The sequence below is a fragment of the Trachypithecus francoisi genome, unplaced genomic scaffold, assembly GCF_009764315.1.
Source record: "Trachypithecus francoisi isolate TF-2019V2 unplaced genomic scaffold, Tfra_2.0 Lachesis_group12, whole genome shotgun sequence".
Classification (NCBI taxonomy): Eukaryota; Metazoa; Chordata; class Mammalia; order Primates; family Cercopithecidae; genus Trachypithecus; species Trachypithecus francoisi.
In genome coordinates, this window is record NW_022681457.1 from 71,167,866 (window position 1) to 71,415,051 (window position 247,186).

At 45.3% G+C, this 247,186-nt stretch overlaps 3 protein-coding genes and 2 pseudogenes across 7 annotated transcripts; 2 read left to right on the forward strand and 3 right to left on the reverse strand.

Annotated features, from left to right (window-relative positions):
- Positions 1–10,299: 10,299 nt before the first annotated feature.
- Positions 10,300–64,731, forward strand: SLC1A7 (solute carrier family 1 member 7). The gene is given in 12 exon segments (XM_033226330.1): positions 10,300–10,449; positions 18,210–18,289; positions 37,605–37,820; positions 46,537–46,579; positions 48,736–48,958; positions 58,346–58,445; positions 59,117–59,350; positions 61,110–61,304; positions 61,980–62,056; positions 62,059–62,113; positions 62,919–63,021; positions 63,689–64,731. Coding segments are annotated over 12 exon segments (1,680 nt in total). The 5' UTR covers positions 10,300–10,314; the 3' UTR covers positions 63,908–64,731.
- A 1,716-nt stretch (positions 64,732–66,447) lies between these two features.
- PODN (podocan) lies at positions 66,448–90,279 on the reverse strand. Of its 2 annotated transcripts, none has more exons than XM_033226331.1 (11): positions 90,228–90,279; positions 81,694–82,059; positions 80,247–80,340; positions 77,230–77,294; positions 75,928–76,037; positions 74,551–74,707; positions 74,218–74,333; positions 73,001–73,658; positions 71,102–71,250; positions 69,791–70,001; positions 66,448–67,441 (listed from the first exon to the last, which is right to left on the reverse strand). In XM_033226331.1, the coding sequence occupies exons 2-10, from the start codon at positions 82,003–82,005 to the stop codon at positions 69,818–69,820; spliced, it is 1,845 nt and encodes a 614-aa protein (XP_033082222.1). In that variant the 5' UTR covers positions 82,006–82,059; positions 90,228–90,279; the 3' UTR covers positions 66,448–67,441; positions 69,791–69,817. The 2 variants fall into 2 exon arrangements, with proteins under 2 accessions (XP_033082222.1, XP_033082223.1); XM_033226332.1 differs by lacking the exon at positions 90,228–90,279 and adding an exon at positions 89,670–89,917.
- On the forward strand, positions 77,541–78,793 carry LOC117091334 (annotated as a pseudogene).
- Positions 90,280–100,462: 10,183 nt separating the features above from the next.
- Positions 100,463–226,424, reverse strand: SCP2 (sterol carrier protein 2). 3 transcript variants are annotated; one of them, XM_033226333.1, is made up of 16 exons: positions 226,186–226,424; positions 205,337–205,394; positions 197,997–198,068; positions 194,895–195,026; positions 191,083–191,147; positions 183,763–183,889; positions 173,918–173,981; positions 171,971–172,057; positions 170,413–170,563; positions 168,202–168,349; positions 160,490–160,597; positions 136,251–136,404; positions 123,111–123,213; positions 113,269–113,398; positions 104,116–104,195; positions 100,463–101,477 (listed from the first exon to the last, which is right to left on the reverse strand). In XM_033226333.1, the coding sequence occupies exons 1-16, from the start codon at positions 226,252–226,254 to the stop codon at positions 101,382–101,384; spliced, it is 1,644 nt and encodes a 547-aa protein (XP_033082224.1). In that variant the 5' UTR covers positions 226,255–226,424; the 3' UTR covers positions 100,463–101,381. The 3 variants fall into 3 exon arrangements, with proteins under 3 accessions (XP_033082224.1, XP_033082226.1, XP_033082225.1); XM_033226335.1 differs by lacking the exon at positions 113,269–113,398; XM_033226334.1 differs by lacking the exon at positions 205,337–205,394 and having other exon boundaries at positions 226,186–226,371.
- Positions 153,866–157,880, reverse strand: LOC117092576 (annotated as a pseudogene). The gene has a single exon (XR_004440851.1). The product of XR_004440851.1 is annotated as a tubulin beta chain-like (transcript).
- Positions 226,425–247,186: the final 20,762 nt, after the last annotated feature.

The window sequence follows — 247,186 nt, forward strand, 5'->3', positions numbered from 1 at the left end:
CATCCCCCCAGGGATGGCTACTGTATTAGCCGTTCTCTCATTGCTCTGAAGAAATACCTGAGACTGGGTAATTTACAAGGAAAAGAGGTTGAATTGGCTCACAGTTCTGCAGGCTGTACAGGAAGCATGGCAGCATCTGTTTCTGGGGAGGCCTCAGGATCCACCCACCTCAGCCTCCCAAAGTGCTGAGATTGCCGGGCCCATTTTTTAGTTTGTATTAGAGATGGCCTCTCTAAAATATCTTAGTTGTAATTTTTTTCCCACATGTAGACCCTCCTAATCCATGCTCATCTTTTTTTCTTTCTAAAATTGTTAGTGACGGCAAATCTGTACAGGTGTGCAGCAACCTCAATTCTTGCATCCTCAGAAGAAAGAATTTGGCCAAGGGGCATAAGGCAGAGGGAGAGACTGAGGCAAGTTTTCGAGTAGGAGTGAACGTTTATTAAAAAGCTTTAGGGCAGGAATGAAAGGAAGTAAAGTACACTCGGGAAAGAGCCACCTGGGCAACTTGAGAGATCAAGTGTGCCATTTCACCTTTGACTTGGGATTGTACATTTTGGCATGCCTCTGGGGTCTTGCGTCCCTTCTCCCCTGAGTCTTCCCTTGGGCTGTCCCAAGGGAAGAAAAGAATTGAATCCTGGGACTAGAATATTTAGGGAAGAGGACAACATTGAGGGGGGAAAGAGGAAAAACAAGATTTGTTAGTTTTCCACTGTTTCTTAGTATGCCCAATTGATGAAATAAAATTTTCGTTGTCTTACATAAAGCTTTGATGATTAACTAGAGGAATGCAGATATTGTAAAACTTTTTGTCAATTTTAAAAGTGCAATATAAAGCAACCACGTTTAAATAAAAATAATGATAATAATATTAAGAAGAAATCATGGCCAAGTTGTGTTTATTTCTGTTATACAAGATTGTTACAATGTTTTACAGTTATTTAGTATAATTCACCACATTAATAAATTAAAAGAGAAAAATAATTTGTCAAAAATTTAACATCTGGCAGGGCACAGTAGCTCATGCCTATAATCCCAGAACGTTGGGAGTCTAAGGTGGGTAGATCACTTGAGGCCAGGAGTGTGAAAGCAGCCTGGGCAACATAGTGAAACTCGTCTCTACAAAAATTAGCCAGGCGTTGTGGCGCATGCCTGTAGTTCCAGCTACTTGGGAGGATGAGGTGGGAGGATAGTTGAGCCCAGGAGTGGGAGATTGCAGTGAGCTATGATCATGCCATTGTACTCCAGCCTGGGTGACAGAACGAGACCCTGTCTTAAAAAATAAAAATAAATAAAATAAAATTCAACATCAAAAAACCAAAAAGCAAAACCCCTTTTTAACAAAGTATGAATAAAAGAGAACATTCTTATTCTGATAAAGGGCATGGGCAAAAACCCCTATAGCAATGACAATACTAATGGTAAAATGTTGAAAGCATTCCTCTTAAGATCAAGACCAAGACCTGAGTGCCTCACATCATGATTTTTATTCAGTTTTGTACTAGAGGACTCAGCCAGGGCTGTAACGTGAACAACAACAAGCAAGCAAGCAAGCAATAAATAAAAAACAAATAAAATATATACATATATATTTATATATTTTATTTATTTTTATATATGTATAATATACATATATAAAATATGGTGTAAGGATTGAAATGGAAGAAGTAAAGCTATTATTGTTTGCTGATGATATGCTTATTTACATAGAAAACCCCAAAGATTAAGAGAATATAGTCAGTCAACAGAATACAAAATTAAGGTGCAGGCAAGGCGCGGTTGCTCACACCTGTAATCCCAGCACTCTGGGAGGCCAATGTGGGCGGATCACGAGGTCAGGAGTTCAAGACCAGCCTGGCCAATATGGTGAAACCCCATCTCTACTAATAGTACAAAAATTAGCAGGGCATGTTGGTGCATGCCTGTAGTCCCAGTTACTCGGGAGACTGAGGCAGAAGAATCGCTTGAACCCAGGAGGCGGAGTTTGCACCGAGCCGAGGTCAAGCCACTGCACTCCAGCCTGGGTAATAGAGCAAGACTCTGTCTCAAAAAAAAAAAAAAGAAAAGAAAAGAAAAAAATCAAGGTGCAATAATCAATTTTATGTGTATACACTAGCAAAAAACAGAAAATGCAATAAACCGGAACACTATTTATAGTAGCATAAAAAATAAGATATATGAGAATAGATCTTTTAAAAGATATTCAACACTTTCATGGAGCAAAATAAAACTATAGAAACAAGATCTAAATAAATTGAAAGATATGTTCACAAATTGGAAGAGTCAATATCATAAAGATGTTGATTCTCTCAAATTGATTATAGTCTGGGGTCGGGGCCAAGGGAAGCACATGGCCCCCGCCAGAGTGAAATTGCCCTGACCTAACCCCCTCCCAAGAGTCTGTATGCTGTCAGGAGGAAGGGGCAAAGCCAGCCTTACTCACCCTAACAGGAGTCAGACCCTGACCTTGACCTCTGGACTCCAGAGCTAATGGCTAAAGATTCTCAGGACTGTTGCCAAATTGTCTTCCTCAAGTACCACATTCACCATCAATCAATCAATGCATTAACAAGCCCTAGACTTAAGGAGTAAAGATGAGATTTAATTACAGTTCAGTGACAGCTGGCTTTTCTTTTTAGAGATGGGGTCTTGACCATGTACTTTTTTGGCCTTGCAGCCTCATTGTAGCTTCATGAAGGAAGGAGTCTTTGAGTTGAGAAAACTGAAGCTCTGAGAGGTTGACTTCCCAAGAGCTTTGGTGGCTGTGAGAGCCCAAACAAGAAAGAAGCAGTGGGCTGAGAAGCAGTGAGAAATCACCTGCACCACAGTCTGTTCTGTGCGCTCTATGGGTGAGGCCCCAGGTGCCTGCTGCCATAAAGGGGCGAGACAGACATCAGAGAAGACAAGCACCAAGGAACCTTGAGCCGCTGACCCTAAGTTCTAGAGCAACCTCACTGGAGATAAGATGTTAGGCATTTTACACAAGAAAGAACAGAAAACCAAGGTTTTACTAAGCAAGCCATGCCAAGAGCTGAGTGCCTGGGGCAATGTACTAGATATTTTGCTGTGTCTGCCCTGTGTATCCACTTTTCTAATTGCTACTACAGACAGCTACAGAGTTACCATAGAAGCAGCAACTGTAAATAATGTGACCCTGCCCCCTGCTCCTACTGCTGCAGGTGATTGGTCTAAACTGGGCCAATCAGAACCTTCCCTGAGAACTGTGGCACTGGAGTGAAACAGAGCTGCTGGTGGCCATGCTTCCTCCCTGTGGACCACAGCAGTAGTGGAGATGGGTTCATTAGAGAAAGAATAATGTAACACAAATATCATCACCAAATGTAGGCTCTATAAAAGCAGGGATTGTTGTCTATTTCTGTTTATTACAGTATTCCAAGTGTCTAGAATATGCCTGGATATAGTAATAATAATAGTAACATAGATAGATGATAGATAGATAGATAGATAGATAGATGATGGATAGATAGATAGTGCCTACTACGATCAGACAACTGTCCCAAGCTTCATACATGTAATTCATTTGCTCCTTATAATAACCCTATAAGGTAGAATATTATTATCCCCACACTCCATTTGAGAAAACTAAACCTGGGACACAGAGTAACTTGCCTACAGTTCCAAAAGGAGTAGGTGAAAGACCTAAGAGTCAAATCAAGTCATTTGGTTCCTGAGTTTGTGCTCTGAATCAATTCCTTATGCCACCTCTCAATATATATGTGTTGAATGAAGAATGAATGGACAAATCAGATATGCAGAAAGGAGAGCTGGTGCAAGAGATAATTCCATTAACAATCAAGTACCTTGTTCAGAGGGTCTTTGCAGCTCAGTTCTGCTCTTGTCCTTGGGCTCTGTGAAACTCATGCTCACCTGGTCTTATAAATTGGACGGGTTTCATGGTTCTATGCTCAGAAGGGCCCCTGTGTTTGGTTTAATGCTCTGTTGTTACCATCACTAAATTCTTAATAATTTTATCTTTGAACTTGTGTCTTATAAACAAAGTATGATGGGACAATGGAGCATGCACACAAACAGAGAAAACACGTCCAATACACATGCTGCCACTGGTCCTTGCCACTCCATCCTCATACAGCATGTGTGATGCCCCATGAGCACAGAATTCCAGTAAACTGGCAACACAGGGGAGTTCAGCAAGACTCAAATAGGTGTCAGGTAAGCGTGTTCTGTCTACAACTAAGTAAGCAGAGGCACTAACACTCATGAGAAGCCTCACTTTCTTCAAACCAGAACTTGTTTCGAACACAGGAAGAACAAAAAATTGCATTCTAAAAATGCAAACGACCAAGGAATCTTATGATATCCTTTCTTACTAGTGTAACTCACCTGCATTAGCCAACTACTTAAACACTGAAAATGATAACATCGACAGCAAGGGAATGAGAGGACCACCAGAGTTCCTTTTCTTTTCCATTCTTCCTTACTCATCAGTGAGTCAAAGGTAGAGAGGACGGACGGAATGGATATGCATTGAGAAGTGAAATAAAAACAGTTGGATTAGTTTTGTGCAGCATTTCCACCATCTGGTAAAAATGAAACACATATGCATGTATGAGCTGCAAAATACAAACTGTATAACTTTGGTGACTCTGCATGTGAGTTAAATGCTCTTATATTTGCATTTAAAACTGGCATTGCACAGTGAATGTAAAAATCAGGGGCTGGACATGGTGGCTCACGCTTGTAATCACAGCACTTTGGGAGGCCGAGGTGGGCGGATAACTTGAAGTCAGGAGTTCGAGACCAGCCTGACCAACATGGCAAAACTCCATCTCTACTAAAAATACAAAAATTAGCCGGGCGTGGTGGTGTGCACCTGTAATTCCAGCTACTTAGGAGTCTGAGGCAGGAGATTCTCTTTAACCTGGGAGACGGAGGTTGCAGTGAGCTGAGATCACGCCACTGCACTCCAGCCTGGGTGACAGAGTAAGGCTCCATCTCAAAAAAAAAAAAAAGATGAATGGTAAAGTTAATGCTAGTAATTTAAAATTGTTATTTTTATTTACTTAAGAATGACAAAATCACAAATAAAAAGCATCATGATAAGTTGAGAGAGAAAAATTGTGGAGGAAACAAAGCTATGTATTTTAGTACTTTTGATGCACTTTTTTCCTGCTTTTTGAAAGAAGATTCCCCACGTGCTCATTCTGCAGTGGGCCCCACAAATTATATAGTCAGTCCTGCTTATAAATTCCCTTTTTACCAAAGCCAGCTTGATTTAGTTTCCTAGTATTTATTAACAAAAGTCCTAACTACTTTGGAAACCTAATCTGAACTGGCTGGAGGGTTTAACTTTATACTTTGTCCTAACTTTTATATGCAAATGAGAGGAAGTATGATGCAATGTAAAGGGCACGGGCTTTTACAGGCACAGAAAAGAGGCTCCAAGAGGTTCACTAACTTGGGCAAAGTCGCATAGCTTCCAAGCAAAAGGGCTGAGCTTTGCATTTGGTTCGGGGTGACTGTAGAGAGTTCAGTAGAACTTTCTGTGATCATGGAAATGTTCTGTAACTATGCTGTCCATCATGGCCGCTACTGGCCACATACGACTATTGAGCCCTTGAAATGTGGTTAGTGCAACTGAGGGACTGAATTCTAAACTATCTAAATATTTTTTTGAGACAGGATCTCACACTGTTGCCCAGACTAGAGTGCAGTTCCATCATAGCTCACTGCAACTTCAAATTCCCAGGCTTCAAATGATCCTTCCACTTCAGCCTCTGAAGCACCTGAGACCACAGGCACACACCACCATGCCCAGTGAATTTGTAAAATTCTTTGTATAGGCAGAGTCTCTCCATGTTGCCCAGGCTGGTCTCAAACTCCTGGGCTCAAGCCATCCTCCCACCTCAGCCTCCCAAAGTGCTGGGATTACAGGCATGAACCTCTGGGCCTGGTCCTATTTAATTTTGATTAATTTCAATTTAAGTAGTGTAACTGATGCTATGTAATTGTACTGCACAGACTTAGAGTGCCCAGGCTTGACTGACCCAGTGAATGTGGAGGGCTCCCTGGCTCCCTCTGGTCAGGGCCCTTCTAGGTGAAGGTGTCAGGGTACCCAGCCAGAGCCTGGTACACAGTTAGTGCTCAACACAGAGCGGCTGAGGGGCTTATGGGCACCCAGGCCTCCTTTCCATTAAGTGACAGATCTAAACGGGGGGATGGAAGGGAAGAAGGAAGGTGTGTGTGTGAGCTGCCATCACAGAATCACTTTCCCCCATCCTCTGAGGCAAATGTGGGAAAGGACTAGCCCTCAGCGAGGTCAGGGCAGCCCCTTGGTGACTAAAGCTCGCAGGAATCCACACCCAGTTGGATTTGTTGCCCAGAGAAAACCTTCCCAGAAGGGCCCAGCTTCCAGCGAGCTGGGAAGACGTGTCAGGGAGATTAAGGCGCCTCTGGTATGTCTCTGGAAAGCAGCCAACATACCCCGAGCTGTCATCATGACAGACCCAGATGGGAGCTCACCCGGCCAGACCTAAATCATTCTGATACATGGTGGAAGGTGTGAGGCCCCAGCCCCGATGGCCACTGCAGCCTGCCGATGCACTGCTAGCCCTGGGAGGTCTTACTGTCACACCTCCGACCTAAATCAGGCTGTCCTCTCCCCTCTCCCTTGACCAGCAAGAACCCCCTTCCCTGGCTTATTGAGGCCTCTGACTAAACCACATCTCGTCTCCTCTGGGAAGCCTTCCTATCCCCGCATTCCCAGGCTGAGTTGGCCCCGCCTGTAGCCCTGGCGAATCATTAATCATTAATCATTAGCAAATAAGTCAACCCCTGCTGCTCTCCCCACAGCATAACCCGAGCGGAGGGCCCCATGAAGGACAGCTCAACTGCACGCCACTTCCACAGGGTGAGGCAGCTGCACCTGTGACGTGGCGCTCATTTTTGCCACCACAATGTCTCTTCTCTGCCATAGCATCTCAGTCTGTGCAGCTCAAGCTTCCCCAGAGGCATCTCTCAGGCCACCTACTGCCCATTAGACAACTCCTTGCTCCTCAGGCTATCCCTAGCACCCCCCTGCCCCTGCCAATATACCCTCCAACTTTGAGGATTCTCCATCGAGGTGTTTTCAAATGACATGGTAACAAACAGAGATTTGATTTTATTTTCATAGATTCTTATTTCCTTGTCAGAGCCACTTAAAAGGGAGCTAGGAGAATCCTCAGCTGGCGACTGTGCACGGCCTGAGTTAGAGTGAGAAAAAGAGAGGGTATTATATCTAGGGTAATCAGAGAAGGCTTCGAAGAAGAGGGGGATTTAACCTGTGACTTTAGTGACAAGCAAGGACATTCTAGGCCGAGGAAATAGTACGGGCAAAGGTGCGGAAGCCTGAGACAGGATGCAGCATTCCAGGACCCTGCAGTGGTTTGGTGTCACAGGAGCTGGAGGGGTGACGGAAGGAGTAGGAGGTAATGCTGAAGGGGTGAGGAAAAGGGTGAAAGTGCCTTGCAGGGGAGCATAGACTCAGTGCTGGAGGCTGGGGTTTCCCAGGCTTGTCCTCCAAACACCAGGCCCAGGGAGTTCTCTGCTCCAAAGGAGGGGTGGGATTCTCTGTTCTCCATGTGGAGACTTCCTCTGACATGGCTGCTGCTGCAAATGCTTTCACAGTAACTACCCGGGGCTATCTGCAAGGCACTGGGCCATGCTGTAACCATGGTGCATGCAGCACATCACGACCCTATAATCTAGGTACTATTGCATTATCCCCATTTTACGGGGAAGTTAAGAAATGTTCCCAAGGTCACACAGCTAGTTGATGGTAGAGCTGAGGTTTTAACTCTAGCAATCTGGCTTTGAGCTGTCTCAGAGGAAATAACCTGCTTAACTTTTTGTTTCATCCAGCATTTCCCAAACTTCCTTTTTATGTAATTATGAAAAAATTGTTTTGCACATCTAGTGACATTGTAAAAGGCAGTTGATTCTTTGTCAATGGTAAGCTATTATAGGGTTCTGACCCAGGAGACTTGATTTGATTTGCAAATATTCTTAGTAAACTCATTATCAGTCACTTACATTTTAGTGTGAATTAGTCCTTTCTTGGGGTCTCTCCACTTTCTTATAAGCTCCCTGAGGGCAGGGCAGGTACTGTTTGATTCACTGCTGTGTTCCTAGTACCCAGGAGGTGTGGCACTAAATGGTGCTATAAGAACATTTGCGAGAATGAGTTGGAATTCTCCTGTTGAAGACCGTAGGAACAGTGGAAAGAAAGGTTGTAGTCTGGTAGGCAGGTAGTGGTAGTGTCAGCATGTGGGAGAGAGGAGTCAGTGGTGGCTGTGGGAGATGTCCTGGGAATTGGAGTCATGGAGCTGGAGTAGAAAGCAAGACTCACCTATATCATGGCACAGGTAAAGGCCAGGTCTGGGCTGGGTGTGGTGGCTCATGCCTGCAGTCCCAACACTTTAGGAGGCCAGGATGGGAGGATTCTTTGAGCCCAGGAGTTGAGAAAAACACAAATCCAAATGTTTGTTTTCTCTTCTAGGAAGTAACTAACCACCTGATTATTTGGAAAATGAGGCATTTGTTGGAGCTGAAGGTGTAGCAAGAAACTTTTGGTTTTAAGAGTCAAAGTCAGAGAAAAAAAACCTCTCAGACTTGTATTCATCCCCACCCCCCATCCCCAAGCTACTGCAAAGAGCAGGGGCTTTGGAAGACTGGTTTGTTGAAATGAAGTTCCTTAGATGAATGTACCTGGGCCCATTTCTCTCATTCTGAAAAAGACGAGACTGAGATTCAGAGACGGCAAGGTCACAGAGCTGATTAATTTGGAATCAGAATCTTCCCAGTTGGGAGCTCCGTCCACGGCTTCAGAGCCTGTGCCCCAGTCCCCTCTCACCACCTCTTCCCCACGCCCTGCCTTGGCCCTGTCCTCTTTATCCTCTGCCCCTGTCTCCTATGTCAGGAGTAGGAAGCCCCTGTGCGCACCCCACCCTTTACCTCCCACCCTCACTGCAGACTGCACTTCCCTCTCCCTGCTGCCTGCCGCCTGACTGCCCCTAATGAGATTGCAGATCTCTGGTGAAATAGACGAGGGTTAATTCCCCCTGGCTTTACAGGACAAGGCAGGCCAGGCCACAAGAAATAGCAAAAAGACACCCTTTCTCCAAAGCACTAAGTGTGATAATGACCCTAAGAGTCTGTTCCCCTGTTCAGCACGCCAGGGTTCACACTGCACTTCCAAATACCCTCTGGGTGGAATCTTGTACCAGCTCTAACAAAGTAGATGCTGTTATCATCTCTATTTTACAGATGGAGAAACTGAGGCACAGTGAGATGAAATGCTTGTCTGAGGTCACACAGCCAGTAAGTGGCAGAGCTGGGACCTGAATGTAAGTCTCTTGGGCTCTGTCATCTTTAAAAAATAATAGGTCCAGAGAGCCTGCAGGGTGCCCAGCACCAGGCTTGAAACAGCCCTGAAGCATCTATGTCCTGTTTCCCGGTGAGTGGCACAGCCCACCTTTGAACTCAGGTCCCCTGGACTTGAATCTACATTCCCCGCAATAGTGCCAAGCACCCTTGAACCTATCTGCCTGTTCATGTGGTGGAAACAGACTGGCCTAGCCCCGACTTCTGACCTCTGTGACCATGGCCAAGGGACTGGCTCCTGGGGTCTTAGCCTCCCTTTCTGAAAAATGAAGGTGGGAACCCCGGGGTCTTTGGGACAATTCCCTGTGATTAGCATAGGTAAGGCAGCCAGCACAGGCCTGGCCCACAGCACATGCACTCACTCACCTCAGTTTCTTTATCTGTAAAATGGTGATATTGATAGTACTTATTTCTTGGGATTGGTGTTAGGATTCAATATGCCGGTACATGTAACATTCTTCTAGAATGGCACCTGGGGCACAGCAAATGCTTAATTAATGTTGAGGATAACTGATGTCTTACTGTCTTGTTTTCGATTCTTTCTGGAAGGAAGTGGGGTGAAGATCAAACCAAGCAAGCGCATGTTCCTCTTGTTCCTCCCAGTACCTGGTCCACTCAACTGTTTAAAAGGAATGCTTGGCTTTGAGGGCTGAACTCCCAGACCACGTGGTCTGCTCTAATTTCCCAGGCCCTAATCTGCTCCCAGCTTCTAATGATGCAGCTGGTAATAGGATTGTGGCTTCCCTCTAGGGCGGCCACACAGGCCTGGCCGTGGGGCTGGCGACTGGTGTTAAGCAACTCTGACCACCTGCCTACTGAGGGGCTAGAGCCCTCAGCCCAGACCCTGTGCCCCCGACCGGCCTCTTGTGCATGGAATGGTGCTGTGCCCCTTGCCAGCAGGCCAGGCTTGCCATGGTGCTGCATGCCATCTTGGCGCGGGGGAGGGACGTGTGCAGGCGGAATGGACTACTCATCCTGTCTGTGCTGTCTGTCATTGTGGGCTGCCTCCTCGGCTTCTTCCTGAGGACCCGGCACCTCTCACCACAGGTCAGCCACCCGGAGCATCTCGGGGTCCCCGTCCAGGAGGGGTGTGTGGGCCTGAGGGATCTGGGGTCACAGTCTCGTGTCACAGCTCCCTGGTGCCATGACAGTGTGTGAGTCCCTCTGCCCCTCTGGGTCCCGGTTTTCTCATCTGTAACATGGGTGTGATAAACACTTTGCAGGACTAGAGGGAGGAACCAGTCACGTGCCTGGGGAGTGATTGCAAACCTAGCACCACCAGGTGAGATGAGGCAAGGGTGCCTCATGACGACAAACACAGGGCCAAGAGTTGTGGCGGGGAAAGAGGGGGGTCATGTGTGAGTTCAAACAGGCACCAGAGAACACCACCTAAAGGCTGCTCAAATGACAAGAGATCCAGGAAAGGCGCTCTAGGCAGAGGTGACAGCAGGTGCCAGGTGTAGGGGCCGGACACAGAGGTCAGCTGGCCCATAGGTCCCATTGCCATGTGTGGGCTTGCAACAACCATGAGATGCTTTTGGGCAGAAGAGCGACAGGCCAGTTGGAGCTTGGGAGACCCCTCAGGTGCTGAGTGGAGAGGGGATGGTATCGAGGCAGGCAGGGGGCTGAGTAAGGGGCAGCTTGAGGGAGACCTGGTAGTGCAGATAAAAGGGACAGACGTGAGACCTGTTTTCAAAAGGAGAAGCTTCAGGATGTGGGGGCTGATTGGATGTAGGCTGGGGGACAGGAAGGGGAGCCAGGCCCCGGGTTTCCAGCCTGTGTAACTGCCATGGGGAAGCTGCCTTGCCTGGGAAAGAGCCCCTTTCCCTGTCAGCCCCAATCTCTTACAGAAGAGGGAGCGACATTCCCATGGTGTTAAAGAAAAAATCCTTCTGCCACTTGTGAAACTGGTAAGGAAGGCTGTATGCAGGACTACTGTGGTGGGGGTAGGTGTCAAGACCTCCTGGGGAGAGAGATGGGACCCAACCACAAAGATAACAAAGCCGGCTGCAGATTTACAGCCAGTGAGCAGAGGGAGGGGGTCGGGGACAGCAAATGGCTGCAGGAGACATCAGGGTAGGGGGATTCTTGCTGAAGGCAGGCCAGGGCGACCAGACATTGATCTGGGATGGGGAATCTGATCCAGTATCGGGGTGCTGAAGGGTGAAGGATCCTCACTAAACTGACTCGGCAGGACTTTTGCTACAGCTGGACTATGCAGGCCAAAGACAAGGCCCAAGGACAAAGCCCAGTGGAAAAGAGGGTTCAGAGGAGACTATCTAAAGTGTGGTCAAGGAGAGAGTCTTTGTCAATGGGCTCCTGGAAGAGTCCCTATTCCCAGAAAGTCCTCTTCCCTGCTCACTAAGGTCTACTGCTATCTCTACAACGGGCTCAGGCGTTAGACTTTGTCTTCCATTGAAAGGAAAACACCCACTCCTGGAGAACTGAGCCACGACAATGGTGACCCTGTTAAGCCTCGAGCAGTTATTTAGGAAGAGGTGTGGACTCTGGAGGCAGAGAAACCCTGAACTTTGACTCTGCTAGCAAATGGCTGGGCAGTATCCTCTCTCCTCCCTGGGCCTCAGTTTCCTTATCTGTAAAATGGGATATGGGGCAGTATATGTCTACTGGAATTGTTATGAGGAATAAACCAAGGATTCATTAGTGCCCAGCATACAGTAGGTGCTTACTACATGTTACTTCCCCCTCTCTCCCTTATCTACCTGTTAAAGTCCTGTCTACATCAGGAACCATCTCATCTCCCATAGCTGATGAAAAGTAACTGTAACCCCACTGCTGGCCATCTGGCTTCAGAGCTGGCTATGTGGGTGTCTCTTTCTCCCACCAAGCTGCACACTGCTGAACAACATATGGGTTTGTTTGGTTTTTTTAACCAAAACCTGAGCCTAGCCCTGTGTCAGGCACCGAGAGAACGCTCAACTATTTGCTGCATTAAACTGGCAATGGAACAAAAAATCTGCAATCTGTTCTCTTTAATTTTCCTCAGCAACAAAAATATATCTCCTGCAGGAAGATTATTTTGTGAAAACAAATTGGAATGCCTATTATTAAAAGCCAAACTCATCTGGGGCCTCCTTTGCCAAAGCTGCCTTTCCCATCTGTTTGGAAATGCAAATGTATTCCGGTCTGGATTAACCTGCCAGATAAATTGAAGGAAGGATGTAGAGGCTTAGAACAATTATTTGGCAGGAACTGGCTTTCTCAGCATCTTACTTTGAAATCTGGGATTTCTCTGTTTGATCTCTTTGCCTGTGACTCAGAAACTAAACCCTTCTTGTTTTGTAAGCTTATGCAACAGGCAAAAATCATAAATAATTTGGAAAATGGTAGAATGTTCTATTTGTGAAAAGAATTTACAAAATCACAGGATTTTGTCTTGGGATATGAGTATCTCATTTAAAAATACTGAGCATTTTGAGACCTCAGTTAAACCATGGTGCATTACAGTTGTATTCATTTTTTTCCCTCCTTCCTAGAATTCCACTAACATTTTAGTAATGGGATTTTTAAAAGATAAAACCACCAAGAATAAAGAGAATATAAAAGGAGACAGTTGAGAAGAGAAATTGAGAGGCTACAACAAATTAGACAATATGGAGGTGGATGGAGCTTATGACCTTGTTCACAGAAAGCTGGCATCTTAGTCAGTCTGTGGAAGTCGATACCAAGTCAGTTTGCCTTGTAGACTCCAGAACATAAAAGAGCAAGATGCTGCACTAGGCAGGGTGAGGCTGGGGTTGAAAGCCCAGGCATGATTTGGAATTTTGTAACCAGAGCAGTTAGACCCCTAGGGACCTTCCAGTTCAGTTGGGGGACTCATCCACCCATCTCCACCCCCCTGCCTGCCCCAAAGAACCAGAGAAGCTGGACTTGGGGGTACTGGGCCACCCCTGTGTGTGTTGGGGAGACAGCCATGCTGAGGCACCTACTTCAAACTAATTAGCAGACATTTTCATCTGAGTGGGGTCCCCAGCACAGTTTCAGATTGCTGTCAGCTGAGCTTAGGCACCACGTCATTCCTCAGGCAAAGGCAGGAAGAGACTTCTCTCACTGAAGCCTCAGAGAAAAGATCTCTAAATTCTGCTATAAAGGAGACTCCTCTACCATCCCACACAGCCTCAGTGAAAAAGCCTGATCAGTGCCTGTCGCCCTGCCCTGAGGACCGTCAGTTGACAAGCCCCACCCATACACGCAGAAGTTTAGCGCTTCAAACTTACATATGAGCTGAAAGCCACGCCACCAGCAACGTGAGGAGACTGCTAACGTGAAACAGAGTAAACGAAGAGAAAAGGGGTCTCTAGTGAGAGAAACAAAGAGAAAAGGGGGTCTCTAATGAAGCAGAGACAAGGCGGGGAGGAGAAGGAAGCTTTGTAAATCTCCTCTTAAGCTTTCCAGAGTGAAGATACAGTTACCGTTTAACAGAGGGGATGCAAAAAGAAGGAACAATCAGAAGACAAAAAAGAATCTGGGGAAATTAAAAATAGAAGAACTAAGATAAAAATGTGAGTAGCTGCCCAACCTATAGAAAGGATAAATACTCAAAGTGTTGGAGACCCTGAATACCCTGATTTGAACATTACACAGTGTATGTAACAATATACCAACGGTACCCCATAAATATGTACAAATATTATATATTAATAGAAAAACTTTGGCTAGACCTGGTGGCTCACACCTGTAATCCTAACACTTTGGGAGGCCAAGGCGGGTGGATTGCCTGAGCCCAGGAGTTCAAGACCAGCCTGGGAAACATGGCGTGAGACCCCATCTCCAAAAAAAAAACCATTAATGTCAATAACTAGGATAAAGTTGTAGAAATCTCCCAGAAACTAGAACAAAAAGAAATGAAAATAGAAAAGAAAACATAAGAAAATTAGAATGTTCAATGTCCAGCTACCTAATGACACTTTTAGAAAGAGAGCTAAGAGAAGAAAAATAGAGGAGAAACAGTTTGCAGAGAATCTAAGCAGTTTCTCAGATGTGAAAGGTAAGCATAGCACTGTCAATTTTGTTTAAAAAAGAAAGAAAACCCCATACTATGGCCCATCACCATGAAATTACCAAAAAGTGGAGATAAACAGATGATCTTTGGATGGTTCTGGTGGAATAAAACCAACATCATTTAAGGAACAGGAAATCTTCCAGTTTGAACACCTTAAGCAAACTGGAAGCTAGAAAACAAAGGAGAAACATCTTCCAAACCTGAGGGGAAATTATTTCCAATGAAGTATCTCACATATGCTATTATCAGAGGTAAAGGTAGAATAAAGGCATTTTTACTCATGTAAGGACTCAGAAAAGTTTATCTCCCATCCACTATTACTCAGAAAGCTACCAAAGGAGATGTTTCAGCAAAACAAGGAAGTAAACCAAGAAGATAAGGGATCCCAGAAACAGGGGGCCCTCTAAAGGATAAGTCCCAGAATGACACTCAAGAAGGGAACCATGACAAGCACTGGGCCTAGAGAGCAGTCAGTCCAAACTGGAGCAGGAAGGTGGAGAGCTCACGGACCAAGGTCCCAGGCAGGATAAAAGAGAACCAATGTGCTTGAGAGAGCAGAAAATACTATCATTAGGTAGTTTAGTAGACATGTTAAAATGTTTGGAAGAAATTAGTGGGTGATTCCCAGAAAGCAAGACAAATAAAAATCAGTCAATTAACTTTAGGCTACAAGCAAGGAGGCATGGTTGTAGTACATTACTTGGCTCAACGGTAAACACTGTTTGATGATCAAAACATTGTAAATCTTGACTATTGATTTACCTAAAAATTGATATAAATATAATGGTGAAATAGGTGGAGAGAAAGGGAGTAAGAACTAAGTTTTCATCAATCATGGCAGGGAAGTTGATAGATGTCAAAATGATGAATCAAGAAATAGCATTATGACCATATTATCTAGAAATACTGATACTATGGGAAACAGCTAGAAGAATTGAGCATGTTCACTACTGGTAAGTTGTGAGATAGGGATAGAGAGAGATGAGGAAAGAGCTGCCTTTTTATCAGTAGAGCACTGTTTTATTTATTTATTTATTTATTTTTATTTTTATTTTTTTTAAGATAGAGTCTCCCTCTGTCATCCAGGCTGGAGTGCAGTGGCCCAATCTCAGCTCACTGCAACCCCTGCCTCCCGGGTTCAAGCGAATCTTGTGCCTCAGCCTCCTGAGTAGCTGGGACTACAGACACACACCACCATGCCCAGCTAATTTTTGTATTTTTAGTAGAGACGGGGTTTTGCCATGTTGGCTGGGCTGGTCTCAAACTCTTAACCTCAAGTAATCCACCTACCTTGGCCTCTCAAAGTGCTGGGATTACAGGCATGAGCCACCAAGCCTGACTATTAGAGCACTTTTAATGTAAAGAATACATGTGGGTGCCAGGTGCAGTGGTTCATGCCTATAATCCCAGCACTTTGGGAGGCTGAGCTGGGAGGACTGCTTGAGTCCAGGAGTTTGAGACCAGTCTCGGCAACATAGTGAGACCCTGTCTCTACAAGGAATACAAAAATTAGCTGGGCTTGGTGGCACACATCTGTGGTCTCAGCTGTGTGAAGATTGCTTGAGCCCAGGAGGTGGAGGTTGCAGTGAGGCAAGATCGCACCACTGCACTCCTGCCTGGGTGACAGAACGAGGCCCTGTGTCAAAAAATAAAAGAAAAAAATATATATATATGTGGACTAAAGTTAATTAAAAATATATCGTTGGCAGAGTGCATGGCTCACACCTGTAATCCCAGAACTTTGGGAGGCTGAGGAGGGTGGATCACAAGGTCAGGAGATTGAGACCATCCTGGTCAACATGGTGAAACCCCGTCTCTACTAAAAAAGATACAAAAAATTAGCCGGGCATGGTGGCACGTGTAGTCCCAGCTACTTGGGAGGCTGAGGCCGGGGAATTGCTTGAACCCGGGAGGCAGAGGTTGCAGTGAGCCAAGATGGCACCACTGCACTGCACTCCAGCCTGGCAACAGAGCAAGACTCTGTCTAAAAAAAAAAAGAAAATTATATATATATAGAGAGAGAGAGAGAGAGAGTCATGATGGGCATATTTCTTTAAAAAGCAGATTTTCTGGTGCATTGGAAATGGTAGCAGTACAGGAATAGGAGGCCTGATTCCTGGTCCTGTGCTGCAGTTAACATTGGGTGGGCCCGTCACCTCCCTTTTGCGGTTCAGCTTCCTCATCTATCACATGAGTGGGCTGGGCTAGAAGATCTCAAGAGTCCCCTCACAGCACCAACATTCGATGATTTGGAGGTTTTTAAAGCATCAGATCATTAACCAAGTATGTTTGGCTTTGGTTAAAAAAAAAAAAAAAGTTGCAAGTACAACAATTTAACTTGGATGATGTTTGAAAGTCCATTTGCCTGCCTCACCCACAACCTCACCCTCTGAAGAAAGTGGCCCCACGCCAGAGTTGCCAGAGTAGCAAAACTGAATTAAGTTAAAAAAATTTTAAAAACAGCACACCCAGATAAACTGGAGTTTCAGATAAACAGCACTTTTTTTTTTTTTTTTAGTATAAGAATGAATTACACGTTGTTATCTGAAAGTCAGATTTAACTGGGCTTAGCAGCCCTTCTGCTTCAGGTGTCAGGTCCTGGTCACGTGACTGTTACTTGGGAGACAGCTTATTGGGCAAGGAATTGGCTCCTTAGTCAAAGATCCGTGGATGGGCTGGAGCCAGCGGCCTAGGAAGGAGTCAGGCCTAAGAACTCTGCTAAAGGGGGCTGTTTCTACTGCATGGTGTCACACCCATTCAATCTGATCCTCTCTCTCAGCGTTTTCGGGGAGAAGCGCTAGAGAATGGACCCAAAAGAGATGGAGAAACTGACTTGCAAGAAGGCCATGGTCTGCTTAGGAGTGGGTCTCCTCACCAGCTGGGCTGGGGATTTCTCGGGGCAGGAACCCTGCCTAGTTCATGTTGAGGTGCCCACCATGATGCCTGGCGTGATGCGCGTTGAATGAACGCGTGAGCAGTACTCGGCTCTCTCCTCTCGTCACTTGCCATCTGCTACATGAGAGAGATTTTATTCCATGGCTAGGCAGATGCGTGGTACAGATGGGAGGAGAGCTGTTATTTACAGGATTACCGAACATTTACTGTCATCCAGGCGCTGTGCTAAGTGCTTGCGTGCATTCTCCGGTTTAAGCCCCCCAATGACCCAGTGAGGCAGAGTAGTCCCCCCTTATCCGCTATTTCACTTTCTATGATTTCAGTTACCATTGGTCTGAAAATGGGTGAGAACAGTACTGTAAGCGATTTTAAGAGAGACCACATTCACATAACTTTTATTACAGTATCTTCTAATCACTCCATTTGATTATTAGTTACTGTTAATCTCTTACTGTGTCTAATTTATGAATTACATTTTATCATAGGTATGTACATATAGGCAAAAAACAACATCCATAGGTTTAGTCTCTGTGGTTTCAGGCATCCACTGGCGGTCTCGGAACATGTCCCCTGAGAATAAGCAGGGACTACTGTAGTTATTACCCTCATGTTATAGACGAGAAAAACGCAAAAACTCAGAGTGGTCACAGAAGATGCTTAAGGCCACACAGCTTGTGGTGGATTGGTGGTGGTGGTGGGGGGGGGGGGGATGTTTACCAGGATTGGAACCCAGTTCTGTGGCTCCAAAGCCATTTCTTTCTCCATGGACTCCACTGCCATGTGCTAGACAGGGGAGTCAGATGGGATAGTGCTTCAAAGATTGTGAAGAATGGAACCACTGTGCAGTCTACATCTCTTGCTATAACCCCAGTTCTTACTGTGTTTTCAGGAAATTAGTTACTTCCAGTTCCCTGGAGAGCTCCTGATGAGGATGCTGAAGATGATGATCCTGCCACTGGTGGTCTCCAGGTGAGAGTGGAGTTTCGGCCAGGCGGTCTGGAACCAGGAGGGGAGAGGATGGCTTCTGTTGCTGCCCTGCTCCTGCTGTGGGTGGCTGGACAGCAACCACAGGCCGTGGGAGGAGTGTGACTTCAGGGCCTTTATGAACAGTGCTGTGGGCTGCTGGCTTCTGAGTCATTTAGTGGCCCCAATTGTTGGTTCCGTCCAGTAGAATTTTTAGTGGGCAGAACAGGTGATTTGGAGTCAAAGGACATGACCTGACTCCAGGATAACTCAAGGCCAGGGAATTGAGGGATGACTTCCCAGAGGAGGGGCTGTTCATGGTGACGCAGCAAGGCCTAGAGAAAAGAGAACTAACTCTGATGATATTCCAGTGATAATATCCTGGCTCGGCTGTGTAACTTTGGACACATTATCTCACCTCTCTACGCCTCAGTTTCCTCATCTGTAAAATGGGAATAACAACACCTACTTTGAAGGGTTTTCATGAAGACTAAGTGCTTGTGTATGCTGAGCACTCAGGAGGTTGGGACTTGGGACAAGAGAGGGACGGTGGGAGATGAATTTGGAGGGTGAGCTCTTGCCCAGTCATGAAAGACGTTGAACACCAGGCTGAAGAATTCAGACCTCACCCAGTAGGGTGCGGGCCACAGAAATCATGGGAGATCACTTGGTCCCTTTCACTGATGTGCTAGGGTGACCTTGAGCAACCCTATCCCTGTCTAGGCCTTGAGTTTTCCAGATGTATAATGAGTGGCTGCTCCAGGTGGTGTCTAAGAACCTTCTGCTCTGAGGCCATGAGAAATCTTCATCTTCCAAGACTCTTCTGCAGAGAGGAAAGAGGATGAGCCTCTGCATGGGCTCTGCCTCCTGGCCTCCCTGCTGCTGAGCAGTGAGCCAGCTCCTCGGCCCTCTCCGCTTTGTGAAGTGGAGATAATCCCCAGGCCAAGGGCGCTTTATATTTTCTGCACAGAGGCCTTTGCAAGCAGCATTTAAATCTCTCAGGACTCAGCCTTCAAGGCTCTGCTGAAATGCTACCTCCCTCAGGAAGCCTTCCCTTACTCCTCAACTCACTCTAGTGACTGTCTCCTCTTACTACATCTTTGGAGTCATTCACTGAGCCAGTGAATCTGTCAGGGTCAGCAGTCCTCTATGTTGCTGAATCTGTACGACACGTCCAGTTCTTCCACATGGCCTCTCCATAGCCATGGGTGCAGCTGATTACTCTTGCCCTCATGAAATGCCCTTCCCTGTGGACTCACACTCTCCTAACTTTTTGCCTGCTTTCTATCCATCCATCCTGGTCTCTCTCCTTCTACTCAACCTCCAAATATTCAGTTTATCCAGCCTTTTCTCATCTAATTTCATAGCTTTAATGTACCACCTACAAGCCCAATGCCCCCAGATGGAGATCTTCCCAGACCTCTCCTCTGAGCTCCACATGTCATTAGCTAACTGCCTATTTGACATCTCCACTTGGATGTTTCACAAACATTTCAAGTTTTGTTTTGTTTGAGACAGGATCTTGCTCTGTTGCCCAGGCTAGAGTGCAGTGGCACAATCTCAGCTTACTGCAGCCTCGGCTTCCTGGGTTCAAGTGATCCTCCCACCTCAGCCCCCAAGTAACTGAGACCACAGGCGTGCACCACCACACCTGGTGATTTTTTTGTATTTTTTGTAGAGGCTGGGTCTCACCATGTTGCCCAGGCTAGTCTCAAACTCCTGAGCTCCAGCAATCCACCTGCCTCAGCCTCCCAAAGTGCTGGGATTACAGGCATGAGCCACCGTGCCCAGCCACACTTCAAGTTTGATGTCACCAACTTGAAGTTTTACCCAGCAAACTGCCTTCTTTTCCTGTTTTCTTCTTGTCCACAAATGGCAGCTCCATCACCCAGGTCTTCCATCAGGCCTGTCGTTGGCTGTCCCCTTTCTCTCAACCCCACAGCCCCATCTGCAGCTCCTGCAGATTCTGCCTACTCGGTCGAAGAACGGAGCTTCCTCCCCACCCTACAGGCCCAGGCACTCTCTTCTCACATCCGGACTCTACCGCCACCTCACTGGTCTCCTCGCCTCACTTCTTGTTCCCTCCCGTCCATTCCACCCAGTGGCTAGAAGGATCTCGAGAAAAGTAGATTGGGCCCTGCCCCTCATTTAACTTCAACGGCTTCCATGACATGTAGACTCAATCTGCAGACCATTAACCTGGTCTAGGAGGCCCTGCATGATCTGCCCTGCCCGCCCACCTCATCCCATGTCACACACTCCAGTCCCCACCAGCCTCGAGTTCCCTAAGCAGACCAAGCCCTTACCACCTCAGGGCCTCCACACATGCTGCTCCTTCCTCTGGAACACGCTTCCCCAACATCTTACACCTCTTCTTCCTCCTCTTTTTTCCCATCTCAACTTGCACATCTTCTTAGGAAGGCCCTCCCCACTGACCCCTTCACGCCACCCTGGCTCTCCCTCACTGTACCCCGTTCCCGTATCATATATTGTCATTCTACATGCATTCACTTGTTGATTAGTTTCTTTCTTTATCTCCCATTGGGCTGTCAGCTTTGCAAAGTTAACGAGGCTACTCTGCCTAGATTCAACTCTGTGTTGTCAGCACCTAGCCAAGTGCCAGGCACATAGTAGGTGCTTATTAATACTGGTCAAGTGAATTAATTAATGGATCCAGCAATCATGCATTGTGCTTTCTGGACACTTGGCCCTGTGCTGGGTGCTGCAGACATAGAGATGATGGAGAGATTGTCTCTGTCTCTGGAGAGACTATCTCGTGGTGTTCACAGACTGCTGGGAAGACTGACAGGAACATAGACAATCACTGAACAGCTAAGTAAGTGCACTGGTAGAGGAAGCTGGGACCCTTGGCAGCAGCTCTGTCTGCCCTTTCCTGCTGACTGTCCTAACTGCCTGGGCATTGCCCCTCTCTCAGAACAGAGGCACCTTAGAGGCCGTTGTGTGGACCCTGGAATCACACAGCCTGGCCTTGCTATGTATTACCTGTGTGGCCTTGGACAAGTCACTCAAAACAAAACACAAAAATCCTGTTCAGAAGTCAGAGGCCTGGGTCCTCAACCTGCCTCCTCCACAAGCGATCATGCGATCTGAGGTGAGGCCCCAACCCTGGGCTTCTTTACCCAGCAACAAAGGCCCGTCCAGCTCTCCACTTTCTGGCTCTCAAATGCCTGGTCTCCCTCCACCAGACTCAGTGTTCTCTTGGCTGGAAATGCATGTGGTATTAAGTTGAGAAAAGCCAGGATGTGTTCATACATTTCATTTCTTTGTTATAGAGTTTGGACTGGTGCAGAGCAACCATGTCGCTGAGAAATGGAACTGCTTTCACATTTTCCTACGAAGGGAGAATTAAACCTTCGTGCGGGAAATATGACACATTTCTGAGCCCTAAAACCCCTCGTTCCTGAACTCTCCCTCCTTTGGTCTCAAAATGGCCTATTATCCATGCTGGCCAGGAGTCCATCCACACTGTCCCCTGAGCTCTTGCTCTTGGCCAGCCCAGGGCTGGGTGTCCCTATGCTTGAGGAACAGCCACTCTGGTGTGAGGTTGTTACTCAGGGCAGAGCAAAATCACCAGAGCTGCTTTGAAAAATTTAGATGTCAGGCCTGACCCTGAGCTGACTGAACCAGAACCCCAAAGTGTCCAAGCAGAGGTTTGCTTTCAGAGCTCCAAACGTGTTCTGAGGATTTGAAGCCTCCTGATTGTCCTGGGGTCAGACCTTCTGGCTCCACATCTTCGGAGCCCAGTAGGAGGCTGTGGTACTCCCATCCCCAGGGGCTCCAAGCTGTGACCCAGGAAGGCAAGGTTTTCTGCAGTGTGACCTGGCTACAGGGCAGTGGCGGGAGGGCAGGGGTTACATTTGGGCTCACCAGCTTCCAGTTCTAACCACCTGCAGGTCTGGGCCTCCAAGCCTGGCTCCCATGACATCTGTTCCCACCTTCTCTCCAGGACAAACAGCCACCCTTTCCCCACACCAAGTCCTGGAACGAGGCTGGTCACCCATTAGTCCTGCAGCATGCCACAGGGGTCTGTCTCCACACTCCTGTTCCTGCCCAGCCCCTGCCATGCACACCCTCTTTTAATTTAAAGTCTCACTCTGTATTCAAGGCCTGTCTCAAGGTTCTGTGTGGGAAATCCTTCCACCTCCCCGTTGGTTGGTAAAATGGATGATGACCTGTCTCCAGTGCTGACACTGTGTGTGACCTGCATGAGCTGAGTGTCGTTAGCTCAGTGACCTCGCGGTTGCAGCTGGCATGCCACACAATGGGGGACAGGCATCTTTTAGTCCACTAGTGACGTCTATGCGAGCAAACAAACTAGCATCCCTATGTGGAAGAGCCACTCATCTCACTGAACAAGAAGTGCCCCTGTTGAGGGGTCAGGCCGGCGGGGCGTGGCCCCCTCTGTGGGCAGGGTCGTGTGCATCTTTGTTTTTGTCTGAGATCCCAGGAGGGGATCAGGTCATTGACCCCCTGTCTTTCACACTGACCTCTGCCAGGTACTCAGTGTGACAGATTCGTTCAGAGGCTGGAGAGCTAAACGACAAGCAAAGAGTGGTGGTGAGGTGTAAAGAAGTGCGGGTGACTGCAAGGGTGGACGTGAGGGCTGAAAGGCCCCTGGACTGCCATGGAGGGGTCACAGACACACCTTGCTCTGGAGAAGGGAGGCCCAGTGGGAGGGCAATGGGGCCAGGAGGGTTGGAGCCAAGTTCAGTCACTCTTCCCATAATCTGGCATCTTCCAGCTGTGGGCTCCTTTTTTCTAGAATTTCTCCGGCCCAGCCCCTGGGCCAAGTCCCTCCTCAGACAGGTGTGCTTCAGTCCAGCTGAGTGCAGCCCACGCTTGACCAGTGGTGGCTTCCTCTGTCACAATGTGGCAGGGGAGCAGGCAGCATGGGCGAGGGTGGCTGAAATCTGCAAAGGCTACAGGGCAGGAACAGGGCTTTGGAGTCACTCTCTATACGTGCAAACGTAAACAAGCCTTTTAGCATCTGAGCCTCAGTGTCCTTGCCTATAAAGTGGGAAGAATACCTCCCTCACAGGGTTATTATGAAAAGTAAATAAGAGAATGTACATGAAGACCCAGCATGGCTCCTGGTACATTATGGATGTCCCATGTTTTTCTTTCTTCTTTTTCCTTTTCTTTTTCTTTTTCTTTTTCTTTTTTTTTTTTTTTTTTGAGACAGTCTTACTCTGTTGCCTAGGCTGGAGTGCAGTGGCGTGATCTCAGCTCACTGCCGTCTCCGCCTCCCAGGTTCAAGCAATTCTCCTGCCTCAGCCGCCCAAGTAGCTGGGATTACAGGCGCGCACCACCACGACTGGCAAATTTTTCATTTCTTAGTAGAGACGGGGTTTCACCATGTTGGCCAGGCTGGTCTCACACTCCTGACCTCAGGTGATCTACCCACCTCGGCCTCCCAAAGTGCTAGGATTACATGCGTGAGCCACCATGCCTGGCAGATGTCTCATGTTTTTCTAATTTATTAAAGCATCACCAGGCTCCTCAGATGTGTCATGAATGCTCCCCCAGCCCGTGGCCACCTCTGTCCCTGCTCTCAGCCGGAAGCCCCTTGGATGGCCTCTTCCATCTTCATGGTTCTAATTAGCAGCTGCAGCTCACCTGTCCCCTGTCCTGGAAAGCCACCCTTGACTGAGGCACACCTGGGTGCTCCCTCAACACCAGTACAGACCGTGCAGCAGGCCCTGCTTCACCGGAGTCGTGCACACCTGCACATCCACAGGGCCTCCATGGGGGCACTGGCCAGGTCCGGCGCCTCTCCATGATGCACTCACCTGGCGCCCAGAGCCATTTCTTGTGCCATGGCAGTCAAAGCCTCCTTATCTGTCATGAATTCCTATTCTTTTTCTTTTTCTTTTTTTTTTTAATTGAGACAGGGTCTCGCTCTGTCCTCAGGCTGGAGTGCAGTGGCATGACCACGGCTCACTGTAACTTTGAACTCCTGGCCTCAATCGATCCTCCCGACTTAGCCTCCCAAGGAGCTAGGACTACAGGCACACGCCACCATGCCCAGCTAATTTTTTTAAATTTTGGGTAGAGAGGGGGATCTCACTATGTTGCCAAGGCTGGTCTCGAATTCCGGGGCTCGAGGAATCCTCCTGCCTTGGCCTTTCAAAATGCTGGGATTACAGGCGTGAGCCACCGCACCTGGCCCAGTTCCTATTCTTACTGCCTCTTGCTTTTCTCCGCCCTTCACTCCTACAACCAAGCAGCCTTCATCAGCTTCCCATTCACACGAGCATTCCTTGCTCCAAGTAGTACCTTCAGCTGTCTCCTGGTCCTCTGTGTACTGTGTATTCGTTACCATTGCTGTGTAACAAATTATCACAAACTTAGTGACATAAACATACTTCATGGTTGCCTCAGTCCCTAGGTCAGCAGTCTGGGCGGGCTTGGCTGAGTCCTTAACTCAGAGTCTCAGGCTGCAATCGAGGTGTCCTCTGGCTCCGCTCTCATCCGAAGGCCCAACCAGGGAGAATCTGCCTCCATGCTCCCTCAGGTATGGACAGAAGTGGTTCCCCGTGGCTGCTGCCTGAGGGCCCAGCATTGACAGCTGTGCTGTGGAGCCACTCAGGTCCTAGAGGCTGCCTGCAGCTCCCCGCCCCAGCCGTCTCCACAGGCGGCTCACAGCGTAGCACTATAGGTCATCGAGGCCAGCGGGAAGCCCTGTCCTCGCCACTCTTCTGAGTCAAAGTCTTCTACCACATAACTACAGGGACACATCCCACCACCTTGCCATGTTCTCACAGAAGTCACAGGCACTGCCACACTGGGGGAGGAGGAGACGCCAGGGCTCGGGTCGTCAGGGTCGCCTGAGTGCGTGTCCACCTCCTTCTCTCTCCCGGAATCTTCCTACTCTCTTCCTCTGTCCCCAGAGCAGCCGGATGTCTTTCAGAAGTCACTTCTGCTCACCTCTCTCCCCGGAGCCGGCTTGGGTTGGGTGGAGCCTCTGCTCAGCTTCTGTCCAAGTAGCTCATCAAGAAATTTCTGAACAAGGACTGCTCCCTTACTGTAAAAGTAATTCTGAACAATATAACTCTCTCCCTTTCATCTGATTTCTCATTGCCCCGTACAGGGCCTGCTACTGCCGGTGCCTGATCAATACATTTTCAATGAATAAGAAGCAGCGGAGGGCAGCGGCAGCAGAGTTCAGGGAAAGCCTCACCACCAGCATTTGAATGGGCCCTGGAAGACAGTTAGGAGCTGACCTTTAAAGATGTTTTCATGTTTTAAAAAATTAGATAAAGCCCTGGCAACATAGTGAGACAGACCCCATCTCTACAAAAAAAAAAAAAAAAACTTTAAATATTAGCCAGGCATGATGGTGGGCACCTGCCTGTAGTCCTGTCTACTTGGGAGGCTGAGGTGGGAGGATTGTTTGAGTCCAGAAGGTTGAGGCTGCAGTGAGCCATGTTAATGCCATTGTACTCCAGCCTGGGCAACAAAGCAAGACCTTGTCTCATAAAAAAAAAAAAAATTAGATAAACAAATTACAAACATTTTGGATAACAGAGAAGAAATCATCCTCTCCATATTGCTAATTCTGCCACTGTGATTTCTTCTCCATAAAGTTTGTTCTTATTCTTTCTGGTGAATTCACCAGATGCCGGGTGAGGTCCTTGGCTGATGGGATCAGAAGCCCAACTGTCTGAGCCTCAGAGCTGGTTGGGTCTGTCCCCCGATGCTATAAGGGGCAATCAAATATGACAAATACTGATTTATTCATTCCCAGAGATCAAGACACTTGCCAGCGAGGACAGTCATATGCAGGGTCTGGCTAGAGGCTCTCTATGGGCTCACCGTGCAGGGAACCCACTGGTTAAATCTGCTTGCTGGTGGGTCCATTTAATTATTTAATTGTATAACCCAGTGTAACTCCAGGTTTGCCATTTTCAGTTTATTTCAGCCCTCCCCACCACCCCCGCCTTATAGTGGAGTTCCATCATGTGTGCATTTAACTTAAATGAATTCAATTACATGTGCTCTGAAAAAGGGAGAAAATCATTTAAATGAGACAAGAGACTCCTCCTTCCAAGGGCTCTGCCCCAGGTGAGGGCCTCGAGAGAGGAGGGCCTGAATTGCTTCCACTGGCCTCAGTGCCCAAGAACCTGCCAAACAGTGAGCACCTCCCTGAAGCCAGGGAGTTTCTAGGGCCTGCAGAGGGGCAGTGTTTTACATCAGGCCTCTAAGTGTATGCTGACGGTCTCATCTGGTGTTTGCTTAAAGAAACAGCAACCCACTTCAAGGCTGGAAGGAAAACTGTCTTGAATGAACTTACACAAAACCATACCTCCTGGACTCCATGGGCAACTTAAGAGATTTTCAAGGGCAAAATTAATCATACTTGGTTTTTGCTTTATTGAAACTGAATACACTGAATATGGTCCTACTCCCCTGTACAAGCAGGAAGCCCAGTGTCTCCCTCTGGAGGCCTCCACTCCATGGCCACAGTCAGCTTATTTCATTCAGTGGAAGCTTCTGGTGTAAACAGAGCTGGAACATGGGGTCCTGCCACCAGCTCTGCTGCTCTGGTTCCCTCCACGTGGTGGCCCTGTGGAACGCAGGTCCTGCGTGGCCTGGTGGATGTCTGCACACTGCCCCTTGCATGTGCACAACGCTGCTCAGGCTACAGATGCCTCCAGACCCCTAGGTCACCCCAAGTCACCCCAAAGTGCCCGATAATTGTTCCTAAAGCAGCCTGAGTCATGTCCTGAGATCAGCTTCCTGGGAGTTGAGCCCCAATTCCCTTTTCACTGCTACTGGGTTCATTTTGGGGGCCTTGAGTGCCAGGCCATCTCGGCTGGGGGACTCTAGCGAACCCTGGTGCTAACTTCAAATCACAGGGAACTGGGGCTCAGGTCTTAGTCTTTTTCCTCTCCGAAGGCCCTGATCCCCTGGTGCAAATGGGCACAGTTTTCCATAACTGCAGATGTCAAGTTCTCAAGGAGGGGGTTTCCATCAAACCACAACAGCACCTCCCTTGCCTGGACAGTGCTGCCTTCTCATCCGACATTGGCTGCTCAAAAGATTCTTTGCAAAATAAAATTGCCTGCAGGGGAACTTGCTCTGTCCACCCATGAACAGAGAAGCCTTGGACAAAAATTAGAAAATTCTGCCTCACATGACATTAGTATAGGAACGAATCGTCTAGACAGGACCTGCAATGGGCCCCCGCCATGGGTTTGCCCTCCTCAGCTCTCTGCCATGTGCGGCCACAGTTCACTAACATCGTGCCAATTACATCTTCATTTAGAAAAGTCAAGCCTTTAGGGCCTGGGAGCCTTACTTTCCCATTCTCCCCCCAGCAGGCCACTTGTCACTACCCCAATCCTTTTTGCTTTCAACTTACAGTGTAACCCACAAAGTATCTTCCACAAAAATAAATCTGTAGCCTGCTTGCTTTGGTTTTCCCCCAACATGATGCCATAAGAATTTCCACACTGCACCTTCATCTTGGTGATCCTGTTTCACTCTCCCACTCGGGAGGCACAAAGTTTGCAAAGCCCTTTTCTTGTCACAAGACACTTGGGAGGCCGCTAGACTCTTGGGGGAGCTGCTCTGCCCCAGAACTGTGGGTTCATCTTGAGTTCACCCTCTTAGACTCAGCCATAAAATAGGCACAGTGCCGTCTGCTAATTTACAAAGCAGGTCCCGGCAGGTGCTACATGTGTGTGTTTGCGTGCGTGTGTGTTTGTGTGTGTGTGTGTGTGTGTGTGTGTGGCCCTTTATGGCCCCATTCCACTGAGGCTAGAGTTTGCACCTAACCTTGGGAAGTCAACTCAGCCTTGTTTTCACACATCCTCAGACAAGCTTGACACAAGGAATTAGGGGTAGGTCAGACCAGCATCTGGATCCAGCTAGAGCCTCCAATTCTCTGCTTGCTTTTTGCCAAACCCTTCTCTCCCCTCATTCTTCAGTTTCTTAAACCAGGCGTCGTTCCGGGGAAACTGAATCCATGTGTTTGTGATTCACTAGGGCTGCGCATGGTGGAGTGTCCTGTGAGCTCCACATCACAGCAAAGACAGCCAAGTGTAGGTGTGGGTTGTCTGTGAAGCTGTGTTGTGTGTGTGTGTGTGTGTGTGTTGTATTGTGTGTGTATTGTTTTCCTTCCTATTTCTTGTAAGGACTTTAAGCTGATTTTTCTTAGAATCAGGAAATCATGTTTGGCCAAAGAAACTCAACACTCCCTTCTCCCCTTCCTGAGGAACTCTAGTTTGGCAGAAAATTCCCCAACACCCACATTCTAACTTATTGGAAATGGGCCTGGGCCAAGCAGCCGTCAAAGTCTGATTTGGGAGCCAGTGTGCAGGGGGCTGCCCGGACTCCCCAGGACAGGCCGTGAGCGGGAGGAGGCAGAGGAGTGGGTGGCCAGAGGGCCAAACCGGCACAGCCCGCGCTTCAGACGCTGCCCCCCAAGTCACGGGGCAGCCACAGTTCGGCAAGCTCCACGGAACCTTCTGGTGTGAGCCCTGGGACCTGCCTTTGGCCCTCCTGCCCAGTCAGATGATTTGCCTTACTCATCAAGAGGGGAAACGTGGCCCGCTGTGGGCTGCGGGTGGGGTCAGACCTCCAGCCTGGTGACTCCGAAAAACTCCCAGGCTTTATCCTGCACCACAGACTTCCATGCTCTCACTCCCTTCCAGTTAGAGAATTCCTGCTTGGCCTTCAAGGCTCCGTCCAGCTATGCCCTCCTCTGGGAGGCCCAGCCCGATGCCCGGGGGACTGGCCCTGCTCTGGCCACTCAGTCACAGCCACCCCCACCCCCAGGTTGCTGTTGCAGCTCTGCTGCAGGTCTCCCCACCTGCTGGCCAGAGCGCCATGAAGAACACAGACCCACCTCATTCACTTCTGAGCCCCACAGCACCCAGAGCAAATGTTCAACACCGGGCAGGGTGGGCACATATCTCAGAACCTGGGGAGGTGGGCAAGGTTTTGTTGTGCTGCCGCCCTTCTCTGTGGGGAACCACTGTGCTGGAGAGAGGCCCACAGGATGGTCCCGCCTGAGCCCTGTGCAGGGCAGACTCCAGGGACCCTGCTGGTGCAGGGAGGGGAGGTAGGAGACCTGAATTCCCCTGACTCCTGACGGTCTTTGCCCCATGGGCAAGGAAGGAGTGAGAGGTTCAGCTCACGTGGAGTTGGAAACTGGACCTGGCCCTGATTACCTTAGGGAATGCAGCCTTCTTGGTGGGGAATGGTTGAGAATGGCTGGAAGTCTGACGGTGAGCTCTGAGGGCTACAGCTGTGGCTCCTCCAGCTTTTGCTTTTGATCCAGTTCAAGTTTGTCATTTGCACAGGTCCCAGTGGAGTGCCCTCTTGGCACCCAGGCCTGGGAAGGAGGGACCTTCAGAGGACAGCAGGGCATGCCGGGGTAGCAGCACCCACTGCCCACACTCTGAGCCTCGCCCTCACTCCCACCTTCCCTCCATGGATTTCAAGGTGGAGGCAAAGAGGTTTGGTCCATGTGGCTCCAGAGGGCTGGCTGGGCCCAATGTGGCCCAATGCTCTTCCTTGGAGGCAGATTTCATTGTGACACCAGGAAGGACTTCCTAATAAGCATCACCAGCTCATAGTGGAGGGGCTGACTCAGAAGGTAGTGAGTTCTCTGTCCTCTGAGATATGCAAGCAGAGGTGGTGGAGGAATTTCTGCCCTTGGGAGGGGGTGCTGAGACCAGATGGCCCAGACTTTAGCTAAGTGGGAGTCTGGGCACGCTGCCTCAGACCTCAGGAGGAGTCGGCTTGAGCGTGGGGCTTTGGCAGAGCCGTCTGGGAAGCATGACTTGGAGCTGGCGCTAATGGGCATGGTACTGGCTGTCAGCTGCTAGGCCTGCCTTCTTCTCAGGGGAAAGGAAGAGTAAGCCATGATGCTCAGGTAGACTGAAGGGACCCCTCTTGCCCACAAACCCCCAAAGCCTCCTTCCTGCGGCCTGTCTGGTGGACTTCCTGCAGCTGCATCCCAGGGCCAGCTGGGGAGAGCCTGTGCGGCTGGGTCAGCCGAGGCCAGAGCCCAAGGACTTGGCTGCAGGGCTTGGGGCTCCTCACTGTCCCTCAGGTCTTCCCAGTGCCAGGAGGTTGTGACTGGATGCTGTCATGCTAGCAGAGTAGGGCTTGAACCCACTTACTGTGTGACTTTAGCAAGTTGCTTGCACACCTCCAGTGACTGGGAGGTCACCACTTTTCAAGGTAGTTCCTGCCAGAGCAGGACAGCTCTGCCAGAAAGTTATTCCTGGTGCTGAGCTGACAGCCCTAGGGCTTTTCCCATCGTTCATAGCATTCCCAGGTCTGCTGTGCTCTGGACCACATAGCACCTGCCCTCCAGCCCCCCATCTGCTCCCCACAACCAGGCACGTGCCTCTGTCACCTGCTACCTACCCCAGCTGCCCTTTACAGGACACACACACACCCCACCCTGTCTCTTTCCCAGTGAGTCAAGGCAGGTCTGCAGCAGCCTCCACCAGCCCCCGGGCTTCTGAAGCCACAGGCGGGGGCCCGCCAGCCCTTTGGCAGCCCTGCGTCCCAGGTGACTCACTAGCTGGCAGCAAACAAAACCCAAAGTCCCCTCCCCACGTGTGCAGCCACGGCTCAGCCTCCCCCTCCCACCCCGGTGTTTGTGCACTCCAAGCTGTGGAAGCCAAGTGTGGCCCAACACATGTCTGTGTTCAGGCTCATTGTGGCAGAATTGGCCCATGGTCCCAGCCTGCTGGGGTCTGCTTGGATTCCCAGCTCCCTCATCCAACACATTAGCTGTTCCTCCCAGCTTCCTGTCCTCTACAAATCTGCTCCACATGCTGTCGGGGGCCTTGGCCAAGCCATTGATTAAAATGACCAGAAAGGAGAGGGCCGAAAGCAGAGTCCTGAGGCCCACCTCTAGACACCCATTTCTACTGCCCAGGACAGTCATTTGGCTCCTTGTCCCTTCACCAAGCTCCCATCTCTTCCCAGATTTCTGGTGCTAACTGTCTCGATGTCACACAGACACACAACGCCATGGGCATTCCCCTAAGCCCATCAGGGGGACCAAGGCTGGTACTGGTGATCTGTTCTCAGGAAACCTTCAATGGCTGCTCAGTCACCAGGGCACACAAGCCGTCCTTTTCAAGTCTGATCTAGAATGTCACCCTAGTTTAGCATCACACACATCAGCAACCCTGCACTCAGGCCTGTGCCAGACCTTGGGTTCTGAGAACCTAGAGCCAAACTAGACTTAGCCTTGCCTTGGAGGAGTTCCAGTCTGCTGGGGCAGGTGGTCACAGACGACAGAGGAAATTCTAACAATTGAAATGCAGTGCATACTTATCACATGCCAGGCGCCACTCCAAACCAAGATTCGACCTCACAGCAAACCAGCATCATCCCCATTCATCCTCAGTGGAAACAGAGGCACACCAAGGCTCAGTCACATGCCCAGGGTCTCCCAGCGAGTGAGGGATGCTTACTCACGAGAGCTTCCTTGTCTTGCCTAGGGGCTCAGGGAGGCCTTCAGAGGGCGGTGGTGCCTAAGTGGAGACTTCAGAGCTGAGCTGCGTCTAGAGGACAGGAAAGGAGAAGCAGGTGGGGACTGGGCTCCCGGCACTCCCTGCCAGCCCGTCCTGTGCCAGGCACTGGGTCAGGCCCTGGGGATTCGGGTTGAGCCCACTGGCAGGGTGGTCCATAACAAACTGGGAAGCACAGGTTGCCCTGGGGAAGTGGGTGAGATGACTGCAGTCAGGGAAGGCTTCCCAGAGGCAGTGATGTCTAAGCTGACCCAGGGTTGGGGACATTGGGCTGGGGTCGGGGAAGGGATGGTGGATGGAGAGTTCCAGGCAGGAGGAAAATCCGGTGCAAAGGTACTTCCAGGAGCAGAGTGGACGAGGAGGAGAATGGCCCAGCCACACTGGACCCAGGGCAGGGAAGGAGCTGGGATGGTTGCGGAGGGCAATGGGGAGTCACTGGAGGACTTAAAACTGGGGGAGGGGCACCCGGCAGCCGGGCAGCCTGCAGGCTCTCTTGGCTCTCTCTGCAGGGAGGTGCGACTTCAACTTCCACTTCGTGGAGCGTGGTTTCTAATCCCTCACCTTTGTAACCAGCTCTTGGCAAATGGCAGAGCTGCTCAGCACCTCCCAGTGTGAGATGGGGTCAGGAGTCCCACCTGGGGGTTGGTGCGAGAACCAGGGGAGGATCAGTCAGCGGCCTTTTTCTCCCTCCATGGGGAGCCTGGCAGCCACCGCCTCCCTTCCCCCACCCCTGCAAGGGGAACAATTACCAGAATTGAGACTGGCTGGGCCTCCCCACTGCCTCTGCCGGTTAATGTCTCTAATCACCACAATCTCTTGATCCACAATCCCTGGGCTCTGAGTGGTGGCCAGATGGTTTAGGAGGGAGTTCCAGGCCTCCAGACACCCAGAGGCTCTTCCCTGGGGCCCTCAAACACCTCAGGTGCTCCCAGGAGCACCCAGCCAAGCCTGGAGTGGGAGAGAGGTGGTTGCCTATTCTCCCCTCACCATAAATCACAGAGCCACAAGGAATGTTTGAAGTCATCCTCACGGAACCTCCCACTCTATCTGGAAGCCTCCATCCAGTATCTCAACAGGTGGCCATCAAGGATCCACTTAGGTGCCTCCAACAACGGGAAACTCCCCACCACAAATCTGAGGCTCATTACCACAGGCAGGCTGTGAACTCTGAGATTGAACTACAAAGGCTTTACATGGGCTGGATCACATTAAAATCATAGTTGGCTGGGCTGGGTGGCTCACACCTGTAATCCCAGCACTTTGGGAGGTCAAGACAGGAAGATCATTTGGGCTCAGGAGTTCAAGACCAGATTGGGCATCATCAAGAGACACCATCTCTACTAAAAATTTTAAAAAATTAGCCAGGCATGGTGTTGAGTGCCTGTAGTCCCAGTTACTTGGGAGGCTGAGGTGGAAGAATCATTTGAGCCTAGGAGGTCAAGGCTGCAGTGAGCCGTGATCGTGCCACTGAGCCCTAGCCTGGGCAACAGAGTGAAACCCTGTCTCAAAGAATTAATAACAAATAAAATCATAGCCCAAAACAGATATTTTCCCCCACCACCAGAGTTAAACCAGGTCTGTACCACAGAGAGGCACTGTGGGAGGGGGAACCCCACAAGGTTCTGAATCAGAAATCCCTGTTCCAATCTTGACGCTACGGTTCACCAACTGGGGGGCCTCGCCACTTGCCTCCACCTCCCTGTGCTCCATTTTCCGCGTCTGTAACTCAGAACTATTGTATTGGGCTGTCCAATACAACAGCCATGAGTCAGAGGAGGCTACTGAGACCCAAAATGCAGGCAGTGCAACTGAGGAACTGAACTTTTAATTTTATTTAATTAATTTAAGTTAAAATTTAAAACCTGAAGCAGTATAATTTTTTTTTTTTTAAACGGAGTTTCATTCTTGTTGCTCAGGCTGGAGTGCAACAGCATGGCCTCGGCTCACTGCAACCTCTGCCTCGTGGGTTCAAGCTATTCTCCTGCCTCAGCCTCCTGAGTAGCTAGGATTACAGGCATGCGCCACCACACCCAGCTAATTTTGTATTTTTAGTAGAGATGGGATTTCACCATGTGGGTCAGGCTGGTCTTGAACTCCTGACCTCAGGTGATCCACCCGCCTCAGCCTCCCAAAGTGTTGGGATTATAGGTGTGAGCCACCGCTCCTGGCCTAAACATTTTTATATTGATGACACATTGAAATGATAATATTTGGGATACACTGGGTTAAATAATGTATTAAACTTAATTTCACCAAAAAACTAATTTCACCTGTTTCTTTTCACTTTTTAATGTCACTACTAGAAAATTCTAAATTACAAATGTGGCTCGCAGTGGAACTCCACAGCGCCTCACTCAGAAGGTTGTTTAAGGATCCAGTGAGCTGGGTGTTCAGGTGTCTGGGGAACAGTAAAGTCCCAGAGAGATGATGGCTTCTGAGGCTGCTGGGTCCTCCAGGAGGTGTCCTCTCCATCACACAAGAAGACGGGCTCAATCTAGAAAGAACAGAGAATGTGAAGGACTATTCAAAACAAAACAAAAATTATTTATAACACCCAAAGATAACGGTTACATTTCCTATAGAGTTTGCTTGTTTCCGTGCCCGTCCGTGCGACCTGGTCTCCCACCACCACTGGGCACCAGCTGCAAGTTCTCAGAAAAGTCACCTTTAACAGCTTGGCCCTGAAGCCTGGGACCTTGAGGAGCCTCAGCAGGGAGGAACTCCTCAAAAAGCCAAAGGGCAGGGCCTTACACCTCCTTTCTGTGCCTGTGAGGGCTGTGGAAGCCACGCCCTCTGCATGCCCAGCCCCCATTCTTCTTGGCCTCTGCCCTCACCTGCCATGGCCCCGGCACTCTGGGGGAGGCTGACCTATGCTGCCAGTTGTCACCAGCAGTTTCCACGGCTGTTCACCTCTCCCTTCCGCCATATGTGGGGAAGGAGGGAGGCTCCAGCACAGAACGACTGGGTCCCAGGATTCTCTCCATTTCATCCATGGGTGCTCTCCTGTCCAGAGCCAATGGGGGCCCCAGGGTGCGGTCAGGGGTCCCTCTCGCTCTGTCTAGAACCTATACTCCCTCCCACATCTCATTCTGTCCCTGAGTTGGCGCCACCCCTGTGTTAGGCCTCTTCTTCCCCGGAGGGGCCTTCTGAGGGGCCTTTATCCTTTTCTGAAATCCAGTCCTCACCTGCACCCCACTCCACGCAATCCCTCAGACATGTCTATGTGCCTAGACCGCAAATCCAGAGGGGGTCCTCCGTCCCAGGAGGTTCCAGGGCTCACTGCAGAGATGCAAACGATCTGGTAACTTGCTTTTCCACTTAGCGTTGATTTAGGAACATCCTTCCAGGGACATGATCACTCCTGATGGTTGCTATGCCATCCCTTTCTACCTAATCTGCATTGGTGAGTTCTTAGGTGGAGTTTTTGATCTTACAAATACTACTTCAGTGACCCTCCCAGTACACCATGTTTACATTGATCTTCTCAAATCTAAGGAATTGTTAGTTCTCCGTTCTAGACATTCAGCAAATTCTGCCGCCTGAGTTGTGCTGAATGCCACAAGGCCACCCTATTCCTGAGCTCAGCCTATCTTCTCTATCCCTTCTATCACCAATCTGTCACCAACCCTCAGATATTACCTGAGCTCAGACCACAGCGAACAGCACGGTGTCTCACACTTTCCAGCCTCCCTTCTGCCTTCTGCTGTCTCACTGTTGGGCATGTCTGCCCCATCTCCAAATCCTCTCCCATTTCCAAGAGCCAGCTCAAATGCCACCTCCTCCAGGGAGCCCTTCTTGACTTCCCTAGCTTGAAGTGATTCCCCCTTCTCTGAATAAAGCCAGCATTTCCTTGTCCCCCCTTCCCTTGTGGTTCTGATGCTCCCACACAGTCCAGGGGCCATTTGAGTGCACTTGTGGCCCAGTGTCGTTTCCATCTCCCTCCCCATTCCCTGGCAGACTAGGAGCTCCTTGAGGTCAGGGACAGGTTCTGATTTCTTCGTGTGGGCACAGGGCATGGTACAGAGTGGGCATGTGAGAAAGGTTTGAACACATATGAATGAAGGAGGACAGGCCTGGGTCTGGCCCTGAGTTCTGGCCCAGCCGGGCACTGCTGTCCTGTATGACCTCAGGCAGGGCCTGCTCTGGGGGACATGGCTTCCCTGTGGCCTGAGACAGCTGGACCCCACTGTGGGGGTTCCGTCATGGTGGGAGGACTGTTTGGCCCTGGGGTTGATGCACCGACCCTGCCTGGGATAATCTCTCTTGGATAATGATTGCAGGGCAGCCCCCCATTTCCTCTGGCTGCACAATCCCATTATGAGCCCTTCAGGATTTATGTCTAAGACCCACCCTAAGCCCATCACTAACATATGGCATCCTGGCAGATGAGGATAAGCAGAGATTGTAAACACTCATTCATTCATTCATTCATTCACTCCTTCACTCAGCATGTCTGCTACCAAACTGCAGACCCAGCATTCAATCAGAACCTGGCCCAACCCTGGAGGTGCTTCCGGTACACAGTTCACAGTTCAGTGGGGTGGGGGCAGGGACAGTGGGAGGCACAGGGACTGTGGAACCAGAGAAGGAGGCTTCACTCAGCTTGGTGCTCAGAGAAGGCTTCCTGGAGGAGGGGACGCTCAAACTCTGTCTTACCAGAAGAGTAAGCCATTGTGCCAGCGAGCAGGCAGGGCAGGGCCCTCACAGGCAGTGGCTCCCGTTGTGGGAGGGGGCCGGTGTTCACGCTCAGCCTGGGGCTGGATGCTGCTGCACCGAATCTAATGATAAGAGGAGCGTGGCTGGGGATTATCTGCTCTTGTTTACATGATTAAAACCAGACAAATACTTCTTTATCTGAAAGAATGAAAGGGCTTTGGGGAAAAATCCTTTTGGCAACAAAGCAAAGCACAAGCATTTCCTTAATTAATCTCTCACTTCCCCCATGCCTCTCACCATCCCACACCCCCACAACAGCTGCAAGAAGAGTCACTCTGGGGCTCCAGGGCTCCAGGACTTTGGGGCTGACCTGCACTGGTAGGCAGAGACCCAGGCCAGGGTGGATGGGGGTGGAGAGGAGCCAAGAGGAGAGAGACCCACAGCCCTCTCAACACAGCCACCTATGACAGGGAACCTGGGCCCAGGCACAAACCCAAGATGGCCTCATTTTACAGATGGAGATCCTAAGGCCCAAAGATGGAGGAGTGACTTGCTTGCTGAGGCCACACAGCCAGTTGGCAGAGCTGGGACTAGGACCAGGGTCACTAGTCCCCAGCTCAGCGCTCTCACTCACTCCCTCATTAGCTGGTCCAGGAGCCTGCAGGAACTGCCTGCAGTGCCGTCCTCTCGGGACCCACAGGGAAGTCAGACCCGTCCCTCCTTTCACAGACAGACAGGCAGGGTCCTGATGGAGCAACCAGGGGCTGTGGGAGTCCTGGAATGGGCTCCTCACTTTGGGGGAGAGGCAGGTAGACCTCAGAGGTAGCCCGAGCTTGATCCTGCCTGGTGGGCAGGCGTTAGGAGAGTGAAGGAAGCTTCTAAGAAGACACCAAGCATGGAAAACGGCAGGTGCAGCGGTCTCAAGGCGCGGGGCCTGCACCCCAGGGCGTGGGGCAGAGGGCAGAGGGCAGAGCAGAAAGAGAGGCTGGAAGGAGCACAGGACTGGATTGTTGGAGGAACGCGGTTCCCTGGAGCACTGTGAGGCAGCTGGGCATGGCCAGGTGGGGCCGAGTGAGCACTGAGTGCCTGGCCAGGCCCTGGCGTCCCCACCACAGCCCCTGACCCCCTCGCCCTCCCAGCTTGATGTCCGGACTTGCCTCCCTGGATGCCAAGACCTCCAGCCGCCTGGGCGTCCTTACCGTGGCGTACTACCTGTGGACCACCTTCATGGCTGTCATCGTGGGCATCTTCATGGTCTCCATCATCCACCCAGGCGGCGCGGCCCAGAAGGAGACCACGGAGCAGAGTGGGAAGCCCATCATGAGCTCAGCTGATGCCCTGCTGGACCTCATCCGGTAACCATTGCCACCCACACCCCGCTCGGGAACGCCAGGCCCAAGCCTGCCCTGCCAGGGCCCCCAGAGGCCAGAACGGGGTATAGAGATGGGGGTGATCACGGAGGCCATGATCACCCTTGGGGGTTGAGCTCTGGGCTGCCCGCCGAGATCATGCTGCATCATCTGCCCCACCAGGCTGGAAGCACCTTGCAGGCAGGACGGGGTCTGCCCCTCTCTGCCTGTGGCTGGGCGCAGAGCAGGCGTCTGTGAACGTTTGCTGATGCCCAGCCTGTAGGATGGGAGGCTGGCAGTTGTTGGTCCCTCCCTTTCTTTATTGGTCCTCTTTTCACAGATGAGGAAATGGGGCTCAAAAAGGTGCCATGACTTTTCCAGAGTCACCGGTAGGTAGGTAGTGGAGACAGGATTCAACCTAGGCCTGTCTGACTCCAAGGAAGGTGCCATTTGCCCTGCAGTGCCACCCCCTAGCCACGGCAGTACAGCTGACCTTGCTTCTCAGACCTAGGCTCCCTCTCCAGGGAAGCACTGCAGACCCAGTGGCACAGCCACCTTCCACTCCCTCTCCCTGGGTCCCCTGCAGGCCACCCCTGCTCCTCTCCTTCATGCATTCGCTCCCTCACCAGTGGAGCTCTGTGCCTGGCCCTGGACCAGGGGACTCAGAGCCAGCCCTTGCCCTGCAGGAGTGGTCAGACCCTGGAGCAGACAGGGACAACGTGGGGGCCTGGGGCTGCAATGGGGAAGCTGGGGCTGCCGCTGAGAGCAGGAAGCCACTGCCCTTCTAAGGGAGGGGAAGATGGGGAGGGAGGGGAAGATGGGGAGGCAGGGAGGGCAGGCCTGGGGGCGACAGCTGTGCAAAGGTCCTGAGCTGCAGGGAACCGTGTGGGGGAGAAGGCATCGCACAATCAGTGTGACAGAGCAGAAGGGGTGAGAGGCAGGCAGAAACTCCTGCGGGAGAATCCAGGTGGGGCGGACCTCAAAGGGCACCGTGAACCAGGCCAAAAGTTAAGTTTTATCCTAAAGGCCACAGGAAATGGGTTTTACACAAAGGAGCGGCATGATCCAATTCAGAAGTTTCACTCTGGCCAGGGGTCAGAGTGGCGGGAGAGGTTGGAGGGGAAGGCAGAGCCAGGGACAGGGCCAAGTGGTGGCCCTGGGGATGGAAAAAGAGGCAGATGGCAGGGCTGCTCAGGAGGGACCCTCAGCAGGAGGTGGGTGAGACGGAGGTGAGGTCTGCTGATCACCCAGCACGAAGGTTTCTGGCCCATGCATCCAGGTGATTGGTGGTGTGGTTACCAAGCGATGGATGGTCTGGAGCAGGAGCAGGCATCCCGGGGTAGGTGTCCACTGATGGTTGGCCAGTGGTTGTAACTCTCATGGGGGAGTCTAAGCTGGAGACAGAGGTTTGGAAATCACCAGGGAGAGGTGTTAGGTGCAACCCTAGTGGCAGAGGGGCTCTTGCAGGACAGGTGGTGAGAGAGCAGGGACTGGGATGGAGCCTGGGAAGCCCCACCCAGGAACGGTCCGCTGGGCTCCACAGGCTACCCCAGTAAACGCGCTCAGGGAACACCTTCCAGGACTTCTCACTTTCCGATCAGTTTCAGATCTAAGAAGTCTAGGCCTAACATTAAAACCCCAAACTCATGCAGTTTAACACCGTCCTAGTCTTTTGGATCTGACTCAGACTGGGAAAGCTGCAGTGGGAAGAGGGTCATGGTGAGTTTGTTGCTCTGCCTGCTCCCTGGTGAGAGGTGAGGGAGTTGGCCAGGAAGGGTTGCCCAGACTGGGAGTGGGGTGAGCTGGAGCCTGTGCTCCCTGGTCATGTCTCTCCAAGAGTACTTCTGTGGGTTCTCTGGAGCCTCTTCTCTCTCTCGCATCTCTCACCTGCTGTCCCCTGGACTCAGGCAGTCTATTCCATCTGGCTACTTACAATGTCCTCCCTAGATGGGGCTCTGGTTGACTCCTCTACTGGGGTCACCTCACCCCTCTGGGTGACCCTGTTGGGTCATATCTGGCCCATGGGAAGCATACATATCCCTATTGGAAGTGCTGGCCTTTCCCAGGGCCTTTGGACATGAGTCAGGCACCAGCCACTACATTCCTCAAATCCTAAGAGACTCAAGCCAAGGTCTCTGAAGTTCTCTTGGCTGAAGGTTGTGGAGAAGCATTCCTTTCCTCCCCCATGGGGATAGATGCCCATACACAGGCTCCTACCCGCTCTCTAAAGAAACTCTCATTCCCTGTATCAGCTAGTTACTGCTGCATAACAAACCAACCCAACATGTATCAGCTTAAAATGACAGCCACAAGTCTACAGGTCAGCTGGAAAGTTCTGCTGATTTGGACTGAGCTCACTCACATGTCTGCAGGCAGCTGGTGGCTCAACTGGGGAACAGTTGGTCTAGGGGAGTCTTGGCTGAGATGATTCAGCTGCACTCTTTGTGGTCTTTGTACTCCAGCGGGCCAGGCTAGATTTATTTCATGGTGGTCACAGGATTCCAGGAGAGAGCTAGCCCAGGCATTTTTTTTTAATAACAAAGGTGGAGGAGCAAGAGAGGAAATCAAAACATGCAAATGTTTCTCAATCCTCTGCTTTCAGCAAGTCCACTAATACCCTCTTGGCCAAAGCAAGTCATGTGGCCAAGTCCAGACTCAAGGTGGGAAGGGACCACAATGTTATAAGGGAAATGGAGTCTACAAACCAAGGCCATCGACGCAATCAGTCTACCACTGCCTTCATTACTCCAGGAAAATCTTCAGCTTCTCTTTTACCCTTTAGAGTGTGTGATGAACTAAGGATCATGAAATGCTTGCCATGCTGTTCCTATCGCATGGCTGTCACCTATAGAATCTGGAGCCAGAAAGAGATCCAGGCAGGGTCTGTTCTGTGAGTGCTTACTTGGCCAGCGAGACTTCATCCAATACCAGCGCTTTGAACACCTTCTGGACTCCGGCACTTCCGAATTCAGTCTCCAGCCGGGAAACCTCTCACCTGAGTTCCAGATTCTCACATAAAGTGTCTAGAGGCATCTCAAAATGAACAGGCCCAAGCTCAACTCTTGATTTTTCCATAAATCTGTCCTTTTCTCACCCTGCCTGTCTGGTCTGACATCTCTCATTCTCTCATACCCTGCAGCCAGTTCTTCAGCAAATTTCACCTTGAAAATGAAATCCCAAGCCATGGCCATTCCACCTTCCCTGCCACTGCCGCCATTGCCGCCCCCTCCAGTGTCCGGCCTGGCCTCCGCTTCCTCTCTGCTTCCTGTGGTCTGTTCTCAGCACTGCAGCTAGAGGCATCCTTTTCAAAACCTGCTCTCAACCCAGCACATGGCAACAAAATCGTAGCCTGCACTGCGGCTTACAGGCACTTGCTGACACACGTCAGCCTCTGACCTCTGCCCTGACTCTCCCCTTCCCTGCCCTGGCTCCAGCCCCTCCCGCCTCGCTGTCCTTCCCATCTGGGTGCCATTGCCGCCTCTCTGGATGGCCCTCCCTGCAGAAAGCATGCAGCTCCTTCCCTCACCCCATTTACATCTCTCCTGGGTGTTGCCTCTCCTGGGGCCTCCGAGGCTCTGTCTCTCTGTTGTCTTCTCTTGCGTCACTTTTCCTCATAGCCTTTCTTAGTACCCAACATGATCACATCGATGTGTTTCTTTTCTTCCCGCCTCCGCTGGAATGTAATATGCCCTGTGAAGCCTGGCTCTTTAACCTCTGTTCCCGCTGTATCGTGGAGTCGAGAACAGCACCTGGCACCGAGTGGGTGCACAGAGTTTGCTGAATGCACATATGGGTTTCAGGTCATCAGTGGCATTGGGGTCTGACCCCCAGGAGGAGCTGGAATGGTCCAGGGAGAACGTGCCCAGCAAGCAGGTGCAGAGGCCTAGGACAGGCCTTGGCTTACGGCCGCACTGTGGGCTTTGCACAGCAAACAGAGCAGGGGCAAGCAGAGAGACAGGAGGAGAACTGGGAGAGTGGATATCCTGGAAACCGAGGAAAGAGGAACTTCAAGAAACCTCGTTTCTAAGATCTGTTATTTCTAGGATGTGGTGATTCATGGTTTCTTGGATCTTAATGATTCAGAACGGCTTCTCCACGTGGTGGAAGGAGGTGTCGGTGCTGCCTGCCTCACCACTGCCTGCCTCTGCTCAGGGGCTCCGGGGCTCCGGATCAAACACACGTGCCACAGTCAAATGTTCCAGAGTGTTTCCTGCTCTTGGGTTGCTTTTCACATGGTGAAAATGGATCCTGCTGCTTAGAACAGAAAATTGATCCTGCTGCTTAGAACCGCACCCCCTACCCCCCAGCCCTACCCCACCCACTTTCAACCCTGAGGCAAGTTGTTCTGCAAAGCTGGGTGTTGGGCCTCGCTCTCACAGTTTCTTGGTCAGAGAGCGGGGCTGCAGGGAGAGAACACAGGTGTCCTGGGACAGGAAACCAGAACCTAGGAGACCTGTGGCCTCATCTCCACTCTGACAAGAATAAGTCACTGTGTGGCCCTGGGCAGGCCAGTTCCCTGCTCCAGGCCTCAGTTTCCCCAGTGATTTTCAAGATCCCATCTAGCTCTGTGGTTCTGAAACACAAAGGCCAGTGAGGAGGCTGCAGGGCGTGAACCGAAGCTTCTGGAGGTGGGTTCTGGGAGATGAGGTTGGGAGGGCTGGGCAGAGTCCAACCTTGAAGACAGGAAGCCCAGGTTGAGGGGCTGGCTGTTAGGCTTTCAGAATGGGAAGCTGGTGGGTTTGGGAAGGATGGATTAGAGCAGGGTGGAGTGGACAGAAGGTGAGCAGAGGCGTGGATGGGGTGCCCTGGGAGGGGCACAGTCACTTCCGTTCCATTCAGCCCCCCTGTATTTAGCTGCTGCTCTGGGTGAAGACATTGTGCTGGGAGCTGGGAAGCAAGCACAAGTGCCCCTCACACCCCCACCCCAGGGCTGCCCACCATCTCAGGACAGATGGACCAGTGGGTGCACTGACGGCCACTCCTGATGCTTTGAGAGGCTGTGAAGGAGATGGGGACACTGGCAGTGAGGGACCAGGGGCCTCCTGACCCTTGCCCGGGCCCAGAGCAGGTGTCTACCAGGCACTGAAGACTGAACAGAAACACAGATGACCAGGCAGAGAACTGAGAACCAGGGCAAGTGGGACAAATGAAAAGTGGGAGCCCACTGCATGGGGACATAAGGCACACCTCAGGGGCAAAGATCTGCATCTATGTCTCAAAGATGATTCCAGAGGAACACAATGGGCCATGTCCCTGGATGACCCGCCAAGACAGGCATTCATTTTCCAGGGCTCCAGCGGGGACTCCAGAACGCTGGCGCCTGCTCCCAGTGCAGCGTGCAAAACAGAAACCCAAGCAGAGCACTAATCACGGCTGGCCCCTTCTCTTTTTTTTTTTTTTTCCAATCTTATTAAAACACCACGGAGATTAAGTAATGACTGGGCTCTATTTATAGCTTCCAACTACCCTCTCAGGGATTGGAAGAAGCTTCCAGGAGCTGTGCTTGGGAAGGACCATTCCCACCTTTAGGACTTGGTTTGGGGACATGTTATTAGGGGTGGGTTTGGAAGCATCTCGGTGAGAATTTGCAAGTAGCAAGTGAAGAGGGGAGCTGAGAGATGCACACTGGCTCTGCCTGGAAAATGTGCAGGGAGGCACAGGGCAGAGTGTGTGGGTATTTGATAGGCATGGCTATTAATGTCCCCAGGCACGTTCTGTGTTTTATGTAGCTGCCACCAGGAGCACAGACCTCATGGGACAAGCAGAAAAGTCTTCCCGTGAAGGCTCAAAGCCAGAAAAAATGTATATTTCCCCATTTAATAATCAAAGGTCTAATTCTTGATTAAAATCTGCAGGATAAATTCATTGGTTGTTAGTATGAGAACACACGAGTCAGGACTTGCTTTTGGCTGCCAGATCAGCAGAGGCTTAAGTAAGGTAAAAGCTTGCATTTGTTCCTGAACAGCAGTCCAGAAATGGGAGGTGGGCAGCTGGCAGTCGCCAGGGTCCCGTGCCCCGCCCACCCGTGTGCTGTGCCATGCTTAGCACCTGGCTTTCATCTGAGTCTCATGGTCCACGAAGGTTGCTCAAGCTTTAGCTGTTATCTCCATGTTCAAGGCATAAAAGAAGAAAGTTGGAGGAATGGATCAAAGGATCCTGGCTGAATGGGCACCTCCTTAAGAGTTTTCCAGGAATCACCACCCAACAACTTTCACTCACTTCTTGATGGCCACCCTATTAGCAAGAGAATCAGGGTTTGATGGCAGTCCCATTTGGTCCCCACGACATAACAGGACTTCTATTAAGGAAGGATGGGAGAAGGGAGACTGCGTAGGCAACTAGCTAACCCTGCCAGGGCCCACATTTAAAATGATTGTAACTGTAAAGGAAGTTGTAAATAAATGTCTATACAGGTGCAAGTTCCATTTGGCTTCTTATGACCTTCCAAATGTTCTCCATGTGCGTGTGAGCTGAGTCTGGAAAGATGGGAAGAGAGGAACTGAGGACAAGAGTGAGTAGGAGGCAACCCAGGTGGAGGCAGTGTGGGTGTGGGGCCGCAGGCTGGAGGAAGAGCAGGCACGCAACGGAAACCTCTTAGCAGATGCTAACCTCGGAGGTGGCATTTCTCACAGGACACACTCCTAGAAGGGGACTGTGAAGACAAAGATATAAATGCTTTTAGAGAAAGGCTGCTGCCGGGACCATGTGAGGGTGCCCATCTCACCAAACCTCCCACACTGTGCATTGTCGTTTTAAAAATACTTTGTCAGTTTGACAGGTGGAAATATCTTGAATTTGTTGATGAAACTAAACATTTTAAAAAGCATTTTTGGCCGTTGACTTTCCTTCTTTTGTAACACGAATTGCCTGGTCGTATCTTTCCATCATTTTCCTGTCGGGTTTTTGTGGTCTATTGGTTTACGCAGCAAATATTTACCGAGTGCTTGGTATGTGCTGGGAACTCTTCCCAGGGCTGGAGACACAGCAGTGAACAAACACAGAGTTTCCACCCTCCAGGGAGCTGATATTCTGATGAGAGGAGCTAGTGAAGGTAGAAACCAGGCCAAGATTTGTAAAAGCTCTTAGTAGATTTAAGATGGAAGTGCTTGGTCACACAGTCTGTCCAGTTCGTCACTCACTTTGTGGTTTCAGCTGTATGCAATATGTCTTAGAGAGCTTCTCAAGCATTCAGCTTTCCATTTTAGCCTAGTTTTAGGTTTACAGAAAAGTTGTAGACAGTACAGAGAGATCCCACACACCCTTCACCTGGCCTCCCCTGATGTTAGCGGCTTACATAACGAGGGTATGTTTGTCAAAACTAAGAAATTAAATTGGTACAACATTATTAACTAAGTTACGGAGCTCGTTTGGATTTCATCAGTTTTTCCACGAATGTCCTTTTTCTCTGTTGCAGGATCCAATCCAGGATGCTATGTTGCGCTTCGGGATTTCTTTATTTTCATGTAGTAAAATCTATTGATTTATTGCTCATTTTGTTCTTAGAGAGTCATTTCCTATACTGAGACCTGATAAGATCTCAACCCGTATTTCTTCTAGCTTTTTATGGTTTCTTTTTCTTTCTTTCTTTTTTTTTTTTTTTTGACAGAGTCTCACTCTGTCCCCAGGCTGGAATGCAGTGGCGTAAGCTCAGCTCCCTACGACCTCCACCTCCCGGGTTCAAGCAATTCTCCTGCCTCAGCCTCTTGAGTAGCTGAGACTACAGCAAGCACCATGACACTCAGCTAATTATTGTATTTTTTAGTAGAGATGGGGTTTCGCCATATTGGCCAGGCTGGTCTCAAACTCCTGACCTCAGGTGATTTGCCTGCCTTGGCCTCCCAAAGTGCTGGGATTACAGGCGTGAACCACCGTGCCCGGCTGGTTTCATTTTTCAAAGAATTCTTTATTTCTTTAAACCATTTGGAATTCATTTTGGTGTAAGGATCTGACATCTATTTTTCCAAACAGTGGGTCAGCTGCACAGTATCCTATAAAGAATCCTTCATTTCCTCACTGATTTGTGAAACAACTTTTATCAAGTACAAAACACTTAGAAGTGCTAGGTTCTGTTTCTGGGCTACAGCTTCCATTACACGGACTATTCCATTGACTGCTGTGTCAGTATCACAGTTTTGACAGTTATATCTTTACAGTTTTTTATCTGGTGGGAAAGACTCCTCCACCTTTAGTTTTATAACAAAATATGTTACTAAGAATAATGAGCCCACCTATGTGAGAGGTCCCGTGTTGGACCCTACAGATAGGACGTGAACAACCAAGTCCCACCTGCAAGGCGGCCACTGTGTGGGGGAGGCAGACAGGTGAGCCAGCGACCGCACGGTGGTGTGGCGGAGTGGCAGTGACCCACACACAGAAGGACCACAGGGTCTTGTGGGGCAGTCAGGGAGGGCTGGACAGAGGAAGAGGTGCTTGATCTGTGGTAGATTTGAGGAGTTCACCAGACAGAGAGGCAGGCAGGGTATTCAGGCAGAGGGAACAGTGTAGACAAATGCCTGGCTCTGGAAAGTATGTGGTACAGTCTGGGGGCGGCAGGTGCTGGTGGTGTGGCGTGTCCATGATGTAGGGGGTGAGACCTAAGAGGAGGCTGGCCTGAGGAAGGCCCGACCACCAAGGGAGATGTTCAGATGACCCCAAGGACACGACCCCCAGGGCCCTCCTGTCCTGGGCTCTGGAATTTTTCAATTGCTGATTCTCTTCCCAGGAACATGTTCCCAGCCAACCTAGTAGAAGCCACATTCAAACAGGTGAGTGAGTCCATGGGCGGTGGATGGGAGGGAAGGGGCAGCCGGCAGGAGGGCAGGCAGCAGGGCTAGTGGCATGGCTGGGATGTGACAGGTGTGCCGGTCAGTCACGCTGTCTCCTGGAGGTGGGATGCTAGAGGGGAGGGCACGTTGGGGATCCTTAGCGCCCCCCATGGCCACATCCCTGTCCTGGGTTCCAGTTTTCATGATGAAAAAGTGTGGGGGTGGAGAGAAGCCTTCACTGAGTGCCTGCTCTGCTTACACGTACACCCTCTCGCCCATCCTCACAGTAACTCGGCACTAGCCCCACTTCCTGATGAGGAAACTGAGGCTCCGAGGATTTCAATGATTTGCCCAAGGTTATACCACTAGTAAATAACAAAGCCAGTAGGTAAACCCAGGCCTATCTTCTTAGCCTGTCTTCTCTTTCTTTTGAAAGTAATCATTTCCCCCCAACAAGAATAATAATGATGTTCACTGTAGAAAATTAGGAAAATACTAAACAATACAAAGTAGAAAACAAAAATCATCTGTAGTTCTAGTACATAGTCCCTGGTAGCAGACGGTATATTTCTAGTCTTTTTCCTCTATATATTTTAAAATAATATTATAATCATAGTGCATATACAGTTTTCATCTTGCTTTTTTTCACTTCCATTATATCATGAGCATTTTGCCCAGATATGAAATATTTCTTAAAAGTATAATGTTTCCTGGTACTATAATGGCCTGTGATAAGGCTAGGCTGCCATTTATTTCCCATTCCCCCTTTCAGTGTTCCCTTAGGTTGTTTTCAAAGTTTTTCCTTTGTTGAAATTGTGGTGAATGTCCTTGTGCATCAGTCTTTGCCTGCCCTTTGAATAATTTCCAATTCTGTTTCCCTTTCTAAACTGTCAGCTGTTGGTTGACTTAATCCAGAGTTTCCTGAACCCCTTTCCTGGGCTGGGCCCTACGTTGAGCCTGGGGACACAAGGAAGTGGCTGAGGGGTAGAGAGGAGGCTTCTGAATAGGGAGCTGTGAAAGCTTCGGCAAGTCGCTGTGTCTCTCCTGACATGTATGAAATAAGCCAGATTGTGAAGGGGACCGAATCCTAGGCTAGGGAGTTTCTACTGTGATTGGGAATCATTGAGGGTATGAGAGATAAAGAGAAACAATGTTGCTCTACTTTGTAACTATCTGGAATGCCCTTTTTCTTTTGGCAAACTCCTACCCATCCTTCAGGACTCAGGTCAAATGTCCCCTTCTTCGTGAAGCTGTCTATCTCTTTCAGCCAATTAGTCACTCTCTCCCCAAGGCAGAAATCATGCCAGGTTCATTGTGTATCTCCAGCAACCAGCACAGAGTGTTCAACAGGATGATGATGATGATGATGATGATGATAATGGTAGCAGTAATGCTTCCATGGGGCTTAACATGAGCCAGGAACTGTTGTAAGCCCTTTATATACATTGTCTCATTTCATTTCACACGGTAGATGCTATCACGATGCTATTTTACAGAGGAGGAAAAGAAAGCAGAGACTTCAGGTCTCATGTGTTTCCTGGGTGGTTGGTCTTATCGATGCAGTGATGTTTGAGGAGAGAGGAAGCTCCCTTGTTGGGCTCCCAGTACCTGAGGGATGAGGGGGTGAGACCCATGAATGCTCTGGGGGCAGAGAGGGAAAGGTACGTGGCTCAGGAGGGTCATTTTCTCATGCATGGGCTTCATCTCATCAACAAGGCTTGGGGCAGGCTATGCTTCTTCAAAGAGAAGGTCCAAGTTTCCACCTGGTGGGCGGCAGGGCCAGTGGGCCACCAGGTGGATGGATACTGGATGATTGGGAGGGGACAGATGGGCGGATGAAGGTTACCTGGGTGGATAAGGGGCTGGGTGGGCAGTTAAGAAGGACTCAGATGGGGTGATGAGGTGTAGAAGGAAGAAGAGGAATGAAGGCAGGAGGCAGCGTGGCTGGGTGGTGTGGTGGTAGAGGAAGGAGTTGCAGCTCTCTTTGGATAAAATATCAATAGCAATCCCTGCTCTGCCTGCCTCACAGGGTTACTGTCAATCAAGTAGCATAGGAATGGATACAAATGTGCCTTCAAGATGCTATTATTCTTGTCGTTAATATTACTAACAACCCTTGGCCCTGACTTCTCTCTGGGTGCGGTGTCACCCACCAGTACCGCACCAAGACCACCCCAGTTGTCAAGTCCCCCAAGGTGGCACCAGAGGAGGCCCCTCCTCGGCGGATCCTCATCTACGGGGTCCAGGAGGAGAATGGCTCTCGTGTGCAGAACTTCGCCCTGGACCTGACCCCACCGCCCGAGGTCATTTACAAGTCGGAGCCGGGCACCAGCGATGGCATGAACGTGCTGGGCATCGTCTTCTTCTCCGCCACCATGGGTACGTGCTGCCCACCTGCCCAGTGGTGCCATGGAGCCGGGCCCCCAGTCCCTCCTAGCAGCCTGCTCCTCCACCTCTTACTGAGGTCTGGGGAGAATGCTAGAGAGGTTTACTGTGAAAAACTGGAAATACTGATCAGCCCAGTTTATTTAAATCCCGCACCTCCCCACCCCACCCCAGAGACTTCTCCCTGGCACCTCCCGCTCAGGCCTGTCTGGGCCATTTCTTAGGCCCACAGCTGGCATCCCTGCCATACCCTTCCCTTTGCTGCCCTCCTCTGGGATGCCAAGTCCCTCGCCTATGCAAGCAACTTGGAGGCCCACACCTTGGTTTTTTAATTTTGTGTTATTTTTCTTAAAGAGGGGTCCCAAATTATACAAGCTTCAGACCCCACAAAGCCTGTGGAGATGTCCTGCCTGCCATCCCCGACTCCTCCACTGGGTTTTCTTGTCAAGGAAAAGACCTTACCGTCCTCGTTCGTGCAAAAACTCTGGGAGTGACTTTCTACCTCATCCTACGCCTTGGCCCCCACTTTTGCATCCTGTCGGGTCTGCCCCCAAGGTCCCCTCCAAGCCACATGTTTCCCTCCTCTCGGCATCACTGCCTGGGTCAAGGCCGTGTGGTCTCTTGCCTGGTTCCAGTGAAAGCTGCCTAGAAAGCTTCCAAGGCTGTCCCTGCTGGTGTCTCCTACTCAGGAGGTCACAAGTCTGATCGTGCTCTGCCCATTGCCCCTGGAAAGGGACTGAACCCCTAGTGCCAGCTGAAGAGCCCTGTGAGACTGGCCCGTGTTCTCTCAGCACAGCCCCGCTACTCACGGCCACTGCCTCCCTCAGCCCGACTGCTTTTGCCACTCCCCCTCCACGTTTGTCATCTTCAGGGTGCTCCCCACAAGTGCCATGCCCTCAGGAGGGTCCTCCCCAGACTAGGCAGAGTGCCCCAGGCTACACTGCCTGGTTATTCCGTGAGCACTAGACTAGATTGCGAGGATATCATTGCTCGCTGTCTGCACAGCCACTACCAGCCCCACGCAGGCAGATGGGCTTGTCTCCATCCACCCCAGAGCCCACTGCTGCCATGGCCAGAGCAGGCACTCAGCAGACCTGGTGGGGAGATGGGTGGGTGGCTGGGTGACAATGGGTAATGGAGTTCTTCTCATCTGGGCCAAAATGCCAGGCGTGAAGAGGGGCCAGGGCCTCAGTGAGCCAAGTGTGTGAAAAGACAATGTCTGAAAGTGCCTTTCAGCACATCTGACAAGCAATCCCCAAACGCAGCCTTTCTCAGGGCCGGGAGCACAAGAAAAGGGCATCTACTGGCAGAGCAAAAGAACTGGAGACCCTTGGACTTAACTCACTGAGTGTTCACTGTGCATGTGTAACTGTCCGTGCATCCATGAACATTTGTGTGAGTGTACCAAGGTGGGGCGTATGAGGGTACCAAGGCGGGGTGTGTGAGTGTACCAAGACAGAGTGTGAGTGTACCAAGGCGGGACGTGTGAGTGTACCAAGACAAAGAGTGTGAGTGTACTGTGGCGGGCGTGTGAGTGTACCCAGGCGGGGTATGTATGTGTTCCGAGGTGGTGTGTGTGAGTGTACCAAGGTCAGGTGTGTGAGCATGCCGAGGAAGTGTGTGTGAGTGTAGCAAGGCAGGTTGTGTGAGTGTACTGAGGTGGGTTGTGTGAGTATACTGAGGCAGTGTGTGTGAGTGTACAAGGCGGTGTGTGGGTGTGTGTGGATGTGTGAGTGTTCTGAGGTGGGGTGGAGTGTTCTGAGGTGGGGTGCTGAGGTGGTGTATGTGAGTGTACCAAGGTGGGGGTGTGTGAGTGTACCGAGGCAGGATGTGTGTGTATCAAGGCAGTGTGAATGTACCGAGACAAGGTGTGTGAGTGTACTCAGATGGGGTGTGTGAGTGTACTGAGATGGTGTGAGTATAACGAGGTGGTGAGGTGTGTGAATGTACAGAGGCGTGGTTTCTGAGTGTACTGAGTTGGGGTGTGTGAGTATACCAAGGTGGTGCGAGTGTACCAAGGTGGTGTGTGTGAGTGTACTGAGGCAGGATATGTGAGTGTACTGAGGTAAGGTAAGTGTACTGAGGCAGTGTGTGTGTGTACTGAGACAGGGTGTGTGCCAAGGTGAGGTGTGTGAGTGTAACAAGGAGGGGTGTGAGCGTACCGAGGTGGTGTGTGTGAATGTACCAAGGCGGTTGAGTGTACCGAGGCAATGTGTGTGAGTGTATCGAGGTGGTCTTAGTGTACCAAGGCAAGGTGTATGAGTGTACCAAGGTGGTGTGAGTGTACTGAGGCAGTGTGAGTATACAGAGGCAATGGGTATGAGTGTACTGAGGTAGTATGTGTCAGTGTACCAAGGCAAAGTGAGGGTATAATGGCGGGGTGTGTGAGTGTATCAAGGCGAGGTGTATGAGTATACCAAGGTGGTGTGAGTGAGTGTACCAAGGTAGTTGAGTATACTGAGGCGAGGTGTGTGAGTGCATCGAGGGAGGGGTGAGTGTACCGAGGCAGGGTGCGTGAGTGTACTGAGGCAGTTTGTGTGAGTGTACCAAGGCAGGGTGTGTGTTTCGAGGCAGTGTGAGTGTAATGAGAGGTGGTATGTGAGTGCATCGAGGTTGGGTGAGTGTACCGAGGCAGAGTGTGTGAGTGTACCAAGGCAGTGTGAATGTAATGAGGCAGAGTGAGTGTATCAAGGTGGTGTAGGTGTACCAAGGCAGTGTATGTGAGTGTAATGAGGTGGAGTGTGTAAGTGTACCAAGGCGGTGTGAGTGTACCAAGGCGGGGTGTGTGAGTGTACTGAGGCAGGGTGTGTGAGTGTACCGAGGCAGGTTGTGTGACTGTACCGAAGAAAGTTGAGTGAGTGTACCAAGGCAATGTGAGTGTACCAAGGCAGTATGTGTGAGTGTACCAAGGCCAGTTATGTGAGTGTACTGAGGCGGTATGAGTGTACCAAAGCAGAGTGAGTGTACCGAGGTGGTGTGTGTGAGTATACTGAGGCGGTATGTGTGAGTGTACCAAGGCAGTGTGTATGTGTGTACCAAGGTGGGGTGTGTGAGTGTACTGAGGTGGGCCATGTGAGTGTACCGAGGCAGGGTGTCTGAGTGTTCTGAGGCAGTTTGAGTGCAGCAAAGGGTGATGTGTGAGTGCACCAAGGCGGGATGAGTGTACTGAGGTGGGATGTGTGAGTGTACTGAGGTGGTGTAAGTGTAACGAGGTGGAGTGTGTGAGTGTACCAAGGCAGTGTGACCGTATGAGTGTACCAAGGCAGGGTGTGTGAGTGTAATGAGGCAGAGTGTGTAAGTATGCCAAGGCAGTGTGAGGGTACCGAGGCAAGGTGTGTGAGTGTAATGAGGCAGTGTGTGAGTGTACCAAGGCAGTGTGAGTGTACCGAGGCAGGGTGTGTGAGTGTACCAAGGCAGGGTGTGTGAATGTAGCAAGACAGGTTTTGTAAGAGTACAAGCGGGGTGTGTGTGTACCGAGACGGGGTGTGTGAGCCTACTGAGGCAGTGTGCGTGTACTGAGGCGGGATGAGTATACTGAGTCAGGGCATGTGAGTGTACTGAGGTGGGGTGTGTGTGTGTATTGAGGCAGTGCATGTGAGTGTACAGAGGCGGGGTGTGTGAGTGTACTGAGATGTGGTGTGTGAGTGTACTGAGGCATGGTGAGTGTACCGAGGCAAAGTGAGTGTACCAAGGCAGGGTGTGTGAGTGTACTAAAGCAAAATGTGTGAGTGTACCAAGCCTGGGTGTATGACTGTACCAAGGCAGAGTGTGTGAGTGTATTGAAGCGGGTTGTGGGAGTGTACCAAGGCAGGGTGTGTGAGTGTACCAAATTGGGCTGTGTGAGTAATGAGGCAGTGTGTGTGAGTATACACAGGAGGTATGAGTGTATGGACGAAGTGAGTGTACAACAGAAGAGGTGTGAGTATACCAAGATGAGGTGTGTGAGTGTAGTGAGATGGGGAGTGTGAGTGTACCGAGACAGGGTGAATGTACCAAGGCGGTGTGAGTGTACTGAGGCAGTGTGAGTGTACCAAGGCGGTGTGTGTGTATGTACCAAGGTGTGTGTGCGTGAACCGAGACAGGTTGTGTGAGTGTACCAAGGAAAGTTGTGTGAGTGTACTGAGGCAATGTGAGTGTAACGAAGTGGGGCGTATGTGTATCGAGGTGGGGTGAGCGTACTGAGGCAGTGTGTGTGTACCAAGGTGGTGTGAGTGTAACGAGGTGGAGTGTGTGAGTGTACCAAAGCAGTGTGAGTGTACAGAGGCAGGGTGGGTGCATGTACCAAGGCAGGCAGTGTGAGTGTACCGAGGTAGGTTTTGTGAGTGTACCAAAGTGGAATGTGTGAGTGTACCAAGGCAGGGTGTTTGAGTGTACTGAGGCGGTGTGAGTGTAACGAGGCACTATGAGTGTACTGAGGTGTGGTGTGTGAATGTACCAAGGTGGGGTGAGCGTACCAAGGCGGGATGTGTGAGTGTACCAAGACAGGGTGTGTGAGTTTACTGAGGCATGCTGTGTGAGTGTACCAAGGTGGAGTGAGCGTACCGAGGTGGGCTGTGTGAGTGTACAAAGGCAGATCATGTGAGTGTACCGAGGCGGTGTGTGTGAGCGTACCGAGGCAGGGTGTGTGAGAGTACTGAGGAAAGTTGTATGAGTGTACTGAGGCAATGTGAGTGTAATGAAGCAGGGTGTGTGAGTGTATTGAGGTGGGATGAGTGTACTGAGGTGGCATGTGTGAGTGTCCTGAGGTGGTGTGAGTGTAATGAGGTGGAGTGTGTGAGTGTACCAAAGTGATGTGAGTGTACAGAGGAGGGGTGGGTGAGTGTACCAAGGCGAGCAGTGTGAGTGTACCCAGGTGGGTTTTGTGAGTGTACCAAGTGGAATGTGTGAGTGTACTGAGGCACCCAGGGTGTTTGAGTGTATTGAGGCAGTATGAGTGTACCAAGGCAGTGTGAGTGTACTGAGATGTGGCATGTGAATGTACCAAGGTGAGGTGAGTATACCAAGGTGGGATGTGTGAGTGTACCGAGATGGGGTGTGTGAGTGTACTGAGGTGGGGTGAGTGTACCGAGGTGGGGTGTGTGTGTGTGTACAAAGGCAGGGCATGTGAGTGTACCGAGGTGGTGTGTGTGTGTACCGAGGCGAGTTTGTGAGTGTACCAAGGCAGTGTGTGTGAGTGTACCTAGGCGGGATGTGTGAGTGTACCAAGGTGGTGTGAGTGTACTGAGACGGGTGTGTGAGTGTACCGAGACGGGGTGTGTGAGTGTACCGAGACAGGATGTGTGAGTTTACCAAGGCATGCTGTGTGAGTGTACTGAGGTGGGGTGAGTGTACCGAGGTGGGATGTGTGTGTGTGTACAAAAGCAGGGCGTGTGAGTATACTGAGGTGATGTGTGTGAGTGTACTGAGGCGAGTGTGTGAGTGTACCAAGGTGGTATGTGTGAGTGTACCTAGGCGGGATATGTGAGTGTACCAAGGTGGCGTGAGTGTACTGAGATGGGGTGTGTGAGTGTACCGAGACAGTGTGAGTGTACCGAGTCAGTGTGTGTGAGTGTACAGAGGTATGGTTTGTGAGTGTCCTGAAGCAGGGTGTGTGAGTATATTGAGGCAAGGCATGTGAAAGTACCAATGTGGGGTGTGTGAGTACTGAGGAGGGTTGTGTGAGTGTACCGAGTCAGGTTGTGCGAGTGTACCAAGGCAGTGTGCATGTACTGAGGCAAGGTGTGTGAGTGTACCACGGTGGGGTGAGTGTACCAAAGCAGGGGTGTGTGAGTGTACCCAGGCAATGTGAGTGTACCAAAGCAAGGCAGGTTGTGTGAGTGTACCAAGGCAGTGTGAGTGTTCCAAGGTGGTGTGTGTGAGTGTACCTATGCAGAGTGTGTGAGTGTACCTAGGCGGGGTGTGTGATTGCACCATGGTGTTGTGTGTGAGTGTACTGAGGTGGGGTGTGTGAGTGTAATGAGGTGGGGTGTGTGGGTGTAACAAGGTGGGGTGTGAGAGCGTATTGAGGCAGCTGAGTGTACTGAGGAGAGTTGTGTGAGTGTACCAAGGCAAGTTGTGTGAATGTACTGAGGTGGGAGGTGTGAGTGTACTGAGGTGGTTTGTGTGAGTGTACCGAGGCAGTGTGAGTGTTCCGAGGCAGTGTGACTGTACCGAGGCAGGGGTGATTGTATTGAGGTGGGGTGTGTGAGTGTACCGAGGTGGGTTGTGTGGGTGTACCAAGGTGGTGTGAGTGTAACAAGGCAGTCTGTGTGAGTGCATCACAGAGAAGTGAGTGTACTGAGGCGAGGTGTGTGTCTTGAGGAGGCAGTGTGAGTGTAACAAGGCAGAGTGTGTGAGTGTACCAAGGCAGTGTAAGTGTACCAAGGCGGGGTGTGTGGGTGTACCAAGGAAAGGGTATGTGTGTACCAAGGCGGGGTGTGTGAGTGAACCAAGGCGATGTGTGTGAGTATGCCGAGGCAGTTGAGTGTACTGAGGAGAGTTATGTGAGTGTACCAAGGCAACTTGTGTGAGTGTATCGAGGTGGAGTGTGTGAGTGTACCAAGGCAGGGTGTGCAATTGTAATGAAGCAAGGTGTGTGAGTATACCGAGGCTGTGTGTGTGAGTGTACTGAGGTGGGGTGTGTGAGTGTACCAAGGCAAGGTACGTGAGTGTACCTAAGCGGGATGTGTGAGTGTAGCAAGGTGGTGTGAGTGTACCAAGACAGGGTATGTGAGTGTACTGAGACGGGATGAGTGTACTGAGACAGTGTGAGTGTACTGAGTCAGTGTGTGTGAGTGTATGGATGCGTGGTTTGTGAGTGTACCGAGGCAGGGTGTGTGAGTGTATTGAGGCTAGGTGTGTGAAAGTAGACGTGGAGCATGTGGGTATACCAAGGCGGTGTGTGTGAGTGTACCAAGGCAGGGTGAACGTACCGAGGTGGGGTGTGTGAGTGTAACAAGGTGGGGGTGTGTGAGTGTACCGAGGCAGTGTGAGTGTACCGAGGTGGTTGAGTGTACTGAGGTGAGTTGTGTGAGTGTACCGAGGCGATGTGTGTGGATGTACTGAGGCAGTGTGAGTGTACCAAGGCAGTTTGTGTGAGTGTACTAAGGCGGGTTATGTGAGTGTACCGAAGCAGGTTGTGTGAGTGTACTAAGGCGGTGTGAGTGTACTGAGGCAGTGTGAGTGTACCGAGTCAGGGTGAATGTACCGAGGTGGGGTGTGTGAGTGTAACGAGGTGGGGTGTGTGAGTGTACCGAGGCTGTTGAGTGTACCGAGGCAAGTTGTGTGTGTGTACCAAGGCGGGGTGTGTGAGTGTATTGAGCCAGGGTGTGTGAGTGTACCGAGGCAGGTTGTGTGAGTGTACCGAGGCAGGTTGTGTGTAACGAGGCGGGGTGTCTTGAGTGTATTGAGGCAGGGTGAGTGTACTGAGACAGGGTGAGTGTACCGAGGTGGGTTGTGTGAGTGCACCGAGGTAGTGTGAGTGTAACGAGTGTACCAAGGTGGTGTGAGTGTACCAAGGCAGTGTGTGGCTTTGTGTGTGCTCATGCCTTTGTGTGTCCACATCTGCCAGTGCCTGTGTCTGTGTGCACGTGTGTCTCTGTGTCCCCGCATCAGCGTGTGCCTGGCCTGTCTGTGCCTGTGTCTGTGCGCGTGCACCTGCATCCCTGTGTTCCCCCATCAGCGTGCGCCTGGCTTATGTGTGCCTGTGTCTATGTGCACCTGTGTTTGTGTGTGCTCATGCCTGCATGTGCCCACATCTGCCTGTGCTCACGTCTGTGTGCAGCTGCATCCCTGCGTCCCCGCATCAGCATGTGCCTGGTCTTTCTGTGCCTGTGTCTGTGTGCACCTGCTTCTGTGTGTGCCTGTGCCTGTGCCTGTCAATGCCCACATGTGCCGGTGCCTGTGCCTGTTGGCACAGATACCAGTGTCTGCCCACGTGTATGAGTGAGCACACTTGTACAGCGGCTCCGAGCAGGGCTTTCTTTGGTTCCCACAACCCAGCCTCCTTTCCCCACCCTATCCCTGGGATATGGCTGGTGCTAAGGTCCCGCTGGCCCTGCCGTCAGGGAGCCGCCTCACCACATCAGGGTTCCATGCACACTGGCTCCCAGCAGCCAGTCCTTGGATGCCCCTGGGAAAATCCAAATCAGCCTGAGGAGGGGCAGGAAGCCGGTGCGTGGTGGTGGTGGAGCCTGGGGAGGGTGGAGCCGGCAGGGGAATCTGGCTCCACATCAGCCAGGTGGCAGGAAGACAGGTGGACAGGGGTAGGCCCAGGGTCACCTCCAACTCCAGCCTCTCCTACCCACCCTGGCAGGGCCCCCACCTCACCCCATTACCACAGGGTAGCTGCTCCAAGGACTGTGTGGCTCAGGCTTCTCAGGACAGGGAAAGAGCCCTTCTCTGGTGTCCCACAGTCCATGGTTTGAATCCCACCCTGCCTCCCTGGCTGAGCCCCAGCACCATGACAGTGGGCCTCAGAGGGCAGCTGCAGAGGGTGCCCTGCTCCCCTCGTCGGTCTCACCAGGAGCCAGGGCAGCCACTCAGTCCGTGTTTCAGGACTGGCCTGATGGAGCTCACCCCACGGAGCTGTTCCCACACCACCCTTTCCTGGTGTATGCGAGCTGGGGAGGAAGGCCTGGAATGCTGGGGGAGGTACCAGGAGCATCAGGGAGGGCTTTTAGTCCTCACTCACCATTGATCACTGTGCATCTAACATGCTCCAGCTAAGGAGATGCAGTTCTTGCTCTCGCTGAGCTAACCTCGCAGAGGAGACGGGGAAAAACCCAGACAGTTATGTTGTAATAGGCCCTAAGAGGTGAGATACTGAAGAATAAGTGGGCGTTTGCAAAGGGGAGTGGGGATGGCTTCCAAGCTGTTTGGAGAGCGGGCAGCCAGTGCCTGGGGCATTGTAAACAGCCTGTGCAAAGGCCCTGAGGCAGTGAAGAGCTGGACTCCCTCCTTCCAGAAACTTAAAGAAGGCCAGTGGTGCCAGGGCACAGTGAGATGGGCAGGAGAAGGAGGGAGGGGCAGGCAGGGCCCACTCGAGTAGGGCTGAGGCATCAAGCTGGGTGAGGCAGTGGGGAGCTTGTCATGGCCTAAGTGCACAGCAAAGCCGGGGTGCGCTTGGCAGGGAGCATTTTTATCTTGAGGAGATGACATTGGCTGCTTCGTGGAGGAAGGTGAGAGAGGAGGAAGACGTGAGAGCACTGTGGGGTCGATGGTGGAGTGGAGGAGGAGAGAGGGAGAGAAGGAGAGAGGGGGAGTGTTGGAGCATCAAGGCTGCTGGGAAGCCAGCCATGCTGAGACCCATGTGGGCCTGTGGGTCTGTCCCTGCTTTACCACAGTGTGCCTGCACCCCCGCATGGGGCATCCGTGACATGCTCTTGTGTCTGTGACCCGCAGGCATCATGCTGGGCCGCATGGGTGACAGCGGGGCCCCCCTGGTCAGCTTCTGCCAGTGCCTCAATGAGTCGGTCATGAAGATTGTGGCAGTGGCTGTGTGGTAAGCCTCCTCATTTACCCACCTCACCCCAGCCAACCCTGGGTGGATGGAGGGAAGACATGACCCCACCCTCTTCTCCCCTAAAGTGAGCAGAAAGCTGCGCCCAGGCTCAGCCCTGGGCCAGGGCCTCCAGAGCTACATGTGTTTCCATGGGTCCCCCAGCCCCAGCCAGGCCTGGCTCCAGCCCTGGGCCCCCTGCCCCTTCCAGCCTGGTCTAAGAGCTCAGCCCGGCTCTGCTGCTCTCCTGGGCTCAGTTTCTCCATCACGTGGAGACTTATCAGCTCAGCTTCTGCAGAAAGGAAAGCTGGTGGTGAGAACCAGCTGCTATTCCTTGGTCCAGAGTTCAGAGTTCAGGAGCTCAGTGGGGAACACAGAGGTAGGCCTGCCCGGGCGCACTGTGTAGGCTCTGGTGTTGTTGGGCCTAAAATGGGGGCCTCCTGAAGGCAGGGCAGGGGAAGGAGTGGCAGAGGTTGTCCGGGGCTGGGGCGGTGGAGGTAACGGTATGAAGGACGCCATATGCTGAGCCTGGACCGGGCACCTTGGTACAGTCTCGCTCTGTCCTCGCAGGAGCCCAAGGAGGCTCAGGGAGAAGGCCGCACAGCGATGTAGGGCTGGGGCTGAGGTGTGCCTGCCTGCCTGGTTCCTGAGCCTGGCTGCCCCGCCGTCCCCAGGTATTTCCCCTTCGGCATTGTGTTCCTCATCGCCGGCAAGATCCTGGAGATGGATGACCCCAGGGCCGTCGGCAAGAAGCTGGGCTTCTACTCGGTCACCGTTGTGTGCGGGCTGGTGCTCCACGGGCTCTTCATCCTGCCCCTGCTCTACTTCTTCATCACCAAGAAGAACCCCATCGTCTTCATCCGCGGCATCCTGCAGGCCCTGCTCATCGCGCTGGCCACCTCCTCCAGGTAGCCCCGGGGACGCACAGGACGATGGGGAGCTGGGAGGGGCTGAGTCCTCTCCGTCTGGCCAGTCATCATGTGTTCATAGCCACAGAACCACCAAAGCACCAGTGTGGCCCACCTCACAAACACGGGGATGGCTGGGGCTAGGGTAACAAGACCGATGGGGCGGGGGCGGGGGGAACACTTTCGGCCTCTCTCGAGGCCTCCCGGTCCCCGATGGCCCCAGTCCTCAAGCTCACTGAGTCCCTGTGGGGGCAGCTCCCGCGCCAGGGCAGACACACAATGCAGTGGATTCTGTGGGAAATCACATCAGCAATGCTGCCTTTTGCCCCACAGGGCGCTTCTCCTGCAGTTGGGCCCTGCGTTGCTCTAGGAGCTGGGCCTGTCCACTGCTGCTGGGATGTCCTGGCTGGGTGCCCTGTCACAACCTTGGCAATGTTGCTAGACCTCAGGGACTTGATTTGAGCCATGGCTCTGTCATACACTTGCTGTGCCTGGGCATTGCTTTCCTCATGCACAAACTGGGGGAGATGCCAGCTTCCAGCTCACGGGTTTGCTGTGGAGGTTGAGCTCCTCCTTGCCAGGCTGGGCCAGGTGAGCCAGCACTTGGCCTCAAGGATCCCAAACCACAGCCCAATGCAGAGACCTCGGGAATTTAGAGTTGTGCAAACCACGTCGTTGGTAGAGGGGTCAGGAAGGAAGTGGTCCCTCATGGAGCATTTAGTGCTGTGAAGGCAGGGTGGCTCTCCCCATGGCAAGTGTCTGAGCTCCACATTAAGGGAGTCACAGGAACTTAACCCACCTCTTTCTGGCACTGAAGTCCTCACTCTTCCCTCCAGCCCTCACTTGGGCCTCAGCTTCTCCATCTGTAAAATGCCCTGCAGGCCTCTGTACGCGGCAGTCATATGACACCCACCCTTGGCAGCAGACTCACCTCCTGCAGGACTCAGGAGGAGCAGATTCCAGTGAAGAAAAGCCCAGGAGCCATTGCCAGGAACACCTTCCTGAGGATAGGGGTCAGGGGGCAGGACAAAGCCGCAAACATGCCAGTTCCCATGCCAGGGGCCAAGCCTGCCAGAGCCAGCAGCCCCCGGCCATCTCCTGCCAGCACGAACCGCAGCCTCAAGCCCAACAGGTCTGGAGCTCCTGAGAGGCTCTGAGTAGAACTGGCCTTCCAGGCAGAGGCCCAGGAGAGAGGAAGCCTCGGGGGCCACACCGGCCTGTGTTTTAGTCCCAGCACTGCCACTAGGAACTCTCATGACACACATAGTAACAATAATAGCCATGGTCACCATCGACTGAGCGGGTTCAACGGGCCAGGTGCTGTCCAAGCCTGTAGTCGTTTAATCCTCCTAGTAGCTCTGTGACCCCGGTCTTTTTGGGACAAAGATGCTAAGGCACAGGGTTCAGGAACTTGCCAGGGCCACTTGACAGGAGGCTGGAATCTAAGCCCAGGCAGCCTGGCCCAGGGCCCTGCTGCTCAGACTTCCATATCCCTCGGCACAGCAGTGTGACACGAGTCAGCCCCGCCCTCTGGGCGTCCGCTTCCTCATCTGTAAAATGCACCCAAACACCTCCCTCATAGGAAGAACCAAGTGAGAGCACTGCAGTGCCAGCGGTCCTTCCCTCCTGCTGGAGCAGTGTTGCAGGAGCACAAACACTCCTGGCGGGGTGGCTGCCTGGGGTGGGGTGAGCTTCCCAACGGAGGCCCTGGCCATCCTGGAAGAGGGTGCTGGGCAGACACCGGCCCCTCTAACCGTAGCTCAGCCACACTGCCCATCACCTTCAAGTGCCTGCTGGAGAACAACCACATTGACCGGCGCATCGCGCGCTTCGTGCTGCCCGTGGGTGCCACCATCAACATGGACGGCACTGCGCTCTATGAAGCCGTGGCTGCCATCTTCATCGCCCAGGTCAACAACTACGAGCTGGACTTTGGCCAGATCATCACCATCAGGTGCACCCTGACACTGCACCTGTGTGGATGGGGCGGGGGCTGGAGGCCTTGAGGATTCCCAGGCTCCGAGGCCTGAGGGGTCTCTGAGATGAGCAAACCTGGGCTTGGGGCACGGCAGGCAGAGGCCAGGGCTGGGAGCTCCGAGCCTGGAGGACAGGCTGGGAGGGAGGGCATTGCTGGTGGGCACAGGGCAAGCAGAGGCCAGGGAAGGATTCAGGACCTCGGAGAGGAAGCCGGTGCTGCAGGAGCCGAGGAAGGGGTGCTGGGGTGGGGCTGAGGCTGACGGAGCCCTCACAGGCTAGCCAAGCACACAGGTCTGACCCTGGAGGCCAGGCCCCAGAGGGAGGCAGGCAGAGCCACGTGGTGGTCAATCAGAGTCCCTGGGCAGCTCCATAGCAATATAGCTTCCTGGAACCCACAGAGACACAGCTCCAGACACAGGTGTTTGCACATCCCCCAGGGGTTCTCCTGAGGCTAGGAATGGGGGTCCATGGGGCTGCAGGACTGTGAGGAGGGACTTGTCCCTGAGAGCTTCCTGGTGTGGCATTCCTACCCACCCCCCACCCCAAATGACTGTCCCAGAGGCCCTGACACTCCACCTCTTCCTTGGAGCCAGACCCTGACAATGCACCCCGCCCCTCCTGCTGCTCCTCTTCCCCTTCCCACCCCCTGCAGTATCACAGCCACTGCAGCCAGCATTGGGGCAGCCGGCATCCCCCAGGCCGGCCTCGTCACCATGGTCATCGTGCTCACCTCGTGGGACTGCCCACCGATGACATCACCCTCATCATTGCCGTTGACTGGGCTCTGTGAGTGGACTTTATCTCCAGCTCTAGCGCTTTGGGAGAGGCTGACTTCAGGGTCAGCAGGGATCAGGGTGAGGGGCTGAGTATCTTCCCCAGGGTAGAAGGCTGGGGACTGCCCTGCCTGGCACCATGGGAGTGTGCGACTCATCAGCACAGGCCTGGCTGCATAGTTTGCGGAGTCCAGTGTTCAAAAATGAAAATGTGGAACCCAGTTCAAAAACTGTAAAGGCCAGGTATGATGACTCATGCCTATATGTCCCAGCACTTTTAGAGGCCAAGGCAGGAGGATTCCTTGAGCCCAGGAATTCAAGACCAGCCTGGGCAACATAGCAAGATCCCCATCTCTACTAAAAATTAGAAAAAAAAAATTATCTGGGAGTGGTGACATGTGTCTGTAATCCCAGCTACTTGGGTGGCTGAGGCAAAAGAATTGCCTGAACCCGGGAGATGGAGGTTTCAGTGAGCCAAGATGGCGCCACTGCACTCCGGCCTGAGTGACAGAGTAAGACTCTGTCTCAAAAAACAAACAGCAAAAAAACCTATAAAGAATGTCAGGAGAGAAACAGCAGAGGATTAAACCAAGCCTGACACTTCTAAGCATGGGGACCTGTCGAACCCACAGCCACAAGAAACTGCTTCAATGATGCCAAAGGGTGGGCTTGGGAGGAGCCAGGAAGCCATCTGGCTGCAGGCTTTGCATGACAGCTGATCACCGGCTGTGCTGTGCTGTGCTGTGGTGGGTTGAGCACTGCCCTCTTCCAGCTCCCCTTCAAGTGCCCACCACTCATCCCCCACCTTGGCTCACCAGGGACCGTTTCCGCACCATGATTAACGTGCTGGGTGATGCGCTGGCAGCGGGGATCATGGCCCACATATGTCGGAAGGATTTTGCTCGGGACACGGGCACTGAGGTGAGCGCAGTGAGGTCCAGAGGCCGCCAGGAGGGTGGAGCCAGGCGGGGTGGGCAGGGCACTAGATCTTCCACCAACCAGCTGGGCAGCCTCCAGCCAATCCCTCCCTTCATGCCTCTGGGCCTCGGTCTCCTCATCTGTTACAGGGTGACTAATTCCTCTAACATCTATTTATCGAGCACCCGCTGTGGCTGGCGCTGATACAGACACAGGAGGAACAGTGGAACAAAATATGATAAAATTCCCCACCCTCATGGAACTTACACTCTAGTGTAGGGATGGTCTGTCCCGTTTAGCCACGATGTGAGCCTTTGTAGGTTTGTGCAGGCTGTGTGGGCTTCAGGCTCCTTCTACAGGCAAATGGAGAAGGCTGTCCCCACATCATGGGGAAGAAGCTGAGGTCAGGCAGGGGAGCCACTGATTCCCCAGCTGGACCCTGTGGATTAAGTCCCCTCCTCTACTAAGGCAGCTCTAGTGGGAGGCAGGACAGCTGGGGAACAGGAGCCCAGGGAGGCTGTGACCTGCCAAGGTCACACAGCATGCCTGTAGGAAAATCCATCTTGTGGTTCCTAGCCCTGAGCTCATTCTGCCCCACTGGCCCTCAGTCCTCCCTAGTGTCTAACCTTGTTCCCTCCTGCTGCTACCAAGGCCTGTTTCCCTTCACCAGAAACTGCTGCCCTGTGAGACCAAGCCAGTGAGCCTCCAGGAGATTGTGGCAGCCCAGCAGAATGGCTGTGTGAAGAGTGTGGCCGAGGCCTCCGAGCTCACCCTGGGCCCCACCTGCCCCCACCACGTCCCCGTTCAAGTGGAGCAGCACGAGGAGCCGCCCGCTGTGAGTCTGGACCACTGCACCATCCAGATCAGTGAGCTGGAGACCAATGTCTGAGCCTGTGGAGCTGCAGGGGCAGGCGAGGCCTCCAGGGGCAGGGTCCTGAGGCAGGAACTCAACTCTCCAACCCTCCTGAGCAGCCGGCAGGGGCCAGGACCACACATTCTTCTCACCCTTGAGAGGCTGGAATTTACCCCGCTTGACAGAAAATGGATCTCAGAGAAGGGAAAGGCCGCACTGGGGAGCCCCAACCAGGGAGTGATGGGCCCGGCATTGCCCGAGGCCCCGCTGTGACAGTTTCCCCGGTGTGAGCCCGGTGAGGGCAGCTGGCAGGGGTTATCTGGCCCCACTTTCTGGATGACAGAGCTGAGGCCCTGAGAGCTGAAAACACTTGTCCAAGGTCTCACGTTAAGGTCAAGACACTAACTCAAATCTTTCAAGCCCCGCCTCTCCTCTTGGAGGACAGGGCAGCCTGTAGCTGTGTCCAGACCCAGGCCCCACCCCGTAACAGGTGGCCTCAGCCACATAGCTCTCCCCAAGGGGAGCAGCCCAGGGCCGAGCCCCACTGCCTTCCCCAGGCCACAGTGCGTCCAGTCTCCTGTCCCTCCACGTGTCTCTTGCAAAGCTCCTTGGATGTGGAGATAGATGTCTTTACTAGAGTTGAAAGGCCCCTGTGACACATCCAGGTCAGCCTCCCACGGGATAGGTAGGCAAACCAGGACTCCGGGAGGGAGGCGCAGCCAGGATGCTCTGGTGGACCTGCCGATGGAGCCTTGCTGTCAGAGCTCCCCAAAGGCCTGTGCATCCAAGTGGAGTCAGGTTTTCTATTCCTTTCTGTGTTTGCAAATTCAGTGTCGACTAAATAAAGTTATTTTGTTTTTTACTTATTGTGGGCTTCAACACCTTATGCTAGCCAGCGAATATGATATTAGCTACTGGGCTAATTAATACAGGCAGCCAGAGTGCAGACGGGCCTGTCTGGGCAGCCAGGATATGGACAGGCCTATGCAGGTGGCCAGAATCTAACAGGCTTGTCCATGTAACTGGAGTATAGACAGGTCTGTCCAGGCTGCCAGTGTGTGGACAGGCCTGCCAGTGTATGGGCAGCCAGAGTGCAGAGGAGTCTGTCCTGGTGGCTGCAGTAAGGACAGTCCTGTCTGAGCTGTCACATGCAGAAGACAGAGTACAAGCTAGCCTACCCAGGAGCCTATCTCAATAACCACAGGGCAGCTGGGCGTTGTCCAGTGTGGACAGACCTCTCTGCTGTGGTCTAGGCTCTGCTCTGCAGGCAGGGCCTTGAGATTGGTCCCCAAAGAAGAAACACATTTCCTTCCCAGTCTGGCTCCTTGTGGTGAATGCTTTGCTTTAGAGAGGGGCGTGCCCAGGGACATTTCCAGATGGTCTCCCTCATTCTCCCACCCCAGGCTGCCTCCAGAAGGCCTGCAGGGCACTCAGAAGGGCCCTGGCCACACAGCCTGTTCCAGATACGCCTTGGGGAGAAGATACAGCTCCCGGGTCTGGAGAGGCTTGCACCATGATGCCCATGAAGACACTGAGGCCCAGGGAGGGGACAGGCCTCCTCCAGTTCACCAGCGTCAGGAGGGCACCTGCTCCCAGCGCCCCACTCCTGAACGCCTTCCGCCCTCCTCCCAGAGGCGGAGTCTGAGGAGTCTGGGAAGAGCATGACCCCAGGACACCTCCTCCCACTGCAGGGCTGGGGGCTGTAGGCCTCCATGAGAGCATCCTTCCTTCGCTGAGGCCTCCTCACCTGGGAGAGGTCAGATGTCATCCAATGAGTCATTCCACCTTCATGCGGACAGGCTTACCAGCCCCTTCTCAGCGTCACATCTCTGAGACCCCTTGAGCAATCGAGTCTGTCCCAGCACAAGGCAGGAGTCTGCTCTTTAGTGGACTTGATAGGCGCATCCTCACACTCCTCCAGCAGCAGGGAGGTCACCACTTCCCGGGCATCTCAATCCACCGTGGGGCAGCTCTGCCCATCAGAGGCTCTTCTTAGCTCAGAGCTGGGTACCACCTCCCAGTGGCTTCCTCTCCCACTCCCAGCTCTGCCCCCCACTGGGGTGGGGAGCACACTGGGTACATCTGTTAGCTCTTTCCTGGTAAGGTCTGCAGAGACCTGGGCCCCCACGTCAGCTCTGCTCAAGCTCCCAGGCCTGCCTCCAGTCCCCTGCTCTCCTCTAAGGGACAGAACCCACTGGTAACGCCCCCTCAGTGAAGATGACCCGTGACCCTCCAGGTGAGCCCTTAACAGGCCCAAAGCCCAGGAGGTCCTTTGCTTGGGTGCTCCACCTCTGGGAATGCACAGTGAGCTCCCTTGCCGTGTGTGCTGGTTCAGGCCTCACCTACTATTCCCAAGTGGGCCATCTGCACACACCTCCAGGCCCCCTCACCAGGGGCTACGCCCTCTTCTTCCGGGATGCCTGCCTGTGCAGCTACTCTGCGGGCCCCGAGAACTGAACTTTCCACTGATGCCTGCTGGTCTGGCTGGGGCGCTGAGGGGCTTGTACCCTGCCCCCTCCACCCAGCACCAGCCCAGCACCTGGCAGGAAGCACGCACAGACATAGCCACAGGCTGTAGGGATAGGGATAATGCTTTTATATTAGTTTTTCTATAACAAGAAAAATCAGCTTCGAGATTTTTATCATTTTTTTCCTTAGAAAAGAATAAAAAATAAAGGCACCCGGAACTTCCCCCACGGGCCTGAAGAATAAAGGTGTCTCCTAGGTGCAGCTGGGCCCTTCCTCCCTGGCTCAGCCCAGCCCCATCGCCTCTGCTTCACTCCTGCTCCAAGGCCCCAGTAGCACCCAAGGGGCTCTCCCGTCCTGCCTCCACTGGGCTTACCTATTGGAAAAGTGCCTGTGCCCTGCCAGGGCGTGGCAGGGAAGGACTCTTAGCAGAGTGACTGCCCAGCTCCTGGAGGAGCAGGATGGGCCAGGCCAGACCAGCAGTCCTGAAAGCTCCTGTCCCCAAAGGGTAGGAAAGGAATAAAAGCCAGCTTTTGTGAGTTCCAGAGGGTGGCAGGCACCTGGCCACAGAGCATGGAGATACCCTTGTGTCTTCTCCAGGGAACGGATGGACAGATGGACAGGGCAGACGGCGAGCTGCTGTGGCTGATTCTGGCTGGGGCAAGAGCTGTCTGTGGCATAGGCTTTGGAGGGCTGTTTGCATACGACTTGTGCATGTGTGTGTGCGCGGTGTGTACACACATACACATGTCAGCAGGGGGAGGGAGTGGGTGCCTGTGTGTGCTAGGGTAGGGGCAGACCCTTCCCTGCATGATTCAGAGGGTGTGGCAGTGGTAGTGGGTATGTGGCAGAGACTGTGGTGGTTTGGAGGGCAGTGTGTAACGGGCTGTGTGTGGCTGAGCTGGGTGTGTGCGGGTGTGACGTGTGTGCACGTGTCTGGTCGTGGGACATGCTGCGGGAAGGGGTGGGGATATGAGACTGTGTCAGCCTGTGTCATGTGGGATGCCCCGTGTGTCCAGCTGGGTGTGTCTGTGTGAGCACGGCCGAGTGGGGGGCTCAGCACACAGGCGTGTGCTGCAGAAAGGAGTCCGGCGGTTCATCGTCCTGCAGAACAAGAAAGAGAGTCAGGGGCTAGCTCAGAGGAAACCCACCACCCCAAGCAGCCTGAGGGGGGCCTGCTGTGTGAGCCCAGCTGGAGGAGCTTTGGACAGGCCAGGCTACTGTGAGGAGGGAGGGAGCGTTGGCCCTGGGAGCCCAAAACCAGTGGGGTGCTCATGCCAGAAGGCCCTTGGGTCCCACCAGCCACTCCCCGGGGCCTCTCCCAGAGCCCCACTCAACTGACCTGAGATGGGGCAGATTCTCACCCACCCCAGGACTCCACAGCCCCTCTCATGAGGTCTGTGGTGTCCTCACTGAATGGCCCGTCATCTTGTCGCCAACCCCAACTCTGTGTGAGGACAATGCCTCAGAGAACGGCTCCACCTTCATACTCCCAGGCTCTGGGAGCTGAAGAAGGTGACCCCCAAGCTCAGCCTCTTGCCAGCCCCTCCACACATGTGGATACCCACCCCTGTGTACACTCTTCTCTCGCCATCAACTTGCGCCCCTCTCCCAGCTCCCTCTGTCACCCACCCAAGGGGCCCTCAACAGCCCCCTCTGGTTCCTCTTTGCCCCAGGCCCTACTTCAGTCAACACTCAACAGTGGCCCAGCAGCCCCTCCCACAGCTACGCCCTGGCCCTGTGACCCTCAGCCTGGCTCACTCGTCACCAGCTCTCCTCTGTCCTCAGACCACACCATCGTTCCTGGCTCCTCTCCAACATCCTTCTCTGAGTCCCTGCCCACCAGCCCTCCTGTCTGCACCTCCTTCCTTACCCAGCCTGATCCTGGTACCCACGCCTGCAGCCAGCCTCCAGCCAACACACTCCCTTGTTCCTTGCCCTCCTGTCCTGAACTCTTGGCTGAAAACCCAGCTGTGGGTGGATCCACCTGTCCGTCTTCTCCATACCTGTGGTCTGCGGAGCACCTCCCTGCTGCACAGAGAAAACGGAAGACTGGAGGCACCTGGCTGACATGGCTTCACATCCGGCCACCAAGCTACCAACCTGCCTGTGACAGCAGCACCCTGCCCTCTGTCCCTCCTGCTAAAGCCTGCAACTTCTACCATTCCCACAGGGGCCCTCACAGTCAGCTCTTTCCTACATCGGTAACTCCCCCTCCAGGCCAGCCTCTTCCCACCAGCACCCAAGCCGGCCCCCTCCGTTAAGAGGATGCATGTGGAAGATGCATGTGTGTGTTGGGGCATCTTCCCAGAGCCCCTCACACAGGCCTTCCCTCGAGAGGCCTTTGCTTCCTGTGAGGCTCAGAAAATGAGCGCTTCCTGAACCTCACACCCCATTCCCGCCTCTGCCCTCTCTCATCTCTCACAGCCAAACTTCTCAAAAGGCTTGTCTGCAGTGCCTGGACCCACTTCCTTTCCAGCCACTCTCCTCACCCCAGCTTCCCCTGTGGCTACAAAGTCACAGACAACCTCCAGGTGGACAACTCCAGTGGGCACTCCACAGTGCTCAGCTCCCTCAGTGCTCAGCTCCCTCAACCCCTCAGCAGCACTGACACAGCCAAGTCCCCCACTTCTAGACAGGCCTGTGCATGCACGCATCATGTGTACATGTGGGCATGCAGGTGTGTACGTAAGGGCCTGTGTGTGTGGGTACGCGTGGGTGTTTTGTGTGCATGTACTCACATGGATGTACACATGTGTGTGCAAGTATGTACATAGTCTAGGCCTGCAAGTATACCATGGAGTACAAGCATGCATGTGTGTCTGTGTGCATGAGTGTGGTGTGTGTATTCTGCCTGTGCATGGTTTGTGGATGTGTGTACATGTTGAGACGTGTGTGCACATGAATGTATGTGTGTTGGTGCATCTGTGTGCATTTGTGTGCATGTGCATATGTGCACTGTTTTACATACATGTGCAAATGCTCTCTGGCCATGGCAGTCTGGGGTTTTCCTACCTCTTTTCCTAACTGCTCTGTCTCAGTCTCCTCTCCCACGTTGCCTGACCCCCTCACTCACTCTCTCATGGCAAGCTTCCCCAAGCTTCCCCAGCTCCCTGCAGCTTCAGTGATTGTTTCAAGGCTGACAATGCCTGGAGCCCTCTCTCCTGACCAGACCTCACTCCTGAGCCCAGACCCACATGTTCAGTGCCCCCTGGGCACTCCTGTGACAGCACCCACACCCTGGGTGAGAATCTTCTGGAAGGTGTGGGCCTCCCATAGGCTTCAACCTTTCACTCAGGGCTGGTACATCCCAAGTGCTCTTATAAATGTGCTAAATGGGCAGATGAAGCAGAGGCCGGAGGGTGAAGAATGGACGGAAAGACTCTATATCGGGATCAGGAAGGGGAAAGAGCAGTGAGCAGAAGTGTGTGCTGCCCCACACAGGCCACATACCTAGGTCACATCTGGGTCACCTTGTCACTATCTTGTTTCCTCTTCCTCTTCCTCCTCCTCCTCTTCCTCCTCCTCCTTTTCCTTCCCCAAGCGGCCACGGTCCTTGGAAACGTCACCAAACTCAAAGTTGCCTTCAATGTCCAAGACCTGCAGGTGCTTCAGCCTCCGGAAGGCGCTGTCCACCACAGAGCCCACAGCTAGCTTGTTAAACCTGTGCAAGCATCAAGGCGGAGCCAGTGCCAGGAGCCCAACCCCCAAGGAACCCTCCCTTCCCACAAGTGGCCTCTCCAGAAGGTAACAGGGGAGGGAACGGCCCTCCTGGAAAGTGGTGCAGCAGGCTGGAAAGGCCAGGGGCTGAGAGCGCGGTGCATGATGGAAGGTACAGGCTGGTCTGCGCAGCCGAAGCTTGTGGTGGGACTGGCACTGGGCCAGTCTGCAAAGTGAGGGGTCTCTCTCTGCGCACACTCTCACTGTTATTTTGGAAGCCACATCTTTGGGAGCTGTCTCTATGCCGTCCCTGGCATTAACCCCAAGGCCTGAGGCTCCTGGGCTGCGGTAGCCAGGGGTCACCTGATATGGAGTGGCACACAGGCAAGGCCAGTGCTGAGCCGGGCCAGGGCCACACTCAGGGGTGGGAAGGTGGAGGCTGTGGCTCTGATCTCAGGCCCCTCACTCTCTGTGCTTCAGCTCCCCTGTAGATGCCTGAGGCACACATCAAGCCATCCTGATGTCATCAAGCCCTGGGCCTTCTGGGCAACTGAGCTCCTGGGAGCATACGCTGCTCTTCCCTGCCCTGGCTCCTTCTCTCTGATTTGGGGGCAGGGATTACGGGAAGTGCTGGGAAGAACCATCCTGGCTCTGCTGCATGGAAGCCCCTCATATCCTCAGGGAGCTGCATCCCCTGAATCATTCCAAATCTCCATCTCTTAGCCCCAGAACCCAGGGAGGACCTGAACATCTATCCCTGAGTGTGAGGCCCGGGCCTAGCCTGGAGGGCTGCAGACACAGCAGTCACCTGCGCTCTCAGGGCCTCAGCTCTCTCAGCTGCAAACCAGGAAGATGCTGTCCGGCATCCTTTCTGCCACAGTGACATTCACAACACCCGTGAACACTGGTTTCTAACGTTTCCAAAGTCCTTTGACAATCCTAGGAACCACATCAGACCTGGCCAGACTGTCCCCACCCTTGAGAGCTGAGCCGTGGTTACACAGTCAGCAGTGGAGCCAAGCTGTTCCCACGTGCATCAGCTGTCCCGTTGGAGCTAGGGCAGGCCCCACAGGGGTGTGTACAGGGCCTCGAGTGGCCTCCTACCTGAGAAAGATCCCCTTGAGGTTGGGTGTGGAGTCAAAGGCATTGGCGGGCACCGCACTAATCTTGTTGTTCTGCAGGTACAGGTACTCAAGTGACTCGGGGAGCCCCTCGGGGATCTCTGTGAGCTGATTCCCGGCGATGTCCAGCAGCTGCAGGGGCGACCAAGGGAGTCAGGGACTCCCACCTGTGCAAAGCACTTAACAGCTTACAAAACTCCCACCAAGCCCCCAGCCTATCTAAATCTAACAACAACCCTGTGTGGAGGAGGGAGTGTCTATAACTATCCCCACTTACCAGATTGGGAAATAGAGGCTCAGAGAGGTTCAGTGATCTTTCCAAGATCACATAACCTGTAAAAGGCTGTAGCCGGGTGTGCCTGACTGCAAACCGGTATTCTAATTGATGAATGTCCTACCCAGCTTCTTGTGCCTTCCCACATAAACTCACAGACAAGATGTTTGGGTGTCACAGTCCTACCTCCTGACACACTTGTCATTCCCATTAGACTTTGTCATTCCCAAAGATCTCAAGTGGGCAGAGCCCAGGGATCCTCCAGACTCTGAATCTCACCCCACTGGCCCTGGATGGGGGCCGCGGCAGGTGCTCGGGTGGGACTGCCCATTTATGGACCTCAGGGGCCACATGTACAGAGGCCAGGAGCAAGGGTGTAAGACCCACAGCGACCCCAGCACAACAGCCAGGCCCAGGCCATTCTCCAATCATCACGTTCCTGGCATCCAGGGGAGGACAGTCAGGGAAGTGGGTTCCCACAGGGAGCCGCTGAAGCCACTGGGCGGCCCCTAACCTGGAAGCACCCCACCTTCCCACCAGGTTCTCTGATGAGGAGTTTCCTTTTTTTTTTTTTTTTTTTTAATTTGAGACAGGGTCTCGTTCTGTGGTCCGGGATTGAGTGCAGTAGCACCATCACAGCTCTCTGTGGTCCAGGATCGAGTGCAGTAGCGTGATCACAGCTCACTGCCAGCTCCATTTTCCCTGGGCTCAAGTGATCCTCCCACCTCAGCCTCCCAGGGTAATGGAATACAGGTGCATGCCACTGCACCGGGCTAATTATTTTTTAAATTTATTTTTTTGTGGAGACGAAGTCTCACTATGTTGCCCGGGCAAGCCTCGAACTCCTGGGCTCAAGTGATCCTCCTGCCTCAGCCTCTCTAACTGCTGAGATTCAGGCATGAGCCAGCGTACAGAGTGGATTTCTCTTTCACCCATACTGGTTGAGTTGGGGGTTTTGTTACCAAAGTGAACTATGTGCCCAGGCATCCCTGCCTAATTCTGACCATGTGGTCACAGCAGCCACATTGACTGGCCAGCCCCAGAAAGCATGAGTAGATCCCCACCTCCAGCCCTCTGCAGACTGGTGAGGTGGGCCCACAGCTCAAGCTGGCCCCTCTACTTTCCATCCCAAAGCCAGACTTCTCCACACACCTACTCCTGTGCCTGCAAAGGGGTGAGCTTGACTCTCCCATATATACCACTGAAACTGGCCCCTGCTCCCCCTGAGCCTGGGGCCCCTACCTGCAGCCATGACCTTCCTTGCCTCCGCAGCCCTTCTCAAACCTGTATCTCCAGGTGGTGAGCTCACCTTGGCCATACCAGCTGTACTCTGCCCCTCACTCTTGTACCTGCAGGTGGGCTGGGCTCACCCTAGCACGCCAGCCACACCCTCTGCCTGACCCACCTCCTGCCTCCCCTAAGACCTAGCTTCGCCCTAGCCAGCATACCCAGCAGATACCTGAAGGTGAATGAGCTCAGTCTGGCCATACCAGAGGAACCTCCCTTACCACCCAGCCCTTCCCCTCACCCTTCAGACAGGTGGGCTCTGGGCAGCCATGCCAGTACCCCCCTCCATGGACATGGCCCAGCCTCCTCCCTTCGGCTTACCTGCAGATGGGCAAGGTCCACCCAGGCACGTGGGCCCAGGGCCCGACTGCGCAGTCGGTTGCTGGTGAGGTACAGCTCACGCAGCTGGGCCATGCCCGCCAGTGCCCCTCGTGCCAGGGCAGCCAGCTCATTGCGCTTGACCTTCAGCACATGGACATTTCGAGGCAGCCCAGGTGGCAGCGTGTGCAGCCGGTTGCCCGACAGGTCCAGCGAGCGCAGCAGGCGCAGCTTGCGGAACGCGTCGCGGTGCACCTGCGGGCTGGTGATGCGGTTGTAGCTAAGGTTGAGCTCCTCCAGGAAGTACGTGGTAGCAAAGTCTTCGCGGCCGATGCCTGTGATCTGGTTGTGCAGGATCATGAGGGTGCGCACGCGGCGAGGCAGGCCACTGGGCACGCGCTCCAGCGCATTGTTGTACAGGTGCACCGTGTGCAGCCGCTTGAGGCCCTGGAAGGCCCGCGGGTGGATGCCCTGCGCCTGCAGCTGGTTGCTGTGCAGCAGCAGGTACTCCAGGCTGCGAATGGGGGTCAGCACGTCCGCGTCCACGCTCCGGATTGCGTTCTTCTCCAAGTGCAGCAGCACCAGGCTGCGCGGCAGCCCAGCTGGGACCCGAGACAGGTTGTTGCTGGACAGATCCAAGTACTCCAGGCTGGAGAGCTTCCTGGGGCAGGGAGGGAATTAAGACGGTTGGCAGGAGCCCACATTGTGCTCGTTTCCACCACGATTCCCAAGAGAAGTGGCTGGGGAATTGCCACTAGCTCCTCCCAGCTCTGCCGCTCACTGACTGTGGGCCCTCAGTTCTCACTCCTTGGGTTTACTCAATGATATTCTGGTGTAGGAAGGATCCAGCATTTTCTGACATACAGGAGCTTACTTGAAGACCACTGTTTAACCTTTTGATAGCCTTTTATGGCTACCTTGATCCCTTATAAAAATGAAAATGTATTTGCCTTCAACAAGAATGCTTAAGTCTATATTTCGTACCAAGAAGCCAGCCTCTGCCAATGCTTCTTTATCTCACTGGAATCTTGGAAGGCCTTACTTCGACATAGTTCTTGTTCCCAGGGACAGAAATGTCAACAGAAGCATAAGGCTTAAAGTTCCTTCTCCAGGGAAGGTGGACAGGGGACATGTGTGAGGGGCTGGGCTGGGTGGTTGGCCCTGAAGGAGCTTCTCGGGCCCCGTGGTCACGCCAAGAACCTGGCGAGACAAGGACTCACCAGAAGGTCTCATTGTCCAGACCCTCGTCAGTCAGGTAGTTGTTCTGCAGGTACAGCTCGCGCAGGCTGCTCAGCTCGCTGAAGGCCCCTGGGGGAATCTTCTCCAGCTTGTTGTTCTGGGGGATGAAGGGAAGGGAGGAGAATGTGAGGGAGGACTGAGGGCAAGCTCAGGGCCTCGGGATGAGGTGTGGAGAGGAGTCTGGGAAGCCACCAGGAAGGGACCCATGTGGGCACCTGTGCCCATGTGGGCCTAAGCTCTTCCCCCGCAGGCCCCTGCCCCAGTGCCCTAGCCGTGGGGTCTGCTGTGCCCCTCCTTACCCCTCCCCTGCCCACCTTAAGGTGCAGCTTGTACAGGGCAGGCGGCAGGTGCTTGGGCACGTGGCGCAGGAAGTTGCTGGACAGGATGAGGACCTCGACGTTGCTGGAGCCATTGAACATGTTGTCCGGCAGCCCGGCGTCCGCCAGCTTGTTGTTGTGCAGGTACACAGACCTGCGGGTCGAGGCACAGGTCCTCACCCACCTGGGCTCCCCGGGCCCTGCGCCAGCTCACCTGGTGAGCCTCCAAACCCTTGCCCAGGCTGCTCTCCTTCCATCCAAACTCAAGGGTAGAGAGTTAGAAGGACCTCAGATGTTGCCTACACAGCTGACGGAACCAAGGACCAGAAGGGGGCCGTGCCCCACCACAGGTGGTCCCATAAGCTAGTGGGAGAAATAGGATTTCCTGACCCCTGGCAGAGGCTCCCCACACCTTTCAAGGTCTCAGTCGACCCCTGACCCTTTCAGCCCTGGAGTCCTTGTCTGACTTGCGGCCCATTCATCCCTGCCTGCCAACCCCACGCAGCCTGGTTCTGAGTTCCTAGGACTTCCTAAACACAGGGCCTATCTCTGCCTGCCTCTTTGGCCCTAGTGCCAGCACAGGGTCTGTCTCAGAGGAGGTGACCCTCATCCATTCAGCAAATATATAGTGAATATATTATGTAATATAATATATTAAATATAGATATATACATATACATATATGAGGTATATAAATAAATATATATACGAGATGCCAGAGCTGCTCTAGACTGAGGGCATAACAGTGGACACAACCAATGAGACAGACCCTGCCTTTGTGGAGCCAACATACTACTAGAAGGAGGGAAGACAAGGAACAAGGGTCATCTGTGACAGACACAGCTCAGTTTTGCTGTGTGGCCTCTCTTGCACCTCCATGTGTGGGATGGGGCCATGCACAGTGGCCCTGGGGTCCTTAGCCAGATGGAGAGTCAGTGAGACGGCAGACGCAGGGACAGAAGGGCACTGGGGTTGTCCAGCCCCCAAACTGTCCTGGGGGCGGCTCCCTAGCAGCCCCCCACCCCGCCCGCACCACCCTGCTCTCTCGCACACCTATGCCGCTGGGCGGTCGCTCCTCCCAGTGCAGCTCAGCGAAGGGCAGTTCTGCCTGTTGAAAGATGCTCCCCTCCCCCCAGGGCTGGGAAAGTGGGGACATCCTTACTGGTTCCCCACAATTCCTGTAGACCACACTCTCTGTCCTCGCCTCCTGGCCCAAGTTGTCCTCCTCTGTTAGGGCCCCTGAGTGTCCCTTCATCACAGCCCTGAGCACAGGGCCGCCTTCCAGGCCTGTCTCTGCCTCACACAGGATGGCAGCCTCCACCTCAGCCCCTCCCCTTGCCCCAGCCCAAGCCCAGACCACCCCCGACCTCTGACCTCAAGTTTGGCTTCTGGCCAAAGGTGAGCCCATAGATCTTGGTGAGATAGTTGGCAGCAAAGTCCACACTGATCAGGGCGTTTGGCAGGAAGCGGGGTGCCAAGGTCAGCTGGGAAGGGAAGAGTTGGGGCCAAAAGAGCAATGGAGGAGCAGAGGCCAGCTGTGGGTCCCGCTGCCTGCTGACCACCGGGGCCCCTTCACTGCGTCTCCCTGCAACCAGGCCATCTTTCTCAAATTGAAACCTGTCCCACCCCCCTGCAGAAACAAAATCCAAACCTCTCTGGATCTCCTCAGCACTCAGCTTGGCATTCAAAGCCCTCAGGACTTGGCCCCTGCCCTGCCCGTCCTCCTGGGTTCATCCCGAGTGGATAAGGGGTAGAGGTGGGTGTGACTTTTATACCTGATCTTAGCCAAAAGGCCGAGAAGCGATGGGTGTGACTTTAAGGTTGCTCTGGGCTGCTCCAAGAATGGGGAGCAAGTGAAGAGGCAAGCGTCCAGGTGAGGGATGGGGGCCAGTGCGGTAAGAGCTGAGGACCTCAATGGGACTAGACATGGTCAGGAAGCTCAGGGCCCAGAGGCACCATTTGTGGCTTGGACCAGTGAGGTCGTAGGTGGCTGGAGTTGCCCCTTACAGAGCTGGGAAGACAGAGGAGGACTGGGTCTGGGGACTACGGGCAGGAAGCTGTAGCTTCCTTCCACTGGATGTCTAGGGGAAATGGCAAGGAGGCAGGCAGATCTCTGAGTCTCAAGTCCGAGGAGTAGAAAGGGTTGGAGACAGCCACTGGACATGGCCATGATGCAGATGGGAGACAGAGTCTGGGAGGGCACAGGTAACCTCCAGAGAGTGGAGAGAGAGGAGGGGCTGGGACAGAGCTCTGGAGCATACCAAATATTTTGAACATGAATACCTTTCTGCCTTCACTCATGACGTTCCTTGTACTGCAGTGCCCCCCTACCCTGGGGCCCCTGCCTAGAATCCTATTACCCTCCATGCCCCTGCTCAAATGCCATCTCCTCCAGGAAGCCCTCCAGGTATGACTTCCCCAGTGGGGACAAGCTCTTCCCCCTCTACACTCCTGTGGGCCTTGGCTTCTGTCTTCATGACCTGACACACTCTGATGCCCTGAGTGATAGGCATGGGGTCAGGGTCTTCCCCACCCCTGACCTGGGGCCATGTCTGAGCAGTAACAGGGACCCAGCAGCCAGTCCAGAAAGGCCCTGGTGAAAGTTCATGGAACTCAGGGAAGACAGTGCCTGGAGGACAGGGCAGCATACCCCCCACCCTGCCTTGAGCCCCTCACCTTGTTATTGGCCAAGTACAGGTAATTGAGGTTGGTCAGATGCTCAAACGCCTTCTCTGGGAGCCCTTCAAAGGACAGGCATCGGTCAGAGCCCTGGATGAAGGAGACGCTACAGGGAAGCATAGCGAGCACCCACCCTCCCCCGCCAGCCGCCTGCCAGGACTGGGGAGGCAGAGGCAGCTCAGATCCCCTCCCAAGCAGTTGGCAGGGCCCGCCCAGCCCTGTTCTTTCTCCTTGCTCACAGGAGCCCAGGCTCAGAGGAGCAGGCAGTTACTATCTACTGAGGGACTGACTCCTCGCTCTGAGTGGGGATGACCCCTGAGAGGTCAGGCCAGCGGCAGAGCACCCAGCCTGACCCTTTTCTGCCAGGAAGAAGTGCTCCCCTCTGGGAGAGCCCCAGAAGGTCAGAGCCCCGTTCATAGGCAGGTGGGCTGGGCTGGGAATGGCTCCACGCAGGGTGGGGCTGCGGCTCTGGGCCTCCTCACCACCTGGCTCACCCCAGCTCCATCTGGCAGATGAGTCAGGACTCGGCTGCTGCCGGGAGCCCTGCCAGGCTGGCCTCTGACCCTCGTTTCCCGGCTCCAAGACCCCCAGATGCTGGACCTCACCCACATATCTAACAAGAGGGAACAGTTATATAAACTGGCATGTCTCTCCACGGAACACCCTGCTGCCGCTGTGTAAGAGGATGGTCAATGAGAGGCTTTAGCAACCCGAGAGAGGCGGCCGAGCTGAACGGCTAAGAGAAACAGAGCAGGCTGTGATATCATAGCATGTGTTCAGCCACGAGTTTAAAACACAAAGGAAAAAAGACCACTGGACTGTGGTGATGGCTGCCCCACTAACTACAACTCAGCCAATGGTACCTTTGAATTGGGTAAATCGTATGGTATGTAAATGATACTTCAAGAAAGCTGCCTTTTAAAAAATGGAAACAAATACACCAAAATGTCAATAGTAGTTAATTCCAAGTGGCAAAATTAGGAGAAATTTTCTCTTTCTATTTTGTTTTACAAAGTTTCTATCCCAATCAGATGTTATTTTCATGATCAGGAAAAACAAAATCTTTTTAAAATGTGAGGACTCTACAACTCTTGGGTTCTAAAGGCCCTCGGAACCGAAGAACCTGCGACAAGGTTCTGGAAGCTCAGCTTCTCCGAAGCGTCTCTCCTGTGCATCCCCCAGGTCTTAGAAACACCCGCCTGGGGCGCACAGGAGGGATCAGAAGCTGGTTGGCGTGTAAGAGGTTTTCTCACTCTAGGGAGATTCTTCAAGCAATCACTATATCAACAGACACAGAGGTTTCCCAGTTTTCACATAATGAAGATCAGGGATCCAAACTTCTTCAGAAAGCTAAAGAGGCACCATGTGTCCCATTGGAATGGCAGACTTTGCAGCCATTGTTGCATAGGGATTACACAAATTGAAGAGCAGGAGAAATATGAAAATGTCCCTTCATCTGATCCACATGCATGTGGCAGCCCAAGGCTTTGTTGTAGGAGCCATGACTGTTGGTATGGGCTAGTCCATGTATCAGGAATTCTGGGCAAATCCTAAGCCTTAGAAGGAGAGAGCCTCTCTTGGTCTTGTTGGAGGAGCTTGCTTTAGTTAGACAGCTTTTTTCTTTTTTGAGATGGAGCCTCACTCTTATTGCCCAGACTGGAGTGCAACAGCAAGCTCTCATCACTGCACCCTCCACCTCCGGGGTTCAAACGATTCTCCTGCCTCAGCCTCCTGAGTAGCTCGGAGGCTGCTGAGTAAGCGCCCGTCAGCACACCAGGATAATTTTTTGTATTTTTAATAGAAACGGAGTTTCACCATGTTGGCCAGGCTGGTCTCGAACTCCTGACCTCAGGTGATCCACCTGCCTTGGCCTCCCAAAGTGTTGGGATTATAGGCATGAGCCACCACACCTGGCCTAGTTAGACATCTTTCTCACGTCACCTGAATGCACTTGATGATGTCCACCTTCTTAAACTGTTCAGATGAAATTAGTTGTAAAGAAGACAGGGACGTCTAGGGGAAATGTCAAGGAGGTAGGCAGACCTTTGAGTCTCAAGTGCAAGGAATAGAAAGGGTTGGAGACACAAGGATCGGAGGGCACCGGGGTTGTCCAGGCCAACCCTGACGTATTCCCAGTTTGCTGCAGAATCTCATGTTTTGGATGTTATATAAGGGTCGTATTTTCCCCAGTTAATTTATCTTTTTTCTATCTGTCTTGTGGACTGGCTGGCTCTTTTAGAACTCTGTCCAAAAGTGCATGGAATATAACTTGTAAAGTCTCCCACAACTGATATTACCTATGTGTGTGTTTAAACCAAATTTAGAAAGCTTGCGATAGAATTGCACAATAATAATATTTATTAAAGAATCACAATTGTAAACATGAAAATAACTTATGGATTCTAGTTTAGTTCTTTTGTAATTGCAGAATTATATTTTTGCTGCTGTTGTATTAGAATCATTTTGAAATGTCATCTTGAAACAGAATCATGTATTTTAACTCATGCAAAGGTAAGTGAACACTTTAAAAATGTGTGTGTTGCTTATTTTCTCCTTAAGAATTATAAACATTTAACTAAACAAATGACCTGTAATGGAATTGATGAATGACTTATGAGCATGCTGGTTTGGCCAGACAGTATACACAAACTTTCATGTGCTACAGAATGTTATTACACTTGTGAAATTCTCTTGTCTAACCTGAATTTACATTCCATGGTGATAACATGGTATATGTATTGTTATTAAAGTAAGTGACTATGTCAAAAAAAAAAAAAAAGAAGAAGAAGAAGAAGAGAAATACCCGTGTAGTATTCAGGCAAGAAAAGGGAGCCCCTTGCCCATGTGGAGCTGGTTCTCATGCAGCCCCACTGCTAGCCCGGCCCGGGCCTGCTCTCTTCCATCCACACCCCAAGATCCACAGGGCCAAGCTCTCCCCCTGGGCACCCAGCCTTGTTCAGGCCCCCAAGGCCCCACTCGGTGTCCCTGACCCTGGGCTCTGGGTGGCCCCTCACCTCGGGAAGTCAGGCGGTTGTTTTGCAGGTTCAGCGTCTCCAACCGGTGCAGACGGGAGAGCTCCTCAGGGTAAATCTTTTCCAGCTGGTTGTTCTAGGGGGTAGGGGGTTGCGAGGAGGCAGCATCAGCTTAGTGGGATGTGCCCTGGACTCCATTCGCTACCCGTAGCTCCAGTCCTAGAATCCAGTCCACCTGCTGGGTGCCTCCCTTGGAATTCTCCCCCATGGCAGCAGACCCCCAGTGCCAGCTCTGGGCCAGGTCTGGATATGGGCTCTGGGGCACAGCAGTGACCACAACAGCTGTGTGGGTTCGGCCTTCAGGGAGCCCACACGTGGACATCTATGGGCAGTTCAAACTCGACATGCTATCTCCTCCAGACCTGCTCCTGGAGCCTTCCCACCTCGTGACAGGCAGCCACAGCTGCTCCCCAAGCCAGAAATCACTTTTCCTTCCCCTCCTTGGCCCTGCAGTCCCCTTTTCCCTTGGAACACATGGAAAGCTGGGGCAGGTACCACCTCCTCCAGAAGCCTTCCTGGATTGGGTTGGGGCTGGATTAGGAGGCTGCTCTGGGCCCCACACACAGTCCTTCCATCTCCATCTGGTGCCTCTACCTGTTTAAGTCTCTGCCTCGCCCACTGACTGTAAGCACCCAAAGGGTAGGGAACACTGAGCCCTGCCTCCATGCCCAGCCCCCACACACGACCACAGGCCCAATGCAGGCGCCTGAGAGAGCTGGTGTGTGGATGAAAGAAAGTGACAGTAAGAGCTGTGCTCAGCATGGCCCTTTTTCTCAGTGGCTGCCCTGGCCTTGGGCTACCACGGCCGCCAGCTCAGACCCACCAGTGTGGATGACGGAAGGCAAGTCACTCTCCCACACTGGGCCTGATCGCCTCTGGGAATGCGTGCCACAGCCCCTCCATCTCCCAAGGGCTGCTGGGCCACACAAGGCAAGGATGGGTGCGCCTGCACTCCAGGGTGCTCCCGGTCTGGACACTGTGTCCCACCTCTCAAGGTTCCAAATTCTAGCCTGCCCCTTGGCTGGAGACAGCACTCCATCCTCCCAGGCCCCTCAGTATTCTGTCAGGTCTACTTTGCTCTGGTTTTCCTGGCCCTGTAATGGTGGCTGTGCATTCAAAGGGTCAGCTGCTAGGCAGGTCTGTGTCCATTTTCAGACAGAGCCTGGCTCAACTTACTGGGCCCAGCCAGGACGCTAAGTGAGCAAAGGGGGTTTTATTGTACTAACACAGTGCTCCATGACTGGGACATCAGGAGGGGTGTCACCTGGTGCAGCCAGGGCCCCAGGAATCTGACCCTGTAGTTGGGAGTGGAGAGCGGCACATATTGGAGGTTCTGGGTGAACAGGTTGCTGGGAATGTCGGGGTTCTGGGATGGGAGCCAAGGGTGTGCGGGCAGCCCCCGTGACCACGGGTGCAACGCCGACCTCACCTGCAGAGACAGGTGGTTGGTGTGTTCAGGCAGGTCCCCTGGGAACTCACGCAGGTCGATGCCGCCACAGTCCACGACGCCCTCCTGGGAACAGGCACAGTCTCGGGGACAGCTGATCGCTGCTGGGCCAGGCCCGGGCTCCTCAGGGCTCAGGACCAGCACAGGCTCCTCCTCCGCAAATTCGTTCTCTTCAGGGCTCAGGCTGTGGCCGCCGCTTCGACCAAATCCTGGGGCTCTCATGGCAAGCACAGGTCCCAGGTGCAGCTGTGGCGGCAGCAGCAGCAGGAGCAGCAGCACCCGGCTCTGGGCCATGGTGCCTGCAGGGGGTGCCGAGTCAGATGCACCTGGGCGCAGGGCTGACGGAACCTGTGAGATACAGTGGACACAATTGGGGCCCTCGAAAGTCATGACAGGGCCCTCCCGAGCACAAAGCAGGGCCCACTCTGGACCGTCCTCAGAGCCCAGCCGATGACTGACTGCCACTCTCCGTACCTGCCCAACCCCCACCAGGCTGCCCTCCAGAGGCGGGGGACGAGGTAAAGCCCTGTCCTCTGGCAGGTCTGCAAAACCTTCTGCAGCCTTCATTCAGCAGGCTTGACCCTAAGGAGTCTGTACCCCTATTTCCTAGAAGGGGAAGCTGAGACACCAGCTGGACTGTGCTGAGCCCTTGCTATCCTGGCACTGGTGGTGTGGGAAGACCCCGTGCCTCCTCCAGCAGCCACAGGCCATGGTGAGCCAGCGCCGGCAAGGTGCATCCCAGCTCTCCAGCTTGCCATTCTCAGGTCTTCCTGACTTGGTCCTGACTCTCTTCCAACTGTCCCCTCAACTGCCCCCAGTTCTACAGGACTATTGGATAGCTCCTCCCTCCAGGCCTTTGCACATGCTCTTCCTTCTGCCTAGAGTACCCCTTCCTCTCTCTTGTGCAATCAGCATTTTCTTTTCTAGGAACCAACTTCAGTGCTATGGGACATGGGAAAAGGGGGAGCAGCAGGACGCTGCGATGCCCTGGGGCTCCCCGTGACTGCGTTCACCCAGAGCTTAGCATTAGTTGGGTTGGGTTTTGAATAGCAAAGGTGTCTTCTTCCCACAGAGAGCTGTGAGCAGCTCTCTGTGTCTGGGCATAGGTCAAGCCCAGTGCCCGGCACAGAGAAAACATCTGTGACTACAACTGCTGCTGCCCTCATGGCCTCCCAAGTCCCATTCCTGATGGGTATCCCCTCAGCTGCCCTCACCAGGGCTTGATGTACTCAGTGACCACTGCCTGCCAGAGACCACTCCCAGGCATGGCCCCCGGGTCCAGCAAGGACGGGGTACAGGGGATGATCTCAAGCCCACAGAGGAAGATGCTAGAAGATGCCATTGTCCCAGCAGTCCCATGGCGTACGCTTGGCTCTTGGTGGGTTCCTGGGTTCTCTTTACAGGGACTCAGACATCTCTGGGCTGTGATAAGACATGCTAGTAGCTCAGGTTCACTGACTCTCAGGTCCCACAAATCCCAGTTTGAGTCCCACCTCTGACTTGCTGAGCCTCAGTTTCCTTGTCTGTACAATGCATATAATACATCTAAACACACAGCTTCTGTGGAGTAAGATAAGACGCAAAGCACCTGGCTTTTAGGTGACGAGGTGATAAGGTGATGCTATTAGGTGATGAGGAGCTGCTGTCACCACTGCAGCAATCATGCACAGGAACATGCGGCACTAAATGAGCAGCAGGGACAGCGGCAAGGACCTGCTGGGGACGCCTCCAGCACGGGGGACATTCACTCCTGAGCTGAGTGGCCACAAGTCCTGGCTCAGGCTGAGCCTCTCTCCCCACCACCAGATCAGAAACCATGACCATAAAGCAGCTAGAAGGGTCTGGCAAGACCCTGGGCCTAAGAGGGTTTTGTAAACAGGGAGCTTGACAATGATGTTAATGTCTGGAGCTAGCGGCCACAGCTGCAACCTTGGCTCTGGCCTCAGCTCTGGCTCTTATGTGACTATAATCGTCTAAACCTCAGCTTTCTCCCCCATCCTTGGGTATGATAACAGCACTGTCCTTGTGGGAAGACTGGGAGGGGTCAGTGAAATGCATGTACTGCACACAGTAAGTGCTCAATAAACGTTAGCTTTTCCTGCCACTCACTAATTGTCTGTTCCATGGGCATGGTCTGCACCCCTGCCATACCACTGCTCACTCCAGAATCCTCTGCTCCTGCTCCTTTTCCTTCCCTTGTCTAGATCTTGTAGATCTTGCTGGGTTTTTTTTTTTTTTAAGACAAGACCTCACTCTGTCACCTAGGCTGGAGTGCAGTGGTGCAATCATAGCTCACTGTAACCTTGAGCTCCTGGGCTGAAATGATCCTCCAGCCTCAGCCTCTCAAGCAACTGGGACTACAGGGGTATACCACCATGCCAGCCAAATTTTTTAATTTTATGTAAAGATGGGGTCTCTCTATGTTGCCCAGGTGGTCTCAAACTCATGACCTCAAGTGATCCTCCCAAAATGCTGAGATGACAGGCATGAGTCACTTGGCCTGGCCCTTCGTTTGTGCTTTCTGACCCAATCTCAGGCCCACCTCCTCCCAGAAGATGTTGCAGACATTGTAGTGGCCTCTGAGTTCCTGCTGCCCTGTGGTGGCCATGGGATTTCAGATACCACTTTGCCTCACTTGGTGGCTCAGCCAGTTATCTGAAGTAAGGGCCCATTTGTGCCTGGGCCTGTACTGGGCACTGGGACACAGGTGAGGTGGAAAAGATCCTTGTCCTCCATCTGGAGGGGGCAGCAGACCCTGGTCCCAACAACCCCTCCCCACCCAGACTGGGGGTGGGCGGAGCAGCGTAAAAGGGGTCCCAAGGAGTAGGAGGTCCTAGAGGAGACAGGAGGGGTGGCAGCCAGACTTGCTTGACCCTACAGATCCACATGGTTTATGGAGACTCAGGTCTCAGCCACTGGCCCAGCAGAGAACCAGGGAGCCCGGCACACCTGCAGCTTCCAGGCTCCAGGGATCAGTCGGTAGCAGCGAGTAGCACCCACAGCAGCCCAGCCCTACGCTGGCTCCACCACACCCCTGCTGCCCCTGCCCCCTGACCCAACACCGGTCTACAGACCATCATTCCCACAGCACATTATAAACTCCACAGCCAGCTCAACAGCCGGAAGCCCCTTGCCCATCTGACCCCACTGCAGTCTGGTGTTCTGAGAGTGGGAGTGTGGGCACAGGCCCAGGCCCCAAATTCAATCAGGGCAGAAGGCCAAGGAGAAGAATCCAGGGGAAGGAACTCTGGTCTCACATATCCTGTGCACACACCAGGCAGGCTGTTCTGCCTCCTCGCCTTCTGTTTGGTGTCTGTAAAAATCTGTAAACTGTATCCATAAAAATATTGAATTTATATTAACATTGTGCACCATACTGAAAATGCTATCATCACCACTTTACAACTCAGGGAGCTGAGGCCCAGTGGGGTCAGCCAGTGAACAGCTGTTAAGTGGCAAAGCTGAGCTCCCAGCCCACATCACATCAACAATGCTATGCTGCTCTCCCCTAGGCCAAGCACGACGGGGAGCAGGGGACCCAGACAGAGGACTCAGTGTGGCTTCTGCCCTCCAGAGACCCACAGCTGCACCGGCCACTCCATTAGCCACGGGCCACACGTGGCTACTGGGTACTTGAAATGTGGCTGGTCCACATAGAGATGCAAGTATAAAATGTAGTGTCCATGGATTTCAAAGACATAGTACAAAAAATAATGTAGGATGCCTCATTAATATTAATATTAATGACATCAAATCCCATTTATTGTTATATTGATTACATGATAATATTTTGAACAGGTGAAATGAATGTTACCAGTTTCATTTTACTTTTTAAAATGTGGCTTCTGGCTAGACAAGGTGGATCATGCCTGTAATCTCAGCACTTTGGGAGGCTGAGACAGGTAGATCACTTGAGCCCAGGAGTTTGAGACCAGCCTGGGCAAGACGGTGAAACCTCATCTCTCCAAAAAATTAGCCAGGTGAGGTGGCATGCACCTGTAGTCTCAGCTACTCAGGAGGCTGAGGCGGGAAGATCACCTGAGCCCAGGAGGTTGAGGCTGCAGTGAGCCGTGATCACACCCCTGCACCCTAGCCTGGGTAACAGAGTGAGGCCCTGTCTCAAAAAAGAAAAAAAAAATGGCCCCTCTAGAAAATGTTGCATTGCATATGTGACTTGCATTTGTGGCTTACATTATATTTCTATTGGACAGTGCTGGTCTGCAGCTTTATGCATAAGCTGAGTATTATAATCCCATTCTAAGGGATGACTACCAGGCAAAAGGGAAAGGGTCATACAAGCAAGGGGGTCGGTGTGTGCGAAGGCCCAGAAGCAAGACAGTTCACACTCACGAGCCTGCTCTCTCATTTAATTCTCACAAGTAGCTCCCAACTCCGTTTCTTAGACTAGTGAACAAAGGCTCGGAGCAGTAAAGTGACTCATCCAGGCTTACACAGCAGTCAGAATTGGAACCCATGCCCTTCTATCTCTAAAGCTCTCCACATGAGAAACACTCACTGCTGGCTGAGCTGCCCCTCTGTCCAGGGGTCTGAGTTCTTCCTCACCAGGTGGACTTGAAACTCCTGGAGACCAGGGAGCTCCCCTGCTCTTCCCCACACACCTCCCACACGGCTGGGTACCCACAAGGGGCTTTAGGGGGCTTATCTTGCTCCATTCTTAGAAGAGCAAGGCTGAGTACAGTGGCTCATGCCTGTAATCCCAGCACTTTGGGAGGCCGAGGCAGGAGGCCAGAAGTTCAAGAACAGCCTGGGCAACATAGTGAGACCCCATTTCTAAAAATAAAAAATTAGCCAGGTGCCGGATGTGATGGCACATGCCTATAATTTCAGCTACTTGGGAGGCTGAGGTAGGAGGATCACTTGAGTCCAGGAGCCCAAGGCTGCATTAGCTGTGATTGTGCTACTGCAGTCCAGCCTGGGTAACAGAGTGAGACTCTGTCTCAAAAACAAAAAACAAAAACAAAAACCACAAGTAGGAAAATTTAGATGCAGATGGGTCAGTGGTATGGCCAAGGTCACACAGCTAGTAGGGCTGGACCTGCCCAGGACCTCACAGCCCTGAGAGTGGCTGGCCAGGCTGGAGGGACCACACTCCATGCCCTGTCTGTCCTTCCTACCTCTCCCTCCATTCCTGCAGTCCAGCACCTCTCTGCCAGGGTCAGGCCCCCTTAGCCCTCACCCACCCCAATTGCACAGCCTCACGTCCACCCTGTGTCATGCTCCTGCCCTTCAGTGGTCCTTATTTTCCAACGATAAGGTGTGTGGGGAAGAGCAGGGGAGCTCCCTGGTCTCCAGGAGTTTCAAGTCCACCTGGTGAGGAAGAACTCAGACCCCTGGACAGAGGGGCAGCTCAGCCAGCAGTGAGTGTTTCTCATGTGGAGAGCTTTAGAGATAGAAGGGCATGGGTTCCAATTCTGACTGCTGTGTAAGCCTGGGTGAGTCACTTTACTGCTCCGAGCCTCTGTTCACTAGTCTAAGAAACGGAGTTGGGAGCTACTTGTGAGAATTAAATGAGATAGCAGGCTCAGCCTGTCACCGCTGGCACCAAGTAGGTGTGACATAGCAGGGGTTACTATTACTGAGAAAGTAAGCGGGACCCACCGTCTCCTCCAACCCCCACCAGGGAACCAAACCTCAAGGCCCAACGTGTGAGGTTAAGGTAGGACTAGAAGAAGGAAGGGAGAGGGAGACCCAAATCAAGAGGCGGATCCTCAGCCCCCAGCACTACCTTCCTTCTACACCCAAATTCACTACAAATCCACTGACCACCTGCTCTGTGCTGGGCCCCAAACAGCTGCATCTTACTGACTCTAATAGAAATCCTGGGACTACATGTTTGTCTTCCCATTCTGCAGATTTGGAGCTCAAGCAAAAAGGGCTGGCATTGTTGCCCATCCCTAGAAAGCTCCTACTCAAATGCCCCTGCTCAGGGAAGCCTCTCCTGCCCCCTTGGCTGGGTTAGGGTGTTTCTGGGTGCTTCCACAGCAACCTTGGCCAGCTTTATCCTTCAAGTCTCAGCTGGGCCTCCCCTGTCTCCCCAAGCCTGGAGTGGATGCTGGGGAAATGTTTGCTGAATGAATGACTTTGTGAAAGGCAGAGTTGGAAAAGATCTTAAGATCTGCAATATGATCTGCTCTGACTCCCCCAGTTTGCAAATTAGTGTGTTAAAGCCAAGGCCAAGAGTCAAATGTGGGTCTTCTGACTCCTGCCCAGAGGCTTGAGTTGGTCTTGAAGACTGAGCAGGAGTTCTCCAAGTGGACAAAGTGGGAGAAACAGCCCTCCAGGCAGAGGCAGGGTGTGATCAAAAGGCAGGGGTGGGGCTAGAGGAGAGGGATGTGTGTTTAAGGAAGGGTCAACAAGGTGGGAGGCCTAGGTGGCCAAGGGCCTCCACCACCATGCTAGTGTTGGTGACAGGGACTCATTAAGGGTTCCAAGCAGGACACGATCAGCACTTTCATGTATGACTACACCAAGCCTAAAAGTGCCACCATTAGTAATCCCTTACCCTAGACTCAGGCAGAAGGGATAAAGTGTGTGCCCACAGATGACATGAAACACAGTCGTGTGACTCTGACACTTCTTAACTTGCACTTGAGGCTAGAGTAGATTGGGTCCTGGGCCCTAAGAGTGGACATGAGGGAGCAGAACCCCCAGACCAGTCCCCACGGGTCTTTCCCAGGGCAGTCCCCAGGCTCTTCTGAGTGACCTACCTCGGAATGCTGTGCACCTGCAGGCCAGCCAGCCTCCTTGCTCACCATGAGCCCTCCTGCCTCACCGCTGCCTTCCCACTGTGGAAGGTTTCTATACAAAGGAGGGATAGGGGACGGGACCACCCAGGGGCTCTCCCGGTTCACACCAGTGGCGCCTCTTGGAGTGGAGGAGACCACAGCTTCCCCTTCCCTGGCCAGCCGGTAATCGAAAGGGCAGACAGGTCAGTAATTCACTCCAAGCGCTGGGGGCGCATCCTCTGCGCCTCCCAGACCAGGTCAGTCAGTGCCGCGCGCACTCGGGCCAGGGTGCTCGCCTCTTGCTGCCGCGCCTGCTCCTCTCCAGAAGGCTGCGGCGCCCTCTCCTAACCCCAGCCCCCGAGGCTGCCAGGAGCCTCGCCGTCCCGCCACCACCTCCTCTTCCACCTGACGGCACGTCAGGTATTCCAACGCCACGATCTCATCCCCCGCCCCAGGCCGGGCTGTGGCTCGGGGACCTGGAACCTGAGGCTTCCGCTGCATTAGCAGAAAGGCGCGGACCTCGCTCCTAGCACTTCGCGGACCCCCACCCCCTCCTCCGTCCAGTTGTACCGGCTGGGAAGCAGCCGAGTAGACAGACAGACAGACGGACTCCAGGCCGCCAGTGGTTGGCACCAAGCTGGGGCGGCACAGTGGCCGGGGAAGCCGAGCCCCAGAGGGGACCCACCCGGCGGCCGACGCGCCCTGGAGCCAGATCTTTGCCCCTCTCCGGGCCTCAGTTTCTCTATCTATAAAGAGGTGGAGGTTGGACTCGCTAGGGGGCCTGATGAGTCAACGTGGAAAGACGCGGGCTACTCCGGGCCCAGGCTCTCCTGACAGGGGTCCCCGCCCCTACACAGTTCCACCTGCCCCCCACATTCCCTGTCGCCCGCCGGAGTCCTCCCACTCCAGCCCCCGCCCCCATCCGCCCTCAGATTCTTTCCAGATGTGCGCAGCGGGAGGGGCCTGGGGACGGGGACCTGCCTCTGCTCAGAGAGAAGGCCCCTGCCTGGGTCCTGACTGCGCAGGGGTCGCACTCCAGAGGAGGAGATCTCCGGCCGTGCCCTCCGTGCAGGGTCCTACAGAGCGGGTGAGATGCGGCGGCTCCGCCCCAGGCAGCTGCTGGAGCCATCCGGAGAGGCGAGGAAGTCTGAGTGCGCTGCCCGGGCTCAGCCCCCGGCCCCCCGGCCCACCCTGGCCGCCAGAGCCCTGTACCTGCTGCGCCCCAGCGCCGAGCCGCGCCCAGCCGGCCGAACGCGCTCCCCCAGTCTCAGCTGCGCTACGCGGGCTCGGGCTCCTTCCATTCAAGTCAAGCAGGGCGCTCCGCGACGCAAGTTTTGTTGTGGGTTTTCTCCTCCCCGCCTCTCTCCCGCCCCCCTCCCCCACTCCCCACCCCCCGCGAGCATCTGCTGGACGCCGGCCTCCTTCGGACACAGGCGTAGGGTCCCCCCAGGCGCGGGCAGGAGAAGGCCTGCCCCCTACCCGCGCGGGACTTGGCCTAGCCCCACTTTCCGGGGAGGCAGAGCAGTCTCACCGACCCCTCTTAGCCCCGGCCGCCGCACCACGCCCCCCGAACCCCCACCCTGGAGACCGGGAAGGCGGGCTGTCTAGTCCACGACTCTTCCTAGTTCCCAGCCTTCCGCACTGGAACTGGACCCCCTTTAGGCCCCGACACCTGAAAGGAGGGCTGGGAAGAGGGGTCCTTCGAGCCAGTGCCTCTGAGCTGTATCTGCCTCATTACAGAGGATGTTGCAACGCTCCAGGCACGAGTACCTTTCCGTTCACTCTCCCACCCTGGGGTCCTGGGCCGTGGCTAATGGGGCCGTCAGCCAAGACCCTGCTGGGCCTCTTCCCGGAAAAGTTCTCCACGCTCCACCCCACCCTCCACTCCCATCCCTGTTGGCTCTGGGCCCACAGCCTGGTGAGCCTTGAAGAATGGTAAATTGGGCCGGAGTCGGGGGCATGCAGATCCCAGTCACAGAGAAATAGGGCGGGTGAACAGTGAGACCTCACGCCACCATATTGCTCCCAGGAGCTGCAAATGTTTCCAAGTAAAGGAGCATTAACTACTACCAGCTGAAGCAACACTGTTTGGCGCCAGGGGCTTCGGCGGTGGAACAGGCAATGGGGCTGGGCTTAGGTGGTACTTGGCACCTCCACTGTGTAGCAAGCCTCTTCCCCTTACCTGCTCTGGCCTGTGTGCAGGGCACCCACACCTGCCTCACCTGGCTGCCCTCCCACTGGAGAGGAAGAAGGATACATAAGTCACACATGGGACCTCTTGCTCAACCTTACCCTGAATGAATGAATGAATGGCCCCTGTAAAGCAGCTCCAGACCTTTCACTGGCTGGCGCCCCCATGGCAGCCTCTGCTTATACCACATGCACGATGCCCTGCTTATACCATACGCATGATGCTGTGCTTATGCCACATGCATGATGCTCTGCTTCACAACTTTGCAAAGGAAGAACTGCTGCTGCTCCACTTTATAGAAAAGAGATGGCCTCAGAAAGGATACTTGACTGAGTAAAATGCCCATTCACTGGCAGAGCTGGGGTTTTGAACCCAGGTTTACCCTTCTCCACAGCCCAAATTCTTCCTATGATGGAAACAGGCAGGTAACTTGAGCAGGCAAATGTAGCCTAGATTTGAACCCAGGACTGTCTGTTTCCATTACACCAATAACTCAAGCACTTAGCAAGAATGGGGAGGGAAAATATTTTGCCTTCTTTGGCCTCAAATTCCAGTCCTTTCAGAGCTGAAACTTACAAGAGTTGGTATGATTCACAGAATTGGACCTGGACCAACACAGAGATACATCTCGTGTCTTCTCCTGAACATTGAGCCTAGATTCAAGTAGAGCTAAAAGGACAGGATTCTACTAGCTTGAATACTTATGAACTAAAAATTTTTTAGGACAATAAGAGCCAGCACATATTGGGTGCCCAATAAGTGATAGGCAGCATCCTAAATCCTTAAAATATTTTAATCATCCTAACCCTGTGAGGAAGATATTCTCTATACCTTTAACTGCTAAGGCCAGGGTGTTTCAGGGGCCAGCTACACGGCACATCACACATCCAGTCCCCACCACCTCCCAGAGAAATAGGCTCTTCTGTGGAATGCTGAGCCAATGCCCATGTGTGCTTTGTGGTTGGCTGCTACTATAGACACAAGCTGCAGGAGGAATCATTTTGAGTGCCTCTGGTGGAAAAATGGAGGCAATCTTGGTGCTCTAGAAGCAAATCCTCTTTCAGAAGGATTTTAAAGGTAGAGTTTGAAATTGAGGTTCCCTGAATCTACTTGTGCTGCTTCAGTTCCTTCATGCTGCCCCTCAATTTCAGCTCCTGTTTGATATTACTGAAGTACACAGTGTCAAGTACAAGCTTTAAGCTTGGAGCTGGGTTCAAATCCTAGCTAGGTTCAAATGAATATAAAAATAGTGCCTACACCTCACAGTATGTCTAAATTGGAAAATGCAAGCATAGAACTTTACATAGTACCTGGCACATGGTAAGTGCTCGGTAAATGGTAGCTATTACTGCAAAACTATCACCCAGACCTGACCAAATAGCCAGGGAACATTATAAAAATACAAATGGCAAGTGGCAAGAATTAAACAGTAACCTCTGCACTGCCCAGGACAAGTGTCTTCTAAATCAAAACAGTGAGAAACAAGAACACTCCAAAGAGGAGGGAGGAAAGACATACATAGATACGGTAGAGAGAGCTAGGAGTAAAGAACGTTCTAGAAGACTCTCAGTGGGGTTTGATGATGGGAAACAGGAGACGAGGAACAATGAGCTCTTGTTATGCCTCATCATCAGAGAAGAAAATAATTCCTCCTACTTTGAGCTGAGGGCTGAAGACCTTATTAAGCAGTAGAGTCCCAAATAGCTATGGCAGCAGCTTGATTTTCTGGACATTTAAGGAATCCAATTACATGGTGGTGTTTGGGGTATATGAATTCCATCTGAAGGACCTTGATGAAAGGCAAGACTCATCAGGGAACAAGAAGAAAATAATGAAAAAAACTTCAGTCCAAGTCAAGTACACAAGGAGTCTCCTGGGCTCCTATAACATCTCATACAGACTCTCTATTATTGGAACTTTCTTGCTGTTTTTCCTCTTTCTCCCACTGGATTGTGAGTCCTCCGGGGCAAGAATCTCATGTTCTGTAAGCTCTCCTCTCTCACCATAAAATACCACTGTGATAGGCAGAATACCTCCCTACCCCGCCCCAAATATATCCACACCTTAATCCCTAAAACCTTTGAATATGTTACATGATGAAAGGGACTTTGCAGATGTAACTAACGTTATGGACTTCAAAATAGGGAGTTTATTCTGGATTATCCTGATGGGCCTAATCACACGAGCCCTAAAAAACAGAGAACTTTCTCTAGCTGGAGAGAGAGGAGATGAAGCAGAAGAGGTCAGAGATATTTGAAACATGAAAAGGACTTGACTAGCTTTAAAGATGAAGGGGGTCATAAGCTAGGGAATAAGGTAGCCTCTAGAAGGTGAAACACCCATAGGCTGCCAGGAAGCGCACAGAGACTTCAGTCCTGTAGCAGCATGAAACTGAACTCTGCCAGCATCGGAATGAACACGGGAGCAGAGCCATCTTCTAACCTGGAGCCTCCAGATAGGAGCCCAGGGCAGCAACACCTTGACTTCAGCCTTGTGAGACCCAGAGCAAAGAAACCAGTCAAACCCAACCAGACTTCTAGGCTACAGAACTGTGAGATAATAAATTTGTGATCACTACTTTGTGATCATTTGTTTCAGCAACAATAGAAAATAAAACAAACATGAATAACTAAAACTGGTACACACTTTCCCACACACTGTTTCACTTGATCTTCACGGCAAGCATGATGGTATTACTGCCCCCTTATTTTGGAAAAGGGATGCTCAGGGAGGATATGCAACTTGCTCAGGTGACCCAGCTAATGAGTGCTTGGGTCAGAATTCAAACTCAGTCTTCAGGTTCCAACTCCAGTGAGAGTTGTCTCCCACACTGTAGCCAGCCAACTAGCTATTACCTTAAGCTAAATAAAAGTGGATGAAAAAAAGACAAAAAACAAACTCAGACTGCTTTCGTACTACAAAAACTTGAAGCTTTTGAATTCTCATTTCTTTTGAAGACTGTTTCTTCCAAAGGTATGTCATGTTTCTTCCAAAGGAAGTTATGAACCAGTCAGGGTATAAACAAGTAAGCAAAAAGATCTCAAGTCTTCTCTCTAGCATATAGAAGAAAAAAAGATTTTGATCAACTGCAAAAGGAGAAATCCTCAAGAGCAGCTGTCAATGAAATACCACTTTCTCCTGTTCAGATGATCTTTCAGCCACTATTAAGGTACATCTCCCACAAGGAAATGCCCCATTTTGCCATCTGGGTCTAGGAACATCTCTGTGGTTGGAGCTTCTGGTCCACTCGTGACCGATTTTTATTGTCTGGAAATTCAATGGTATTCAGTCTGAAATTTATCTTTCTATATTTCTTCCCCTTACTTCTAATAACTAAGCAAAATAATTCTTCTCCCTCTTTGGTCTTTCCATCTCTTGAATATTCGTGAACTGATATCACACCCTGCATCTGGGTATCATTTTGCCAAGCTTAAGGCTTCTTTCAGCCTGCATAGTCAGTTGTTCCTATACTGTGTCTTCATGTCTAATTATTTTCTATTTCTGTTCTAATAAAGTGTCTAATCTTGAACGGAGTGCTCTGTACACAACAGAAGGTGCCATATTCTAAAAGGTGAATCACACAACAACTTCCAGAGAGAGAAAAAACATCACTGGTAGTTGGTTAGACAACTACCTGAAATTTAAATAAAGAGCAGACTACAATCAATTTCCCCCAATTCTACATAAAAGTTTATGGCCATAAATTCAGAAACAAAAAGGTCAAGCACTTACTACATGCTGCTGGAAACAGTACTGTGAATATTTACAAAATATTTAAATGAGCACGAATAGAATAGATAGATCAAACGCACATGACTTTTTGCAATAAATTTTGGTTACATTTTAAAAAAATTATCTCCCCTAGAAGTCTGGCTAAAATTCCATACCAAATTAAACTTCTAGCCAGATGGAATCAGACTCCACATTTCTTAAGGGCCAGAAATCTGGTCCAATATTCTTTGTTCTTACCAAGAACTAAAGAGCTGTTTGTTTGCAGCAGTCTCCAGATAGATATGAGACTGTTCCAGAAGATTTTGTAACTCTCTATTGAGAAAAACTCTAAAATTTGGCCAGACTTGGCTGTGGTTCCTAATAGCTCGTAAATATTTCAGGCCCCTCATTAGCTGTTTAGTACCATACCCAACATTCCTAATTCATATCAGTGTGGTCTCTAAACAAGCTTACTCCCACAGGGTAATTTGCCCAGAGGTACAATCTGGCTGATTACCACTTTTTTTCCTGGTCAATAACATCAGTGACTTCTTTCTGTTCACAAAGTAATCATGGCATGGGCAGCTAGAATTTAATCTTTGGCTAAAATGCAAACCTTCCCAAAGTCAAACTAAATAATTCTATATCCATTCACTTAAGTATAGAGACCATTAAATTTTAATGTTTCTTGAGGAAAATATAAGGATGTAAACAGTTAATAAAAGCAAATTGTCCTCATTCTGAAGCCAGCTGATTATGTGAACTCAAAAAATTATCGCTGGCCGGGCATGGTGGCTCACGCCTGTAATCCCAGCACTTTGGGGAGGCAGAAGGCGGGAAGATCACAAGATCAGGAGATCGAGACCACCCTGGCCAACATGGTGAAACCCCATCTCTACTAAAGAAATACAAAGAATTAGCTGAGTGTGGTGGTGCATGCCTGTAGTCCCAGCTACTTGGGAGGCTGAGGCAGGGGAATTGCTTGAACCAGGGAGGTGGAGGTTGCAGTGAGCAGTGATCACGCCATTGCACTCCAGCCTGGTGACAGAGCGAGACTCCGTCTCAAAAAAAAAAAAGATTATCACAAAATGTTCCAATGAATAAATTTCATGTTAAAAAAATTCCTTAAATAACATTTTGCAGCATCTACTCAGAACCTACTATGTGCTTGACATATTACAGCTACAATTGCTCATCTTCCTAACAACCAGGAAGGCAGATGTTATGAGTCCCTTTTCACAGAGGAAGAAACAGTCTCAGAGTCTTTCCTTATTATTAGCTCAAGGTGGTCCCAAAGTTCTGTAAGTGCCACAGGTAGAAGCAAAACCCACATCTGATGGGCCCCAAAGTTTTCTCATTATACCAGGCTGTTCTAAATGTACTATTTTCTTTCTTTTCTTTTTTTTTTTTTTTTTTTGAGACAGAGTCTCACTTTGTCACCCAAGTTGGAGTGCAGCGGCACAATCTTGGCTCACTGCAACCTCCACCTTCCGGGAACAAGCGATTCTCCTGCCTCAGCCTCCCGAGTAGCTGGGACTACAGGGACGCACCACCATACCTAGTGAATGCTTTGTATTTTTAGTAGAGACGGGGTTTCATAATGTTAGCCTGGATGGTCTCGATGTCCTGACCTCGTGATCTACCTGCCTCGGCCTCCCAGAGTGCTGGGATTACAGGCGTGAGCCACTGAGCCTGGCCAAATGTACCATTTTCTGAGACTGCTAAAGTTTCAGAAGATAAAGCTGTTAACTGTAGGATTTAATTTCATATTTTTTCCTAAGATGACATATAGGGGGAAAACAGAGGGAACTTATATTTATATGTGATTGAACCTTTCACAAAGTATTTTATAATTTTAAAATAACATTAATGATCATTGCCTAACCCTTATTTGTCCAAGAAACAGTTACTGATTCTACTCTGGTGGACACTGCATTAATACTAGAGACACAGAGATGAGTAACAGAGTTACTACATTCAAGATGTATACAGTCTAATGAGAGTGACTGTAAAAAAAAAAAAGAAAAAAGAAAAAAAATCCAACAGTGTCCCTCCTTTGCAGAGGAAGAAACGAAAACTAAATGCTGGTGAGGCTTAAATGCCTTACCCTAACTTAGCTTCCAGGAGGCAGAGACAGGACTCTTTGACCTGAAATTCCTCAGTGACTCCTTTGTCATACCCCCACCTCTACACGGACTTGACATGTTAGTAAAGCTTTCCATTATTTTTCCTTTACACATCCAACAAAAATTGTAGAAATCTGAGAGTGTGAATTCATCTGAAAAAGTACAGCAACAAGACTAACAATTTTAATGCAGAAAGAACCCACCAGGCAACTTTTTATTTATTTATTTATTTAAGACAGGGTCTCACTCTGTTGCCCAGGCTGGAGTGCAGTGGCAGCGATCTCCCAGCTCAAGAGATTCTCATGCCTCAGCCTCCCAAGTAGCTAGGATTACAGGTGTGTGCCACCACACCCGGCTAATTTTTAAATTTTTAATTAAGACGGGGTTTCACCATGTTGGCTAGGCTAGTCTTGAATTCCTGTCCTCATATGATCCACCCACCTCGGGCTCCCAAAGTGCTGGGATTACAGGTGTGAGACACAGCACCCAGCTGCCACTTAGTTTTTAAAAACATAGTAAGACATTAATAAACAGATTTTTCTTACTACTTCCAATTGTTTCAGTCTGAAATTGAAAGATTGTTATGGGAAGCCGCAAATATTTTCAAAGAAAAATTAGGAAAAGTTAGGCTAAGGGAAAAATGTTTAATGTTCTCTTTCATCATCAGGGCTACAAAAAGTCTTTGTAATGGAGAATGCAATTCTGTGACTAGGCTCTCATCCTCAGAAATGCTCCCTCTGTGAATATAAAATTGTTATTCATCTATCTCCTTCATTCATTTAACAACAGTCAGCCAAGACTATGCTGGAGATCTCAAAATGGATGCATGAGAGGCAGTCCTTTCCTTTAAGAACCTCTCTACTGGCTGGGAGACAGAAACAAATGACCAGGAAGGAATGATGCTCTACAGGGTAACAAACGGGGACAGCTTCCTGAAAGCGAAGGTACCTAAGTTAAGTCTTGAAGGATGAAGAGGATTTGCCAAGTGAACTGTGTGGTGGGGGGGAAGAGTGGGGAGGGACACAATGGTGAGGGTGGGTGCAGAGAACAGTGTATGCAAGATGACCCAGCTTAGACCTGAGTTAGCTAATGTGCTTGCTCTATATTTGTCACTTGGAAACTGAGCATATCACTACCAAATGGAACTCTTCTGTTCCTATTTTTCGTAGAACTTTATGAAACCAATTCCAATATAGTTTTATCCCTACTGCTCTACTGGTTTTTTTGTTTTGAAACTGATTTTGCAGTGGTCACCAGTGACTTTTGTGTTGCCAAATTTAACCAAGTAGACACTTTTCAGAGATCATCCTACGTGACCTCTCTATTGAGGTCAAGTGACATAGTTGACCATTCCCATTTTGGCCATACTCTCTTTTTGGAGTTCTCCCTCTACCTCTCTGGCCCCTTGTCCTCCTCTACTAGACCTCAAAAAGCTGAAGTTCTCAAGGATTACCCCAACCTTCCTTTTCCCCAACCCAGGTAATATCCATTCCTGTAGCTTTAAATTCAACCCATATAGTCATGACTTCCAAGTGTGTATCTCCAAGCTGACCTCACCTCTAAGCTCGTCAAATCCAACTGTCTCCTCAATATCTCTATTTGCAAATCTCCCAGGCATTTCCAAGTTAAAATTTCAAAAGCAGAGCTTATTTCAACTACTCCCCCTGAAACTTGCTTGTCTCACTGCCAGTCCAGTCACAATCCACCATTCGGCTGGCCCGTCACTAGAAGTCATTCTTGTCACCGCCCCCCTCCCCTGGCCCCCGACATTCAGTTACCAAGTTCTGTCAGCTCTACCTCTGCCTGTTTTCCCACATCTATCTCTACTGCTGACACCCTAGTCCAGGACGCCATCTTCTTGTACCCCAACATCCATTCTCCAGCCCTCTGCCACCAGTACATTCTCCATACACCAGCTACAGTGTTAAATTATTTCATTCCCGTTTGCAGTCCTTCTGGTGGTCATCAGTTCTCTTCACCAATATTCCAACTCTACTTTCTCCTTCTGGTACATGTTAAGTTTCTGAAGTTAGGTGGGGCATGTGACTTTCTTTGGTCAAGGAGATGGGAGCAAAAGTGGTATGTATCACTTCAGGCAGAAGCTTTAAGAGCCAACATGCACTTCACCTTTTTCTCTTCATCTGCCATGATGGTCATGATATTCCAGGTAGTGGCTACTCCATTAGTCTGCGTTCCAGACCTAGGATATGATGGCAAGATGAATATGTAGCCTAAGAAATAAACACCTGTAAAGCTGTATTGTCAACAGCTCCTGACTTCACTAAGAATGAAATACAAAAAAAAGCCTTACCATAATGAACAAATCCCAATGAAACTAGCTTCTGTGTATCTATCTGATCTGATCTCGGGCCTGTCCTTCCTGCTCACTATTCCACTCACACTGGTCCCCTCGCAGTTTTTGGAACAAGTCAAGCCTGTTTCTACCCTTTCATGCAATGTTCTTTGCATGGTTTGCTCCTTCTTAACCTTCAGATCTCAGCTTAAAAATTACTTCCTCGACGACCTCTCTTTTAACTACTTTATCAAGGTCCCTCACTATGACTGCTTATCACGGCACCCTAGCCATTTCCTGCTGGGCACTTCATAGTCAGTAATAATTGTCTCTTTGACTGACTGTCTCCCCCGTTAGAATGTAAGCACCTTGAGAAAAAGAGCTGACTAGTATCTCCGGTGAGATTATACCTTCTATATAGCACTCTGTATATGGTAGGCACTCAATAAATACCCTTTAAATGAACAAACGAAAGACTCTAGAAGTGGGACATAACACTACAAACATCGTTATCACATATCCCAGGAATCACATATCCCAGGAATCACATACCCCAGGAATCACATATCCCAGGAGTCACATATCCCAGGAGCAAGTGGCGCTGCTAATGGTGAGAAGAGCAAGGGAACTCACATGTACTGAATGACTACCCTCAACTAGCAACTGCTGTAGGTACTTTACGTGTTATCTCTCTAGCGTCTCATAATCCTAGGAGGCCAATATTAGTATCTCCACTTTATCAATCAGGCAACTGAGACTTGATCTCTTCAAGCAGCACAACTAGTAACGGCAGTTTTAACTCAAATTAAAACTTAATCTCCTTCCTCCAAACCGTAATACCAGAAGGGGAAAAAAATCAAACTATTTTATCACTAAGTACTTTTCTATCATGCACACAAATTACATCCTATATGAACATATTCCTACCCTGAGAACCAGTTTTTGTTTTTCCTTTTTGTTTCTGAGGTTTATCCTAAAGCCTATTTCAGGTATCTCTTGTTATGTGGGACAAGTGAGGACAGAATGAAGCAGCGAATCCAAACTACAGAGAAATCAGACATTTTGTTGAAACTCTTTTCTTGAAGTCTTTTTCTTCTCAGAGTAAGAAACTACTATGATTAGGAAGTAGGTCTGTGTTCTGAATTCATTTTATGGAACTTGGGATCAACTTCTATTGGCTTAACGTAACCTCTTGCCCTACCACCAAATGCTGTTCTGCTGGTCACAGAAGATGCAAAGCTAAATGGTCTTAGGAGACCTGATCCATAGTCCTGACTATATTAGCAAGGGCTCCAATCACCTAAACAAATGAAACCAGCTGTTTTCTACCTCTGCCCACCTTTGGGTGAAGTAATGACAACAACAGCAAGGTGGGGCCTGGATAATTCCCAAACCATTCTACTGGGCTCTGAGGAAACTCACAGGATTCGGAGCAGAAGGTACCTTTGGATCATCTACTTAAATCTCCTAACAGTTTAGCAAACAGGTCCAGGCAGGCAGTTATTTGCCTAAGAGAAGCAAGTCTCTTAGCTCCTAGTCAAGTGCTCTATTATACCACACTGCCTCCCCAGTCAAAAACTAGTGATTATGTCCAGATAACATTCAGTTTATAAATCCCCCAATGTTTCTCTTTATTCTGCATTATCTAGAGAACCCTGAGCAAGAAGAACACACACAATATAAATAAGAGAGGCCAGAAAAAGCTATTTTAATTTTCTATTAAACATTCTTCTCAAAGCATTATTTTATCCCATATCAGTGAATTGTAAGAAATAACATTAGTATTAGAAAAACTAGGAAAAAAGATAAATGCAGATAATTAAACTTACATGAAAAAGGAAAACGGTAACAAAGGACCGAGAACTTTATATATTTGAAGTGAGATTATAATTTGAAAACTGTGCATCTCAAAGCAAACTTTATTGTTCAATTATTCTTAATGATAGTGTTTTATGACTAATACATTGATCTTTCAAGAAGGAAACCCATTTTTAAAATATTGTTATTTTAAAAACAAGCCTGTGTGCAAGCTCTGATCATATTTCTTTTATTTTGATTTGGGAAGAAAATACTGTTTCTGATAGCATGAAATGCAAAATTTTTAGATTTTTTTCTTAATCTCACTAATTTCAAGAACTATTGAGAAATTGATTAAGGACATTAAGTGCACAACACTGATTACTGGCCAGCTGTTGGCATTGTGTTTCTTACTTAGTTCTCCCAAGGAAAACTCTTAAATTGAATCTTCAGCAGAATAATCCTTAAATATACTTTGTAAGCAAAACAAAAGCTTTTTTGTTTACATAGTTCTTTGGATTTTACTGTTCCTAATTTTATTCTGAAACTCAATTTTACCCCAGACCATAATTACCATATTAACTTTGTAATGCACAGTTGTATGCAATTCCGCAAAGCAGTACTATACCATCAGGCTCTAGTCACCCAGAGCATAGGAAAAACAGGATTGGCCACACCCATTTAAAAACAAATCTATCCCACACTATTTGCCAATGTGTAGTTTCAGTCTAAATTCTGACAATGAAATGTATGGATATATATCTATATATCTCATCTTGATTTTCAAAGTAGCCAAAGGGAGTTCTTTAGAGCTTAGCGTTGCCTGGCTGAAGCTGAAGATTTTGTAACTTCATAGCCAGACCCATGTTGCCAGTGATTTTCAATTTCCCTTGAAAGAAGGCCTGTAAAGAAGAAAGAAAATTCATTACTCGGTGTTTTTAAGATTGCTGATGTTTCTACACTATCTAGCCCTGAGATCATTTATTTATCCAGGTCACATGACTTTCTCTAAAATATGAAACTTGGCTTTCTACAATAGATTTGGAACCAGATTCTTCAAAAGAATTTGAAAAGGCCACACTTTTCGCAGAGCAGCAGAAAGGAGCAGCCTCCCCAAATTTCTCATAGAAATTGAGCCTGTTTTTACCTGTCCTCCTCAAAGTGGGTTACTAGACTGATTCTGTTTTAAAACATTCCATGTAGGTGGGAAATATGAACTGAAATTTTTAGCAGGCTGCTGAGAGAAAAAGCATACACAAAAAACACAGAAACTCTTGGGGTTCAATCCAACGTGCATGTGGATGAAATGCCACCAATGATAAAGGACTTATCCCTACAGAGACACAGAGCCTGCTGAGAATGGGGTGCTTGTGTTACTCTTTGGCTCAATAAGAAGACTCAAACCAATCTAAAGGGCAGAGCCACAATTTGTTCCATTTAACAACTGCCTGGGATTAGATCACATGATGTTTGCTAAATTTACCATGTAACAAAATCCCAGGAAAACTTAAGAGAAATAGCAAAATTGGGAACATAGCATAATTTCCCTGCCATGATCTCAGTATTTTAACTGAATGTTTAAAATAAGGAAGGGCTAGATTTTTAAAAAAGTTTCTGGTAGTCCTAGGTTTTTAACAGTACATTAAGAAGCTAGGAGCTCTTCTACATCATCCATGCAAATGTAAGGAGCTCTGTTTTTTCTGTACCTCCTGGTAGGGGTGACTAATTCCTTTTCTTCCCCCTCTTCCGTCTGGACAAACTAAATATGGCACAAAGCCTTCTGTCTGACGGCTTAAAGGTCAGGTGTCTCAGAACACAATATATTGAACAAACATCATTAAAAAATACGGACCAGTAGTACAGGAGAAACTCACCACCTTTCCCCTTTTTAAGTTAACAAAGAAAATCACTTTTTATTTACTAACAATGGAGAAAACATGAATCTTCACCCTTTAGAGAGTCCATACATAAAGATGATTTCTGTCTGGCCCCTAGGTGTTCTTCATGTATGCTTGCTGCTGTAGTCAAACACTGAAATTAGAATTTCCACTGCATTTAACGATTTCCAGTCAAATCCTCTGGAAATCCTCTGAGCATAAGGGAAGTCCATTAGCACATTAATAGAAAGGTCTGCTACTTTTATCTTTAATTCCTTTGGGTGTTAACAGGTGCTGAAGGAAAATAAGCTGACACCTTGCTCCCAAAATGGGCAGTACAAAGATAAATTGAGAGAATGAAGGCAGCTGATGTGTGAAGTCTGAACAGCCTGCCAGAGCTGTGCATGGCATGTGCAGTGGGTGGGAAGCAGGATGACAGCCAGCTCGTATACTGGTGGCCTCTGTTCTGTCCAGATTTCTGGAGCGAGCTCAGTGGAAATGTCAGTGCCAATGGTATGTATTCAGCGGAAACATCACAGATACCAATCTCACTTGTCATGGCATCAACTAAAACGTGCTTGGTTACTTAGAAAAAGCATTTTAAAAAAGCAAGTGGGAGTGAGATTCAGTTGTTTTATCCAATCTTGCAAACTACCAGAGAACCACAGGAATAAGACCTAAAACAAACCAGACTGAGACAACAAAAAAAATTAAGTTACATTGGAAAGAAACATCTTAGATTCTTTTTTAATGGAAAGCTCAGTATATCAAGTTGACAGAAAGCTCACTATATCAAGTCCATTCAGCACTGCAGCTGAAGAACCTAAGAGGACCCTTGACAGTCTGGGGACTAGGAAAATCTATACAAGGCATAAACACGTTCTAGACAAATGCAATTTAGTCCAACAGGTGTTTACAGAATACCTAAAAATGTCAGAGACTATGCTAAATTCTGGAAACATAAAGACAAATAAGATGTGCTTTGACGCTTTGAGACACTCACAGTCTAACAGGGAAGAGAGAGAGGCATATTATGACTAACATAACACAGCAGGCACTAAGCTGGCAGTCCAGTAAGTGGCTCAGGAGAGGGACTGGTTACAGCTCCGCAGCAACTTGGAAAGAGGTCCTTGGAGATAACATCTGAGCTAACTTTGAAAGACAAGTCATTTGTCAGGTAAGGACAGGTCAGGCAAAAAGAAGAACACGGGCAAATAAATGGAATGTAAAAGGTCATGCCTTTGTTCATGCCACCGCTCCCTCCTGCTGGAACACTCCTACTTTCCACCTGGGCACTAAACTTAAGAGCTGCTTCCTCTGTGGGGCTCTCCCTGATGGCCCAGAGAGATATGGATGCTCCTGCCTTCATCCTCCCCTGACCACAAGTCAGGTGTAGCACCTTGGATCTCTGGCTGAACTGACTCTTTTCCAGATCTGTGGATGCCCTGAGCATGGCAACTATTTCTTATTCTTCTGGGCACTTTCAGCACACAAGACAGTGTCTGGCACATAGCTTGCTCCACAGACATCTGTCACTTGTTTGGGGAATGCTGCAGAATTTTGTGAGTCTGACCACTTTGCACCTTAGAGTCTGAGTCAGGAGATGGAGTAGAAAGGGCTGAAAACCTACCTACTAGCAGGATATAAGCTCCATCATACTTACCGACTGAGGATTCATTTTACCAGTCATTAAAGCCAGGAAGTCTGAGTCAGCCATTGTGATTGTGCAGTCAGCCTTCTTATCTAAAACAGATACACAGGAGAAGGAAGGAGAAAAGGAGGTGTTCAGTTTCACATATACACTTTTGTCAAGAGCCACTGACTGCAACAGAATTACAACCAGCACTGAGGCAGTGTGGGGAAATGGGCACTCACATATACTTCTATGGCAGGCTGGTAAAATGTGACACAAACCACAAGCAATCCTGATATTTAACAAGATGGAATTGATTAAATAAATTATGGTATATTCAAATAGTCAAGTATGATATAAACCACAATAAGAAATGACATGGATCTGGATTTACTGACATAAAAAAATGTTCATGTTACATTATTCGTGATATTATTATATATGCCAGTTACAAAATAAACTGTATGATGCCATTTTGGCTTAAAAACAAAATTCAACTATATAAATATAGAAAAACAACTGTAAACTTAAGACACCAATATATTACTAACAGTAACTGTGACAGACTCTAAGGTGGCCCTCCTGGTGTACATCCCCTTCCTTCCAGTGTGAGCAGAACCTGTGACTTGCTTCTAGCTAACAGAATATGGCAAAGATAATGAGATGTCACTCTTGTGATTTTGTTACATTAAATGATTCCACCTTGCTAGCAGATTCATTCTTGCTCTCCTGCTGGCTCTGAATGACTTCACTGCTATGTTATGGACTTCCTATGGAGAGGGCCATGTGACAGGGAACTGGCCATTAGGAGCTGAGGACCAGCTCTGGCCGATAGCCAGTAAAAGAGGAAAGCTATCTTTCCCAAGGCCACAGGGAAATGAATTCTGCCAGCAACCTGAATGAACTTGGACATGGATCCTTCCCCAGTGAAGCCTCCAGATGAGAGCCCAGCCTTGGCCAACACCTTGACTGTAGCCTTGTGTGACTCTATGCAGAGGACCCAGCTAAGCTGTCCTCAGCCTACTTATCCATGGAAACTGTGGGCTAATAAATGTGTGCATTGTTTTAAGCTACTAAGTTTGTGGCAATCTGTTATACCATAATAGAAAATGAATACGGTTATCTAGATCGAGGGTTAACAAACTTTCTGTAATGGATCAGACACTAAATATTTTAGGCTTTGCAGGTCAGTAGGTCTCTATCACAACTACTCAATTCTGCCCTTTAGTGCAAAAGCAGCCATAGATAATATATAAACAAATGTTGGCTAAAATAAAATGATTTTAAACAGGTGGCAGTCAGAGGGAGGAGAAGATACTTGCAACTCATGTATCTCTGACAAAGAACTTGTATCCAGACTATATGAAGAACTCCTGTCGAAGGTACAGTGGATTATGGAAAAAAAAAAAGAACTCCTACTCTCCTACTGCTCAACTAGAAAAGGTTAGACGATCCAAAATAAAAATGGGCAAATGACACATATAGGCATTATATAAAAGATCTCCAAATGGCCAAGAAACACATGAAACAGTGCTTCACTTCCTTAACCATCAGAAAATTCACATTAAAATCACGATGAGTGCCACATACCTACTAGAACAAATGGCTGAAATTAAAAAAAAAAAAAAAAAAGGCAATACCTAGCATTAGTGAGGATGTGAAAGAAATGAAAGGTCAACATAGTATCAGGAAGACTGTAAAATGATACAGCCACTTTCAGAAAACAGTCTGGAAGTTTCACATAAAGCTAAACATACACATACTACATGAACTAGCAATCCTATTCCTAGGTATTCACCAAAGAAAAATGAAAACTTATGTCCACACAAAAATCTGCATGCTTATAGTGGCTTTATTCATAACTGCCAAAAGCTGGAAAAAACCCAAATGTGCATCAACTGGTGAACGGGTAACCATTCAGCAGCAAAAAAGAACAAAACACTTGATGATCCATGCAACAACATGAATAAATTTCAGTGAAAGAAGGAGGCTCAAAAAGCCACATACTGTATGATTTCATGGGTATGACTTCCTAGGGAAAGCAAAACTACAGGGAGACAAATCAAACTAGTGGCTGAAAGGGCCTGAGGGGGCTGACTATCGAGGGACATGAGGACACTTTCGGGGGTAATGGAAACAGTCTCTCTATATCTTGATTTCTGGTGATAGTTACACAACTGTATGCATTTGTCTAAATTCACAGAATTATACATCTGAAAAGGGTTGATTTTATTGTGTATTGTTAATTGTACATCAATTAGCCTGATTAAAAAAAAACTTGGCAAGTACCAAGTACCGTCAAAAATGCAGAGAACTAAAACTCTCATATAATGTGGAAGGAAATGTAAAATAGTACATCCACACAAAAAACCTGTTTGCCTCTACTGTACTTTATCACCTAGCCCTGGGTACATGTCCAGTGGAAATAAGTACAATGGAAATGTCCACTAGAAGACATCTATAAGAATATTCATAACAACATTATTCATCAGGCTCCCAAACTGAAACAATGTAAAGATACATCAAATGCACCTGGAATGAATTCTGGGGTATTTGCATAGTAACCACAAACTACTGCCACATGCAACCATATGAATGAATCTTACGCTGTTGAATAAAAAAAGCCAGACCTAAAAAAGAGTAAATGTTATTGGTCTATAAATAAAATCAAGCTATGGTGATAGGATTCGAAATAATGGTTCCTTTTGGGAGTGAATAGTGACAGCAGGCAGGCAGGAGGGAGGTTTCTGGAGTGCTGGCAACATTCTGTGTCTTAATCTTGGAGGTGTATTCATTTGTCAACATTCATCATGTGGTACACTCTGGAATTATGCCCTTTACTACAGGCTAGACTTCAATAAAAATTTTACAAAACACAAAACAAAAAAACAGATGGTGGGCTAGATTTAGTCTGCAGGGCATAATTTGCCAACTCCTAACCTGGACAGTGGAATTTTGGCAGGGTAGTTCTTCATTTTATTTGTCTATCTTTTCTATTTTTTTTACATCAAGTGTATGCAATTTTAATAATACAAAGCTTTTAAAATATTAATTTTATTATCAAAGTAAAATAGTGGAAAAAAGACTGGACAACAAAGACTAATACTTCATTGCTAAATCAGCCATGTCTACCTTGTCCAAATGAGAGGTTTCAAGTGCAAAAGGAAAAATTCACCAAGAAATCAATATTTTCAGCAGTCAACATTTTAGGCAATCAATTAATATAACAACAGGATTCTAACAGTTGGCTCCTCCTCTCATTAAGAATTAGCTCAAATTAAACCTGGCCTCTCCCTGAAATGAAGTCACATTTTATTCACAGGGCACTGATCTGAAACTATTCTACTTATATGTGTATGTGTTTCTGTCTGTATTTGTCCGATAGAATGAAAACTTTAAGGGGCAGAGCCCTTGTCAGTGTTGATCACTGCTATATCCACAGGCCCTTGAAGAGTACTTGACACACAGGAAATCAATAAACATTTGTTGAATAAATTAATAGGTTATGTGAATTTCAAAAGATGATCAAATTATGGCATAATAGCTAATCAGATAATCTGTACCTTAATAAAAGAGATGGAATAGAAGCCGGGCACAGTGGCTCACACCTGTAATCCCAGCATTTTGGGAGGCTGAGGTGGGCAGATCACCTGAGGTCAGGAGTTCAAGACTAGCCTGGCCAACATGGTGAAACTCTACCTCTACTAAAAATACAAAAATTAGCGGAGCATGGTGGCGGGTGCCTGTAATCCCAGCTACTCGGGAGGCTGAGGCAGGAGAATCTCTTGAACCCAGGAGCGGAGGTTGCAGTGAGCTGAGATCGCACCATTGCACTCCAACCTGGGTAACAAGAGTGAGACTCCATCTCAAAAAAAAAAAAAAAAAGAAATGGAATAAACTGTTAAACCATAGTATGCCTCTATTATTAAATAACCGAAATAAGATAGAAAAAAAGTTTTTATTATATGTCTTAGAACTCAGGGATTGCCCCTAAAAAGACTGAGATTCAATGGTTATCCTAACTTAGCTGCTAACAAAATGTTCTCTTAATACTGGAAAAAAGGTCTAAATCCTTTAAAAATAAACAAATTTACAGCCTAGAAAATCCAGTTCTCTTGCAGATATATAACATCAAAGAGCACGAGGTAAAAAACAAACTGAGATCGTTGGACCTGGTCCTAACAGTCCAAGAAAGGACTCTTGGTCATTGAAAGGGGGCTTCAGGAAGTAAAATCTACTACTGCTACTGCTGTAATATCAGCATTTATTGAGCTCTCACTATGCTGAACACTTCAACATACCTGGTCTCATCTGATCTTTATAACAATCCTATAAGGGTCAGAGGGACCAAATAACTTGCCCAAGACCACATAGCTAGTAAGTAGCTGAGCTTCATCTGAATGCAGATTCCTGTTGCCAAAGCTCATACTCCCAATTCCTATGCTCTATTGCTTCCTTTTGTTGTAGGAAGTATGTAAACATTCAACAGCTCAGTTTGAACTGTGCCTTCACCGATTCATCAGCATTTGATGAATCCCAGATGGTTTCCAAGTTCTCAAAGTCCTTTTGAGGGCCTTAGACAAACCTATGCGTCTAAGCAAAATTAACGTTTAACATATGGTCTGGGGAGGAAACAATGATTTACTGAGCACTTACTAGGTGCTCTATCTTCCTGATCTCATTTAATCCCCACAACAGTTCTACGGATAGAAATTATTCTCATCATATTCTAGATAAGACCACTAGACTCAGGGAAGGTATATGCCCTTTAAGTGACAGAGCCTAGATCTGAACCCAGGTTTGGGTGTTTCTAAAAGGCTATGCTCATTCTAGTGTACCTTGGGGTTAGGAGACCCTGAAGCTTTCTGTATCATGCTGCCCATAAAGGGAGAAAGTTGAGAACTCAAGGTGCTGAAGGGGCAGAATAAAGGAATGAAGGAATAATATCTTATGTTAGATTAATCAAAGTTGGCTTCCTGGATATATGCTATATGAGTCGTTTCAAAGGAGATGAGGCAAAGGCAGAACTCGTGGAGAAGATACTAAAAGGTACCCAGGCAGCAAAAACAGATGATGGAAAATGCACAAAATCTAAAAATCCATAATATATTCATCTCAATAATCATTACCAAGCTCTTACAAAATATATTTAAGTAAATCTTACTTTGTTAACAATACACAAACCCCCTAACATTATGTACATGCCAAATGAACTAGCAATTCTCCTTAAGATGCCGGTTCAAACTAGGACAGGTTATTAATGCTTTAATGTAGCTAATCTCTAACAAATAGCCATTTGTTGGTTGATGTAAAAGGAGCTGGCAATTTCCAGTGATGGCTTTTCTTGGTAAGTCTATATTTCAACACCACCCTTGGCTGCCAACAAGTGTCAGTTTCAGCAGAAATTATCCTGCCCCAGGGTAAGATCCCTTGGGGTCTGGGGTACAGCACCTAATGTGGGAAGAACACGGCAAGAACCTATCTGGAGGGAACACAGCTTTTCCAAATCATTCAACAGCTTTCCATCAGCATATGATCTTTGATGACAAACGAACCCTATCAATCAACATCAACAAAATAGGAGGAAAAGGAGAAATTTTTTTAAAACAACCTTAAAACCAGTATGGGCGTATCTAAATACAAAAGTAACCATTAACCTTCAGTCATTAAAAAAAAAAAAAGATGATTAATATAATTCCTGAAGTTCTTTCTATTTCTAAAAGCTGGAATCCAGATAAAGCCTTTAGTTTTTCTTTGTACACCACCTTAGAGTGGCGGCTCATAGAACGCAAAGTTATGATCATTTTTTGGCCCATTCATTTTGGAAGGAAAAAAAGGGACTCTATATAATTCAGGAACCATCCACAACAAAGTCATGCTGCCCACACTAGACAGATGCCCTAACTATTGCTCAAGTTTTCTTTCTTCATCTCTCATCAATCCCTTATTCAACAGCGCACATTAACAGTACTCTTCACTTTTTCTCCACACTCCAAGCTCTACACTCTATTCCAGGAGCTTGCTGACCTCCTCTCCTCTCAAAATGCCCCTGAATATTTACCTGCCCCTTCAGAGAAAGAAGTTTCCATCCATCCCTTCTTACTAGAGGTAACCTTGCTTCCACCTGTGCTCCTATGTCGTCCTTTCCAAAAGGACCTCCCTCAAAAATGTGTCAGTAATGAAATTTCACCATCTTTGACAGACATGCTTCTTCCATACAATTCCCAGGTCCCATTACCTTCACCTCTAGTATCTCTGGCATCTACTCTCACAACACTCACTTTTCCCACTGCCTACACAAAGGCCGGCCATCCTCTCCGCTGACTTAGACAGTGGCAACATCTATCCTCCTGATGGCTCTCTCTGCTTCTGATCTCACCCCTTTCAATTCATCAGGTCTAATGTACCAGTTTCATCCTCTAAAACACAGCTTTGACTTCACTTTTCTATTTAGGAAGCTCTAATGCATATTAAAAAGCTTTGGTATACTGGTTATATACCAAATGACTTTCAAAGTTCCTATCGTGGCATTTTTTTTTTTTCTTCTCAAGACAGAGTCTTGCTCTGTTGCCCAGGCTGGAGTGCAATGGTGCCATCTCGGCTCACTGCAACTTCTGCCTCCTGGGTTCAAGCAATTCTCCTGCCTCAGTCTCCCAAGTAGCTGGGATTACTGGCATGCATCACCACGCCCAGCTAATTTTTTGTATTTTTAGTACAGATGGGGTTTCACCATGTTGGCCAGGCTGGTCTCGAACTCCTGACCTTGTGATCCGCCTGCCTCGGCCTCCCAAAGTGCTGGGATTACAGGTGTGAGCCACCGTGCCCAGCCCCTATCAGGGCATTTTAAGCCTCCAAAAAGCTGGTCCCATTCCATACAGCTACCACTTACTTAATGCTTACTCAGAACCATTCATTCATTCTGTTGTCCATTTTTAAATTATTCATTTTTGAAGGCCTACCATGTGTCAGGTACATTCTAAGCACTGGGAATGCAGCAGTATACCTCAGACAAAAAGCTCTGTCTTCAAGGAACTTACAATTCAAGTGAGAGAGATGGACATAAAAAAAGTAAGTAAAATATTACATGGTATATCAGATAGTAATAAGTGCTATGGAGAAAAATAGCCGGGCGCGGTGGCTCAAGCCTGTAATCCCAGCACTTTGGGAGGCTGAGGCGGGCGGATCACGAGGTCAGAAGATCGAGACCATCCTGGCTAACACGGTGAAACCCCGTCTCTACTAAAAAAAATACAAAAAACTAGCCGGGCGAGGTGGCGGGCGCCTGTAGTCCCAGCTACTGGGGAGGCTGAGGCAGGAGAATGGCGTCAACCCGGGAGGCGGAGCTTGCAGTGAGCTGAGTTCTGGCCACTGCACTCCAGCCTGGGCGGCAGAGCAAGACTCCGTCTCAAAAAAAAAAAAAAAAAAAAAAGAGAAAAATAAGGCAGAAAAGGGCAATAGGGAATGGTAATGGGGGTGATATATATATATATATATTATTATTATTATTATTATAGCTGTAGTCTCGCTCTGTCGCCCAGGCTGGAGTGCAGTGGCATGATCTTGGCTCCCAGGTTCACACCATTCTCCTGCCTCAGCCTCCTGAGTAGCTGGAACTACAGGTGCTCGCCACTACACCCAGCTAATTTTTTTGTATTTTTAGTAGAGATGTGGTTTCACCATGGAGGTAAGATTTTAAAAAGGGTGGTTAGGGAGGGGCTCACTGAGAAGGTGAAATTTGAGCAAAGATCCAAAGGAAAGGAGGGAATAGGCCACAAGGATACCTGGGAGAAGGTAATTCCGGACAGGGAACAGAGAGTAGAAAAGCCCCCAACCAAGAGAATCCCACATTCATGCAACAGCAAAAAAGTCAGTGTTACTGGAGCCAAGTGAGCAAGGACATACAGAGTAAGACAGTGAAAACTGGGGCCAGATCATATAGTACAATTTTAAGAACTTTGCTTTTACCTGCAGTGAGACAAAGCTATTGGATGCTTTTGAGCAGAGGAAGGTAACAATTCGGCAAGTTTTTAAATGATCACTCTGGCAGGTGTGCAGAGTAGTGGGCAAGAATAGAAGTGGGGAGACCAGATAAAACAATGATGCTGGCTTAGACCAGGGTAGTGGTGGCTGCAGAGGAGGACAAGATGTGCTGATGGGTTAAACTGCAGAGTGTAAGAGAAAAAAAGTGGCCAGAGATAACTTCAAGGTTTTTAGACCAAGGAACCAGTAGGACACAGGAGCAATTTACCAAGAATGGGATAACAGCAAGAGGAGTACACACTTACAGGGAAGAAGAAGAAAGACCAGGAGTTCAGTTTAACATGTTAGCTTTGCGATACCTATTAGGTGTCCAAGTAAACTTGCCAGTTAAGCAGCTGGATATACACCTTGTAGTTCAGTGGCTGGGTCCACGCTAAGACAGTCATTAGTGTAGAAACTATTTCAAAGCATGGGACTAGATAAGATCCCCAAGGAATTAAGGCAAACAGAACTGAGCCTTGGAACACTCCAATGCTTAGAAATTTGAAGACAAAAAGAAACCATCAAGAGAGGCCAAGGAGGAACAGCCAGTAGATAAGGAAAACGTGTAAGTGTAATATCATGAGGGCTGGGAATTAACCACTGAATTTAGCAATGTGGTAGTCACTGGTGACCTTGACAGGAACAGTCTGGGGATAGTGATGAGGACAAAACCTGACTAGAGTGGGTTCAAGAAAGATTTGGATGAGAATAACTGGCGATAGTGACTATAGACAGGTCTTCCAAGGCCACTAGCCATGCATTGGACCATGTGCTTTACAGGTTAATTAAGACAGAATCCTCTTAATCTTCATACCAATCTTATGAAAAGGGGCCATTTATTAAGCCCATTTACAGAAGAGAAAACTGAGTCTCAGAAAAGTTAAATAACTTGTTCAAGGTCAGAATATGTGAATGGCATGGACGGGACTCCAACCCAAGTTTGCCTAATTCCAAAGCCTAAGATTGGCAACTCTGTGATGGAGCCTGCAAATCCTTGGGAGGAGGTGGCTTTGACCTGTTCCTGTTCCCTGGAATTCACTGGTTCTTTAATATTAAAAGCCAATCCTTTAGGGGAACAGCAGGGCAGACCCCCATTTTCCCAGCTGACAGCCTTTGTAAACTTGTCAGTGCTCCTAGAAATGAAGTCATTCCCAAACTAACCTGAGTTAGGAAGCACTGATCCTTTGCCATTCTTCACATCCACCACCCAGGTGGCCTCTTTACCCCCAGGGCCATCTTTCACCTTGAAGGCAAAAATACCACCGATTTTCTTCACAAACTGTTCCCCTTCCTGGAAAGAAAAATAACACTGGGGTTATATTAAGTCCATTTATCTGGCTTTCTCCTCAAGCAAATTCATGTTTAAATAGATACATGATATGAGTATCTGGGCCAGGGAGCAGTCCCCAAGGTCCTTTATGATCTTTTACCCAGAAAAGTCTGAAAGGCAAGTAGGCAACAACTCCTATATCTGCCAAGTCTTTTATTAAAAATAAATGTGGAATATATGTAAGGCTAGCTGTAAAACCAGCCATGGTGATCACTCCTGTAATCCCAGCACTTTGGGAGGCAGAGGTGGGGGGATCACTTGAGCCCAAGAATTGAAGGCCAGCCTGCGCAGCATAGTGAGATCTGGTCTCCACTAAAAATAAAAAAATTAACTAGGCATGGTGGTGCATGCCTGTGGTCCCACCTACTCAGGAGGCTGAAATGGGAGTATCACTTGAGCCCAGGAGTTCAAGGTTATGGTGAGCTATGATCATGTCAGTGCACTCCAGCCTGGGCAACAAAGCAAAACCTTATCTCAAAAAAAACCAAAAAGGCCTTTTAGATACAACTGGTGGAAGGGAAGAAGGGATAGGGCAGCATTCTCTGCCAAAATAGCCCTCATATGTTTCAATAATTTGGGAAAGATTCACTCTGGCATTTCTAAATGTAAGGATCCCCACCTTCCCTTCTCTCTGTGTGTGTGTGTGTGTGTATACACATACATATAAATGACATACATATAAGCATATAAATGGTATATATATAAACACATATAAATTATATATATATATTGGGTTTTTTTTCTCTTTTTTTTGAGACAAGTTCTCACTCTGTCACCCAGGCTGGAGGGCAGTGGCACAACCAGGGCTCACTGCAGGGTAAATCTCCAGTGCTTAGGCAATCCTTATACTTCAGCCTCCCCCAAGTAGTTGGGACTACAAGCATGGGCCACCACAACTGGTTAACTGAATGTATGTGTGTGTGTGTTTATGTGTGTGTGTGTGTGTGTGTTTATGTGTGTGTGTGTGTGTGTGTGTGGAGACAGGATCTGGATCTGTGTGTGTATGTATGTGTATGTGTATAGAGACAGAATCTATACACATACTGTGCTGCCCAGGCTGGTCTCAAACTCCTGGGCTCAAACAATCCTCCTGCCTCAGCCTCTCAAAGTGCTGGGATAAAGGGGTTAGCTACCACAGCTAGCCTTACATATATTTTTGGTTCCTCGCAATCAGGACTTAAAGACAAGTGGTTCTGAAATCAAGGCCTTTTTTGTTCTTGTTGTTCAACTCATTTTCTCTATCAGTATAAAGAATTATATGAGTAATATACCATCCACCACTTGCTTTTGGATATTGGGGAAAGAAGCTGCCTAAATACAGAAAAAAACCCTCAGACCTATATCTCTGCAAGGGAGTTTCCCTTCTCCCTCACTTCCTCTTTTTTTTCCCTTCATTCCCAGTCTTTCCTTCCTGAAGCATTTATTGAGCCAAATATTGTTACAGGCACCAAGTATATAGAAATAGGAGTCAGAAAAGTAAGTAATAACAATACGCTATAACCACTACGACAATACACCGGGATCAAGGGAGACACAGGGGACTGCAGGAGCACAGAGGAGCAGCTAAGCCAGCTGGCAGGTGAATAATGAAAGGATGACAACAATCTCACATACCTTGTTTTAAAAAAACAAGAGCAACATAATCATTTTATTGAAAAAAAATTTTTAGAGAAGGAACATTTATTTCACTGCAGAAAAATTAGAAAATATCAACAAACAAGAAGAAAACACAAATCATTTGTAATTTATTATTATTATTATTTTTTAGATAGAGTCTTGCTCTGTCGCCCAGGCTGGAGTGCAGTAGCACGATCTTGCCTCACTGCAACCTCTGCCTCCTGGGTTCGAGCGATTCTCTTGCCTCAGCCTCTCGTGTGGCTGGGACTACAGCACACGCCACCATGCCCAGCTAATTTCTCGTATTTTTAGTAGAGACAGGGTTTCACTACGTTGGCCAGATGGTCTTGAACTCCTGACCTCAAGTGATCCACCTGCCTCAGCCTCCCAAAGTGCTAAGATTACAGGCGTGAGCTACTGCACCCGGCCAAAATCATTCATAATTTTATCACTCAAAGAAAATCATTTTTGGTACATATATATGCAGAGAAAAAAAATGGGTTTTGTACCAAAAACAAGAAAATCTTTCTGTAAACAGAATAAGTAGATTACAAAATATGATCTCATTTAAGATATATATCTTTTAAATGGAATCTGTTTATATTAAACAGAAAAGATTATATATATATGTATCTTACATGGGATCTGTCTAATTATATCAAACAGAAAAGATTATATATATATGTATCTCAAATGGGATCTGTTTAATTATATTAAACAGAAAAAGTGGATTACAAAACAATATGATCCCACTTAAGATATATATAAGATTTATATATATGTGCTATATATATTATATACATATATATTCAGGAAGGTCTAATAACTTGGCTAGGTTTGTATAAGTACAAGGAAGAGCAAGAATTCAAATCTATTTTGATACCTAGATTTGCTGTTCTTAATTAGCAAGTTTAATTCTAGGCATTTACCCTTAAATAAATGAGGCTCTGTAAAAATATTTAGATATAAGAATGTTATTCACAGCATTGTGGTAAGAGCCAGAAGTTAGCACGAGCCTGAATAACAATTAACAGGGCACTGACTAAATAAAATATAGTATATATATATATTATAAATAAAGCTTTTATATATATATCTTAAATAGGATCATATTGTTTTATAATCTACTTTTTTGTTTAATATAATTATCCTAATTACTGTGTCACTAATATTCTATATAATTTTAAATGGTCACATATAGTCTTTAATTGTAAAAGTATACCATATTTTATTTAACCAATACCCTGTTGATTGTTATCAACAAGTTAGCCAAGTTATTAAACCTTTCTGAATCTCAGTTTGCTTTTTTTTTGAGATGGAATCTCACTGTGTTGCCCAGGCTGGAGTGCAGTGGTGTGATCTTGGCTCACTGCAAACTCCGCCTCCTGGGTTCATGCCATTCTCCTGCCTCAGCCTCCCAAGTAGCTGGGACTACAGGCGCCTGCCACCATGCCTGGCTAATTTTTTGTATTTTTGTATGAATCTCAGTTTTCTTATCTGTTAAATAGAATAAAACAGTAACTACCCTTACAGACCTGTATGAGAATTATGTAAATACCCACAACACACAGCATATTCAATGAATGTTAGCATTTTGTTGATGATGTTTTATTATATGATCTAGCTGCTATTTCTGTGCTAATATTATAGCTTTATAATACACTTTACTCTTTGACACAGCAAATCTCAATTATAATTCCTCTCTTCCAAATATTCTTGGTTATTTTGGATTTTTTTTGGACACATTTTCCTTTATATGTACTTTACAATCACTTAGTTCTTCTCACAAAATGTTGTTGGAGTTGGATGGGGTTACATAAAATATACAGCTCTGTTTAGGGGAGAGGTAATATCTTTACAATATTAAGTTTTCCCATCCATGAATATAGTAAACCTTCACCTTTTCTTTAATGTCCTTTGGGAAAATGTTATCTTTTTCTTCCCCAACATAGACTTCTGTACATTTCTTGGTAAGTTTATTCTTAGGTATTTTATATTGTTTTTGTTAATAACACATCTTTGCACTACATTTTATGGTTATTGCAAATATATAGAAAATATACTAATCTTTTAATATTTATTTTGGAACTGGCTACCTGTTGAATTCTCTTTAATTTCTAATAGCTTTTATTTCCTATCTTCTTTATTTCGGCCTTATATATCTGCAATAATTCACACACAAAATTCTTCCTTTTGGTATCATAATATTAATTTTTTTTTTTTTTTGAGACAGAGTCTCACTCTGTCGCCCAGGCTGGAGTGCAGTGGCACGATCTTGGCTCACTGCAAGCTCCACCTCCTGGGTTCACACCATTCTCCTGCCTCAGCCTCCCAAGTAGCTGGGACTACAGGCACACGCCGCCACATTCGGCTAATTTTTTGTATTTTTATAGAGACGGGGTTTCACCGTGTCAGCTTTATCTTGTGATCTGCCCGTCTCGGCCTCCCAAAGTGCTGGGATTACAGGCTTGAGCCACCGCGCCCGGCCGGCAGGTTTCAATTTCTCCACATCCTCACAAACAATTGTTATTGGCTTTTTTATTTTAGTCATCCTACTGGGTATGTCAACCTTTTTTTTTTTTTTTTTTTTTTGAGATGGAGTTTTGCTCAGGTTGGAGTGCTGTGGTGCAATCTCGGCTCACTGCAACGTCTGCCTCCTGGGTTCAAGCAATTCTCCTTCCTCAATAGGAGCTACTCCTCCTACTGTGTGTGGCTGCGTGTGGTAGCGTGTGTCTGTAATCCCAGCTACCCCTCCCAAGTAGCTGGGATTACAGGCACATGCTACCACACGCAGCTAATTTTTTTGTATTTTTGGTAGAGATGGGGTTTCATCATGTTGGCCAGGCTGGTCTTGAACTCCTGGCCTCAAGTGATCCACCCGCCTCAGCCTCCTAAAGTGCTGGGAATACAGGCATGAGCCACTGTGCCCTGTATGTCAACCTTTTTCTTATATACAGGTAGATCCCCTGAAAGCCACCTGGAATCTTGGACATGGGTCTTAGGACAAAACACTTGTTTTGCCCTAAAATATTTAATAGTCAGGGACTACTTATCTCAATAGTCATGGAGGCATCTCTTACATGTGATTATCCTGAAATTAACTACCAGTATTTTCTAGTTAAACCAAGAAACGAAAATGACTGTCAGGTTTTTCTTTTAAGTGAAAAAGAAATTCTCTTATGTTGGCTTCCCTTAAAAGAGCTCACTTAAATTATTTTAAGTTAACTGTAGAAAAAACTACTAACTAACAACAATACTAATTATTTTGAGGGGCCTTCAAGTTTTTAATACTTTTGTATATATAATTTCTTTAATCTTCACAAAACCATACAAATAGTTGGGCAGACATTAATATTAGCTCATTAAGCAGAAAAAGCAATTGAGGCTCATAAAGATTAAGAATGCTTCTCCTCTATACTGCTGCCAAGTAGTCCATCTAACACTAACATATCCATCTGGCACTCTCAGGCTTAAACTTCCTGGTGACTCCTCACAGTCAACAGGATGAAGTCTGTCTTTACATATTATCCTAGAGTCTTCATGATCTGAAGGATATTTGTCTGAACTCCAGCCACTTTCTCTTCCTCTTCATCTTTGAATTCCATGAACATGTTGAATTCCATGAACTTATGTGCCATGTGTTGTATGCCTCCATGCCCCTACTCCTACCCCATCCCAGGACACTCACTTCTTCCTAGCCTCCACTCCCACCCCTGACCTCCTCATTCAAGTCTCAGCTCACATGCTAACTCTTTTGGGAAGGAATCTCTATCTCCACCAGATACTTCGATGGCCCTCTGCACATAAACCCATGTTACATTTTTCTGGAAATATTTTTCCATGTCTCTCGTCCCACTAAACTCTGTGTTCCCTGAGAGGCAGGGACATATGGCTAGTGGGTAGTACAACCAGAACTCAATCCCAGGTTGCTTTAATCCCAAATTCAATGCTACTTCCATTTGACCATACCACACTGAAACAGTAGGTCACATCAATATTTCTAAACTTTAGCCGATGACAGCAGTATCTGCCACCATAAAATGAAGAAAGTTCAAAGTCTTCACATTCCTTAAAATCTTTTCTCTCTCAAGGTTCTGTGGAAATAATCTATGAGAGGGGGTTAATAACATGAGTATGCTAGGCCACCTGAGAGGAAGGCTTCCTCTAGGGCCAGAGGCCCATGAATGACTATTTCCAGGTGCATCCATGCCATCTGCTTGCACAGTGCCTCAGGAATACAGCTATGTGCAGACACCAACAAGTGACAGCAGGAAAACACCAGCAAACATTTAGAAATTCTACCTGCATACTTGAAGAGAAATTCCTATAACCTTACTACTTACCCTCCCACCTCCTTAAAATAGAGAATAATTTGCACTTGCTGTTACTTTTCAGAAACAACTGATCCTCTTATAAAATCACATCCCTTGGACAATAAAACATTTTCAATTGAAGTAGGGGAGTGAGAGGGTAAGGAAACTGATGAGGAGAGAGAGTTAAAAGGGAAAATAAAATACAGTTGTGAAACTGAAGATCATTAGTACTAAGAAAGTTCTGAGTGCCTCCTTGCTTGAAGAAAAGTACTTTTTTCTGAGTAGGCAAAAGGTTAAGGAGCAGGTCCTGTCACAGACTTAATAGGGACAAAAAAATTAAGACAAAATTCAAAGAAGGGCAATGGAGAATTGCTAACAAAGACAGAAGTGGAAATAAAATCTTTGGCCAGGCTGCCTTTGCCTTTGCTAATGCAGAAAATGCATGAATTGACAAAAGATTCCAAGACTTTTACTTTCTAGTGCTGCAAACACTTAGGAAACTGACAATCGTGGGAAGGAGAAAGAAACAAGGGAACAAGGTTGGTAGGGAGGTTATAGAGAAAAGAATAAAAATGGAGCAAGAGGCATACATTTGCAAGGCTAAAAGAATACTGTAAAATAAAAACCACTCTACTTTGTTAATACAATGAAGTATTCAATGATTGATATACTGCCATACCTCACACTTCATAGTAGATAATCTCTACATTAATTTATTTGATTTTTTTTTTAGATGGAATAGGGTTGAAATAAATGAAGCAACTTGTCAGACACAACCATCCTACGTGTTCCTCTGCAGGAATATATTGGCAGCATTTTAAAAAACCAAAACTTTTAAGCTGAGACTTTATAGAGTGCAACTTCATTTTATAGGAACACTTATAATGAAAGAAGTTCAAGAAACAATGAGATATTTTTTCCTACTAGGTTGGCAAAGACTTTTTATTTTTATTTTATTTTATTTTACTTTTTTTGAGGTGGAGTCTCGCTGTGTCACCCAGGCTGGAGTGCAGTGGCATGACCTCGGCTCACTGCAACCCCTGCCTTCTGCGTTCAAGCTATCCTCCTGCCTCAGCCCCCCCAGTAGCTGGGACTACAGGTGTGCGCCATCATGCCTGGCTAATTTTTGTGTTTTTAGTGGAGACGGGGTTTTGCTATGTTGGCCAGGTTGGTCCTGGTATCAGGTGATCTACCCACCTCAGCCTCCCACAATGCTGGGATTACAGGGGTGAGTCACTGTGCCCGGCCCAAAGATTTTTTAAAAACCAGTCAACACAGTATCAGAGGTGTGAAGTAAAAATAGTTACTCTCCAACATAGCAAGACCCCATCTTTACAAAAATAAAAATAAATAAATTTTTTAAAATGAAAAAATAGTCACTCTCATGAATTGGTAATGTTTGTAAATTAGTACCCTCTTTCTGGTACAGTTTGGCAATATGTATCAACATACAAAACGCACATAGCCAACCACCCAACAATTTTCCTCCTTTATTTATATTAAATTGATCATAGCTTAAATACTTAAATGTGAGTGCAAAAGGAAATTTATTACAGCATGGTTTTACTTGAAAATGTTAAATACAACCTGATATTCATCACAGGAAGCTATTTAAATTATGACAAATACATATGAATACATACTATGTATTAAAAATGAGGGTAAATGGCCAGGCACGGTGGCTCATGCCTATAATCCCAGCACTTTGGGAGGCCAAAGCAGGCAGATCACGAGGTCAGGAGATAGAGACCTCCTGGCTAACATGGTGAAACCCTGTCTCAATAAAAATAAAAAATTAGCTGGGTGTGGTGGCACTGTAATCCCAGCTACTCAGGAGGCTGAGGCACGAGAATCACTCGAACCAGGGAGGTGGTGGTTGCAGTGAGCCAAGATCATGCCACTGAGCTCCAGCCTGGGTGACAGAGCGAGACTTTGTTTCAAAAAAAAAAAAAAAAGAGGGTAAAGATTTAGATTATGGCCATGGAACATACTGTCCAAAGAAAAACATAGGTTATAAAACAGGTAGCCCCATGTGGATGCATCCCAAGATGGTTGCAGGACAGGTCTGCAGCTTCTAGGCCAACGACTGGCCCTGTTCTCCCTCAGGATGGTTGTAGATTATAATGAAAGTCCTGGGAATGCTGGGTTCTTTCACAACACATCAATTACATCACCTGTATTCCCATCCACAGTGCAATCATCTCAGATATTAAGTAGTCCTTTGGCCTACAATAAGGGTTATGAGATAAGCACAATGTTTGCCTTTCATACCATGGCTCTAATGTGGTGAAATACAGTTTAAACATTCATTTATTCCAGCCCACTTTGATCACCTTAATAGATGTGTAATTTGCATTGTGATTATGGCTGTAACCATGCCTTGTATGGTCTGAGATCTAAAATCAATAATGAAATACATCCAAGCAGAGGCTCATGACTGTAATCCCAACACTTTGGGAGACCAAGGTGAAAGGATCACTTGAGCCCAGGGGCTCAAGGCTGCAGTGAGCCGTGATCATGCCACTGCACTCCCATTCTGGGAGACAAAGTGAGACTCTATCTCCCAAAAAAAAAAGAAAGAGATCCCAAGATTCCTCTAAGTTTAAAACAATGAAATAAATATCAATTTTGTCTGGAGAGTTATTTTTAGATTGCCTTAGTATGACTATTACCTATCAAGAACTAATTATTGTACATAAAAAATAGATCAGCATATATAGTATAATAAAAAACAACAGGTGTGGTGGGCGTGGTGGCTCACCCCTGTAATCCCAGCACTTTGGGAGGCCAAGGCGGGTGGATCTCTTGAGGTCAGGAGTTCAAGACCAGCCTGGTCTACATGGTGAAACCCTGTCTTTACTAAAAATACAAAAATTAGACTGGTGTGGTGGTAGGCACCTGTAATCCCACCTACTCAGGAGGCAGAGGCATGAGAATCGCATGAACCCGGGAGGTGAAGGTTGCAGTGAGCCAAGATGGTACCACTGCACTCTACCCTTGGCGACAGAGCAAGACCCTGTATCAAAACAAAACAAAACAACAAAACAACAGGTATTATATGACCCTAGCTTAAAACTATAAGTTAATATACACAGAGAGAGATGTTTGAAAGAATGTTAACCACTGTTAACATTTCAGTAAACTCTGAGTGGTAGAATTTGGGGAGATTTTAAACTTTTGTTTAAAAGGTTAAAACAAAAGTATAGTATAAAATTTATATTATTCATAAACATACATTTCTGTATAGTATAAATTTTTTAAACTAGCATTTTTAAAACAAAAAAATTTTTAACTAAGAAATCAAAACACAATTTCTTTTTATAAAGAATTTTGATCTATGTACAAAAAAGGCTCATTTTAAATATTATTCTTTGGAATGATTTTAAGTAAGACCTTTTTAATTCAAAGGAAATTGTACCAAAATAAACTAGAATCCCTTTACATTTGAACTTTGCCCATAACTGAATAACCCTCTGACAAAGAGGACCTAGAAAAGAGCGACAATTTTACCAGTATTTATCATAGTTTTTTAAGCTCAAATCTGGAGATTTATACATTTCTGAAATGCATTTCTTTTAGAATTACAAGGAAGCCTTAATAGACACTCAGAAATCTAACTATACTCAATAGTTGAAAACATGATATAAATTATCAATTGTACCACCTCGAGGAAACACCTGAAACCTGTGTCTGCTTCTTCTAGCCTCCAAGTCCTTCCTGGCAATATTTTACATAAATCTTACCTCTTCAAGTTTCTTCTCAATCTCCTTAAAGACAAGATTTGCCTTAAATCCATCACTTGCAGAGCTGGTTGGAGCCGCTTCAATTTGATGAGTTCTAAATGAACTGGGGGAAAGAAACCGTTTCAATTCATGGAGTCACATAGGTATTAGGTTTTTCAACATTTATAAGATAGTAATTTTCAAAATTTTCAAAAACCGTAAGAACAGAGATGTTGCAAATCTTATCCAAAGGAAATCTTTAGTAAGCATATAAAATAATTAAGCTTGGCCAGGCGAGATGGCTTATGCTTGTAGTCCCTGCACTTTGGGAGGCCGAGGCAAGCGGATCACCTGAAATCAGGGGTTCAAGACCAGCCTGACCACCATGGAGAAACCCCGTCTCTACTAAAAACACAAAAATTAGCTGGGCATGCTGGCACATGCCTGTAATCCCAACTACTCAGGAGGCTGAGGTAGGAGAATCGCTTGAACCTAGGATGTGGAGGTTGCAGTGAACCGAGATCGCGCCATTGCACTCCATGCTGGGCAACAAGAGTGAAACTCCGTCACAAACAAATGCTCTTCTTCCCATTTTTTCAACACATAATCAGCTCATTAGGAGCTAGAATTTTTTCTTGAAAATACAGTAAACCAAAGACGCTACCTTCATGAATCTTACATGCTAGTGGAGGAGACAATTTAGAAACAAAAAAATAAATAACATCACCCCTGTAATCCCAGCACTTTGGGAGGCCAAGGTGGGTGGATCACTTGAGGTCAGGAGTTTGAGACCAGCCTGGGCAACAGGGCAAAACCTCAACTCTACAAAAAATACAAAAATTAGCATGGTATGGTGGTGCCTGCCTGTAGTTCAGCTACTCAGGAGGCTGAGGTGGAAGGATCGCTTGAGCCTGGGTGATGGAACCAGACCATTTCTACATAAATAAATAAGTTATTTATTAACTCTATTATGGTGGCATGTGTCTGTAGTCCCAGCTACTCAGGAGGCTAAAGCGGAAGGATCACCTGACCCTGGGAGATAGAGGCTGCAGTGAGCTATGATCGTACCGCTGCACCCCAGTCTGGGTGAGAGAGTTAGACCCTGTCAAAAAAAAAAAAAAAAAAGTGCTCCTTTCTCTTTCTCTTTTCCTTCTATCATTTCATACTTTTTTTTTTCTCTGTCTCTCTCTCACAGGGACTCTGTCACCCAGGCTGGAGTGCAGTGGTCCAATCATAGCTTACTGTAACCTCAAACTCCTGGGCTCAGGCAATCTTGCCTCAGCCTCCCGAGTAAGCTGGGACTATAGGCGCATGCCACCATGCCCAGCTAATTTTTAAAATTTTTTGTACAGACAGGGGCATTGTTATGTTGCCCAGGCTGGTCTCAAACTCCAGGGCTCAATCAATCCTCCCACATAGGCCTCCCAAAGTGCTGAGATTACAGATGTAAGCCACCGTGCCTGGCCTCATTTCATAAATATTTAATGACTTCTTGCTACATGCCAAGCAAGACATTTCAAAACACTGGGGATATGACAGTGAACAGATAAGACCCAGTCTCTGCACTCACTGAGTTTATATTCTTCCAGTGGAGGAAAAAAAGAAGTGAACACAAAATAACTGCAAACTGTATCAAGTATTATGAAACGGAGGAGTAGGGTGACCACAGTTTACTATACATTTATATTTCTAAACAGCAAAAAAGAGAATAATTCAAATGTTTCTAAAATAAAGAAAAGACAAATATTTAAGATGATGGATATCCCAAGTATACTGATTTGATCTTCACAAATTACATAAATGTATTAAATTATTACTTGTACCCTGAGACTATGTACATCAGTTATGCATCAATAAAAAATAATTTTAAATTAAAAAAAAAAGGAACCTACTTTAGGAAGGACAGTCAAGGCATGACCTCTAAGACCTTATTAAAGGAAGAAAAGGAGCTAGCCATTCAAAGAGGAAACTGCAAAGATCCTGAGGGAGACAGGAGTATGTTAAAAGAAAGTCAAGTAAGACCAGAGTCTCTACAATACAGTAGGTGTGGGGAGAGTGACATAAAATGAAATTGGAGAACAAGGCAGGCCAAATGATGATGCAGGCAGGCCAAAGTAGGGAATTTGGAAATCCACAGAAATGGTAACAGGGAAGTGAAATTGTTTCATTTGTGATTATTCTTACAACAGTGTGCTGAATGAATGAGGATGGAGAGGAGCAAGAGGAGTGGGCACTAGTTAGGAGGCTGTTGGAATAATCCAGATAGGAGGTGATGGTGGCCTGGACTACAGAGGCAGTCTGCCAGTAGATAGAGAGTGGGGATAGATTCAAAATAGAAATAGAATCCACAAGCTTTGCTGTGGGGGTGAGGGAGATATAAAGAGGAAAGGGCAAGGATTACCCAGGCATTTGGCCTGAATAACTTGGTGACGGAAATGCCATTACTAGGACAAGGGGGAATGTAGTGGGAATAGAGGGGATCCAAGTTCTGTTTAAGGCACAGTAAGTATAATATCTTATAAAACAAGAAAGCCATTGGATATGAGAGTCTGGAGCTCAGTGGAGAGGGCCAGCTAGAGATAAAATGGAGTAATCATCAGCATAGTGAAAGCATTTAAATCCCTGGGCAGGGACTGTAAGAGAATTATAGAGAAACAAGAGAGCCCTGGACAATGCCCTTTAGACCTCCATTACTCAGAAGCCAGGGACAGAAGGGAAAGAGCAGCCAGTGATGCGAGAGGAAAACCAGAAGAGCATGGTGTCACAGGAGCCGGGAGCAAGATTTCAGGAAGGAGGGGCAAACTGTCAAATGCTGCCCGAAGGTCAAGTACCCACTAGATGTGGCACATCGAGAGTACAGATGACCTTGACAAAAGCAGTCTTCAGTGGGTGGAAGTCAGATTATATAGTGAATTGAAGAGTGAACAGAAGAGGGAAATAGACACAGCGTGGCTCTTTTGAGACATTAGCTTTAGTGGAACAGTAAAATGAGGTGGTCTCTGGAGAGGAATGTGGTGGTATCAAGAGTTGTGGGTTTTTTTGTTTTTGTTTTTGAATTTTTTTTGGCGGGGAAGGATAAAGATGAAATCTTTATTTTGACTAATCTCTTAAAGAAATGTAGCATTTCTGGGCAGGCGTGGTAGCTCACGCCTGTAATTCCAGCACTTTGGGAGGCCAAGGTAGGTGGATCCCCTGAGGTCAAGAGCTCGAGATCAGCCTGGCCAACATATTGAAACCCTATCTCTATTAAAAATACAAAAATTAGCCGGACATTGTGGTATGCGCCTGTAATCCCAGCTACTCAGGAGTCTGAGGCTTAAGAATTCGCTTGAACCCAGGAGACAACTGCACTCCAGCCTGGGCAACAGAGCAAGACTCTGTCTCAAAAAAAAAAAAAAAGAAAGAAAGAAATGTAGCATTTCCTCCTGGATGTGGGCATATGAGAGTCCTGTAACTTTTAAAACATATTTTATTTTCCAATTTTTTATTGTGTTAAAATACACATAAAATTTACCATACTAACCATATTTAAGTGTTCAGTTTAGTAGTATTAAAAACAGTCATAATGTTGTGCAATGATCACCACCTTTCATCTCCATAACTCTTTTCATCTTGCAAAACTGAAACTCTACCCATTAAAGAGTAACTCCCCACTTTCCCCTGCTTCCAACCCCTGGCAACCACCGTTCTACTTTCTGTCTCTATAATTTTGACTACTCTAGCTACCTCTAGGTACTATGATTCTAAGTGGAATAATATAGTATTTGTCTTTTTGTGACTGACATATCACTTGGCATAATGTTCTCAAGGATCATCCATCCTGTAGCACGTCAGGATTTTTAGAAAGGCTGGGTTTCATTTAAGATGAACAAATCAGAACAGGTATGCCTGATGATGGTGAGGAACCTGGAGAAAGGAGATGGAAGGACAGAAATCTTGTAGCCTGTGACAGGACGAGGGGACTCAAGTGAAGAAAGAGGATCATATGGGTGTAATTCTAGTGTAGTGGGTCTGTAGGTCTTCGATGGAAGTTGAGGCAGTTTGGGTTTAATGGCTTCTATTTCTCAACAAAGCATAAGGCAAAGTAATCAGCAGAGAGTGCAGGTGAAAGGGAGGGTGTGGAGAGTCTAAACTGAAAAGACAGCCTACTAGAGGAATCATAATATATGAACAAGGAATGGAACCTTAGCTCCAGCAAGCAGACTCTGTGCAGTCCTCAGAGCACAGAATGCCACCTCACACCTCTATGCCTTTGCCACTGCTGCACCCTGGGTCCAGAATACCTCCACCTTAACAAACTCCATTTCTCCCTTCGAGACCCAGCCCTTTCAGGAAACTCCTATTCTGTGAAACCCTACTAAATGTCAACGGCTTAAGAGCAGGTACCATACTTTTTCTTAAAAAAAAAAAAAAAAATCTCTGTATTGCCAGTTCCCAGCAAATCATAGGCATTAGTGAATAGTAACTGAATGGAACTGAAGTTACACTGAATTCTCCCTTGCCTAACTCCTAATTCCTTCCTGTTCCATTCAGAGCAGAATTATCTATGGTACACTATTTTGTCTTGGTCAAAAGTCTGAATATGTAACCTAAAATCAGGTAGCCACAACTAGTTCTCCACAAGCCAATTTCATTTCACTGGTCCAATTTTTCAGTTACTTTTAATCATCATTGTGCCCTTTTCCCAACTTGCCACGTCGTGCATGTTCCCAAAGGTCACAGATGTCTCTTTTATCTTGCTTGTTTTGAAAAGTTCATGAAGTTAGTGATTAACCAGCTTTTCATCCAGATTAAGATAAAAGTTAATATGTCAAGTTTTATCAATATTTTCTGAAAACACCTCATTCCTTAAAATTTATATATGTGCCCTGCTCTAAGAAAACTGAATGTATCAAATTAAACTCAGAGAGTACTCACATTCACAAAAGGATGTTCCTCATGATTTCTTTACATAAAAAGTTCTTTTATCAGAAACTAAATTCCAATTGGTTTTATTTTTTTAATTTGGTTTATATACGTTTCCTGGAATAAATCTAGTATATAAACATTGAAAGGAAACCTGAAGATAAAAACCAGCAAATATCCTACTCAGTATATGAATTCCTTCCATGATTCTTTAAAATTTTCATTCTAAGGCCTAAAACAGGATCTGCAACAACAATGTCAAAGACTAAGAGCAGAGTAGCCAGGAAAACAGAAGCACTGCACTCAGCTAGAACCTTGATTCCTACCACTCAAGGCTCTCTCTCCTTAGTTATGTTATTTTAACTCTGATCATCAATCTCATCTATAAACAGGAATACCTAATGTGTGGGACTTTTATGAGGATTAAAGAAAGAAGTATATGTGAAACACCTAGTGTGGTCCTGGCACACACCAGGCCCTGAAAAAGTGATTGTGAAAGAACTCTTACAACTCAGTAATTAAAATACAAAGACTCCAATTTTCAAATGCCAAAGGATCTGAACAGGCTTTTCTCCAAAGAGATATGCAGATAGCCAATAAACATGAAAAGATACTGATCATCAATAGCCATCAGGGAAATGCAAAGCACAATGAAATACCACCTCACAACCACTAGGATGGCTAAAACTAAAAAGATAACAAGACGTAATGATAGAATGTGGAGAAATTGGAACCTTCAGCCATATAAAGGAATCAAGTACTGATATATGCCACAACATGGACAAATCTTGACAACATTATGCTAAATGAAAGAAGCTAGTCACCAAAGGCCATACAATGTCCATAACAGGCAAATCCATAGAGACAGAAAGTAGGTTAGTGTTTGTCAGAGACTGCAAGAAGGAATTACTAATGGGTACACACTTTCTCTTGAGGTGATGAAAACATTCTAAGATTAATTGCAGTAATGACTGCACAACTTTGTGATAGGCTAAAAACCACTAAACATACACTTAAAATATGTGAATTGTGGGCATGTGAATTAGGTCTTAATAAAGTTATTTGAAATAATTTTTTTCAAATGGTTGATGAGGCTGGGCATGGTGGCTTATGCCTGTAACCCCAGCACTTTGGAAGTCCAAGGCAGGTGGATCACATCAGGCCAGGAGTTCAAGACTAGCCTGGAAAAAATGGCAAAACACCATCTCTACTAAAAATACAAAAATTAGCTGGGCCTGGTGGCCTACAACTGTAGTCCCAGCTACTCGGGAGGCTGAGACACAAGAATCGCTTGAAACCAGGAGGCAGAGGTTGTGGTGAGATGAAATCACACCACTGCACTACAGCCTGGGTGACAAGGCAAGACTCTGTCTCAAAAAAAAAAGGAAGAAAAGAAAGAAAAAGAAAAGAAAAAAAGGCCAAGGTCGGTGGCTCATGCCTGTAATCCCAGCACTTTGGGAGGTCGAAGTGGGAGGATCACTTGAGGTCAGGAGTTCAAGACCAGCCTGGCCAACATGGGAAACCCCATCTCTACTAAAATATAAAAATTAGCCAGCTAGGCCTAGTGGTGCGTGCCTGTAGTCCCAGCTACTCAGGAGGCTGAGGCAGGAGAATTGCTTGAACCCAGGAGGCAAAGGCTGCAGTGAGCCAAGATTGCACCACTGCACTCTAGCCTGGGGGACAGAGCAAGACTCCATCTCAAAAAAAAACAAATGGTTGACGGCCAGGCATGGTGGCTCATGCCTGTTATCTCAGCACTTTGGGAGGCCAAGCCAGGTGGATCACTTGAGCCCAAGAGTTCAAGACCAACCTGAGCAACATGGCGAAACCCTACTTCTACAAAAAAAATACCAAAATTAGCTGGGCATGACAGTGTGTGCCTGTGGTCCCAACTACTCAGGAGGCTGAGGTGGGAAGATTATCTGAGCCTGGGGAGGTCAAGCCTGCAGTGACCCATGATAACACCACTGCAATCCAGCCTGGATGACAGAGTCAGACTCTATCTTAAAAAAAACAGTGGTTGCTGTTATTCTTAGTGTTTGGGAAGATTATAAAGTCCTGCATTGTAATCAAACCTTCATCCCTAATACTAAAATTTAACCAGTAATCAGTTTGTTCTGATTGGAGGTGGTTGTACAGTACACATAAGTTTCAGGGACTATCAGGTTCATTTGTAATCAGCTACTCCCCATGACCTCAGAGCAGGCACATGGTTCCATCACACATAGAAATACAGCCCACAGAGTTGAGAGCTGGAAGACAAACAAAGAAACCTCATAGAGGTATGGTGGGAGATATGATAAGATCCTCTTTGGCCAAGCTGTGGGCTTCAATGAGTTGGATATGTTCCCCATTCTGTACTAAAAATTTAACTTCATTTTTTCCTAAACCCCTAGGTAATATTTGTAATTAATAAATAAAACCATTTTCAGGCTGGGCGCAGTGGCTCACACCTGTAACCCCAGCACTATGGGAGGCCAAGGTGGGCAGATTGCTTGACTCCAGGAATTTGAGACCAACCTGGGCAACACAGTGAAACCCTGTCTCTGTAAAATTAAATTAAATTAAACTAAGATAGAACCATTTTTGACCTTTAACCAGTGACACGACTAGAGAAATAGGAAAGAAGAAAGGAAAGTGCATTGGGAAATAAAAAACCAACAGTTTATTGAGCAACTACAACGTGTGGCAGATATTTTTAATTTGATATTTTCTGATCCCTAAAGTACGTATTTTCAGTATTTTCTAAATAAGGAAAAGGCTAAATTAATATGCTCAAAGCCAGTAGTGTGATCAAAAAGTTGATAAGGTGCTCTTCCCACTGATCAAAACTGTCTCTGATGGTATGGCGCAGTGGCTCACATCTGTAATCCCAGCACTTTGGGAGGCCGAGGCAGGTGGATCACTTGAGTTCAGGAGTTTGAGACCAGCCTGGACAACATGGCAAAACTCCGTCTCTACTAAAAATACAAAAGTTAGCCAGGCAGGGTGGCACGCACCTGTAATCCCAGCTACTCAGGAGGCTGAGGCACAAGAATCGCATGAACCCAGGAGGCGGAGGTTGCAGTGAGCCGAGACTGTGCCACTGCACTCCAGCCTGCATGACAGAGGGAGACTCCATCTCAAAAAAATAAAAATAAAAAATCTGTCTCTGGTAACTCTAGTCTATAAAATTTAAAAAGTTGTCACATACAAGTGACATTTAACTAGTTTTATAAATTCCTCATTCTAACTGCTAACAAATTGGTGGCTACATGAGTATGGAAACAGATATACATCACATTAAGATTATTGTGTGCATTCCTTAAATATCTATTTTAAAACAAAACTAAAGTAATGCTTGTGTGTGCTACTGTGCTTGCTGAAAAGGCCTAGAAGTAATAAAAACAAGCACACAGCTAACAGCCATTTGTGGTATCCATATACCATTCTCTACTAAAAGGAACCAGGACTCAGAAAAATGACTGATCCTAGGGCTGAGGTGTGGAAAGCACAGGATGAGCCTGGAATCTCTTCTTGTGCCAGAAAGTAAGGAACTACTAAAAGGAATCATAGGGAAAAACAAATCAACTTGATCAGGTTCCCACTGGCCAAATCAGGGGCATTTTGAAAATTAAAATAATTGATACCACTTTACTATAACCCAGTGAATACAACAAGAATTCATGAGTTTGTATGTATGTATATATAAATAAATGAATAAATTTTGAAATGGAAGACAAGGGAAAGTTCTTCCTTACAGAATAATGCCAGTTAAAAAGTAAAGAAAAAATGGTATCATCTCAAAGCATCTTGCTACAAATTCTTATTAACTACAAAGAAAAGAACAGCAACTTTTAAGAGGAAAACATGGTAGATGCCACATTAAGTGAATAAAGCTAACAACACCAATATGGGTTAAACAACCTCATGCACCTCCAGATATGATGCACCTAGAAGGACACAACATCACTTCATGCTGCAAAAAATGTATAATTTGAATCTAATTTGGGGAAACATTAGGCAACTGCAAATTGAGAAACATTCTACTATTAAAGAATATACTTGTACTCTTCAAAAAAATCATGGTCAAGAAATACAAAGAAAGTCTGAGGGATCATTTCACATTAAAGGAAACTAAAGAGACATGACAGCTAAATGCATTTTTACAGATTTCTCCTGACAGGGAGAAAAAATAAAGCTTAGAGTATATTTTATAAATATATTATTGGGACAGTTATTGAACTGTGACTGCGTGTTATTTAAATGAGCTCACAGTATTGTATCCATGTTTTGCTTTTTTTTTTTTTTTTGAAACAGAGTCTTGCTCTGTCACCCAGGCTGGAGTACAGTGACGTGATCTCAGCTCACTGCAACCTCTGCCTCCCAGGCTCAAACGATTCTCGTGCCACAGCCTCCTGAGTAGCTGGGACTACAGGCGTGTGCCACCATGCCTGGCTAATTTTTGTATTTTTAGTAGAGGGAGGTTTCACCATGTTGTCCAGGCTGGTCTCAAACTACTGACCATAAGCCATCCACTTGCCTCAGCCTCCCAAAGTGCTGGGATTACAGGCATGAAATACTACGCCCAATCCCTGTTAAGTTTCTTGAGTTTAATAACTACTGTGGTTAAGGAAAAGAATGTCATTGTTTCTACAATTACACACTGAAATATTTATGGATAAAGAAGCATAACAACTCCACCTTTCTCTCAGATAGTTAAGAAAAAAATGTATATAGATATAAGTATACGTAGAGGAAAAATGATAAAGCAAATGGGCAAAATGTCAACAATTCGTAAACCTAAGTAGAAGGTATAAGGGAGTTCCTTGTATTATTCTTAGAATTTTTTCCTGTTTGTTTGTAACTACCTAACAGGTTCTAATTGAAAAAGAAATTCAGGCCAGGCGCAATAGTCCACGCCTGTAATCTCAGCACTTTGGGAGGTGGAGGCAGGTGGATTACCTGAGGTCAGGAGTTTGAGACCAGCCTGGCCAACATGATGAAACCCTGTCTCTACTAAAAATACAAAAATAAGCCAGGTATGGTGGTGAGCACCTGTGATCCCAGCTACTTGGGAGGCTAAGGCAGGAGAATCACTTGAACCTGGGAGGCAGAGGTTGTAGTGAGCTGAGATCGTACTACTGCACTATGGCCTGGGTGACAAGAGCCAAACTTTGTCTCAAAAAAAAAAAAAAGAAAAGAAAAAAGAAATTCAGAATATGAACAAGTTAATCACCTGCAGTGCTACCACTCCGACAATTTTTCTCTATCCATTTTTCTGTATTGCTGCTTCTTGTCCTTATTTATGGGCATGCATACAGTTGTAATTATTATATAGAAACAATTTTTACTTCTAATTTAACTTCTTATATCACTTAGGATCTTCAAATAGTACACCCTGGGTTAAACTTTCAAGCTAACTTAGTTTTCCATTAAAAAGAAAATGGGAATAATCCAAATATGCCCCAACCAAGGAATGGGTACACAACTAACACTTCCATACTACGAAATACTACTGAGCAATAAAAGGGGACAAATTACTGACACACACAATAACGCGGATGAATTTTAAAATGTGTAACACTAAGTGAAAGAAGCCAGACTCAAAGGCTTTTTGATTCCATTCACATGACATTCTGCAAAAAAGACTACTACAGGGGTGGAAAACAGATCAGTGGTTGCCAGAAGCTAGAAGAGAAGGGGAAGGGTTGACTACACAGGTGCACAAGGAACTTTTTTGGGCAATAAAACTATTTTATATTTTGATTATGGTGGTAGTAATATACTATGTTTATCAAAACTTGTGGAAATATAATACAAAGAATGAATTTTACTGTATGTAAATTATACCTTAATTTTTAAAGAAGAAATACAAAACAAAGTTGGGCTTTAAAAAGGGGTTTTATTTAACAGAGCATAGAATACAAACCTATTCTCAGTCTGTAGCAGAAAAGCTCCTCTCTTACATAAAATGAATAGGTTGTTATAATACAAAGTTGATATTCATGTTCAAAACTGGTCTAAATTAAAGTTTAATTGTGAATCAAATGTAGTTGCTCACAGATCTTAAATATGACCTCTCCTCTTCATTGTTCACAGCCTGTGTTGCAACACTAAACATTTCTCCTCCACACTCCTACAACAGCTTCCTAAGCATTCCTGGCCTCTGGTCTCTCCACCATCCAACTCAAAGTAATGCCAGACTGATCTACCTAATGTATAATATAGTCACATGATTTTTTGCAAAAGAGTATCTTTCCATATTCTATAGGATAAATTCCAAACTCCTGAACATTGCATCTGAATCATTTCAAAACCATAATCCCACTTTGTCCCTCTACCCAGGCACACACAAAATAATCTACTCTGTACCCACACAGCACAACCCCTTGTCAAATCTCCTTGTATTTTCAAATTTCTGTACCTATGTACAGACTTGGAATGCCCTTCTCCTGTACTTCTGCTGGGCAATCCTAGTCATCTCAGCTCAAATTTACTTTCTTCATAATAATTTCTTCCTCTGAGCTTCTACAGCATTTTGAAAAAGAGTATGTTGACTCTGTCTCAAAAAAAAAAAAACTCATAAAAACTTAAGATTCAGTATCTTTTATTCTAATTCAATAAACATATGAGAGATTCTAGGAACAAGAGATGTAAGTCACAGTCTTAGGCCTCAAGGATTTCATATAATAAAGCGAATTAAAAACTGTATACAGGCCGGGCGCGGTGGCTCAAGCCTGTAATCCCAGCACTTTGGGAGGCCGAGACGGGCAGATCACGAGGTCAGGAGATCGAGACCATCCTGGCTAACACGGTGAAACCCCGTCTCTACTAAAAAATACAAAAAACTAGCCGGGCGAGATGGCGGGCGCCTGTAGCCCCAGCTACTTGGGAGGCTGAGGCAGGAGAATGGTGTGAACCCGGGAGGCGGAGCTTGCAGTGAGCTGAGATCCGGCCACTGCACTCCAGCCCAGGAGACAGAGCGAGACTCCGTCTCAAAAAAAAAAAAAAAACTGGATACAGTGCAACTAAACCAACTAGATAGTACCCAAAAACGTACAAAGTGCTGTGGATATTCAAAGAGAGATGGTATTTGAGACGGGCTTTAAATTGTAAGTTTTACAACAGAAATTATATTCTGGGCAGAGAAAGGGGAGAGGACAAGAGAAGAGATCCAAGAGCTTACAGAAGAATATAATAGACTCAATAAAAGAAGTGTGTCTCCATGTATACATATGTAACAAACCTGCACATTGTGCACATGTACCCTACAACTTAGAGTATAATTAAAAAAAAAAAAAGAAGTGTGTCTCATATCCTTTGTTGGAGAAACAAAAAAGTGTGAATAAATGATTAAATAATTACCAAGAATTTCAAAAAAGGGAGCCAATTAATGTCAAAAGCCACAGCAGGGTTAAAGAGAGTAAATAGGGAAAATAAAGACAAGGTTATTCAATTTCATTTAGATCCTGGTGGCCTTACCTGACACTGACCTCAATGGTGAGGTAAAAAATTAGACTGTGAGGTATTCCGGCTTGAAAAAATAAAGGTGGCTCAACATAAAAGGGTCATCATGAACAACAACAATTAAGGCAAGGAGAAAAAAGAGATCTAAGGGAAGACCTGAACATGTATGCTGACAGAGGGAAAGGAGTCAATGGAAAGATAACCAAGTTACAGAAAGTGACTGGAAACAAAAGCACGGAACAAGGAAAGCCTAGCCTTTGACATGAGGGGTGCTTTTTTCCTCTGGGGAGGAGTACTTCTCTGAGAGATGAGCAAGGGAGTTGAGGGATCCTGAGTGGGATGGGAAAGAAAGTGCCTGCAAATTGAGGAGCATGGGCAGTTGAAGGAGACGAAGAAAGTCAGCAAGAGACAAAAAGAATGCTAGCAGCAACGAGGGCTTATTAGCTGGACTCGGAAATACAAATTTGCAAAGATCCAATCAGCACATTTAGTGACTCCCTAAACCACCTCAGAAGCCTGGAAGGCCATGAGGAGACCTGCCTAAATAACTCAGGTTGGTAGGGCCGAGATCCATACCCAGCCAGCTTAGGCTGGTTCAGTACTCTCGTCCTTTTTCAACAGAATTCTCCTAAAGTTTGTTAAATTTAAAACCTGATGGCCACTTTTAAAGCCATGTTCTTAAAACAATGTAATGAGATACTTTTCCTTAAATACTAAGACAATAAAATAAGAAATTTTTACATGTAAAACATCATCAACTGTGAAAAGTCAGAAGGACTGACACACACAACTCAGAATGTCACTCACCTGGTGGCTTCCGGAAAACCCATCTTGTAGAGTGTTACAACCACAGCTCCTCCAAGGCCTAAATTATGCTGCAGAGCCACCTTTGCACCAGGAACTTGCCTCTTTCCGGCTTCCCCTCTCAGCTGCCAGCAGAGTTCTGCACACTGAGCAAGACCTAACAAATCGAACACAGAGCACCAGTCTGTTGGATTAGAAAGCTGCTTCCACCAGCTTTCTCAAGCCAGAAAAAGGATGTTTGTGACTTTAAATTAAAGCATTTGATTAAGCCGAGACAACTTTTGTGTAAATAGTAACTTCTCTTAAAACACTGAAGGGTTTTGCAGCTAGTTATTTTCTCTCTAAATTTCTTTCCTGCACTCTTTCAACTTACTCAACCTGTCGTTTTCTGGCATGTTGAAAGAGAAAACACTGCATCTACAATTCTCTAGTATAGGGAAAATGGCATAAAAATAATTTAATTTTACCATTTTTAATGTATTAAAAGAAAATAAACAAGGATTTGGAAGTTCACATTCCCTAAAAAGTTTGGCTGGTATGGGAAATTTTTCCTATTATTTTCCTCCAAGTAGTTCCCAACAAGCCTGGCGCGGTGGCTCAAGCCTGTAATCCCAGCACTTTGGGAGGCCGAGACGGTGGATCACGAAGTCAGGAGATCGAGACCATCCTGGCTAACACAGGGAAACCCCGTCTCTACTAAAAAAATACAAAAAAAAAAAAAAATGAGTTGTTTTCCAGACCTATTCACACCTACTCACAAGAAAAGTTGCAGATTCACAAGGATAACATTCTGTCCCCTGAATAATAAAATCAAAGATGTTTAGAGCTGAAAGGAATTTACTGATGTAAACACTGAGAAACACAAAGGTGAATGGTTACAAAGCAGGCTAATTCCAGAGGTGAGGTTAGAACCCATGATTATAGATGTACATTTGTTTGCCTTTCTATAGGATCAGCTATTAAAGGAGAGCTGGTTAAGAATGTTCTATCAGGGCCAGGCATGGTGGCTCACGCCTGTAATCCCAGCACTTTGAGAGACTGAGGCAGGCGGATCACGAGGTCAGGAGATCGAGACCATCCTGGCTAACACTGTGAAACCCTGTCTCTACTAAAAATAAAAAATAAAAAATTAGCCGGGCCTGGTGGCTAATTCCAGCTACATAGGAGGCTGAGGCAGGAGAATGGCATGAACCCAGGAGGCGGAATTTGCAGTGAGCCAAGATCGGACCACTGCACTCCAGCCTGGGCCACAGAGCAAGACTCTGTCTCAAAAAAAAAAAAAAAAGTATGTTCTATCAGGATAGACTGGTCTGCAGGTCTACTAGTTACAGTGCCTATTCTTCCATGCACATCCCCAGCCACAACTTCCAATTCCTGAGTACCTGTGACAATTTCCTGTATAAACCCCAACTTCCCCAAGAAATTTAACTGCTGCTTTTCATTTCTAAGCAGTGTCTATATATTTATAGACCATGTATCTTAAACACTATTTAAAATAGGTAGCTCCCAGTGTGGACAACATAGCAAGACCTCATCTCCACTAAAAATAAATTTATTTTATTTTATTTTATTTTTTTGAGATGGAGTCTTGCTCTGTCACCCAGGCTGGAGTGCAGCGGCACAATCTCAGCTCACTGCAACCTCCACCTCCCAGGTTCCAGTGATTCTCTTGCCTCAGCCTCCCAAGTAGCTGGGACTCCAGGGACACACCACCACTCCCGGCTAATTTTTTTTTAATTTTTCAGTAGAGATGGGGTTTCACCATATTGGCCAGGCTGGTCTTGAACTCCTGACCTTGTGATCTGCCCACCTCGGCCTCCCAAAGTGCTGGGATTACAGGTGGAAGCCACCGCACCCAGCCTAAAAATAAAAATTTTTTATATCAGCCAGGCATGGGGACACGTATCTGTAGCCCTAGCTACTCAAGAGGCTGAGGAAGGAGGATGGCCTGAGCCCAGGAAGTCAAGGCTGCAGTGAGCTATAAACAAGCCACTGCACTCCAGCAAGGCAAGATTATAGGGCAAGACCCTGTCTCAAAAAGAAAAAAAAAAAAAAAAAGGTAGCTCCACACCTGGTAATAGCTTTTTGAATTGTGAACATTTTAGAAATTAATGAGGAAGGCCAAACTGAAATGACTCTATTATACCCAAACTTGGGGGCAATCAGTTTTATTGGAAATCTGCCTTTATGAAAAGCCTAAATGAATATGTAAGACAAAAAATATTCAAACTGGTCTTAGATACACTGCTAGTTGTCTTCACAAAAGAATAGATGCAATTTACAACTATTTGAGAAAATATGCAAACTCGCCATTGATAAAAATCAAACATACCATTTTACGCCAATCAAATTGGTAAGAATATTTAAAAATGGGAATAATCAATGCAGGGGAAACTATGGCAAGATAGTCACCTCCATGCAGAACTGGTCAAAGTTTAAACCAGGACAACCTTTTTGGAAAGCAACGTACAAAGTTATGAAGAGTCTTTAAAATGCCTTCAAAACCATTCCATGGAAATAATCAAATGTTGGGAAAATTTTACACACAAAGCTATCTGTTCATCAGATTGTTACAACAGTGAAAATCTAGATAATCTAGAAGTGAAATAACCGGGGAATGGTTAGGTAGAGAGGGGCAAAGGGAGCAAGTTCTCCTTGGCCCTCTGAAGGTTTCCTGAAAAATCAACTTGTAAAAGTCAGATTAATTAGAGAAAGGGTATACAAATTTATTTACTGTGTATACATAGGAGAATTCAGAATAAAGACCCAAAGATACAGGGGAAATTGTCTATTTTATGCTTAAGTTCAACAAAGTATGGAACAGCCGTATAGAAATATGATTGGACAAAAAGTGTATGATCTAATGCTAATAGACTGAGCGGGGAAACCCAGCCAGGCCTGTCCATCTAGATTCTTCTTGGCCTGTCTGAGCATGCATTCCTTACTTCTGAGTGTGGGGCAGGTCCCTTTCTGGAATGAGGGTCTTATGACCTATAGTCAAACAAGATAGGTCAGATAATTTCTTTATGGCCAATTTTTACACAGAAAGGTGAAGGGAAGTTATAGTAGTATTCTAGGTTTTATGACTGGCTTTGAGGAAAAGGGGTTATGGCTTTCAAGATCTACCTTGAGGAAGAGGGATTCTCCCCACCACGGCTGGTCTTGGTGGGGAGAATGGGACTGAGAGACAGAAGACCAGGAGAAGGCCAGAGAAAAAATTTTGCTTCTGAGGCTTTTATTCTAGTGTATTGTTTTCTAAGCCCTAACAGTGATGTAAATTATAAGCTAGATGTAAAGAGAAAAAGCAAGCTGTTTTTCCTCTCAGCATACTCACAGCACACTTCTGTAACCAGATGTCGGGAAGGTGAGGGGTTCCCCCAAATACCAAATCGATTCTTTTACAGACACCAATGAGGTATTCTGTAATTCATTTCAATTCTAACACTATTTAGCTGGAGATAGTGTCAGATCCCATGGGTTGAGGGCTGAGTCCCACCAGGCTGTTCATAATTCAGATGCCAAATGCAAGTCCAGGCCACCTGTACTTCCAACCAACTGGTTACAAACCATCATCTTGCTGCAAACCTTTCCTAACAAGATAATGGTCAACCTTTTTACATGAAAGTAACTGACCTAGGACTCAGTTACATAGATAAGAGTATACAATCTGGTTGCTTCTAAAAATAAACCATTCGAACATGTATGAAGCACTCTACCAAATGTTAAAGATAACAGAGGATTCACAGTGTAATGTAAATATAAAGCGCTAACAAAGATAAGGACACTAAGTGCTATGAATAGCCACAGAATGGAAAAGCTATAGGGGATAACATTATGAGTTATTATCTGAGGTCTTTTCTTCCTTCTCCTTGAACCTATAAACTTTCCTATACTATCAAGACAGCCAAGTACAATAAAGTCATAATTCGGCTTTAGTTTCAAATTAGACATCTAAATGCTTTAACAAAAACAACATTAAAAAGCATGGTTTTCTACTATCAGAGCCTGAATTTTTGAGGAAGAAAAGGCTTGTTGAGTTTCAAAGAGCAAAAAGCTTTCATAGATGCAGCATAGACTGAAGAATGTATATTTATAATAGAGCAGTTTTTCTCTCCAAAAGATATAAAATTTGTCGCATGCGTCTGTGTGAAGAGACCACCCAACAGGCTTTGCGTGAGTAACAAGGCTGTTTATCTCACCTGGGTGCAAGCGGGCTGAGTCCGAAAAAGGTGTCAGCAAAGGGTGGTGGGAATATCGTTAGTTCTTACAGGTTTGGGATAGGTGGTGGAATTTTTTGCAGGCAGGGGGTGGATCTCACAAAGTTCTCAAGGGCAGGGAGAATATTACAAACTACTTTTATTATTATTATTATACTTTAAGTTCTAGGGCACATGTAAGGGCGGGGAGAATATTACAAAGTACTTATTATTATTATACTTTAAGTTCTAGGGCACATGTGCACAATGTGTAGCTTCGTTACATATGCATACATGTGCCATGCTGGTGTGCTGCACCCATTAACTCATCATTTACATTAGGTATATCTCCTAATGCTATGCCTCCCCCCTACCCCCAACCCATGACAGGCCCCGGTGTGTGATGTTCCACACCCTGTGTCCAAATGCTCTCATTGTTCAATTCCCACTTATGAGTGAGAATATGCGGTGTTTGGTTTTCTGTCCTTGCAATAGTTTGCTCAGAATGATGGTTTCCAGCTTCATCCATGTCCCTACAGAGGACATGAACTCATCCTTTTTTATGGCTGCATAGTATTCCACAGTGTATATGTGCCACATTTTCTTAATCCAGTCTATCATTGATGGACATTTGGGTTGGTTCCAAGTCTTTGCTATTGTGAATAGTGCCGCAATAAACATACATGTGCATGTGTCTTTATAACAGCATGATTTATACTACCTTAGGTATATACTCAGTAATGGGATGGCTGGGTCAATGTTATTTCTAGTTCTAGATCCTTGAGGAATCGCCATGCTGTCTTCCACAATGGTTGAACTAGTTTACAGTCCCACCAACAGTGTAAAAGTGTTCCTATTTCTCCACATCCTCCACATCCAGCACCTGTTGTTCCCTGACTTTTTAATGATCACCATTCTAACTGGTGTGAGATGGTATCTCATTGTGGTTTTGATTTGCATTTCTCTGATGGCCAGTGATGATGAGCATTTTTTCATGTGTCTGTTGGCTGCATAAATGTCTTCTTTTGAGAAGTGTCTGTTCACATCCTTTGACCACTTTTTGATGGGGTTGATTTTTTTCTGTAAATTTGTTTAAGTTCTTTGTAGATATTAGCCGTTTCTCAGATGGGTAGATTGTAAAAATTTTCTCCCATTCTGTAGATTACCTGTTCACTCCGATGGTAGTTTCTTTTGCTGTGCAGAAGCTCTTTAGTTTAATTAGATTCCATTTGTCAATTTTGGCTTTTGTTGCCATTGCTTTTGGTGTCTTAGTCATGAAGTCCTTGCCCATTCCTATGGCCTGAATGGTATTGCCTAGGCTTTCTTCTAGAGTTTTTATGATTTTAGGTCATACATTTAAGTCTTTAACCCATCTTGAATTAATTTTTGTATAAGGTGTAAGGAAGGGATCCAGTTTCAGCTTTCTACATATGGCTAGCCAGTTTTCCCAGCACCATTTACTAAATAGGGAATCTTTACCCATTTCTTGTTTTTGTCGGGTTTGTCAAAGATCAGATGGTTGTAGATGTGTGATATTAATTCTGAGGGCTCTGTTCTGTTCCATTGGTCTCTATCTCTGTTTTGGTACCAGTACCATGCTGTTTTGGTTACTGTAGCCTTGTAGTATAGTTTGAAGTCAGGTAGCACGATGCCTTCAGTTTTGTTCTTTTGGCTTAGGATTGTCTTGGAAATATAGGCTCTTTTTTGATTCCATATGATAGCTTGATGGGGATGGCATTGAATCTATAAATTACCGTGGGCAGTATGGCCATTTTCATGATATTGATTCTTCCTATCCATGAATATGGAATGTTCTTCCATTTGTTTGTGTCCTTTTATTTCATTGGGCAGTGGTTTGTAGTTCTCCTTGAAGAGGTCCTTCACATCCCTTGTAAGTTGGATTCCTAGGTATTTTATTCTCTTTGAAGCAATTGTGAATGGGAGTTCACTCATGGTTTGGCTGTCTGTTATTGGTGTATAGGACTGCTTGTGATTTTTGCACATTGATTTTGTACACTGAGACTTTGCTGAAGTTGCTTATCAGCTTGAGGAGATTTTGGGCTGAGACAATAGGGTTTTCTAAATATACAATCATGTCATCTGCAAACAGGGACAATTTGACTTCCTCTTTTCCTAATTGAATACCCTTTCTTTCTTCCTCCTGCCTGATCTCCCTGGCCAGAACTTCCAACACTATGCTGAATAGGAGTGATGACAGAGGGCATTCCTGTCTTGTGCCAGTTTTCAAAGGGAATGCTTCCAGTTTTTGCCCATTCAGTATGATATTAGCTGTGGGTCTGTCATAAATAGCTCTTATTATTTTGAGATATGTCCCATCAATACCTAGTTATTGAGAGTTTTTAGCATGAAAGGTTGTTGAATTTTGTCAAAGGCCTTTTCTGCATCTATTGACATAATCATGTGGCTTTTGTCTTTGGTTCTGTTTATATGATGGATTACATTTATTGATTTGTGTATATTGAAACAGCCCTGCATCCCAGGAATGAAGGCAACTTGATCGTGGTGGATAAGCTTTTTGATGTGCTGCTGCTGGATTCAATTTGCCAGTATTTTACTGAGGATTTTTACATTGATGTTCATCAGGGATATTGGTCTAAAATTCTCCTTTTTTGCTGTGTCTCTGCCAGGCTTTGGTATCAGGATGATGCTGGCCTCATAAAATGAGTTAGGAAGGATACCCTCTTTTTCTATTGATTGGAATAGTTTCAGAAGGAATGGTACCAGCTCCTCTTCGTACCTCTGGTAGAATTCAGCTGTGAATCCATCTGGTCCTGGACATTTTTGGTTGGTAGGCTATTAATTATTGCTTCAGAGTCTGTTATTGGTCTATTCAGGGATTCAACTTCTTCCTGGTTTAGTCTTGGGAGGGTGTATGTATCCAGGAATTTATCCATTTCTTCTAGATTTTCTAGTTTATTTATGTAGAGGTGTTTATAGTATTCTCTGATGGTAGTTTGTATTTCTGTGGGATTGGTAGTGATATCCCTCCCCTTTATCATTTTTTATTGCGTCTATTTGATTCTTCTCTCTTTTCTTCTTTATTAATCTTGCTAGCAGTCTATCAATTTTGTTGATCTCTTCAAAAAAATAGCTCCTGGATTCACTGATTTTTTGAAGGGTTTTTTGTGTCTCTATTTCCTTCAGTTCTGCTCTGATCTTGGTTATTTCTTGCCTTCTGCTAGCTTTTGAATGTGTTTGCTCTTGCTTCTCTAGTTCTTTTAATTATGATGTTAGGGTGTCAATTTTAGATCTTTCCTACTTTCTCTTGTGGACATTTAGTGCTATAAATTTCCCTCTACACACTGCTTTAAGTGTGTCCCAGGGATTCTGGTAGGTTGTGTCTTTGTTCTCATTGGTTTCAAAGAACATCTTTATTTCTGTCTTCATTTTGTCATGTACCCAGTAGTCATTCAGGAGCAGGTTGTTCAGTTTCCAAGTAGTTGAGTGGTTTTGAGTGAGTTTCTTAATCCTGAATTCTAGTTTGATTGCACTGTGGTCTGACAGACAGTTTGTTATAATTTCTGTTCTTTTACATTTGCTAAGGAGTGCTTTACTTCCAACTATGTGGTCAATTTTGGAATAAGTGTGATGTGGTGCTGAGAAGAATGTATATTCTGTTGATTTGGGGTGGAGACTTCTGTAGATGTCTATTAGGTCTGCTTGGTGCAGAGCTGAGTTCAAGTCCTGGATATCCTTATTAACTTTCTGTCTCATTGATCTAATGTTGACAGTGGGGTGTTAAAGTCTCCCATTATTATTGTGTGGGAGTCTACATCTCTTTGTAAGTCTCTAAGGACTTGCTTTATGAATCTGGGTGCTTCTGTATTGGGTGCATATATATTTAGGATAGTTAGCTCTTCTTGTTGAATTGATCCCTTTACCATTATGTAATGGCTTTCTTAATTGTCTCTTTTGATCTTTGTTGGTTTAAAGTCTGTTTTATCAGAGACTAGGATTGCAACCCCTGCTTTTTTTTTTTGTTTTCCATTTGCTTGGTAGATCTTCCTCCATCCCTTGATTTTGAGCCTATGTGTGTCTCTGCACGTGACATGGGTCTCCTGAATACAGCACACTGATGGGTCTTGACTCTATCCAATTTGCTGGTCTGTGTCTTTTAATTGGAATATTTAGCCCATTTACATTTACGGTTAATATTGTTATGTGTGAATTTGATCCTGTCATTATGATGTTAGCTGGTTATTTTGCTCGTTAGTTGATGTAGTTTCTTCCTAACATTGATGGTCTTTACAATTTGGCATGTTTCTACAGTGGCTGGTACCGATTTTTCCTTTCCATGTTTAGTGCTTCCTTCAGGAGCTCTTGTAAGGCAGGCCCGGTGGTGACAAAATCTCTCAGCATTTGCTTGTCTGTAAAGGATTTTATTTCTCCTTCACTTATGAAGCTTAATTTGGCTGGATACGAAATTCTGGGTTGAAAATTCTTTTCTTTAAGAACGTTGAATATTGGCCCCCACTCTTTTCTGGCTTGGAGAGTTTCTGCCAAGAGATCTGCTGTTAGTCTGATGGGCTTCCCTTTGTGGGTAACACGACCTTTCTCTCTGGCTGCCCTTAATATTTTTTCCTTCATTTCAAATTTGGTGAATCTAACAATGATGTGTCTTGGAGTTGCTCTTCTTGAGGAGTATCTTTGTGGAGTTCTCTGTATTTCCTGAATTTGAATGTTGGCCTGCCTTGCAAGGTTGGGGAAGTTCTCCTGGATAATATCCTGAAGAGTGTTTTCCAACTTGGTTCCATTCTCCCGTCACTTTCAGGTACACTAATCAGACGTAGATTTAGTCGTTTCACATAGTCCATATTTCTTGGAGGCTTTGTTTGTTTGTTTTTACTCTTTTTTCTCTAAACTTCACTTCACTTCTCGCTTCATTTCATTCATTTGATCTTCAATCACTGATATCCTTTCTTCCACTTGATTGAACTGGTTACTGAAGCTTGAGTAAGCATCACATAGTTCTCGTGCCATGGTTTTCAGCTCCATCAGGTCATTTAAGGTCTTCTCTATGCTGTTTATTCTAGTTAGCCATTCATCTAATCTTTTTTCAAGGTATTTAGCTTCTTTGCAATGGGTTCGAACATCCTCCTTTAGCTTGGAGAAGTTTGTTATTACCAATTGTCTGAAGCCTTCTTCTCTTAACTCGTCAAAGTCATTCTCCATCCAGCTTTGTTCCGTTGCTGGCGAGGAGCTGCATTCCTTTGGAGGGAAGAGGCACTCTGATTTTTAGAATTTTCAGCTTTTCTGCTCTGGTTTCTCCCCATCTTTGTGGTTTTATCTACCTTTGGTCTTTGATGATGGTGACACACAGATGGGGTTTTGGTGTGGATGTCCTTTCTGTTTGTTAATTTTCCTTCTAACAGTCAGGACCCTCAGCTGCAGGTCTGTTGGAGTTTGCTGGAGGTCCACTCCAGACCCTGTTTGCCTGGGTATTGCCAGCAGAGGCTGCAGAACAGCAAATATTGCAGAACGGTAAATGTTGCTGCCCGATCCTTCCCCTGGAAGCTTCATCTCAGAAGGGTACCCTGCTGTATGAGGTGTTGGTCGGCCCCTGCTGGGAGGTGTCTCCCAGTTAGTCTACTCAGGGGTCAGGGACCCACTTGAAGAGGCAGCCTGTTCATTCTCAGATCTCAAAATCTATGCTGGGAGAACCACTACTCTCTTCAAAGCTGTCAGACAGGGACGTTTAAGTCTGCAGAAATTTCTGCTGCCTTTTTTTCAGCTATGCCCTGCCCCCAGAGGTGGAGTCTACAGAGGTAGGCAGGCCTTGCTGAGCTGTGGTGGGCTCCACCGAGTTCGAGCTTCCTGGCCGCTTTATTTACCTACTCAAGCCTCAGCAATGGCAGACGCCCCTTCCCCAGCCTCACTGCCACCTTGCAATTCAATCTCAGACTGCTGCGCTAGCAGTGAATGAGGCTCTGTGGGCATGGGACCCTCCAAGCCAGGTGCGGGATATAATCTCCTGGTGTGCCATTTGCTAAGACTGTTGGAAAAGCACAGTATTAGGGTGGGAGTGTCCCGATTTTCCAGGTGCCATCTGTCACAGCTTCCCTTGGCTAGGAAAGGGAATTCCCCGACCCCTTGTGCTTCCTGGGTGAGGCAATACCCCGTCCTGCTTCGGCTCACACTACATGGACTGCACCCACAGTCTGACAAGCCCCAGTGAGACGAACCTGGTACCTCAGTTGGAAATGCAGAAATCACCCGTCTTCTGCGTCACTCACACTGGGAACTATAGACTGGAGCTGTTCCTATTCGGCCATCTTGGAACCTTTAAGGGCAGGGAGGGTATATTGTACAAAGTACATTCACAAGGGCAGGGGAATATCACAAAGTACATTATCACAAGGGCAGGGAGGATGTATTGTCACAAAGTCAATTGATCAGTTAGAGTGGGGCAGGAACAGATCACAATGGTGGCATGTCATCAGTTAAGGCAGGAACTGGCTATTTTCACTTCTGTGTATCTTCAGTTGCTTCAGGCCATCTGGATGTATACGTGTAAGTCACAGGGGATATGATGGCTTAGCTTGGGCTTAGAGGCCTGACAAAATTATCTATCACATGTAAAATATATTTCAAAAACAAAAGTAAAATACAGTAGTGCCCTCACATCCATGGTTTCACTTTCCACAGTTTCAGTTACTCTCAGTCAATTACAGTCTAAAAATACTGAGCAGAAAATGCCAGAAATAAACAATTCATAAGTTCTAAGTTGTATGCTGTTCTGAGTAGCATGATAAAATCTCACGCCATTCAGCCCCATCCCACCTGGGATGTGAATCATCCTTTTGCCCAGCATATCCAAGTGGTATATCCTACCCACCCATTAGTCAGTTAGTAACTATCTCTGTTATTAGAATGACTGTGATGGGTACTGCAGTGCTCATGTTCAAGTCATCCTTAGTTTACTTAATGATGGCCCCAAAGCGCAAGAGGAGTGAAGTGGCAATTCAGATGTGCATACAAGTGCTTCCTTTAAGTGAAAAGGTGGAAGTTCCCAACTTTAAGGGTAAAAAATGGTATGCTGAGGTTGCTAAGATCTATGGTAAGAACGAATCTTCTATCCGCAAAATTGTGAAGAAAGAAAAAGGGGCTGGGTATGGTGACTCATGCCTGTAATCCCAGCTTTTTGGGAGGCCAAGGAGAGAGGACTGCTTGAGCACAGGAGTTTGAGACCAGCCTGGGAAGCATAGGGAGACCCCACATCTACAAAAGAAAAATAAAATAAAATTAGCTGGGTGTGATGGTGTGCACCTGTGGTCCCAGCTACTTGGGAGACTGAGGTGGGAGGATCATTTGAGCCCAGGAAGTAGAGACTTCAGTGAGCCATGTTTGCACCATGTCTGCACTGCACTTCAGCCTGGGCAACAGAGCAAGACTCTATCTCAAAAAAAGAAAAAGAAGGCATGATGGTTCATGCCTGTAATCCCAGCACTTTGGAAGACCGACATGGGTGGATCGCTTTAGCCTAGGAGTTCGAGACCAGCCTTGGCAACATGGCGAAACCCTGTCTCTACCAATAATATAAAAAATTAGCCACGTATGAAGGTGCGTGCCTGTAGTCCAAACTACTTGGAAGACTGAGATAGGAGAATCATCTGAGCCCAAGAAATCGAGGCTACAGTGAGCCGTGATCATGCCACTCCACTCCAGCCAGAGCAACAGAGCAAAACCTTGGTTTCAAAAATAAAAAAAAGAAAAGAAATAGAAATAGAAATTCAGGGCTTTCTCCTAGTTATCTCTAGCTAGCAATAGGTATCTAGGGTAGACACCATCTCCTGGGCTATTTGTCCTGGCACAAATAGAGTTTAATGATAAAATTTACCTCTCCTCACATTGCAGTGGTAAAAATGCAAAACTCTGGGCAATGGAAATAAGGATGGGTGTCCTGGAGGATATGATGAAAGGTAAAACAGAAACTTTGGTGAAAAGCTAATTAGCCCTTACTGCCTTGCTGGCTTTTTAAGAGTTTATATTGGATTTAGGTCTTACCAGTCATCATCCTAGGATTTATTTTGGCAACCTCTTATAGAGTAGGAGAGCTAAGCCATGGTTTGATTTGAAAATGCTAGGTCCCTTGGCTAAAATTCCACTTATTCTCATATCATTTTCACCCAAATTCTTAAGACCTAAGAAGTTTATAATGCCTGTAAAAGTACTGAAACATGTAAACAAAAATCACAGGATAGAATAATAATATACGTGTCTTTAAAAACATCAAGAACTACGTGAATGCAGAAAAAGAAATAATTACTTCCCACAGGAGATCAGAGCATCTTATAATAGAATTGAAAAAGATCTATGAATTCATCAAATCTAAGGCCCAACAGACGGGCAAAATTCTCCTTACAACATTCCTATCAAGTTGTTACATGTATTTTTTGTGCACAGCCTCTGTGACAGGTAAATGCATGCTCTCAGGAGGAAACCTATTCCATTTTTGAGAAGCCATGTTAGAAAGTTCTGTCTTGTATCCAGCCAAAATCTACCTTCCAATGAATTCTTCCTAATGATCCTAATTCTTCTCACATTAAACAAATGTATTCCCTTTGCTCCATGCCACGTTCTAGATGTTAAAGGAGCAATAACATATTCAACTATCCCTTTAAATATGCAATGTATTGTGCACTGTTCAAGGTAGAGAGACAAATGAAATATGAATCCTGACTTCACAGGCTCTTAAATAGGGAAGATTTTTTAAAGCTTATAAATAATTATAATATATACTATGAGCATAAATGTCAAAAGAAAAGTCCTGAGAGAGTATGGGAGTTTAGAAAAGGGAAAGATTAATTCAATCTATGGAAACAATCAGTGAAACAGGAAGAGCTTCATAAGGTGGATAACATTTGAGAGAGCACTTGAAGATGGGCGTTTCCACCGAGGAAAGGACACGGAAGCACAGTACAATGGTTAAGACCCCGGATGCTAGGAATACATAGTCTGTTTGAATCTTAGCTTTGCCACTCTCTAGCCTGATGACTTCATGCAAATTATTTAAACTCTCCATGCCTCTATTTTCTTCTTTTGTAAAAGAGAAAAATCGATATGAAAATTGAATGCACTTGTACATGAAGTGTACTTAGAACAGTGTATTATTATTGAGAAAATAACAAAGGTAGAGTTTGTATAGGCAAAAAGGAATTAAACCTGCTTGGTAAAAGCAAACAGTTTGGTTTAAACACCCTTCCTCTTTCTGCATCTCCTTCCCCAAAACTCAAGTAGATAGAAATGCTGGCAAAACACCTGGCATGTGATGGGATTTAGCAAATCTTCCTGACCCTGCCATCCTCCCTTCCCTTTTTCTCCTCTTCATACTTCTGCTTTGTGCTTCTCCTATAGCACATTCTGCTTTGTATTATAATTACTTATTTAAATATATAAGTATTTGTATTCTTGTATTATCTGCCTCTTATACACTTCCTGAGGCTAGTAGTTACCTTGTATATCCTAACCCTAGCCCTCAAATCTGGCTATGAATGAGAAGCTCTGGGGGAACTTTGAAAAAATATAAATTTTTTAGGACCAACCCAGACCAAAGAGAATTTCTAAGGGTAGGACAGGAACATATATATATAATATTTTTTTTTTTTTTGGAGACAAAGTCTGGCTCTACCACATAGGCTGGAGTGCAGTGGCATGATCTCAGCTCACTGCAACCTCTGCCTACTGGGCTCAAGCTATCCTCCCACCCAAGTAGCTGGGACTACAGGTATGCGCCATCACGCCTGGCTAATTTTTGCATTTTTTGTAGAGACAGGGTTTCACCATCTTGCCCATGTTGGTCTCGAACTCCTCAGCTCAAGTGATCTGCCCGCCTCAGCCTCCCAAAATGCTGGGATTACAGGCATGAGCCACCACACTCAGACAGGAATATATATTTTTAAAAGCTTCATGAAGCTCCAAATCGGTCTATGAGTAGACCTCATATCTGACAATCAGTGACCTACAGTACCTAATGACGAGGTGGGTACACAGTAAGTCACTACTGAACTGATGTTGACTGAATAACAGAAGATCAGGACCTAACACTAGGTTGAAGCCTACTGGAAAGGCACAGAGGCCTTTCTTAAAGGCTTAAAAGGCCAGGTTGAACTATGACAAAAGGCCAAACTAAAAAAAACCCACTTCTAGCTTCAAAGCAATCAATAATCCTTTGTCAGGAGCTTTATGTCAAAGGCACTTTCATGTCCTTTCAGTAGATTGCAGATATTAACATGGGTATTTTAAAAAGTAGAGATAGCTAAGAATAAACTAAAGCCAAATTTGACTTGTTCTTTTTTTTTTTTCCTGTAGAAACCAGGGTCTCACTTTGTTGCCCAGGCCGGTCTCGAACTCTTGGCTTCAAGTCATCCTCCTGCCTTGGCCTCCCAAAGTGCTGGGATTATGGGCATGAGCCACCATATCCAACCTTTATTCATTTAAAACAAGTGATCAGGCCAGGTGTGACAGCTCACACCTGTAATCCCAGCACTTTGGAAGTCACCTGAGGTCAGTAGTTCGAGGCTAGCCTGGCCAACATGGTGAAACCCCATCTCTACTAAAAATACAAAAATTAGCCGGGCATGGTGACGGGTCCCTGTAATCCCAGCTACTCTGGAGGCTAAGGCAGAAGGATCACTTGAACCTGGGAGGCAGAGGTTGCAGTGAGCTGAGATCACACCACTGTACTCCAGCCTAGGCAACAGAGTAAAACTCCATCTCAAAAAAAAAAAGAAAAAACAAACAAAAAAAAAACACAAGTGTTCAGTAAGTGTTGGACAGTATATGTAAAAGCACTTTGAAAACTGGAATAAAATATGACATTATTACCTGAACACTAATGTGTTTTTTGTAATATGACCACTGCAAAGTAATCAAAAAAAAGCTCAGGTTTAATGTAATTTTCCTGATTGGAAATCTAAAAGGAATTAATGTTTTTAAACTGACAATGAACAAAAGAATACTCAATTCAAATGCTGAAAACTACAATTTTCTTCTATTATGGATAGTGTTATAGCAGCTAGAAACTTTCATCCAGATCTAAATAAAATCAGAAACCAGTATCATGAAGCTTTAATTTTAAAGCTAATTCCCCAATATTGAGTTCCCAACCAAAGCAGCACTGTCTTACAATTAAATTAATACCATTTACAGAAGAGAATCTTACACCCTCATCAAGAGTCTCAACATACTTTGGAACTTAACTTGACCATTTTCTGAATCTCTTAGAATCCTATTGCAGTTTGTTATCCAAGTAACTAGAGAAAAAAATGTTTAAGCTACTCATAACTGTCGTTGTGATATAAATTCAAGGAGTCTGAATTCTTTCTTGGGGCACATTACAGCTAATGGCCATGTGCTAGATTTATCAAAATATATCCAAATCCTCAATATGTAGCAAGGAAACATTTACTTTTCAATAATTCCTCATCCCTATTCAGACTACCACTCAAGTCATCAAGATTTATAAGTTTTTTTCCCACAAAATACTACCCCATCGCTAGACATAATATCTCAAAGATTGACGATAAAAGGAAAAATTTACCAACAGTGTAGACTCAAATGTTAGAAAGGGTTATCAAAGGATACTGCAGGAAATGCGAGTCTCTCTTTGAATATTTAAAAACTGAGTAAATTCTATCTTCCTGGGGTGTTTTAGGTTACATTTTCAGTACCCAGGGAAGAAAAACAGATGACCTGTCAAGATTGGCAAATTTTTTAACATTTGAGAAAAAAATCCAATATTGACAAGACTGAAGGAAAGAGGCACTCTCATACTCTGCTGTTGGAAACATACACTGATACAACCTTTTCTGAAGAAAAACTGGCAATCTCCACTAATTTTAAAATATATACTACCCTTTGACACAATGAGTCCACTGTTTGAAATTCATCCTATGGATATACCTGCAAAAGTATGGAAAGACACAGGTAGCTGGGACCATAGACGTGCGCCACCATGCCTGACTAATTTTTGTACTTTTTGTAAAGACAGAGTTTCACCATGCTGCCCAGGCCAGTCTCAAACTCCTGGGCTCAAGCAATCCCCCCACCTCGGCCTCTTGGGTAGCTGGGACGATAGGTGTATGCTATTGCTCCCAGTTAATTTTTTAATATTTTGTAGAAACTAAGTCTTGCTTTGCTGCCCAGGCCGGTCTCAAACTCCTGGCTTCAAGCCATCCTCCCACCTCAGCCTCCCAAAGTGCTGGGATTACAGGCATGAGCTATTGCACCCAGCCTTTTTGACAGTGACTCATATATATCTGTCCTATGACCCAGCAATTTCACTCCCAGTTATCAACCCAAGAGAAATAAAAATATATGTCTCCAAATAGACTTGTATACAAACATTCATAGCAATTTTATTCATGTAGCCCTAAACAGGAAACAATTCAAATATCCATCCACAGGACAATGGATATGCAAACTGATATATTTCAACAATAGAATACTACTTGGCAATAAAAAAGAACTAACTACTGATAAAAAGAAAAACTTGGATTAATTTTATAATCTGCTGCGTGAAAGAAGCCAAACACAAAAGAATACATACGTGTGCTGTATGATTCCATTTATATGAAGTTCTAGGATCAGCACAACTAATCTACCACAAGAGAAGTCAAACATCTCAGCCTGGTGGTGCTGGAGAGTGAGGGAGAAGTGTTTCAGGGAGGCCAGAGGACTGACTGGAAATAGACAGGCTAGAACTTTTGGTGGTAATAAAAATGTTCTTGATCTGGCTCTGGCTGGTTGCTACCTGGATATATATATAATTTTCAAAAACAATGATCGATTTAAAGTGTATAATTCAGTGGTTTTTAGTATATTCTCAGAGTTGTACAACTATCACCACAATCAATTTTAGGACATTTTCATCATCTCAAAAAGAAACTCCACACCTACCCCTTAGTTATCTCTCTCCTGTGTTCCCTAGTCCTAAGCAACCACTAATCTATTTTCTGTCTATATGGATTTGCCTATTCTGGACATGTCATAAAAATGGAATTTAAAAATGTTTTCAAGGTTCATCTATATTGTAGCATATTTCAGTACCTCATTCCTTTCATGGCCAAAAAATATTCCATAGTATAAATACACATTTTGGCTGGACACAGTGGCTCACACCTGGGAGGCCAAGGCAGGCGGGTCACTTGAGGTCAGGAGTATGAGACCAGCCTGGCCAACATAATGAAACCCCGTCTCTACTAAAAATATAAAAATTAGCTGGGCATAGTGGCAGGTGCCTGTAGTCCTAGATACTCAGGAGGCTGAGGCAGGAGAATCACTTGAACTAGGGAGGCAGAGGTTGCAGTGAGCCAAGATTGCAACACTGCACTCTAGCCTCGGGGACAGAGTGAGACTGTCTCAAAAAAAAAAATCTAAAAAAATAAAAATAAATATACCACATTTTGTTCATCAGTTGATGATAGACATCTGGCTTGTTTCCAGCTTTTGACAATGAATAATGCTGCTGTAAACATTAGTGTACATGTTTTTGTGAGAACTGTGCATTTTTTTTTCCAATTCCCATTTATTTTTGGCTCTTGGAGCAATGTCACCTTTTCAATATGAAAAAAAGCAGCACGTTCAAAATAGAAATTTGAAGTGTAGGACAGAACAAAACCAAGTGTAAGGGGGAAAAAGCAATAGCAAAAGGAAGATAGGAGATGTTGCAAAAAGATGGAGGAGGGTTCTCCTTTCCTCTGGGGAATGACTCAAACACTGATGTGGCAGTATATACCACCCCAGATAAAGCCAGGGATGCTAATCCTCTTTGGGGGTTAAGAAAAGGTAGAGATTAGGAGGGCATTTCTGGAGGCCTAGGGACCAAGGTTGGTCTCTTTCCCCGCGTTGATCCCCTTCTCTAATCAGGGGAAAGGGAGGAATTCAATGTGTGAGAGAGGCAGAGTCAGAGAGGGAAAGATTCCATTTGACAGAGTGGGGCAGACCTCTCCAAAGGGCAGAGCTTGGAGGGAGACTGAAAATGGAGAAAATACTGCTAACATCTCCCTTGAAGCTGAGAAATGGAAAATGGAATTACCTGGAAATTACAACTTTAGTAGCCTGGATTTCCCTCTCCAAAACTTTTAGGATGGAAAATCCCATCCCCTTCCTTGTAGTGACTTCTACCTGCCACCTTCTACCATCTTTCGCTTTGGGCTTAGGATGGTGGCCATTATCCACGTGGGTTTCAAAACCCAGTGGGTTCTAAATGAGATCTGGATGAGACCCAGCTTCTTGCAGATTTTAAAAAGAGGGAAATATTAACTGGACAGATGGAAAGGATGGGCACCAGAAGGAAATACAGGGTTTCCCAGAGTGTCAGAAACCTAGGCTTCCCAGAGTGGAAAGAGAAAGGAAACATTCAACAAACAAGTACTTATTGAGTGCCTACTACATGCTAGGCACTGTTCTAGATCTAGATTTGTGTTTGAGGCAGCAAACACAAATTCTGAGATCTAGATTTGTGTTTGAAAAAAGAGAAAAGTGGCAGGTGAATAAGATGGCTAAGGGAACTGAGAAGCCTGAGGTGATGGGGGCTCTGCCTTAGGCCTCCTCTTCAGCCTCCTCACCGAAATCCTCCTCCTCTTCTGTGGTGGCATCCTGGTACTGCTGACACTCAGAGATGAGGTTGTTCATGTTGCTCTCAGCCTTGGTGAACTCTCATCTCATCCATGCCCTCGCCTGGGTACCAGTGGAAGAAGGTCTTCCAGGGGAACATGGCAGTGAACTGCTCCAAGGTGCACCTGAAGAGCTCCTGGATGGTCACGCTGTTGCCAATGAAGGTGATCGCCATCTTGAGGCCATGAGGTGGGATGTCACAGACAGCTGTCTTGATGTTGTTGGGGATCCATTCCACAAAGTAGCTGCTGTTCTGGTTCTGCACATTGAGCATCTGCTCATGGACATCCATCCACAAAGACAGCAGCCACAGTGAGATATAAGCTGTGGCAGGGGTCACAGGCAGCCATTATGTTCTTGGCATCAAAGACCTGCCGGGTGAGTTTGGGCACTGTGAGAGCTCAATGCTGCTGGCTTCCACAGCTGGTGAGAGGGCAAAGCCAGCCATGAATTAGTGGAGACGTGGGAAGGGCACCAGGTTGACTGCCAACTTGCGGAGGTCAGCATTGAGCTGGCCAGGGAAGTGGAGACAGGTGGTAACAATGCTTATGGTGGCTGAGACAAGTGGGTTCAGGTCCCCGTAGGTTGGTGTGGTCAGCTTCAAAGTGCGGAAGCAGATGTCATAGAGGGCCTCGTTGTCAATGCAGTAGGTCTCATCAGTGTTCTCTACCGGCTGATGGATGGAGAGGGTGATGTTGTAGGGCTCGACCATGGTGTCAGACACTTTGGGTGGAGGCACCACACTAAAGATGTTCATGATGCAATCAGGGCACTCTTCTCAGATCTTGCTGATAAGGAGAGTACACATTCCAGAGCCCACTGAGTGGGTCAGATGGAAGCCCTGCAGGCAGTCACAGCTCTCTGCGTCCTCCTGCACCACATCTATGACTGAATCAACCAGCTCGGCCCCCTCTATGTAGTGGCCTTTGGCCCAGTTGTTGCTTGCCCCAGACTGACCAAAAACAAAGTTGTCTGGTTTAAGCACCTGGCCAAAAGGGCCTGAGCTAGCAGAGTCCATGGTCCCAGGTTCTAGATCCACCAGGAGAGCACAAGGAACATATTTGCCATCTGTGGCTTCACTGTAGTACATGGAGATGCAGTCCAGCTGCAGGTCGCTGTCCCCATGTTAGGTGCTGGTGGGGTCCATTTCACGTTCATCATTGATCACATCCCAGCACTTGGCACCCATCTGGTTGCCACACTGACCAGGGGATGTGCACGATTTCCCTCATGGTTAAAATTTAATTTTTTTGCTCGCCTCTAGGCATGCACGGGGCAAGAATATGTGTAATTTTTTTTCTCTGCTGTCTGCAGGCTGAAAGGATGGAAAGCGCCCCAGAGGCTAGAGCAGCAAGTTGCAAACGTGGCAGCAGGAAGCTTCTGAGAGGCAGAACTGTGCATTTTATTGTATAAAAATTAGGTCTAAATTTTAATAACAAATATAGATATGAAAAATTATATTGTTACTATAAAGCATGAATTCTGAGTGTTTCAGTGGATGGCAGAATAAAAATATCTAATAATGGCAATCAAGCAAATAATAAAAACATGCTATTTCAGAGGAGAAAAAAGTTGTATGTCAACAAGAACAACTAAAATGAAATACCACATTCATCTCCTAATGAAACAGAGGTTCCTGTATGAATAAGGAAGCTGTCTGAAAGGAGGATTTAAGTCACTTCTTTACACACAAACTCAGTATAACTCTTAAAGGCTTCGGTGATGATACCACAGGAATATTTATTATCATCCAGACGTCTCCATGTCCCATTAGCAACAAAATCAACACTGAAGTATGATCTAATTCTTTTGAGGAATAAAGAAAACAGTTTAGTCTATTTACCAAAGGCAGAAAATAGTATTTAAATAGTGTCTGTGTAGCATTGGGCACAACATTTACATAGAAATATGGTACCTTGAGGGTGTCACACTAGAAAACAAATTTTCTTTACAAATTAAAGAACATTCTTTTCCAGAAATGGTCAAAAATTATATCTTCATACTTTGATAAAAACAAGAGGTTTATTACTGGCAAACAAACAAGAACCAGTTAAGTAGATCCATCACAGCTTCCTTTTGTGGAAACATTGGGAAGAGAATTCTGGAAGTTATTGTGTTCCTACTCTTTTTGGGGGACTCTACCATATACTTTACACACATATATTTCCTCATTTAATCCACAGAACAGCCTTATAAGGTAGGTACTACATTCCCACTTTATAGAAAAGAAACTAGGATTAACTGGCTAAGCTACATACTAAAGAGAGTGAAGAGCCTAGGTTCAAACTCAAGACTTCATTCATACAGAACGTGTACCTATAATTCAGGTACATCCTTTACATATATATCACTTTCTATTCATAGCCACTATTTCTAAAAGTGTGTCTGCACTCTTATTGCCACTTTCTCACTTATAATTCTTTCTGAATCTCATGTGCTTCCATGCAAAACACTTGTTCAAAATTGCTCCAGGATTGCCAATGACTTTGTAACAGCCAAATCCAAAGGACACTTTTCGTTCTTTACCTAACTTTTGTGGCCTGATTTCTTACTTTTGAAACACTCTCCTTCCTTGGCTAACTGAGCATTCCCTCTCATTATTCTTAAATGGTTCTTCTTCTCCACCTGTACCTTTGATGTCTACTAATGTTTAGGGGTTTATCCTTGATGTCTTGTGCTAGATTTCTTTTCAACTCCAGATTTCTATTTGGTTCTTTAATTTCCTTGTTTTGTTTTGTTTTGTTTGTTTGTTTGTTGTTTTCTCTGTTCCCCAGGCTGGAATGCTGGAATGTAGTGGCACAATCACAGTTCACTGCAGCTTTAACCTCCTGGGCTCAAGTGATCCTCCTGCCTCAGTCTCCCAAGTAGCTGGGATGACAGGTGCATGCCACCACACTCAGCTCATTTTTTATTTTTAGTAGAGGGGAAGTCTCACTATGTTGCCTGAGCTAGTTTTGAACTCCTGGGCTCAAGCTATCCTCCCATCTTGGCCTCCCAAAGTGCTGGGATTACAGGTGTGACCCACTGTGCCTGGTTGTCTTTTTCATAATTTCTATTTATTAATATTCTCTATCTGGAGAAACATTGTTATCCTACTTTCCTTTAGTTCTTATATATGGTTTCCTTTAATATATTTAAAATAGCTAGTTAAAGTCTTTGTCTAGTAAGTCCAATGTTTTGGCTTCCTTGGGGATAGTTTCTATTGACTGCTTTTTTTCCTAAGTATATAGGTCACCCTTTATTGTTTATCTGTATGTCTTTCTGTTTTTTGTCAAAAACTGGACATTTTAAATAATATAATGTAGCTCCTCTAAAAATCAATCAAATCCTCCTCTTTCCCAGTTTGTTGTTGTTGTTGCTGTTTATTGTTGTGGTTGTTTATTTAGTGACTTTTCCAAGCTAATTCTATAAAGTCTGTAATCTTTGTCCCACATGGCCACTGAATTTTCTCTTCCCTCAGCTACTGATTGCACAGAGATGTCCTTAAATGACTGAACTAAAAAGTCTCCTGGTCTTTACTGGACCTCTAGCTGCATGATGTGGTACTCAGCCAGGCAGTTTACAATTCCACCTTAGCCTTTGCCTTTTGCTTGTGCCGAGCCCCAAGTTTAGCCAGAGGTGAGCTTAGGACCTTCTCAGGTCTTTCCTGAGCATGTACACAACTCTGATCTTATATATGCCATTAGCCTTCTAGATTCCCAGGAATATATCAGATCTTTTCAAAGTCCCGTATGTACATCTTACTCCCCAACTTTTCAAGATTTTTGTTATTTTGTTGTTTACCCCAATTGGCACCTGAGGTAGCTACTTTGTTGAACAGTTGTGGTTGATTGTTCTTGACAAGTGCCTCTAGGGAAAATACTCTTTGCACTGGGTGAGTTTTCAGTGAGGTGAAATAAAGACAAAGCTTTCAAGTGGGGTTTACCAGGACACCACCAGACAGGTCATATAATGACAGTTCTCTGAGGAAGGGGCTTTGAAAGAGCTCCAACTCTGTTCTGACTTGTTCAGTGCCAGCTAGGCTGCTAATTTTCACCGTGACTGCAAGCTGTAGGTTTTCAAGGCTACCGTGGAGCTGCAGAAAGGGGGAGGTGTTAAGGCAGGTGAAAATGCCACAAAGCTTGTTGCTCTCACAGAGATTATGCTCTTTGTTGTTGTTTTAAGCACCCCCCACCTCCACTCCCAACAGATTGTTGTAAATCTGGTTAATTTTTAAAGTTACGGAAAAAGTTGATCTTGACAATTTTTGCCAGTGGTCTCCAAACTTTTATAAAGGACAGAACTTTTGGATGTTCCCATAACATCACTGATCATCCCCGTAATATTTAGATTTCTTTGAAAGATATTAGATTGTTTAAAGCAACAATAATAATAGTATATTGTGGGGGTTACAATATACTTAGGAGTAAGTGTATGGAAACAATAACATAAAAGATAGGAGAAGGTAAATAGGTAGGCGGCTGTAAAAGTCTTACATTATGTACAAAATGGCATAGCACTATTTGAAGGTAGACGGTGATACATTAAAAATGCATGTTGTGGCCATGTGTGGCCCATGCTGGTATCCCAGCACTCTGGGAGGCCGAGGCAAGTAAATCACTTGAGGTCAGGAATTCAAGACCAGCCTGGCCAACATGGTGAAACCCCATCTCTACTAAAAAAAAAATACAAAAATTAGCTGGGCATGGTGGCACAAGCCTGTAGTCCCAGCTACTCGGGAGGCTGAGGCAGGAGAATGGCTTGAACCCGGGAGGCAGGGGTTGCAGTGAGCTGAAATTGTGCCACTTCTTTCCAGCCTGGGCAACAGAGCAAGACTCCATCTCAAAAAAAAAAAAACAAAACAAAAGAAAGAAAGAAAAAAGGAACTACACGGTGAGGGTCCCTTTTTTATTTAAAATTTTTTATTTAAAAAAAAAAAGAAAAAGAAACTGCATTGTACAAGTTTGTCATTTTATAGTTAAGGAATTAAAAGTCAAAGTGATTGACTGATAAAAATAGTTTCACACAGCCAGCCAGTCAACAGCAGAGCCATAGTAAAATTCTTACTTTATAAATTCTAGTCCAGTTGTCTCAAGAGAAAATAATTTCCATGCAATGTCAACCAAGTATGCAACTACATATAAATAACATGCTTATTTCAAATGATTCTTATTTAGCAAGTCCAGTAAGATCTCTACTTGGAAACATCCTAAATTTAGTTTTAATTAATTCAAATTCTCATCAATTAATCTAGATTATTTAAGTGTGCTCTACTTAATGGAACATCAAAAATATTGCAGCTAAACAATCATGTAAAGCACCAGCTACCAAGTTCAGAGAATATAATATTTCATTCAAATGAAAGACTAACTCATTCACACTTAAGGAAAAAATGATTTAAAAATGTATGAAATCTGTATATAGTATTACCTGTAGCTCCTAGTGGGTGTCCCTTTGAAATCAGTCCACCACTAGGATTTATAACCCACTTTCCTCCATATGTATTATCTCCTCTATCAACCAGTGTTGCACCTTGTCCTATAGAAGAAAAAATAATATTCACAAATGTTAATAGTAACAATAGAACAAATGATATGCTTTTATAAGATTTCCATATAGCCACAAATTTCTTGGAGCAAATATTTCTTAACAGTTCAAACTAACAACAATTTGACATAAGCACTTTCAAAAGTAATAAATATTTACAATTTCAGAACATTTCCTGTATGAAACAAAAGCTCCTATTAGTTCCATAGAGCTCTCTGGCTTCCAAAATTCCTCTAAATATGGTAGAGATTCAGAGAACTAGGAGAATAGAACTGAAATGGATATAATGCTATAACTAAAATAATTATGTCAGCTTTTTTGCCAAAATGCGTAATTTTGCCAAAATGTGTTCTTTTCTATTTTCAACTGTACTGCTATATACAAGTATTTTTAATAAATATAGAAAAACAGGAGAAAAAAGACACTTTCATAAAATGAAGACAAATGTCTGAAAGCACTGTTGAGCCACAAAAGTAAGGTTAAAAAATAATTACTTCGCCGGGCGCGGTGGCTCAAGCCTGTAATCCCAGCACTTTGGGAGGCCGAGACGGGTGGATCACAAGGTCAGGAGATCGAGACCATCCTGGCTAACATGGTGAAACCCCGTCTCTACTAAAAATACAAAAAAAAAACTAGCCGGGCGAGGTGGCGGGCGCCTGTAGTCCCAGCTAGTTGGGAGGCTGAGGCAGGAGAATGGCGTCAACCCGGGAAGCGGAGCTTGCAGTGAGCTGAGATCCGGCCACTGCACTCCAGTCCCGGCAACAGAGCGAGACTCCGCCTCAAAAAAAAAAAAAAAAAATAATTACTTCATATGCTTGGTGGCTTCAATATTCCTGTCAATTTCCTGGTCATTTGGTCATTCTCCCAGATGGTTAAGAAGTAAATAAAAATGTATGTATTGTATAAAATTGTCTTCCACATCATATTTACGATAAAGTAATAAGATGTGGACACTCCAAATAATGACAGTAATGATGGTGGTGATGCTGTCAAAGGTAGCGAATAGCTTTTGAGCACTCACTCTGGGTCAGGTCTTGTTCTAATTATTGTCTGTATACACAGTCAGCATCCACAGGTTCCACATCATGGATTCAACCATCCACAGATCAAAAATATTCAGAAGAGGCCGGGCACCATGGCTGATGCCTGTAATCCCAGCACTTGGGAGGCCGAGACGGGTGGATCACAAGGTCAGGAGATCGAGACCATCCTGGCTAACATGGTGAAACCCCGTCTCTACTAAAAATACAAAAAAAAAACTAGCCGGGCGAGGTGGCGGGCGCCTGTAGTCCCAGCTAGTTGGGAGGCTGAGGCAGGAGAATGGCGTCAACCCGGAAGCGGAGCTTGCAGTGAGCTGAGATCCGGCCACTGCACTCCAGTCCCGGCAACAGAGCGAGACTCCGCCTCAAAAAAAAAAAAAAAAATAATTACTTCATATGCTTGGTGGCTTCAATATTCCTGTCAATTTCCTGGTCATTTGGTCATTCTCCCAGATGGTTAAGAAGTAAATAAAAATGTATGTATTGTATAAAATTGTCTTCCACATCATATTTACGATAAAGTAATAAGATGTGGACACTCCAAATAATGACAGTAATGATGGTGGTGATGCTGTCAAAGGTAGCGAATAGCTTTTGAGCACTCACTCTGGGTCAGGTCTTGTTCTAATTATTGTCTGTATACACAGTCAGCATCCACAGGTTCCACATCATGGATTCAACCATCCACAGATCAAAAATATTCAGAAGAGGCCGGGCACCATGGCTGATGCCTGTAATCCCAGCACTTTGGGAGGCCGAGGCAAGTAGATCACCTGAGGTCAGGAGTTTGAGACCAGCCTGGCCAACATGGTGAAACCCCATCTCTACTAAAAATACAAAAATTATCCAGGCATGGTGGTACACCCCTGTAATCCCAGCTACTCAGGAGGCTGAGGCAGGAGAATCGCTTGAACCTGGGAAGCAGAGGTTGCAGTGAGTCAAGGTCGCACCATTGCACTCCAGCCTGGGTGACAAGAGCAAAACTCTGTCTCAAAAATACATATATATATATTTAGAAGAAAAAAAATTACAAAAAGCAAAACTTCAATTTGTATGTGCTGAGTACTACATTGAATCCATGTGAATGAAGTGATGTGTAGTTATTATAAGTAATCTAGACATTATTTAAAGTATACGGGAGGATGTGCATAGGTTATATGCAAAAATTATGCCATTTTATATAAGCAACTTCCATGGATTTTGGTATCTGTGGGAGGTCTTAGAAACAACCCCCCACAGATACTGAGAGATGACCATATTTATATAATTTAATTTTCAATCCTATGAAGTAGGTGCTATCATTCTCATTTCCGAGATGAGAAAACAGACAGAGATATTAAGAAATCAGCCAAGGCAACAGCAAGAGATCCAGAATTAATACTCAGGGACCCTGGCTCCACAGCCTGTGTTCTCAGCTAATACATTATATTGCCTTCAAAAACAAAAGTTCCTCTGTTGGTAAAATGAAATACACTAATCACAGGATTTTAGATGACTGACACTTCTAATTTGGCTTTAAATCTAGGTTATAGATAAAACCATTGGTTAAGGCATTCTCTCTTTTATTTTTTGGTATGTTTCTACCTTAGAAATTGCTCTGAGGTTGTAGTCATCAGAGATGAATCTATCTACTATTGCTACTTACAAACTGCTAAATATTGTTTCTGTAGCAAGTAATAGCAAACTAAACACAAGCTAACCCCTAAAAGTGAATAATTCACTATACTTTTCCTATAATATATACAATCTTGTAAAGTATTAAAAGATTCCAAAGGGAAGTTATCTTGAACTCATCAACTAAAAATATTCAGAGATTAAAGTACTGTAAATTAAAGTACTGTAAAGTACACTCTCACCTAGCATAGATAGGAAAACAAATGCATACACTTTTGGAAAACAATTATTATACCTGTTCTGTGCCAAAAACTAAACTAGGAACTTAAGGATACAACAGCGAACCAAATGAAAATCCTTACTATCATGGAGTTTAAGTTATTGTGGGGAGAGGGGTGAGGAAAAGACAGACAATATGTAAAATAAGTAAAGAAATACGTAAAGTGGTGATAAATGCCAAGGGAAAAAAGAAAGCAGGAAAAGGGTATACGACACATTGAGACAAGGAAGATGGAGGTGAGTGATTTATATTTCAGACAAAGTGATTGGAGAAGGCTTCCACTGAGAAGGACATTAGTCAAAGACCTGAAGGGAGTGAGGAAGTAAATCATGTATATTTGGAACAAAGGCCCTGAAACAGGAGCGAGCTTCCAGCGCTTGAAGAAGGAAGCCAATGTGGCTGCAGCAGAGTAGACGATTCAGAGAAAAGCAGAGGAAGTCAGAGATGGGAGTAGGGAGTAAGGAGGACAGATCACATTTGGTTTGTTCATCTGAGTGAGTTGAGAAACTACTGGGTTTTGAATGAATGAATGAACTGATTTACTGCACATTCTAGCTTCAGTCTAGAGAGACAAGGCAGAAGCAGGGAACCAGCTATAAGACTCCAACAATAATATAAATGAGAAACGATGCTGTTCTGCACTAGGCTGGCAGTGACAAAAGTGGTGGGATGTGGTCATATTCCGGATATATTTGAAGGTAGAGTCCATAGCCAACAGGACTTAGAGAGAGACTTAATGATGACTGTGAAAGAGAGAAAAGAATTCAAGTCTGATGGCTTCCAGTTTAAGCAACAGAAGGATGGGGAAGACTGAGGGAGGAAAAAGATTGAAAAATACCCATCGCTCAATTTCGGACTTAGGTTTGAGATGCTTATGAGACATCCGAAGAAACCCCTAAAAAGCAGGCAGCTGGATTCTTGAGTCTAGAGGTTGGAGGAGCAGTTCAAGCAAGGAGTATAAGTTTGAAAGTAATCATTTTGGCCAGGCATAGTGGTTCACACTTGTAATCCCAGCACTTTGGGAGGCTGGGGTGGGTGGATCACTTGAGGTCAGGAGTTCGAGAGTAGCCTGACCAACATGGTGAAACCATCTCTACTAAAAAAAAAAAAAAAAATGCAAAAATTAGCCAGGTGTGGTGGCACACCCCTGCAATCCCAGCTACTCAGGAGACTGAGGCAGTAGAATCACCTGAACTTGGGAGGGGGAGGTTGCAGTTAGCTGAAATCTCACCACTGTACTCCAGCCTGGGCAGCAAGAGCAAAACTCTGTCTCAGAAAAAAAAAAAAAAAGCCAGGGGTGGTGATTCACACCTACAATCCCAGCACTTTGGGAGGCCAAGGCAGGCAGATCACCTGCGTTCAGGAGTTTGAGACCAGCCTGGCCAGCATGGTGAAACCCCATCTCTACTAAAAATACAAAATTAGCTGGGCGTGATGGCACATGCCTGCAATCCCAGCTACTCGGGAGGCTGAGGCAGGAGAATCACTTGAACCCAGGTGGTGGAGGTTGTGGTGAGCCAAGATTGCCCCATTGCACTCCAGCCTGGGCAACAAGAGAGAAGCTCCGCCTCAAAGAAAAAAAAAAAAAAAAGTAAGTAAGTAATCATTTTATATCTGTATCTATATAAAACATTTAACTTTGAGATTAAGTTCCATATTAGGCAGAATATGTTCACTACAGTTCATCTCTTGCATTGATTACAACTGAAAACACTGGATATAAAAATAAAAAAATTTTAAAAAACTACCTGAGGACTCTGAAAAGTAAATAAAAGCAGGTGGATTATAGAGCAAGTCAAAACTTGGAGAAGCCACTGCATAAGGGTGAGGTCCTGGTTGCCTTTTTTCTTTTTAGGCTCTCTCTCTCAACAGCTTTGCCCCAAGGTTGAGCACAGCCCTGGAACAGTATGGCAGCAGAAGCAGCAAAGGTAGCTAAAACTCTAACAGAAACCCCATCTTCCTAAGCAAAGGAACTAGGAAAAGAAACCTCCGCAGGCTGGAGAGTAAGGGAAGAAGTCCACAGTGGAGTGAACCAGAGAAGAGGATCCCCTAATTCTGTGTACAGACCTGTACAAGTCTCAGGCTCACTCTGACGTAGGCATACGTTTAGCGAGCTGAGCAAAGACTTTAACCATCACCCTCCGAAGGCAAGACAGAACTTATTGTCAGAACATACTGGCTTAAATGCTTGTTAAAACAAAAACCAACATTCTCCAAAGGATCTGTATAACAGGACATTCACCCTGTCCAGGATACAATCCAAAATTATTCACTACACAAAGAATCAGAAAATGTAACCAATACTCTCAAGGTAAAAGACCATCAACGATGCAAAACCTAAGAAAGCCCAGTTTATGGTATTATTAAAGACTTTAAAACAGCCGTTAGAACTGCAAGGTAAAGAAAGCCCACTAGAAATGAAAAAAAAGATACAGGCTCTCAGCAGAGAAACAGAAACTATAAAATGAACCAAATGGAAATTTTAGAACTGAAAATACCATATTTGAAATAGAAAATTCACTAGAATAGTTCATGAGTAGAAAGAAGATGAAGGAGGAGTCAGTGAATTTAAAGATATATCAACATAAATTATCAAATGTGAAGAACAGAGAGAAAAGGGATTCAAAGTGAACAGTTTCAGGGATCTATGAGACAATATCCAAAGGTTTAATATATGCATCATTGGAAGCCCAGAAGAAGCAGAGAAAAAAATTGAAAATCCCAATATATAATATTATAAAGACATTTTCAGTTGAAGGAAAACTAAGAGAATTCAGACTAATTTTTTGTATATTTAGTAGAGACAGGCTTTCACCATGTTAGCCAGGATGGTCTCAATCTCTGGACCGCCTTGGGTGATCCGCCCACCTTGGGCTCCCGAAGTGCTGGGATTACAGGCGTCAGCCACTGAGCCCTGCCAACTGGGAGAGATTTACCCCCCAGAAGACATCTGACAATATTTGGAGACATTTTATGGTTGTTACAACTGTGGGGGGTGGTGCTACTGGCATTTAGTAGATAAGAGGTGGGGATATTGCTGAATATCCTGCCATACACAAGCTGTATCACAAGAATGATAGAGCTCAAATGTCAACAGTGCCAAGGTTGATAAACCATGCTCTACAGCAACCACTGGGATAAACAAAGAAGAAAAAACAAAGAGATATGGTGAAAAAAACAATCGATAAGTTGAAATGGCATACTAAAAATATTTAAATAATGCAAAAGAAGTCAAGAGGAGGGGCACAGAGGAACAAAAATTACAAGGTCAAATAGAAAACAGATAATTAAATGACCAACCTAAATCCTACTATATCAATAATTACATTAATGATCTAAATCACTATTGTCTAACAGAAATATAATGCCCACACAATACTTTTAAATTTTCTAGTACATATTTTAATTTATACATTATATATATATATAAAATATTTTCACTCAACATGCAATCAACATAAAAAAATTATCAGTGGGCCAGGTGGCTCATGCCTGTAACCCCAGCACTTTGGGAGGCTGAGGCGGGTGGATTACTTGAGGCCAGGAGTTTGAGAACAGTCTGGGCAACATGGTGAAACGCTGTCTCTACTAAAATTACAAAAATTAGCAGGGCATGGTGGCATGTGCACCCGTAATCTCAGCTACTCAGGAGGCTGAGGCACAAGAATCGCTTGAACCCAGGAGGCAGAAGTTGCAATGAGCGGAGATCACACCATTGCACTCCAGCCTGGGCAACAGAGCCAGACTCTGTCTCAAAAAAAAAAAAAGATTAATTAAATACTTTACATTATATTTTTCAATATTACATCTCCCAAACCCCATGTGTACTTCACACTTACAGCACACATCAATTTGGACTAGCTACACTTCAAAGACTAAAGTATAGCTAGTGGCTATCATTATTAGCACGGGTTTCAACACTCCAGTTAAAAGGCAAAATTCAACAAAGTAGATTTTAAAAAATACATTATCGTGGCTGGGCATAGTGGCTCACGCCTGTAATCCCAGCACTTTGGGAGGCCTAGGTGGGTGAATCACCTGAGGTCAGGAGTTTGAGACCAGTCTGGCTAACATGGTGAAACCCTGTTTCTACTAAAAATACAAAAATTAGCCGGGCATGGTGGCGGGTGCCTGTAATCCAAGCTACACAGGAGGCTGAGGCAGAAGAATCACTTGAACCCAGGAGGTGGAGGTTGCAGTGAGCGGCGATTGCACCACTGCACTCCAGCCTGGGCTACAGAGAGAGAATCTGTCTCAGAAAAATGAAAAACAAAAAAAAATTATTGCTTACATGCTGCCTATAAGAGATACACTTTAAATAAATTAACATAAACAGGTTGAAAGCAAATGAATAAAAACTCATGCAAAGAATAAGCATAAGAAAGATGGAGTAGCTATTTTGATCAGATAAAAGAGCCTTCTAGACAAATAATATAATCATAATACAAATTATTTGGATACTCCATCATCTTAGTGTTGGTACTGCCTAATACCACAAGTTCTAAAAAGTCCACTACCAAAATACCTTACATTCACTTCCCACAGTGTGGCAGAGCCAATGTGAAGGGAAAAGCGAATAGTGAATTCTTTTATCTAATGGTCCAAATGAAGTTTTCTCAATGAAATTTACCAAATTAATCTGCCCTATTCAAAAATGTTACCTTCTGGACAGAGTCCCAATGCTTCATAAGTAAGGAGTTCGTTGGTAGAAAAGCAATCGTGAAGTTCTATTACGTCAATATCATTTGGTGTCAGGCCAGATTTCTCATAGCATTTTCTTGCAGCTTCTTTACTCATATCAAAGCCAACCTAAAACCAAAACCATATATAAATAAAGGGCACCAAAACTAGGCCTTTTAGACAAGTAGTTTAAGAGATTAATAGATGCATAACTTTAACAACTGATAATTGACCATATATATTGAAATCTTGGCCAGGTGCAGTGGCTCATGCCTATAATCCAAGCACTTTGGGAAGGTGAGGCAGGAGGATCGCTTGAGCCCACAAGTTTGAGACTAGCCTGGGCAACATTGGAAGATCCTGTCTTTACAAATAATTTAAAAATTAGCCCGGCGTGGTAGTATGTGCCTGTGGTCCCAGATACTCGGGAGGCTAAGCTGGGAGGATCGTTTGAGCCCAGGAGGCCAAGGCTGCAGTGAACCAGGATCACCCCACTGAATTCCAGCCTGGATGAAAGAGCAAGATTCTGTCTCAAAAAAAAATAAGAAGAAGAAGAAAAGAAAGAGAGGAAAGGGAAAGGGAAAGAAAGGGAGGAAGGGAGGGAGGGAGGGAGGGAGGGTCGGTCAATTGATTCTATATTACACAGAAAGTCCAAATAAAATAACATCTAGGAGAAGTATGTACATATTCAATTTTGTACTAAAAAAGGACAGAATTTTTAAATAAAATATATAAAAAGGACCTAGAATTCCTCAGAGCATATCTTGTGCTAAGTTACAAAACCTCTGTCAAACTACAATGTATAGTTGTGATAAACAAGTTGCAGACATTTATTACCAGATCATTATGAGTCAGAGACACTGAAAAATATGGGAAATTTTCTATATAAATTGACACAATCTTCTTTAGAAGATCATCTAGGATTCAAACCATTTTTCTAAAGTCTAAAGTCCTAATATGTCTTTGGCCTCAAATGATAAAATAACTTTTCTTCAAGGAATAAAACTGTGAGGCCAGGCATGGGGGCTCATGCATGTAATCCCAGCACTTTGGCACTTTCGAAGGCCAAGGCAGGTGGATCGCTTGAGTACAGGGGTTGAAGACCAGCCTGGGTAACATGGCAAAACACTGTCTTTACAAAAAAAAAAAATAATAATAATACAAAAATTTAGCCAGGTGTGGTGGCACGTGCCTGTGGTCCCACTTACTCTAGAGGCTGAAGTGGGAGGATTGCTTGAGCCTAGGAGGCAGAGGTTGCAGTGAGCTATGATCGCATCACCACACTCCAGCCTGGGCAACAAAGCAAGATCCTGTCTCAAAAAGAAAAAGAAATAAAACTGTGGTGTAATGAAAAACGTACTATAACCAGTAAACCTAAGTATAAATTCCACCTCTGCCACAATCTAACTGTGATCATCTTGGGCAGTTACAAAAACATTTTCCAATTCACAGTGTTGTAAAATCATTTTGTAAACTATAATTTAGCATGCAATTTTGTGTATTGTGTGTATGTCTTCAGATATTCAACTAACTCTAGGTCTGAATTTTCATCTTTTTTACTTTTTCCATTTTGTACTCAATCTTTAATCAGAATTTTTAAAGTGGTGAGGGTCAAGAAAGTTCATTAAAATCATCTTTGTGGCCATATGTGGCGACTCACACCTGTAATCCCAGCACTTTGGAAGGCTGAGGCAGGTGGATCACTTGAGCCAGGAGTTTAAGACCAGCCTGGGAAACATGGCAAAACCGTGTCTCTACAAAAAATATAAACATTAGCTGGCAGTGGTGGCATGTGCCTGTAGTCCCAGCTACTTGGGAGGCTGAAGTGGGAGGACTGATTGAGCCTGGGATGTGGAAATTACAGTAAGCTGAGATCGCACTACTGCACTGCAGCCTGAGTGACAGAGTTAAGACCCTGTCTCAAAAAAGAAAAGAAAAGAAAAGAAAGGAAAGGAAAAGAAAGGAAAAGAAAAGAAAAGAAAAGGGACAACAAAACAAACAATCTTTGTTTTTTCCCTTAACTCTGTAACATTGGAGTTCTAGGCATAGTCAACTTAAAATAATGATAAATAGCATGTCTAGTTAATTAAAAGTTATTATATAATAATGCATGGCTCTATCACAAGAAGCATGAGACTCTATCTTAAAAATAAAAAATAAAAATAACAAATAAAACAGAATCTCAGACATACCATTTTAATAACGCTTTTTTCTTCAAACGAGCTTGGCAAATCAGTCATCATTTCTTGTGCCAAAATTTCCACAGCTTTGGATTGCAGGCCATACTTCTGTACAAATGCTTCACTGGCCAAAATTGCTGCTGCAGCACCATCTGAAGTGGGACTAAGAGGAAGTAAAAACAATTCTAGGAGTTTCTTCTATGTGAAAAGAAAGGCCAAATATACTTGCTGGTCAGTGGATTGTCTTATTTGTGATATCTACAGTTGTAAATATCATGCTTCCCACCTAAGGACTGAACCTCTATCAAGAACTTAAATGTTGTCAATCACTAGTTGGTATCTAAGAGTCCCAAAAAGTTCTATTTTTTTTTTTTTGAGATGGAGTTTCGCTCTTGTTGCCTAGGCTGGAGTGCAATGGTGTGATCTTGGCTCACCGAAACTGCAACCTCCTCCTCCTGGGTTCAAGTGATTCTTCTGCCTCAGCCTCCCGAGTAGCTGAGATTGCAGGCATGCGTCACCACACCCAGCTAATTTTGTATTTTCAGTAAAGACAGGGTTTCTCCATGTTGGTCAGGTTGGTCTTGAACTCCCGACCTTAGGTGATCTGCCCGCCTCGGCCTTCCAATGTGCTGGGATTACAGGCATGAGCTACCACACCCGGCCCCAAAAAGTTCTTATTGCAAAGAATCACCAATTTGCCTCTGGAGATGCATAAGGCATCTTCTGAAGAGTGAGTCCAAAAGGTTATTCCTATCCTAGTACAGACTGCCCCAGCTCCAACTTTACTATCTCCAAATAACTCAGTCCTGAAATCCTTTTGGAAACTGGGAAAAGATAGACTGGGGATACTAAACCATCTGCTTTAGTTAAGACTCTCGATATCTTAAATAGATCTTTCTCTTAGAGCAAATTGGGATGGAATGTAGCAAACACAAGAAGCCCTCTGCGACTTCAGTTAGATTTTCTAAATGGGCAGACCCTCATATCACAACAAATAAAAGCTGACCCAACTTATTTCTTTCCATCCCAGCCTGTATCTACAGGGCACAGCCAGGTGTTAACTGGGACACAGGCAGGAGCTAAGGAGTACTCACTCAATTGTCTAGGAGACAGATACTGTCAAGCACTTTGCAAGAAACAACTATTACCATCATTAGAACTATGAATTTTTCCTTGTTTTACTTTTACTCATAGCTACTATTATAGAGTAGTATTTCCTGTAGTAGAAGTACATAGCAGGGAAAACAAAATGCTTTGGACTCCACTGGCCCCCTAAGCCATAGTTTAGTGAATAAATACAATTGAAATCACCAAAGTAGGTAGAAGTCATGCAAGAAGAAGTAAAACACATCATTTTCCAAGAGAAGAGGCAGTCTGTCTCCAGGCAGGAGTAGGAAGTAAGGGTACTCTAGGGAAGTGACCCAGAGTGGGGACGTGGGATGGGGACAGCACTTGCAGGAGTTCTGTGAAAGCTCTGCCCAGATACAGAGCCTAAGGTTTAACCACAGGGGGGTGGCAGGAAGGGGAGCAGTTACTTCTGTCATTAAATGTCAAAATATATTTTTCTTACCAACATTGTAAGATAGTCAAAAAATCAAAAACTTTTTTAGATGCCATCACTTCATCTAAACTGTATTCATCTTGGAACTGGGAATACCTAAATACAAAATAAATATTAGTTACAGAGTGTGAGATAGCAACTGTAATTTTTGTTGCAGAGTAAGAAACAGAATAATATGTAAGTGTTCTTTTCACAACCAAAAGATAGATTTTTATGAATAGCTATAAATGTCATCTGAATTGACCTTTTAAAAAATCTTAACTCTAAAATACAGTATGTTTGATTTTTAAACATTTGGTCTTTGTCCTGCATTCCTGGCTTGGAGCTTCCAGAGCCCTTGGAATTTCCTGAATGATAGAAGTCGGTGTTATGCTAATGAGGTCCCTTATATAGTGGGCCTTGTTATCTTGAAAATGGAAGACTGACCACCAAAAGACCAACCACGTGACTACAGAGTTGAGACTTTTGAGCCAGCTCAACCTCTGAGAAGAAGAGGAAGGCTGGAGATTGAGTTCAGTCATGTGGCCAGTGATTTAATCTAGCATGCCAATATAATGAAGCCCCAGTAAAAAATCTGGATATGGTGTTCAACGGGGCTTCCTGATTGGTGAACATCTTAATGGATCCGGAGGATGACATGTCCTGACTCCATAGGCAAAAGGCAAGAAAGCTTTGCTTGGGATCCTCCCAGACCTCGCTCTATATGCCTCTTCATTTGGCTGTTTCTGATTTATATCCTTTATAGTAAAACTGTAAGTTTAAGTACTTGCCTGAGTTCTGTAAGTTGTTCTAGTGAATTATTGAACCTGAGGGAGTCATGGGAACCCCTGGATTTGTGGTCAGTTGGTCAAAAGTATGGGTGGCATGGGCATCCCACTTGCAGCTAATGTCTGACGTATGAGCAGTCTTATGGAGGACTGGGTCCTTAATTCATGGAGTTTGCATTAACTCCCAGGTGCTTCGTGGTGGAATTGAGTTGCAATATACCCAGTTGGTGTTAGACCAGTTGGGGATTAAAACAGAATACCATATTTGTGTTTCCTGGCAAATTATAGAATACTAGTTCCTTAAAAGCAACATCAAATGACCTGCAATTCAGCCAACTTTTGAGGTGATAACATTATACAAGTACATTAATTACGGCTAATGGAGCTTTTAAATAAATGTACAAAATAGCCAAGCGTGGTGGCTCACACCTGTAACCCCAGCACTTTGGGAGGCCAAGGCGGGCAGATCACCTGAGGTCAGGAGTTTGAGATCAGCCTGACCAACATAGCAAAACCCCATCTCAACTAAAAATACAGGCTGGGTGCAGTGGCTCACGCCTGTAATCCCAGCACTTTGGGAGGCAGAGGCAGGTGGATCACAAGGTCAAAAGTTCAAGACCAGCCTGGCCAAGATGGTGAAACCCTGTCTCTACCAAAAATACAAAAATTAGCCGGGTGCTGTGGCAGGTGCCTGTAATTCCAGCTACTCGGGAGGCTGAGGCAGGAGAATCGCTTGAACCCAGAGGGCGGAGGTTGCAGTGAGCTGAGATCATGCCACTGCATTCCACCCTGGGTGACAGAATGAGACTGTGTCTTAAAAAAAAAAAAAAAATCAGCCGGGCATGGTGGTTCCTGTAGTCCCAGCTACTAGGGAGGTGGAGGTTGCAGTGAGCCGAGATCACGCCACTGCTCTCCAGCCTGGGTGACACAGAGAGACTGTGTCTCAAAAAACAAATAAACAAACAAAAAGAATTATTAGCTTAAATAATATTCTAAATATAAAGTGGCCAAAAACTGAAACGGAAAAGTTGTCAAAAGTTTACTTGGGTATAAGCCTTTTGTAAGAAAAAAATAAAACATTCTAGTTAATATATTTGAGATCTTGGCATTTGCTTTTCAAGTATAAAGTTGCATATTACACAGTACGATAACCCAGATTTTCATTATTTCATGTCTCTGAAATACTTACGGGTTATTAACTGAATGTTTATGATTTTTCCATCCAATTTTTGCAAAGTGTTCAATTTTTGTTCCTGTAGAGAAAGCAAACATCTACCAGTGGGTGAATGTTTTTCTGCTGCTTGTTAACAAATGTTGCAATGGTACTCGGTGTTCTGCTAAATACTTCCATGTTTTCCCTTTCATATATATCATCAGCATTAAAAACTTCAGCACTGTTCCCTCAAAAAAATTTTATTTATAATTAAATGTAGGCCTAATTAATGAACTGAATCAACTAATCGGCACACAAGATAAAAACAGTTCAAACTGATCTATTCTAATTAAAATAAGTAGGATCCAGTTTCAAAAATGAGAAAACACGGCCTACACATACTCTAAAACATAGTGGTTTTAAGGCAGGAGAACACTGGCAGCAGTTCCTCTAGGAATCTGTCAAACGCCCTAGTACCCTAGACTGAGAGAATTTTACACAACTCGCACTCTCCAGGGCATGATAAAATATTTCATCTTTCTCCCTTTCCTTGTGATGAAACAGAAAAGTTTTTAGAAGAGTTATATCCTGATAAGAAATGCATATGCCTTTTAAATTCCTTAACAGAAAATTTAAATAATCATGTCAGAACACACAAAAAATGTATAGTAATGAGGTAACACATGCAAAAAAAATTTTTTTTTACCACTTTTAAAAAGACAAAACAGAATAAAATAGGCTTTGAATTCTCATTTGGTGCTGTAAAGGCCAAAGAAAAAAGAAAGCCACCAATGAGAGCTGATCATGTTATATTAATGGCACAGTAAAGTACGAGGTTCCCATGTCTGTTTTCTCTCTCTCTTCTCTATCAAGGAGGATGATCTTCAGAGCAAAAACGACATACATATAATTAAGCAAATCTTATCCAAATTCTAATAAAAAGAGAAGATAAATTCCACACTTGTGATCTTCTAACAATAAAAATAGTGATCAGGGCCAGGCGCGGGGGCTCATGCCTGTAACCCCAGCACTTTGGGAAGAAGCCGAGATGGGTGGGTCAGTTGAGGTCAGGAGTTCAAGACCAGACTAGCCAGCATGGTGAGACTCCATTTCTAATAAAACTACAAAAATTAGCCAGGCGTAGTAAAAATACAAAAATTAGCCAGGTATAGTGGCACATGCCTGTCATCTCAGCTACTCGGGAGGCTGAGGCAGGAGAATCACTTGAACTAGGGAGACAGAGATTGCAGTGAGCTGAGATTGCACCACTGCACTCCAGCCTAGGTGACAGCATGAGACTTCATCTCAAAAAAATAGTGATTGGGAGGAGGCCAATAGGGGTTCAACAAGAATAAGACAAGTCAAATTATGTGTTATCTTTTCGTGACTGAACTCACTGTTAGATCAAAGAAAACATAGTATCTGGATAGCAGAAAGAAAATTAACGAAATTTCTCAAAACACCATTTTGGACAAGATAAGGAAATACTATAGTGTGGGATTTTGGGGGGGGTATTTTCATTTTTATCTTTTTGGTGTTACAAAAAAAAAGAGGATTCTTCTGTCAAGTAAGTTTAGACTGTGGTTAAACAAAGCTAAATACATGTCTCTACTGTAAGACATTTGGAGCCTTTACTATTGCACTATGTGCATTATGACCATCTAGAAGAGGACTAAAGTATGAAGCATTTCCCAATATTACACTCATGTGAAACAACAGGCATTAATTAATGCATTGACCTAGAGAAAAGTTTCTAGCACTAACTTCTAACCTCAGCTCTGGTCTTGTTAATATTTATATTACAAAGTAAGTAAGAAAACTAGAGGTTCTCTCACCAAACCTAAAGCTGGAAGGGATTGCTATAATGTTGAATTTCAACAAGGTCTATCAATAGGATGGATCAGAATATAAATTAAATGCTCAGTTCTATTCTTGAACTCCCACAACAACCTGCAAAAAGGAGCAACAACTATGAGAAACCTCAAGCTCAGTGAGATTTCAGAGTGTGATGTGACTAGCAGAATAGCTTACTTGGGATCACAGTACAGCAATTAGACTGGTTATGGGTTATGAAACAAGTTTAATGAGAATAGTTAAGAGAAGAAATGAAATATAGGGTCAGTCTGGCTTCAGATATTTGAAGGGCTACAAGGTAAAAGAGGCTTTTTCTGTCATTCTCAGAAGACAAAAACAAGAGCATGGATGCAAACCATAGGTTGAGAGATTTGGGTTCAACATGAAAAAAGGGAACTGTAACAATTGGAATCTCCTAAAAATGGGATTGGCGGCCTCAGTTGGTGACAAATTCCTTGTTTTAGGCAGTACACATGCTTTATTGTCTCTATTAGATTTACAGGCAATCCATGCATAGATTGGTAGGAAGAAGGGTGGCTAAAACAGTAAAGTACCTGGCATGGTGTCTAACATAAGATATGTTCAGGCCGGGCGCGGTGGCTCAAGCCTGTAATCCCAGCACTTTGGGAGGCCGAGACGGGCGGATCACGAGGTCAGGAGCTCGAGACTATCCTGGCTAACACGGTGAAACCCCGTCTCTACTAAAAATACAAAAAAACTAGCCGGGCGAGGTGGCGGCGCCTGTAGTCCCAGCTACTCGGGAGGCTGAGGCAGGAGAATGGCGTGAACCCGGGAGGCGGAGCTTGCAGAGCTGAGATCTGGCCACTGCACTCCAGCCTGGGTGACAGAGCGAGCCTCCGTCTCAAAAAAAAAAAAAAAAAAAAAAGAGATGTTCAATAATGTTTATATTTTTTCCTCCTTTTTTCGTAACATGGGATCCAATTAATCAATAAAAGATAGCATCCCCCTGAAAAATATTCTGCCACTTACATATTTATTAAGCCTGGGCACTGATGAAGGTCTTATCGACTACTGATTCTGAACTGCCAGTGAAGATTTTTGGCTATTCAAAGGCTATGCCTTTATGTCAAACTATTTTAATAGCCTATAATTTAATTATGACACCACAAAATCTGCTGGTTCTACAAATGATTTAAACTACTATAAGCTTTCTTACATATTCATTTCTAGTGCACATTCACAATATTCACAAACAGCAGTTTTAAATAGCAATTTAAATTCTATAAAATTCTACAATTCATTTAGAAATCAGTTGAATGAAGAATAAAGAAACAATACCCCAAAATGATGGCCTCAGAAGCAAAAGTTTTTCACCGACCTTCTCCTACCCTCCTGTCTCTCAGGCCCATTCTCCCCTGAGGCTAACCATAGAAACTAGAATCCCCCTTCCCCAAGGTAGGTCATAGAAACCAGAACTCCTTTTCCCCAAAGCCAGTCATAACACCTAGAAATATTACTTTAACTTCATCCACCTTTCTATGCAAAAACTGGTCATAAAGAAATTGTCTGACCTATCTTGTTTGACTGTAGGTCATAAGACCCCCATTCCAGAAAGGGTCCTGCCCCACACCCAGAAGGAAGGAATGCATGCTCACAGAGGCCAAGAGGAACCTAGATGGACAGGCCTGGCTGGGTTTCCCCACTCAGTCTATTAGCATTAGATCATCTGCTTTTTGTCCAATCATATTTCTATACGGCTGTTCCATACTTTGTTGAATCTAAGCACAAAAATGGACAATTTCCCATTTCTTTGAGTCTTCATTCTGAATACTCCCGTGTACACACATTAAATAAATTCACATGCCTTTTCTCCTGTTAATCTGCCTCATGTCAGTGATTTTCAGTGAACCTTCAGAAGGTCAAGGCCCTTGTTCCCTACAATGACATTTCCACTAAGATAGTGTACATTTGTATTTCAAATTTTAGACTAGAAAACTGTCCAATTATTCTAAGCAATGTAAAACTTGAGAAAATATATACACTTAGAAACACACCAGCAACAGGATTTCCAGCTGGTTGAGGAAAAATGGAGGCCGCCTAAATCTGTGTCTTTCTATAGCCTCTAAAACCAATAGAGAATAACAAGAAAAAATAAAATAGCACAAATCATACTCTCAGCATAATTAGAAAATAGAAAATGCCAAATTTCAAAGTATCTGTAAGTTAAAAAAAAAAAAAAGAAAAAGAAAAGAAAAAATATATAAGACCAAATCCCAGCCAACAATCGCTCACGTTTCTACACAAACCTTTAAGGGTACAAGGGCAGGCTGAGGAAACTGTGCAGAGAAGACGGGAGATAATGGCAGGCCAACAACTGCTCTAAACTACCAAGAAAAGAAAGGCCTCCTCCCCAAGTGTGAAAATACCAAGAAAGTATTTCTATAGATCAAACCATGACCATATGGAACGGGCTGAAAAACACAGGAGATCTGAGATGGGAATCTTAAAGGCATAGGTTCTGAGAAGAAAAAGAAAAAAAAAAAGCAAAATGAAAGGGCAAGGTCCCTTTTGGTGCAATTGGGTAGTGAAAGAGAAAAGCAGCAAAAGAGGACATTTGTATGGTTCTACAAGACAAAAAAAGGACAAGGTACACCTGTAGTCCCAGCGACTCAGGACACTGAGGCAGGAGTATTGCCTGAGCCCAGGAGTTTGTGGCTATAGTGCACCATTATTGCACCTGAAGAGTCAACCTGGGCAGTATTGCAAGACCCCATTCCACTATACTTACAGAAAAGGGCACCATAGTACTAAGAATCTCCCCAATCTACAAACAACACACTCAAATCACCAGGCAATAAAACTAGAAATTACTGATAAAATTAAAAGTCCACCCGGAAATTTAAAAAATATTTCCACGAAATAATTCTTGGGTAAAAAATGAAAATCGAAATGGAAATTACAGAACTTGTCAGAAAATAGTGATAATGAAAACACTACATATCAGAATCAATGTGATACATTTAACACCGTAATCAGGAAAATATATACCACCAACCATTTATTAATAAGAATAAATGACATAAGGATTATTATTAAGCAGTAAAAAGGAATGAGGTCCTAATACATGCTATGACAGGAATGAACTGTGAAAATACACTAACTTAAAATGAAAAATGATGAAAATGATGAAGAAGGCAACAAGGATAAAGATCTTTAAGATGATCACCTTCCACTTAATGAATAGTAACTATATTTTCTCTTCCTTATGATTTTAATAACATTTTTTGTCTAATTAGATAAGTCAATTCAAATATTACAATGAGCAAAGAAGTAGTAAAACCATCTCTTTTTGTAGATGATACAATATAGCTGCATATGTGGAAACCCCTATAAGTAAAATCAATAATAAAACTAACTCAAAAATTAAAAACTTCAGTGAGATAGCAAGTCATAAGATTAATATTTAAAAATCAATAGCCAGCCGCGCATGTGGCTCACACCTGTAATCCCAGCACTTTAGGAGGCTGAGGTAGGTGGATCACTTGAAGTCAGGAGTTCAAGACCAGCCTGGCCAACATGGTAAAACCCTGTCTCTAATTAAAACAAAAACAAAAACAAAAACAAAGAAAAACAAAAATTAGCCAAGCTTGGTGATGCACACCTGTAATCCCAGTTATTGGGAAGCTGAGGCAGGAGAATCGCTTGAATCCAGGAGATGGAGGTTGCAGTAAGCCAAGATCACGCCACTGCACTCCATCTTGGGCAAAAGAGCGAAACTCCATGTTGGGGGGGAAAAAAATCAGTAGCCTTTGTATACACAAGTAATGACCAGTTTAAAGGATATAACACCAGTGAAAAGTCCATGTGCAATAGCAGCAACAAGGATGATTAAAGGAATTAAGAAGGTATTTAGGAATAAGTTTAACAAGAAATAAAACACTTATATATGAAGAAAACTTTAAACACTCCTGAAAGACACAAAGACAGAACTGAATAAATAAAGATAATCCCTGTTCTTTGACAGGACAACTCAGCCTCATAAATACATCAGTTCTCCCTAAATTAATTTAACAAGATTAATACAATCCCAGTAAAAACACCAATAAGGTTTGAGAGTCAAGTTCAAATGGAGAAAAACATAACCAATGTACATAATCTATGCATAAATGGAGGCAAGAAAACACTGAAAAACTATGAGGGATCTTGGGCCAGAAAAAGATGTTAGTCAGATAACTGGTGAAATTTAGGATGAGGTCTGTAGATTATATAATAGTATCATATCAATATTAACTTCCCAATTTTGATCACTGTAGTGACTATGAAAGAACCGCAACTTTCTCTCAAACATTTTTAAAATTAATTTTGCTGTTGTTGTTGTTGTTTTTTGAGATGGAGTCTTGCTCTGTTGCCCAGGCTAGAGTGCAGTGGCACTATCTCGGCTCACTGCAACCTCTACCTCTTGGTTCAAGCAATTCTCCTGCCTCAGCCTCCCAAGTAGCTGGGACTACAGGTGCATACCACCATGCTCGGCTAATTTTTTGTATTTTTAGTAGAGACGGGCTTTCACCATGTTGGTCAGGCTGGTCTCGAACTTCTGACCTCACGATCTGCCCACCTCGGCCTCCCAAAGTGCTGGGATTACAGGCGTGAGCCACAGCACCCAGCCTTACATTTTTAAAAAATTACATAGTAATATAGATGAAATAATTAATTAAAACAACAAGCATGGCCGGGCGCGCTGGCTCACGCCTGTAATCCCAGCACTTTGGGAGGCCGACGTGGGTGGATCACGAGGTCAGGAGATCGAGACCATCCTGGCTAACATGGTGAAACCCCGTCTCTACTAAAAATGCAAAAAATTAGCCGGGCGTGACGGCGGGCTCCTGTAGTCCCAGCTACTTGGGAGGTTGAGGCAGGAGAATGGCGTGAACCCAGGAGGCGGAGCTTGCAGTGAGCCGAGATCGCGCCACTGCACCCCAGCCTGGGCGACTGAGCGAGACTCTGTCTCAAAAAAAAAAAAAACAACAGCACGGCAAAACGTTAATTTTTAGAAAATCAAGAGTAAAAATATTAGGAATTCTTGTACTATTTTTGCAACATTCTTGTTCAGTCTGAAATTACTTCTAAATAAAATAGTTTTAAAGTATATTACAACATACCTCTAAAAATGAAGCATATCTTCATTTAAAATAATTGACAAACCTGGGCTGGGTGCGGTGGCTCACGCCTGCAATCCCAGCACTTTGGGAGGCTGAGGCAGGCAGATCACGAGGTCAGGAGATCGAGACCATCCCAGCTAACATGGTGAAACCCCGTTTCTACTAAAAACACAAAAAATGCCGTGTGTGGTGGGCAGGTGCCTATAGTCCCAACTACTCAGGAGGCTGAGGCAGGAGAATGGAGTGAACCTGGGAGGCGGAGCTTGCAGTGAGCTGAGATCAGGCCACTGTACTCCAGCCTGGGCAACAGAGCAAGACTCTGTCTCAAAAAAAAATAAAGAAAAGAAAAAAATTGACAAACCTTTCAAATGACAACCATAAACAAGTTTAATTTCAAATTATACTCTGGCCACATTCATTATCTAATTAATTTTAAATATTTATGATTTTTAAACAAAAATGCTATTACAATATTCAGTTTTCCTTCCCCTTCACCAAATAGGTCAAAAAAGAAAAAAGGAAAGCCAAGCACAAATGAAAATTCCAAGCAAAACATGTTTCCATACCTATAATAAATGCTAACAAACATTACTGAATGTCCCTCTACTATGTACGGGAATGACAAGAAAACAAAAAGTTAATATACAATAAAAGCTTTTTATTATTTAAAATTAATATAGCTATCTGAGAAACAATGAAAAGAATGGAGGTTTTATAGTATGGCAGATTTGAGTGTGAAGCCCTCTCCTATCACCTATTAGAAGTTACTCAAATTCTCCAAGCTTCAGGTTCCTCATATGAAAAACAAGCATACACTCACCTCTTAAAATAGTTGTTATATTTGGTATGTAAAATATCTAAGATGTGTGAGGCACGCAACAAAGAGCAGCTACTTATTACTGGGAGAAAGGGCTGCACAAGAGCTTTTGAGTGAGACAGAAATAGAATGGAACATAGGTTCTCCTACTTATTGACCCTATGATCCTGGTCAAAAACTTGTCTGAATATCAGATTCTTCTGCTATAAAATGAGATAATAACACCTGTAATAATGGATTCTTGTGATAGCTGAATGAGATAACATACATATGGAAATTCACTCCTTCATTCAATAGATGTTTGTTGAGTATTTAAATATGTTGAAGACTATAGAAGAGAAAGAAAACAAAACAAAACAAAAAAAACTTCTTTCTGGTTAAATAACATGCCAAGTTCTGTGCTTGGCTGTGTATATCAAGGTAAACAAAGCAGACATGGCCCCTGCTTTCGTGGAGTTTATAGACTAATAAAGACGACAAAAATTAAACAAGTAAAACCACATATGATAAATATATGAATATAAATAGTGCTAAGTGCTATGAAGGAAGCAATATGAAGCTAAGAAAAAGAATAACAGGAGGGACTACTTTGATTTGAATAGTCATGGAGGGTCTTTCTAAATTTTAAAGATGAATTAATTACACAACACTGACTTGTGCCAGGCACTATTCTTTTTTTTTTTTTTTTTCTTTTATACTTGGTTTAGCCAGGTACTATTCTAAGTTAACAATCAATGTGCAGGAAATAAGACAAACAAAAATCCATGCTTTTGTTGAACTTATATTCTGGTTGGAAGAGTCAATAAACAAGAATATATATATCTCTCTCTCTCATGTTATATGGCATCTATAATAAACTGACATATATGTATGTGTCAGGTATATGTCAGTTTATTATAGGTGCCATATAAAATGATAAAGAAGTTCTGGGAAGGAGAGTGATGAAATAAAGCAGAAGGTGGCTTTTAAACAAAGACCTGATGGAAGCAAGGGAGCTGGCTCTGATGATCTTAGGGTAGAAGCTAAAGCCCTACCCGAAGTAAAGCTTGGTGTGTATGAGGAACAGAAAGAAAAGATAGTGTGGTTGGAGCAGACTAGTGAAAGAAAAAATGGTGGGAGATAAGATCAGAGAGCTAATGAGGGTGGAGGGAATGATCATGTAGAAGCTCGTAGGCCATAAGAAGTCATTTGGGTTTCAATCTCAGTGTGATGAGAAACAATGGAGAATTTTAAGCACAGGTGTGAAATGATCTGACATATTTTAAAAGCATGGCTCTGGCTATAAAGTAGAGAATTGACTTTGGAGGTACACAAGCAGAAGTAGAGAAACCAGTTAGAACACTCCTAAATTTCAGATACGAAATTATGCCACTACAGCAAAGGTAGCAGAAATGGTGAGAAATGGATCTACTGAGAATACAGAGAAAAGTCTTGCTGATATATTGAATGTAGAGTATGAATAGCTTATCTTTCACCTCATCTTGGTTGACATTTTAAAATCCTCAATTTATAGTCCATGACCAGTCATGGTGGCTCACGCCTGTAATCCCAACACTTTGGGAAGCCAAGACAGGTGGATCACTTGAGCTCAGAAGTTTGAGACCAGCCTGGGCAACATGGCAAAAAGCCATGTCTACTAAAAATACAAAAAATTAGCCGAACATGGTCGTGCACGTCTGTAGTCCCAGCTACTCGAGAGGCTGGGTGGAAGGATCGCTTGAGCCTGGGAGGCAGAAGTTGCAGTGAGCCGAGATGGCACCACTGCACTCCAACCTGCATAACAGAGTGAAACCCTCAGCTTGGAAAAAAAAAACTTATAGTCCATGATGAAAGGAGACAAGATGTGTCATTTTTCCTATTTCAACTTCCTGCTATAGAGTACTCTAGGTACTTCCCATACTACAGTCTATATATAAATACTTTCTCTATGGCTAAGTTCTATAAGAACGATTACTTCGATTTAATTCAAAAAACATTTTACATCTTATATATCCTGGCATCCTCCATAGTTCCTTAATAAATAACTGTCATTTCTTATCTCATGTATATAACTAATAAGAAGCCTCAAAAGTTTTTTTACTGTAACATACCATATTTTTCCATATGTTCTTTTCCAGCATACCCAAACATCTGAGGAGCAACTGGGTGTGCAGACAATCCATACTTATTGATCAGGAGGTCAAGATGTTTATCAGTGGGAATGGTCCTATCTGAAAACTAAGAGGGGGGGACAAAATTTCATAAGTAGCTGACATGATAAATGTCTCTTTCAAAACTACTACAGCGCTATTAAGACATTTATTTATTCTAAGCACATAGTACACCAGAAATGGTCAATGTGAATAAAATCAGTTAGGACATGCTCCACAGGGAAACATGGGAAGAAGAAAAAATAATCAAGTGAAGAAAGAGGTATTAACTCTTTCAAGAAATATTTATTGGGCATCCAGTATGTGCCAGTAACTATTCCAGACATGAGAGAAAAAAGAGTGAACTAGTAAGATAGACTTTGCTCACTGGCATTTACATTGGGGAGGGAGGAAGGTAAAAGGTGATGAGGACAATAATAAATAAAAATATTTATGACTCAGTAATGACTAATAAGAAAAGATTAGTATTAAATGATTATATAAAAAAGAAAATAAATAAAATTTAAAATATAAATAACATTTATATTTCATAATATAAAGCGATCCTCCTATCTCAGCTTCCCAAGTAACTGGGACTACAGGCATGCACCACCATGCCCGACTAATTCTTTTGTATTTTTTTGAATAGCCGGGGTTTCACCATGTTGCCCAGGGTGGTCTTGAATTTCTGGTCGCAAGCAATCCTCCTGCCCCTGCCTCCCAAAGTACTGGGATTACAGGCATGAGCCAGGGCACCTGGCTACAATATACTTCTTGGTGGAAGCAAACAACAAAAAACACTTCCTAGAGTTCTCATAACATTACAGTGAACAGATATATTACTTAAAAGTAGTCTGTGGATAAATTAAAGCTGTAACTATAAAACACAAAGCAACCACTAAAAGCAAAACAAAACAGCAGAGGTATCATTAATATGCCTGTAAGATAGATAAAATGAAATTATAAAAAATTCTCAATTAACAGAAAAGAAGAAAAATGAACAAAGAAGAGACTGAACAAAAAGAAAACAATCCGCAAAGCAGTGGTGTCCAAGCAAATACTTAACAACAGGCTCACTGGGGCAGGATGCAGGGAGCCCTAATTGGTAGCATTTGCCAACTTTTGTGGTATAAATTCTCCCACCATAGCCACTTTCAATCTACTAACATGGCTGTCACTGAAACCAAACATGGGAGAAGATGTGCATAATCCGACCGTGCAGGATGGTACAAGCTAGTAGGTATCAGTTTCAGCTAACTGCTAGTTTAAACTCAACCACATCAATCAGCACATCAAATGGGAAAGATATAAAAAGTCCAATTAAAAGGCAAATATTATTATATTGTTAAAAAGCAAGACCCTACAATATGCTGTCTACAAAAACCCAATTCAAATATATAGACAAAAATAAGTAAAGGGATGGAAAAATATATACTATTCTAACTCTACTCAAAAGAAAGCTGGATTGGCTATGCTAATATCAAAGTAGATGTAAGATCAAAGAACTAATAACAAGGACTAAAAGGATTATCTCATAATGACGAAGGAGTCAACTTACCAAGAGGATATAACAACCCTAAATGTTAATATATCTAATATCAGAGCTTCAAAATACATGAAACAGAAACTGAAGGAAATAGGCCGGGTGTGGTGGCTCACGCCTGTAATCTCAGCACTTTGGGAGGCAGAAGGCAGGCGGATCACTAGGTCAGGAGTTCAAGACCAGTCTGACCAACACGGTGAAACTCTACTAAAAATACAAAAATTAGCCAGACGTGGTGGTGCACGCCTGTAAATCCCAACTATTCAGGAGGCTGAGGCAGGAGAATCACTTGAACCCGAGAGGTGGAGGTTGCAGTGAGCCAAGATCACGCCATTGCACTCCAGCCTGGGTGACAGAGTGAGACTCCATCTAAGAAAAAAAAGAAAGAAAAAGAACTGAAGGAAATAGACAAATCTACAGATATAGCAGAGACTGCAATAATTCCCTCTCAATAACTGACAGAACAAGTAGACAAATCAGTAAGGTCATAAAAGACTTGACCAACCTTATCAGCCAATTTGACATAAGTAGTATTTATAGAACACTTCATCCACTAAGAACAAAGTACATATCCTTTTCAAGTGCACACATTATATTTTTCAGAATAAACCATATCCTGAGCCAAAAACCAAGTCTCAAATAAAAAAATATAGGTCGGGCCTGGCGGTCCACACCTGTAATCCCAGCACTTTGGGAGGCTGAGACAGGTGGATCACTTGAATTCAGGAGTTCGAGACCAGCCTGGCCAACATGGTGAACCCCATCTCTACTAAAAATACATAAATTAGCCAGGTGTGGTGGTGTGCACCTACAGTCCCAGCTATTTGGGAGGTTGAGGTGGGAGAACTGCTTGAACCCAGGAGGTGAAGATTGCAGTGAGTCGAGATCACACCACTGCACTCCAGCCTGGGAGACAGAGTGAGACTCTGCCTTGGGAATAAATATATATATATGTATAACACACACACATAATATACACACACACATATATATGTATGTGTGTGTGTATATCGTGTATATATATATGCATGTGTGTATGTATACTGTGTGTATATGTGTGTGTGTATATATATGCATGTGTGTATATATGTGTGTGTGTGTGTGTGTGTGTGTGTGTGTGTAAATATAGTAGCCAGGCATGGTGGGTCATGCCAGCATGGGCAACATAGCAAGATTCTGTCTCTGCAAAAAATTAGCTGGGCATGGCTAATTTAAAATAAAGAATAAATTAAAACCAAAGTAAGGAGAAGAAAGGAAACATCAACAATGAGAGCAGATTGAAATAGAAAATGAGCAGAAAGAAAAAGAATGAGTAGAAATGAGCAGAATAAACTAGAAAAAAGAAGAATATAGGCCAGGCGCCATGGCTCACGCCTGTAATCCCAGCACTTTGGGAGGCCAGGTGGGTGGATCACGAGGTCAGGAGTTTGAGGACAGCCTGGCCAACATGGTGAAACCCCATCGCTACTAAAAATACAAAAATTAGCTGGGCATGGTGGCAGGCACCTATAATCCCAGCTACTCATGAGACTGAAGCAGAATTGCTTGAACCCGGGAGGCAGAGGTTGCAGTGAGCCGAGATCATGCCGTTGCACTCCAGCCTGGGCGACACAGTGAGACTCTGTCTCAAAAAAAAAAAAAAAAAAAAAAGAGTATATAGAAAATCAATGAAAACAAAAGCTGGTCCTTCTATTGTAAACTTTCTTTTTCCATGATCACTCTGACAACAAAAGATGACCATGGAAAAAGAGAGAAGATAAAAATTACCAACACCAGAAGAAGGGAGAAGACACATCCAAAGATCCTACATTAAAAAGATGGGAAAAACATGAATGACTTTTTACCAATAAGGTTAACAATGTAGATGAACTGGACAAATTCCGTGAAGGACATAAACTATCAAAGCTCGCTTAAAAAAAGAAAAAATAGACAACCTGAATAGTAATATTTTACTAAAGAAACTAAACTTAGAAGATTGAAAACTTTCCCATAAAGAAATCACCAGACCATGACCCAAAGATAAGAATGCAAAAAAAAATTTTTTTTTAATTAAAAATATTTTAGGGCTGGATACGGTGGCTCACGCCTGTAATCCCAGTACTTTGGGAAACCGAGGCAGGCGGACCACCTGAGGTCGGGAGTTTGAGACGAGCCTGACCAACATGGAGAAACCCTGTCTCTACTAAAAATACAAAATTAGCCGGGCGTTGTGGCACATGCCTGTAATCCCAGCTACTCAGTAGGCTAAGGCAAGAGAATTGCTTGAACCTGGGGGGCGGAGGTTGCGGTGAGCCGAGATCACGCCATTGCACTCCAGCCTGGGCAACAAGAGGGGAACTCCATCTCAAAAAAGAAAAAAAATTTTTTTTAAAGAAAGGAAAGTAAGTCACCAGATCAAATGTGAACTGGTGAATTGGTGAATTCTACCAAAAATGTAAGAGAAAAAAATACCAATTTACATATAAACTATTCCAAAAAACAGAAGAAAAGAGAACACTTCCCAGCTATTCTATGAGGCCAGCATTATTCTCGTATTAAAACTAGCCTGGGTGTGGTGGCTCACACCTATAATCCTAAAACTTTGGGAAGCCAAGGTGAGCAGATCACTTGAGCCCTGAAGTTCAAGACCAACCTGCGCAATGGAAAGAAAACAACAAACCAACACCCTTGCGGACATAAACACAAAAATCCTTAACAAAATTTTAACAAATCAGGCCAGGTGCGGTGGCTCACACCTGTAATCCCAACACTTTGGGAGACCCAGGCGGGAGGATTGCTCCAGCCCAGGAGCTTGAGACCAGCCTGGGCAACATAGGGAGAACCCATCACTTAAAAGAAAAAGATTAACAAATCAAATCCAATAATATATAAAAAGGATAATATATCATGACCAAATACCAAACATTACCCCAGAATATCGGATAGACCAACAGTCAAACATCAACGAATATAATTCATCATATTAACAAACTAAAAAAGAGTAACAAACAAAATAAGAACATTTCAATAGATACCTAAAAAGCTTGTGAAAAAACGTGGCTGGGCACGGTAGCTCACACCTGTAATCCCAGCACTTTAGGAGGCCGAGGCAGGTGGATCGCCTGAGGTCAGGAGTTTGAGACCAGCCTGGTCAACATGGTAAAACCCCATCTCTACTAAAAGTACAAAACTTAGCCCGGCATGGTGGTGGGCGCCTGTAATCCCAGTTACTTTGGAGGTTAAAGCAGGAGAATCACGTGAAACAGGGAGGCAGAGGTTGCAGTGAGCCAAGACTGTGTCACTGCACTCCATTCCAGCCTGGGAAACAGAGACTACATCTCAAAAAAAAAAAAAAATAGGGTGTAAGGTGTGTGTCTGGATTCATTATTTGCATGTGGATATCCAGTTGTCCCAGCACAACTTGTTGAAAAGATTATCTTTTTTCTTCTTTGTCAAAGATCAGTTGACTACATTTATGTAGGTCTATTTCTGAATGCTTTATTCTGTTCCAGTTATCTATTTGTCTAATTTGTCTGAACTTTTTTGTCAATACCACACTGTCTTAATTACTGGAGCTTTAGGTAAGTCTTGAAATTGAGTAGTGTCAGTCCTTCTGTTGAACTTGGGAGGGAGACCTGGTCTCAAAAAAAAAAAAATAGGCAGAAGGAGTGACTTCTAATTTATATATATTTCCTTTTAATTATACTATGGGATTATGGATGGATTTTACTATTTTATAATTTTTAATAATTTTCAAATAAAAGTTACCAGGGCACGTACCATTTACTGCTGGAAAAAACACGTATTTTTCATGTGTCATAAACATTATATATTCACTTACGTAACCTTATTTCTCAATCTTCTCCAGCTGCCACTCTAATCCAGACAGTTTTTTAAACTGTTCCCTGGGTGTATCATATTCATTAAGACACCCATGACTAGGCTCATGATGCCTTCCCTGACATCTGGGAAGAGCTCATTTCCCCTCACCCACTCCTAAATTATCTTTAAGATCCAACCTAACTTCTACCACTTTTCAAAGGCGTTCTTTAAAGAGGGAAACAACTCATTGATTTGAATGCCTAGTAAGTGTCACTTTTGTGCTGTCTAAGAAATATTATCATATGTATTTAAGTTAATTTGGGGTAGAGATCCTTTAACATTTCAACAGAGAAAATGGGATCAGGTTGATCACATAAGTTAGATAATAGAATAATTTTAGATAACAGTAAAAAATTATCTTCAACTCATTTTCTTTTCTTTGAAACAGAGTCTCACTCTGTCGCCCAGGCTGGAATGCAGTGGCACATCTTGGCTCACCGCAACCTCCACCTCCTGGGCTCAGGCAAGTCTCCTGCCTCAGCCTCCCGAGTAGCTGGGATTACGAGCGCACACCACCACACCCGGCTAATTTTATGTATTTTTAGTAGAGATGGGTTTTGCCATGTTGGCCAGGCTGGTCTCAAACTTCTGGCCTCAAGTGATCCACCCATCTCAGCCTCCCAAAGTGCTGGGAGTACAGGCATGAGTGAATTTTTGATTTTATTTATTTCTTTTCTTTTCTATAAATTCCATTTAGGTTTTTTTCTTTCATGCCAATAATGTTCTTTTTTGTAGTTTCCTATAGCCTAAAGAGGTTTCCAAGCTGTCTTTTATTTCTCTAAACATAACAAACATGATTAAATCTGCATCCAATAAATCTAGTTTTGGCAGTCTTCAGAGATTACCTTTTACTGCCCCTTCTTTCTTTCGGTTCTCAATTGTGGTGCCTTGTTTCTTTAACACTTGGTTATCTTTAACTGCGTGTCCTTGAAATTTTACTGGAAGGGCTCTCAAAGCCTGGAAGAAGGGTGCTTTCCTCCAGAAGAAAATCTGTCTAGGTTACTACCATTCTGGAACTAATTTAGATTCAATTCATGGTTTGAGGTTTCCTGGACCACTCCGATAATGAGAATGTTGGCAGTGATCCCACATGAGGGCTAGTCTGTGATTTATTAACTCAATGAAAGGTTTTACTGGGTTTTTTATCCTCTTTTTTTTTTTTTCTCCCCTGTTTTACTGGATGCCATGGTAACTCTCCCTATCATCTCATGGAAGTGGGCAGTTTTACTTCAGGTTTGTCCTACCCAAAGAGTTTACCCTTACATAGTATCAATTTAATGTGGGTATTAAAATTCAGATCTTGGGAAGGCCTGAGCTTTGACTACTTCCCCTTTCATTCCAGGGGGCTGTCAAAATTGTGGCTCACAGCTGCCTGATCAGCAAAGATCTTCAAGGCAAAAGTAGTTGCAAATGCTGATGTTAATTCTCTGGCATTCATTTGCAGTTCCTCTCTCTTGCTAGTTCTTCAATACCTTTAGGATTTCTTTTTTCATATTCTATCCAAATATTTTAGTTGTCATCAGTGAGAGAACTGGCTCAAAAAACTTGGCTTGCCATTACCAGAATTAGAAGTCCCACATTTTATTAACTCTCTTCAATTTGTTGAATGAATTTCATTTATTGAATGTAATTCATTTATCAAAAAAATGAATACATGAATGGCTTTCAAATTAAATAGATAAGTCAACTTCAAATTCAATAATCTCATATCTTTGAACACCAGTTTCATCATTGGTAAAATAAACAGTTTGAACAAAATTATCTCTAAGATTCTTCACTATTCTAAAATACCAAGATCTATGCATACATATAAGTATCACCTTTCAACTTTTGGGTTATATTAGCTCATTTAGTAACTATGCCAAAATAACACTCACTTTTATTCCAAGGCTTCCCTTACTCATCTTCTCAAACCCAAGAGCCAAGACACATTCTGCCACACCTTAAAGGAAAATGTAATTATTTTGAAAATTCAAATTTCTAAACACCAACAAAATACCATTAAATACTTCAATTCAAATAAGTGCGTCAAATGAGAGCACAGTGGCTCAAACTTCTAGTCCCATTAGTTTGGGAAATCAAAGCAGATGAATTGCTTGAGGCCAGGAGGTCAAGACCAGCCGGGGCAACATAGTAAGACTCTGTCTCTACAAAAATTTTAAAACTTAAAATGTTTGAAAAATCAGCTGAGTGTGGTGGTACACACCTGTAGTCCTAGTGACTTGGTAAGCTGAGGCAGGAGGTCACTTGAGCCCAGAAATTCTGTCTCTAAATAAATAAGCCAATTTACATAAAATGTAAAAACATACTATAATCCCACAAAGGTTTCTGTTGTTGTTGTTTGTTTGCTTTTTTTTTTTGACACAAAGTGTCAGTCTGTCACGGAGACTGGAGTGGAGTAGCAGGCTCACAGCTCACTGCAGCTTCAACCTCTCAGGCTCAAGCGATCCTCCCACCTCAGCTCTCTCTTAGCTAGAGCTAATTTTTGTATTTTTTGTAGAGAAAGTTTTACCATGTTGCTTAGGCTGGTCTTGAGCTCCTGGGCTCAAGCAATCTGTCCACCCCAGCCTCCCAAGTGCTAGGATTACAGGCATAAGCCACTATGCCTGGCACCACAAAGGTTATTTTGGTTTTTTTTTTTTTTTTTTTGAGACAGTGTCTCACTCTGTCACCAAGGCTGAAGTGCAGCAATGCAATCATGGCTCACTGAAGCCTAGACCTCCTGGGCCCAAGCAATCTGCATGTAGCTGGGACCGTAGGCCTGTGGCACCACGACCAGTTTTCTTGCTTTTTTTTTTTTTTTTTTTTTTTTGTAGAGATGGAGTCTCACCATGTTGCCCAGGCTGGTCTCAAATTCCTGGGCTCAAGTGATCCACCCACCTCAGCTTCCCAAAGTGCTGGGATTACGGACATAAGCCACCAACCAGCCAAAGTTTTTAATAACAGAAAAATTACAGAGAAAATCTTTATATTCTTCTAGATAAGAGGAAAAATCGGGCTGGGCATGGTGAATCACGCCTGTAATCCCAAAACTTTGGGAGGCCAAGGCAGATGTATCGCTTGAGACCAGGAGTTCGAGACCAGTCTGGGCAACATGGCAAGACCCCATCTCTACAAAATACACAAAAATTGGTCAGGTGTGGTGGCGCACATCTATGATCCCAACTATTAATACTTAGGAGGCTGAGGTGGGAGGATCACCTGAGGCCAAGAGGCATAGGTTGCAGGAGCTGAGATCATGCTACCACACTATTGCCTAGATGAGAGAGTGAGGCCCTGTCTCTAAAAAAAGAAAAGAAGAAAAATCAATAAGGTGCTTAATTCTTCTCTTAAGTCTCAATACGTTAATAAAATTTTGTGTTAATGTGGAAATATGTTTCAGTAATGAATATAAAAAGCTAATTTAGAATCACATTTAGAAAAACATTTAAAATTTGAAATTAAAAATTAAAAAATCAACCCAATGAAAATCTCAAAAGAATTATTTTTGGAGAGAGGGGGCACCTAAAAATTATGTTGTTAAAGTTCAACTGAAGAGCCAAACATTCCTGTAGGAGCTGAATTAAAAAAAAAAAAAGACAGGATTGCCACATTTTTTCCTTAAAAAATGAAAGAAATATAATGTAACAGAAACAGGGACCACTAGCATTATCAAACAATATAAAGTTCCAATAATTAAAACGCTGGGTAGTGAAATAGTAATCAACAAACAAATCAGTGGAACAGAGAGAGGACCTAATAAAAAACCCTAGAATATATGGAAACATAGGATATGATACATATACAAAAGAACTGAAAATACACAGCCACAAAAAAAAAAGTATACACAATGTTTACAATGGCATTATCTTCACCCTCCCCTGACCATTTTTAAAAGACAGTGTCTTGCTCTGTTGCCCAGTTACGACTGTGCGGTTATGACTGCAAACTGCAGCCTCAGTCTCAAGACTCAAGCGATCCTCCTGCCTCAGCCTCCCAGGAAGCCAGGATTACGGGTGCCATGCTCACTATGGCAGCATTATTCATAACAGCCAAAAAAAATAGAAACAATCCCTCAACTGATGGAAACCAAAAAAAATATGCAAGCAACAATGTCTATCAACTGATAAACAGGCAGAAGAAATGTGATATAGCCATCCTAGCACTTTGAGGGGCCAAGGCAGGAAGATTGCTTAAAGCCATTAGCTGGAGATCAGCCTCGGCAACATAGCAAGACCTCATTTCTACTTATTTTACTTTTTATTTTTCTTCTACATTTAAAAAACAGTCCATCTATTTTTTAATGTGATATATCCATACAATGGAATATTATTTGGCCATGAAAAGGAATTAAGTACTGATATATGCTGCAACATGAATAAACTGTGAAAACATTGTGTTAAGTGAAATAAACCACAAAAGGCCATGTATTGTACAATTCCATTTATATAAATATTCAGAATACGAAATTCCACAAAGAGAAAGTAAATTAGTGGTTTCTAGGGACTGAAGGGAGGAGAAAATGGAGAATGACTGCTAATGGGTACAGGGTTTCTTTCTGTGGTAATAAAACTGTTCTAATATGACCAGGTGTGGTGGTTCACACCTGTAATCCCAGCACTTTGGGAGGCCGAGGTGGGCCGATCACTTGAGGTCAGGAGTTTGAAACCAGCCTGGCCAACATAGTGAAACCCCATCTCTATTAAAAATACAAAAAAATTAGCCAGGCATGGTGGTGGGTATCTGTAATCCCAGCTACTCGGGAGGCTGAGGCAGGAGAATCACTTGAACCTGGGAGGTGGAGGTTGCAGTGAGGTGAGATCACACAACTGCACTCCAGTCTGGGCAACAGAGCAAGACTCACTCTCAAAAAAAAAAAAGTTCTAATATTACATAGTGGTGATAGGTATACAATTCTGTGAATATACAAAAAACACTGAATTGTACACTTTTAAAAGGTGAGTTTTATGGTCTACAAATTATATCTCACAATGCCTTTTTAATTTTATTTTAATTTTTTTTTTTTTTTTTTAGAGACAGAGTCTCACTGCGTTGCCCAGGCTAGAGTGCAGTGGTATGATCATACATCCTCCAGCCTCAGCCTCCTGAGTAGCTGGGACCACCACGTCTGGCTAATTTTTTTTTAATTTTGTGTAAACGTAGGGTCTACCTACATTGCCCAGGGTGGTCTTGAACTCCTGGGCTCAAACGATGCTCTTGCCTTGGTCCCCCAGAGTGTTGAAATTACCAGTATGAGCCACCATGCCTGGCTGATAAAGCCTTTTTTTGGTCTTTGGTTTTATTTTTTATTTTTGAGACAAGCTCTGGCTCTATCGCCCAAGCTGGAGTGCAGTGGTACCATCTAGGCTCACTGCAATCTCTGTCTCCCAGGCTTAAGCCATCCTCCCACCTCAGCCTCCCAGGTAGCTGGGACTACAGATGCATGCCACCATACCCAGCTAATTTTTGTATTTTTTTGTAGAGACGGGGTTTTGTTACATTGCCCAGAGCTAGTCTCGAATTCACAAGCTCAAACAATCCACCCGCTTCGGCCTCCCAAAGTGCTGGGGTTACAAGCATAAGCCACCACACCCGGCCTGATATGGCCTTTTTTAAAACAAATACATTATAAAATAATTCCTCTGATGGTCGTGTGATTAAATGATTAAAATAGGGCAATATTTAAGTACACTAGACAAGCACTCCTTACCACCCTGAATCAGCTGGCGGGCCATAAACAAAGCAGTAGAACCAGTAGAGCAGTTATTGTTGACATTGATTATAGGAATTCCAGTCATTCCCAAACTGTGATAGATAGCCCTCTGCCCACAGGTAGAGTCACCTGAATAGAAAAACAAAAATTTTAATATGGAGAATTATGGAGCTGCAATGCAACATAATACTACATTATGTGTTTTTTTTAATATTATACCTTTGCCTAGCATATAACACGTGCAAGACAATAAATATCTTAGAAACAGTTTTAACGCTAACCATCATTTACTCTGCAAAAAAGACTGAAAACAGAATATATGTGCACTTTCTTTATATAATATAGAGGTAGAGAAGTAAAGAAATGATCAGTTAATAGAAAACAATTCCATCTGGCTAAGGCTATATGATAAAGAAAGCAATATTTCATTAACACCTAAACGTCGGATAAAAATCTTTAAACCTTGGCCAGGTGCGGTGGCTCATGCCTGTAATCCCAGCACTTTGGGAGGCCAAGGCGGGCAGATCACAAGATCAGGAGATCAAGACCATCCTGGCTAACACAGTGAAACTCCATCTCTACTAAAAATACAAAAAACTAGCCAGGTGTGGTGGCATGCACCTGTAATCCCAGCTACTTAGGAGGCTGAGGCAGAAGAATCACTTGAACTAGGAGGCAGAGGTTGCAGTAAGCCAAGATTGCACCACTGCACTCCAGCCTGGGTGACAGAGCGAGACTCAGTCTCAAATAAATAAATAAATAAATAAAATCTTTAAACCTATGACAGTGATTAAAAGCCATGATTTACTTTTCATATAAAGATTCCACAACTTCGAAAAGTTTAAAAGACCCTGCATGCCAAGGCATTCCAGGAAAACATGATCCATGTTAAATACACATGTGACTTCCTTTCCCAAGTGTAAAAAGTAAAGTAGAGGTTCCTCTTCAAAGACTTTCCTCCCCATTGAATTAGGAATAGATAATAACTTCTCTTAGAAGCAAAATGTATTCAAAGACCTCTGCTAACATTCTTAAATATCTGCTAGCCATGGTAAAGAAATCAATGTACTGGCCGGGCGCGATGGCTCAAGCCTGTAATCCCAGCACTTTGGGAGGCCGAGACGGGCGGATCATGAGGTCAGGAGATTGAGACCATCCTGGTTAACACGGTGAAACCCCGTCTCTACTAAAAATACAAAAACTAGCCGGGCGAGGTGACGGGCGCCTGTAGTCCCAGCTACTCGGGAGGCTGAGGCAGGAGAATGGCATAAACCCGGGAGGTGGAGCTTGCAGTGAGCTGAGATCTGGCCACTGCACTCCAGTCCGGGCGACAGAGCGAGACTCCGCCTCAAAAAAAAAAAAAAGAAATCAATGTACTTTATGTTCTTAGCTCCCACTATTTAGCCTAAGTATTTGCCCTGGCATGCTCATACTGGTCCAAGCAAGCATTAGGTCATAACCTGTTCCTCTTCCTTATTTGAAGGTGTTTTTACGTTTCTTGGCATTCCACAAGTTACTTCCTCCTTCCTTTGTTCTCCTCTGCCTTTGCCTCTTTTAAAAAGTTCTAAGTTGCTAGCCAATCCAGATAAATACAGAATGTGAGGTTCCGTTCCAGCCAATGGAACTGGACACAGCAGTAGGGTGGACACGTCAGGTTATACATGATCCTGTCTCCTTTGTTTGGTGTACTCTCGTGGCAAAACTGCTGGCAAGTGTACCCTTTCTGCAGGAAGTAAAAATGGCCTTGCTGAGTAAATTAAATTCATGTTCAAGTGCTATTTCTTTATGGCACCAAGGAACAAGCATTTCAAACACAAGTAACATGACCACCAAGGTAGACATGCTGGAGCAGTGTGATGGGAATATCTGAAGGTACAGGCTCCAGGAGTCTTCAGCAAAATCAGGAAAGTTAGGGATCTGCTTTTCAATAAATATATTCTGCATCCCTTTAACCCAGTATGTTTCCCTTCTAGAATTCTCTTGATATCTTGATATCTCAAAGAAATAAATCATATATATGCACAAATATTCATCTACAGTAACACCTACTATAGTATTTTAATAATACTGTATATATTCACAGTATTTTTATAATAACTAGAATTTAGAAAATATCATTACTACTTCTAAATAAGCTATAGTAGACCTTCAAGAGAGGAATATCATATAATCATATAAAATGATGTAGGGGTTCCCCCACACACCCCACCCCTTTGCCAAAAACAAAAAAAAATGTTGTTGGGGTTGGGGGAAACAGAGAGATGTTAGTCAACTGGTACAAACTTTCAGTTATAAGATAAACAAGTTCTGTGGCTCTAATGTACAGCATGGGTGGTAATTAATGTACTAATTAACTGGATTGTGGTAATTATTACGCAATATATACATAAATCATCTTATTTTATACCTTGAATATATTCAATCTTTATTTGACATTATTTTTTAAATGCTGTGAAAAGACTGGAACTTTTAAATATCCATTAAAAGGGGACTGATAAAATAAATTATAATACATTTATTCAAGGAAACATTATGCTTTTTTTTTTTTTTTTTTTTTTTTTGAGATAGAGTCTTGCTCTGTTGCCCAGGCTGGAGTACAAACTCAGCTCACTGCAACCTCTGCCTCCTGGATTCAAGCGATTCTCCTGCTTCTCCCTCCTGAGTAGCTGGGACTACAGGTGCATTTTTTGTATTTTTAGTAGAGGAAGGGTTTCACCATGTTCGCCAGATGATCTCAATCTTCTGACCTCGTGATCCGCCCGCCTTGGCCTCCCAAAGTGCTGGGATTACAGGCGTGAGCCACAGTGCCTGGCCATATTTTTAAAAAGACCAAAGAAGATCTTTACAGTATGATTTGGAATAGTCACCAAAAGAAAAATTACACTAGGTTGACACATAAGGGAAATACATAAATAGTGGTAATTCCCTTAAATAAGACTTTGAATTCTGAGGGTTTTTTTCTTTTTTTTTTCAACGCAAATATAAATGAATGAATTCTGAGTTTTTGAGGGTTAAAATTCACAAATGTCTCTGTATTGTTTGTGTAGTTGCTGCTAGATTTAGGTAAAAAAAATTTAGAATACACAGTTTAATACATACCAAAAACATAGCCAACACATGCCTGGTCCACTGCTGAATAAGGGATCTGTGCATCAGCTAACGCCTTCTGGCCTATAAAAACAAAAGGTTTTTATCAAAAAGTGCTTTAAGTATTTGTTTTAGGAGAGTAAAAATTAAGCTTAGAGTTTTCTCAAAGTAAACTACTCTATATAGTCTATGCTCAATTCAGATGACAAATCCTTCATCAAATCATCTCAGATCTCTAATTTCAAAAGTAATCATTTTTTCCTCTAAGCTACTGCATCACTTTTCCGTATCTCCTTTTTGGTACTTAACACTTTCTGTTATAACTTCACATCTATCTACATTAAATCTGAAGAGTCTTACAGCTCCTTAAGGACACGGTCCTTGTCTTATTCATCCCTGTAGCTCCGCTGCACATCTAGAGGGTAAAATGAGAAAGACTGTCATTACTGGGAGCAGATAGCACGAATGTGCTCATCTTACAAAGCCAAGATCAAGAGATGACTCTGTCTATGGAACAAGAAAAACAGCTTAAGGATGCTATCAAAAGTGGCAGAAACAACTAGTGGATGAACTGAGAAAAATTATGTAAATAAATGAGAAAAATTATGTAAGTAAACTGGAAAGAAGACAGTGAGGTTGAAAAAAAAGTGTGAGCTAAATCCTCATTTATGACAATGAGAAAAAACAGACATCTAAAACCGACAAATCAAAAACTTGAGGAATTATTTAGATAACCACCAGAAGAACTAAAGCAAAACAAGTTAAAAGAAGTCCATGGGGGGCAGGCCTGAGAATTACAAACCACTCTTCATTCCTTTTTTTTTTTTTTTTTTTTTTTTTTAAGGGCAAGGTCTCTCTGTCACTGGAGTGCAGTGGTATGATCATAACTAACTGCAGTCTCAAACTCCTGGGCTTAAACGATCCTCCCACCTCGGCTTCCCAAAGTGAGGGGTAAGAGACATGAGTCACCACACCTGGCCCTGTATTCCTGTATTTCCTTTCTTTCTTTTTTTTTTTTTTGAGACAGAGTCTTGCTCTGTCGCCCAGGCTGGAGTGCAAAGGCACGATCTCGGCTCACTGCAACCTCCACCTCCCAGGTTCAAGTGATTCTCCCAAGTAACTGGGATTACAGGCACCCACCACCACGCTACTTTTTGTATTTTTAGTAGAGAGGGGGTTTCGCTATGTTGGCCATGCTGGTCTCAAACTCCTGACCTCAAGTGATCCGCCTCCCTTGACCTCCCAAGGTGCTGGAATTACAGGCGTGAGCCACCAAGCCCAGACTCTTTTTTCTTTTTAACCATATAAATGTATTTGAAAAATTTTTTTAATTCACAAACATACTAATTATAATAATCAATTATAATTTATGAAGTAATTGATTACAGAATTGGGTTAGTCAAACAATGAGTTATCTTTTCCTGCTTAACGTATGTGCAAAAAATAAATGTCTTATAATAACGTTCACGAGACTATGTTGAGAAGAACATTCTCATATGTTGCCAATGAGACTCTAAGGGTGTAAATGCTGAAAATTAATTTGGCAAGAATCTTGGTTGACACGGTGGCTTACTGTACTTTGGGAGGCTGAAGTGGGAGGATCACTTGAGCCCAGGAGTTTGAGACCAGCCTGGGCAACATAGTGGGAACCCATCTCTACAAAAAATAAAAATTAGCCAGGTGTGGTAGCATACACCTGTGGTCCCAGGTACTTGGGAAGCTGAAGAGGGAGGATCACTTGGATCCTGGAGGTCAAGGCTACAGTGAGCCGTGATCTCACCACTGCACTCTAGTCTGGGCAACAGAGCCAGACCCGGTTTCAAACAAACAAAAAAAGAGGCCAGGCATAGTGGCTCATTCCTGTAATCCTAGCACTTTGGGAGACCAAGGCAGGAGCATTCCTTGAGCCCAGGAGTTCAAGACCAACCTGGGCAACATGGCAAAACCCCGTCTCTACAAAAAATACAAAAATTAGGGAGGCATGGTAGTGTGTGTCTGTGGTCCCAGCTACTTGGGAGGCTGAGGTAGAAGGATTGCTCGAGCCCAGGAGGTCAAGGCTGCTGTGAGCCATGATCACACTACTGCACTCCAGCCTAGGCAACAGAGGGAGACCATGTCTCATTGAAAAAAAAAAAAAACTTAAAAATGATCATATTCACTATTCCTACGATTCTACTTCTAGGCTCTTTCCTCAAAAATAAACAGAGATTAGAACAAACATTTATTTAGCAAAATGTTCACTACAATTTTTCTAAAACATCAAAAACTTGGGAACCTAAATGTCCAACAAAAATAATGGCATATATATAAACTAATATATTATGCACAACTTAAACACTCTTTTCCAAACAATTTTTTTTTTTTTTTGAGATAGACTCTTACTCTGTTGCCCAGGCTAGAGTGTAGTGGCACTAACTCAGCTTACTGCAAGCTCCGCCTGCCGGGTTCACATCATTCTCCTGCCTCAGCCTCCCGAGTAGCTGGGACTACAGGTGCCCGCCACCATGCCTGGCTAATTTTTTGTATTTTTAGTAGAGATGGAGTTTCACCGTGTTAGCCAGGATGGTCTCGAACTCTTGACCTCAGGTGATCTGCCCGCCTCAGCCTCCCAAAGTGCTGGGATTACAGGCATGAGCCACCACGTCTGGCCCTTTTCCAAACAATTTTAAGTAAAAGGGGAAATGCTCATGATAAAATCAATTTTGGAAATAAGGATACAAGCCAGGTGCGGTGGCGAATGCCTGTAGTCCCAGCTGCTCAGGAGGACTGCCTAAGCCCAGGAGTTTGAGGTGGAATGCACTATGACTGGACCTGTGAATAGCCACTGCACTCAAGCCTGGGCAGCATAGTGAGATGTTGTCCTTAAAAATATATAAATATATAAATAGGATACAAAACTACAAATGTGATCCCATATAGCCATAGGGGAAAAATGCTAAAATAGAATAACACCAAGATACTAATAGTGACTAGGTCTGGGTCAAAATTTTGTTTTCTTTAGTACATAATTATTTGTTACAATAAAACACATGCATTGCTCTTATAATCAGTGGGAAAGAATGAGTTACAAAAAGGTATGTTCAGCTGGTACTCTGTACCTCCCTTAAATGATAACGGCAGGCCAGGCATGATGGCTCATGCCTGTAATCCTAGCACTTGGGGAGGCCGAGGCAGGTGGATCACCCAAGGTCAGGAGTTCAAAACCAGCCTGGACAACATGGTTAAACCCCATTTTTACTAAAAATACAAAAGTTAGCCAGGTGTGGTGGCAGGTGCCTGTAAATCCCAGCTACTTGGGAAGCTGAGGCAGGAGAATCACTTGAACCCAGGGGACAGAGGTTGCAGTGAGCTGTGACTAAGCCACTTCACTGTAGGCAGGGCCAAAGAGCGAAACTCCATCTCAAAAAAAAAAAAAAAAATGCTAACAGCATGTTGTACCTTTCACAGTCTACTACTCACTGTCTCTCTAAACTTGCCTTATTTTCCCTACTAGATGGTAAGAACCTTGAGATCAGTATACCACACCAATCTGAAACCTTCTCAGTGCCCAGGAGACACTCACTATTTGCTGCACACTTTTTCCTAATGTCAGATTTTCTGTATAAGCTTTCAGATTAAAATAATTATTAAATAAAAATGTTAAAAGGATGAGAAAACAATGGAAGCACAGAAGTTAACTATCTGAAAACGTTTCAAAGAGTTCCATGGTTGCTATATCATTCAAACACATGTCATGTGCATTCAGATGTAAAGGGGTCCCCAACAATTCTCTGAGGAAAAGGAGGATACAGGAATGTATAAAGAGTAGAAGTCCTTAAGTAATGGAAGTGACAGGACACAATTCTGCTGGTGTGCTCCCCTCCATTCTGTGCATTTAGGAAATAATGGGAAAGAAAAGGGAGCAGAACCCCCTCCTATAAGCAGTCTGGAGAATTGGGGTAAGACCTCTGAACCAATACCCCTGCCTCAACACCACAGTCTACAAATGAATCCAGAGACAGCAAGCGCAAAAGCATCTACAGACTCTCAGGGATTTTTATCCCCAAGTTGTACTTGAATAAATGTTTGACGAAATGTGACTGATGTGGTCTAAAGATGCTGCAGGTGAGATCTATGAGTGGAGTAATCCTTTGGCACTGTTCACTTCTTTACATAATTAGAATGGGGGAGTATTTTTAAGAGCAAAGCTAGGTTTTAAAAGTTTTAAGTTTTGTCCGGGTGCAGTGGCTCACACCTATAATCCCACCATGGAAGGCCAAGGTAGGCGAATCATTCAAGCTCAGGAGTTGAAGACCAGCCTGGGAAACATGGTGAAACCCTGTCTCTACAATTTAATTTTAATAACTAAAAAATAATAAAGTTTTAAGTTTTATCCCATATAAAAGTTCATTTATTAAAAGATATTTACTTTCCTAATGTTGCTTGCAAACACAGTGAATATTAATAAGTAAGCTGAGTAAATCAGACTGGCTTTTTTTTTTTTTTTTTTTTTTTGAGAGACCTGGGCACTCAGTTGCCCAGGGTGGAGTACAGTGATGTGATCTCGGCTCACTGCAACCTCTGCCTCCCGGGTTCAAGCAATTCTCTTGCCTCAGCTTCCTAAGTAGATGAGACTGCAGGCACCCACCACCATGCCCAGCTCATTTTTGTATTTTTTAGTAGAAATGGGGTTTCACTATATGTTGGCCAGGCTGGTCTCGAACTCCTGACCTCAGGTGCTCTGCCCACCTTGGCCTCCCAAAGTGTTGGGATTACAGGCATGAGTCACCATGCCTGGCCAGATTTCTTATTACTAGTCAATCCCCAAAGTTAATTTCAAACATCATAACTTTACCTCAATATTACAATTTTATAATCAAAACATTATATACACACTAAAGTAACTTCAAATTTTTTAATTAAATAAAAGAAATTGGTCAAAAAATATAGAGAAAACTGATCAAAGCATCTCCTACTTAAGGGATAGGCAGAAGCTGTTTGGAGGCATCAGTTAAGAGCAGAACATTTAACAACGCAGAAGATAAACATTAAGTGAATAGTGTCTGCCCTGAGAACCACTGCAATTAATCAAATCTCTTGAATCTTTGTTTTGGAGGACAGACATGCTCTGATTCCTTGTATAACATTTAAGTATTGAGTTGAATAATAAGAGTTGATGTTGAAGAAATGGTTAGAAAGAGAAAAAAGAAAACAAAAAAAAGTTGAGGTAAAATCTAAATATATATGTACTGGATACTTATGGTAATAAGCAGGAACATCTAAGGAATAAATACAGTAACTCCTTTTGGGTTGCCTGTCAACAAGGTAGCAGGAATTGAGTTGGGGAGGCTCCCTAGGAAAAGGACTGTGCCTAACAACTTATGGGACGAAAGAGAAGGTCTCCAAGTGTTGACAGTAGGTATTTCCCAGAATTCTCCTAAACAACTGGCACCTAAGCTTAGAGTACTTGCCCCCAAACCAAAACATTTATTTAGGTATTCCAGCAGCTGCTGCCCCTCTCTATCATCAGCACCACCTCGAGCTGGCAGAGTTCCACCCAAAGAAGGGGGGTAAGTAAGGAGGTCTCCATACCATGGCTAGTACAAAGCTGACTGCCCAAAATCAGCCAGTGGTAAAGCATCCAGGAAGCAACTGGCTATAAAAAGCCGCTCGTAAGCATGTGCCCTCTACTGCAGTGGTGAAGAAACCTCATCATTACAGGCCTGGTACTGTGGCACTCGGTGAAATCAGACGTTATCAGAAGTCCACTAAGCTGATTCACACACCTCCCTTCCAGCATCCGGTGCAACAAATTGCTCAGGACTTAAAAACAGATTGGCACTTCCAGAGTGCAACTATTGGTGCTTTGCAAAAGGTCTATCTCGCTGGCCTTTTTGAAGACACCAACCTGTGCACTAACCATGCCAAATAAGTAACAATTACACCAATAGACATCAAGTTAGCATACTACATATGCAGGGAAGGTGCTTAAGAACCCACTATGTCGGGAACCATTTCATTCTCAAAAACAAAAATATTCTTTTCTTCTTGTTATTGGTAGTTCTCAACATTAGATTTTTTTTTCCCATGGAGTCAAAAGGCATCTAAGTATATGATTGCAAGTGGAAAAATAGGGGACAGAAATCAAGTATTGGTAGTTTTTCCATTTTCATTTGTGTGTGAATTTTTACTATAACGGCAGGGATATAAAGAAACCTGTTAGGCTGGGTGCTGTGGCTCACGCCTGTAATCCCAGCACTTTGGGAAGCTGAGGCAGGTGGATCACCTGAGGTCAGGAGTTCGAGACCAGCCTGGCTAACATGGAGAAACCCCGTTTCTACTAAAAATACAAAAAAAATTAGCCAGGCGTGGTGGTGCGTGACTGTAATCCCAGCTACTCGGGAGGCTGAGGCAGGAGAATCGCTTAAACCCAGGAGACGGAGGTTGCAGATCACGCCATTGCACTCCACCTTGGGCAACAAGAGCAAAACTCCATCTCAAATTAAAAAAAAAAAAAAAAAAAAAAAAAAGCCTGTTAAATTTTTCTGGCAATGCCAGCATTTGGATTTTTACAAAATAATTAAATCTCTTACTGATGGCAAAAAAAAAATTCTTTATATATATCATGTAAAGAAGCTCTCATGCTTGTCCCCTTTTTAAAAAAAAAAAAAAGGTGGGGGAGAAGGAGAACAATGGATGCAGATCTCTCTGCTAGAACTCAGACCCACAGTGCAGCCAGATGCAGCCTGGCCATGGTACGTCTCTAAAGAATGGCAAATGCTTAGAGAACCAGGACCCGAACACCTGTAGATCTTTCTCCCTGTTGGTTCCACTCCCACTAATATTCACCCGTCTTTTGCTCAAAAGTACTAATACTCATTAGAATAAACAATAACAAACTGTAACACCTCCTTTAGTTGTGCAGTAAGCTAGTGACAGGAAAAGAATTCTCTATGTTGGCTCAATGAAGTGAAGAAAACCACCATAAAGGTATTTAATACATTTTGAATGTGATTATCCCTTTTCCAGGAAAGGAAGACACTAATTTTATTAGAACTCCTGAAGTTAACACCCACTAGAACGATGTTATCCCTTTTAACGACCCTACCTCTCTCTCTCACAGATCCCTTAACCATCTCAACAAATATTTGGATAGCACATAAAATTGTAAGCCACTCTCTGCTCTGGCTATGTAGCTGCTAAGAATGCCCAAGCTCTTTTCCTTTGCAGTGAGTCACTAGGCATTTCTCTGTACAGGTTCCTCTCCCTTGACTGGGCTTCTTTTTGTGCTTGCAAGGCTGCCCCATCCATGAAATCAAGACAGACCACATAATAAACTATGAATGTTCAAAGATCTAAATGTTCTATGTTACCTGCTTCTCCTGCCAAGTCAGGGTAGTCTCTTGAATTCTCAGCTCCAGGCCTCACGAACTAGAGATACAGAAAGAGATAATAAATACAAACAAGTATAGTTCCTTTTTTTTTTTTTTTTGAGATGGAGTCTTGCTCTGTCACCCAGGCTGGAATGCAGTGGCATGATCTCGGCTCACTACAACCTCCGCCTCCTGGGTTCAAGCTATTTTCCTGGTTCAGCCACCCCAGTAGCTGGTATTTCAAGTGCACACCACTATGCCCAGCTAATTTTTGTATTTTTAGTAGAGACAGGATTTCACCATGTTGGCCAGGCTGGTCTCAAACTCCTGACCTCGTGCTTTGCCCACCTTGGCCTCCCAAAGTGCTAGGATTACAGGCGTGAGTCACCGCACCCAGCCAAGTATAGTTATATTTTCTACACAATGAAAATCTATTCATTCACTACTCATTCAAACAAAAAACACATTGAGCACTTCTTGTGTTCTTGGACTTTAATAATAAATAATACAAAATCCTTGCCTTCAGAGTGCTTCCTGTCTAACCAAAGACAGATAGTTACACTACAGTGTCAGAAGTACAGAATGTCTTGACAGAGACGTCTACCCAGACTTGGAGGGAGGACAAGAAAGCCTTCCCAGAGAAACTGCCATTTAAATTAAGTCCTTATGGATGAGTAGCAGTTAGCACAGTGAAAGAGAAGGAAATTTTGGAGTAAAGGTCTAGAAGTGAGAGAATACAGCAGTTTTTTCTCTGTGGAAGAACTGTACATAATTTGGTATGACATAGGTTAAAGCACAAAGTAGAAAGTGTTAAGGATGGCTGGGAGTGGTGGTTCATGCCTGTAATCCCAGCACTTTGGGAGGCCGAAGCAGACGGATCACTTGAAGTCAGGAGTTCAAGACCAGCCTGGCCAATATCGTGAAACCCCATCTCTACTAAAAATACAAAAATTAGACAGGCATGGCGGTACCCACCTGTGATCCCAGCTCCTCGGGAGGGGAGGCTGAGGCAGGAGAATCACTTGAAACGGGAGGCGGAGGTTGCAGTGAGCCAAGATAGTGCCACTGCACTCCAGCCTGGATGACAGAACGAGACTCTGTCTCCAAAAAAAAAAAAGTGATATGAACATAAAAGTTACTTAGGTCCAAACAATGATAACAACTAATATTTATTGGGCACTTACTATGGTGTACATTGTGTTAAGCATTTCACATGTATTTACTCATTTAATCCTCACAATCATCCTAAAAGGTAGGTTCCATGCATTACAGATAAGTAAACGAGGACACGGCCGGGCGCGGTGGCTCACGCCTGTAATCCCAGCACTTTGGGAGGCCGAGACGGGTGGATCACAAGGTCAGGAGATTGAGACCATCCTGGCTAAGACGGTGAAACCCCGTCTCTGCTAAAAATACAAAAAATTAGCCAGGCGCGTTGGCTGGCGCCTGTAGTCCCAGCTACTCGGGAGGCTGAGACAGGAGAATGGCGTGAACCCGGGAGGCGGAGCTTGCAGTGAGCTGAGATCCGGCCACTGCACTCCAGCCTGGGTGATGAGCAAGACTCCATCTCAAAAAAAAAAAAAAAAAAAAAAAAAGAAAACTAGGACACACAGAGATAAACAACTAACCCAGGGGCATAGAGCTAATAAGTAATGGAGTTGAAAGTTTAGTCTAGTTCTGGAATCAAATCACAAGGGACCTTTTATGCCCCGCAGTGCCAGTCTGGGCTTTATCCTGAAGACAGTGTTTTTGTTTGTTTGTTTTTTGAGACAAGGTCTTGCTCTGTCACCCAGGCTGGAGTGCAGTGGTACGATCACAACTTACTGCAGCCTCAACCACCCTGACTCAAGCAATCTTCCCACCTTAGCTCCCCTTGCACCCACAGTAGCTGGGACTACAGGCACGCACCACCACACTAAGTTAATTTTTGGTTTTTTTGTACAGATGGGGTTTGCCATGTTGCCCAGGCTGGTCTCAAACTCCTGGGCTCAAGTGATGCTCCTGCCTCAGCTTCCAAAGTGCTGCAATTACAGGTGTGAGCCACCATGCCCAGACAACAATGTTTTTTAAAATGAGACTGGAATAAAACAACAATTAGATACCACTATTTATTAAAATGGCAAAAATCCAAAACACTGACATCAAATGCTGACAAGGATATGGAGCATTAGGAAGTCTGGCAATTTCTTACAAAACTAAACATGTATAGGCTGGGCATGGTGGCACACATCTGTAATCTCAGCACTTTGGGAAGCCGAGGTGGATGGATCATTTGAGGTCAGGTATTTGAGACCAGCCTGGTCAACATGGTGAAACCCTGTCTCTACTAAAAATACAAAAATTAGCTGGTCATGGTGGCCAGCACCTGTAATCTCAGCTATTCAGGAGGCTGAGGCAGGAAAACCCAGGAGGCAGAGGTTGCAGTGAGCCGAGATTGTGCCACTGCACTCCAGCCTGGGCAACACAGCAAGACTCAGTTTCAATAAATAAATAAATGAAGCAACAATAAAGTACACACAACACACACACGAATTAGCAATAGCACTCCTTGGCATTTACCCAAAGGAGCTGAAAAATTATGTCCATATAAAAATCTACAAATGGATGTTTTTTGTTGTTGTTTTGTTTTGTTGAGATGGAGTCTCACTCTGTTGCCCAGGCTGGAGTGCAGTGGTGTGATCATAGCTTACTGCAGCTTCAACTTCCCGGGCTCAAGCAATCCTCCCACCTCAGCCTTCTAAGTAGCTGAGATCACAGGTGCTCATAATCATGCCTGGCTAATTTTTACATTTTTTTATAGAAATGGATCTCACTATGTTGCCCAGGCTGATCTCGAACTCCTGGGCTCGAGCAATCCTCCTGCCTCGGCCTCTCAAAGTGCTGGGATTACAGGCGTGAGCCATTATGATAGAACCACACAGATGTTTATATTAGCTTTATTCATAACTGTCAAAACTTGGAGGCAATCAAGATGTTCTTCAGGAGGTAAATGGATAAACCATGGCACATCCAAACAATGGAATATTATTCAGTGCTAAAAAGAAATGAGCTATCAAGTTATGAGAAAACATGGAGGAACCTTAAATAGATATCATATTAAGTGAAAGAAGCCAATCTTAAAAGACTACAAACTATGATTCCAAGTAAATGACACTCTGTAAAGGTAAAATTTACAGAGACAGTAAAAAGATCAGTGGTTGCCAGGAGCTGGTGGGAGAGAAGGATGAATATGTGGAACACAGAAGATTTTTAGGGCAGTGAAACTATTCTGTATGATCCTATAATACTGGATACATATCATTACACATGTCAAAATCCATAGATGCAAAATACCAAGAGTGAACCCTAAAGTAAATTATGGTCTCTGGGTGATAATGATGTGTTAATGTATGTTCATCGATCGTAACAAAGCAATCACTCTGGATGTACCCTTGCTGATAGTGGGAGAGGCTATATATGGAGGAATGGGGGAAACACATGGGAAATCTCTGTACCTTGTACTCGATTTTGCTGTAAACCTAAAATTTCTCTTTTAAAATAGTCTATTTTTAAAGAGAAAGAGACTGGGAATGACGACACTTGCATTTTAGATCATCCTAGACACAATGTGGAGAAATGATGAAAGGAGTATGGCAGGAGGCAGTGAGACCAACTAGCGTGATTCTGAAATAGGCCAAGTGAGGGCTAAGACAGAAGCAAAAAAGATAGAAAGAAATAGACCTAAGAAATACAAGGGAAGTAAAATCTACTGAACTTGATGAGTGATTAGGTAAGATGTAGTGCTTTGGTGCTGAGTGGTCATGCTAAAGCAAAATGACTTTGAATATTCTTTTGACTGCAAACCACAATAAAATACATTTTACAACCCAGTACACTATATACATACATAAGTGAAGCAAAACTTTCATGAAACAATGAGTGAGAAAGGCACAAGTCTCTCGTATTGACCCAAATTTACCTTTACAATTTTTAGTTTTTCCTTCCATCCACTCTCCTATGGGACTTACAGTACAAAATGATTCTCTAGTTGAATGGGTATTTCTTCCTAATTCAGCCTCTAAAACTCTTTCAATATATTTTGATCAAATAGCCACTTTGATTGGGTTAGGACGTCAACGTATCACTATAAAGAAGAAAATGACTATGCTAACTCCTTTACAACAGACAATCCAGTCAGCCATCCTGAACAACTTGTCTCCAGCAATCCAGGTCCAGCTCAACCTCTGCCTCCTCCTGATACTGATCCTTCTACCCTCTGTCACCCCACAGACTGTTAAAAACTATAAATATTGGGCCTATATTCCTTTTCCTCCTCTTATTCGAGCCATGATATGGATGGACACCCCTATCGAGGTCTATGTTAGTGATAGTATTTGGATGCCTGGTTCTGTAGATGATCGTTTTCCCGTTCAACCTTCAGAAGAAGGAACCCCTTTCAATATCACTTTAGGTTTTAGGTATCCACCTTTGTGCCTGGGACCCACTAATGGATGTCTCTCATTAGATATTCAAACTTGGGCAGTCACACTACCATCTGGTCACTCTGTCCCTCCCTTAGGACACTTGGTATCAGGGCTCTCATTAAAACCTCTAAGGCAAATCAAAACAGGAATCACTGATAATATTCACATATCGCAATATAAGCCTTTAGGACCTGCGTGTCCTCTCAACTTGCCTTCAAATGCTGACAAATTAATATGGAAGGATTGTGTTAGTTTAGAAGGAATGGTGTTATTTAATTCTTCTCACTACACCACTGTTGATTGGGCTCCTAAAGGTCATATTACTAATGATTGCTCTCAGGGTCACAGAGATTGTCAATATTTTCTCTATGATATTACTTATCAAAACAGTAGTGACAGCCCTCCCCTATTATATCATAGATTAAACTCCTTTTTTCCTTTTAAGTGGAAAGGGGCAGGGGTTGCCCCTCCAAAGCCAAGGCTTGTTGTTCCCCACTTAGGAACTGAACATTCAGAATTATGGAGATTAACCACAGCTATGACTGGTATGAGAGTTTGGGCTGGAGAAAGTTATAAGTAAATCCACCTTGTCACCTCAAAAACTAAGACAACAGATTGATTTACACTACTATTTCCACACAGCCAAAAATATCACTATGGCAATCATCAAAAGGTCAATTCAAAGATGGGACAGTAAAGATTATGAGGACTTATACCTCCTCATTGCTAATGTTCCCCCACCATCTCTCATACAACCTATTCCCCCGAATCCACATTCACAAAAAAGAGTACCATCCCAAAATATATATACTATCTACATGGAGTCCAACAAAACTATACCACTTAAAAGCTGTGTTAAACCACTATATATGTTATTAGTAGGAAAGATGCATATTAGTTCAAAAACCAACATAATTACCTGTGTTGTTACTTGTATTCTTGTATTGACTCATCCTTTAAACAATATCATAGTATTTTAATAGTCAGAGCCAGAGAAGGTATTTGGCTCCCCGTAACCTTACACAGACCTTGGGAATCTTCCCCTTCTATCCATGCTATTAACAATATTTTACAAAAAATTCTTAAAAGGAGTAAATGATTTATTTTTACATTAATTGCAGTAATAATGGGCTTGATTGTTGTTACTGTGACTGCTGCTACTGCTGGAGTTGCATTACATCAATCTATTCAAACTGTTCATTTTGTGGATAAATGGCAAAAAAATTCTACTCGAATGTGGACTTCTCAGTCAGGTATTGATCAAAAATTGGCCAAATTAATGATCTAGCACAAACTGTTACATGGATGGGAGATAGAATTATGAGTTTAGAACACAGATTACAAATGCAATGTGATTGGAATACTTCTGATTTTTGTATAACTCCATTTCAATATAATGAGTCTGTTAACAATTGGGAATCAGTAAAACGCAATTTACAAGGAAGTGAAGATAATTTAAGTTTAGACATAAGCAAGCTAAAAGAACAGATTTTTGAGGCCTCTCAAGCACACTTAACTGCTTTACCCGGTGCTGAAGTTTTGGACGGTATCCCTAAGGGGTTATCTAATCTCAACCCCATTCAATGGGTAAAATCTTTGGGAGGATCCACTGTCATTAATTTTGTTCTGTGTATTATTTGTGCTTTTGGTTTGTTGTTCATGTGTAAAATTGGAAAAAAATATCCTTCAATCCAATTGTAATCAGCACCAAGCTATGATTGCTACGGTTCATTTAAATCAGAGAAAAGAGGGAGATGTAGGGAGACCCCCTGAAACTATTGCTATGGAATAAAAGATGAAATGCTCCTGATTATTGTGAACACAAAACTGCATGCAGGATTATGTAAAGACAATGCCAGGTTGGACTGCCAGAATGAGCCAACAGTGAATGATGTGCTTCCCCATGCAGAGAGCCTATGAATGGACGTGCAGTCAGGGAGGTTTTGCATCACCAAGATTCCTATCCCAGAAAAGCAGATGTTCACAGCTCTGGGAACAGAATGCGACCCTTGTGGAGAGCCTATAAACAGACACATGGAGGGGCGGGGGGCGCCTGTCCATATGGATAAGATAGGGCTATAAACGCCCTCATCTTGCCACAGCTTCTAGGCCTCTTTAGGGTTATGGCATACTCCCTTCTGAGAATTTCTGATCTAACTGGTTGTCTAGTTTCACGCCCTGTTACTATGGATTGTTTGTAACCAGCTCTTGCTGCAACTGTTACTGCTGATTAATAGCTTGCTAATCATAGGTTACAGAAAGACTGTGTTTCTGTTTTAAGGCTCTGTTAGAAATTACTGATGCACACACTATATTGTAAATTCTTATCTCTGTATACTGTACTTCTGCATATAGATGTTATGTTAAAGAATTACTTCATCCCCATGTGACCATCTCACCTCATAATCAAATGATCCTAAATCCCTCACTAACCTACCCCCACCCTCACTACACTTAATAATAAATGCTGGCATATCCAGTGCATTGTTGGCACCACAGGACCAGAAGGCAGTGACCCCATTGGACCCAGCTTTCACTATCTTGTATGTGTCTATTATTTCTCGACCTGCCGATCCACCTGGGAACAAAGAGAGAGCCCCACTGCATTGCGGGCTGCTGGCCAGATCCCGCAATAATGGACTTCACGGGCCTAGGTGAAGTCAGGCAGTTCCTGCCCAAATGTTGCATTTCCCAAGACCACTCTGGCCTGCCATGCCCCCATCCTGTGCCTATAAAAACCCGAGACCCTAGCAGGCAAACACACAGGCGGCCAGACATGGAGAGGAGCACATCAGTGGAAGAATATGCAAGAGGCTGGTCATCGAAAGCACATCAAGAGGAGCACACTGGCAGAAGAGCACACCAACAGACACCGGCACACCGGCAGGCCATCTACCAGTGGGATGAGGCGGAGTTTGGCAGGGGCAGTCAGAGGAGAGCCCTGGCCACTAAGCAGCTGACTCCAGGGGAAAATCATCCCCCTTCTGGTTCCCCCATCTGCTGAGAGCTACTTCTATTCAATAAAACCTTGCACTCATTCTCCAAACCCATGTGTGATCCAATTCTTCTGGTACACCAAGGCAAGAAACCCCAGGATACAGAAATCCATCTGTTCTTGTGATAAGGGGGTCTAATTGAGCTGGTTAACACAAGCCGCCTACAGACTAAGAGAGCACCCTGTAGCACACACCCACTGGGGTTTCAGGAACTGTAAACACTCAGCCCTAGACACTGCTGTGGAGTCAGAGCCCCACAGCCTACCTGCCTGTATGCTCCCCTAGAGGTTTGAGCAGGGGGGCACTGAAGAAGTACGCCACACACCCATAGCACACCCTGTGAGGTGGACAAGGGAACCTTTCCCATTTCAACAGCACTGTGCTAGATTCTTAACAAGCAATATCCATTAATGATTAAATTATCATCTGTATGGTGAAACTGCTTCACTTTTTTTTGTTTTTGTTTTTGTTTTGTTTGTTTGTTTTTGAGACAGTCTTGCTCTGTCATCCAGACTGGAGTGCAGTGGCACAATCTCAGCTCACTGCAACCTCCACCTCCCAAGTTCAAGCAATTCTCCTGCCTCAGACTCCCGAGTAGCTGGGATTACAGGTGCGCACCATGATGCCCAGCTATTTTTTTTTTTTGTATTTTTAGTACACATGGGGTTTCACCATGTTTGCCAGGCTGGTCTCGAACTCCTGACCTCAAATGATCCACCCACCTCAGCCTCTCAACGTGCTGGGATTAGAGGCATGCGCGACCGCATGTGGCCTCCACTTTCTAATTTCTTACTGAAATCAAGGCAAGTTTTAAAAGGTTAGTCAAGCAAATAAACACATACAACATTATTCCTTCAAAATTAAAAGCAAATATTATGTGGAAACTACCAAATGTCCTTTAACAGTAGACTGGATAAACTTTGGTATATGACAAGGATCTTCTCCTTGAACAGACTCTAGCTAGATTCCTCTGAGCTCTCTTCTCTATTTGAACACATAGTTTCTAACAGCACAAGGCCACATCTCTAAAACAACCCTTGCCCAGCTTAAAGTGCTTGCCTGACAAAACTCTAGGCTGCCAAAACAATGTACTATTTGTTCCAGCCAACATCTGAGGATAGTCTCTGTCTCCCAGTCTCTGTGAGAGGACAGAATCCTAAATTAGGTAATTGCTAGCAAGGCAAAACATCTGGCCTAGTCACATTTACACTCTTATTTTCCACTTCCCTGACTCTACTGAACCCTTGCTTGCTGTCTACCCCACTCCCTCATTTTTCCTTTAAACACCCACTGACTTCTGTACAAATCAAAGTTGAGTTCAGTACATACTGAACTCTTTTCCCTATTGCAATACTTATTACTGATTCAAGTCAATCCTCACTACCTTAACTAGTGTCCAACTTTATCTTTGATAATATTGTGTCCGGAATTTATTCCTTCCGGTGGGTTCTTGGTCTTGCTGACTTCAAGAATGAAGCCGCAGATCCTCGCGGTGAGTGTTACAGCTCTTAAAGATGGTGTATCCAGAGTTTCTTCCTTCAGATGTTCAGATGTGTCCGGAGTTTCTCCCTTCCGGTGGGTTCATAGTCTTGCTGACTTCAGGAGTGAAGCTGCAGGCCTTTGCAGTGAGTGTTACAGCTCTTAAAGGTGGTGTGTCGTGGAGTTGTTTGCTCCTCCCAGTGGGTTCGTGGTCTCGCTGACTTCAGGAATGAAGCTGCAGACCCTCACGGTGAGTGTTAACAGCTCATAAAAAGTAGTGCAGACCCAAAAAGTGAGCAGCAGCAAGATTTCTCATGACGAGCAAAAGAACAAAGCTTCTATAGCATGTAAGAGGACCCCAGTGGGTTGCCACTGCTGGCTGGGGTGGTCAGCTTTTAGTTCCTTATTTGGCCCCACCCACATCCTGCTGATTGGTCCATTTTACAGAGAGCTGATTGGTCCATTTTACAGAGTGCTAATTGGTGTGTTTACAATCCTTTAGTTAGACACAGAGAGCTGATTGGTGCGTTTTTACAGAGTGCTGATTGTTGCATTTACAATCCTCTAGCTAGACAGAAAAGTTCTCCCAGTCCCCACTTGACCCAGGAAGTCCAGCTGGCTTCACCTCTCAATATATTCACACAATGGACTATGTTACATCAACAAAAATGAACAAACTATAATTATACATAAAACTATGGATGACTCTCACAAACATAATGTTGAACAAAAAAAGCCAGAATTAATCCAGCATATTAAAGGTCAGAAGTCAGAATAACGGTAACCCTTTGAAGGCAAGGGGTCAGTGGCTGGAAGAGGACACAAGACGGCCTTCTGAGGTGCTAGTAATGTTCTATTTATATTTTATTTTTTCATAAAAGAAATGTAAAAACAAAAGACAAAGACAAAAAATACCACAAACTTTATAATATAAACAGCAATCCTGTCTCACTACTCTGCACCCAGTAGTCTTTTTTTTTTTTTTTTTTTTTTTTTGAGACGGAGTCTCGCTCTGTGGCCCAGGCTGGAGTGCAGTGGCCGGATCTCAGCTCACTGCAAGCTCCGCCTCCCGGGTTTACGCCATTCTCCTGCCTCAGCCTCCCGAGTAGCTGGGACTACAGGCGCCCGTCACCACGCCCAGCTAGTGTTTTGTATTTTTTTTTAGTAGAGACGGGGTTTCACCGTGTTAGCCAGGATGGTCTCGATCGCCTGACCTCGTGATCCGCCCGTCTCGGCCTCCCAAAGTGCTGGGATTACAGGCTTGAGCCCCCGCTCCCGGCCACCCAGTAGTCTTATTTGCTCCCAAAGCATCCACTTTCAATTCTTTCAGATATTTCTTGTTAGAAACTGACATGTTTCTATATATTCTTATACTACTATTTCTTTCTTCATCAATTTAAGAAGTCATATCATAATCTCCTATGAAGACCAATGAGGATCAGGCCTTTTCTGCTACCGCACATATACATTAGTTTACATATCTCTTACCCTCCTGACATAGCAGAATCACAATTTGGTGTTAATTCTCAGTGTTTGCTTTATTAAATACATTTTTTTCAACTACTGGGCCAGCTGTCTACTTATGATTACATTTCCTTACTGTACAATTTTTAGGATTTTTTTTTCTGGAGTTAAATGCATACCCTAATAAATTGTTTTAAGGCAAAACCCTTGCTACCATCACCCAGATCAAGAAATAGAACTTTGTCCTCCACCCCAGAAACTCCTCCATGTACTCCGTCCCAATCTCAATCCCCACTCTACCCCCAAAGTAATTACTATCCCGATTCTTACAGTAATTACTCTCTTAGAATATTTCATACTTTTATCACCCAAATATGCATTCTTTTAATTCTCTTTTAATTCTTTAATTCTCTTTTAATCTACAGGCTCCCCTCTAGTACTTTCTTTCCCTTTCAAATGCAGTAGGACATGTCTGTTGAAGAACCCAAGCATTTGACCTACAGTTTCCCAGAGTCTGGATTTTGCAGACTGCCTACTCAGGTAGTTGAACGCGTACTTCTGTTCTCTATATTTCCTGTAAATTGGCAACTGGATCCAAAAGTTGATCGTACATTCTATACCTTTGACAAAACTACAGGTGGTAGTATATTCTTTCATTAGGAAGCATATACTGATTGTTTCTCTGTGTTGTTAGCAGTAGAGACTAGATCTAGCGATTCTCAAACTTCTTAGTTTCAGGACCCCTTTACACTCTTGAAGATTACTGAAAATGCCAAACAGGCCGGGCGCGGTGGCTCAGGCCTGTAATCCCAGCACTTTGGGAGGCTGAGGCGGGCGGATCACGAAGTCAAGAGATCGAGACCATCCTGGCTAACACGGTGAAACCCCGTCTCTACTAAAAATGCAAAAAATTAGCTGGGCGAGGTGGCGGGCGCCTGTAGTCCCAGCTACTTAGGAGGCTGAGGCAGAAGAATGGCGTGAACCCGGGAGGCGGAGCTTGCAGTGAGCCGAGATCGCGCCACTGCACTCCAGCCTGGGTGACTGAGTGAGACTCCGTCTCAAAAAAAAAAAAAAAAAAAAAAAGAAAAAGAAAATGCCAAAGAGCTTTCGATTATTAAGGTTATATCTACTAATAGCTATCATAATAGAACTTAAAACTAAAGACATTTTAAAAGATTTTCCAATTCATCAAAAACAATAAATCCATTACATGTTAACATAAATAATTTCTATGAAAAATAATTATATTTTCCAAAATAAAGTGGGAAGAATGGCATTGTTTTGCATTTCTGCAATTCTCTTTAATTCAGGAGACAGTTGAATTCTCATATCTGATTCTTCATTCGAACTGTAGCATTATGTTGTTTTAGTTGAAGTCTATGAAGTATCTCATGTGACCTAACACAGATATGTAGTTGGAAAAGGGAAGACTGTTGGAATTGTGGATATTCTTTTTTTTTTTTTTAAAGATAGGGTCTCACTCTGTCACCCAGGCTGCAGTACAGTGACATGAATGTAGCTCACTGCAGCCTCCAACTCCTAGGCTAGAGCAATCCTCCTGCCTCAGCCTCCTGAGTAGCTGGGACTACAGGCATACACTATTGCACCCAGCTAATTTTTTAATCTTTTGTAGAGACAGGGTCTTGCCATGTTGCACAGACTGGTCTCGAACACCTGGGCTCAAGTGAGTCTTCCACCTCAGCCTCCCCAGCTGCTGGGATTACAGGCATGAGTCACTGGACCCAACTGAGCATGGACATTCCTTTTTTTTCTTGAGAGAGGATGTTTCTTTCTTTTTTTTTTTTTTTTTTGACTGAGTCTAGCTAGCACTGTGGCTGAGGCTGAAGTGCTATGGCACAATCTCAGCTCAATACAACCTCCACCTCCTGGGTTCAAGTGATTCTCCTGCCTCAGTCTCTCAAGTAGCTGGGATTACAGGCGTCCACCACCACGCCTGGCTACTTTTTGTATTTTTAATAAAAACAGGGTTTCGGGGTTTTGCCATGTTGACCAGGCTGGTCTCGAATTTCTGACCTCAGGTGATCCACCCTCCTTGGCTTCTCAAAGTGCTGGGATTACAGGCATGAGCCACTACGCCCGGCCAAGTAGAGGTTTCTTTTTTAATTCTTTCTCCTTTTTTTTTTTTTTTTTTTTTGAGACGGAGTTTCACTCTTGTTGCCCAAACTGGAGTGCAATGGCGCGATCTCGGATCACTGCAACCCCTGCCTCCCAGGTTCCTGTGATTCTCCTGCCTCAGCCTCCTGAGTAGCTGGAATTATAGGCATGCACCACCACGTCTGGCTAATTTTTTGTATTTTTAGTAGAAACAGAGTTTCACCACATTAGCCAGGCTGGTCTCAAACTCCTAACCTCAGGTGATCCACCCACCTCGGCCTCTCAAATGCTGGGATTACAGGCGTGAGCCACCGCACCCAGGCCAAGGTTTCTTAAAGATTAGTTGGAATGTAGAATTTGAAACGGTATCAATGAACTTTTCATACTCTGTTATAATAAAATCATGTATTTGAATGGATCTCTTACTGATCCATTCAATGTATACATAAATGAGTGGATCATTATTTAAAGAATGCAGAACATCATCCATTGGTTTTCTGGAAAAACAGTGGCTTCAAGAGTTATATGGCCCTTTCAAATGTTGACTTTATATAATTCCAAAAACTCACCTTTGTTAATATTACCCATCCCGTTTAAAAAATAATAACAAATTTCAAATAGTAGGAAGTTATCAAGCAGATACAAGTTTTCTAAAATTCTAATTTTCACTTGAAAGCTCAAATTTTCTCATTAGAAGCAAACACTTTAGTTGTTTTCCTTGAAGTGACTGCTGACTTCATTCATTTTTGAGAAAATGTCTGTAAAATACTCAAGTATGAATTAACCATCACATGTGTGCCATTTGTTCTCTCAAGTAAAATGTGTTGCATGAAAAAAGCAGTTGGTTTAGCTCACAATGCAAATCATCTCTTAAGGGTTGAGATTCAATAAAATTAACAAATGTTTTCCGCTTCACTGAGGTCTTAAGTGAAAATTAGTGCTTTTCTTTTTTCCTGTGAATGCATAAGTGCATAACAAATACAGTGACTACCAGTTTGGTGCCACTGCTTTGATTCATGCTAAGATGCCAACAGCGTTACCCACCGTTGCTTTTGCACCATCAGTGTAAATGTCAACATACAATGAAAATCACAAATAATATCCTAGTATTGTTACGAATAGTCTTGATCTTTCAGGTCCCCTCAAATGGTCTCAGAGACTGCCCCCCAGGACTCCACAAACCATATTTTGAGAACCCCTGCTAGATCAATTCATTGGCAGCTGTCAAAAATCATGGTAATGTTCTGTCATTTCTTTTTCAGTTATTACTTAAATACATTTGATAGAAGACACTACTCCTCATCTACTATTTAATTATCCAATGATACAGTTCATACAGGAAAAACAACAATAAATTTTCAAGACCATGAGTAGGTTCCCTATTATCCTCCAAAGACTGTAATTAGTTGATTTTTAAAATATTATCACAAACTCATGTTTAAACATACTTGATGGGTTTGATTTTTTTCTTAATTTTTGATTTTTTTTTTTTTTTTTTCAGTAGAGACAAGGTTTCGCCATGTTGCCCAGGCTGGTCTCAAACTCCTGGGCTTAATAATTAAGCGATCCACCCGCCTCGGCCTCCCAAAGTGCTAGGATTACAGGCATGAGCCACTGTGCCCAGCTTGATGGGTTTTAATCAACTGCAGTTACTATCTTTTTTAAAGCTCAAATTTTCTCAACTTTGGTAAGTGAGAACTTCAGGTTGGCTCCTGAATCTTTTCGGCATCACTCAAATAGGCTTTGAAAACTTCTTTGCAATTAGGAGTGACAAAATATTCTAGACTTACATTGTACATTTCCTGCCCCATGTGGAATCAGCAATTTCTGCAATCAGCCATTTCTTCTAGTAGAAAAAGATATTTTAAGACCACAATGGTATGGATGTCACAGATTTGGTCATTACTTCTAAGCTTCTTCAGTGGACAGAGCCAGAAAAATAAAGATGAAATGCTAATTAAAGTTTATATTAATATTTAAAGATGAAATACTAAAGTTTACACTAGTACTTTTTCAGAATTATAGAATTTTTTATCTATTCCCTTCTGTTTAATATCTGTATCTCTTTTCTTCAGAAATTCAGAATTATAGAATTTTCTACCTTCTCCCTTCTGTATTACATCTGTATCTCTTTTCTTCCCCACCAAGAATCTTAATTCTCAAGCACCAAAGGATGAAGCAGAATTATATTTATGTATTTTAAACTATGTTACACACATAATAATCTCATAACAATACTAATGCTAATAATGCTCCGTAACATAATTACTGATTTTAATTTGCATAACTCATGTATTTCATTTCATTTGCTTTTTATGTGCCTAACTCCAACTCTAATATCTCTAAAATCTCTCTTAAAACATGGTCAAAATGTTTTTTTCTAGAGACCTCCCTCCTGGAACCATCCAGAACATATTCCAAACTGAGTTACTGCACAGATGCCATCCTGGGGCTTTTCTCACTATTCTACGTTACCCTGTTTCCAGGATCCAGTATCTTCTTCCTTGGATTACTCCACCATTTTGGTGGACACATTCATTCTCTAATTAGCTTTGTGAGTAGGGATGTGTAAAAAGTACATTTTTTAGTGCTTACATTAAAAACTTTTTTTTCTACCCTCAAATTTGGATTATTTATTAGGGAATAGAATACTAGGATAAAAAATTTTAATTAAGAATTCTGAAAGCATTATCCTGTCATTTGTAGCTTCCAAGGTTTCTGTTGAGAAATCTAATGCTACGGTTCTGATATTTCATGATAATGTGCCTTGATACGAGTTTTCTTTTTATTCATTGGATTGACTCTTCAAACTGAAAAATTCAGTTTGGAAAATTCTCCATATTTCTCTGATAATTTCCTACTTTCTGTGTTCTCAGTTCTTTTTCTAGAACTCATTAACTAGACATTAGATCTTTTTTATTAATCATTTAATTTTATTTTCTCTCCTAATACCCATTTCTTTGTTCTTGCTCCATTTTCCAGATTTCCTTTACGTTATCTTCTATTGAATATTTTGTGTTGGTCAAAATATGTTTAATTTCCTAAGAGCTCTTTCCTATATCTTTTTTTTTAAATAGCATTCAGTTCTCTTTTCAGAGATGTAATATTTTCACTTATCTCCCTGAAGTTGTTGCAGTTTAGGTCTTCTTTTGTTCCCTAAGTGTCTTCTGATCCCTCCTCCAAATTTTTCCCTAGCATTTTGCTGTTTTTGAGTGGGGGGTTGACCATTGTCTTGTTGGAAATTTTCCTTGAATGTCTGGTGATCCTTGGCTATTTGTTCATAATTAAAACAATTAAACGCCTGAAGGAAGCTCTCTGCATGAATGAAGCTTATCAACTGCTAATCTTCACCATAAGATGATGGAGTAGCAAGCTGGCTTCTCTCTGGAGCCATTTCAAATAATTTTCCAAATCTCCGCCAGGAAAGTAATACATGTGTGACTACCAGTGTTGCTTCTCACAGCTGGGAAGTACTACCCTTTAGCATGCAGAATTCAATTTAATTCCCTTTTTTTCAACTTGGGCCTAACAGCTCAGATGATTCTAGAGCCTCTTCATCTGTTCAGTTTTCCCAGAGAAAAAGTCTCCAATACTCTGCTAAGAAAAGGTAAAGTCACCTGGTGGTAAAAGAGATTGGGACCTAACTGTTCCTTAGAATAGTCTTTTTCTTCTTTCCCACCCTGCCTGGCACCTACTATATCCAAATTTTGGACCTTCTGGAGTTCTGCTGGGAGACTCAACCTGTATAACCCCTCTTTAGGAACTTAGGTAGTGGTCCCCCTGCTCTGAGTCAGTGACCACTTCTCCACCAACTTAAAATCTTCCAAAAATTTTCTGATATCTCTCAGGATTGTTTCCTCTCCTACTCACTTTGCCCTTGTGGATTAACATCATTTTCTTTCCTTATTGTTGCTTTAGTGGGATATGGAAAGCACCAACAGAGATAAATTCATGTTCTCAATCTGCCACGTTAAAACAAATATCTCAAATAATCTTATTTAAATTACTTGTTTATTCTTTTCTCCTCCAGATTAGACATTCCTTTAAAACAGGAACTTTGTTTTTCTCATTTTTGCATCTCTAACATATAACCCATAGAATATTTACTGAATATATGTCTCAATGATAAATTATAACAGTAATATACGGTAGAGATGGCATGGAAAGATTTCAAGTAAGGCAGTTCCAAAACTTAAAAGCTGCACCAAAATAAATTACTTAGTCCCTCTGAGCCTTAGAGTCAGATAATTGAATGGATATATAAAAATCCATTACATGCTGGGAATTAAATAATGTAATATTTTTCAAACTGAAATGTGTACTTATTAGATTATGACCAAATCAGTTTAGTAGGTTGTGAGCAGCACTTTTTTTTTTTTTTTTTTTTTTGAGACAGAGTCTCACTCCCATTACCCTGGCTGGAGTGTGGTGGCTCAAACAGGACTCACTGCAGCACTGCAGCCTCGACTTCCCAGGCTCAGGTGATCCTCCCACCTAAGCCTCCTGAGTGGTTGGGACTACAGATGTGTGCCACTAAGCCCACCCAATTTTTTGTATTGTTAGTAGAGATGGGGTTTTGCCAATAGTGCCCAGGCTGTTCTCAAAGCCTGGGCTCAAGAGATACACCCGCCTCGCCCTCCTAAAGTGCTGAGATTTCAGGCATGAGCTACCACATCCAGCCAAGCAACAATTTTTTTTTTTTTTTAAGATATACCTTAGGGATACTAAGAGTTCATCACATGCAATAAGCGTTGCTTTAACAAATTGTTTCAGTTGTTACAAATAAGTTTTGTATGTGTTTACTGGATTGTGATATAAGATGTATTTCATGAAATTACCATACATAAAAGTACTAGAAAACTGAAGTTCTAAATTATATTTTCTGACTACAAGGGCACCAGAATTTCAAAAAAGGTGACTGGTGTACTGGAGTAGTCTGAGGAAGTTTTAAGAAGGTATGGGACTTGGACTAGTTCTTGAAAGATAAGTAGCATTTAAGTAAATGAAAAGAGGGTATATCTGGAGATAGGCAGCATAAGCAAAGGGTGTGGCTTGCTGTCAGCCAGATGGCAGCCATGACTTAGTTGTGTTAAAACCTGTTGACGGCCGGGTACGGTGGCTCACACCTGTAATCCCAGCACTTTGGGAGGCCAAGGTGGGTGGATCACGAGGTCTGGAGGTTGAGACCATCCTGGCTAACACGGTGAAACCCTGTCTCTACTAAAAAATACAAAAAATTAGCTGGGTGTGGTGGCAGGCACCTGTAGTCCCAGCTACTCGGGAGGCTGAGGCAGGAGAATGGCGTGAACCCGGGAGACTGAGCTTGCAGTGAGCTGAGATCGCACCCCTGCACTCCAGCCTGGGCGACAGAGCGAGACTCTGTCTCAAAAAAAAAAAAACAAAAAAACCTGTTGACATCTACCATAGGAATTCCAACTCATTTCCTACAGTGAATAATAAACCCTCGTTAAGAGAACTTCATATGGGCCGGGCGCGGTGGCTCAAGCCTGTAATCCCAGCACTTTGGGAGGCCGAGACGGGCGGATCACGAGGTCAGGAGATCGAGACCATCCTGGCTAACACAGTGAAACCCCGTCTCTACTAAAAAATACAAAAACTAGCCGGGCGAGGTGGCGGGCGCCTGTAGTCCCAGCTACTCGGGAGGCTGAGGCAGGAGAATGGCATAAAACCCGGGAGGCGGAGCTTGCAGTGAGCCGAGATCTGGCCACTGCACTCCAGCCTGGGCGATAGAGCGAGACTCCGCCTCAAAAAAAAAAAAAAAAAAAAAAAGAGAACTTCATATTGTCAAATTCAGCTATTTAAATTGAGAAACATAGCAGAGGAACCCCAACAGCTGAGATCTATCAATGGAACTTTAAAGTATTACCTAAGCTGGGCACCGTGGCTCATGCCAGTAATCCCAATATTTTGGGAGGCTGAGGCAGAGGAATCACTTGAGGCCAGGAGTTTAAGACCAGCCTGGCAAACATGATGAAACCCTGTTTCTACTAAAAATATAAAAATTAGCCAGGTGTGGTGGTGCACACCTATAAACCCAGCTGGTCAGGAGGCTGAGGCACGAAAATTGCTTGAACCCTGGAGGCAGAGGTTACAGTGAGCTGAGACCGCACCACTGCACTCCATCCTGGGTGACACAGCAAGAATCTGTGTCAAAAAATAAAATAAATAAAAATACAAAAAGTAGCTAGACATGGTGGCACACACCTGTAATCCCACCTATTCGGGAGGCTGAGCAGAACCACTTGAACCTGGGAGGCAGAGGTTGCAGTGGTCTGAGATCGCCCCACTGCACTCCAGACTAGGGGACAGAGTGAGACTCTGTCTCAAAAAATAAAAATAAAGTATTTTGATAAATTGTAACAGTAATATATGGTAGAAATGAGACCCCTCTAGTAGAAAGTAGTGAGATCCGTCTCTACAAAAAAAAAAAAAAAAAAAATTTAATTAGCCAGGTATGGTAGCATGCCTGTAGTCCTAGCTACTCGGGAGGATTGCTAGAGTCCACGAGTTCAAGGCTGCAGTGAGCTATGATTGCACCACTGCATTCCCATCTGGTTGACAGAGCAAAACCCTGTCTCCAAAAAAAAAAAAAGTGTTACAGTGTTGTCTAGTCAATATTTCTCCCTCCTCCATCAAACTCTGCCCCACGGTCCAGAAGACCAGACCCACAGGAAAGTACACTGGCCAAATAGGCACATCATTAATGGCACTACCCAAACTCCTCACCCCTTCCCTCTGGACTGTAACACCTACCCCACCTCTACCTCCCAACTTGAGGAAAAAGGAATACATGTATTTCCCAAAGGTTTAGACAACTGTGCTTTTCCATACAGCACATACAGCACATACAGGCATTCAGCAGCCAGAGGAAGATTTGACTGCATTAATACCTTACTTCGAAAGATTTTACTGTCCACCTGTGATAGAAGCCTCCCCTTCTGTGAAACACTAGGATGATGTCCTTCTGCTTCATAAGGTATTGGTCCACTTTTCCATTTACATGGATATTTTTGGTTTTTGTTGAGACAAGGACTGACTCTACGGCCCAGGCTGGGGTGCAGTTGCGTGATCTCAGCTCACTGAAACCTCCATCTCCCAGGCTCAAGCAATTCTCCCACCTCAGCCTCCCGAGTAGCTGGTGTGTGCTACCATGCCCAGCTAATTTTGGTATTTTTAATAGAGACGGGGTTTCACCATGTTGGCCAGGCTGGTATCGAACTCTTGACCTCAGGTGATCCACCCACCTTGGCATCCCAAAGTGCTGGGATTACAGGCGTGAGCCACTGCTCCCGGCCTATTTACATGTTGGACTGAATTGCATACGCTCAGCCCACTGGTAAAATAATAAACATTTTAGGACTGTTTTCTCAGAAATAGCACTCTCCCTAAGAACTCTTTCACAAAGCATATCCATTTAGGATTGTTCAACTAACATTCACTGAGGGTCTTCAGGCATCAGGAACGATCAGGGTGAGGGGCACAGCAGTGAATAAGCCAGGTACCCAGTCTAAAGGAGCTGCCATGCTAAGGGGGCGCACAGACGCATACAGAGCTTCAGTACTGCCTAGTAAGCTTAAGTGTAAGTACAGTAAGTGTAAGACAGAGGTAAGCACAGTGCCAGGCTCTAGGAGAAAGTCAGGAGGATCCAGGCGTCCTGGAGAAGATCCGATCTGAACGGATCCTTTCAGGATGAAGACACATGGTACAAACAGAACAGAAGCAACAGAGGCATCAGACAACTGAGTCGGGGGAGAAACGAAAGGCAGTTTGGCATTCAGAGAGCATGCGGGCAATGAGGGGAAAACGGCCGTGGGAGCCTGCGGCGTCCGGGTCCCAAGCAGTCACTGGAGGGACAGAGGGAGGCCGGACTCTGCCACTTGGGCCGAGGCGCTGGGCATCAGCAGCGTTTCTCCTCGCCATCCACATCTGGAGCGGTCTCTACGAGGCCTCCTGTGGGGGCTGTTCCTGGGAGGGTCGAGCATACGGCATTCACGACCTGCCTCCCTCCGGGGCAAGCCAGCCCACACACCTCGGGACTCCGCACAGAATCTAAAGAGGTGAGATCCTTGGGTTATCTCGGGGCTGCTTCATGAACTCTGAGTAGAAGAAAAGAGAAGGAGGAAGCAGAAGGCCGCAGGAACCAGCCCGAGACGCTATGATCCCAGAGATTCCGCATATTACAAGCTACCAAGTCGCCACGCTGATGCCCCACGCGCGGAGCAGCCGAAGCTAGGAGACCGGAGGGACAGAGAAACCCGGCACCCACCGCCCCCGAGCCTCAGCCGGCCAGCGGGGCCGCTGCTCGGTTTACCTTGGTCATGCCAACCCCTACCACGAACACCCGGCGCAGGGGCGCAGGCTCCCACGGGGAAGAGGACATGGCTGCACCAGTGCCGGACGCGAGCCGGCGCGGCGGACTACTGCCGGGACTGACAGGCGCACACTGCACCGGAGCTCCCTGAAGCCCCGAAGCCAGGGCCGCCGACCGCAACACAGCCGCGTGAGAGTGCGCGTGCGTGGGGGTGGGGTGGGGGCGGGGCGCGGGGGCGGGGCGCGTCCTGTGGGGTAGGGAACGTTCTCTAACCCTTGGCGGCCGCGGCACTAATTTGCGGACTTGGACGTGGGACTGAGTCAGCCCATCCCCATCTCTGAGCCTGTGCTTAGGTTCTGTACGGTGAGCAGGAGTAGGCCTGTAGTGGGGCCTAAGACTGAGAGGAGGGATTGGCAGGAAAGGTGATCCTGAGGAGAGCCGTTGGGGTTCGTGTTGGAATTGGCCTGTGTCCTGTTAGCGGTGGCAGTTGAGAGTGAATTCATGAATTAAAACTCACAGGACACCAAGAAAGTGGGGATGGGCAGGATCTCACACATGAATACAGTGTCTAAATCAAAAAATACAGGCTCCGTAAGCAGCTGCCTGACCTTTTTTAATCTCATGAACAAAAGTTCTCCGAAAAGGAATTTGGAAGACAGAGACTTTATTCCAGCAAACCGGGTAGAAACAGCCTTCCATGTTTGTTTGTGACGGAGTCTCGCTCTATCGCCCAGGCTGGAGTGCAATGCCACGAACACGGCTCACTGCAGCCTCCACCTCCCGAATTCAAGCAATCCTCCTGCCTCAACCTCCCGAGTATCTGGGATTACAGGCGCACGCCATCATTCCTGGCTAATTTTTGTATTTTTAGTAGAGATGGGGTTTTGCCATGTTGGCCAGGCTGGTCTGGAACTCCTGACCTCAGGTGATCTGCCTACCTCGGCCTCGAAAAGTGATGGGATTACAGGCGTGAGCCGCAGCTCCCAGCCCCCTGTTTATTATATCTTATGTAAAAATGCAGATTCATTGAGCTAGATGAATGCATAAGTGACTATTTCTCTACCCTCCTCTCACATGTGAAGGCTGATCAAAGACTCAGAAGAACGCAACCGTTTGCCTATCTACCCACATATTTTTTAAATTTATTCATCCTTCCCCAATATCTATAAAAACTGAAGCCCTCAAAATCATCTTTAGAGAAAGGCATGGACCTGTCTCCGGGTACGTCCTTAAAGTTGGCAAAATTAACTTCTAAATTAATTGAGATGTTTCATATACTTTTCGGTTTGCAGTATCAGCATGTAGAAAGGCTCTCCTAGAAGATTCTAAAGAGTACTTCTTGGCCATTTGGCTAAGATCAAGTGTAGAAGATTCTAAGAAGCCGCTCTGTGCTTAGTAAAGAACTACTGAGCTAGAACTAGACCTACTTAGTAAAATCTGCTGGGTTCAGTGATGCATGCCTCTCCCATTTGCTCAGGAGGCTTCGGAGGAAGGATCACTTGAGCCTGGGAATTTAAGGCTACAAATGTGCTGTGATTACACCTCTGAATTGCCACTGCACTCCAGCCTGGGCAACATACCAAGACCATGTCTCTAAAAAACCAAACAAAACCAAAAAAAAAGAAAAACAAGCACAAGTCAGGGCATTGAGGTGTACAGTTGTTTCTTGAAACTGATGGGCTGATAAAGACAGCAGTATGATTCGTGGATCAAAGTTACCAACCTAATAGAACAACAAGTCCTAAGGTCAAGATTGTTATGTAACAAATGCTGGCTGTCCACTGGATATTGCTTTCAAAATAGGAGTCCATAGAGGGGCAGAGGGGATAGATAGTAATATAAAAGGTATTTGTTAATACCAAAAAGATCGAGAAAAAACACTTCCCTTTCCAATGTGGCGGACTAAATAATCGAAACATTTCCCACTATAAAACACAGACTTTTCTAAGTCATTGGGTGTGAGGCTCTGGGGTAGCCTGAGCTGTTTGTCCCACACCAAGATGCTTCAAAACATTATTAAAAATGTTTGGATGCCTGTGAATCCCTCTTATACCCAGGTTTGTCAGATTTGAGTGGGAGTGGGGTTGATGAGCCTCATCACTTATAAAATCAGGAGTACTGATAAAATAAGTACAATGTTGAAAGCTTCTGCACCTGCTTATGGTCATCATTAACCAGCTTCAGTTAGAGTGCACATGAAATGAAACATTAGTTGGCCTGTGAATTTAAGCAAGCTATGTTAGAAAGGAACCTGAAAAATCACTGTACACTTATATAAGTACCACTTACTTTGTGGCATGAATAAGTGTACCAAAAACACACACACACACACACACCCAGAAATGCTAGATAAAATACATCAAATATCCTTTTAAGCTGGGTGTGGTGGTATGCAACAGTAGTCCCATCTACTTGGGGAGCTGAGGCAGAAAGGCTGCTTGAGTCCAGGAGTTTAAGGCTGCAGTGAGCTATGATCATGCCTGTGAATAACCACTGCACTCCAGCCTGGACAGCATAGTAAGACCTTTTCTGTAAAAACAAAAAGACAAAAAGCAGCCAGGCACAATGGTTTATGCCTATAATCCCAGCACTTTGGGAGGCCAAAATGGGAGGATTGATTGAGCCCAAGAGTTCAAGACCAACCTGGGCAACATAGCTCCCTATCTCTAAAAAAAAGAAGAAAAATCTTTTTAAATGGGTGGAGGCCAGGCATGGTGGCTCACACCTGTAATCCCAGCACTTTGGGAGGCTGAGGTGGGAGGATCACTTGAGGCCAGGAGTTTGAGACCAGCCTGGGCAACATAGGGAGGCCTCTGTCTCTACAAAAAAATTTAAAAATGAGCCGAGTGTGGTGGCCTACACCTGTAGTCCCAGCTACTTGGAAGGCTGAGACAGGAGGATCCCCTGAGCCCAGGAGTCTGAGACTGTAGTGAACTGATTGTGCCACTATACTCCAACCTGGGCAACAGAGTGAGACCCTGTCTCAATAAAATAGAATAAAATAAATGCATGGAATATGGAGGAGGGAGGGTTTTTCTTTTAATCTTATACCCAACTATAGTTTGTATGTTTTGTTTTGTTTTTGTTTTTTTGAGACAGAATCTCACTCTGTTACCCAGGTCAGAGTGCAGTGGTGTGATCTCGGCTCACTACAACGTCTGCCTCCTGGGTTCAAGTGATTCTTGTGCCTCAGCCTCCTGAGTAGCTGGGATTACAGGCGCAGGCCACCATGCCTGGCTAATTTTTTGTACTTTAAGTGGAGACAGGATTTCACATGTTGGCCAGGCTGGTCTTGAACTCCTGACTTCAGGTGACCCACCCACCTCAGCCTCCTAAAGTGCTGGGATTACAGGCATGAGCCACCAGGCCTGGCTAGTTAGTATGTTTTGATTTTGTGTATACGTTAGTTTTTTATTTTTGCTAAGGCATGTTTTTAGTTTTTGTCATTGTACTTTGTTTTCATTTTCATTATTTATTTTGAGTAAGTTATACTTAAAACAAAAATCAAGATTCAAAAAGTATAAAAGGGGCCAGGCATGGTGGTTCACACCTGTAATCCCAGCATTTTGAAAGGCCAAGGCGGGCAAATTGCTTGAGCTCAGGAGTTCGAGACCAACCTTGGCAACGTGGCAAAACCCCATCTCTACAAGAAATACAAAAATTAGCCAATGTTGTGGCATGTACCTGTGTTCCCAGCTACTCAGGAGGGTGAGGTGGGAGGATCACCTAAGCCCAGGAGGCAGAGGCTACAGTGAGCCAAGATACTGCCACTGCACTCCAATCTGAGCAACAGCAACATCCTGCATCCAAAAAAGTGTAACAGGTCAAACTGTAAAACTCGTCTTTCCTACTGCTATTCCCGGCCTCTCAGTTCTCCCCTATCCTTCCAAAGATGTTTTATGTAAATATAATCAAATATACACATGCATACTAATGTTATCTCCCTTGTTAACACACATTTTCATTTTCTTTATTTGTTTTTTAATAGAGGTGGGGTTTTGCTATATTGGCTAGATTGGTCTTAAACTCCTGGCCTCAAGCAGTCCTCCTGCGTCAGCCTCCCAAAGTGCTAGGTTCATGAGCATGAGCCACCAGACCCAGCCAAATTTTAGCTTTCTTTACACACTATTCTGCATCTTGACTTTTTTCATATACCAGTAGATTTTGAAGGTTTCATATCAATGCATAAAGAGCTTCCTGTGTTTTGTTATAGCTGCATAGTATTCAGATTATTAATGTACTTTTTTTTATTTTTTAAAGTAGAGACAGGGGCTTGCTATGTTTCCCAGGCTGGTTTCAAACTCCTGGCTTCCAGTGACCGACCTGCCTTGGCCTTCCAAAGTGCTGGGATAATAGGGTGAGCCACTACACACAGCCCCATAATTTATTTAACCAACCCTCTACTGATGGATATTAAGACTGTGATATAGTTTGGATGTTTGACCCCTCCAAATCTCATGTTGAAATATGATTCCCAGTGTTGGAGGTGGGCCCTGTTGGGAGGTGATTGGATCATGGGAACAGATCCTTTGTGAATGGTTTAGCGCCATCCCCTTGGTGATAAACTGGGACCTCCCCCACCTCACTTTCTTGTTCCTATTCTCTCCATGTGACATGCTGGATCCCTGTCACCTTCAGCCATGATTGTAAGCTTCCGGAGGCCTCAGCAGAAGCACCTGCTAGCACCATGTTTCCTGTAAAGCCTGCAGAACTGTGAGCCCATTAAACCTCTTTAAAAATTACCCAACCTCAGATATTTCATTATAGCAATGCAAAAATGGCCTAATACAGATACTTCCAATCTTTTGCTATTATAAACAATGCTGCAATGTACAGCCATGAACACATGTCATTTCACAGCTGTGCGGATTTATCCATAGGTTAAATTTCTAAAATTGGAATTTCCGGGGCAATGAGCTTATGCATTTATAATTTTGATATAAATTACCAGTTGCTTTTCATTTAAAGACATTCATGGCCGGGCGCGGTGGCTCAAGCCTGTAATCCCAGCACTTTGGGAGGCCGAGACGGGTGGATCACGAGGTCAGGAGATCGAGACCATCCTGGCTAACACGATGAAACCCCGTCTCTACTAAAAATACAAAAACTAGCCGGGCAAGGTGGCGGGCGCCTGTAGTCCCAGCTACTCGGGAGGCTGAGGCAGGAGAATGGCGTGAACCCGGGAGGCGGAGCTTGCAGTAAGCTGAGATCTGGCCACTGCACTCCAGTCCCGGCGAAAGAGCGAGACTCCGCCTCAAAAAAAAAAAAAAAGACATTCACATCAGCAATGTAAGAGTGCTTTGTATATACTGTGTTTAAAACTAAGAAAAAAAAATTTTTTTAGACAGAGTTTCGCTCGTTGCCCAGCCTGGAGTGCAGTGGCGTGATCTCGGCTCACTGAACCTGTGCCTTCCAAGTTTAAGCGATTCTCCTGCCTCAGCCTCCCAAGTAACTGGGATTACGGGTGCCCGCCACCACGCCCAGCTAATTTTTTTGTATGCTTAATAGAGACAAGGTTTCGTCATGTTGGCCAGCCTTGTCTCGAACTCTTGACCTCAGGTGATCTGCCCACTTCAGCCTCCCAAAATGCTAGGATTACAGGCATGAGCTACCATGCCTGGCCAATAAATTTTTTTTAATTCAGATTTTAGATAAGAAGAGATTAGTGAAGGAGTATTTCTCATTAAAAACAGCAGGATTAGGCCAGGTGCAGCGGCTCACACCTGTAATCCCAACACTTTGGGAGGCTGAGGCAGGAGGATCACTTGAGCAGGAGTTCGAGACTAGCCTGGGCAACATAGCAAGACCTGGTCTCTACAAAAAATAAAAATAAATTAGCAAAGCATGGTGGCGTGTATCTATGGTCCCAGCTACTCAGGAGGCTGAGGTGGGAGAATCACTTGAGGTTGGGAGGTCAAGGCTTCAATGAGTTGAGATTGCACCAGCACACTCCAGCCTGGGCAACAAAGTGAGACCTTATCTCAAAATAAATAAAAATTTAAAAACAGCAGAATGTTAAAAGGAGAAAAAATATTGATATTCCCTGTGGCCATATTGTCCCACTCTTGTCCCACTTCCCTTGCTCCTTTGCTAAGCTGCCTTGAAATCCCAGAAACAAAAATGCTATAGAGAAAAGGCAGGAGCAACTTTGTTATCTTATTTATTTATTATTTATTTTTAGAAACGGGGTATTTCTGTTGCCCAGGCTGGCCCAAAACTCCCAGCCTCAAGAAATCCTCCCACCTCAGCCTCCTAATGTTATTTTATTATTTAATATTTATTTTTACTTTTGAGAAAGGGTGTCACTCTGTTTTCCAGGTTAGAGTGTGTGCTGTGATCGTAGCTCACTCAAAGTCCTGGGTTCAAGCGATTCTCCTGCCTCAACCTCTCAAGTAGCTGGGACTACAAGCATGAACCACCATGCCTGGCTAGTATTTATTTATTTGTTTATTTATTTATTTTTGAGACGGAGTCTCACTTTGTCACCCAGGATAGAGTGCAGTGGCATGATCTCAGCTCACTGCAACCTCCGCCTCCCGGGTTCAAGTGATTCTCCTGTCTTAGCCTCCCAAGTAGCTGGGATTACAGGTGCCTGCCACCACGCCAGGCTAACTTTTTTTGTTGTTGTTGTTGTTTGAGATGGAGTCTCACTCTGTCACCCAGGCTGTAGTGAAGTGGCACGATCTCTGCTCAATGCAACCTCCGCCTGCTGGGGTTCAAGCAACTCTTCCTGCCTCAACCTTCCGAGCAGCTTGGATTACAGACACCTGCTGCCACGCCCAGCCCCACCCCACCACCCCCCCTTTTTCTTTTTTGAGATGGGGTCTTGCTCTGTCGCCAGGCTGGAGTGCAGTGGCGATCCCGACTCACTGCAACCTCTGATTCCCTGGTTCAAGCGATTCTCCTGCCTCAGCCTCCCAAGTAGCTGGAATTACAGGCATGCACCACCATGCCCAGCTAATTTTTGTATTTTTTAGTAGAGATGAGGTTTCACCATGTTGGCCAGGCTGGTCTTGAACTCCTGACCTCAAGTGATCCGCTCGCCTCGGCCTCCCAAAGTACTGAGATTCCAGGCATGAGCCACCACACCTGGCCAATTTTTTTTTTAATTTTTAGTAGAGATGAGGTCTTGCTGTGTTGCTCAGGCTGGTCTCAAACTCCTGGGTTCAAGCGATCCTCTCACCCTCTCACCTCAGCCTCCCAAAGTGCTGGAATTACAGTCCTGAGCCACCACACCTGGCCTTTTATTTTACTTTAGAGTTGGGGTCTCTCTATGTTGCCCAGACTGGGCCTGAACTCCTGGGCTCAAGTAATCCTCCCACCTCAGCCTCCCAAGTAGGTGGGACTACAGGTACATGCTACTGTGCCTCACTTACTTTCTTATTTTAAAAACCAGACACTGGACTTCCTCTTAGGAGAAGTACTTCCTTCAGGTAGCATATTAGTTTTCTAAAGCTGTCATAACAAAATACAATAAACTGGGGGACTTAAACAACAGAAATTTATTTTCTCACAATTCTGGAGGCTACATGTCCAAAATCATGGTGTTGGCAATGTTGGTTTCATCTGAGGCCTCTCTGTAGGCTTATGGATGACTCTCTTCTCTCTGTATCTTCACATGATGCTCCCTCTGTACCTATCCATGCTCAAATGTTTTTCTCCACCTTCTCCTCCTCCTTCTCTTCCTCTTCTTTTCTTTGAGATGGAGTTTTGCTCTTGTTGCCCAGGCTGGAGTGCAATGGTTCAATCTCAGCTCATTGCAACCCCTGCCTCCCAGGTTCAAGCGATTATACTGCCTCAGCCTCCTGAGTAGCTGGGATTACAGGCACCCACCACCACACCCAGCTAATTTTTATATTTTTAGTAGAGACAGGGTTTCACCATGTTGGCCAGGCTGGTCTTGAACTCCTGACCTCAGGTAATCCACCCACCTTAGCCTCCCAAAGTGCTGAGATTACGGGTATGAGCTACTGTGCCCAGCCAATGTTTTCTTTTTTTTTTTTGAGACGGAGTCTCGCTCTGTCACCCAGGCTGGAGTGCGGTGGTGCGATCTCAGCTCACTGCAAGCTCCGCCTCCCGGGTTCACGCCGTTGTCCTGCCTCAGCCTCCTGAGTAGCTGGGACTACAGGTGCCTGCCATCACGCCCGGCTAGTTTTTTGTATTTTTAGTAGAGACGGGGTTTTCACCATGTTAGCCAGGATGGTCTCGATCTCCTGACCTCATGATCTGCCCGCCTCGGCCTCCCAAAGTGCTGGGATTACAGGCGTGAGTCACAGCACCTGGTTGTATTAACCTCTTTAAAGTGCGAAATTAAATAATTCAAACCTAAAGCTGTTGGACTCTAAATTATTTCAAGTCTTGAGAGAGATGTGGCTATGTGGCCTGAGTCTTGCAGCATGCAACTGCAACTTCTGCTTTTTTCCTGTAAATCATTAGGAAAAACCTTGTGGTGTCAGAGATGAGACCCCCTCAGATCCTCCTCACAGAACATTAAAGCACTCTTCCTTGGAATGTAGCAAGCTATAAGCAATCAAATTACTGTAACATATATACTGGCCTTGTATGGAAAAATATTGTAACCCTGCTAAACCTCCCTGCTTCCACTACGTAAGTAAAACCTCAACTCCCCCACTTTGGAGCACTGACCCCATTCCTTTGCAGCCTGTATTTCCTGGAGTGTTATTATCAAACTTTGTGCTCCAATAAACTCAATACTTAATATTTCTGAGTCTTATTATTTAAGGTTGACAAAAGTATGAGAGATAAGGTTCCATAATTCCTCCCCAACCTTTCTGTAAAATTTATCACATGCAGCCTCATGTCCTTGATTCTTTAGGGAATGAAGGAATTGAAGTTGTGTCTAATAGGTTACAGAAAAGAGACATGGAGGGATGGCCAGATGATCTATAATCTGAATTAATTCATTGGACACAGGGACATAGAGTTGGAAGTGACCAGGACAGATACAGACCCCAATTATTAGCCAGCCATGGTGGTGCACACCTATAGTCCCAGCTATTCAAGGAAGCTGAGATGGTAAGATCACCTGAGCAAAGGAGGTTGAGGTTGCAGTAAGCCATGATCATGCCACACTGCACTCCAGCCTGGGTGACAGAGTGAGACCCTGTCTCAAAAGAATAATAATAATATCAAAGGACACAGGGAGGAACTCATAGTTTCCCATTAGATACAGGAAGGGGATTAGAGCTCAGTTTTGCTTAAATCGTAATGGACATAGGCCGGATGTGGTGGCTCATGCCTGTAATCCCAGCACTTTGAGAGGCCGAAGTGGGCAGATCACCTGAGGTCAGTAGTTGAAGACCAGCCTGGCCAACATGGTGAAACCCTGTCTCTACCAAAAATACAAAAATTAGTTAGGCCTGGTGGCACATACCTGTAGTTTCAGCTACTTGGAAGGCTGAGATGGGAGAATTGCTTGAACCAGGGAGGTGGAGGTTGCAGTGAGCTGAGATACTAAGCAACTATCTGTAACCTGATTGACCAGGGTATAAATGCCTATAAACCATAAACGCTGAGAATTGCATCACATGTGGCCTGGGGCCCTTAATGGGTCCCCTAATGTAGTTGGGATAAAACTTCCCTCATAAGGGGTTTAGACAACATTTCTCTGTGGTCTGGCAGTATCCACTTTCCTTCTGAATTCTCTTTAGCGCCTATTTTTATTAGTTCCTCTTTTTCGGTAGAAGAGAAAATGGGGATTACGGTAGAAGGAGGGAAGTAGGGAGTTAAGTGAAAAATACACATTTCAGAAGACACAGCAGCCTGCTTGGCTACCTGATCTGCTGGGTTATTTCCTCAACTTTCAAAAGAAAGGCTTTTCTGGTGTCTGGGAACATGGACAATAGCTATTTCTTCCAGCAACTGAAGACTATTCAGTACTTGTGTGATTAGCTCCTTGTGAACAAGGTATTGGTCTTTGCTATTAATGATACCTCATTCAGTCCAAATTTTCCCAAACATATGAGCCACTCCAAAGGCATACCTGGAGTCTGTATAGATGGTTCCTTCCTGGTTTTGTAAGTACTCTAAGGCTTGGCTGAGTGCAAACAGCTCACACGTTTGAGCAGACCAACTATTGGGCAATTTTCCCGACTCTATTTCTACGAGAGTTTCTCCATCAATCACTGAATATCCATTGTATCTTTTTCCCTCAATCACCCGGGAGAAACCATCTATGAATAAGTGCCATCCAGTCTGGAAGGGGATTCCTCCTAGGTCTGGTCCTAGGTCTGGTCGATTCCTCCTAGGTCTGGTCTGGTATGGTAATCAATTAAATCTAAACATGTGTGTTCCTTCCTTAGATTTGGATTCCCTGTTAGGAAACCTGCTGGGTTGAGTGAATTATCAGTGGTCAGTGTTAAATCATCCTTTTCTAACAAAATGGCCTCATACTGTAAGATTCTCAAGTCACTAAGCTCTCTGGTTTAAGATAGTTCTAACTTGGTGAGGTGTGCTTACTGTCAATTTTCTCTCAGCGGTTAACTTTCTGCTTTCCTCGACTAGTATTGCCATAGCCACGATGGACAGATGCATTGAGGCCATCCACAAGTGACTGGGTCTAAGACCTTTGATAGGAAGGCTACGGGCTGCTGGTGGCCTTCATGTTCTTGAGTCAGCACTCCTAAAGCTACCCCACTGTCCACATTAAGAAAAAGGTGGAATGGCTTTTCTAGGGAGGGTAAGGCTAAAACAGGGGTAGTTATGAGCCTTTCCTTCAGCCTCTTGACTTGATCAACTTCCTCAGAAGTCTACAGGAGATGGTTAGGCTTCTCCTGGGCAAGTTTTTGATATAACAGTTTACTGTGCAGGGCATATGAGTCAATGCATAAGTGGCAGTATCCGACTAACCCTAAAAATTTCCTGAGTTCTTGTTTAGTTTGAGGCAAGGGTAAGGACACAATTCCCTCAATTCGTCCAGGCCCTATTCTTCATTTGCCTGCACTTATTAAGTGGCCTAAATATTTCACTTCAGGCTCTACATACTGAAGCTTTCTTTTTGAGACTCGTAGCCCCTCAAACTGCAGATGGTTAAGAATACGTGTAGAGAAGTCAGTTACCTTCCCTGTATCTTCACCAGATATAAGAATGTTGTCCATATACTGAAGAAGGCATATTTGTTCTGGGATGACAACTTTTTCTAGTACATGTTCTAAAATTTGGCCAAAAAGATTAGAGGAGTCTGTGAACCCTTGGGGCAACACTGTCCGTTGGTATTATTGTTTCCGCCCTGAGTAGGGATCCTCCCACTCAAAAGCAAATACATCTCGGCTATCTTCAGTAAGGGGACATGCCCAAAAAGCATTCTTCAAATCTATTACACTAAACCATTGATGATTATATGGAATCTTGCTAAGAATGGTGTAAGGATTGGGGACAATGGGGTGGGTAGTCTGGACTATTTTGTTGATAGCTCTAAGGTCCTATACTAGTTGGTATGACCTGTCTGATTTCTTGACTGGCCGTATTAGGGTGTTATAAGGGGACATACAGGGCTCAAGAAGCCCGTCCTTAATAAGGCCTTCAATCATAGGTCTCAACCCTATCCTACCTTCTAGGGGAATAGGGTATTGCTTCTTTCTTACTACTTCTCCCCAGGGTTTTTAGCTTGATGTGGATTGGAAGGACTTGGAATTTTCCTTCGTTTCCTTCTTTGGACCAGACATTAGGATTAATATATTTTTCACCTGCAGTGGTGAGTAGGTTTAATGAAGTGAGGAATCCTCTTGGGCTGCCTTGTAGACCTATGCCCAACTTTAACTTTAAATCCCTCCCCAATAAATTAGTTCTTGCTTCAGGGATTAACAAGAACTGAATATAAGCTGAGCAATCCTGGTATCTAACTTGGGTGCTTTCTAAAATTTTTGCTCTAAATCCTTCCCCTTTTACTCCAGAGACTAAAAGTTCCTCTGAGGAGGAGACAACATTAGACGGGGGGGAAACAGAGGAGCGAGCAGCCCCTGAATCAACTAAAAAGGTGATAAGCTCATGTTTAGGTCCCACCTCCAAATTTATCAAGGGCTTTTGGTGGGACTCAAGATAAAAGAGACAGAGCCCCTGAGCCCCCTATTCTTCCTGGAAAGTCATGAGTGGAAGGGCTTCTTTCTCCTTTCTTAGTTCAGGACAACCTCTCTTGAAGTGGCCTGTTCTTCCACATCTATAGCACCTATCTTGTCCTTCCTCCCTCTTAGTTCTGGGATTCTTTAACCCTGCTCCCCTATACTCTTTAGGGAGCCTGATACAAGGATCTTGGTCCTCCAAAGGGAGGCTGGGGTCTTTTAAAGGAGGGTTTGTACCCTTTACAGTTTCTGGCTCCCTGGAAACTCTGTCTAGAAGTACCTGGTTTTGGAGCCATCTGTTGGAAGGTGGAAAACATAAGTTTCGTCCTTTTTTCTGTTTTTCTTCGTCCCTTTTCACGTATACTTTCTGAGCTTTCCTGAGAAGCTCACTTAGAGGACGGTCTTCCCAATTGTCTATCTTTTGTAACTTTTTTGAAATGTCTGGCCAACTTTTAGTGACAAATTGGAGTTTCAACATTCCTTGTCCAAGGGGATCATCAAAATTGAGGCCTGCATATTGCCTCATTTGCTCCCTCAGTCTGTCTAGGAATCTCATAGGCCCTTCATCCTTTTCCTGTTGTATATAAAGCACTTTAGAAAGATTTCGGGTTCGGGGTACTGATTCCAGAATTCCTTTTATTATCATCTCCCTTAGGTCCTGCATATTTTCCTTGTGATCTCCGTTGTTATTGTTCCCCCAGGGGTCTCAGGCAGGGAATTTCTGGTCCGCGGTAGGAACATTTTCACCGGGAGGGTGCTCACATTCCCAAACTACCATAGCAGCCCTACATACGAATCATACTCCAAGATGGACATTAACTCGACCCAGGTGTATAACTGAGGTCCTAAGAATTGGTCAATTTGATCTGCCACTCCGTAAGGGTCATCTAGTAGCGGTTTAAGCTCTTTTTTAAAATTCGAGACTTCTGAACTGGTTAGGGGAACATTTGCAAAGCCAATGGTCCGGTCTCCTTGTGGTACCCCTTTCAAAGGGAAGAGGGTCAGGGCTGACCTCTTAGGTACGGAGGGAAATGGGAAATTCTGAATATCTTTTTTACATTGTCCTGCCTCATGCTGGAGTCCTTTTAGAGAGGGGTGTTTAGGTTGGGAGGGAACAGGCTGATGGGATGGTAATTCCCAAGAGTCAGGGTTATAAAGAGAAGGGATAACGTGAGTAGAGGGGGAATTTGGAACAGGATCTGAGGCAGCAGTGGCTGTCTGAGGGAAAAGATTGGGGACGCTGAGTGGGGGAAGGTAGTCTAGGGGATCCCATGTGTTGGAGTCTTTTTGTTTTGTTTTGTTTTGTTTTCTTTGAGATGGAGTCTCACCCAGGCTGGAGTGCAGTGGCGCGATCTCCGCTCACTGCAAGCTCCGCCTCCCGGGTTAACGCCATTCTCCTGCCTCAGCCTCCCGAGTAACCCGGCTAATTTTTTTTGTATTTTTAGTAGAGTCGGGGTTTCACTGTGTGAGCCGGGATGGTCTCGATCTCCTGACCGCGTGATCCGTCCGCCTCGGCCTCCCAAAATGCTGGGATTACAGGCGTGAGCCACTGCGCCCGGCCTTGTTGGAGTCTTTAGGCCTGAGAGCTGGCTCCCCTGACGTTTCATTTTGAGGTGCCAGACTGGGTTCTTCCTCTTTGTTTTTTTTTTTTTTTTTTTTTTTTTTTTTGAGACGGAGTCTCGCTCTGTTGCCCAGGCTGGAGTGCAGTGGCCGGATCTCAGCTCACTGCAAGCTCCGCCTCCCGGGTTCACGCCATTCTCCTGCCTCAGCCTCCCGAGTAGCTGGGACTACAGGCGCCCGCCACCTCGCCCGGCTAGTTTTTTGTATTTTTTTAGTAGAGACGGGGTTTCACCGTGTTCGCCAGGATGGTCTCGATCTCCTGACCTTGTGATCCGCCCGTCTCGGCCTCCCAAAGTGCTGGGATTACAGGCTTGAGCCACCGCGCCCGGCCCCCTCTTTGTTTTTAAGGGGAAAAGGAGGGCAGGTCCTTGCCTCCAACAAAGGGGATAGTCTAGTACTTCTTGAAACACTGGACTTTTATCATTAACATATCGATTAGAAGCTGACACATTACATCCTCATTCGACCCAAACTTTGGCCAGAAGATTAAGGGTTTGAGGATGGGTCCCTGAGTCCAAACAAAACAGCAATATTTTATCATTTGTTGCTTTATCCTATGTTTAATCCTTTCGTTATCCTTCCAGTGTTTTAGCATGAGACCCAGGGGGCTATCCCCGGCGGTATCTTTGTTACCATCTTTATCCACCTTCCTCCCTGCCTTGCTTGGGGCATTTCCCATCTTGATGGTTTTGGGGGTAAGGTTCAAGGTTCAGCTTCCCTTACTGGAAACTTCTTGCCTTTTGGGATGAGGCTCAGTTTCCCCACTGGAAATATCTTGCCTTTTCTACTACTAGAGGTTTGTGTGAGGTTCAATCCCCCCTAGTGGGGATGTCTCGCCTCTTTTTAACCTCTAAGCCACTCCAACCAAGGAATACTTCACCGCCCACTCCCACGGCTTTCTTACCTTAGTCCCGACCACCAAGGAAATACTTTACCAGCTCCCGCAGCTTCTCCTTCCTTGGTCTGTGCACAGAGTCGTTGCAGCAGTATGTGAGGATCCTTTAAGGTAGGTTGCTGGCCAGTTTTTTTTTTTCCCATGTTGCTGAGAGCTTGGGTTATTCCTTGCACTAGGTAGGTTCTGATTTCTCCCTGCTGAGGCCGCCACAAGGGGTGGGGCACATGCCTCCTCACGAGAGAGAACCAGAGACCGCCCCTGGAGGGGAATGTATGTAATCACAGGCGAGCCCCCAAATTGTTACATATAAAGTTTCAGTGCCGCAAAAGAAATAGTACTCAAATATAAAAAGTTCTTTTTAATTCTCAACAAGGCAACGTACTTCTATAGAAGGGTGCACCCTCACAGATGGAGCAATGTTGAGCACACACCTGGACAAGGAAGGGAAAGGGGTTCTTATCCCTAACGTACCTGGCCCCTGCTGCCATGTCATTCCCCTATTGGCTGGGGCTAGACAGCACAGGCTAAACTAATTCTGATTGGCTGATTTAAAGAGAGTGATGGGGGCTAGTGCTTTGGCATAACCATAAAAAAAATGGTTATGCAGGGTGGTGAATGAGCCAGGGCAGAGCAGGTAGCAGGAAATTCAAATGAGTCAGGGTGGAGCAGGTGATTGAAATGAGTCAGGGTGGAGCAGGTGATTGAAATGAGTCAGGGTGGAGCAGGTGATCGGAATGAGTCAGGGTGGAGCAGGTGATCAGAATGAGTCAGGGTGGAGTAGTAATCAAAAAAGGTTGCTTTACAAGGAAGTTTAAAAGTATAAGGTAAGGAATTGAACATTGAACATACTGACATATTAATTCTTTGAAGAGAAATTTAGAATTCATATTTAACACCCTGTCTCAAAAACAAAACAAATACAAACAAAAAACAACCTTAAAATGACTTCAGCAAGCTGGAGGATTTGGGTGATAATCCAAATAATAACTACTACTGTTACCAGTGAACGGTCTTGACTACGAGTTGTCCAGGTTCTTGGCATGTTGAAGAAATAATTGGGCAAAATGCACAAAGCAATGGAAGACAAAATCATAGATTTATTGAAGTGAAAGTATACTCCACAGAGTGGGAGCAGTCTGGAGCAAGCAGCTCAAGAGCCCTGATTGCAAAATCTTCTGGGGTTTAAGTACCCTTTAGAGGTTTCCTGTTGGTTACACCCTATGTAAATGAAGACTTGGTAATATGGTTTTGCTGTGTCCCCACCCAAAATCTCACCTTGAATTGTAATAGTCCCCATGTGTCAAGGTCAGGACCAGGTGGCTATAATTGAATCATGGCGGCAGCTTCCCCCATACTGTTCTTGTGATAGTGAATGAATTATCATGAGATCTGATGGTTTTATAAGGAGTTCCCCCCACCCCACTTCACTCTGCACTTCTCCTTGGTGTCACCACGTGAAGGACATGTTTGCTTCCCCTTCTGCCATGATTGAAAGTTTCCTGAGGCCTCCCCAACCCTGCAGAACTGTGAGTCAATTAAACTTCTTTCCTTTATAAACTACCCAGTCTCAGGTATTTATTCATAGTGGCATGAAAACGAACTAATACACTTGGCTAACAACCAATCAGCAGCTGAAGTGAAGTTACACCCTATGCAAATGAAGACTTCAACCAATTGGAGGTTGAAGTGATGGCTCCCTGTCTCCAGACCCTATTCCTCCTGCCTCACTAACAATAATTCAACATTTATGGTGACCCAGGCATGGTGCTAAGGATTTAATATACATTACTTAATCTTAGAGGCAAAATAACATTAACACTTTTTTTTGAGATGGAGTTTCGCTCCATTTGCCCACACTGGAGTCCAGTGGTGATCCCGGCTCACCACAACCTCTGCCTCCCAGGTTCAAGCGATTCTCCTGCCTCAACCCCAGGAGTAACATGGGATTACAGGCATGCGCCACCACGCCTGGCTAATTTTGTATTTTTTTAGTAGAGACAGGGTTTCTCCATATTGGCCAGGCTGGTCTCGAACTCCTGACCTCAGGTGATCCGCCCGCCTCAGTCTCACAAAGTGCTGGGATTACAGGCGTGAGCCACCGTGCCCAGCCTAAAAATAACATTAAATTTAAGGAGCTATTGGAGTCGAATTTCCTGGAATCAAATTTAAACCCAATTACTTGCTAGTTGTTTGTCCTCGAGAAAGTTACATCACCTTTCTGAGTCTTGGTTTCCCCTCATCTGTAAATCGGGATAATAATAATATCTACCCCACAGGATTGTCTAGCAAATGTGAAGTGTAAGTGTTAACAATGGTGAGAACGATGGTGAATCTTCCCAACTCTTGTCTCTGGAGTTGGTTTATTAACTCCATTTTGCAGATGAAGAAATGGGGTTCAGAGAAGTTAAGCAACTTGCCCAAGGACACATCACAAACAAGCAATAGAACCAAGGCTTGGGCCAAAGGCTGACTGACAGCAAAACCCACACTTTTAACCCTAAGTAAGAACCATGCTTTCTCCTTCCTGAACTTCGTTGCTACCAGGATTGATAAATCTAAAGAAACAAAAATCACATCTTTGCTTTCAACCTCAAAGTTTCCTTCTCTGTTTTCGTCTGGAGGTTATGTAAAAGCTGTCATGTAAACGGGAATCCTGAAAGTTTACTTAAAAATCTAGGAGCACCAAGGTGTTATGCAGATTAGCTCCCCCTCCCTGCACTCTTAAATGGCAGATTCAACCTTCTAAAGTCAGCTCCAGAATGCCTTTTTCACTTAAGGCTCCCCTTCTCTCATTTTTCTCCAGGGCCCCAGGTGACCTGTTGGCTAAGGACAGTAGTATAATTTTTCTGTTTTTTCTTTAGTTGCCTGTGTATTTAATGTAATATCCAGGAAATCACTGCTAAATCCAATGTTGTGCTTTTATTATTTTTTTAATTGACATATAATAGTGAAATGAAACTAAGACCCCAACATCTTCAGATGAGATGGACTTTCTGTGGCTGATAGACACCCAAATTAAGATAATAGGAACCCAGTGGCCATGGTGAGTGAGAGAAGGGCATTCATGCACTCTTTATTCTCAGAGAGGGCAGCTCCAAACAAATATCCTCTTTGCATCTCTGACCTAAGAGGGTTCCTAAAATTGGAGCTCAGACACTGTGACCCGAAAACTCCTCCCACTAGCCTGAAAGGAGCATCCAACAGGCACTCCTGGTTTTTGGACTTAGAAACTACCCACGGCCGGGCGCGGTGGCTCAAGCCTGTAATCCCAGCACTTTGGGAGGCCGAGACGGGCGGATCACGAGGTCAGGAGATCGAGACCATCCTGGCTAATACGGTGAAACCCCGTCTCTACTAAAAATACAAAAACTAGCCGGGCGAGGTGGCGGGCGCCTGTAGTCCCAGCTACTCGGGAGGCTGAGGCAGGAGAATGGCGGAAACCCGGGAGGCGGAGTTTGCAGTGAGCTGAGATCTGGCCACTGCACTCCAGTCCGGGCGACAGAGCGAGACTCCGCCTCAAAAAAAAAAAAAAAAAAAAAAAAGAAACTACCCACATGGTCTTACATTTAAGTCTTTAACCCACCTTCAGTTAACTTTTGTATATGATAAAGGAAGAGGTCCAGTTTCAATAAGCAAACCTAGGAAATACCATTCTGGATGTTGGCCTTAGCAATGAATTTATGACTAAGTCCCCAAAAGCAATTGCAACAAAAACAAAAATTGACAAGTGGAACCCAACTAAAACTAAAGAGCTTCTGCACAGCAAAATAAATTATCAATAGAATAAACAGACAACCTACCGAATGGGAAAAATATTCATAAACTGGCCGGGCGCGGTGGCTCACGCCTGTAATCCCAGCACTTCGGGAGGCCGAGGAGGGCGGATCACAAGGTCAGGAGATCGAGACCACGGTGAAACCCCGTCTCTACTAAAAATACAAAAAATTAGCCAGGCGTGGTGGCGGGCGCCTGTAGTCCCAGCTACTCAGGAGGCTGAGGCAGGAGAATGGCGTAAACCTGGGAGGCAGAGCTTGCAGTGAGCTGAGATCCGGCCACTGCACTCCAGCCTGGGTGACAGAGCCAGACTTTGTCTCAAAAAGAAAAAAAAAGAAAAGAAAAAGAAAAATATTCTTAAACTATGCATCTGTCAAAGATCTAATGTCAAGAATCTGTAAGAATGTTAAACAATTCAAACAGAACACAAATAACTCCATTAAAAATGGGCAAAGGACACGAACAGACACTTCTCAAAAGAAGACATATAGAGAGCCAACAAATATATGAAAAAATGCTCAAAATCACTAATCATTAGATAAATGCAAAACCACGTCTCACACCAGTCAGAATGGCTATTACTAAAAAGTCAAAAACATTGTATAAGTGAAAAGGGGACAAAAAAAGAAAAAAAATCAATTAAATTTTTTGACACATTTTTTTGAGACAGAGTTTCTCTCTGTCATCCAGGCTGGAGTGCAATGGTGTGATCTTGGCTTCCAGGCTCTAGTGATTCTCCTGCCTCAGCCTCCCAAGTAGCTGGGATTACAGGCATGCACCGTGCTCAGCTAATTTTTGTATTTTGAATAGAGATGGGGTTTCTCCACATTGGCTAGGCTGGTCTCGAGCTCCTGGCCTCAGGTGATCTGCCTGCCTCAGCCTCCCAAAGTGCTAGGACTATAGGCATGAGCCACCATGCCCAGCCAAAATTAAATTTTTTTGTTTAAGTCAAAAAGCAACAGATGCTAACAAAGTTGTGGAGAAAAGAGAACACTTATAGACTGTGGTGGGAATATAAATTAGTTCAGCCACTGTGGAAAGTGGCGTGGAGATTTCTCAGATAATTTAAGGCTGGGCACAGTGGCTCACACCTGTAACCCCAGCATGTTGGGAGGCAGAGATGGGCAGATCGCTTGAGCTCAGGAGTTTGAGGCCAGCCTGGGCAACATGGTGAAACCCCATCTCTCCAGAAAAAAATATTTTTTTAAATTAACCGGGTGTGATGGTGCATGCCTGTGGTCCCAGCTACTCGGGAGGCTGAGGTGGGAGGATCATTTGAGCCTGGGAGGCACAGGTTGCAGTGAGCCAAGATTGTACCACTGCACTCCAGCCATGAGACCCTGTCTCAACAAGAAAAACAAAAACAAAACAAACAAAAAAAACCCTTAAAACAGAACTACGATTCCATTGTAAGTAATCCCAGTACTCGGTATATACCCAAAAGAAAATAAATCATTCTACCAAAAATACATATGCGTTCATGTGTTCATTGCCATACTATTCACAATAGTAAAACATGGAATTAACCAAGATGCCCATCAATGGTGGACTATATAAAGAAAATGTGATACATATATACACGATAGAACACCATGCCTCTATAAAAAAGAATGAACTCAATGTCTTTTGCAGTAATATGGATGCAGCTGGAGGCCATTATTGTGAGCAAACTAGCTCAGAAACAGAACCAAATACCGCGTGCTCTCATTTATAAGTGGGAGCTAAACATTAAATACACATGGACACAAAGGTGGGAATAATAGACACTGGGGACTGCTTGAGTGGGGAGGATGGGAAGGGAGGGTAGGTTAGAAGGCTACCTATAAGGTACTATGCTTGCTACCTGGGTGATGGGATCTTGGTATACCAAGCCTCAGCAACACACAGTTTACCCATGTAACAACAACAAACCTGCACATGTACCCCTGGAGCCTAAAAGGAAAGTAGAAGAAGGAAACAAAGAAACTACCCAATCAGGACTCAGTTATTTTCAGCCAATGGGGACTGAAATTTAAATCCTTTATTTGCATATATAGACCTATTTGAGAGCTACAGAGGAAACTTTTCCTGTTTAGGCCAGTTCCCCTCTTCTCCAGAATATGGTGCAATTTACACCAGAGGCTGTGTCTCCCCAGTCTGCAGATTGTTTTTGTTTTTTAAGAAAATAGCCTGGGTGCGGTGGCTCACACCTGTAATCCCAGCACTTTGGAAGGCCAAGGTCAGCGGATCAACTCAGGTCAACAGTTTAAGACCAGCCTGGCCAACATGGTGAAACCCCATCTCTACTAAAAATACAAAAATTAGCTAGGCATGGTGGTGTATGCCTGTATTCCTAGCTACTTGGGAGGTTGAGGCAGGAGAATCACTTGAACCCAGGAGATGGAAGGTGCAGCGAGCCAAGATTTTGCCACTGCACTCCAGCCTGGGCAACAAAACGAGACTGTCTCAAAAAAAAAAAAAAAAAAAAAAAAAAAAGGCTGGGCACAGTGGCTCGTGCCTGTAATCCCAGCACTTTGGGAGGCCAAGGCAGGTGGATCACGAGGTCAAGAGATCGAGACCATCCTGGCCGACATGGTGAAACCCCGCCTCTACTAAAAATACAAAAATTAGCTGGGCGTGGTGACGCATGCCTGTA

Bases quoted from the DNA above. Each gene is read 5' to 3' on its own strand.
- SCP2 (XM_033226333.1), bottom strand. From the start codon at position 226,254: ATGTCCTCTTCCCCGTGGGAGCCTGCGCCCCTGCGCCGGGTGTTCGTG. The intron at 205,395-226,185 runs GTAAACCGAGCA...CTGTATCTCTAG, and splicing joins TAGGGGTTGGCATGACCAAG to TTCGTGAGGCCTGGAGCTGA. The intron at 168,350-170,412 runs GTATGTCTGAGA...TTTTGGTTTTAG, and splicing joins AAAAAAGCGTTATTAAAATG to GTTGGCTTTGATATGAGTAA.
- PODN (XM_033226331.1), bottom strand. From the start codon at position 82,005: ATGGCCCAGAGCCGGGTGCTGCTGCTCCTGCTGCTGCTGCCGCCACAG. The intron at 76,038-77,229 runs GTGAGGGGCTCA...TTCCCTTCCCAG, and splicing joins TGTACTTGGCCAATAACAAG to CTGACCTTGGCACCCCGCTT. The intron at 74,708-75,927 runs GTCAGAGGTCGG...CTCGACCCGCAG, and splicing joins GGCCAGAAGCCAAACTTGAG to GTCTGTGTACCTGCACAACA.